This window comes from Harpia harpyja, chromosome 2 (genome assembly GCF_026419915.1).
Source record: "Harpia harpyja isolate bHarHar1 chromosome 2, bHarHar1 primary haplotype, whole genome shotgun sequence".
Classification (NCBI taxonomy): domain Eukaryota; kingdom Metazoa; phylum Chordata; class Aves; order Accipitriformes; family Accipitridae; genus Harpia; species Harpia harpyja.
Genome location: NC_068941.1, coordinates 63,334,795 through 63,558,194, shown reverse-complemented (window position 1 = coordinate 63,558,194; position 223,400 = coordinate 63,334,795). Strand labels below are relative to the sequence as shown.

Sequence of the window (223,400 nt, the reverse complement as noted above, 5' to 3'; positions counted from 1 at the left end):
CAAGTAAGGAACCAAGACATAGATTCAGTGATTTGCCTAAGGTGATGCTTGAAATTGACGGCAGAGTTGGAATTAAAACTAACTTTATAACTACATGTGGGGGTTTTTTTGCAGGCAGAGTTTTATATTTACTCTGCTTTGGCTTCGGGCCTGAGTTAATATATTCTACCTCTTAGCATGGCTTATTAGCTAAAGCTCAGTGTTAGGCTAACCTTAACTTGATTGACTTGGAGAACAGTCAAGTGAACTCATGTCTGTCTGCAAAAGAGGGTCTGTATTGACATATAGTCCCCTGAGTCCCCTTCTAATGCCTGAAGATATTTTTCCAGTAGACTTCTATTGCATCACCATTCATGAAATACTACTTTCTCCCTCCTTTTCCACTTCCCATCCCACAAAAATGTTTAGCAACACTGGGAAGTAGAGGAGTATGCACAAATCTAAATTGCAGATGATTACAGAAAAAAGACTGGTTGCAGTATTCAGGCTTCCTGACATACAGAAGAGTCAGGTAGCAAAGTTGTGGCCGCGTTCTTGGTGGTTTTGTGGAATGGTTTGGAGAAGTGTTGATGAAAGAACAAGATTGTTCAGAAAATAATATCATTATTTGCCTACCTTGATACTTTCTCTGGCTTTACCGACCATTCTTTCACCTTTCACTGAACAATGGACCTGAAAGTTAAATTGTGTCAATAAACAACGTATTTGTCAAGATCGATTCTTACTGAACAGAGAGAAGGGATTAGATACTGGGTGGTTAATTTTTCCCTACTTCAGAAAGCAGCTATTAGAGGTTTCTGATGCAGTCCAATGCTATATATGGAGGTGGATGTGATCTCCCTTAAATATGAGACACAGTTTGGGACTTGGTTTTCAATTTTCATGACCCTCTGACAAGAAGTCATAAAGTAAGCCCTGCTGCCTTTTGGGAAATGATCGGCACAAGCAGCAGTGATGACAAACTTTCCTGTAAAACATCATGCACATCTTTTATAAATGGTGGCAAAATCCTCTATTTGGTTTGAGTCAGGCTGATGCATGTTCATGGCCCTGGATCAGCCTACGAGGGTTTAGGAAAGTTGTTGCTCTTTGGGAAAGTGCAGTGTTTCAGGGCAATGAGAAACTGCTGTTTAAGCAGCCGAGGATCTTGCACAACATGTTTTACGAAAGTTGGTTCATTTCTACTGCCCTGTATGCCGCAGCTGCTGTAGGGATACACGTCAGTCAGATGACGGACTTTAATCCTTTGCTTCGCTGCAGTTTGGATGTGTATAGCTCACGGCTGCCACTCCTGAGGCTTGTAATAGAAGAGAGTCCCAGGAGAGCCTGCGACTGCTGCCTGTGTTTTCTGCAGGGAATATGCTTGCTATGTTGCAAGCCGAGAGCCACACACTCATTGACAGACTGAAAAAACATGTGAAGAAATTAGCTTAAAATCTCTTTGATTTTCAAAACTTGAGGTATTTCTCTCACCAGCAGCAAACAATATGCAGGTGGGGTTTTTTTATCCTATGGGCTTAGCTGGCACTTTTGAAAGGGGAATCCACAAGTGCACTCAGACCCCCGTGAGGTGCCATCAAAAGGACAGAAATAATGCTTCTCAAAAAATTGAAACATCAGCTCCACAGCAACATAATTTTTGTTACGGGCATTCATTTGATACATGCGTGTCAGGAAATGTCATTTTATCGCTTTGGCAGTAGACTCCATTAGATTTGGTGGGGCAGGGAAAAGTTCTCTGCTGAAATATGCTACCTAAATTCAGCTCCTAGGCTGCAACAGGAGAACTTGTTTTTAATTACTATGTACCACTTGGGCTCCGATTTTGCAAAGCACCTCAGCTCATGGTTAGTCCATGATTTCAACTGAAATCGAGCCTTCAGTTAAGCTCGAGCACATGGTTGAAGTTACGTATAGGCTGAAGTGATTTCCTCAGTCAGACACTTGATGATATTTCCACATCTGCTTAGATTCAGAGCCTGATCCCATCATATTAGGAGGGCAAAAATCCATTTGCTTTCAAGTGGAAGCCCCTCACTTGGTATTTTTCACTCTGGATTGGACAGGGAATTAGCAAACTGCCAATCTTTCTTACAAAATTATACTGATTCTACTACATCAAGCGGGACAGCCTTCCTTAGAATGACTAAACTTTTCCAAGATTTCATATCCTCACTCATCAGACTCCATTTTCCGCAGGAAATTACAGTTAAGCTGTATGAAGACTTCCCTGACTAAATCCAATGTTTATAAATTATAACTAGGCAGAAAATGTGAATCTCAACAATGTAACTAGAGTCTTAAGTGTAAGCATTCACAAGTTCAACTGCCTTCCCAAATATTTTTTACCACAGCAGTAACATGAGTTTGTATAAACAAAGTATACATTTTTAGCATATTTGCACACTGCAATATAATCGATAACGTTTGTGTGTATTAGGAGCATGCAGACCTGTGTGGGCTGTCTCTGCCTTCATTCTCAGACAGATTTTTGGACTTTTCACCAGCAGTGACCACCAACAGAGCAACTTCCATCTGTTTGGTTTTTTTTTTTTTTATAAGAATGCTGCTGGAAAGCTTCTTAAGAAATAAGCTCTATAAAGCTTCTTAAGAAATAAAACAATAACAAGTTGGATATGGTTTATCCAGTCCCACATTATTCTTCATGTCTATGGCAAGATCTTGATATTTTTCCTTCCAGTATTTCAGCAGTCAGGCCAAGGTATACTTCTTGTTAGATCTGTGTAATAACTAACTTCATACATACAATATGGAATGGGCCAACAGGTGAAGAAAAGGCTCTCTCCAGAGAAAAGAGCAGATCTAGCAGCAATGAGGGCCAGAACTGGTCACACAGATTATCTTTAGGTTTTCTTGCACTGTTCTGAAGAGATCACTGCCTGGACCCAGAGTTGTTATTTTGTCTTATGTATGTAACAGATTTTAATACCTTATTCACATTGTGTAAAATATGCAACATATAACACAGATCATCATAACATATAGAATTATTTTAAAAACTTTAAGGCTAAATAAGAAATCATAAAACCTAAATGCAGTCAATACATCCTGCATGGTACTTCTTCAAACTGCTTGAGGTAGATAGAGCTACTGCTCACAACCATATTCACATGTAAGAGGAGAAGGATTAGGAACAAAAAGATTGGTTACTGCATTGAATTTAGGGAAAGTTTATCATACACTGACTACTGGAATAGGCTAGGTTTTAAATTCTAGGTTTTACATTTCCAGTATTTAAATTAGGCTCTTCGTACATAAACTTCGTGCAGAGAGCCTGGCTTTGACTATGTTTTGTTGAGCTGCTCTTCTTTATGGATGACTGCAAGCAACCCCTCCAGGTATCCCCCTACAACACTGCCAAAAAGTCACTTAATAAAACCAACAGCGGTGAATGTATGGGGTGGGGAGCATAAATTAGGGAGCTTCAACACCGGGTTAAAGCTTGGCCATGGCAGAGTGAGTGGCCAGCCCCTCGGGGAGAGGACTTCACCCCTTGACTCTACACAGGACCAAAAACAGTTAAACCAGGCACGACACTCAGCATTCCCATTTAGGACCAGCTTTAAAAAGGAAAATAGCTCCACTGTGCACCGACAAATTCAGCTTAATTGAAAATGTTAGCACCCAGGAGAATTCTGGCCCATGACCTAGATAATACAGAAGCAAACCATTGTGTGACTGCATCTCTTTAGTAAATGTAGTACCGCAGTCAGCAGTCTGCAAAAATACTCATTTTCAAAGCAAGCTTTCAGTGAAGCTTTCAGAATGACTTCTGTTTCAGGAGGGAAACACAGATGCATGAACTAGAAAGGGCTTTCAACACCTGCTCGTGCATATTTTATTTGCAAATAAAGCATGAACAGTGAAATCCGTAACACAACAAAAGGGTACGCAGTGGTACCCTTAAAAATCTATCCAGCGTATATAAAATAACTAGCTGGAGGAAACCTCTGCAAATACTAACATGCATATACTTTGTAAGCTGTGAAAAGAAAGAAATCACCCATAATGTAGGAAAGTGCTCTGAAACTCATGTCATTTCTTGTAGGGAATTATAGCTGATGACCTTTCTGCATTGAAAAAGGAAAGGACACCAGAAATTACCGGAATGGACTACTGGAAAAGGCTTCCCCAACTACAGCCAGTGTATGCTTATGGTATTCAGATATATAACTGCTGCCCACGGTACAGAAGGACAGGCCTCTCATTTCATGGTTCATTTAAAACTACAGCTAATGTGAAAAATGTTCACTGTCTGGAATGGTCTTTTCATACAGAAATGTACTGTATTCTAACATACAGATTTTGTACTTGAATTGGTAATGAGTTTCACTGATGTCTTGTGGCCCAGATGTGCTTGTTTTAGTACATCTCTAAGCGTGCGAGTCTGGGAAGCCTTCAGGATGAGACACAACAGACGGACAGAAGCAACCCAGGTCTGCATTCCTTCACAGCAGCCACACAGCATGAGCTATGCCGGAGTTGAACTGGCGTGCAACGATGTGGGGATTGTTTTCCAGAATGGTCTTTGTCCTAAGATATCCTCTCTTTTCCCATCATATCTCAAAGGGTGACAGCTTCCGTCCATTGTGCAAAGAATACTTCTGCCCAAGAGACTCCATGGAGCTCACATCTCAACGAAAGCTAATGACTCTCGTTGTCATGCCCTTATTCTTGTGGAGTATCATCTTGGTCTGTGCTACTTTCTACAGGCTGGTGGGCATTTAGAAAAAGGAAGTATTCACTTAGATGACAGGCAAAGGAAGGTGTCAGTGTTGAAAAAACTACAGGTCTGTATTTTTGGAATGGCAGCATCTAGACTCTCATCTCAGCTAGTCAGACTTCTGTGATTTAACAACGATTTTGCTACCTCTCTGGATCTAAGATCATAAGCATTAGTCCTCCTGGAAGACAAATTTTAATTCCGCCTGCTCATTCAAACTATTTTCCCCAAACCTGTCTAGGGCTTTTGAAAAGATAAAAGCGTTTTCCGTGACTACCAAATAAATGTAAAAAGTAGTTTTCAGTAGTGAAAGACTTTAAACTGTTTCTTTTTAAAATGTCTGTGAATTTTTTTCTTATTTCTTTAGTTTTCATATTCTCAGAGTTGTTTCGCAAGTAGGTTTTTGCCAGTGTTGAAAATGGAAGCACATTGCTGCAGGTAGGCACAAGAAATTCAGCTGCATGGTCAAGTTGGTTTTTTTGATCTTATGTCCTCCAGAATCAGGGTCTGAATGAAGCAAGTTTGGGCAAGAAAACAGTATAAAAGTAACTGGAGTTAATAATTCCTTTCATTTAGCTTAAGAACAGTTCATCCAGTTTCTTCAGGGTCATAAAACCAACTCCTAAGCCAGCTGAACTTGGTGGCAAAACGCCCAGTGATGGTACATGGTACCACATTAGATCCTGCGTCTTCTTTCACTCACCTAACCAAATCTACAGACTTATAAGAAGCAAAGAGAGAGTTTCCAAACCAAAGCCATTATTGCCCAAAGCAACGAGGATACTTAGTGATAAGCCACAGTGCTGTGGCCAACTGGTAGAAAAAAGCAGGAGGGCTGGGCGGTCAGGCTAGGCCACCGGAGCCTTGCATTAAACCCCCCGCTCTGCCACCAGATTTCTCGAGCAAACTACACAAGGCAAAGCTCCACTCCTGCACACTCTGTCACTCAGGGAAATCTCAGCCTTACGTTAAGCACTGTGATCCCCTACAAAACCAATTGGAGGAACAAGGGGCTTATGGCTGGGGACCACAGAAACCAACAAGCTGAGTGGGGCATTGCTTAAACTAGCTGGTGGGAAATACTGAGTCTAGGCACAGGTTTACTCCAAAAGGAGTTAAACGTGTTGTGATGGCAAGAGGGAGGTGTTTATCCCTGCTTAATGCTCTTACCGTGAATACTCTCCTAATGTTAGGCACCCTTTCGAAGGAGAGAAAAAGAAGAGAAATGACAGACAGCCCTGGGTTATGACCTTTCTCTGGCTAGGCTTTTTCTCCCGCTCTGCTGCCAAAACATATGCTGAAGCCCTCTGTGTTTAACTACTAAGCTCTTTGGCACTTCATGGTGAATGGTTTTCTCTCTTTCTTACTTCAGTGGGCCTCCACTTCATAAGCAGTGAAATAGTCACTGGAACAGGGACTTGAATATGACTCTTCCACACCAGTTTCTAACTCCTCATCATGAAGTCAACATCTCAACATCTCTTCTTGGCTTAATGTATATGCAGTTTCTTTACGCAAACCATAATTCAGAGAGCTGTACAACTCACTGTACACTGTAACAGTCTGCTGGTGGTTGCCAGCTCCTAAAACACAGAAGCAGCAGCTGCAGGTACAATAGGGAGCTGAAGGTAGACCCCTGACCTCCCAGTCAGAGCCTTTGCCACTGGGTGATAACTGGACGTGCACACTGAGAATTATAAGACTTTGCTCAATTCTGCCTTTTGCAAAGCCTCACCTAAGTACCTTTACTGGCCTACCAACTTGGCAAGGGGAAAGCCATGTTTAAGAGTCCCCTGGCCCTTAACTGAGACCACCAAGCAGCTCTGTGTTACCAGGAGATGGAGGCCCACTAGAAAAAAAACCACATGCAAGCCTGGGACAACACTGGCAGAAAAATATAGTCTGAGGGAACCGGGGGGAAAGCTGAACAAGTTTTCTGAGGATTTCAGTAGCGCCTGAAGATTCAGTGCAGTGCTCAGAGTTTTCTGTTGGATTTAACATTTAGTTCCAGCTGATGGTTTGAACAGTGACCTGGTTGTTGAAGGTACAAAATAAGGTTTTTGAAGGCGATGAGACCTCAGTTTGCAGGCTGGTGCTGTGTTCCTTCTATAGATGGCACTGTAACTTACCAAATGCTTTGCTTCCCTGCCCATAATTTTTCTGATGCTATCAGCATTATGCCATCTTAAAAAAGCACACTGAAGGTAAAAAACCCTCAAAACTATCAGTGACATTGAGATGCACCTCAAATCACAAGTGTGATTTCTGGTCTCAAGAGCATTATACAGGGTCTGGTCAAAAAGCACCCTAGTTCAGTGTCCAGCCTCTGTGAACAGCCAACAGCGTGACCTTGGGGGAGCATATAAGAGGAGACAAAACATACAGTGGTGTGCCCTTACATGCTGTACCAGCTTACAAGGAGCTGGATGGATGCCATACAGGCAGATGTGGTATCTTTACATCTAATACCCCTTGACAGATTTTTCTTCAGTGAATTTCTTCAATTGCTTTTGCACCCATATAAAGTTCAAACATCCACAGCAAACCAGATGGTCCTGGTTGAAACATAACTTATGACTTTTTTCGAGTGAACATAAACCCAAATGCATTGTAAGACATTTGAAGTAATTAATGTGCAAATGATTATCATTAAGAGCAGGAGCTAACTAAAACCAACTGCTTACACATGACAAGTCATACATGGTTTCCTCCATTATCTTTCTCTTTGCACATAACTTCTTCATGATCAGGAGACTCTTCTGTCTTAACAATGCCATGTATAAATGGCACTGTCAGCATCCTTAGCGCTCATTGGTAGTTTAGCAAACACCATTCTCAGTAACACCAGGGCCAATACACCAGTTCACTTAACTCTGTAACCACAACACATTTCTAAAAATATCATTGCAAGAAAACACCTTCCATAAAAAGGTTCGTTCATCAAATTTACAGGAGTATCAACAAATCACTTTTTGATTCACAGAGTCAAAACCCTTCATGAAATCCACACAGACAGCCCAACAGCCTGGCTTCTCCTCAGGGTGTAGAGCTCACATTACAGCAGTGGGCTTTCTAAGTATTACAGCTAGAGAGCTACCACAGCACCCCTGAAAGCAAAAAGTAGCAGGTAGTTACACACGTCCTAGATCCTACAAATCTGACACACCAAGAAAAACACACCATTCCTTTTTAAACTGTAATGAAAGGTATATTTCTACATAATGCAGCTTTCAGTTGCACCCCCAAAATTTTATGTTCTTTCTTCAGTAACCTCAATATATATGTATTAAAAAGTTTTGAAAGCAATATCAATATTCTGTTTCAAATCCCAGGTACAACTTTAGTTGCATATATAATTTTAAGATAAATTGTCATTATATACCTTCCTTTCCAACAATACTCCTGCTATAATCACCCAGAACTAGTAACTTGTAAATATCTATAAAAAAATTAATCCCTTTATCTTTCAGAAATTTACAGCAGTATTCTTCAAAAGTAAATACACAGATAGTAGAACGTATACAATAACTGAGCCAGATTTATGATTACGATTATAAAGAAATAGGCCACGGTTTATACCTGATAAGCACAGTGTATTTATTCTGTGGAGAGTGAAAGATTTATTATGTGTTTAAGAATTCATTTCCTTATTTTTGTGCATGTTTTCTGTAAAGGATGTGTTAACTGTGTTATGTTCATTTGAGAACTTAAACGGGTTTGGAAAGTCAGTCCTAATTTTCGCAATCACTCACCATGTTATAAACTAAGGATATCTGTTGATGTAAACATCTCCCTCTGTACTTGTGAACAGTGTTTCTGTAAGAAGAAATCAGTCAGAAGATGGCTTTTGCATTATCACAAGCTTTCAAATGCAGAATGTTCCAATAAAGCCATTTCAATTCGGGCATTGAGGGCCAGAAGTTTAAGAGGGGGATAAGCAGTGGATGCTGGAAGTTAGGATGTGCTGCTCTCCCCACTGTATTGCCTCCTTTCTCGGATGGGCTGCAAAACCCTGATCTCTCTCTCTCTCTCTGGGTTTCACAGTCTTGAGCATTGAAAAATACAAATGTATTCAGAAAATCTATGTGCTCTTGCCAAGTTCACAAGGGGGATGCAGCAGAATTAGTAAAACAACAACACAGGTCCATATCCTACATATTGAAAAGCAAACTTTCTCCCTCCCTCACAGCTCCTTCTCACCTGCCCAAGGGCTGAAGAGTTTCTTGACATCTTATTCTTTCCCCTGCATTGCTCCTGGAGGCCCCAGCACTTTCAAGCCCTCAGAAAACAAGAGCCGAACAGTCTTTGCAATAAAGCAGCCGTAAGAACTGGCAGGTTTAATGGAGCATATGTACAGCTCTTACACTTCTCCACAGCACAGCACCTCCAGCATGTGCACATGCACACCATGACGGTTTCCAGCTGGGTTCTCCTATGCTGTGAGTGCCTTCTGCCACTTTCAGTGCTCTCTACTCAACTCTTCCACAGTGTTTCAGCAGCTGAAGAAATTAACTGCTCTACAAACCAGAAGGGAAGACTGTAGCAACCTGGTGATGCTGGGTCATACCCACAGATTGCCATAGCACATGCCTTGAAGAACCATTGTTTCTCTAAATGTCATGCTCTCCACACACGAGCCTCCATTTTCCTTGCTGAAGTGCCCCCCTCCTCTAGGTTTAGATCGTGAATGCTACCTCAAAATAAAAAGGAGAGCATTTCATGTTACAAGAGCTCCCACAGCTGATAGCCCAGTCACCCTGCACTGCTGGAAAATCTTCCACTCTGTAGAACCACTTGCACGACTTCCCTTACTCACTGGGATGAAGATCGCACAGGTCTTGATTGCCAACAAGGTTTGAGAGTCTTTATTCCTGACAGGCTCATGATTTCTCATTTTCACTGAGGCATGTAAGAAGCCGACCAGTCTCACAAGGTGCTCCAGAGACTGATCATCCCTTCCTGCACAACAATCTTTGCTACGTTCTCGTTGCAAAGTGGTCTATAAAGAGAAGGATTTGCAATGAAGCTTGAGTGAAAAGTCTGGAAGTAGTGCACAGACACAAGTTTGGCATATTCTAATTCAGCACTGAAAACTGATTAAAATACTCATTTTCAGAGAAACATCATTCCACAAACTGTCTAAAGTTAACTGGAGGCCCCTTGTCCCTTAGAAAAGCTTGATGCTGAACTGAAGTTTGCCAAATGATGAATTACTCTAGCATTCCCTGTGCTGTCTGACCTGAACTTAGAGCTATGACTTCTAAAAGGTTTTCTTAATGCTAGCACTCCAATGTCTTAGAGACATGCCATCATTTTGATCTTTTGCTGACCTACTAGCATGCTAAGCAAACATGGTGTCACTGGTGTCTTAGGACTGGAATTTTTGAAGGCATGGATGGGACTTAGGTGCGTGATCCCATTAATTTTGATGAGATTTGAGCATCTAAATCCTTTAACGTCTTATGAAAATCCCTATCCAGTTTCCTGGGTGTGGGTCATCAATACAGTGAGGACATATTCAACGAATACTATATTTCAAGAAGACAAACCACTCAGTAAATATGACCCTTTTGATAAGCAATGATTAATGAAAAAATGTAGACATACTCCAAAATGCTGGCTTGGATCGGCTACAGGTATGACAGTTCTGCAACTGATGAATTGCCTGTCTTTTCCTCTGGCTAGATCAGGAGCTCTTGTGATAGGCAGTCCCACCAGCAGCCAAAAAGTGCCAGAGAATAAGATTCAATAGGTATTGGCAATCATTTCAGTAACATGGATTATCAACTCCCAGAAAGTATTTTCCGGTCTCTTGAGTGATCAGATGAGGTTTTCTTGACCTTTGGGCTTCTTTTGGAGGCCCACGGAGGAGCACTGGGACCTCTAAACTGGGAAAAACTCCAGACACTTTTGCTGGCCAGACAGAAAGACGTAATTAAAAAAGTAATAATAAGAGAAAGTTATGAAAATAACTTTAAAGGGATTTTTTTCCCCAATTTTGCTATTTTAAGGGCTGCGCTCATGAACTTTTTTGGCTGTACACTCAATAGCAGTGATTTCTTGGCAATCTCATTAGCTCCACTTTCGTATGGGTGGGCAGCTCTCATATAATAAATCATTTAGCAGTTCAGACAGTGATACAACTAAGTGTAATATCCATCTTTTGCCTGACAGTTTGTCAACATGGACTATGGTCCAACAGCCAGACCTACGTCACCACATCCAGTCCTAAAGCAGGCTAGAAGAGAGCCAACTCTGCTCCAAAATGTGCTCCATGGTACTTGGGCTTGAGCAAATAAGCCCAGCGTGCTAAGCCAGGGTCAGTGGTACAGTAATGGCATTACTGGTTTGGAGCTGGCTCACATCTGACCAACTGGGAGCAGAATGAACTTATGTCTGTGTTCAAAAGAGTAGAGTGAAAAGCTTACGTGAACCCTTCCAGCCCTGTGAGGTGTGGAAGGCCCTGCTGGACCTCTTGCAGGATAGGGCCTTCTACTTCAGAAAAGTTCCCAGGGATTTCACTGAAGTCAGGTTTGATCCCCAAGAGGTCCAGAAGACAGCAGAGGAAGCAATTATCTAGGAGCACTGAAAGGTTATAGGAAGGTCCAACAAATATTCATAGTACTGCTTGTTTCTTTAATACCTAAATGTCCCACACACATTAAGAAGCATTCTGTATCTGTGGTCACACTTAGATTAACATTTTCTGCCGTCAGTAGCTCCAGTGAATGAGTTTTCAGCTGGTGTGTGTGTGTAAGTGGTGAAATAATATTACTAAGACATATCAGCCTGTTGGTACTTGCAGTTTAGGGAATTACAAGAAAGGTTGCTATCTGGGGAGATGTCCACAGCTCCTCCTAACTCGCAGTAGCAATTTAGGCGGGGTTGCAAATAGTACTCCATCCTTTGAAATGGTGGGTGGAACAAAATAAAGAAAACATCATAGCCTTCATTTTGAGTTTGGACTGATGGCTGATTTTGACACCCTGACTCTTATGAATGTGTGACCATCCATGTCTGTGATGGCATGACGGATGCCGTCTGTCCCAGAAATGGTACCTGTTGCACCAAAGCACCTCCACAGGCTTTGATGGATGTCTCGTTCTGCAAGGATTGTCAGGCCACAGGAGATGACTGAGCAAGAGAGCCTGCCTTCAGGGAATTAACTCACCTATATCTTACACTACACTGCTTTCTCTTGCTTCCAGTTGAACACAATCCTCTGCTAAATATTGTCCTTTAGAAATTCAATACATGGGAGAAAAAAACCCTCTAATATTCCTGTGTCATGGAACTAAATTATAATGTCGCTAAATAAGATATATTTCTGTCCTACTACATGAAGTCAGTCTTTTTTCTGTTTGTTTTTTTTGCTTGTTTTCTGCCCCTGCTTCTTTTTTCCTTTCCATTTTCCACTTTTGGCTGCCTATTTCCTTATCTTAAGTAAATGTATGTGACAATTCACTGTGAACCAGCTAATACCCCAAACAAATTTGGATGCAACCCAGTGTTAATTCCAGATACAGGTTTTCCCTTTTGATCTGCTCCACAGGGATAGTTACTAAGAAAAGAAAAGGGAAGATATCGTTCACCAGTTCTTTCTGGATGGTGCAAGTCACTGCTAAAATTAAAGGCTGAATGTGATGTGGCTTTTCCCAGATTTCTCAAATTTTCACAAGCAGCTACCTAGCAAATAGCTGTTCTAACATCAGTGAGAGGGGTTTTTGCTATTCCTTTTGCACGTTTGATAAAAACAACGTGTTTTGGTGAATTACATGGTTATGCCACCGCAACACAAAGTTTGTTATACACCAATAAAATTAATATCAGGACCCAGGAATTTAATTTGGAAGCTAGGGCTTGGTTTCCAAATCACCTTTTTTCCACATACAGTTTTTGATTTTCATCCCATTTGACACCAGTTTGGCAAAAGTTTCTAACTGCTTTCATTGCATGCTGTCTCATACACAACAGCCCCTCTCTTCCCCCCAGATACCACAACTGTGTAGCACTCGTTTGAAGCTACGGCTTCCTGCAAAGATTTGCAGACTGCTGAACAACCTGCTCTGGCTACTTACCTTTTCATGTACGGAGCCTAGGCAGACTCAGCTGCACTTACTGAACTTGCAGCTGGTATGGGCTCTCTGAGCATGTTTGCTGCCTTAAAAGAGCCCTTTCCTAGACGATGGCACTATGAAAGGGGTGTTGAGGAACATCTCCCTGAGGGTACTAAAACCCCTCTACCATGCTGCTCACTGAAAAAATCTTGAGTAACTCTGTGTGCTCGAAAATTTACTCAGGATGGTGAAATGGGCTAAGATGTATACTGGGTGGGTGGCAGCAGGGGAAGATGCAGCATTTAAATGAGCAGAGTGCAAAATCAGCTGGAAGATTATTGCAGATACATACTGGAAGTGGAGATTCCTGCTCCAGATCAGACTGTGTTTGGAAGAACACCCCCCTTCCACTTCCAGTCTTTAATGAAGTAGATTGAAAGAAAGTAGCCGTAAAGCAGTCAAAATCACAAGAAAACTCAAGGGAAATACTGTTTTGTCCTTCTGTGCCACTTCCAGCTCAGCGGAGAAGCAAAGGCTGTTGCTCGTTTTTGCATTAAGGAAACCGGGCGTCACATCAGTAGGTACACAAACCTATGAGCACCAGCTCCTCACCAATGTGCTTTTGTTTTAATGGGCTAAAAAGATCCTTGATAACAGCTGGTGAAAGGCCCATTGTCCTGCCACATCCTTTTCCCGACTTGACCTGTCAAGAGAGCAGAACTACGCAGCTCTGGGAGTGGAGAGCGGGGTGGGAGAGCCACGCTTTCCTTCAGAGTCCTCTTTCAGTTGTTGGTGTGTGCATGTGGTCATTTTCCTTTCACAATATGGTATGTATTTTATGGGAGTCCCTAGAAAGAACATGTACGGACCTGGAGCTTGCTGCGCTTGGTAGCTACGAACACAGAATGAAAGGATGCTCCCTGGCCTGATGGGTTCACTGGTTTTGTGCTCAGGTTTATTCTTTCCTTTACCTTGGTACCTCTTTATTTTGGGTTGCTTTACCTTTCACCACTCCGCCTCTTCTTTTTTATAGAATTGCTTTTCAGTCAACCCAATTTATGTCTTTTTAACCTTGTGTAACTCAGTGTCACTTACTTGTGATATTTCTTCTTTCACTGTCCTTCTTTCTGCTTTTTTTTCCCAGTGGTTTTCATGGTTTATATTTGTTGTGTTGTCCCTCCACTATGTATGAACAAGAGGAAGGGAGAAGTACCTGAGACAGAAGAGACAGAGAATGGGGTTGAAAGACAGGAGACTATGGCAGGCTGGTGGAGAAAAGAAGGATGCTCGTTAAAGAGGAGGCTGGATATAGGCATTTCCTATACCAGAGGAAAGGCAAGTCTTGATGAGAACAATATAAAGAAGGAAGGAAGTGGTTGTTTGGGTGAGTGGGAGAATTGACCATGGCTGCAGATGAAAGGAGAAGCTGGGCCAGGCTCTGTGCAATCAGCAGAGCTATCAGCCTGGGATCTGGAGGCCTCCAGGAGAGGCAGAACCAAGTGTCAAAGCCAGAAAGGAGGGCTGGGCAGGGAAAAACCCACACCTAAAAGCATAACAGCACACTAAACACAGAGATACTGATCAGGGATTTGTTACACAGGGAACAGAGAAGATGGTGAAGACCCCCAAGACTGTGCTTTGTAAATGACGTTGAATATTTACAGGCATTTATGTACGTGATCTCTCATTTTGAATCACCTGCACTCTGATTCATTAGGCTTATAGCTAAATAGCAACATGTGTAGTAAGTAGTATATCAGATCCCAGACAGTTAACAGCTTTTAAAATCTAAAAATTTAATTAAATGCAAAGACAGGCAAATAGGAAAACATCAAATGGTGCTCAGCTACCAGGTGACAATTGGATGTACTAGCTTTCAAAAATCAATATAAAATTCCAAAATAGAGAAAAAACTGCTTCACAAAAGGGCTTCACACTCTCCCAGGACAGGGTGAGAAGGGATAATACTGCTTTTCTCCAAGGAAAGAGCAAATTTGAATGATCCATCCTCTCCTGTAATTCCCAGAATGACACAGAACATCGATGCCAAGCCTGACAATATGTTGCTGAGTGAGTGGTAGCAGAGAGAAAGTGACTGTGATAGAAGACAGCATGGCCGGGATAAACAAACAGGTGCTGTCAGCCAAATGCTGAACACTGCAAATGCACCACAGCAGATGCCCTGATTAAATAAAATGTGAAGTCACAACATTTGTTTGAGTGATTGAAAAAAATCAACATGCTCTCATGATCACAGATTCATTGATTTTTCGTGAGAATTGAAAATAACTAAAGCTCTGGCGTTACTTTTCTTTTAGCTTGTAAGTTTTAAAAAAGTAAATTAAAAAAACTCTTGAATGGGAACAGTCTTCCTTTGAGTAATTTTTCAAAATCAGGGTTTTTCTGTCTCTTGCTTCTGAGTGGATATCTTTACCAGCCTGCTCTCAAAGACAGGCTGCATGCCATGGAGAGTTGAACTGACTTTGAATCTAGTTTTGTCAAGGAAGAAAATGCTAAACTTCTAGTAAAGATCTCTTTCACCACCCTCCTCTGCCTTGACAGATGCTGCTGTAAGGGCTCTTCTCATCCGCTCACTCAGCTCACCTCTCCGTTCACCCTTTCACACATGACAAGCTGTGAAAGTGCACAACCTGCCTTCAGGAGTCAGTAAAAAATCTCCAAATACTCTCCAGCAGGATTAATACCTGTTGAGAGGTATTAATACCAAGGATGCTTTATGCCAGGCCTGTCCAACTCCCGCACCATCACCAGGCAGCCACGCTGCTCTTTGCAACGGTGTGAGTCCTGTGATGGCTCAGAGGCTGCATCTCTGAGCAGCTCTGAAATAACCTAGAGGTTATCCAGAGCTGTGCTGGATGTGCCTACCCATTTTATACTCTAGAGAATGAAGGAATTCCAAACAGAATTTTTACAATAAATACCATACGGCCTCAAGTTCTCTGTGTGACATTCAGTGGTTTGTTAAAGGGACAAAAAGGACAAGCAAACCAATGAAATGTATAAAAGTCCTTGAGCAAACAACAGAGGAGATATTTAGCCAGAGCAGTCTACTTATGGCTCAGCTCAGATTCCTCCGAAATCTGGCCCAGGATTGTGCAACACCCCCCAACTATGACCATTATGGTCTGGGGGAAAAAGAAGCTCTGCTCAGAGAATGTCAGCCAGGACTGACAGATTGCAGAGGAGATAAGGAGGCAGAAAAGCCCTGGTGCTAGCAGGATAACTTCCCTTCCTAACCAGCCCAGGGACCTTAGTGGTTTAAGGCACATTTATAAAAGCTCACAAAGAAAAGGTTAATAAGCCAGGTAAAATAGAATAGAAACAGGAGATCCTCGGCTGTTTCACCCATTTGCTTCTTGTGCAGAAGTTTTTTTGTAAAAGTAATTGTTTCCAAATGGAGGGTACCCATGTTACTAGAAGCACATCGTGTCAGATCTACTTTGAAGAAAAAGGTTTATTGTCAGGCTAATACAACCAGAAAAAGGAGCAAGAGCACTAAGATGCCATCTAGGAGTAGTTTTGCTCGGAACTCGGTCTTGACCACCACCACTTGTTCCTTCAGGGAGAGACATGATGGCGGCAGAAGCTGTCCAGGACACAGCTTCCTTGATGCAAGCTGTTCATTGCAGCCGTGGGATAAGAACAGGCCTGGCCACAACACCAGTCAGGCCTTATTAACCCCCCGCTCTTGCTATTCAAGAGGCTTAAAGATTTTAGGTGTTATGTTGAAGACAAAAAGGAACAGGAGATTTCCTCTTCCCAGCGGAGAAAACTAAATTGGGTAGAAGACCAACCGGTTAACACAAGCTGAACCCTCACTCTACCTGAAAGTGTATCTTCTTGAAAGCTTCCACTTTTCCTTTTGTGCATAGCAGCAGAGAGATCCCTGACAACCAGAGAAGACCCCCTTTCTCTGCTTCTACCTTCTCCTGTAACCACCATATTACACATTTTTCCACAATTACTTTACTTGCGCATAGGCACAGTCTGCTTTTGGGAAGGGTGACTGTACCTGGACAAAGATATGCAGCTTGACACTGATACCTGCACTTCCATAGGTTTTCCCCTGTCTAATAAGTACAGATGCAAGCTTGTTGCAGGCGATAAGGACTGCTGAGGTGCTAGCTTGACGGGAAAGAAAAACAGAGAAGCTAAACTGAAGCATTTGTTTTAAAACAAGACTTTTGCAAAGAGCTACAAGAAAAATTCTCCTATTCTGCTGCTGTTACAAATTCCATCGCTATGTTTCTGGTAATGTTTCTGATCAGGAGCAGCAGAGTGACCTCAGGAAAACCTTGCTGGAGTTTCTAACGTGCTCGTTTTCATACTCTGCCTCTTGTACCAGTTGCCAGGGCGGCTGCAATAGGGAAAAGAAAACCGTTGAAAAACCTATGACTGGTATTCAAGGGGCTTAGAGCAAGCCCTCCAACTCCCCAGGCAGATGGTGGTTTTAGAAAAAAAAGCAAGCTGGGCTGATGCTAGAAGTGTGTTTCCATGGGAACAGGGAGGTAGGGATGCTGCCTCGCACTTGACCGAATGGGAAGCAGGTCCAGGATTAGGATTAGGAAAGAAGTGGCCAGATTCCTGCTGCCATTCAGGGTGTCTTTTACACTCCTAAATACATGTCAGGGCTCTTAAAAGGCTGCACTAGCTCTACATCCACATGTCTCTGTGTGGATTTAATAAATTTTAAAAGTTCTGTATGCTTGAACGTAAGTGTGCGAATAGGAGTGTGTGTAAGAGTGTGTATAAGAGCACGCTGCCTTTAGTGAGCCATGAAAACTGACTGTATAAATGAGAAATGAATGTCCACCTCTCAGTTTAAGACAAGGTATGTGGTGGTGGTCTCTTTCTCAAACGGATGATCTGTGTGGTATGATGCTTACCTTAGCCTATTCCAGCTCTTCATGTTCTCTGAGAGGTGATGTTGAGATCACCAGACAGCAAAATCATACATTTGATATTGCATGGTAATAAAAAAAAGAGGTAGGATAATTCTTTTAAATTGTTAGTCTTTCACAGCCCCAGGAGAATAAATGTAATTGATGTCCAATATACATCAGTGTTATTTAAATATTACAAGAATCAGAAAATAGTTTGTGTTAACATAGGTATTTCAAAACACACTTATTAATTCTCTTTAAATTTTTGAGATTAGGTTACCATTCATCTAGTTTTTGTTCAGTTGCAGCTCTCAGAAAAATCCCTATAAACCTTATCTCCTGTTTTTAGGTCCTTTGTTACTCCAGCAAATCTGAAACAATAAACAAAGACCAAAACAAAATGTAGAGAACAATAAAGACAAAATCCTAGAATGGAAATAGAGTTAACTGTATGCATTTTCCTGATATATTTATATTTGAAGAGTTAGCATTTTTTTCTTTGACTAATTTATAACAATAAACAAGATTCAAAATCCCAACTTTTGAATTGAGGTGAATTCAGGCCTAAAATAAGGGAATGGTGAGAAGTAGATCCTACAGTTTACTCCTCGTCAAAATTTGTTGACAATTATCGCCAGCTGAAAATGTGGCCAGCAATGACCTCTCTCAAAAAACCCCTTAGCAGTAGAGGTTAACGTTCACATACCTGTGTTTCCAGCACACAGGTATCTTTCTATGCTTGCACAAGTGTAAACAAGAAGCTTTGGCTCATCTTTCCAACACTTATGCGTGGAGATTTTTAGGATTTGGCTTCAAAAAGGCCTTGTGAAAAATTTTTCTCCCCTGCTTCTAAAAACTGCTATGCTTAACCTTAGCCTAAAGAGCATTTGTTTGAGCTAGGACTATTCACACGACGCAAGGTAGGCGTGCAAGTCTCTGCAGGCCAGAGTTTGTTTTCTTCCTCTGCATAAAGAGAAACAAAACAAAACAAAAAAGAGTATTCACACACGGTCTGTTTTAAGCACACCTCGATGCCCACTTCGCCTTTGTAAAAAGAAGAATGCTGTCAGGCACCGTGCTGACCCTCAGGCATTCTTGCAAGGCCACTCTCACCCCTTAGCCAGAGAAGGAGATGCCTGCAGGGAGGGCAGAGGCACCTGCGGGTGCTCCGCTCCTGGGGCGGGACCCCCACGGCCCCCAGGCGGGTGGGTGAGGGTCTGCGTGGGGGAGCAAAGCCTTTTCCCGCCGCAGGGGGCTGGAGGCTCTCAGGTGCTTCGAGCAACGCCATTAATTAATCAGGTCTTCAAGGCAACAGCCGCAACGAGCAGCTCGCTGCTTGCGCGGGTGGCTCGGTGCCCTCCAGGAGCTGCGGGCGGCGAGGATCGGCCGCCCCGCCAAAGGCGGGGGTGTCTTGCCATCGTCCCCTCGGCCGCGGGGGGGTCCCCGCCCCCCGGTCGCAGCGCCGCCCGCCATGCGATGCTGGCGGCGGCGGCGGGGGGGCGGCGGCGCGGGCATTTGCATGGGCTGAAGGCAAAGCGGCTTCGCCCGTCTGTTTTATTTTTAGCTGGCAGCTCCGGGCAGCGCAGCTCCGCTCTGCCGGCGGGGCGGGCGGGGCGGCGCGGCGCGGCAGGCGAGGGAGGACCGACCGACCGAGCCGGCAGACGGGGCACCGGCGGAGAGAGGTTACCGCAGGCAGGCGGGCTGCAGCCAGCTGGGCTGCAGAGCGCCGCCGCCCCCGGCCCCCGCCCCGGCGGTTGAGGGAGAGGCAGGCAGCGGCCTCCGGCGTCCCCCCGCTGCGGCCGCGGCTCTCCTCGGGCTGGCGGCTCGGTGCCCGGCTGCTCCCCCGCCGGCTCCCCCGCCGCAGCCGCGGCGCGCCGGGGCCCTGCAGATGGCCAGTCCCGGGCTGGAGCTGGGGGGCGTTCAGCCTCCTCCCGACCCCCCCCAGCCCGAGCTGGCTTTCACCGAGGCTCAGAAGTGGATCGAGGTAAGACCGCGGGATGGCAGGGGTGCGGGCGCCTGAGCTCCAGCGGGGACGACCCGGTGTCCCGTGTCCCCCCCCGCGGGGACTGTAGGCATTTTATTCCACGCCGAGCTCTGGCCCGGCCCCCCCCGCCGCCCTCCCCCGCTTTGCTCGCTGCGGGGAAAGCAGCCGGGGCCGGCCGAGCCGCGGCTCAGCCCCCGCGCAGCGTGCGCGCCTTTGGGGGGGGCCTGTCCCCCCCCGCGCGTCTCTTCCAAACTTAATCTCTTAAGCGCATTTCCCCTCCCCGCCCCCGGGGTTGGGATGAACGGGGCGGCTGTAAACAGGAGCCGCGCAGGTGCGCGGAGCCGCGGAGTGGGCGCGGACGTGTCCCTTAGCGGGGGTCCCGGGGGCGGCGAGGTTCCCCCCCCCCGCGCCGTGCTGGGGAAACCTCCGGCCCTGCGCCCGCCCGTCCGGCTCGCCGCGGCCGCGCAGGTAACGCTCCGCAGTGCGCGGAGAAGCGGGCCGGGCCAGGTCGGGTCAGGTCAGCAGCGCTGCGGGGGACGGGGGGTTGTGGGTGGGCGCGCAGAGGGGGCCTGGGGCAGCGCGTCCCGCGGGAGAGCTCCTCTGCGGCCCCTTCTCCCATCGCCCAGCCGAGCCAAGGAGAGACGTTCAGCCTGGCCCTTCGGGCAGGGCAGAAAAATAGATCTGCTTGCTGTGAGCTCGTGCCGTAAAATGCAGAGACAGGCAGGTGGCGGGTGAAATTTAATAGTTAAATATTTTGGCACGTAACAATAGAGACACTTTAAATAGCTCTTCTTCTGATTGCCGGTACGCAGAACACCCATGAAGGTGGTATAAACCCAGATACCAGGGTAACAGCTCCCTTCAGCTGCAGGCTTTGAATCTAATCTGCAGCTTTTAGTAAGCCTCAGTGGATTCTGTTTTCCGACAGTGGTTAGGCAAATTGTTGTTAGAATTGTTGTGACTTTGAGATTCCCTGAAGCCCTGGGAATTTCAGACTGTAATGGTTCACTCCGGTATCAGCCGGAAAGGTAGTGCTGTGTCAGACTTCAGGGAATTGGCACTGACACAGTAAGCCGGTGTAGTCTGGTGTAGGACCAGAGGCAGAGGAACAATGAGGAAGTGAAAAGAAGGGCTTTTGTGCCAAGGAAAGGTGAATATGCAGCCTGGAAGAGGAAAAGTGAAGTGCATGTAAACACCGGTTGCCTTGGGGAGATGAATATGGCGGTTTCTATATAGCCTTCTTTATAATCGAGGACCAAGAGAGAGACACATGACTCCGTCATACATACGGTACATAAAATACCTTGTGACCGTGAGTTCTCCTGACTGCTAATGAAGCCAAGACCTCAATGGCGAAGCAATTCTTCGTAGGTAACGAAGCTGCCAGCAGTTACTCCAGGCATGATAATAATTAAGGGACTACAAATCTTCCTGTATAAGAGCAGAAACTTTGTGGGTCAGGTGGAAACTTCCCTCTTGGGCAGTTTATCCCACAGTTCGCTGTAATGGGAAGTCTTGTGCCCGTTCTTGTGCGACCCAGGGCCTGGTGAGCAGAGCAGAAGGGCTCTTAACTCCTTGTGTCCTCTGTGCAGGCCCAAGGGGTCCATGTGTACAAAGGAAGCTGTCTATAACTTCTTGTACTTTTTTAATCTGCTTGATGCATGAATGACAAAGCTGTAATGGCTGTTACTGTTGCCACTGTCCTCTTGCCTGAGGGACTGTGTCAGGAGCCTGGAGCATTGCCATGGCTGTGGTGCCTTTCCAGCAACGCCCAGAGTTGATGCTCCTACTCAGAGAAAGGAGGAAGAAGCTGTCAGTGAAGCAAATGTGGCTTAATTTGCCTAACACATTATATTTCCTTTTGATCCCAGTTTGGCTTAAGCTCTGGAGCATGAGGGTTATTATCTCTTCGAAAAATCTGGTCAGCGTTCACTGTTCTAAATCTGGATGATTTGGACTGAGCGAATTATGCAGAACTGGACACATTAGTCCAAAGTTGTTGAAAAGCAGTGTCAATCTTAAATAAAATAAAAAATTGAGGCATGTTATAGGTATCAACATTCAGTGTGCCAAGCCCTATTGATTTGGGTGAAGACCAGAAATGGGGGTCATGCTGTGTCTGGCTACTAGATCCATCTGCTTCAGCTGGCTCTGTAATCGTCTCTCACCAATTTATTCTTTGGCCTAGAGATGTTAGCAAATGTCCAGTGTGTTGTGTCTTCCAGCTTGCTTCTGACCATTTAAAATGACATCTCTCTCGAAAATAAAAGAAACCATTATTGTTGCAAGCAGGGCTGGTGGACCTCCCTAGTATGGAGAAGACAGGCTAGTGAGGATGTTAGTGGTGTGAGACAGCTTAAAACCTGTCTTAGGCTGTAAAATAGTGCCACGCCAGGAAATTAAAGCAGAAGTGAAAGCTCTTGAGCTTACCGAGCATTTTTATTTCTAACGATTAAGTTGTGTGACTTGCTAGTTGGATTCTCATCTGGTTTAAATCCTCGTGTGAGCGCTGTCACCATTGTGTAGCGCTGACAGGAATCCACCCTGTGGTCTGTGGTGCATTTCTCCTCTGGTGGGGCTGGAAAGGGAGGCTGTCCTCTTTTTACAGATGGGGAGCCAAGACATGAAGTGATGAATGTCTGGATCTGCGAGGATTGAGGTACTTCCCTTGCTCCAGTCCAGAGGTCTTATCTTTACTCGTTGGGTCTGTGACCTTTCACCAGAGCAGGTCTTCTGGGTGCCAGAAGTCGTCTTTTTCCTCTGCCGGCATTACTTTAATCTGGATGCTGCGGGATAGGGGAGTCTAAGTTGCAGTGAAGTTATTATTATGATCCTCATAATAATCCTCTTGTCTTTCCCTGGCACTCTGGAGCAATAGTGCTCAGGTGTTCACCTGAGTGGGAAAAAGGGCTGGAACTCTGACTTCTATAGCCAAGGCTGCTTATATATTTAACAGTTTGTGTTTTGTAAGAGAGTATTTTGAGCGATGATAGATTTGGTGTCATCTGTATGTTGCAGAATTTTGGAATTCTGCGGACTTTCCGCTTTGATCGCGAGTCACTTTGGGTAGGAAACTGGAGTTCAGCCTTGCTTAATTTTGCATAAATATCAACCATGCATCCCTCTGTGTTAACAGTAAACCAGTCCTATTATTTTAGTTTAGCTTGGCATGTGCTACTTAAGTGAAGAATGCCCTCTTAATGATAAAATGAACCATATTAGTAGCACTCAGAGGAATTAAAATAAAGGCACCAAATGAAAAACCCTGTGAGAGCGCTATAGCAATCTGCATTATTAAAGGTGTGGTATCTCATTTCAATTAACGCATCTCGGTTTCACTGAAAGAAAATATCAGCCTTGTAAAGCCTAGTGGGTTACTACAGCAAAATAACAAATCTAATTTAATCTAATGGCCTGTAATTTTAAAATGTCAAGGTTCCTTGTATGTGTGTTTAAACAAGAATAACTGATGGTTGAAGGAACATCTGTATAAACAGAGTTATTCTTGCCGTAAAGATTCATAAGAGAGTAATACAGTAATAAAGTCACATTTAATACCAGTGTAGCTCCTAAGGGTATTGTTATCTCCTCATCGCACCTCCTAGCCTTGCCTCATTGATATGCTGTCTCCTCATTGTTGAGACTTGGTTCAATTAGGGATGGCTTTTCTGTAGACTTACATGCCTTAGAAGCTTTGCCAGCTGATAAGAATGCTTCCTTTATAGTTGTATGGTGATAATAAACAAGTCATGTTTTTCTGTACCCTGTGGTCAGTGCTTGACTTTGCCATTCCCTCTAGATGTGTGTTGGCTAAAACCCATAAACTTCTAATAAGTCTGCTACTTTTCTCATATATGTTCCCCTTGAGAATTCCTTTGTTAAGGAGAAATTTGCCAGCCAGAGCGGGTTTGTTGGGGGTTTGTAGGTTATTTTCTTCTTTCCTTCTAGCGAAACACTTACCTGTGTTAGATTTCTGTATTGAAGGTGGCAGTTTTAAGCTGATAGCAGTGGTGCTGCTTCTAGAAGTGGTGGGGCCAGGTGTATTCCTTAGTGCTTCTGGATGTGTCGCATCACGTGGCACAACAGGCACACCACTTCTGCACCGCCATCTCTGTAAAAGAGTATGAGAGGCATAAAACCTGGGAAGTGACTCAGGCAAATAAACTTCATGTGACTGTCTTGTGCCAGGAGTCTGGAAACAAGGTTTCTTTAGGGGTGTCTCTCTCTTTTGTGGATGAAGTGTGAGAGAGCTGAGGCTTATGGTTCCCACTGCAAAAAACGTAACTTAAAAGGAGATGAAGGTAGTTCACTGGCAAAAATCTTTTCTAATTGGTGAAGGGTCTTGATTGGAATATCTGCTATAGGGCTCTTGAACTTGAAGAATACACAAGTTTGTTTATATGACCTTCAAAACGTGGTATGACATTTGAGGAACTTCAGAGATAAAGGTCTTTTGATGAAAAGTATTGGGTAAATTAACTGATTCACTGAGTGTACAAGTAACCTGTGCCCCACAGGAGTGTTTCTATTTCCAAATGTGTGTAGACATCTACCCTTCCTTTGCTGTGAAGCTGATTTTAACATCCTTGAATAGGGACTCTAGTTCCTCTGAACATTGATACAGTTCCTAGAACAGTGGTGCCTCTAGCCAGACTGGGACCTTCGGGTGCTACTGCAGTCCTGCCGTTATTTGTATAGGAATGGATCAAATCCAACAAACATTTTTTCCAGTGAGCAGTTCCAGAGAAGTCGGTCTGACTGCCTTATGAGAGTATTTGAATACAACCACTTAAGTGTAGAATGATGCACTAAGCTTTAAGACTGCATGGTTTTGTTAATCAAATATTGCAGGAGAGTTGTTGAATGAGCCTCCAAACAGTGCCTACAGTTCAAATTTCTCAGTGTTTAGCCTCCCTCTCTCCTTTCCTCTCTTTCTTCTGCTGGAAGAGTGTCTTACCTAAATACTTTACATAACGTGTTGGGAGTGAATTTATTAAAGTGAGCAAGTATATTCTCAGACTAGAAGAAAACTATGCAGATGGGTTAGACAAGTTGCCTGATTTGCGGACAAGGTAAAGTTAGGCCAGATGAATCCTTCCCACAGTGTCTATAAGGCAACCATGAAGAGTCAAAAGGTGTGTGGCTGGCTTCTGGTCCTAGATGGATGTGAATGCAGAATAACTTTACTGTGGTTATAGTGACTGGGCTTGGAGAGGAATTCTTCACTGCTATCTCTACATCTCCTCCTGGGCAGTGTTTAGGGACTGCAGGCAGGGCAGATGGGATGCTCTTCATTCTGGCTAAGTTAGTCATTCAGTGGAATGAAAATTACATTGATTTAAAGGGGGTGGAAGAACCTGCCCAAACTCTTTGACCCTGTCAGACTACCACCTTCTAGAATTTTTTTCCTCTCCCAGTTGCCTGGCAGCTGACCTCCTGTCCTGTATACATGGACCCAATTCCCTTGTCATGAGATCTGTTTAAGCTGTGTTACAAGTAGCACTTGGCACAGGGGTGAGAATAATCAGAACAACAATACTATTGATAAAGGGATAATGTCAGGAAATGCAGGACTGAGCTGTTAATTGTCTTAAAACTGAATTAATTTCTCCTTTCAGTACTAAAATTTTAAAATAGGTAAAAGATCTACCCTTAACACCAGAGTCTGGAATGCCATTATGCAATTGGTGATGAACATCAGTTAATGCAGCTATGTAACCTCATTGCACTTGTTTTGCTAGTGTTAACTACATTTTTTAATTTTTTTTTTTTTTAAGGCAAATATTGGTCCTCTAGAAAGGAAGGTGGGATCTTTCCCAAGTGTGGAGGATAAATAGCAGCTCAACACAGCAGAATTGTTTTCTAGCTTCTAAAATGTGTTGGCCAATCTGGGAAGTGTTGTTTCATGACAGGTTATAAAAACTGCAATATCTTTTGTTTGGAAAATCTACCAGTCTAGAAGCTTTTCGTCCATGGATGAATACTTCTGTGCATTGGCTCTCTGCAGACATCCCAACAAGAACAGTTTTGGAACAATCTTACAGAAAAAGCAAGATTTATAGGGGTGAAAGTGTCATCTAAAAGGGCAGCTGCGTAGGGGGAAGGTAGAACGTTTTGGCGTGCAGACGCTGAAGATGTAAGCTTTCCATCCTTCTCCTTCCAATATATCACTTAAAGAAGAAAGTGCTGTCTTTCCTTGCCCCACTCAGTCCCTTAGATCACAATGACTGCAACAGCTACTATGGCACCAATAACATAATGTCAAAATTGATAGCTGAAACTTCTAGGTATGTTAATTGCTGTCTTAGGTGAAAGGGCCGCAGTGCATGTCCTCAGGACAGCCTTGTAAGAATGTGCAGAACTGTAACGCGCCCCAGCTTAAAATGAAAAACAACCTGCCTGTTACTGCCTTTTATTTTATAAATAGAATAAATGTACCTGGGACAGGGTGGAGGGTGACTGCTGGGGCCGGAGCTGTGCTGGAAGGGACCTGGGAGGACCTGCAGGACAACAGGCTTGGCACCAGTCTGCAGTCTCCTGGCAGCAGGAGAGGTTAGTCCTTGGTGGTTATTCTGGAGCCGGTAGATGGATGGAAGTGGTTGTTTCCTTCTGCTTGGCACTTGCTAGGCCACACCTGAGATACCGCATCCAGCTTTGGGCCCCAGAGTGCAGGAGGGACGCCGGTAAGCTGGAGGGAGCTGGGCAGAGAGCCCCCGGGCTGGTTGGGGCTGGAGGACTTGTTCTGAGAGAGAGGGTGGTGGAGCTGGGCTTCTTCAGGAGAGGCGGCTTTGTGGGGACGTGGCAGCAGCCCCCCAGTACCTCTGGGCAGGTGTTTGAGAAGACAGAGCCAGGCACTTCACAGGGGTACGTGGCAGGACGGCGAGATACTTTCTATAATCTCAAATGGGGAAGGTTATCACTTGGCATAGGGAAAAGTTCATTCACCACAAGGCCAGTTGAGCATTGATGCAGGTTGCCCAGCAAGGCTGGCAGATCACCGCCCCTGGAAGGTTTTGTGCCTGACTGGACGAAGTTGGGAACAGCCTGGTCAGACCTGAGAGCTGCCCTTGCATGGAGCAGGAGGTTGGACTAGAGGCCCTCTGAGGTCCCTGCCAACCTGAATTATGCTGTGCATCTGTGACTTCTTGACAGTGGGTGAGTGAACCTCACTTAATTTTATTTTTAATGCTACATTATTGGTTGCTTACATTATTGTAGTGCTTAAGAGCCTGTTTACATGAACAAGACCCTTCTCTATACAAAAGCAAGACTCCTATGGCTTATGGCAGGCATTTTCAGGGTATGCTACTGAGTTTCCTTTGTAGAAACTCCTCCAGCCAGTGTAAAATGTGTTTGGCTTCTAATCTAACTTTTTTCTAAACCTGGTTTATTTTAGAAAACTGTAAATACGACTGATTTCCTTGGCTTGGTGAGATTTTTTTGTTGTTGTTGTTATCTAATTCATTGTGCACTGCTATAATTGACCAATAAGGAATTGAAATTACATCCCTTGCTTTTCATATCTTGAGAAGATGATGTGCAGGCTTAATTCTTGAGAACTTAGATGCTAAATCCTTGAGGAGTTCTTTGTTTGTGGTGTTAGTTGATTATAAGAATCCTCTACTTTGATAGTCACGCTGCTCAGTTCTAGTGTAACTTGCTACTGTTAACTAGGCTTTTTTATTGTATGTGTGTATATATAATGATTACTGCTAGTAATCCTTACCTTAGTAGAATGACTAGCTTAACAATAGAGTTAATAATAGAACTTGCATCTGATGTTAAAATTGACTTAAAATAGTCTAGTGACTTCTTGGTTGGTGAGGCAAGGAGAAAATCTGTTTCATTTGCCCATTTGAAGAGAAACCTTACTTTGCTGGTTTCTGCTGTTTTGAGGTCTCATGCCTAGTATCAAAGACAGGTTGATTTTGAAATCAACTTTGACAAGCTAAGATTTTGAAAAATAATACTGCTGTGCCTTCTTGGCTTTGGCATCATTGTCAGTGATTCACAGAGCATTTCACAGGCTAAGGAGCAGTGTGGTGGAGGCAGGGGAAGCAATTCTGCTTTGTATGGCTGAATGAGTAAGGTAAGAGGGAAGTGCTCTTTGTTAATCTGTCCTTCACAGAGTTTTCTCCGTGATCCTTGTTCATGCTGGAAATAAGACAGGGATTTTTGCACTATGTGATCTCACAGTGAGTTTCAGGAACAGCATGAAAGGAAAACTTCTCTGTGATGTGTTTTTCCTGTACTCTTCCAACCTCCAAAACCTCCTTACCTCCATCTGACCTTTCTAGTGGGCTTCAGAAGAATCCCAGCCCTCCAGTTATCGACAAGCTATAGGGAACGTGGCTGCACATACTCTATGTAGTGCAAAAAAACCCAGGAGTCCTCATCCTGAGACTGTAAATACCTTCCCTATTGTTTCCTTTCCTGTAGGTATTGGTAGATCTCAGTACAGTATTGCAATTGTGAGCAATCAAGTCTCTGGCTGGATTACAGTGTCATTTAAAAGATAAATGAGGCTGTTACCTGCCTTCTGTCCCTCAGATCGTACATTGCCGTGTTTCAGGTTTTTCTCGCCAACAGTAAGGAGCTGAAATCTGTAAAAAGATTAATACAGAAGAGTTCTAAAATAAATTTTGGGATCTGATACATTCAGTAAAAGTGCAGGTCAAGGGCTTTATCATACGGCGTTGATAATGCCTGATAGCACTGCATCATGTGAAGTCCCTTACACAGGATGGGACTCTTGGAAGAAGTTGTGAACTGAAGGTGGAAGAAAAGTGTATCTTCCAGTATTGGAACTTTCCATTTCCAGAGTGGCAGAAAAAAAGCTCCAAATGACCTTTCCACTAAAACCAGAAGGCCAAGAAACTCAGATGAATTTGTGCTTCAGGAGCAGGCCACAGGCTGGCACAAAGAGTTGTAACCTTTGCTCTGACTTGAGAAGCACAGGCTTGCTTTTGCGTAAGCAGAGGCTGATGCCCATAAATAACTAATTTCAAGTGGGAGCAGAATGGTTGCATGGCTGCAGAGGACAGGGACTGAGGTTAAAAACTCTTTGTGGTGCTTTGCAAGCACTGCTTTCCATGAAATGCACAGGGTTACGTTATGCTCTTGTATCACAGCAGGAGATTGTGGCTCTGGTGGAATTTAGAGGTCTTGCTACGATGTCTTAAAACAAACGTAACCCCCAAATCCAAATCTATCACTTTAGTCTTCAAATGCCTATAAATATTCTAGGAAATTAGGGAACTCGTAATGATAATGATTTAATTTCTTGAATATCAGTGGTGTGTGTTTTATACATGATGTGGGTGTATTGGACACTCCCTTTCAACTCCCACCAAACAAACTCTGAAAATCCTTTATCCCAATGTCTACTTTACTAATCTAGAAAATTCTTAAATGAGTCTCCCCCTGCTATTTTTTTGGCGTAATTCCTTAAGTATTGTTAACTGCTTGCCTTTGATAACAATTTTTCTTCTATTTTCCAATTTTTTTTCCAATTTAAAACAGACCCATGGTGTGTTAGCTAAAGTATGCTCTTTCGCAGTGAGCGTTTTCTGACTGGGTTTGGGGAAGGGAAGGGAGGAGTGAGGAGAGACAGAAGTGAGCACCTTGTCTCTGTCGGAGACAGGCAGGGATGCCCAGTGTGCCAGGGTGTTCAGCACTGAATCCCTTGGCTTTGTTTCCTTGCAATTGTTGTGATTCATTTCAGTGGGCGAGCTCACATATATTGTTGCAACAAAAACAACTCGAAATTTTCTTTCAGTCCAGAGGCATAACTGTAAATATGTAACCTAAACAGAAAAAAAAAAAAATGACAGCAACTATACAAGTGTTTTTCCTGTTTATCATTTTCCTGATTCTGATGAGTTGTTTTTTGAAGTTGTGGTTTGGAAAAAGGAGAATCCTGATTTGGGAGCATGCATGTGCAGTCTCCGTCTTCTGCCAGTGTTTGGATCAGTTAAAGATAGCCAAGAAAATAAACTGTTTTCCAGAAGAAATTATGCTGGCAAGAAAAAGGAGGTGTCAGAATCAGTGACTTATAAAGGTGATTCTCGCCTGAGTTGAAAGGAATGATACAAAAGCTTAGCCTAACATCCTACCCCTCCCAAAACCAATTTTTATTTCGACAAGGGGGCCTTCAGTTTTGGAATAACATAAAAAACCCTCATAAATCAACAAAGTTCAAGCAACTCAAACGATCCTTTATTAGAAACAGCTTGCCTCTTCTAAAGAGAAGCAAAAGTACCCTCTAAACATTTTAATTATGAACATGCACATCTTCAGTCTTGCTGGGTCCTTAGTTTTCTCCTTCCCTGTTTCTTGGTGGTTCCAGCATAGGTGGCTGTTACATTGCGGTTCCTGGCATCCAGAGCCTCTTAGATTGGCACAGCACAGCTGAGGGGTTAGATATTTCCTGTGAGAAGATGAGCATAAAGGGAGCAGGGTGTTAAAAATAAAGCTGGTGAAGCTGCAAAGTAATTTCACCTCCCTCGCTTATCTTTCTATGATTATTTTCTCCGGGAAGCAGTCTGGGAGTTAGATTTGCAGAGATTCACTTGGTATGGGTGCTCTTCAAAGACGAACGTCAAACAGGATTTGTTCCAGCATCACGTGTGAAGGATGCACTGCAGTCAATGGTGGAGCCTTCTCGGAGTATCCTAAACAAAAAGATCCGTATTTTAATTTAAAAATGCATCTCGGTAATAAATGCTTTGCTACTTCATTCCTTTCCCTCATTTTGCTTCTTGTTAGTAGCTTCAGGGGAGAAAGTAAGCAAAGCTGTTGTAGCTAGCTGTGGGATAACTTAATGAAAATTCACAGGGGTAGCTCTGAGGTGACATTCCAGTAAGATTTAATAGAAAACTTGTCTACCAGTGCTTGTGGGATTTTATCCATTAATTTCCATTTATTGTAGTTTGCTAGTGTCTCTGATGTAGCACTGCTGAATAATAGCTTTAATTCTTTACTTTTTATTTTTGGATTTCAACCAAGACTCTTGAGTGCATATTCTGGTTACAGGCAGATCTGATATTTGTGGTTTTTCCACCCCCCTCAATATTTGTTAGTTTTTCAGTGCAGCGCTTAATTCTCCAGTGCCATACTGGCTTTTCTTTTTCATTTTAGAATTGTGTGGAGAAAACTTACATTTTTGCTTCCCACATTAAGGGGCTTGAAATCAATAGATCAAAGCCAGAGCAGACTTCTTGGAAGTGGTGCAATCTCAAACTGTGAAAGCTTTTGTTTTCTGCCTTTTTTCCTGTCTCTTGGTATCTCCCAAGAGAAGGAAGAGCGTAAGGGGGATCTCTGTGTAGGGAAAGGGGAGTATCCTGTCACTGTATGCTTGGGGTACAGGGCTACGTGACTAGGAGGAGCTGACTTCCAGAAGTAGTAGTGGTGGCAGCCTTTGTACAGGATGGGGAGATCCAATATGAAGCATCAAAGCGACAGTTTCCAATGGCTTGAACTGGGCTCCAGTACACCCAGGAAACAGGCACTGGTGGAAAAAGTGCTGGTGGAAAAGGGCTGCCATTGTTAGTTATGGGCAGTGAACATTTTCCAGTGTGTGCAACCTCAACCAGGTTGAAGTTTTCTTTTAGGATTGAGAGGGAAAAGGTGGACATCTCGTACATGAAAAAGTATGGAGAGTGCAAAACATAAGCTCCTATTTTTGTGTTTGGGGGGAGGGAGAGTGCTTTAGACTTAGCACTGTAACGGCATGTGAGGAGTAAGTGGTTGGTGAAGCTTATGTGATAGAGTCAACAAAGTTAAGGTGCCTACGCGTGTCAAAAACTTGCTGGTAGTCTGTGTTGAGGAAAAGCTTTCACTTCAACAAAAAACAAGTTAGAAAAATGGCTCTTCTACAACGTAGAAAGCTTCTGTCAAGAGGAGAAGGTCACTGTAAATGTGTACACTTGTGTCCTTTGTTGTCTGGAGGTGTGTGTGTCATTGCAGATTTCCTTAGGACAGTGGCATGAGATGAGAGGAGCTGCTGTCTGACAATTCGTCCACAACCAATTGTATTTATGGATTGCCATGAAAGTGTCTTGTAAACGACTGAGCTTGGAGCCGCATGTATTGGCCTGTGCACTTGTCCTGCTCCTCAGAGATGTGATTTCTTCCTGCCAGAAGTCTAATGAAGCTGTTGGAGGGAAGGAGCACATTTGGGAATTTCTAGAGTGCGGTAACTAGCTCTTTCACTCCCAGTGCAGTGACAGATTATTTGGACTAATACAAGTAGGAGAATTACAACTTTGTTCTTGCTAATAAAGCAGAATGCCTCTTTCTTGCTCATCAGTAGCCCATCTGACTTCAAACTTGGCTTTTGACTAGAGGGCTCTGGACCATTTTACTTGCTGTTTGTGTGGGCAAAGTTGGGGGATTTTGTTGTTTGTAAATGACTGCCCAGTAATCTATCTGTTAATGCAGACCAGTATAGGTGGCAAAAGGCACTCGCTTGATGCATCTGTCACGTGGATGCTTCCATTTGTCTGCATCCTGTGCCCTAAGTGCTTTAAATATCTTTATGTAGGAGAATGGTTATCGCAAGCTCATTTGAATAATTTTTGTGTAGTTGGTCATCCATCCTCCTTGTATCTTTGTATCCTGGTGTATATAACTTGAAGGCTTTTCTTCTAAACTTGCAGAGAAAAAAAAAGTTGAAGAAATTTAGTTGAGAGAAGGGAAGAGATAAGGAGGAGCAGAGTCTGGATAAAGAGCTTCAAGAGAACGTACCCTGTAACAGGCACTTCAGAGAATATAAGCTAGATCAGGCATTTCTAATCCACTGTAAAATCTTTTTTCCTTTGGGAAGTCCTGATTGGAGTGAGGACTTCAGGCCTGATTATGTTGCAGGGAAGATACGGCTTTTTCTACTGGAAATATGATAGCAATTCTGACTAGAGTAAGCTGCTCAGCAGAGCTTAATAGAGCTTTTCTGGTACATTTTTTCTGTGAAGTTTTGTTTCTTCAACCATTCTTCTGTGCTAGCATTTAGTATTCCTTTCCACCTCAGTGGAAAGTGAGAAGCACCGAGTACAGATAGGTACTGATTTGCTGTATCTTCTCTTTGGGAGAGACTTAGACCCAACTCTCAAATTCATTCCAGAGTTACACTGCTGTGTTTCTGAAGAGAACAGTTGATTCTTTCCCTTGCTGCTTCTGTCTTCCTCCTTCATATGCCCCGTTTTTAAGGTAGAAAGTGGTGGTGGCAGATTTTGGTTAAACTGTCATGTCAGCTCCAGCTCTTTGCTTTCAGGTTGGGCTGAACGTATTGCTTTCTGGCTCTAGGCAGTTGTTCCTCTAGTCGACTTGAACAGCATTTCATCCTGACAGCTGTTTTGCTGACATTATTCCCAGTTAGCTATTCATTGGGATTAAGGGCTTTCTGCAGCCAGAACTCTTTGCCGGGAGTGTGCCGTCATTTGGCAGACCCATTAAACTAGTAATTTTACAGTGCTTAAAATTTTTAATTTGCCCTGCATCCTTCATATTTGGAGCTCCAGCTTAATTGCCCTGTGCGCAGAGAGTAAAGACTTACCGTAAATACTCTCCTTTTTCTACCTTTTCCCCCTTCCCCACAATATTTGCAAGCCAAAACCTTGAGAGCCAGACTTCGTTCAGTTTTGCTTGTTCTTGAGGCATCACAGATACCGTGTATGTGTTTGAGGTTCTGTATACAACCATTCCTTGAACACTTAGTGAAGTCCATAAGCAACAAGAAGGTCACTCTCAGCATGCGTTTGTATTGTTCACTCCCTGAAGATGATTATAGTAGTTTCCAAACTTGGTCACGTGGATAGCATGGTCCTGGGAAGAGTGTTGCTGTAATGGTGGTGATGATGGCACTGGTGCTAGTGCCTTCTCCCAGTGCTGATGGTACAGGTGCTGTCCCTCCAACCTCATGTCCTCCTCTCTCATGGAGGTGGCAACAGTGGTTCTTGCCAGCACAGTTGGGCTGGGTGTAGCTAGAGGAGAATACTTTGTATTTTGGGCACACTTGATGCTTGAATGGCCGTTCCTCTTGCTTCTCTGCTGCTCGGCAGTCACCTGGAAGTAACTTGTGTCTTACGGTTTGGGAGCTCCAGTTTTGAGCTAATGCGCAAGCATTCTTCCTGTAATTAAAATCAAGAATCGGTTCTATTTTGGATCAGTTTGTCCTGGCACTAGTCCAGGCTGGGTGGAGAAGCTTTGTTTCCTTATGCAGGTTGTTTTGCTGCTGATAAGCAGGTAAAAGGAAGAACTCCGATTGGGGTGCATGCTCTTGTAACATCTGTTTCTTTTCTAATGTTTCTCACTGGCCTTGGATCTCTTGCATGATGAATGGTATGTTAAGCATACGTACTGGTCGCTCATGGTCTGCATCTGACTTCAGCTCTAGTGACACCTATTCACACGTTGTGTCTATAATGTTTGGTGCAATTCTAGAAAGAATCGTGATGACCCCTTAATTTTTATCATACCAATACCCTTTCCCTAGGCTCATCAATTTGTTCTGATTTATCCTGCTGCCACAGTGTACCGAATGAAGTTCATATGCTTCTGGTGAGCAGTTCTCTTGTGGGCTAACCATGGGCGTGAAAGGAGAAAAACAAAGGTGGTTTTCATTATTAGAAAGAACAAAGCCATGAATAAAAGGGCAAAAGAACTGATGTCGCTTTCAACAGGAGATAAATTTCCAGTACTCTGTTCAGCTGATGCATGTTGTATTTTTAGACTTAACTGACTTTGGTTTAAGACACTACTAATTTCAAATACCAGCCTATATTATATTTGGAAAATATTTGGGAAAGCAGGTGTGTGTGTGTTTATGAATATGGTCTGACACAACAGAATTCTGTCTCTGAAAGGACAGAATAATGTTAAATCCTATTTAAAAAAAAAAAATTCCTGCTGCCATGTCTGTAATCAAAAGGTTCATCTTCTTGAAACTGAAGACTATAAAAACTGACTTGCTTGCTTAAATGTCATCAGCAGAAAGATTTACTAGGTAAGTACTAAGAAACACTTTTTTTTTTTTTTCTTAAATGGGAGACTGAATTTATATGTTCAGCTTTCTCTCAAAGACCAAAGAATTTAAATCCCCTGTCTTCTGTTTGTACTGTCTTGTACTTGGCTATCCCAAAGATAGGTTTAGGGCCACGTTGCAGACCAAGCAAATGATTCAGCTAAGCTTGGTGGAAATGGGAGAGGAACATGGCTTTCTGGGCCTTTGGTTTTTGCAATCAAAGTGAAAACTGCCAGCCCTGCTCTACAAACCCAAAGCCCATCTGTGCCCAAAAGCCCACAAGCTTGCTTACATTTTCATTTTTATAAAGTAGCCTATAGAGATTCCTATGTAATACTTCTGTTACCAATATTGCTTGGAGTTTGACAGCCTTTGAAAGAGGTCTGGGCTGGAGTGAAGGTTGCAGTTCAAGGTGACCTCTTTATTTAGTCCCTGATCTGGGACATTTCATAAGCGTGTGTCTTGAAAAACCATATTTTGTGTATTTCCATCATTGCTGATGGTGCCTCATTTCCTTATTGAGTCCAGATGTTTACTAGTTTTGTTCTCTAGCACTCTGATTTTAGCGTAAGTTTTGTAACTTTAGATAGAGTAACTCCTTCTGGTTTCTTGGTGGTGGTTGTTGCTATAAGATTATATACTTATATTTTTACAGGAGGCTTGTAATTTTGCCTTAGAAATTTAGCATGCTAAGATAACTTGGCCTTAGTCAGTTTACTCTCTTGTTGTGGCTTTAAGTTAGGGTAGCAGAAGTAAATTCCATAACCCAAATGGGAAAATAAATTATTTGCATTTTTTAAGTACATTGTTTTCCTGGTTTGTGGGTTTTTTTAATCTATTATGATGGCTTCTAATACCATAGAGATCAGTTGGTATAATACTGCAGAGAGCTGAGGAAGGCTCAGTGTATTCCTCTAAGAATACCTGACTTTCTACACCAATAGAGCTTTCATGTATACAGTACCAGAAAATACAGCTTCATGCCCTCATGAGCAGGAAAGCTTTTAAGAAGGCAGGTGAATACTAATGCAAATGATAGTTTCCTGTATACATAGGGTATCTGTGGGCTAATGCTGGAGTTTTAGCCTCCACTAAAGCCCAGCCAACCTATATGACTCCAGGACAGCACGAGAAAGCTGCTTCCATTGGACCTCTTTTTTTTTTTTCTTACTATTTTTCATTTGAGCATGTACTTTGTCTGACCATTCACTCTTTTAGCACTTCATCTCCTGGCCTGTGCTTGTGGCATTTGTTCAGCTGAATTGCATGTACAAACATAAAAATGTTAAATTACCAAGAGGTGTGCTGTATTCTTCCAGGGGAAAGAGATAGGTTTTTACTTTACTCATACAGTATCCAGCATCTTAGAACCTGATCTCACTGAAGACTGCTAAATGCAAGTGAAATAAGAATTATCTGAATAATTAACATGTGCTTCTGTCTTCAGTCTTGGAGAACGTGATGAAATTTGCAAGGTCAGGCCTGCTAAAATAATACAATAGCGTTGTCTCTGCAAGCTCAATTCTCCTTCATGGGCATGCATATTAAGTACGTGGTCACTGCTGTGTTTCTTCTGAGTATCTCTTTAGTGCGCTGAATGAATAGCGCAGCTCTTAATGAACAGCTATTCAGTGTTTCACTTTCTCCTTACTGTTCAACATGCAGTCCTATGCCATGTTTATTATGTGCTATTGAAACGAAATCCCAAGGACAGAATTACTTTCTCAGACTTTTGTGGTGCTCATCGCTAAAATATCTTTGCAAAAAAAGTTCTTTGCAAACATGAATCTTATTTCATGCCTTATTTCACTGTAAGTACCGGTGCTGTGCTACAGAGAAAATAGATTTAAGACTGTATGCTAATTTGAGACTCTTAAGACCTTGTATTCTTTGCCATGTGCTTAGCATTCTGTAGCATTATAGAGGCACAGCTATGGCTCTCTTCATGCGCTGGGATGCCAGGCACTCATAGCAAGTGAGCAATGTGTGACTAGCAATCAGCTACCAAAAGCTTGGTATAAATGACTTGACTAGTAACACAACTGAGTACACTGGCGCAAGCCAGGGGAGTATTCAAATCTCAGAGCAAGCCATGTAGCTAGCTGAAATATAAGATCATCTCTTCAAGTCCCTGCAATTCTTTCCTACTTTTGCTGCCTACATACAAATTAAGCAGGCAAGGAAATATCATTGTCCTTGACGGAACTGTTTCTCTCTAAGACTTTCATTCTCAGTCTCCTGTGATACAAGTGACCTAATGAATTTTTCTTGTTTTAATACCAGTTCTTTGTTCTTTATCATTCTCAGGCAGTTTCCTTTTCTCCTGACTTCTCACTTCCATCTCTCTCGTACCTCACTGGACTGTGTGCTTTAAAGTTGGCACCAGCCTAAATGAGAACGCCATGTGGGTGCTGTTGGGTCACAAGATTTGGGACTGTGTGCCACCCTTACCTGTTCTAACCGGAAGGAAGCAGGGCTGAAATGCCCTTAGCTAGGAAGCTTTTTTCCTCCTACCAGGATGCAGTCCTAGTGACTTATTTCCCTTGCTAATAGATAATAAACTGCTGTAATTATTAGTACTCTTTTGACTAGCATTGCAGACCTTCTGTCTTCACCTCCCTGGATAAAGCTGATCAAAGACCTTGTTCAGCATGAATTTTCTGACTTGCTGTACGCATTTCAACTGGAATATAACATTTTTCATGCTTATGGTCGGTTTTTGGAAATAAGAAGTCATGATGAATTAGGAGTCCATACGTCAGGAGTTTTGAAATGACCTGTGGTAGGAGAGAGGGCTGGGCGGGCTAGTCAGCAACATCTATCCTGTTGTGTGGAGTCGTCTGTTCCTTGGTATTCAGGTTGGCTGAAATTCAGCATGTGAAGGTTAATAGATCAAAATTTGTCTGTCGTAAAGGCTGTGGAAGCTTACTCTGTCAGTTTGTCTTGGTAGTGGATCTGCTTGCTATTGCTATGCTATTCTAAATCTGCTTTATCTCAAGAACATCTTCACTAACTTCTGTAATTAGAATGAAAAGTTCTTTGAAAACGGAAATGATTCATTTAATATCCACTATGCTAATTTTTTTTTTATACTGTACAACAGTATTCATTTGGAACTCTCTAAAATCTAAAATGTCTTGTGGCAGATTTCACTTTCCTCTTTTGACTAAACTAACAAGGTGTAAAAACTACCTAAGGCTGTTAGGTACATTTAAGAAGAATAGATATGTGTCATTTTTTGTAATGGTGGAAGGAGAAAGTAAAGAATTTCTCTGTAATAAAGGATCCATAGTAAATTTGACTAGGAACCATAATAAATTTTACTTCATCTTGGTAATCAATAAATGAATTCGCTGTTACAGAAATAGGATGACTTAGAGTCCAAGTGGTATGTCTGGTATGACCCACAATACAACAATGTGTTGAACTTAGTGTGCTAAATGTTCACAGGTTGTGGGCATTTGACAAAATAAAGGATCCTTAAAGGAATATTGTGATAATCTAAACACATACAGTTGGCTTTTTTACTTTTCGGTCCCTGTAGGCCTTCTCTGGGCATGTACGAGTCCTGTCACAACCCAGAACATTCAGTGCAGTTGTAGGGACAGCACTGTCTCAACATCCAACTCTTCAGTTGTAAAATATGGCCGGTATTTTTGAGGCAAACTGTTGATAAGCTCAGGTCCTACTAGCTGGTGATTCTTCGTGATACTGGGAGGCCTGAAGAGAAGGTGTGTGTCAAGTATGCACACAGGCACACCAACCATGCATGTAAAGTGATGTCGCATTTTGCTGTAGCTAATTCTTGGAAGGCTCTGGGGACAGCAAAGTGATAGTATCACATCCAGGTAGAAGGGAAATTTCTGGCTCATGTCAGAGAAGGACTTCTGCCTTGGAGACCCCTCAGGTTTTAAAAAATTTTGGCTATTTCCAAAGAATGTGGTGACCTTTTAAACGTTATGATAGAAGCTTGGGTTTTGTATCTGTTTTTGTGCTGCGACTGTAACATGAGCTGGCTTATCTCAAATAAAAGCTTCAGGGAATTGGAAAACTATATATTTAAGTTGAGTTAAGTTTTAGGATGCATTGTAAGACTTCTATTACCATTTTTGTAAGATAAGTGTTGATCAGAAAGGAAACCTTATCTGTCTGGCTTTGAAGCACAGGGCCTACATCATACGAGTCTCTTTGGGTGTGTTGGCATGAAATCGTCTCTTGGAACAATAGTTGCACTATGACAGTGGGTAGAAGTAGAGGATAGGCTCCCAAATGGGGACACAGGTAAGCAGAATAAAAGTTTTGGCTGGAACCCTGGGAAAATGCTTGCAGCTAGTGTCTCTTGTGGAAAAGAGGAGAAACTTGAGATTTTAGCACAAGGTAGCTTTGTGCAGGTTTCTGTTGATGGCAAAAAGAACGTGAAAAGTTGCATGGCAGACACTTGATAACCAGGCACCAAGAAAAATACCTTTTGATGTTAAATCCTGTAGGTCCAGGTGGTTTCTGAAAAACTGAGAATACACCCTTTTTCCCAAAGTAGCTGACCTTGAAGTAAGGGGAGGAGCTGGCAGAATGAAGCTACCCGAAAGAGGATTTTTGAAGCTGGAATGTGCCTGTTGCACTAACTTGATCCAGACATTATCTCATGGGGACTCTAGAAAAAGCCCCAAATACAGTAAAGAAGGTAGTTGTAACCTGCTGGCAGGAGAGTGGTGGTCATATCCAGGGCTTGTTTATTTTTCCCATTCCCTCATATGTGTGAGCACCATCAGTTTCTCATCTCTGAAAATCAGACTTTCTATTCTGTAAAGGGTGGAAGAAGGCAGCTGGCTAACTCCCTCTGTGCTTTCTTGGGTGCCCTTGCAGAAAGCCTTACAGAAGACGGGCACAATTTATCAGTCTTTATCTAGTTACCTAAAATTTAAGGGTTGAGGTTATGGGCAGTAGGATGTTTTTGTAGGCTTGTAGTAGCTTTTTCCCCTGTGATTTCTCTGACTAGGGTCTCACAGCATTTGCCTGAAAGTGTTATGACTCTTGTAAGTCCTGTTGTGGTTTTGTTTAATGTGGTATTAGAACAACATCAAGCATTTTGAGTAAAAGACTGTGCTTTATTGGTATCTTCTACTGTATGGCCATTCAGTTCACCCATTAGATGTTACTGAGGACCCAATTTCTGAATAGAAATATAAAGTGGGGAGGAAATAAAAAAGCAGACAAATACACATGAAGAAAAGATTTGCAAAGTAAGTCTTAATCACAAATTTGAATAAACAAAGTTGGTTCAAGACTTGGCCATGTCTTACCACCTCTTAGCTTGATGGTTTTTCTTCCAGTACTTAAGTAAATGTGAATGAAAATTCTAAAGCTAGAATTTTTCTTAATTGGTTTTGTCAAAAAGTAGACTATTGGCTCACATGAACTAAATATCTGAGCTTTATGTAAACTATTTGCTTAGCATATTAATTTTTGACTAGGGAAAGATGGTGTTGAAGCTTAAATTTATTTTGCAAATTCGGTTCCTGTGGAGATTTTTGTGACTGCCAGCATGAGGAGCATCACCATCTTTATTTCAGGGGAAAATGAGTTTCAGCATAACAATGTTATGACATATTCAGTTGAAGTTCCTTTTACAAATCTTCACATGCACTTATGAGTCAAAGCAGGATGACACACAGAGACCGAAGTAGGATTTTGATTGTCAGTCTTCCACTGGCTTTTATTGCATCTAGCCATATATACAGTGTTGAATATATGCAAGTACAGGACACCTCTTTTCATCCCTTCCTCTTAGATTCAGTTAAGGCATCAAGGTTAGAGGAATGAAGGTAGTGACCAGCTTCATTCACACAGCTGGAGGCAGCTCATGCCACCTGCTCTAGGCTGGCCCTTAGCTCTAGCCAAAAGACCACCTGTCTTTCTAAGTGCTGTCCTCAGAGATGGGCTTTGCTATGAGGTGAGGCTGTCTAAGCACAGCATTCTTTTCCATCGTGCTTGGCTGGCATGCTGGGAAATACCTTGTTTGTGGATTTTCCTTTTTTGATTTTGAGGGTTTAACTCTCTATAGCACAGATCTCATCACTGATGAACCTGGGAACATGCTTAGCTATTGATGTGGGCGTCTGCCAGATTTCTGACCAAACTCTTGGCTTTCAAAAGATCCCCAGGTGCTGTGGTTGCATGCTATATTTAAGAGCCTTGATGCCTCGGTAAGGTTAAGGTTCTGCTGTTTGCAGCTCTTCCACCCAAGCCAATGAGCCCCTGTGGCAGCATTTCCCCCTTATTCTTCTCCTGCTGGTATTTTCATGCTGTTGGTTTCTTGGCCTTGCAGCTGTGACCCAAGAGTGTTATTAGGCAGGTTCCTCTGGGAGGTAATTCTCCCTGGTGTGTCACCCCTCTTTCCCTCCTTTTCCTTATCTCTTGCTTTGTAGATTTTAGCTCATATTAGAGAAAAACAGGACCTAGTGCGCAGCAAAGTAGATGAGTCATTTGAATACTTGATAACTATTATCCCATGGTATATATCTTAACAGCTAATCAGTACAAAACACTTGTACCTAATTGACATTCTCCAATCAGCACTAATAGCATCGTATATGGGAACAACTGTACTCTTCCAACATTCAGGTGCAGAATCTGCCTCTGGTTGGGCAGCTGTGCAGCTAATTGGGCATTGTCTCCAGCTGGATGTAGGAATGGGCCTTTTGAACTTGGAAGTCTGAAAGAAGACAGAGTATCATTAGCCAGCTCTGCTGCCCAGAAAATGTTCTGTAATAAATGGTGACATGTGAATGCCTTTACTGCAGTGCCTTGCCTGTCAATTTGGTGACAGGACTCATCCAACTGTGTCACTGATGCAACTCAATGGAGAATACTCCAGAAGGGGAAGGCTGCATCAAGAGCACAGCTTGACTGATGCCTGTGGCCGTATTTAAGCATGCCATTCCTTTTCTAAAACATAACACTGAAACCAAATATCCCTGACGTGTCCAACTGCTCCTGGAATTCCCTCCTCTTCCCTTTCCCCCCCAGATCCTGATGCCCTCCCTCCTCTTCTCTCTCACCCAAATGGTTTGCTGGCCTCAAAAACAGACTACTCCTAACCTGGTGTCAGCCACTCTTCCTGGCCATGAGACTTGCAGTGTTTCCCTTCTGTTTATAAAGTGCTGTCCCCACTCTGCCAGCAGAAGGGATGCCATGGAGATGGCTTGCTGTCTCAGGTACCTTTTTAGCCCAGCCAAGACCTGTTCTAGCAATGGGCTGACCCCCTCAAATGCTGAGCAGGCTCTTCAACAGCCTTTAGGCAGGGCTTTGTCAGGTAAAAAGTGTCAACTGGAAATGTAATAGATCAAAATACACCAGAATGTGGATTTAATGCCCGATTTCGTTGCAGCTGATATATGGGTAGATTGTTTCCACTGCCATAACTTCATCTATCAAGGAGGGTGCATGGTAGACACAATTATTGACCAAGCCTCTAGTTTTCTCAGGGGCAATGGGCTCAAAGAAAGGGTATATAAATTTGTATTTCGTAAGTGTCATTGTGTTTAAGTTAAGCCAGAAAAATGGCGTGTCCTTGCTGTTCTCGGAGCTACGAGGGGAAGGCTGTGCTGTGGTGGCTGTCTGGTTAAAAGCAGGGTGGCTGCTCTTAAATGTGCTATCAGGCAATGCTTCACCCCAGCCTCCCAGTGCCTGAGGTTAACCTCAGACCGCAGCTGCGGTGCCTAGCTCCACTGCAGGACTTGCCGGCCACTCCCGGGGCCAGAATTGGGCTCTCATGGTTTTTCTGTTTAGTTCAAAGATGAGGAAAAAAATTAGCTGGCTAGGGAAAAAAAAAAAACCAAACCCAGAACTAAAAGGGCTGCAGGATGATGATTGATATACACAGATTTAAGGAAAATGTAGTTTGTAAACTACAGCTTTGTCTTCACAAATATGTTCTTTCAGAGAAGCTAAAGACAGCTCCATCCTTGTCTTCTGTACATCAGTCATTTAGAGGCCATATACATTCAGGGAATGAAATTTTGCAACAAAGTGAGTTCCTGTAATGGGCAATGGGCTTGGCAGATGCTCTGCAGGGTCAGAGCATTTTGAAATTCCAGGTTTGGGTTTGGTTTTTTTTTTTTCCCATTTTCTTAATTTTTTTTTTCCCCCTTTCTAGAAGCTGTGTTTGTGTGTGGCTCTTTCAAGTTGTGTTTGCATGTGGCTTTTTCTTTATTTTTTTTTTCTTTCTCTTTCTTTCCCCTCTTTAATTTTTTCCCCTTTAAGGGGTAGTTATGAAACTCTTAGCATTTCTGGGTGTTCTTATTTGCAGTTCATGTGTGTGGTTCATTTTCATCACTAAATGGGCAAGACGAGGGTTAGGTTAAGGCTCCTATAGCAGTCTACTTAAACTTACTGCAGAAAAAATCCAGCTTTGCTTGTCTTTGAATGTATATGGGTAAAATAAAAGTATCTCAGATTTCTTTTGATTGCCTGTTGCTTGCTGGCATGTGTGTGTGTACATATATATTCATTAAACTATCTTGGCAGTCCCGGGGAGGGCAGCTGAGGTAGTCCTGCCTCGTGCCAAGTCCAGTGGCATGCTCTGGTTGTGACATTGCTTACAGCTGCTGGGCTGAACTGTCTCAATTAGTTGTGGAATTAGTCTGGTAGCAAAGGGCATTGTTTGTCTTTTGCCAGGGAGGTCTTCAAAATAGTTCAGGTCTGGAGCTTCTGACTATTGGGGTTTTTTCTGTCTTCTATCCTTAAGCTTTTGCAACAAGTCCAAACGGCTTCTTCCTTTTGGACAAATATAGGAACTGCTATCATGTTGCTTGTAGCTTGTGGCATGCAGTAGAACTGGGAACAAATGTCTGTACAGTGATATATTTGATAGCATTTGATCTATGGAATGCCACACTCCACCCCCATCCCCCAATTTTTTTCTCCTTTTCTCAACCCCCTCACTCCTGTGGAGCTGCCTAGTGGTTTAAAATACTGCCAGCACTTAAGAACAACAAAATATCCACGTGTTGTACCGAAAGGCTGAGATAATGAAAATTTTATATTTGCAGAACATAATGCTAAAGCCTTTATTACGAAAAAATCAACTCCTTCAAAAAATTCAAAAAGTCTGGTTATAAATCAGGCTTTTGGAGCAAAGTGGCGTTCTTAGTCAGGATGTGTGTTGAGTCTGATGCAAAAAAACACTATGAAGCTGCAGTTACTTAAACCTTTCTGTACTATGCTGGCTTGCTTGCTTGTGGGATGTTGAAAGCTTTCATTGCTATGCAGTTTCTCCCTCCGTGGCTGATGCTGTGATACTTCTGCTTTCTAACTCTTGTTACTGAAGCAAGGGGGAAATGAAAGCTTTTGTTCACAGATTTACTATCCCAAAGAATTCATTTTAGCAAGGGGTCTCTGTTTTGGTTTTTTTTTCTTCTCCCTTTTCCCGTCTGTTCAGTATTAGCAGTGTATTGGAAGAGTGTTTCTAACTTATGGCCACAGGAAATACAGGTGTCGGCTGTCTCACATGAGAGTTGTCACTGATTAATTTAGAAATTAGTAGCAGACTGATTTCAAAAGTGTGTTTTTACCACTCAGCTTTACATGGCTTATCAATAAAGGGGTATTCCTAGCAACGAAATTTTACTCTCTTTTTTTCGAACCATAATGTTAATGCATTTGCATTATTAATGAAGTTTGGATGGGCTTTGGGACAGCCCTGTTGCTGCTGAATTTTCTCCTTTTTTAAAGCTGAAGGTTGCTTGATTTATTAAACAGATGCTACCTGGCAACCTTGCTCTTGGCATTGAGTCCTGGTGTACAGGTCAGCGTTGCAGCATTTGCAGCAGTGAGGAGGTGATCCTGATCCAGCTCACGCGTGGCACCTGTAGGCAGTGCCGAGTCCCTGGCATTGCCAGTTGCCTCATGCCGATCACAGTGACTTCTGTTCTGTATTACAGTGACCACAGACATAGCAGTAAGCCAGCAGCAGGTAGAGGGTGGCTGCTTTTGAAAAGTGGGTGCTAACTCAAAGGAAGGTTTGACTCGGAGCAAAGACTGCTCACTAGTCTCCGACGGGGCAGGACCTTGGGAACTCAATGGAAAATAACCATTCGTCTTCAGAGACTTCTCTCTGCACTTGACAGAGCAGAAGACGTGGTTTGAGAGTGGATGTTCTGCAAATGGTTCCTGCAACTCCTTCTGGATTTTTTTTTTTTTTTTTAATGCTTAGCTGTTCTTCATGTTTCAGTCTGGTCCTACCGTTCATGGTCTCTTGCGGTGCACTGTGCAATCTCTCAGTGGGGAAAGGGCAGCCAAACAATAAACAGTAGATTTATGTTTGGTCTTTGACTGTAAATTAAAACAATTCTTTTAAGTTGGAGTAGTGCTGAGGTTTGACTTTCCCCAAGTCATATCTCATCAGTATTTTGCCAGCATTTCTGGCCAGATGTAACACAATGGTTTAAATCCTCTGGAACAGAATTTGGAGGCCTTATGTACTTGGACACTTCACTTACTAGTGGCTGCTATGAAATGCCATCATCAAATTTATGCTGGTGTATTGGTTTTGCTCAGCCCTACAGGTCAGAGCACACATTGGCAGGAAGGGTCCCAGGTTTAGGGGACAGGAAATTACACCGGACAGGAAAAATGGCACTGCTGATAAAGGCGTGATTTCAGCATAGGTCGTGGTTGTCAAGCATCAGGATTGGAAAGGTAGCTTTTGGTTTGTGTTAAATGATGTTATGATAAAGGACCCAGACAAGAATATCCCATTTAGACTAGTCAAGTGAAATGGCTTCTGTGCAGAGTTGATTTGAGTATTTTGTGTGAGAACTCTTCAAGTGGTAGGTTAAAATTGCCCACTTTTTCCTTACTATAAAATCACCCTTATTTTCACACTTTTAAAATATCTGTAGTACAGTAAGTACATACAAATGTATAGATTCTTTGCTCCTGTTCCGTGTTGGTAATATTGATTAACATCTTCAAATAATAAACGGGAATAAAGGTCAAAGAAATTATTTTTATTGTGCTCAAGAAAGTACCATTATATGGAAAAAAGTAACAGCTGCTTATCAGCAAGATAACATTTCTGTCTTAGATGATGTTATCATCTCTGAAGATAAACTGCTGACTGTGTGTAAAGAGGTCAATATTAGGAATTATTATTCAGTTTTCAGCAGCTTTACGATGTTTCTCCTTCAGTATTTTAAGTGTTCTGTATGAAACTATGTCTGTGCATGATATTGCAAAATGTTTGGGAAAATACGAAAGAAAACACAGTGGCAAATAACTAGAATAATCACCTGACTCTCAGAATTTCATGTACACTGATGATTTGTGGTTGTTGTAGTTATTGTCCTAAAAAACTTATATCAGGCGTGAAAAGATCTAGAGGAGGAGTGTTGTTCTGCCAGGAAAATTTTAATATTTAAAGCTATTTCACAAGAGCAAATGACTAAGGAAATGTTTGTATGAAGATTGGTTTGTGCCTGTAGAATTCTAGTAGCTTGGAGAATGTCTACTATTCCTTACTTGGTTTCATTTATAAATTCCCTCCCAAGTAGTTTATGGTGTTGATTAAAATTAATCATGGGTTTGACCTGGCATAGAAGCTCTCCATGAAGAACTGCAAATGTGGGAAAATTCAGCTGTGCTAAATACACAGTTAATGTAAGAAACAACTAGCTAACATATGCAGAGCTATCCATAGATACGGGGTACTGGTTTTGTAGAATGCCATTATTTGTCTTTTAAAACTTTTTTTTTCCCCAACAAAATTATTTAAAATACCACTTGTTTAAACCCTCCTTCAGATCTGTGGGTGCTGCTTCAAAACCAGAACTGGGGCAGAAATGCAAAAAACTGTTAAGTGTACATGGAGCTAGGAGAGGTCTCTGACCATCTATTCACTACAAAATTACATTGTGTAGAGATAGTTAAGGGGGAGTCCTCCCTTTTAATATGACTGATAAATTAAACTGGCTGTGTCTTTCAATTAATCTACCCAAACTCTTTTGTAAGAATTGCAGATAGGATGCTCTCACCCCCAAGGTTGGGACTGAAATTAAAGACAGTCTCCAACTTGCAGGCTGCTTGTGATCAAAATAGTTATTTCTTTTGCAGTCTGGTGTTAAAAGTAACATTTATAGGCACTGTGTTGGCCTTGTTTGACTTAACAACTCCTTGAATCAGTGTGACTTAGTGCCTCTGGTGGAGCTTTGTGTAGAGCACAGAGTCCTGCTGGGTGGATTGGAGGTGGGAACTACTGTCTTCATTAGGTACCTACCACTGGATACCTACCACTGGAACTTGAATTGGCCCATTACATGACACATGATTCAGTGAATGGAGAATGCAGAGAGTACTTTGGAGCTTTTTCTAGGCCTTAACATTTCGAGGTATATAGTTGGCCTTCCTCACTCCCCACACTTTCTGTTTGCTTATTATAGTCACAGCTGTGTGTAGAAAATCAAATCTTTCTTATTGCAGCTCTACATCTAGTTAATCAAATTGAACATAGCATCATACTTGTCTTCGCTGGAGACTTGGATAATAGACCTGAGCTTCCTTTGAATTGTTTCTCAAGAAGCTGGTATGATACCAGTTGGTAATTCCTACTGAAAACACCTGTCTTCTGTGTACGTCATACTAACTTACTGGTTTCAGTCCCTAAACCAAACTTTACTGACACTTTAGTTGAAGTGTGAAACAATCTTGGTATGTAGTGACTCATTTTCGCAGCTTGGTCCTCCTTTTGGGAGGAAAAAATTCCCCCCCTCTCAAATTCTTTCTGTCTCTTTCACACTTTGGTACAGGTTGTAAAGACATTTCATATGTCTACTGTGTAGGATTTCCTCAGTGTAACGATTGAAAGCAGATGTGTGAATACGCACATGCACACTCTCCCATACTTGCATACAGGCATACGGAGCTAATGAATTTTGACTGAGCCACAGATGATGCAGTAAATCTATATGGCAGGATTGGGAGTGTTGCCACTTGTAGATACATGCATATGGTATGTCCACTTTCCTTTCTGTTCTCTCCTTCTCCAATATTACTTGTATTTAAACAAAAGGCATGTCAGAATGACCCTTGGGAATGCTAGTATGAACATATTTTTTTAATTTTGTGACTTTTAAAAAAGTTTAGAGCAATTCTGGCTGGATTTTTTAATTTTTTTTTTCCTCCAAAGTTATGAAAGATGCTGGCTGATTTTCTTCCCATTAACGCTGCCTTTCCATAGCATTTCATTATGGTATAGAATGAGACCGGTGTATAAGTTTTGGTGGGTGGCATTGTTTTGTTTCTGACATGGAGGACTTCAGGAGACAAACGCTTGGAATTAATGCTCTGAAAGAGTGGAGTAGTTACTTTAGTAAAGCTTAAAAATGACATAATCTTCTGTATCATCATTTCCATCAGGTTCATCCTTTATGTAATGCTTTTTCTATGGACAAAATGATTGGTGGCTGTGTTGGGATAGCAAATTATGCTCTCTTATTGAGCAAGGAGAGGAAAACCAAGCTTCTTTACTTCTAAGGCATTTGCTTTCTAACTTGCTTCTACAGTTTTTCCTGAGCTCTCAAGTCCACATGAGCTTTATAGCGAAGGCTTCGTTACAAACACATACCCACATCTCCTGAGGAACCTTTATCCTTTAGAAATGAGTGAGTGAGCGGCTGCGTGGTGCTTAGTTGCTGGCTGGGGTTAAACCACGACAAGAAAGCAAGTGGGTTTTAGCCTGCATTCCCATCCCAGGTCCCTTGCCATGTTTAAGTAGCATGGTAACTGTGCTACTCCCACACTGTGCACTTCTTCGCCATTAGCACTGCCTCTGTGAAGCAGAGGAAGGAAACTGCAAGCCAAGAAAATACTGATTGAAAATTGACTTGGGACTTTCTTGTGGGCGATGACCATGAGGAATGGTTTGGCTATTTCGATGTCTTTTAAATTAATTAGTCATACTGTGGAGAGCCCCCTTTCTAACTCCTACCCACAAGCTGACAGGAGAAACCTGCTGCAATTATGTATGACAGATCTGGCAATATTCATTGCAAAGCTACTGTCCGTTGCCAGTCAGCGCTGACTGGGGGATATCATGGCATAGATGTATCAGTAGATACATTTACTGCTGCTACTGCTGTAGCAATCCATGAACCCTGTCTTTTGTTTTAACCGATTAGCTCGAGAGAGTTTAGGATTTGGTTTCTCTTGACTTTTAATTGTTTTGAGTACAGTTTGGTATGCAGTTCAACTTGCACCTTAAGGGAGATGAAGTGCAATTAAGAGCATGAAAAGCTGTTATAGGTTTTACTTGAATTTCCGTTGATCCTTACCCAAGTTGTCTCCTTGAAGGTTATTGAAGTCCTCTAACAGGCAAAGAACAGGTGAGGAATTTAAACTGGGTGTTTGAGCATCAGAGACCACTCTAAGTTCTGCACCTGTACCTTATAAGCTGCAAAATTCTAGGAACTGCTTCTCTTACTGCGAAGGTAGCCCTGGTGTAATACCAGAGTTTGGTGCTACCTGGAAGTTCAAAATGGTTTGCATGTAGAAGTGAATGATCTGTAGCTGTTGGAATATGAGTTAAAGAGTATTTTTAATGTATTTTTCTGATCAATTGGAGTTTTTCTTCTCCTGTACCCCAAATCCGATAGTTTATGTAAAGTTTCAAATAAACAGTTTTTCAGAGTTTGTTTTTTAAATGGTTATTTCAAACTAAGACTTTGTGTTATTTACGGTTTGTTGGACTTGAGTCAAATTGCATAAAATAGACTTTTTAGCCTCTAATAAAACACAATTGGTGATGTTTGGTGTAACTAACATGGTTGAGAGTCTTTAGCAATATAATAAGCCTATATAGATCACCCCCCAATGCAGATCTGGTCTTGAGCTGACTGACCAAAAACCTGTTAGATGAATGATTTAGCCACAAAGCCAATAATTTTATAACGTAAACTTTAGTATCCAAAATTGTTTCACCTTTCCCAGTTCCTAGATCATGACTATTGACATACATTTGTGATGACTTCTGGAGAAGGTGTTTGTGGCACAAGATTCAAATAAGTAGCTAATATGTGGTTTCAAGTCTCCTGATACATCAGGAGGGTAATATGACCAAATTAATATGCTTTTTGTGAAATTAATGTGAGCAAATTAAGAAAGATTTAAAGAACCTCATGCAGATTTGCTCTCAGTGGTAGATGGCAGGAAAAAAATGTCTGGCTTGTTGAAAGGTGGACTAACAGCAAACTTTCTGTTGGAGAAGATAGAAGGCAGGTATGCTGGAAAATGGTATGGGAATTGCTATGACCGTAGGTGAGAATATCTTTTCTTTTTTTTATGCCAGGTTTTTTAACTGAGGAAAACTGAGTAGATCTAATGGATTCTCTTAATGTTGGTCAGTGCAGCGTCTGCTTCATGTCTAGTGCTAACTGGTAAAGCTTACAAAGAACAAAAACTTCAGTAGGAATTACTCTCGGGGCTGTTACAGCCAGTGTTTGCTGATTACAGCATGTGTAATACTGTAATCGTGCTTTGAACAAATGCCTTTTCTAGTGATATAGCAAGGTAGCTCTCTGCCCCCAGAGAACTCTGCCCGCACAGTCTAGTTTTTCTTGTTTCCCTACTGATCTGCAGTACTAAAACAAAGACACTCTAAGCTTAACACAACAGGGTTAGTCAGTAGTGAGAACAGTGCAAGAAGTCTTCGTAAACTGTCTCAGGCTTAAATCTCATTAATAGCTTTGGCTGCAATATGAGCAGCAAATACACGTCCATTGCTGAAGCTTCGTTATTGATCACTGTGCCTTCTGTGGTGGTTTTGTAGTTAGAGAAAGGAGAAAACATGAATCCCATTGAATTTCAGGAAGACTTTCATAGGCATCCCTGGCTTGGAGCCTGCACCTGTGGTTTTGGAGCCTGTCTGGACATTCAGAGATGGCCAAGTTTTCTCCAGAACAGCTGTTCTTATAAGATTTAGAACAAGAAGAGGAAATCTCCCAAGAACTGCTGATTGTTGTGAAACTCCTTGCCATTTTGGCAGAAAACTTCCTTTAAAAATTAAGACCAGATCCTAAAGTGCTTAAGCACATAAGTAACTTTACACACCTGAGTAGTTCTACTGCACTCAGAGGACCTCCATCTCTGTGTGGAAAACTGCTGCTGCACTTGAGTGCTTTCAGATTCAGGCTTGAGTAGTATTTTGTTGATGAGCTTCATGTTCTTGAAACTTGAATCCACAGATGGAAGACATGTAGGCAGGAGTTTTGAAGTCATGGGAAAGGCAGAGGCTGAAATACAAACAACATAAAACTAGATCTTGAGCATATTTATGCATGTAGAAATGTGGGCATCAATAGTGTTCAGGTCTTAAAATTGGAGAGGGAAGAATGAAAGCTAAGTAATGTTAGATGCCTTAAGTTATATGGGGCATCAAGAAAGGGAAGGAACTAGTTTTCTTAGCTGCCTGTAAGTCAGTTGAGTTGGGCCCCCTTAAGTTGAGCTCCTGGTGGAAAAACCTTTAAACTTAGGTGACAAAGTTGGTTGGTAGGAATCCTCTTCCTTGCCAAGCGTCAAAACATAGCCAGTGTAGTCGACACTAAGAGGATGCAATTCCCAGGGATGGCAAAACCCAAGTTCAGTCGTCATTTTAAATGGCCATACTACAAAGTAACCAGTAATTGTCCATAAAAATGAGCAAAAGCGGGGAAGCGACTTCTTATGCCATATGATCGTACTCAGGTAGGTGTAAAAAGTAAAAGTTTTTGATTGGGAGCTGAAATGCAATGGGAAAGGCCGTTAGGATGAAGTATCTATTGTGGTGTTGAGAAAGGGGCTTTCTTCTGTTTCTTTTGAAATTGGAAAAGCTAGCTTTCTTCTTTGTGATGTATACATAACTGCATGCAAGGAGAGCTGTTCATACTTGTCGGACTAAATATGGATCCTAAAGAAAAGCAAACCAAATCAACGATATACTGAAGGCATACATGCAATACATACTCTTTGTTCAGGAGATATACTGTGTATGATCAAGTTGTAATTGTGCTACTGGTTACTCTGATGTTTGATCATCTATTTTGTGTAAAAGCTCGTAAGGGGAAGTTCTATGATAATTTTTACTGGTGCTGAGATGCTAGGATAGACCAGCTTGGGGCAGTTTTTCTCCCTCTCCTTTTTTTGTTTTCGTTTAATGAAAGATCCTTCCTCCTCCCCACACAAGGTATAGGCACATTTCCAAAACACTGTACTAATTAATGCACTAATTTAAAAGCATGCAGTCTGTAGAGCCAGATTTGGGAACTATCTATGCACAGATGGAATTTTTCCCCCCCCTAAAATGAACAGATGAAGTGAGAGACAAGACAGGCTTCTTGGATTTCCTGAGGGTGTTCACTGGTAAGACACTGAAGCCCTTCTTTTGTCGGGGTAGACTGTGCTTTCCTGTCAAACTTCCATGTTTCAGTTCAGAGTAGTCTGTGGTCAAGTCCAGTCTGTGACTTGCTTTCAGAGTTTACTTTCTGAATAAGTGTGGCTTCCTATTGCAGGCTCACATTAAAAAACCCCAACACTTCTTAAAATGTGGAATGCTTGCAGCTAAAGCCAACTTGTGGAATTGCTTTGAAATGAGACAGCTTAACTGCTTGGAGCTGGGAGATGGAGTCAGTACTTTCGTGCAACTCCTTGAAGTCATTGCAGGACTGCCTTAGTCCAAGATATTTAACTTTCCAAGCCAGTGAAATTTACTGCAAGAGTTACAGGTTATTGCTTTGTTTGGCTGCCCCAGTCACATCTGAGTTACTAAATTTTGTAGAGGTGTCAGCAGAGAATCTCATGGGATGAGGACACTAGATTGATGGATGGAGTGGGAATGCTTGACCAGTTTTAACAGGGTGTGGCTAACCTAATTAGATGGTAGCCAAGGCAGGAAGAGCCTTTTTCAGAGGCAGTGCTGTGTTAAAACAAAGGGATAAACCTTTACATTAGTACACAGGAACTAGGAACTGGTGGGAATCACTTTATATCATTGCTGCAGTTACTCTGCAGATGTGGTTCATTGGGATTTTGCAAGCTTCTTTCCAAAATGAATCTGGCTGCTTTGGCTTTTAAAGATTTTTTTTTTTTTTTTTCCTTTTGTCTGTGAAAACATGTGGTATCAAGTCAAAAAAAAACAAACCCAAAACCCAAAAAAAACCCCAACAAAAAACCCTTTACTGCATATTGCCTTTAGCAGTAAATGGTTACCAACTGTATAAACAATGAAAAACTTTATGAAAGTCTCAGTTTGCATATGTCTTGATGTGTAGCATGTCTTCAAGTCTCTGAGCTTTGAGTTAGCATGAACTGAGACTGTTATATGGGTATCAGGAAGTCTTGGTCAAATTGAAACATTTTCATTTTGTTACCCAAGTTAATTTTGTAAAGGTTACAACATAACTGATGCAAACCTATTTTCTCTGAAACTTGTTCAGTAGTTTCACATTGTGATAGGGGCAGAACTTTGTCCATGCTTGAATCCTGTGTTTTGGTCTCAGATGTTTTTGAAAGGCATGGTTTGTTATTCCTAAATAAAGTTTTAAAGTTGACATAGAAGATGTGCTGTGTACTGATTTTTTAATTCAGTAGGACATCCCATTTTTGGGGCACTGGGGATCTTGGAAGTTTATTAGAACCCTTCTCTTGAGCTTTTTTTATCTGCAGTGCACACTTGCTGACTCTTGGGTATATTTTACCTGCAATGAAGTGGAAGAAGAGCAGGGACCAGCCATCTTCTCATCTGGGTGCAGCTTGGACTGCTGGGCTAGTGAGACTGATTGTGGTATTGGATCTGCTGGATGGAGCAGAAAGAGCAGGTGTTCTTTGGAGTTGTGGGCCAAACAAGAGTTTTGTTGGGTAGGGAGAGCTCATCAAGAAAAAGTATCACTAGCATGCCAAAACCCTTTCCTGGAAAAACTTTACAAAGAGGTTAGTTTTTTGGGATCCATCAGGTTGCATGCACATTGTTGGGAAAGATTTGTGCCTTGGCCGTAGTGGGAGCACAAAGGACACAGGAGCAAAGACCTTGTTGACAGCACTCTTGGTTTTGGGGGTTTTTGAGTCGCATTACATTTTCACGGGAGGCAAAAATAAGGAACTGTGTTTTGCTGTAAAGTGGATATTTTAGTCTTGTCCTATTAAATCCAAATTAGTATGTTCTATTTTGACTTTCCATTGATTTGAGCTTAGGCTGTTTGAAGTTGGGCAGACGTTGGCATAGCTTGTTTCTGCCATTTTATAGAAGTCGTGGCTACGAGACAGATATGTTGTCTGCATTGCTAGCTAGCTATCAAAATATTTTTAACAACACTTTCTCTAAATATTGTACATAATTTAATAAGTAGAGCTCAGATAGTTCTCAAGTGCTGTATTTGGTGACTTACTGTATTTGAGCTTCAGTGTTTTATTTTTGTCCCTAAAAACTGATGTCTTGGTGACTAGGAGATTATTAACCGTGTTTTCTTCTGAGACTGATTTAGATTTGGCATTTCTGAATGGTATTATATGAATTTCTTAACTATTAATTATTTTAATTTTCTTGCAGTCTTAAGGCATGCACATGAAGCCTTCTCTTGTGCCATGTGTGCATTTTGGTAATGTAACAAACTCAAGACTTTTTGGTTGGTTTTAACTAAATTAAACAGGCAGCTGGCTATGTAATGACATCAGAAAGCCCACATAAGCCAGGAAAATGTTACAGTCATAGCTAAATTGAAAAGATGCTCTCAGAAAATTCTATTCTGATGGAAGAAGCAATCCTTCCACCTAGGAAAGGAAACTGCAATATTGCTATTTCTTTTTTTTTTTTAATCTCAAGTCCTGGTAGGCTTAAACAATAGTGGAAAGAGTCTTCAATATCATGTAGCTTAAATAGAACTGGTTCTATTTCTCTGGGTTGTGAATGCTTACTTTGGTCCAAAGGTACAACTGGTTTAATACTACAGAGAGAGTGCAGATGAAGTTGAGTGGATAAAACATTTAATGATGTTTCATCGTATGAATTATATGTTATTTATCTGTCCATCAGTAATAGTGATAACAGCTGTTGATTATCTGTTGCAAAAATCCTCCCTGTGTTTGCACAAGGGGAAACTTTATCCTTGAGTTCCTTTCTTTTTGGTAGCCTTTCTACTCCTTTTGATCCCTTTACATCAATCCCTTCCTACCATATTCTGTGGGAGTGTTATGACTGCACATTTATGACTATTTATTATGGCTATTTGTGCTTGTAAATGGGTCTGGAAAGTTTCACAAACTGTTTGCCAATACTGCATGCTAGTGGTAGTTGTGTGAGATAAGGAATGAAGAACCATCACTAGGGAAAAGTAAGCCCATGTCTTTCTGTCCCTCCTTGTGCAGAGATGCTATTGAGGAAAAATGTGTGAGGGGTGTTACATACCTTTTGAATAGAATCATGTCCTCATGAATATAGATGGACCTTCATAGATGAACAGAGCTTTATCTCTTGTAATCTATGACCTTAATGGCCAACTATTCCTACATGTGCAGTATTGGAAGGGGAAGGGGGAGTATAAATTGCACTTACTCTGTCCTTAAGGAAAGTATTCTTTGTTTCACAAAACAAAGAGCAAGGGCATGTAGAACTGTTACCACATGCTGAGGGGCGTGTAAGGTCTCTGTATTAAAAATATTGCCAGCTCTGCACAATAATTGTATCGATGCAGGGCTCTGCTGGAATCTAGCTGAATTATTGGGCATTTTACTGATGAGGAGCTTTCCAACCCTTCCTTCTTCCAGTGTTGCTTTTTCCTTGTTACACTTCTTTCCCTGAGCTGCACCCAAACTGTAGTGATTCTGTGGGCCTGATACAACTCTTACAATGCTATAGTAGACATTGTGGGGCTAGAAAACAGGGACAATCGTGTTATTCCCACAGCAATTTTACAAATGCACATCAGATGACTGAAGTTCCTTATTTATTTATTTTTAAGCCTCTTTGGCAAGGATTTGTAGGTCTTAGCAATAACAACAATTTGCCAGGTGTCAGTACAGATTATGCATTCTTGAAATTCTCAGTATTTTTCACTGCTATCTGTGCAGTCTGCTTTGAACTTCCAGTTGGACTTTGTGTGGAGTGACTTTTAGTAGCAGGAAGGTAGCTTTGGAAATAGTGAAACATTGCTTACTACTAAGGACTGTTCCTGTGCTTAGCTGCTCAGAAGCCCTCTTGGACGCATGCATGTGTTTGTTGGGTTTACTTCTTCAAGCTGGAGGATTCAGTGTTTTCATACTGTGTTTCATACTGAGTATGGTATGAAGTTTCATTTCTCACCTTTGACTCTCACACAGCTCTCTTGCTTGGAGAGTAAGCTCTAAGTATGGCTAGGGTTGCCAGTATTTAGTTGGGAAAGGTATTGATTGAAAAATAGTATTGGCAAACCTCTCTCTTCAGCTGAATGGTCTGTACTGGAGACTAGCAGAAGAGCAGACATGAAACCACTTTGGAAAAGTATGTAGTGTGCATGTCTTCTGACAGTCTGCTCCTAGCTAAGAGTAAGATGGCTTTGCAGGGAGCAGAAGCCTAAGAACATGGAAGGTGTTGCCCACAAAGGCCAAAACCAAAGCAAATCTACAGCTAACTATCTAAAATGCTGCAGCCTTCTGTAGGCTTTTTGAACCATGACCGTGTGACCCATGGCAGCATGAGTGTCCAAGCAGAGGAGATGACCTATTAGGCGATTTCAAAACTCTGCCACTTGAAAAGCCTGAGGAAAGGATTCATGGTAAAAATCTTCTCATGGAAGATGACCTCCATATTTTACCCTTACTTGATCCACGCTTGACCTTTTAAAAAAAAAAAAAAAAGTACTTGAACATTAGTCTAGACCTAGTGCAGTTTATTAGCAGTCTCCAGTTTTTCAGAGACCTTCTTTCTGTTATTGAAATCCAAACATTCATTCAGCTTTCTCATCAGACAATCATATTTTAATATTCAAACAGAACATAAATATACCAGACTTCTTTCACTCTGTCTCCCCAACAACTGTACACTGGCTCTGTTATTTGAGTATTGGACATCTGGACTCTGTTTCCCTTCGTGACAGTCAAATCCTTCTGAAAATGCCATGTATGCTGGAGATAGAGATCCTCAAAACGATAAACAAAGACTATGCTGTCAAATTCCATGACTGCCTCTTTCATTTCTTCCTTTTCCATTTTCTTAAGAATACCAAAAAGCTAGCCTGACAGTGCATATTCCTGATGCACTTAAATTAAGCTCTTCAGGCTCCAAAGAATTCAGATGGTTGCTAAAGGTATGTTGGACCTTTGTGGAAGTCATGCCTGAAGTTGTGCCTGGGAAATGCCCTGTGTTGGATTGTCTGTATTCCAAACAACTGCTTCTTCTGTGCATCACGAGAGAAGAGCAAAGCCAGAGCACTGATTTTTGGCTGTGCTTTTTGTCTATTAGCTCACCCAACCTTGTATAAAACAAATGTAATCCTATGGTTTCCCATACGATGAAACTCTATGTTGCCTGGAAGCTGTAGCCCATACCCCTGGTAGTTGTTTCTGAGTCTTTTGATGCAGGTGCTGGACAAGCTGACTAGCAGAGCTGTTCTGTCAGACCTACTATGGGTGAATAAGGAAGAATGGATTTGGGGCTGATGACAGCTCTGGCAGCAGCAACTGTGAAATGGTGACATTTAAAATTGTCAGTGAAGAGAAAGCTGGTAATGCGATGTCCAAGGTGGTGGTTCTGAGAGCAGACTTCAGATTGCTCAGGGAACTGGTAGGAGGGAACCTATAGGAGGCTGACCTGAAGGAGAGGGACCTGGGGAGCTGACTGGTCTTCAAGAACAATCTCCTCAACTCCATTCCTCAGCCTCTTCCACTCTGATGTGGAGGAAGTCAGGCAGATGCCAGTGAGTAGGGAATTGTATGGAACCTGAAAACAAGAACGAGCAGACTGTCTGGGAGGAATACAGAAACTTTACCTGGGCATGCAGGGAGCAAATTGGGAAAGCCAAAATTCAACTGGAGTTGAGATGTATGGGAGATGTAAATAGCAGCAAAAGGGTCTTCCACAGTACGTTGGCAGTGAAAGGAAGACTAAGGAAAATGTGGACCTTCTGCTGAACGGAGCAGAGGTTGTAGTGATCAAGGACATTGAAAACACTGAGGTGTTCATTGCTGCCTTTGCTTCAGATAAGTTCTTCTCTCAGGCCTGGACCCACAGTTCCCTGTGCCTAGTGACGGTATGTGAGGGAGTGAAATACTATCCATGACGGGAGAAGATCAAGTAAGGGACTTGTGCATGTACAGTTTTATTTAACAAGTCCAGGGAATGTGAGGGGGTGCATCCAAGGTCTTGAGAGAAATGGCTGATGGCACTGCAGTGCTGTTGTCTGTCACTGAAAGGTCATGGTGATTGGGAGAGTTCCACCGTGGCTGGAATTGGGCAAACATGAGGCTCATCTTCACATAGGGCCAATAGAAGCCCTGGGGGGTCAGCCTCGCCTTAGTCAGCAGGAAGATTATGGCAGAAATAGATTCTCCTTCATATATGGTATATGCAGGTATATGAAGAACAAGGAGGTGATTTGGAATAGTCAGCTCGAATTTTCTAAAGGCAAGTTATGGCTGACCAACTTGATTATCTTCTGTGGTGACGTAACTGGCTTAGTGGCTGAGAGGAGTGCAGCGGATGTCCTTTGCCTTGCTTTTTGACATTGTCTCCCATAGTGTTCTTCAAGACAAATTGGAAAGCAATTGACTGAGGTCTGCCAGATAGGTGGAAAACAGGCTGGACACAAGGACCAGTGATTAGTAATTGTTAAGTCCAGTTGGTGGCCATTTACTACTGGTGTTCCTCTGGAGATCCATATTGTGACCAAGCCTGGTCCTTCCATTCTTTGTATCTTTCTGTAGGCGTCTGCCTAAGAAAATTCTGGCTATGTAGCTTTCTGTTGGGAAGCTTGCGGACTCTCAGGCTGATTCACCATTATCCACCAGCCACATACAAGTACACTTAAACTGTTTCTTCTGGGATCCCACGCTTGTTCTTTTGTTACTACTGTTGGCAGTCATCCACCTTTCTCTACATGAGCCATCCTAGTGTTTTGGATTTTGCTTTCTACTCCACTGTATGTCATGGAAGTGTCTGCAGCCCTTTGCTTTGCAATGTCTTTACATTGCATGTTACTTCTTACACACAGTGACAAGACCTAGTGTGTTTCGCTGAGCTCAGTTTGGTTGTGTGGTGTGATTTGGGTTTGTGGGGTGGGTTTTTTTTGTTTAATGCAGGGGTAGATGTGCATAATGCATCTAATCGATTGTGCTGTGCTATACAGAAAGCCAAAGGGAATTGCATCCTGACTCACTTAGGTCATTGGCTTTGTGCTTTGTGAGTATCGTTGTCATTAGCTGGGCTTGTATAGCTTCACAGCTACTTTGTGCATCTTGGTTCTGTTAGGGACACCTGTTTTGTGAGGCAGAAGGGGACGTTAAGAAGGATCATAGAGATCAGGACATGGTTTCTCTGCTTTCTGTCCACAAGCAGCCTTTAGGAGGAATTAAGAGTGAGCTTGCTGAAGATGTCAAGTGCCCATAATTGTCAGTTAGGTATTTAATAGAACCCCAGAAAAAGGAAATGGGAAGAGAACGCTTTCCTTTTAAGGAGGGTTATTGCTTTCTCATGAAAAAAACCCTCTCCGTTTAGGGCTAGTATTGTTTTTGGATCATGTTTTAGTCAGGTCTGCAACACAGGTATGAGAAGTCTTACATGTGGAAAAATGGGAATTATTTCTGTGTTCAATATGTGTCTTAAGAGGCATAAATGCCAGAGCTCAGGCTGGATTCCATGCTTAGACTCCTTTGATGCCTGACATTTAAAACTATTATTGGTTCCATGACAGGTGAGCTGTGATGGCCAGTAATGGTTTTCATTACAAATCAAAAGAAATCTTTATGTTCGGTGCAAACCTCTGTTTACCCAGCTGCTGCATGTGTTGGATGATGACTAGTGCATGAGTGTGAACTAGTGAGAGATGCAAGATTTTCTTAGCAGTCTTCAAACACCAGAGCAGGGCATTCATAGCCTGTCAACTCCAGCATCTGAGACGTGAGGCCAGGAGTCCTTGTGTGAGCTGGATTGTGGAGCTTTGTAACAGAGACTTTGGATCGTCCAACTACATTGGCATTTTTGGTCAGGAGCTTTTGGCCTATCTAATCATCTTCAAGTAAAAATCTTCTGGAGGCTGTGATACTCCACTCTCTTTGTCTCTCTCCTGTGAATGAGGACCAAAGCATTTAAAAGCAGAGGGAATGTGGTGCCTACTGTAATCTGATTCTATAAAGCATAAAAGTGATTTCATACGCTAAGTGATCCACAAATTGGTTTATTTGATACAAAATGGGATGTGAAGTGTATTGAAGGTATGTACTTCCTCAGCTGTTCTTTCTACTGCCACTTGCCCAAAGGACAGCTTTGGTTTTTTCCGTATAGTAAAGCTGTGTTGACGTTCATTGTTTTTCACACCATTTCTGGTCCTTTTACCTAAAGCCTAAAATCAACTCTTCAGAGTTGCCTGGAGCTGGATTTTTCTGAACAACCTGTTCTATAAAACTTAGATACCAAAGATCTGGAATCTAGACTGTGTTTTCACATCCTCTTCCAAATAACATTTTTGTCCTTCATGAAGCAAAACAAATGTAGAATTGATGAGTTCTCTGGTAGCTCATATATACTTGTCTAAATATCTAAACTCTATGTTCTAGGCAAGGGCTGTCCACTTGGCATTTCAGAGCAACCCTTGGAAATGTGTGCTTATCCCTGAAGGTTTTTCTTAGAGTTAGGAGTACTTCATACTGAAATAATTTGGGTGGCTATGTGTTTAGGAGCTGCTCTTAAAGGCAGTACAAAGAATCATTTTCCTAATTCAGCTTGCAGTTTTTCAGGCTTACCGAATTGTTGCAGTTATTAGGGCTTATTGAATACTTTCGATATCTGTGTGCAAATTCTGCCATGGTTCAAACACAATCTAGCAATATTCACTTGTGGACATTCTAATAAGATGTCATAGCTATTACATTCCTCAGAGGGTTTTAAATTTATATTCAGTATTTGCACATGAATTGCATTACAGTAGTAAAAAGGTAGACTGAATTTGAAGGTAAGCACTCAAAAGTCGGTGTTAGTATTTAGGCTGCCTCTCTAGTCTTACTTTTAAGATGCAGTATAGGCTGTGATCTTTACTTACATGATCATAGGTTCTCTTTGTCCAGCAGTCTTTGTTTCTTTCAGTGTATAAGATGCACAGAGCTAGGGCAGCTGTTCAGTATTAATCTTCTTTATTTGGTGTGTTGCATCACTCCAGGCTTACTGCACAATATCTAAACATGGTACTGAAAACAGCTTTGTTAATTCATTGTTTTGAGTTTTCATCCTTGTCTTTTTAATTATATTTCAGTGCCTCTGGGCAGTTATGTGAGTTCACGGGTAGGAGAAGAAAAATAACTACTTGCTTGTCCTATTGGTCCTATTCTTAGCTTATCTAACCTGTTAGGCCTTCCTGTACAGTGGGGTTGACTGTGCTTCGTAACCTAATTCTAGCACAAGTGTATCTCTATTCACTTACGGATAACCTAATCTCAGCACAAGTGTATTTCAGCCTTGAAATATACCAACAAAAATCAGCATGTTGCAGTTCAGAATTTGCCCACATGTTTGTAGCACAAAGATGAGGAAGATATTAAAAAAAAAAGCTGAATTCAGCTGAAATAGGTGCACAGAAGAGCACTGTACAAAGTCATGGGTCTACAGTAGTTGTGAGAGGAAACTTGGTATATATGGATGTGGCCAAAATCTTAGCTGCTGTCAGCACTAGGGTAATTTTGGACAATGAGACCTCACAATGCAGGATTAGACAGGATGGCGTTGCATGGAAACCCTTGCTATTACAGGCAGCTGGGGTATGTAATACCATAAAACCATAAGATGGTCAAGCATCATCTTAAAAGTAATAAGAAACAGTGAAGCAACGTACCTATGAAATTCTGTCTGAATAGCCCTTGAGTCTTTCCATGGCTACAAACGCTCTAATTTTCAACATATATCAGTCACAGCTGCATGTAGACCTGCTTATTCTTGTGCCAGTGTTGTCCTTTGACTTAAAATAACTCTCCTGATTCCAAATGCACCTCATTCTTTAACATTATCATATAGTTCAGCAGTCTCAACAACAGGAGGTTGAATGAGTTTGAGCGAAAGTAATTTCTCTAGGTGAGCTGGTAGTTTGAAAGCTGGCCCTGCCTTGGGAATCTTTTGATGAAGAATGAGGAAAAAAAAAAAAAATTGAGTACAAAACAGAACTCATGAGTGCATGTGTAGGTATTACCATGCAATGTATTCCACGTAGGAAGAGGTGATGTCTCAGCCCCAGGCTCATTGGAGCATTATTAACACAGGTTATAACGGGAAACCAGAAAGAGGCCGTCCCTGAAATATAATTGAAAATAGACTGCTGTTAAAGACTTTATGTACGTGTAAAAAATTGATTACGTACCATTCCAATTCAGAATATAATTTTCTTTTCTTGTGAAACTGTATTTCAAGGGGGTTTGCTTTTTGCTTTATTTTGCTTGTGGATAAGAGCATCACAACCCCTTCATTTCCTGACTCTTCATACAGCAAGACTTTTCAACAGTCAGTGAACTGGCTTTTGAATTGTTGAGGGGTGAAGTTATCTTTGCCTTTATGTTTACTTGTAACTAATGTGAATTGTAAAAAACAGTATTTATTGCCTCGCAACTGTGCTTTTGTCTGTTAAGAACATGATGCTCGTATGTGTGGTAGGCAACAGAGAACTTTCTTCCTTTTTGTTTCCCTAGTAGGCAGGCTGCTTCATTAGGTGATGAGCCAATTTGCTCTTAGTGCAAATAAGAAAGACCTGTCTGAAGCTATGTCCAGGGGAGCTGTGTGGAGGACTTGCTTCTTAAGGGGTTAATGATCTGGAATTTCACACATAATGCAAAATGATTATGCTGTATGCATTCTCTGCAAATTTTCTCACTGATCACAAAAGACTTTTGTTTGGTGTGCTAGAATGGTCCATAGACTAAACATACCCTGTTCTTTTAATTGGATGGAAAATAACTCTGCTAATTGGAGAAAACTGAATAAAGCAGTTGGTGCTACATGCCAAATGGCAAATCTTTTACAAGAAATATACCTTGTCCTTTATATGCATCAACGGAGTTCTAGTATAAACATGTAATGCAATTCTATCATTTTATAGAGACTTAAAAGTTTTAGATGGCATCCTTACCTGAGATGTGTTAGCGTTTATTTTGCAAGCTAAGGCAGGTGTAGAAAATTGACTTTGCTGGAGAGAAGGATGTGACTGAGTGCTTGATGAGAATGATGGTGTTTCTTTAGTATTCCTCCAGCAGAACAGCCTCTAATGCAGGAGAAAAGAGCAACACATTCCCCTCCACCCCCAGACTGTGTGGCAAAGTGAAGAGTTGGATGCCCTTTTAATAATGACTAACTACTTAGTGTGGAGGATCACAGATTTTTAAGATCAAGACCCTAGCTTTTCCCATGTTGACAAGAGCAGCTTGCATTCACTAGAAACTTACTATTAGGGATGATTAATTTCATTAATAAAGGATGAAAACACCCTCCCAGCATAGCTTTAGTCCTTTTATACTGCTGGTGATGATTCCTAGGTAAACATCTCAGCATCCTGGTAAAATCCCCTAATCCTTTTAGCATTCCTCTGTAGCATGAAAAGCAGGTTGATGGTGCCAGAGTACATTTTGCAATTCTGCCTTGTAAATAAAATACTTCGGAGAAGACAGGGTGTGCTTAGCCAGGCTGAGACCCTGCAAGACTATTTGAAATTCAGAAATCTTTTATACTGCCCCTCAAGTAACAGAAAAGGATGCTGGTGACATACAAATCATGTAAAATTGTTTGCAAAATGTGGAATCTACTAACCTGATAATTTGAGAAGAGGGTGCAGAAATATTTCTTTTTGGCTTGGCTTTGTAAATTATCCTATGGCTTCCGTGGTCTGCAGCTGAATGCTTGGTGTGTCTCAGTTAAGGAGCACTGACTCTTTTATCAGACATCCACCTTCATAAATTTGGGAGAGCTAGTGTTAAATAGATGTGAGTGGAGTAAATGCTGGTTTGACTTCAGGCAATATTTATAGTATCATAACTAAGTGAAATGATATTGGTGAGAAAAAATAAAAATTTGAAAATGCACATTTTAAGATAGGGATGATAGGACTGAGGACACTTGAATGCATGTAAATTACGCTGTCTTTAAGCTGGTGGAATTAGTTACCTTGTCAGGATGAACAAAATAATGAGATCTCATGAATGTAGGCAATAAAAATGTAGATATTTGTCTTTATGTGGTTGGGTTTTGTCTGATATAGAATAAACAGAATGCATTGGTGGTCATTTTCTGAAGGGTAAGTACATGGGAAAAGTGCATAGGTTTGTTTGTTGTGGTTTTTTTAATAAACTACTTTGGACCAAGGTTGCCATGTGAAAAACATGGATCTCTGATGTACTTGCCTCTCAAACAGATATGCTTTCATTCTCGTTTGTACTGCATGGAGCAATTCCTGGTATATTACCATCCTTTCCCTGGGACAGATAGTGAGTCATTCAAATGTACATGGTAAACAGTTCATGTCCCCCAAAGTTAATTATCATTGCTTTAGTAAATTGCAAGTTACGGCCTTAGAGTGGTAAAGTAGCCACCAGAACTTTTTGCAGAGTTCATTGGTCAATGGAGGAATTGAGGGAGAAAGAAGAACTGCATGAGGTAAAAGAAGAGCAACTCTACTTTCTTTTTTTTACCTTTTATTGTGTATCTTTTACAAGTAAGCTGCCAGAGTACATTCAGCTATAAGGACTGATCTCCCTTGTCATGGAGTTTGCAGCTGCAAGGTTTTTACAACCCCACTTGGAAGCAGAAACTAGCTGAGTTCAACTTCTAAAGGCGTATCAAGGGGTAGGCAGAAAGGGACAGCAGCTTACATATACCTCAGTTTTTAAAATCTACTTTCAGAAAGACCCTTTTAGATGCTACTACTGAACAAGTAAGTCTCAAAGTTAAATGGCTCCAGTCCAGACTTTCTGAGGAAGACGCCCACACACACTCTTGTACATGGTCCTGGATGGTTGGCATGGACCCTGGTTGTGGGTCTGTGGTGAGTCAGGGCTGGTTGGAGGAGAAGGGGCAGTGGAGCTTCTCTGAGCACACAAGTGCAGAGGCAGGTCCTTGGAGCTGGTGGGGAGAGCAGGAGCCGGTGTACAGCTCCAGCAGTCCCATGGTGACTCCTTCATGGCAGTCCCCCACTCGCGCTGGAGATCCTGTCCTTTTGTGAGGTGTGGGAGCCTGTAGATGGGTCTCATCCTTTGGCCTACACACCCTGGGCTGTGTACTGTGTGATGTGGATGGTCTTTCTTTCCTGGGCTGGATCAAGTGCCTTTTCCTGTTGCTTTGCTTTCTGTCAAGCTTAAAGCAATCTTTTCCGGGCTCTCGAGGTTGCTTTTTCTCCCTTGACCAACAACTGATCGTCAGTGAGTTGCGTACAGTCCTGGGGTCTCTGTTGCCAGCCTGTGCCCACATTTCAGGGCCTTTGCTGTTACCCTGTGCTTCTACTCTACACTGTAATGAGCAACGCTGGGCACCAAGCACCAGCTCATGCAGCAAGTTCTCCTATCTGCTGGTAACGAGCCCAACATGCCAGGACTGGGCTACTGCAAAGTTAGCGTGAGGCCTGGTTAGCATAAAGCATGTGGCCTCTTGCTAGTGATGGCAACATTGATTTTTATGGCACCACTGGGCAATTCAAGGGTGTGCTAATCATCTGGACACGTAAAACGCTATTTGTGAGTGTGTTTCCCTGCTAAATTTTCGTAGTGTAGTTTGTTTTTTGTTGTGTGTGTGGGGGTTTTTGTTTGGTTGGTTTTTTTAAACCTATGAAGTCCTGTGTTACGCAAGTGGACTGCCATAGATGATGCATTCTGTTACATCATCTGTTACTTTGTCAAGTTTCAAAGCTCAAGGAATTTATTTTTTCTTAATGCTATAGTTGAAATGCATGGGTTTTGATCCTGTGGCTTAGTGGCCTTAGCGTTTTGCTGATAGCTGTCTTTGTATGTAACATTTGTTTTAGCTTGCTGCTAGTTTTTCATTCACATGTATAGCAGACTAAATTCTTTATTGAATAATAGTACATTCTTATAAAAGAAGCCCAGTTAGTTCAGTGTGAGATTTTCAAAAGAAATAGAAGCCAATTCTTAACAGAGTCAGTAATAAACCCCAATTTAATGTTGTTTCAGAATGAGGCTGTTTATTGACTTCCATGTCATTGGACATGGAATTGTGGTCTTCAACGGTCTGTGCTTGCTATGCATCCTCCCTGGGATGTCTTTCAAAGACAGTGTAAAAAGTGATTTAGGCTATTCTGCATCAGTATAACTGCTTATGTGGGTTTTTTAGATTGATAAAGCACCAATATATGTCAGAGCTAGTTCCCCGAGAGTACTGGAGCTTAGAGCAGAATTCAGAAAAATTTGCATAATTAAAAAGAATAATTTTAAAAATAAAGAAATGAGTGCTTTCCTTTGGATTTAATATGGGAAGAGTAACTGCTGCTGTGGAGGGGTTTTCTTGGTAATGGTTAATGTCAAAATACTCATTTTTTAATGAATTAGATTTAAACTAAACTTCATATATTTTGAGTTTTAAGTATTTGATTCAACTTTGAGACAGAGATGGTTTTGCCTCTTAGGGCCTTTCCAAACATCAGGGTTTTTGTGCAGCAGAGCCTCTAAATGAAGCAGGTGGCCACCTGGGAATAAAGCAAGATAAAGTAATATTTCCATCATAGTGGAGGAGGAAATGCTTATATTTAAGTTCTGTCTTACTCCTTGGGAGGGCATTTATTTCAAAAGGTAGTGTGCAGACTGCCATTACATCTTTTGGTTCCAGCTTACTGCATTTTGAGTGACAGGTTAACAGGATATTCTCTATATTCAGATGTACTAGGATAAGTAGTCAGCTCTGACTTGGCCTAAGCAACCACTGAATTGAATTCTATATAGTTTTGTGAGGGACTGAAAAATGCTATTGCAGAAGGTGAGAACTGATCTGAGAAGGGAGAAGAAGAAAAATGTGAGAACATGAAGCTGGTCATTGGTGTCTCTTTGATTTGAGAAGTGGAGAAAAGCTCATCTCCAGAGAGAGTAATTGAGATGGCAAATGCAAATTGGTACATGAAATGTATTTTGTGCTATTTATGTGCCATTTTTTTCAGCTGCATGACTAGTGGGAGCCTCAGGAACTGAAAGTAGTTTGTTTTGAATCGTAGATGATTTTCTTAAAACAAAATGATCATTGTATTCTATATAGGGAAAGAAATTTTAGCTCCTAACTGTGGAGAAAGCTTTCTATTTGTTTTTATAGTTGTAGGGAACTTACAGATAAATACTAAATTTTCAGAAGTTAACTTATTTTTAATGAAGAGTGCATTTGAGGAGGTTTAGCTTCTGTTTTTACAGAACTATTAGTCCAAGATTCTTACATTCCTTTCTCTGTGTGTCCTACTTAATCTGACAGTTGTGAACAGGTTTGGGTTTGGTTTGGGTTTTGGGTGGTTTTTTTGTTATTGTAGAGAGTGCCTCCATCTCTAACATGTAAGTGCTTATACCTGCAAATTGGGTGGCCTGATTTTTGCGAAGTAACTGTATTATATGAGAGACTGGTCCAGAAAAATAATTAGATTTTAAAAGCTGGTGAGAGGTGCATTGTTTTGTAAAACAATATACTGATTAAATAGCTAACCTCAAAGGTAACATTTTAAAAAAAAAAGTCCCCATGCAAAGAGAGATTGAAAATGCCGGCCAAGTGGCTGGGTTTGTATAATGCAATTGATACGCTGAGATGTTTTTCTAAGCTAAGCAGCTCGTGGCTGAGCTGCAAACTGGACCCAGATACCTGTGTCTTAGGCGTCATAACTCCAGGAGAACTTGTTTTGGCAGTAATGTTTGTCCTCCTCCTGCTCTGTGCCAGATTTCTCTAGAATTCACTGATGACCCTTACAGTCAGCCTGGGAGTGGCTGTGAAGTTTTTTCCAGCATCTGGCGGTGGCGTTGGGAGGCGGAGCATCAGCAGGAGCTGATGGTGGGAGGTGGCGTGAGAGGGGCCCCGGGGGGGTCTCCAGTGGGGCTCAGGGCGGTGCTGGGCTGGTCCAGTGGTAGCTGAGGGAGCTGCTGGGGTGCAGGTGCAAGCATCTGGTTTGGGCTTGGAGTGTAACAGGGAATTCCCGGTTTCCTGACTTTTGGATCCGATAGCGGCTTTTATCTCATGCCTTGGTCATATGAGTAACTAGGGTATGGGAGGGGGATAACCTCTCCAAAGCATGCATATATTTGGTGTGGCTCTATGTATTTCAGAAGTTGCACAGCTGGATGTTTCTAAACTTTTAGTTTTAGAAGAGGGTTCATTTTTGCCCTCTGTCCCAATAGCAAAAAGACTGAATTTTGAGCGCAGTGGGAAATGTAGCAAATATTTTAATTGCAGGAAGCACTGTTTTAATCTGAATTTCATAGATATATGTGTTTAACAAGTCTGACCTTTGGCTGGGTTTTGTTTCTGGGCTTTTTCCTGAAGAAGAGTTAGATATTTAAAACCTATTAGCTCCTTTTCAAAAATAAATTAAACTCTTAAACAGAATTTTGAGATGAAGCTTTGGCATCTGTTCACTGAATCAAATGAATATTAAAAAATTCCGAGCTAAACCACAAATAGTTTCATGTGAAATATTAAAAAAAAAAAAGCAGCTGAAATGTTTCCAAACACATTTTTAAAATTTAAACTTGTTTTTGTTTTGCAGCTTCCTTCAAAAGTCTTCAGTACAGGTTATGCACAATGTTCAAAACCAGTTAAGTTCTTTAGATTTTTTTTATTTGCTACTTGATTTTTCAAAGATTTAATAAACATAAATATAGTATTGAACGTTTGTAATACTGTTATTTAACACAGCTTAGATGTGGCAACCACTGATACCGATGAGACTGAAGTTTCTGATTCGAGTCAGCTGCCTGCTGTTGTGCATCAGGACCTGTTCAGTCACATACATGTCGCAGACACGGACGCAAGCTGCAAACCGTTTGTTAGCAGCGTAACCTCATGGTTTCACTAATGCATATAGATACTTTGCAGATGAAAGTCTTGGAAGAGGCTAGGGAACCGTTGCCCTTTCGCTTTGCACTTCCTCTCCTTTCTCACACCCTCAGCCTTTACACTGGGAGGCTCTGCCAATACTTCTCAGCTCCCTCCTACTCTCTGGGGCTACAGTCAGCCTAGGAGCTGGCAGGTTTATTGCTGATGTTTCTTTTTTCCAAGCTAATTACAAACAGCCTCATTAGTATCTTGTTCTGCGATTCTGCCAAATTGTTGGGGGTTTTTTTGTTTGGAAAGGTACTATTTCAGAGTCCTTTTTTAGGCACTGATCTCCCAGCATTAAGGTGACTTTGAGCAGAGATTCAGGTTGTGCTGTATTGCTGAGAATTTAGAAATAGTTCTGACTTCTAAAGTATGGGAAAAAATTATTTTAGTGGTATTTGTTTATGCTAATATTGCAGTCAGCACACACCTTGTTTTGTTTACTAAATATTTTCTGAGGACTGTAGATTTTTGTTTGTTTTGATTGTGAGACATGTAAGTGTTGGCCCCTGGGAGGTTGCTCTGTGAATTTGCAAACTGATAAAACCTGTAGAATGTGTTAGCTGGAGAGATCATCTTGTCTGTTAAATTGTTGATTGTATTTAGCTGTTGAATGAATGCAAATCAACAATATGAAGATTTAAAATCCTTTTATGTAGATAGATACAAAAATGGTAGATTTTAGATAGATTAAAAAATTATTTTTGTGCTTAAGGCCAACAAGAAGTTGTGTAAGATCTAGGAATGACTTGGAGAAAACCAGCTGTTTATAATAAAAAGGGTATAATCAGGAAAACCTTTGTTTGATTTTTTCCCCATCTGGTCACTCCTGTTACTACAAAGGGAAGGAACAAAGGGATTTGTTTATTTTAGGGCACTTGAAAAAAGCAGCAAATCTCAACCTTCTTGCCCTGCGTGGGAGTTACTAGCTGCAGACAGTAGCACCTTCTTTAATTCTTGTACAGAAATGGTCTGCAAATAGCTGAACTGGTTAAGACACAGTTAGTTCCCTGTTGAGAACTGAATGGCTTAGTTTTCACAAATCTTAATAGAAGTTGGGATGGTTGTTGTTACCTTGGGATCAAATACTACATGCCTAACTGAAAATGAATGAGAAACCAAACTGGATGCTCAAGGGATTTTTAACTAGAAGTTAGTTTCCTCTCCTGAGTGGAGATACTTATTTTCTATTCTTAGCGTAGAAAACTGGATAAACTAGAGGAAATGTGCTACTGTGACAATAATAGCAAGAGTGGGACCATCAAAAATGAGAAGATAAGTGTTACAGGGGTGGCAGCAGCAAACCAGAGGGGTTTGAAGAGAGTCACAGCAATGTCAGTGAAGGTAAAGGGATCATGAGCTAGCATTAGGAATAGACTGAAATAAACTTTGCATTTTCACTTTTAATTTTATCTCCTCTGTATTGTGACAGCTCATCTAAATGTATCAGCTTGGATTTCTGTTGTTTCTATTTGTTGGGTTTTTCCTCATTATCCACATGTGGTTTATTTTGTAAGAATAAATCGCAAGAGTTATGGATGCTGTGTGATCGTGTGGGTCACTGACTTTGGACAAGTCTTTAAAAAGATCTTGCCTTTCATCTTAGTCAGCACCTCTGCTCAGCTTCGCAAGGGTTATCTTGCAAATTGTTATAGAAGAAACGAGTGGCACGTTTGGGCATCTAGACGTAGTGGCCTGCTTCTACTTATGAGGTCTGCAAAAGACATCACTGTCTGTTGGTGATGTAGCAAAGGACGGCATATTTATTTAATTTGCCTGTTCAATACACTTCTTAATTTTGGCTTTAGGCAGGGCCAATCCATCTTCCCTTGCTATCTGAAGCTAAAAAGAATGCCACTAAAATGCGAAAATACAAGGTCATTTAATCTGAAGCTTGTCTCTACAGAATCCCATTTCAGTTCCTCTAACAAGTGGCCAAAATCAGTCCTATCGTATGGAGTTAAGCTGGAGAGGAGGGGGGCAGAAAATGGCATGACTGAATCATGGAGAGGATGTGGTTTTGTGGAGCAGCTCAAGAGGCAGTTCAGACCGAGGTGGAGGGGTGCTAAACAGTATTCAAAACCCGGCTTCAATTGTCTAAATGTTCATTTGCATTTGGTGTCTGGTTTAAATTGTAAACCCTGCTACGTAAAAACAAAATTTTAAAGCAATGTATCTGGTTTTAACCCAGTAACCAAAGACCACAAAGTAACTTAACTTTTATTAGTCTTGGAGAAAATTCTAGTGCTTGCTGCCTTGTGGTTTGGATGCGAAACATACAAAAATAGTATTATTTTTTCTGATGTTGAATCTGTTTTTTTCGTATTAATAGACATCCAATTTTGTTCCATTATATAATGATTCTTCAGACAGGCAGTAAGAAGATATAATTAACTCTTGAGACAGTTTATTTAACTTGATAATTTTGTACTAATGCAAATGACTTTGCATTACACAGTGTCAGCTCATCAAGACAAAAACGAACTAATGCATGTTGCGAGGCCTCTTCTTGAGTTTCTAGAGTTTGGATGAGCATGGGTTTTGTAACATTTGGAGACAGTAGCTGTGCTTTTCTGTAGGAGTTAACCTGCCTCAAGAGGACTTACTTGTAGCTCCTAATGGATAAAGTACTTCCTGTCTGCGACTTCTTTTTTATCCTCAGGTGTCTTCTCTTATTTTTACTCAAGTCAGACTTTGAGAAAGCAGGGAAAATTCATGCACAGACTTCATCTGAAAGTGATACGCACAAAATTAATGGGATGCAGTACTATGCAATCGAGGTACCTAGCACTGCTTGCCCTTTTCTTCTTCCTGCCCCCTTGCCTCCACCATCCACCATGTGTTGAGGCAGCAGGAGGATTAACTTTCTCTCTTTTAACATAATTTTATTAAATTCCTGTGTTCCCACATAAGTGTTTTTCCTACTAAACATTTGTACCTGCTGGTGGTGCGTGATTGAGGAAAAATACCTCTTTCTCTTGCTGAGGGGTAAAAATCACTGATGTTTTGAAAGGTAGAGTGATGAGTATAAGCAAGTATCACTTCAAGCTAATTGGGAGAAAATTTCTAGCAGTTCTTTAAATTGTGCAGTCGGAGTGCAGAGTATGCAAAACATTATAAAAGCGCTGGACTTAAAATTATTTGGCCAACCTTTGTGGTGTATGGTAAAAACAGATGGTTGGAGAGTGTGCTGGTATTCCTGTTTTGGCTAAAATGAGCCAGCTCATGCCTCTCGTCATGTACAAAACCAGCAATGGTAGGATTGATACCAGAAGAAAAATTAGTTTTAAGACAGATTAACTGGCATAGCTAAATCAGGTGGTGGTTGCAAATGTATCAGCAGATCAGTCTTGGCAAAATAACATTGGTTTTCCAGCGGCCTCTCCAACTCCGTATAAACCTTTTCATATTCTGCTGAACAGTCTGCCCCTAGTCACAGAAAAATTAGGAAGCATATTCAGAAACTGCATTGACTGTTAAGATGAAACTGTCCAAATTTCAATGAGGTGTCAACTGATGCTTGTATAGCAAATAAACCTGTGTCGGTTGCTTTTTTTGTGTGGTTTTTTTTTCCCATCTCATGGGAAGTCTTAAACACTTGCCCTTAATTCCACATGACAGGTTGTTATCAGACAGCTGTTCCTGGTAGCTTGCCGTAGGTGACTGCTTCTTCCAACCTAAGCTGGGCAATATTTAGCATGAGAGGTTTAGAATTTGCACCTATTAAGAGTCAGCTGATTGCAAGAGACACTTTTAATTTTAGCCAGGGAGAAAGCAGCTTGGGGTTCTTCCTGAGCTTTCCCTTTTAAAACATCACAGGGGTTATTACCTTAGGTTTTAATATGGCTTTGGTGCACTTGCAGACAGTCAGGATTGACAAAATATATGAGCATATGAACTCAGCAACAAAGCTCCTGCTGTCTTGCAGATAACGTTTCACATTAAAAAACAAGGGGAGAGAAACAGAATTTCTTACAAGTGAATGCCTTTGCAAAAGAATGTTGTGCAGTGTTGTCCAAAAAATGTTGGCTGATACACAGAATATCTGTACTATTTAAATATGTTGTAGTGGGTTTTTGTTGTGGATTTTTTCTTTTTCTCCCCCCCCGCCATGTTGTCTACAAGTTCGCTTGTAGTTTGGGCAGGTATTCCTGTTCTGACAGTTCTGGTTCATTTTCTTGTTTGTAAGACAGTAGTGCTCTTCCATGGTTGCAAGTACAATATTAGTGATGAGTGCCACATAACATTGCCAGTACTATGTGCTTTTTAATAGGAACAGAGAAAGTTGTTGATGATATTTATTTGCCTTTAATTTCATCCACTATTTGAATAATATGTGAAATTTGAAAACAACTTATTTAGGAAAGTAACTTAAAGAAACTTTATTTCCCTTTTTATATAGTCATATGATTAATTAATGACCAGTTTCAAGATCTCTGGATTTTTTAAAATTTATTTCAGATTCGAGGAAGTTGCTCAGTGTACATGAGTGTCAGGAGGTACATGGAAAACCAATGTGCTGATAAACAGCTTCAATCAATCATGCTTTTTCCTCTCATTTTGACAGTGGAAGGTTGTGAATTAATCAACTAATTCTGAAAAGTGCTTTGCAATCCAACGCTGATAATATATTTAAATATACTTTTCAACATTGAGTCCTGCCAGTGCTTCATGTTTAATGTAGCATTTGACTTGTCCCATTGGCATGGGTGAGGTGATCCGGATTGGTAGCATGAGGGAAGCATGAACATGTTCATGGGACAGGTCTGATTCTGCCAGGAAAGTGGCCAAATCAAAGATTCCTTGAAATTGTAGAAATGTAGCAAATGTTTTGAAACTTGCAGTTCTCATTGTTTAGATTGGAAAAGTTAAGCATGTTTTTAATAGGTTCCTTTTCCACTGTTAAAGCATTACAATGAAATAATTACATTCCTTTCAATCCACTTTAGACCTTACATGGTTTCCACTAACAGTAAAAATAAAAGTAACAGCAATTAAAATAGCTGACAGGTTTCCTTCTCTCTTCAGGAATTTCTTTACTACAAGGCTAAACTGACAAATTTTGTTGAAGGCAAATTTCTTTTATTCCTCAGTCTGTATTTGAACCAGATGCTTAAACTAATTGTTCCTAGTATTTGTTTCACCGAGCCATAAAGAGGGAAGAGAATGAGTGCTAGTGCAGCTCATTGATTTGATAATGAGAGGTTGCTCGTTCTGTGCCTTTGCTCCTTGGTCAGGTCTGTCATGGCTTCAGAGCTGGTGCTTCTGGAGCTGTCGCTGCTGGCGTGCTGCATGATGGATGAGCCTGAACTGATGGAGGCAGCAGGTGCTCTAGCAATAGAAGAGAGCAGTGTTTGTTATTGTTGTAAGCATCATCAATCCTCCTCCCTTTTCTCCCTCTGTTCTCAATGTCCTCCAAACAAAGGCTCCCTGTATCTGCAGCAGCAGGGGAGAAAATAGCAACAACTTACCCTGTGTAACATTGCTGTTTTCTGTCTCAGGGGCAACCTTGTAAATAGGTCTTGATTTGATGCTCTGGATCTGTAAGTGGTGTGTTTATCATTGCAGGGGACAACAATACTGATTTATGAATTCCATTTAGCAGAAAACTCTACTGGTACCTACATGTAACTGCCCTATTCCAGCTAAATCAGATGAATGAAAAATGGCTTTCAATTCTAGTACTCATTATGCAGTGGAAGGTAACTAGCTCCTATGGGAGCAGTCTGCTGAAAGATAGGTCTAAACATTCTTTAGTTGGGGAAAAATGTGACTTTGGGATGTTGGGAGGAGGGGAAAGAAGAAATAGTGCAGAAGGTGAAAAAAAGAATAGGAGGTTCTTATTTTTTTTTAAGCTGGTGGCTGCTCTTGGAAGTGCCTTTTCAAGAGTAGGCTGTGATTTGAAATCTTACAGAAGTACTTTCTTTTCTGTTTAAAGGCAGTCAAATCTACCACCATATCATGTCCACTTGCTCTAAAACATCAGTTGATTCTAGCTATTCTTAAGTGTTTCTCTTGTCTGGAGCATTAATGGCAGTCACTGTTTCCTTCTGCAGGGCTATTGCCTCTCCTTCAGGATTTGGGACATGGGAGGCATGGAGCAGAATGGGGGGAGAACAGACAACCAGTCTACTCCAGTAGTGGCTGCAACAGGCTTTCTATCTGCTTGTAGTGTCCTCATAATTTGGAGGAATGTACTTGTTCTGTTTCAGCATACCTTCCTATTTCTTTTCTGGTTTTGCTTCTTCCCTTATGGTAGATTCTCTTTGTGGATGTGTTATCCTCTTCAGTTCTCGTGCAAGATGTGAGAAGGGAAGAAAGGAGTTTTTCTATTGCCATAAGATGGGTAAAGTGAATCAGCATCATTGAGAACCAGTAATTGTTGTGGATTGCAGGGGTATTGTTGGTGTCTGGAGGTCTGGAGTATCTGACAGCAGAGATGGCACTTGCAGAGTGAGCCTTCTGGTTGCTTGTTCTGTTTCTTGCTCCTTGGTCAGGTTTGTCATGGCTTCAGAGGTGGTGCTTCTGGAGCCGTTGCTGTTGGCATGCAGCATAATGCTGTAGGTACCTTGTCTCCTGGATGGACCCCTTGTACATACGTTGTAGGTTGTATCCATTCCTTGTCTTTGGTCCTGGCTCCTGGATGAACTTTGGACCCATGTTGTAGCCTTGTTTGCAGTCCTGTCTCTGGCCCTATCTCCTTTTGCTCCTGACTGAACTCCCTGGACAGACCCCAGAGCTGGTTCATTGCTTTGTCATGTCTGATGCCGTGGATGGACCTTGTTACCAATACCTGTCTTTACCTTTCAGTTCATGCCCAATGCGACCATGTCCCATCAGTGAGGACACAGCCTGTGCTGGGGCCACCCTCATCTCCTGGCTTGCCTGCCCTTAGGGAGCAGATGGCCCTTGCTGCTCCCTGACAGCACTGTGAATATAGCTCCACCCTTGTTTGGTGGCCAAATGGTGTTTAAAAACTGGCTTAGCTGGAAAAGCATTCAGAGCGTGAATGCCTTTTCTTAAGTGTGTCTCTATAGAGGCAGGAACAAAATAGATCTACTTCCAAAGAGTTATTAATGAAGGTCTCAAAAGCGTACGACTGAATTAAGGTTAGCTTGCTTTCTCAAGGAAAGTGGATAATTTTTCTTCATTCTGTGATTTTTGAAATGCACATTTTTTCCTGTTTAGAAGCTGGTAGTTTTGCGGTTTGTCTGCAAGTGACTGCAAAGCTGTGGCACGCAGCTCTGTTCCTGCTGGAGAACGTGCCAAGTGACAATCCAGAGTTTGGAGGCAACAACCAAGGAGCTCAGATATTGCTCTCAGAAGTGTTGGGGTTTTTTCCTCCTTCCCTTTTATTTGAAAGGAGCAGAGTTTTGCAGAGTTATATTGACAGTAGATAGAATTATGCCTTTCAGTGGTGTCTATATGAAGTGACTTATTCCCATTGACAGTTTCCTGCTTTGCTTGCTCTGGGCTTCCAGGCTTATTGTCTGGAGAACCAGGTCTTAAAATACCTTGCTGAGCTATCCCTTTATATATATATTTAAATTGTACAGACTCTAAATGGGACACTTTACATATGGACTTGTCTTGATATGACTTGATGACATTAAACTTAAAAGCTTCAAGGTAGACTGGTGCCTACTGATGCTCATCATTGGCATTTCAGAGGCTCCACTGAGACCTTAAGACATTAAGTGTCATCTTTGAATGGCTGGTTAAATTCAGTAATGGTTTGCTCAAGTGAACACCTAATTTCTTCAAAAAGGGAAGCTGCTGTCTCCTAGCAAACATTTCTCATTGCAAAAGCCCAGTAATAGTACTGAGCTTTGGTAGTCTCTCTGTTGACAGTGGTTAATGACAAGCCGAAGTGCTTCTAGTGCTGGGACTCTCTAACTTGGAGCTTCTTGTATGTTTGTATTTCTGTCTCTGTCCAGCTTTAAATGTGTGCAGTTTTAAAGTTGTCTGCCAAGAAGCACACACATTCCTGGCAAAAAGCAACACACTGCTGTCAAAAATCTGCTCATCCAAGAAGAAGTAGCGCAGTGGTCTTGTAAAACACAAATGCAGCGATAATGTAACATAGGTTAGAGCAGTGTGAAGTGGGGATTAACAAATCTAGATACTGCAGCAATCCCATCATCTCCTACAGAGCTGTTGATCTATTCATTGCTTTGAGGGTGAGACAAGATGTTGGGCTCAATGAGGAGTCTGCTGCCTGTGTTTTGCTCTGCCTCTGCAGCTGTAATTAGTTGACAGAGCTTTAAACACTTCTGATTCAGGACTGTCTAAACTTTCTAAAGCTGGAGGAGAGAAAATAGAGGGTTTTATTAGCAGACACTTCAGTTTTGACATGTAGATGATGCAATGTAGCATATATTTTGGAGGAGCAGTTTCTCAAGACCGTGGGATACTGCAACTAGAAAAAGGAGTTAAAGGATAAAACAATGTCTATTCTAATTCTTTGCTCTTTTAGAGATGGCCAGAAACCCAATTTCCTGTTTTGCTGGATAGTTGCTAGTGTAATCAACCTGAGGCAACGGAAAAAATTTCTCCTGGCCTTGGCTAAAAAAATCTTTGGCTTGGTGATAAAATGTGAGGCTGACGTGTTGGTCTGACAGCTACTCTGAGTTCTGTAGCCAGAGCTTGAGTTATCTCCCTCCATCAGCACTGATTCCAGCTTCAAGAAGGATTATGTTAGGGAAATAATAAGGGCTAAATCAATAGTTACTGCTTTTGAGAGTAGTTCCCTGTATACACTTTTTTTCTGCGTGCAACTCAAGAGTGACAATAGAAAGCAGTGCAGGTGCTTGTCTGTCCATGGCAAGCCCCAGGGGATCACACTGAAGAGGTTGGAAAATTCATAACAACTTCAATCAGCCTTTCATTTTTCAGTGAGCAGCCTGCTTGTTTAGCCTGGTTGGGTGAGAAAATAAGACCTTGGGAAAAGGTGTTCATGATACCTAGTAATTATTAGTCATCTGCTCCTCTTCCCTTTAAAGGTGCAGGGACTGCCATTAAGTACTGGTTCACCCTGAACTGGTATAAGTTGTGCAGCAGTAAAAGGGGTAGCTGAACAGGGAGCTTTCTCCAGATGGTGTAGAGGACTGAGGCCAGGCTCTCCAGACAGCCAGGGCTAGATTAAACAAGGGCCTCAGACTGAGGAGGTGCATCCTGCACTCTTGTCTTCTGGTGTGTTGTACTTGTTGGCTCCGCATCGTACATGCTAATCGTGATCTCTGCTCCTCTGACCGTCTGCATGGGGTCTTGTTTTTACAGAAGAGAGTACAGAGCTAAAGAACATATCATTATGGTAGGATGTAGCTTCCATTTAATACAAGTTATTTTCCTGAAATAATGCCTCATTCTTCCTTCTCCCCAGTCAAGAAGGAGGATGAACACTTGACTGATAAATCTATGGCAGGAGCCTACCCTCCCCGCCCACCTTCTTTAATTCACATTAAAACTAATAGAGAGATGATGGATCTCACAGTACAGGAAATAAGTTTTTCTCATAGAGACCTTATTTTTTTTCTTTTCTTTTTTTTTGTTTTAGCAATAAAAAGAACCTTAAATTGAACCACTGATTAAAACCAGATATCTTAGGGTGTTCTGTCATGTCTGTCATCTGGTATCTAATTTTGATAATACCGCTTGAAGTACAGATAAGAATCTAGTTACCCATAAAACAGCAATACAATACCAATTTACTGACTGTCAAATACAACATGATGTAACAGATGACCTGCTGCTAGGTGAAGCTTTCAGGGCTTGTGCTGCAGCCAAGAGAAGTCTGACGGAAGTCGCTTTTAAGTTCTCTCTTGCTGCTCTTTGCTCTCTTTCTCCACAAAATGTTCAACCTTGAATGAAAAGTTTTCTGCCCCACCTCACCCCAGAGGGAAGGCTGCAATGTTTGGCAATGTACCTGAGAATGTATACAAACACCATTAGGGAGGGGAGATGAAAAAGGAGGCTGATTTTACTCTATCATGAAATTTTAACACTCCTTAGCAGCTTGCCAGCCAAGCAGGATTATACTGCCAGATGTCCTGGCAGAAATGTGCGCGGCTCTGCAAGATCATAAATCCAAACAACGTATGGCAACCCTGTGTGTATAATACTACTGTTAGCAATGCAGAATTTAAGTGTGGAAAGCTCTGGTGATGGGCAGGATTATTAAGGACAAAACCTTCCCAGACTTAGCTTTAAAGCCTTAGGTAGGTAATAGCTGATGATGGTGGGGGTATGTTAATGGGGAAAGGAGGAATATACTGATGTCTGTGCTTTATCAGCAGCAATAAGCCTCGTTTGCTTGCAGTTGTCTTCTCCCATCATGTCTTGGCCTTTCAGCAGGCAGAATTGTAGTGCAGCTGCTCAGAGGCTGATCTCTTCTCTCTGTTGGTATATATGAAAACATTGAAGGGGTGTTGTCAAAGACTTGCTAAACTCAAGGCCTGAGTCAGTGGAGTAGTGTTGCTCTGTAGCATTTCAGCGTTGGCTTGTGGTTTGTCTTGAGTATAAGTGGAGCTCTGTTGTCTTCGTCTTGGTAAATTCTTGTTTAATAGGAAGAATAGGGATGGTGGAGGCCTGGAGTGGAAATTTCTGTCTGGTGGTGCATTTTTTTTACTCTTCTTTCTATGTTTCTTTTGTCATGTTTCCTAAATGGAGTGCTGACTGAACCTGTTCTTCTAGTCTACACATTAAATATAAATGCATGTGTCCATTCATAGGATCATGTCCTCACTAAACTGTGCAAAGGATCAGGAAAAATAAATCATCTGTTGTGGTTTTTTAGTTGTTGCTCCCTTCATGGAAAAGAAAAGGCACTAACTAGTGTACTGTAGTAAAGAAATAATTTCTTTAGTGAGGACTTAGAATTGGGTCCCCCAAAGGAGTTGGGAGTATGTTTGTATTAGTGGGTATGGTTCTCCCATGCTATATGTTGACACCAAACTGTCAGCTAACCCAACTGACAGTGTGGCAGAAGGGCATTTAAAGCAAATGGAGGAGAATATGCTGTCCCCTATTTTATTCTGTTGTTGGTAGAAAAAATGGAGTTCTTATGAAGTGTGAAAAAGAGCAAGTCAACTCCCTGGCTCTTTAAAGAATAGTATGAGAGTGAATAGCCAGACAAAGAGAGCAAAGGGGACTTCAGCACAGCTAGTGAACTTTGCAAATTGCAGTTAAACTTAAGTGACCAGAAAGTGGAAGATCTAAAAATAAATAACTTTAAGTGCTTTGTTTGCAGACTAATCTTGCTACCCAAGTGTGAAATCTCCCTGCTTCCTGCCCTGCGTTCTTTAAATTTTCAAGTTCCATACCACAGAATTTCAGGTGGTTCATTGCTGGCCACATTAGTCATTCTGAGCTCATGCTGGTTTTGTCACTGAGAGTAGCAATACACACTAAAGGTATTTAAGTTGTACGCCCTTTATTGATTTCACTAGTAAATTACCTCAATACTGTAATGCCTTGGAAAGCTTTGTGCAGAGTGCTTTTCATCATTCAGCTTTCCTGGAAGATATGTATGCCTAGACCAGTGTTGTTTGCTCTTGGAAAGCTCCATTCATGCAGTCCTCAAGTTTTTCTGTACTAAATCAATTAGCTTCCTAATATTTGTAATAACGCTGTTCAGGACTGGCTTATATTGCTATGGTTTTAGCAATTTATATCCCTTTGCTGTGGAGTAAGAGAGAGGGAGCTCATGCCTAGATGATGCATTGTGTCCACTTTTGCAGAGACCAAAGCATCACACGAACAATACATGGCAGAACCAGGAGCCGGCGAAGGGTCTCCATTGTGCTACCATAGCAATGTGGTACAATTCTGGTCTGCAAAGGCAAAGCTGGCTTTAAATTTGTCAGTGTTGTTTAGTTCAGAAATCTCTTGTCTATGCTATATGAAAAAGGAATTTAACTTGCATATTCATGTTACTAGCTCAAATGATAGGTCAGAAATTAGGAAGTAGGAATTCATTACTCTAGAGGTGCCAAATCCTGATGCCCTAAAAACTTCGGTGGTTTGTGTTCCCTGCTGCTTATGTGATCCAATGCTTTCTATTTACATACCTGTGATTATTACAGTTTAAGCCTTACTTTTACATCTCCCTGAAGTAAAAGCAGTATGTTTTCTAGTTAAGTAGCATTTTTCATTTAAGTAAAAAATTATATAGGGGAAAGTAGTGGTTGCATAAAATGGAAATGCAGCATACCCATGTACAAAGAAATGAACAGCCTACCAAACCTTTTGAAAATCTTTTTCCTCGCTGTCATGCTTCACAAGCTCTCCAAAACGCGTAATGAGTAACAAAGACCTCTCCCAGCTGTGTCTATATTTTTGTTCACTGCTTTACATGCTATTTTCGGATGTGCACATAGAAAATGAAGCTAACTATTTTCAAAGTGTTGTCCCTGATGACCTAGTGTTTATTCAACTACTTATATTTTGTTGGCCGAGATAAATTTTACCTGAGGCCAGCATCTGCTCACTAATTTGTCACCTTTTCTTTTTCATGCCCTTAAGCTATTTTGACACCAGAGGCTTTGCAAGCTCCATCTCAGGAAGCACCAGCAGCAGTACAAAACGCAAGGAAAACAACGTGAACTGAAGCTTAGTGAAAATAGAGTTGTGTAATATGGCACTGGTTAGTGGCTGGATGACAGCCATTCTTGATGACATAAATTTAGTGGCATGCGTAACTGCAAAGAACAAAGGAGTTAATCAGCAACAATACTGTATATAAGAAGTATTACTCTGTGTAAGTACATATTAAAGTCATTGCCATAACCTTGTGATAGTCAGCTTGCTGTGGTTTAGTGTCCTAATATTCCTTTTAGAAAAACGTTTATTATTCATTTTAGGTTCATTTTCTGGGTTGTTAAGTGGCAGTGAAACTGAGAAATGCGTCCAGCAGTCAAATAATTGCCCTGGTTGAAGATGCTTACAGCTTTTTATGGAGAAGAAAATATAATCCAGATGATGAATAAAACCAACTCCTCTTCACATAAATGAAGCATAATAATAAATTATATCGTTTTGCTTCTGTTCTGTAATTTACAGTATGGTATGGAAAGGCAGCTCCTTTCCTCTCAGCTTTGTAGAACTTATTAAAGAAGTGGCAGGATTTTTAGTAATCATTGGCAGGATACAGCTTGTGTTTTGCCTTTAAGGTGCTTCGTTCTAACATTGGTACCCCTGCACTGCAGAGAATTACAGTGTGTGGGCATTGCAGAGGTGAATAGGGAACTCTTCCATGTATCTTCCTTCCTCCTGTACTGCCTAAGTGTGCTGGTCTGTACTGGTGATGTGGGGATGATGCTAGGTAGCAGATGGAGTTGTGTCTTGAAAGCATGTAAGATGTGGTGGTCTAGAGAGGGCCTTGTGAAGAAGGGCCAGGTCTCAATGTTCTCTCAGTTAACATCTTCATTGGTTTTTTGGTGTTGCTTTTTTTTTTTTCCTTCCCCTCTCCTTTTCTGAAGGCAGTGGTCCAGGATACAGAGTACCTTGCATTTGTCCATGACTGTTTTTGTGCAGGTTCAGTTCTGAACACCAGTTCTCTGTAGTATGAAAGCTGATGGGCTAAAGATCTGTTCCTCCATTTTCCAGTTTTCTGTACCTGGCTGCAGATGAACAATTTTCTTTTGTCCAATAAAGCTCAGTAGAAGCACTGTAAACACTACCCTCTAGTCCTTGTACGTCGGTGTTTTCAGAGTTTCAGCCAGCAGTCAAACTGGAGGCTTTTTTCCAGACGTGGAAGAAGATAAGCTAGTAGGAACAGACCAGTGATTAGACTAATAACATGAACATGGTCCTGTGATGCATGCAACAGTTTTGTGATACCATGGCTAATGCACATGCTTTCCTTTTTACATGGGTTTGGGCAAACTTTGGTATGCACTTAGCTATGCGGGACTCTGTTTGCAAATACGAGAGTGCCAATCCTTTTGCTTGAAGTCAGTTTAAATCCTCACTCCTCCCGCTCTCAGTGTGCTGAGCAAAGGTTATCTCAGCAATGTGCACGAGGCTGGCCTGTAGGCCTGCTATAGTTGTTCTTGAGGGTATGTGTGGTGGGTTGTCCCTAGCTGGATGCCAGGTGCCCACCAAAGCTGCTTTATCACTCCTCTCCTCAACTGGATAGGGGAGAGAAAATATAACAAAAGGCTCATGGGTTGAGATAAGGTCAGGGAGATAATTCAGCAATTACTGTCGTGGGCAAAATGGACTCGACTTGGGGGAAAAAAATTAATTTAACTTATTACCAGTCAAATCAGAGTAAGGTATTGAGAAATAAAGCCAAATCTTAAAACACCTTCCCCCAACCCCTCCCTTCTTCCCGGGCTTAACTTTACTCCTGAATTCTCTACCTCCTCCCCACCAGCACCACAGGGGGACAGGGAATGGGGGTTGCGGTCAGTTCATCCCACGTTGTCTCTGCCGCTCCTTCCTCCTCAGGGGCAGGACTCCGAACTCTTCCCCTGCTCCAGCGTGGGGTCCCTCCCACAAGAGACAGTTCTCCACAAACTGCTCCAGCGTGGGTCCCTTCCATGGGCTGCAGTCCTTCAGGCACAAACTGCTCCAGCGTGGGTCCCCCGCGGGGTCACAAGTCCTGCCAGAAAACCTGCTCCAGCGTGGGCTCCTCTCTCCACGGGTCCACAGGTCCTGCCAGGAGCCTGCTCCAGCACGGGTTTCCCACGGGGTCACAGCCTCCTTTGGGCATCCACCGGCTCTGGTGTGGGGTCTTCCTGGGGCTGCAGGTGGATATCTGCTCCACTGTGGACCTCCATGGGCTGCAGGGGGACAGCCTGCCTCGCCATGGTCTTCCCCATGGGCTGCAGGGGAATCTCTGCTCTGGCGCCGGGAGCACCTCCTCCCCCTCCTTCTTCACTGACCTTGGGGTCTGCAGAGTGGTTTCTCTCACATATTCTCACTCCTCTCTCTGGCTGCAGTTTCTGTGGAGCAGCAACTTTTCCCCCTTCTTAAATCTGTTATTCCAGAGGTGCTACCACCATTGCTGATGGGCTTGGCCTTGGCCAGCGGTGGGTCCATCTTGGAGCCGGCTGGCATTGGCTCCATTGGACATGGGGGAAGATTCTAGCAGCTTCTCACAGAAGCCAACCCTGTAGCCCCCCCACTACCAAAACCTTGCCACACAAACCCAATCCAGTATAGCCCAAAGTGTCCTTGCAGAGGGGGGCGTGTGTGGGTGCACGCGCGCGTATGTGTGTGCATATGCCAAGAAACTGAGCTCTGATTTCCTCTGGAAAAGGTGGACGCAGCTTCTTGCCCCTCTCAGTCCTCTTTTGGGCTCATCTTTGTCATTTATAATGTCATCTTCATGCTTATTTTTAGTTTCTAGCTCTTCTCTGTGGAACTGTTCTTACATTTTAATTAGCTAAATCAGGAGACTTGTAGCTGATTAATGTTTCCCCTCTGCAGCGGGACCATCTAGAGTAGGCATAAACCTTTCCATGCCTCATTTACTTCCAGTTCCTTTTCAAACAGACATGCACTGTTCTTGGACCTTCCTGTCTTTCCTCACCTGCTGTCAGTTTCTGTTGTACATCCACTGGATTAATTGTTGTTCCAGCTGTGCATTTGCATTTCATGATTTTATTCGTGCGGCCAGAAATTGTGTATGAAACCTTCCTACATCAGCAGTAATGACAGTGATACCCAGGTGACAGCTTTTGGCAGGTAGATTCTTACCTGAATTGTGTTAACAGTTTCAGTACTGCTCCCTGGTGAATAAGGGTGTTCGACAAACACATAAAAAGATTGACTTCCATAGCTGCAACGTTTGATGTTGAGTGAAATAAAATTACTATCCTTTTTCTTTTTTTTTTTTCTGTATAGATGAAAAAAACACTGAGTCAGGCTGTTATGAAATAGCTCTTCCTACTTCTTTCTGTACTGTACTTTATTCTATGGGTGAAATAAAAGTCAGTTTTGATGTGCTCCATCTATTATTCATCCCAAATGCTAATGGTTTGATTGTCATGATTTCCCTCTGTCCCAGCAGATCAAGATTAGAGATGATTTACTATGATTAGAGATAGTTTAAATGATTAGAAGTCACTACTGGCAAATTGCATCTGGTTTCTTCTGAGGTATGAGGGAAACACAGTGCCTTGTTCTAGTTTATGCATTTGCATAAATCATGATTGTCAACTGATGTCTTTATGATACACTTTTCAGAGTATGGGGGGTTAAAGTTTGCACACTGTCATACCAGTTTGCTGGGAGTAGTTCCTTCACATGAAGAAAACCAATGTGTTTATAATTAAGTGGGGGATTAGGTTTTAGGCTTTGTATTTGCACTTCAATTCAAAAAAAGTGTTGTTCTATCTAAGGCTGTGTGTCGCTATAACCAGCATTTGTGAAAGCTGGTGCATTCGCTAATCCCGTGGGAAAGTGCCAAACTTGTCAGTTTTTATAAATTGCTGTCTTTATGACAGGAAACTGGGAGGGGAAGGGTCTTGTATCTGAATGGAACAGCAAGGAGAAAATGGGGACGTAAGGACAGATGTGTCCCCAAGTCACTATTTCTCTAGGGTGGAAGCAATGCCCAGAGCAAGGGTCTTACTGAAAGATTGGATGCAAGCCATGAGAATTCTATAAGCATCCGGTAAATGTTTTGGCTGGGTGAGGAGAAGACCTCCTGGAGGACAATTCAAAACCAGGCAGACTTTTTTGGCTTTGTTTTGTTTCTGTTCAGTGCTCTCTAAACATAGCAACTATTTTTACATATTTGTTGGTGGTAATAAAAAGTATTCTTTACTTTTAACTGAACACGTCATCTGTTGAGAATGATTTGAGGATGAATGACAAGCCATTGTCAACATGGTAGTGAGTCACAAACAAGGGTTCAGTCATGCTTGTAGCATCCAGCACCCTCAGGCGAGACTGGGATTCCTAGACAGTTCCTAGATGGTCCATCCCTAAGCAGCACAGACTGACTTAAGAGCTCGTAATGCAGAATGTACCTCCTGGTCTAAGCATCCCTGACAGGACTGTGAGTAGGTGCCTAAACCTTAGCTTCCAATGAGTTTGTATTCATGCTCACAGTTGACTTCATGATGTGAAATATCATTTAATACGACCAGGAGTATTGTGGCGTGTGTCTGAAGGGCTGTTAACTCATGTGAATGCTTCCAATTGCCTTTGTTTATTCTATAGAGGTGATAGGTTAAAGGCCAAAAGTTGAAGCCCAGTACAAGATTTTTAACATGGTGCAAAAAAAAAGCAGTAAAAATACACCATTTGTCTAAATACAATAGTTTTAGAACTCAAAATGCTATAGGATAAAATTTTTAAAATATTCTGAAGAATATATTGTAGTTGTTGTTTTTGTTTTTTACTTCTACAAAACACCTCTGTTACAATATGTAATTGCACTGGCCAGAGCAAATACTTTGCTTTATGTGTTAAATAGCTCGATGAAATGGGAAGGAAGAAACTGGTTGGTGGACACGACTTAGTCCTTTGGCAAGGCCTGTAAAGCTCTGATGTTTCCTATGCAGCAGATGCTTTAACTGAATGTTATAAATTGCTCTTGTAAAGCACATCTTCTAATAGATGTCACTTTTTGTTTCCCCCTACTCTTTTGCAGCAAGTGACAGGCAGAAGTTTTGGTGAGAGAGATTTTCGTTCTGGATTAGAAAACGGCATTCTTCTGTGTGAGTAAGTAACACTTATAGTTTCAAGCCTTGAATACAATCTTGACTAAAGCTGAAATGAACTTTACCTAGTATGTCCAGTTGTTGGTTTCCTGTTACGAGTTTTGATACTGTGCACACTGGTATTTCACTGCAGCATCGTTTCAGTGCCAAAGCTATTGTTATAGTGAGGATTGAAATGTGGCTTAAAGAAAACAGGTTTTGCAAAGTGCTTCCCTCACTCCACCCCAGCTCCTTAGTTGAATTATGTAAAGTAAAAATGGTGTTTGCTTTTTGGTTTCCTTTTATTTAAAGATGTTAACCACAGATTGGCAAATGGTGTTCCACACCTGCCTGCGGACATCTCTGCTACAGTGAGGCATTTTGGACCAATGCCAGGTCTGAACACTGTCAACAGTTAGCCATCTGTATACCATCAATACTCAGCTCCTTTTATAGTTTCTGGAAACGTTAGACATCCTCTAAATTTTACCTAAAGGTGTATTTGAATGATGTGTTTTGTAATTTTTGGACAAGAGATGCAAGTTAGCTGTTGCACGTTTCTCTCTGTGGCTTTAATTGCTAGTTTTTAGGCAGAGTATTCCAAAAGCATTTTGTGGGCTTAGATGCCAAAGCTGCTGACTTTTAAGAGAAATTTGGAAGTGTGCCCTAATACCTGTAGTTCTTTGAAAATCCCATGCAGGTTGTCAGGAGTTTGGGAGAATCCAGTGATCCGAATCACCTGTATGGACCGATTTCTTTTGCTGGGTGTGGAGGGCTGTCACTGAAGTTGGTAAAAGCTGTCTTTGCACACCAGAAGGATGAAGCTTGTGCAGAACTGAATGCATATTGAAATTTATAAACGAGATCTCCTGAGATGTTTAGCTGGACCATTGCAGCTACTGGTTAAGTTTTATTCTATGAATGAAAGGTACTGGAACTTGGAAACCGTTTTCAGTGGTAGAGTTGAGCTAATATCCTGTAACTCAACTCTAGGTAGCTTACGATAGCTTTGAAACCTACTTGTGTAAATACTGTTGTATAGCTCACTGGTGTCATTAATCAGACAGCTTGAACTTTAGCTGTTAAAGGGGAAAAAAATATAAAGGAAATGATATGATCTAGTTTGATTGTAGTTGCATGTCTTTGCTGAGGAGTGGCTTTGGGAGGAGGGAAGTAGTTGTTATTGTTGATCAAAAGTTGTGGAACTCGGAAGGAGCATGTAGTTTACCTCTTTGTATTTAAGGGTTGCCTCTTGCACAAGATCTCTCCTCTGTGTGGTCAAGGGAAGTGCTGTGTGCTGAATCACTTCACATTGCTCTTTAAATGTTCAGGTTGAATTGTGTTGCATGAAAAGCAAGGGATGTGTATTTCAAGATTAGATTGTAATCTTATCTGCAAGTAAGCAGAGGTAGTCTGATTTAACTGTTGTAAATCTTTAAGGTGGAATGCTTAACTAACTAATGTTTTGTTAATGAAACAAATAAGTATGTATTTCTTAGAAGCTTCTGAGCTCCACTAATAAGCAGGTCAAGGGACAACTCTTGGTTATACTACTAAATTGTTCTGTGATGTTGGGCAAATTGCTTGTCCTTGTTTACCACCTGTGGATCAGTGCAAATCAGCCCAAAGGGATGTGTCTCCTCAACCTCAGATCTGAGAGGCCATGATGTTTGTATTGCATCCTGCTCCTAGCAGCTGTGGTTAGTGGGTAAAATTCTATTAGGCTACAGAGCATTAACCAGAGAGCTACCAATTTGGCATTCAAGTTTGGCTTTCTGATGACGAACAAATTATAAGGCCAACAATAAAAGTGTGCTCCTCATTGGTTCCAAGTCTGCTGTAAAATACAGAACTCAACAGAAATTTGGGGTGTAATACTGAGAACTTTTAATGTCTCTTCAAAAAGTATAGGCTTTGGCAAGTGAAGCCCTAAGAGTTAATTTTTTATCTATTGCTCAGTGAAGAAGTGCTAGTAAAGCTGCTACAGGCAATATTGTCTTTCTAGACAGGAGTTTTCTGGTTTATCAGAGACCTACATGTGTACCTCATGAACAAAATCTGGTGGTATTCAAGCTTTCTCTTAACCTCCTTTCAATCTGCTGTGCTTTCATTGCAGCTGACCTCAAGAAGTAGATGAAAACCTGATCTCATAGTCTCTGATAAGCTTCAGGGGATAAGAAAGAAATTAGAGCTGTCTTAGGTTTCTGAAGATGGATGAATTCACTGCCTTTGGTCTGGTTTATCTGATTTGTTGAAAATTTAGGGAAAAGCTAAACTTGCCTCAGTTTATCTCCACAGGACAGTACTCACTGCTAGTGTCATTAACTGGCAACTCGTAGCCAGACACTTGCGTGGGTGATGTCTGTGCGAGTGTGGAGTGGTGCTCACTTCCATGTGGCTGTTTCAGTGTTTTCCTTGCCTGGTTTATTTTGTGATGAGGACTGAAAGCAAGCTCGGGTTCTGAAGGGATCCCAGTAGCTAGAGGACTGGAAACTGATGTCAGGAGTGGGGACACAGTATGCCTTGAATGTCCTAAACATGTCTCAGGCTACCTTTGGACTTTGCAGGTGTTTTGCAGAAGGGAAGGGGGGTAGCCACCATGCCAGAGTCCATTCCCCAAACAGTCAGACTAGCCATGTGCAAAATGGCGCAGGGGGAGTCTTTGTCTATGTGTTGAGCAGGATTGTTGGAGCCTTACACACAGTAAAGCCAGGCTTCCGTCCGGGTGATCCCAATGTCTATGGCCTACACAGCCTGCAAACTCCGGCAGGCATCGCTACACTGGTTATAAATGATTCATTCACATCTAGCAACTATCCGTTCATTTTAATAAATGAAAACTAATACAACTGCGTGATGGCAAAAGCTTGGACTCTTGGAGTGGAAGTGTTATGGACCACCAGCCTGACTAGCGGAGCAGCCCTGCACATGTGTGCTAGCCACAGGCACCCACAAGCCTTGTACCTGCCTCTCTGGTAGTGTTTACACTGCAGCTGACATCTCAATCTGGCCTCATTATGACATTTTCATAGCTTGACGCACTCAGCTCGGGAGCTGAGGAGCATATTTAAACAATGCAGGGTGCCATAAAGCGGCAAGCTGACAGATGAGGGTAACACAAGCCCTTCCTTCTTTCTGGATATTTGAAAGCCCACTTATGCAGTTGTCCTGACAGTCCTGGCTCTAATTGTTCACCCAGCTGTGCTGAGAAGCCAGTGACTGCGACTTCTGTTTGTCTGAAATGAGTTCATGGCTTTTTAACATAGCTGTCTGACGTCAGTGCAGATGGTGATTTCAGCAAGGGACATCATAGCTAGGCGGAGGCAATTCTTGCTCTATTCTTGCTTTGTGTATTAAATTCTCATATACAAAGACTGAGGAGTTGCCTGGCTATGCTTCTGCATGGGTGGGCAAATATGCCCTCCTGGGGGCATGGTGGAAAGCTCTATGAGGGAGGCATACAACACCAGTAGCAGGAAATATCACTAGAAATTCCCAGTTTCCACTTCAGCATATGTTCGGGTTTGTGTTTTGTTTTGTTTTTTTTTTCTGTTAGATAGCTTTAACATTTAGGTTTGACCCAGATATCATAAGAAGCTAGAGGATTAATCAGGAATAAATTAGATCTGGTTGTTGCAATGCTTAGATGTTCTATTCTATGGATTCAGGCATCTGAATGAAGGTTGATTGCAAAAGAAAAAGTATATGCTGTCTCTATCTGCCTGCCCCACTGATTTGGGTAATTCTCTTGCTTTTCTGAAACAGCAAATAAGGAAGTTGAAGTTGCTTTTATTTCTAACCATGCAACAATTGCTATTAATAAGTTTAAAAATTACTACATGAAGACAGAAATGCATACATCTTCCTGCAACCTTGCCCAGTTGTTACTGCTTTAATATTCTTGCAAGTGTGTTTTTAAGGTGAGCGGTTCCTTTCCATTCTCCTTGCCATCCACCTCCCCTTGCCCAGCTCTGCTGCTGCAGGATTCCTTCTTTCACATTCGGCATTCAGCAGTTAGAGAGGTCTCTGTGAGGATGTGAGACTTGGAAAATCCCAGTTATTTACGTGCTTTGATGTGAATATGCAAGGGTGATATATATCCAGTGTATCTGTAAGCATTTCTGACATGCAATTGGGATCATATTTTCTCTCAAACTTTCTCTGGAATCAAGCAGTACTAGGAGTCCAGCTACCCTGAAAGTTTGTATTAGTTGTAATGAGATTCTAAAGTCAAGAATAGGACCAAACCATAAAAAGAGTAGCAACAACAATTGGGACATGAATCCTGGGCAAAGGACCTTAAACAATTAACTCAAACCAAATCCAGATTTAAATATCAGCAGAAACGATTTGGCTTTGCAGTGGAGTCCAACAGCATCATGATTGTTTGTAATACCTTGAGTTCTGTACGTAGAACAGTTTAGCTGCATGTCTGTTTTATGTATGTATGTAAATCAATTTATAGCAGTAAATGCAGGCATAATAAATCTTTGATTTTCCTCAAGCATGAAAGTTCTAACGAATATTTAACTCCATACCTTGAGAAGTCAAGGCATAAACATATAAAAGTGAAAGAGGAATAATTGTATGTGGTTGAAGATGGATGTCACTTGCATATACAGTTCTGGATACCAACTTATGAGCATTTTCCCAAACTTCTTTTTGTTTCTTAGAGACACTTATTTTGTATATTAGCACATGGTGTTATGTAGCTTAGTAAGGTGTGCAGAAACTATGCTTATTGTTTGAAACCAGGATTCTTTGACTCTGTAACTTTTTCATTATGTTTTGAAAGAGCAGATATGGAGGTATTTTATTGCTCTTAAGTAATCTTGGTAAAATTGCGTATGTACAGTGAATTAAGGAAAAAGCTTTACACTTTTTCTTGTGTAGGACAATATCTAGGAAAGGCAGTTCCCTTCAGCTGTGCATGTTAGGCATGTATGCCTTTTAAAAGTACAAGAAAGTTTTTAGGTTTTAGTTTCAAATAAAAAAAAAAAGTTAGTCATGCACATAGATTATTTTAATAGTATTTAAAGTGAAGTGTGGCTATAAATCTGAGTGAGCTGAAAGTGATTGTGATCAAGAATAACTTAATGGAATTTATCATTTACTCTCTCCTGAGAATAATTTTTTTCTATAAATAAGAAATCTCCTTAGCTTGTGTTCTTCATGTCACTGGGGATGAATGAGCTGCTGCTTCTCAGAGAGCAGTCTTTCTTTGGGCTTGCATCATGGTTGTAGTGCATCTGACCAAGCTTTGGGCCGACATGAATGCTGTTTTCAGCAAGGGCTGGATATGTGCCAGATCAGTGCAAGTGTAATGCTATGGAATAGTAAAACTTTGTCCTCTGAGTCAGTGGTACCGTTAGGTATGGAGAACAGTCTTCACTGTATATATGGTGTTTCAGTTGTGTGGCTGTTTAAAAATCAAGTTCTTCTTGCAAGTTAATGTCACTTACGTAAAATTGCTGTGCCATTTATGGAGACCTGGTAGGGGAAAACAAATACTGCGTCATCTTTGTAGATTGTAGGATTTTGCATATACGTTATGATACTTGTCTGTCAGTGGTATAGGCCTGGCATCAGTTCAGCACTTGGCTGTGTAGTGTACAGTGCAGACACTCTTGTCTTGCCAGATACCTCACTGGAGAAGTTAGTGGATGCCCAGCCCTTACGATTAATTAGGCTTTTGCTTGAATTTCCTATTCCTGGAAACTAAGAAGGTATTTGAGTTTCATAGGCATACTTGAAGTGTTGAATGTGACCCATGCCTTGAGGTGAGTGGGGATTGGTGTTCTCCTGTGGTTTTCAGGCTCTGCGTTGTAAAGCCAAAACATTATCAGCATCATGGATTTGGCATGTCTCCAGTTTAGAGAGACGGGCCCCAAGGCTCATTAAGCATTAAGATTTAGGTTCATGTGAGGACATTTGAAACAGTTTTATATGAATCCAGAGTTTTTAATCTTTAAGTTTTATTGCCGTGTTACAATGAAGAGTTATTTATTAGTACGATTTAGGTGAGGGGTCAAAGGTAACATAAACCGTAATGCTCAGCTGTGTGCATGAGAAGAGGAGAATAGCCATTGAGGGGCATACTTGAGTACAGCCAGAATGGCCTGTCTTTGTATTTATGTTTAAAAAAAAAAAAAAGGCATCTCAGTAGAATAAATAGTAGAGTTTTTTCAGTGGAGCTTGGTAATTGACAGTGCAACAGACTGTGGAACACTGACCCATTCAAATGGAGTGTTGCTCAAGTGCAAAGCAAGGTAATCCTGAGAGAGGTTTCAGCTTTCCAGGAGTGTATGTTTAAGAAATTATATTGGATACATACTTTGGGCAATTATCCATGGCCATTGCTACTGAGTGTAAAACTGTGTGTGAATTGTAAATCTGTAGGTGCATGGGATGCTTTTCATGTCAGTTGTGGTGGTAGGTTCTGTATAAATAGCTTGTGAAGCTATTTATATACAGTCTTCCCTGTTGCCTTTCTTGAGCTGTTTTGCAAGGCCTCTATCTTGTTCATATTTTTAGTCTTTGGCAGAGCAAGACCCATACTATCCTGTGTTTGGCATACTCGTTTTCTCAATGCTACCTATTTGCATAGTTCTTTATTCACCGGACTGGACTGTGAGCCCTTTATAGGACAAAGTCAGTTCTGTCCTGCTTGTTAAAAAAGCACCTTGTTCATCTGATCCTAAATAAATAATGTCAGGGGCATCATTAGCAATCACTCAAGAATGTTTTCCCAAAAATATTTTTGTGACCTCAAGAACATCTCTATATTTTGAAACTTCTTTACCACTTCCTTTGCAACAAAATATTTTGACTTTTCATTGTCTGCTGTTTCAATGTGATTTGTTCATCTTTAAGACTAATAGTGATTTTTCTCTCCATTTCAACTATTTGGGGGCATTTTGGAGCTGCCGCTAGAGCATGAGTTTAAAATATGTGGATACTGAAGCTGTCTGGGCTAATAATTATCAAGTGCTGAAAGGCTGCTTGTTAGAATGTAAACCTGTAAAACTTAATTTAAAAAGAGAAATGTCTCCATGAAGGTTTACTGTGGATAGAATTTCCTGAACTCTCAAATATGAAATACCCTTTTACTTTAAGATCAGGTCATTAGTCAGCTTTTCTTTTTAGGAATATGATCTGTTATTTGAGCAAAGAACTCTGTTGGATACCTGTCCCTCCAGGCTGGACTGATCTGTGAACACACATCACTTCAACCTTTCTTTTTTCTTTTCTGAGGCTTACTCTCTGAAAGTGCTTTTTCATTTCCTCTTAGAAACAAGGTCTTTCTGGAGGCTGGGTTTTGGCAGCCATCCTCTGAATATTTTCTTAACTGATGCTTTCTTGCAAGACAACTGCTCATGAAATTCTTGGTACTTTTCATTAGATCTTTTATCAGCTGTTGCCTGAAATGCCTTCTCTTCCTGGCAGAAGTTTTTCAAATTCTTAACTGGTGATAAACAACTCCAGGAAGGTCTAATAGGTTAATCACATGGTGGCTAGTACTGATTGCAGTTTGTCTGTCCTGCTGTGGAGATACCTTATCTCCTGGAATGCCAAGCCTTGGGGACAGCACCGAACACAGCAATTGATTCTTCCCATACCTCTCAGATCTTGCTTTTATTGGGGGGAAGGAAATGACCTAGCTTATCCCTATGAGTGGGGATGGAGCGGTTTTCTACTTCCATCATGCACTGTCATTTCCATAAGGTAAGACAGCTCTAAGGTTTTAGCTTCTATGCAGTGTCTTACTGTGCTTCATTTAACAGCTAATGACCGAAGAGTCCGAGCCAGCACCTGGCACAGGGGAAAGGGAGGATGGGTGTGTGGATGTTGGACTGAAAGTGGCAGGAGGACTTTGAGAAGTGAAGAACAGAGGATTGTCCTGACTCAGGACAGGTGTGTAAATGCTAGGGGTGGTGGGCAGAAATCACAGCTGAGAGCCTTGAAGGGTCTGGAGAATAGGTCAGGTGTGTGTATAGAGACTCAGGTTTTGTGGATGGAGCCTGAAGAGGCTTGGTTTTATCCTGGTTTGGGTTATTGTCTTTTGGGTGTTCGGTGGGATTGTTGGGGTTTTTTTGCCTTCATCGTATTTTGTTTGATTTCTTTTAAGAACTATTTTATCTGTATTTCTTTTTGTCATGTCTTTGCTCCTTTTACTGTTAGAAGTTCCTTGAAATTTCATTATTGTATCTTCCTTCTAGTCATGTCAGAGAAACACTGGTTATATCAGGTACCAGAAAGCCTCAATAGGAGAAGTATGCCATACAAAATTTTCAGAGATAACTGTGAGGTTGGACAACAGATGCTGGAATTGTTCCCCTGTCCATAGATGCCTACAGTGCAGGTATCTAGACTTGCTGTGCAGCTAAGTGCAGAAAAGTAGCTGCTTCTGGTTACAGTCATGTTGAGTGCCTGATGTCTGACTTTTCTGCTGTCTGCAGTGCAGTAGGCAGGACAGTACTCTGCCATGTACTGGTTGCCAGTGTTTCTGAATGGTTAACCAGTGGGGTTTTTTTACAAAATCTTTTTTTGAGTGGCACAGAAAAATAACAAGTGTTTATTAACAGGTCAACACACACTATTATGGTCAGGTTTAGGGCTGGGAGAGTGACAAAGCCCAGAGCTATAGCTGTAATGGGGCTGGAAAAGGGGCCAGTGTAGTGGGGGCTGGAGGAAGATTTAGGCTGCAAATGTTCTCTCCTCTGTGAACTTGGGTGCTGGGGTCATGTCTGAGTGTCTTCACCTCAGAATGAGCCAAGGATTAGGATTAGAGTTAGTGTTAGGATTAGGATTGGGGGACGGACAAAGGCTAGAGCTGCAGATGCAGTGGGGCTGCCAGAGGAAGGTGTGCGCTGCAAGTGTTCTCCCCTGCAAGCTCTTTAATCCGAGACATGGCTGGGGATGGGAGGCCCAGGGCAGCCAAGTCCTTTGGTTAGGGTTGGCAGGGCAAGGAAGTGTGGGACTGCAGTTGTAGGGGGCTGCCAGGGGAAGGTGTGGGTTGGTGTTTTCTCCCCTACAGACTCTTTTGCCTGGGCCCTGGCTGAGGGCTTTGCGCCAGGTCCCCGGTGTGAAATGGCTAGGGTTTTTGTTTGCCACGTATTTCAACAGAAACCTAGCGGAGCTGATAAAACTTTACATAGCAAGACAAATGCTCTATATGAGTCTAAATAGGCACAGAAAACTTAGTTTGTGTGTATTGACCTATGTAGGAAGAGGTGTATTCAGTGGCTTTTTCGAGAAGCAGGGACAGATAGTAACTGTGTGAGTGAAGGCAACCATTGAGGTACTCTGCATAAACAGTACAGCTTTTCTGCCAGGTTGGTGGCAGAGCAAGCTCAAGCCACTCGATATTTTGGCATCTGGACTGTTGCTCTAGATGAGGCAATAATTCAGAAGCAGCCAGTCTGCTCTGGAAGAAATCTCTCTTTGGCACATTCTGCAGTGAGCAAGTCCTGGGGATTTTGGTGCTGGACTGTTTAGAGATGTTTCCAACAGGAGGTAAACATTTTAATAATAGAGACCTTTCTTCCTCAGGCTTTTCTATCTTGCCCCATCCCGTTTCCTCCCTCTTCAGACTCCAAACGGTGATCTGAAATGTTGTTTATTCCCTGCTCCTTTCCTTCCTCTCATTTTATCCTTCTCCCTTATTTCACAGGGAAGCCTGTACAAGCCATTTCGAGGATTTATTTAGAATGGGCTTTGGCACTTTGGTTTCCATTAAGACCTCTTTATTTTACTTTCTATTATTGTCTATGGCTTTTGATCTGCACCTGCAATATTCGTTATGATGCCTGATGTATTCATGTTTGAGTAATAAAGAAAATGAGATGCCTTAGTTAATATATCCTTTTCTCTCTGTGACAGAGTAGGCAGATCGACAACTGAAATCACAACAGAGCTACAGTATTTGGAAAAAAGTGCTCTGACAAAAAAAAAAAAAACACAACAAAAAAACCAACAAAACCCCCCACCTTAAATTGCCTGTTGCAGCAGTTAAATGGAAAATAATATTTTTTTAAGGTTGCTGCTGTGCAAGGCTGAAAGATAGGTTAGTGACTCTTGGGGGAAGAAGTAGTAGTGTTTGTTTTCTATCTGTGAAATAAAATTATGGTTATAGAAAGGGAGATGTGCATTTTTTTTCTTGCTATTCTGTGCATCTAGGGGGAAAAAGTGAATTGTTTGTATATAAAAGTATGTTCTTTCATAATTTGTTTTTAGGGCATGATAGTGTTAGATTCTACTGTAAGCAGAAGGCAGGAATAGTACAGCAACCTGTATGAGCTTGGGTTACAGAGTTTTTAACTGCAAGAAGATCAAGAAAATACCCCCAACTCCCAAAAATGTCATTCACATTGGGTTTGTTGCCACTCCTGATTATGGTGGTGCTGGAGATGTTGGGATTCCAAGTGTGTAATAACACAAGTACAACTTAGAACAGGTCAGATAGGAGCTTTATTAACTGTGATCATAGAGAACATTTAGAATAGCATCTCCCCTGTTCTCTCCAAGTGATTGCACAGACCCAACCAATATACTATTTCTGGGGAAAAAAGAAAGAGGTGCGGAAAAGCAATCATTTCAATGTTAACAAAGCCAGGTATCCACCCCTGGGAAGGATGGACTCCTTAATGAGCTTGCTAACTGCCACAGTCCTAAGAAGGAATCAAACAGTAAATAACGTGACAGTATGGAGAGATGGCTCTCTGTGGAGCCTATAGGAGTGACACACCCCATGTTATCTTAGCTCAGAAGTAGGGAGCTGGAAACAATCCCAGACTTAGCTTTTAGTTGAAAGGAATATTTTTTTAGTTTGGATAAACTTCCTAGCCAGACCTCTCAAAAATTAAATATTAGTAAATTTTACCACCATGGTAGGCTGCCGGAAGAGTCGGTTCTTGAATGGAGACGGTGTCAGCACAAAGTGAGATTCCTCTCTTCCATAGTGGCTGTTCTCATTTTTAAAGAGTTTTAAATTATCATAGACATCTTTGTTTCTCTTCAAAGATCTTGAATTTGAAGTGGGTGTCTTGACCTGATGATTTTCTTCCCAATGGATGGGACTGGTTGAATTTTCCTGCGGATAAAAGGCATAAGGGTTTTCTCTTGGTGGAAGGGTGGTAAAGAAACAGTGGTTGTTGCAACAGGATTTTATAATTAAAATTCCCCACTTTTAGAGGCTTGATCATTTTTTGGAATATTCTAACAATCAGCCATGTCAGCACTTCTCATAGCATGTCCATGGGTGGTGGGGAACTTTCGTGGGGGGGTTGCTAATCTTTGGACAATGAACAGTGTTCAACCATGGTATCACTGGCCTAATGATGTTTTCATGGTGCGGTGGGTTTTTTTGGGCTCCTTTTTATTTGTCTTCTCACATTTTTGTTTTATGGGGACCTCCATTCTCCACAACATATGCAAGGATGGCATTTAATTTCAAGTACAGATGCAGAAAAATAAGACAGGCCACCCATACAGTGTATGTCCTTTCTCACTTTCCTGCAGTGCAGTAACTGCCAGACTGTTCTTCCCAAGCTGTGGTGATACCCGGATGGGTTTCTGCTCTCACGCCCTTCCAGGCAAGACTTGCCTTTAGGCAATGGAGGCAGACTAATGTGATAAAATTCACCCAGAGCCTGTCAAGACTGACGTGATCTAGATCAATTTAGGATGTAAAATAAATATTGCCGAGGTACCGTGCTGTGGATATTTTTCCTTCTAGTCTTTCTTCATTTCAGTTGTGGAACTTTGGGTACATGTGTGTTTTCAGGAGGGGAGAAAAGGGAGACTCTTCCAGCCATACTGAAATTCTTATGTGCCAGGGACAAGTGTTTGATAATTTGGATTTTGTGACTTACTACTCACAAATACTCCTTTCTCGTAACAGGTTGCTGAATGCAATAAAGCCGGGATTGGTAAAAAAGATCAATAGACTACCGACCCCCATTGCAGGTTTGGTGAGTATGTCAAATGGAGAAAAATCTTTCAGTGCTGCTTTTTGCACCTTGATTTTATGACTGTGTGATTCAGATAGCAATTATTTTTGTAATTTGAACTCTTCTAAGGTACTAAACTCAGATAGTCCTTCTGAAATCTGAACTCTCTGTGTAGTCACCTTAAGACCTTCCAGTCCTTTTTTCAGAAGTGGGCAGTATTCAAGAGGCAGAGTATATTTTTAGAGGAAGAATATCTTCTTGGTTATATGTCATCTTCCAGTTGTGGTGCTAGCTTTAGAAAGACTGGAATGTATGCATTAGAAGCCATCACCACAAAAAGATAGTTTTTGGAAAGAAAGAAAACTGTACTTGTATATTTTGTCTCATTTTCTCTTTCCCCCAAATACCACAGTCTGCAGATAACATTCATTGTGGGACTACCTAGGGAACTGTTTCATGTTGACTTTAAGGGCAGAGTAAAAGTTGGCCATAATCTGTTGTAAGTGAGGAAGACCACAGAGGACGTGCTGACAGCCTGTGGGCTCTCAGGAGTGCTGGGTGCTCAGGAGGTCACCTCAAGGGGTGGCACAGTCCTGTGCCTGCTGTTGGGGAAGAAAGTGGAGGTATGAATGGGTGTTGGGTCTAACAGGACTAGCCACAGAGAAATATGGCTGTATTGATTTTATGTTGACATGTGGCTGGGAATAAAAGGGCCCCTGAGCATGTGGAAGGTGGCCATCCTTGATTTAGACTAATGATTTACTTACATACGTGGTTCCTTTCTGTTCTGGCACTACTCACATTGTAGTTCAGTTGTGCAAGATTCAGAACATGTTACCTGTTGATAGCTGAGGTTAACGTTACTTTATGTAAACCACATTTAAAAGTTTCAGTGTATTAGAAATAATGTTACACTGATTTTTAAATTGGTTCTATAATGTTATCACATAGCCTTTGAGGCTGGGTCCTTCAGCCTGTAGATTGACAGGCATATTTCTCCATGAATACTGTCTAGTTTTAGGATTTGTGATCCCCACCACCCTTTCTCTAAAGTTTCCTTGTGTGCCTTTCTTTTGCCTCTAAAAACCATCTAGTTTTATTCCTATGCAGTCTTATTTGAAAGGAATATTTGATATAAACAGCTGCAAAAGATACCAGTAGTGCAGTTTTCTTTTCCTTGGCTCCCTTTCAGGAAAGACTCAATTTTTGTTATGACTGTTTTAAGAGGGTGATATTGAATTACATTGGTTTTTTTCTTATTCATATGTAAAATCCCAAAGGTAAGGTGGTTGTGGTAGGAGGGACATAGAAAAAGTTGTTATGTGTGTGTATTTTTCTCATTCCTTGAGATAAATCTCTCTTGCAAGATGTATATCTTCAAAGCATTACCAAAAAAGCAGTTTTCAGGCTGTTAATGATACAGTAGATCTTTTCTGTGTTGGGAAGTGACTTTTTTACCTCTGTACCTGTGTCCTCTACTTACCTTTAGTAATTACTTTTCTAAATATTTTTCCTAATACATAATTAGGCTATTTAAAAAGTTCACTGGTGCTTCTAGCTTCTTGAACATTACCAATGGGTGTTTTTATCTACTGTTCTGTGAATAAATTGCTGCAAACAAAGCAAGCCATCCAAATGTCCCCTTGCTTTCGAAGGTGTCTAGTTCCATACCTGCTGACTTCTGTTGCCAGTGGTAAGTGGCTGTTTTAAGGATTGCATGTGAATTTATATGATCAAGTGTTCTAGTCCGTTATGCTTATTTATGAGGTATTCAAATTTTAAAGTACAGACATCAGGAGTATGTTTGAGTGCAGTGAGTATCTTTTTGTTTTCTCTTACCTGTACCATGTCCATGTGTCTGAAAAAAAATTGAAGTATTGACACCATAGTCCAGAAACAGTTACACCTCCTAGTTAGTTGACCACATATGAGGGACATTACTGTATTTATTGCCAATTTTTCTTTATTGTCTTAGCTTCGGTTGGCTTGACATAGTATATAGTTACTTCTTTCCAGTTATTTCACCCGAGGGAGTGTGATTTCCTCCAGTACACGTAGAAACACTGTGAAAGGTTCAGTACCTTTTCTGCCTTGTGTGAGAGATGTGCTTTTGAACTCCTAGATACTGCTTCTACCTAAAAAGTGTAACTTAATCATTCTAACAGAATTAATTAATTTCTTCCTGATAGTTGATAGAATAAGTATTTAGTTCACTAGTAGAGACAATAGGTAGGTTTTCTTTTTTACAGAGTTGGAGCTAAAACTTACGAGTAATTGTGAAGTACTCAAAGTGCCTTTTGTTTCATCTTTAACCTCCAGAGACACAAACAGTCATATATTAAGTAGCTCTACAAAATGTCTACTTGAGTCTAATTCTCCAGATGATACTTTGTGTTTCTCCTTTGTTATTGTAAGGACAAATGAAGAAGTATGCTTTATTGAAGTAAAGTAACAGTAAACTTGAAGCCTGTATCGGAGACATGCTGAGATGTTAATCTGGGAGTATTATCAGGTGTAAAAATTTTGCCTGTATTTCATGTTTGAGTGACTTCTCATAACACTACAGTGAAGTATCATATATAACTAGTGTTGACAGACTGAATTCTTCAAACTTTTCCTGGTGTTTAAAGCTAAATGAATCTGCAGTTACTCTGAAATTCTTACCAGTGACTTCCTCATGTAGTGTAAGAGGGAATGGCTTATTTGCAGACCTTTTGTGTACCAGAACACCAATCATATAAGCAAAATTTATTGGTTATAGTGTTGTAGTGTTAAAGTTAGGACTTGAGGATCTGCACACCACCGTACTAAGCACAGGCCATATAAATACACAAAGGTGATCTTTGTCTAGTTACAATTTTAAGTCAGGATGTGGATTGTATGCAGCATTACATATAGAATTACATATGTTCAGCTTGGCAGGCTTGTTTGTAATTTGCTTTGATCTCCAGAAGTGCCGACTGCTTCTGTTATCACAGCAGAAATGATACATTGCTTTAATGAAATAAAATGTGGGACCAACAGTTTGGTATTCAGACTTACTTACAGTGAGTACTAAATTTGATGAAATGCTTTCTCATTCCTGTTCAGTATTCATTAATCTAGAAAGCTAATGCTCCCACCAAAAAGAAAATTCGCAAAACATCCAAAGAACGTATTAAACTTAGGGAGGAATAACAGGCTTTGCTGAAAGAGCCGTGTTGCCAGAAGAAATTTTCTCTTGTGAGAAATTGAAACTGAACATCTTTGTTTTAAGACTGTCAGCTTTCCAGAAGCATCATTTAATGTATTTAATTGCGCAAGGCTGGAAAAGTATTTTGGCTGAATTATTAATTAAAAGACCATCTGAAGCTGCAGAAGTCTTACAAAGATGGATTGTTAGAGTACAATGAATATAATTAATGTAGAAATGATTTTTACAAAACCAGCAGTTTTTTCAGTGAGTTGCTGTTGGTTTCTTTCATTTTCTATGACGTTCATAGTGGGCACAACTAATTTTTAAGGTTTCTACTAATTGCAATTTTGTACAACTATGCCCTATTATATATTTAATTCTATAGAAATAAAAAATTTCCAGCATCATCGTAGGTAAGCTTTGCTTTATAATGCTAACTGCTGTATGTTGACTATCTTTTTCCCTAAAAAAAGTCTAGTTTTTGTTTCCTGTCCCTGAATAATGTCACTCTGAGAAAAGAAAAGGTTTCTGCCTTATCTTTTGTTTGACAGGGTTTAGGAGAGTTTGTAGCATTACTTCAGTTCCGTGAACAATCCCCACAGGAGCTCAGACACTTACTTCAGAGGCTGTGTGAAAGAATCTCACATATAATAGTAGGAAGTAGTCAAGACAAAGTTGGAGGGCTGAACTTTAGCTGGATCTTGGCTCACATTTCAGAACTACTGAATAAAAATCTGTTTACTGTGGCATCCAGTTTTCTGCTTATGTACAGTCTTCAACTTTGTGACATTTGTATGATTTAGCAGTGGAAAAAAATAGCTCTGCAAAAGTCACCTGGTTGCATGGTTATTGCACCAAGATGAACAGAACTGTGACGTGCTGTTTGAAAAAGCTTGTTCCTTTGAAAACAAGGGGGTTTTTTTCTGTGATTATTTTCCTAGGAAGTTTCTCTTGGCAAAGTGTTCTCTGGGAACTTGCTGTGAACCTTATTAAGAATAGCTACCTGTCTGCTGGTGCTGGTAATTTGCTTTTATGCTGTACTGTTGCATAAATTCCAGGTTTGGGGGTTTTTTATATCATATGATGTTCCAAAGAAATTTCAGCATTGTATTAGCTTTCAGGAGTTTATGCTGCTAAGTAAGTTTAGCAAATTAGAACTTTTTTCTTTATGCAGATATGAACCTGAAAATAAAATTACAATACCCAAATATAGTGTAGTGTGTTTTACAGAATTAAAAATAATTAGAGAAGATAAAGAAACACATGGAACTTTAACTGATGCGCATTATTTTTATCACTCTTTCTACTCATACTTCAGTGTTACTATTTTTTTTTTCCTTAAAAAAATTATCTTTTCATTCTTCCTTTTAATTTCTCACTCTCCCTTTCATTATTTGTAGTACTTTCTGGAAAGAGCCTACTCCTATTGTAATATCTAGATTCTTAATACATGATAATTTCTGTTGCCTTATTTTGTCCTTCTTGCTGCTGGACAAATTCATTTGCAAGCACAATTGTATCCATAAAAAAGTCTTGCTGTGTAAGTTGCGGTACATGTGAAATAAACAGAAGCAAAATTTCCTGTCTAAAAACAGTAAATTCTTGGCACTCACATCCTGAAAACGTTTTTGTGAATGCTGATGGAAAGCAAAGTGTCAACATCATAGCAAAATGCTGTGCAAACCATTCTGCCATGTTTTCTGTGGCTCTTCCTTGCGAAATCGGCTTTTCTACACCTCCTGTGCCTGCTTTCAGTTCTGATATCTAAATATTTGACTAAAATAATACTTAAGGTCTGGCCAGCGGTTTGGAGCAGCACTGTGTGCTTTGGCTCATTACATAGTGTAATATATATTGAATCCCTTCACTAAAACAATAGTATCCTTTAAAAAAAAATATTGTTTGTATCGTTGTGTCCTTGTATGCTTGTGGTGTTTGGTTTTTTTTACCCCCTAAGCTTTCTAGACTCTGCCTTCAAATTAATTTTTCATTTAGATTTTCCTGCCTATTTGTTTAGGTGTCATCTGAGCTGGATAGGGCTACCTTATAAAATTCCTGTTTAATGAATTTAGCTGTATCCGTACTCACAAACATTTCTAAGTTTCATGAGGAACACAAAAGTAAACTAACAGGTGTTTCTTAACTAGGCTGTTTGTAAACAGAGTCTGTGTAGAACAGTCTATGCTTTAGTTAATTCATCGCAGAAGAGGAAACGGCCATCAGTTGAAATTTGGCAGGAAGCATAGAGGAAGCAGCATTAGTGGAGGAAAAAATGAGATGCAAACCAATAAAAACTAAAACTTTATAGTGAAATTCACCTTTTTTTTTTTTTTTGACTGGATTGAAGGTTTTTATTGCTTCCAATTAACCATGCAAATGCTGTCTAGAAAGCATTGCTGTCCTCCCATTTAGAGAAAAACTAGTGAGTCAAATGCAAAACACAGTGCTGGCATCTCATTTTAGTATTTTATTGGTTGAAATGGATGTGCGTGCTCTGGCGTTGGGTTTGGCTCCAAAACTCTCATACTTTTGATGCTGGAAACTAATCATCAGTCTGACAGTAGTATATGTGGTGGAGACGTATTCCACTGCTGCACTTGGGTTCAGCCTGTGTTGCCCAGGCTTCCAAGTTTGAACTTTAACCTGATATATGGATATAAGAGAAGCTGAAATAAAAGACATGCACTATCAAAAAAAATCAAAGGCAGGTAAATGACCCCACCTTGTTTTATTTGCTTTTGATGGTCTGAGCTGTGTTTAGCTATGAAGCGCACCCTCAGAGAAGTGAGTTCAGCCAGCTCCTAGTAGTCTTCATGTGCACCATCCCACTCTGGCTCATGAGCTGTCCTTAACATCCATGAGTGGTCCCTTCTGTCCTCAGCTACCAGCTGGAGTGTTGCGTTTATGATGACTGGAGGTGAAACTTGAAGCAAGTGACACCTTGTTTGCTTCCGAATTGGCCATTACTGATCCCTCCCAGGTTTCTGTGTGCTTCCTGCACCACTGGCACCAGCCAGCACTCAGCCAGGGCTTCTGCAGACTAACCTCACTGCTGGTCTTAAAGTCCCTTCTTCTTCTGGATGCTTTGTTGGCTGCAGTGCTTACAGTGCACTCAGTAAGCTAAGCTAAGCTGTTTGTTGGCTGGGACCACTACTCGTCATGCTAAGGATACTGTCCCTTTCTGCCAGTGTCCAGGAATTTGTCCCTTGTTATAAGCTGAAGTCTCTTATTTAGCAGCCAGAGCGCCCTGAACAGTTTCCTTGTTGGGTCAGGATGGCACCAGCCAGGATGAGTAAAGGTTTGTAGGACACCCGTGAAGGACAGCTGTGAAGCATAGCTGCTGTGGACAGATGCAAACTTTGTCAAGTTGTTGAGATCTGTTCCCAAACTAGACTGGTTAGGATTCAAAGGTGCAGCAGTTTCACGGTCAGCTCAAGCCATGCCCTGAGCCGGCTGAGCTCTGTCACTGAGAATGTCATGACTTGGTTTGGCCAAATGCTAATAATACGTGTAAGCTCTCTGTGGCAAGGATCATCTGCTAGTCTGTTTCTGTCTAACACCTCACCCCATGAGTCCTGCTCTGTGGCCAGGACTCCTAGACAGTATGTTAATACAAACAATAAATAACACTTACAAAAATATCACAGGCATTCCTGTGTCATTCACAGTCTGTTTTTAGACTGCTCTCCCAACTTAAGTCTTCATCCATGGCTTTAATCAATAGGTTTATAATTAGCTTTATTCACATGGAATAATTTAAAATGTTAATACGCAAATTCAGAGGTGAGGGGAACCTTTTCTGTGTTAAAACCAAGGGAGGATGGTCACTGCAGAGGATCTCCTTTTTGATTTTTTTTGTTTTGTTTTACACAGACACAGTTTTGTTGCCCAGCCTTGAGAAGGGAAAGCCAACTACCATGCTTTAGAAAAAAGCGCCTGATTAAAAGCAAAGAGTCTACCTGTTCTGGGGCTGTCCAGTGACTTCACATAGATGTTATTTATAAAACTATATAAATAAAGGCCTAGTGTAATGATTGTTTACTTTTTTTTTTGGACATAGGTTTAATAAAGTGAAGGATTCCAGGGATAACATTTGAAAATGGCAAAAAGAAAAGCATTGCTGCTGCTGCTGCTGAAGCCCTAATACTAGGCAGCTGAAATGTGAACTTGCCCTTATCATGGCATTAACCTTTACTATAAATGACAGAGTCTTTCCTCAGGTTGGAGAGGGCAGCTGGCTTCCAGGAGGAGCTCATTTTGTACCCGTGGAAAATGCAGGTTGCCCACTGGATTAATTTTTAGATTTGCTTTCAGGTCCTAAAGCGTCTTTCTGCAAGTTCAGCCATGACTTGCATTACGTTGGTTTACTGACTCTGGTTGAGTGAGTATTTTGGAAATGGCAAACTTTTGAGGAATAATCTCTAAGTATCTGTAAGTATCAGAAAAAATGGCAGTTCAACAAACAAAATGCCATTTGCTATGTAGCTTAGGGCTGCACTAAATGAAGTCAAGAATCCAGTGCCTTCCTTGAGCTGTTGTCTTAGAAACGAAAGGCCTCCTGAGCAGAATGACTTAAACTCTTCAGGACAAATCCCACTGTTGAAGCTTATGACTGCTCTTAACTGGGCAAATACCATGTGCTCTGGAGGCATGTACCATCTTCAGGAGCTTTCAGTGGAGGAGTTGGATGTCTTGAGTCTGCGAATGTGTCACCCATGCCCTGTGATGACTGTGGCACTGTTGGAGTTGTATCCAGGCACCTGCAATCTTTGGGTAACTTCTGTTGCAAAATCCATTAGTTTCCTAATGAGGTCATAAAAAGCAGCACTGAGCTGGTGTGCTGCATGTGTTTAGGCTAGCACACATAAAATAAGCAGAGCTACAACTATCCATGTCTTGAGGCTAAAAGAAGTATCAGCTTTTGTTCTTAACAAGAAAAACCAGACCTGAGGCTATGGTTGCTTTCAGCTGCTCTGAATTTGACTTTCTAACACCTTCTACCATGCCAGCACTAGCACTCAGATGGTTATTAGCTGTAGTGGGCAACTGGTCTGGCTGAAAAATACCCTTCTCCTTCATCTTACAGCATGTAACTGTGTGAGCAGGAGTGCCAGCAGGAGGGAACGAAGAGGCTTACCAAGTTGGGGAAGGAAGTGTCATTCTATCAGTTTAAAGTAGTTCTGAAACTGCGGCTAGGGAGTTTAAACTTAGATGCAATTCTTATGTTATTGGCCAAAATTGAAGGACATGGGAACCTAGGAAAGTATCGTCCTGAAATCCCCCATTTAAAGGTTGTCTGTGTTTAAAACTATACTTAGTAGTATTCTCACTCCCTAATTCTGGAAAGCCTCTCACAGATTGGAGTCTGTAGGTCTGCTCTATAAATACCGTCTCTGATCCTCAACTGTCTTTTTCAGTGACATGTAGCCTCTGCTGCAGGGAACAACTAGATGCCAGTATTTATCTGAGAGAGTGAGAGCTAAATTCAGTGGTAAATGGGGTTGACCAGAGTAAGAATATTTGCTGTACTTGCTGCTACCCTGCATTCTCACAGCGTCTGAGAGGCGGGTGCTGTTGCCCATAAAATCCACGTAATACAATCAGGAGAATGTTGATAACCGGGTAACAGTAGCACTGGAGATATGAAAGGGGAGGGTGCCTTCCCAACAGCTCTTAACCTGACCAGTCCCTGGGGAGGCGAGCGGGAAAAAAAGTTTCCACAGTGTGGTCAGACCAACAGATCTGCCACCTCAAAATGAGTCAGGGATGCTCAAGCTTCCTATTACCTTCTCCTCTTCTGAAAAGGGAGCAAGCATGAGTTAGTGACGGTCTGTTGTGACCCCGGCCCTTAGGCTGAAGATGGTGGCAAAAGAATGTTGTCTCTAATCCCCTTCCTGGCTGCGAATCAACTCTGTGAAGTCTGTTGCAGTTTATGTCTGCTAGCAACTGTTCGTACTGTTTCTACGCTGAAAACCTTTCCGGGCACTGTAAGTGGATTTCTGTCAGATGATGTGCATGTCGCTAGCAGGAGCCTACGTGCTGAATGCAGATGATGGAACACGTCTTGCTCCAAAGATCACATTGCAGTTGTTTCCCTGGCTTAAAGCAAACAAGCAAAAAGGCAAGCTAGTGGAAAACTAGCATCTTAAAGATCCGTGTGCAGTCATTTCTTTGGTTTAAGAGCCCAGTAAAATTCTGCAGTCTGGTGCTTGGTCAAGAGTTCATAGAGGCTGGAGTACCTGACACTGAAAGTCCCCTTGCCTTCTGCATTCCTCAGTGCTCCTGGATTAAAGCCACTTGCTTCCTGCTTGGCACAGTACTTTCTAATTGTAAGGTGCTTCCTCTTAAATGTCCAGAGGTCTAATGATACTATTGTAAACCTGTTAAAATTAATACTGCAGAGGAAAGAGCTTAGTTAATTGCTTGTGCAAAAATACAGTGGTAGGCTGAACTATCTGACTGAGGGACATCAAAGCCATTCACTATTAACCTTTTGAAAGCTGAATAGCCTTGTCATAATATGTGGAAATCTGTCCCACAGCTTAGTAGGAGAATTATTCATTTCTAGACAAGCAATATAACTAACGGTCTAGAAAATTAATATTGCAGTACAGAGGCAATCCTCAGCTGTTTGAAGTGGTGTCCTTCTGTTAAAGTCCTTTTTATTGCCACTTCTTTGTTTGCTTCTGCCTCCTCATCTTCATGTGGGAAGCACTATTACTTAGATGGCGAATGTCTGTTTCTGTTTGGGGCAATGGTGTGCGCTGATTTATTACTGTGAAACATGTGAAAGGGAGTTCTCTTTTCAGACTTTTCAAGAGAGAGTATTGAACTTGCTAAATGTCCGCATGCATCCAAGTGTGTACTGAGTTCAACTGGGCTTTTTTCAGTCCATTCTGTATGCTCCTTCATCACCCCGGCTTTTCTCTTTGGATTGTACTAGTTCTCATGCACGACTTGGAATCAAGCTTGTGTTTCCCTATAAGGCCAATGGCAAACATTATGCTTTCCCCCTCTTCCCCTTTCTTTTCCTTTTTAGTGGTAATGTTCGTATTGTTTGCTCTGCTTCTACTGCAACAGCTAGAGAGACATTACTTGACTTGGTGTGTTGGAAAGTTGTATCCGTGTGTTGGGAGGCACGATGGACTGAGTGCTAGATGTGAGTCTCATCCTTGCACCTGTTGTGGGGCAACAAACTTCAGGCCTTAAACCGATAGCCTGGGCTGCTGGTGCTCTTGCTTCTGGCCTTTTATAACTGTTGGGTTGGCTGGGTGCTGTGTAGCTTGGCTGCACAGCCAACAAATCCCATGGGTGTTACCAAGCATTCCTGGATATTTCTAATACCTTCTCATAACAAAAGCTGCCTCATTGCTGTTGTCCTTTGAATACCGTTTCTAGTTTGGTTGGAAGGAGGCTTGCTGTTTTTTCCAAAACCAATCCTAACTTTACCACTCCTGCCTAGCAACAGCATTAGGGAGTCTTAGAGCTAATGCCTACCATTGGCTGAACGTGTGAGCTGCCAGTAGGTCTTTGCATCCTCATCTTTGCATTCAAGCCCTGATAATGCAGTCGTGGAGGTTCCTGTGAAGCTGCTTGGTGAACACCTTCAAGGAGAAGCTGCAGGCCTGATTGCCCAGTGACAGGCAGAAGGAGATGGAGCCCGCTAGCCACAACTGTAAAAGCTCAAGTGTCAGTGGGACATATACTTACCATGCAGGCAGCAGCTACTCTTTGGCTGACTACGGAAGGGATCCAAGGTCATTTTGGCACCTAGGGAGGGCTGAACTGTGAAGCGGCTCTGTTTCCTTGGCCAGCGGTGCGTGGATCAGGAATGCTGGTCGGTGGTTTTTGGTTTTAACCTTCCTGTCCTTCCTATCTCCTGCCCCGCAGCCCACGGCAGTGAGTAGGACCATGCTATAAATGCTCTCTGCCTCTTGAGCCTGATTTTCAGACCAGAGCAGACAGACCTGCCAAATAAGAAGTGTGACATTTATGTATTAATTTCTGGAGTTACAGGGATCAGCCACAAAGTATTAGCACCACTATACAGTGTATCTTCTGTTATTTAAAAGGGAGGATGGTGAATAGGTTCAGTTATTTGAGGTTTCAGGTAATCCAGGGCAATTTTCCATGTAATTAATACATGTCAGGAATTTGACCCTTGTGGGGATAACAAGAAGTTCTGGATAACTGAGGTGATACTGTAAACAAGTCATGAAAATTGTGCCAGAAAACTGTCTGCACAGGTCAGTAGCACAAGCTAATAAAATCTCTCAACTTCTGATCTAGAAAAATAATTTATACAGCTTTTACTTGACATATGCAGAAGCAGAAAAAAAACCCTTTCTTTTTGTACAATTCTCGGATGTTTTCTTTCATTAAGTTTCTCCTGTTACCCCTAAAGAGGTCAGACAGTAGTTGCTTCTTAAACCACAACAACTGCATGAAAAGCATAACTTGAAATGTCCTGAGAGTGCCACATGCATCAGACATAGACATGCTGTTTTGCTGTGCTGATTATTTTCAAAGAAAATACAAGCAAATTTAAAAAAAAAAACAAAAAACACAAAACTACTACTACAGGTTTGATACTATGTATTGGAAACAATGTATATTCTGACATTTCATAAAACAAATTATGAGCAAACACAGGAATTGCATCAATCATTGGCAAAACTAGTTGCAAATTGGTAAATCAAATAGAATGGTCCCCAGAGACCGCTGTCAGAGCTTTTATAAAAGCCTATAAAGAGGCAAAGAGAGGTAAGTAAATAAATAAATAATTGTTATGCACCAAAAGAACACATAAAATTCATTACTGAAGTCAGTGTTTAGTAACAGACTTATGTAAAAAAGAAACATGACAAAGTTAGCCATAGGAGGCTGGGTTTTGGTTTGTTCTGGTTTTTTTGAGAAACACAGTCAGGCTAGCTTGATCTTCCTTCTTAGTGTGCACTCCTGTATTTTATTTTTACAGTGCTGAATAGTGGCTGGGTGGAATCTGATATGTCAGTGGACTAGAATTTTAGAGAAAGAAGCAGCAAGATAATTACATCCTCTCAGAGAAGTGTTGCTGTCAAAAATTTGAGTAAGCAAGGCGTTAGCAGAATTCTATTAGAATGGGTGGTATTTTATCTTCAGCAATATCACACCAATTGTTACTTGCTCTTTCATTCTGTCCAAAACAACCAAAAGAGCAAAAGTCAATCCAATATCATGATTAGTTTGAAGGGAGCTCCTGAGCTGTATCTTCAGATACGCCCACTCAATTTCTGAGCGTTTCAGATCTTTGAATGACACAGTCAGCAATGATCAAAGTCTGTTTTCCTGCAAAGTAAGTATCAAGCTTACTGGTATGGTCTCCTCATCGTTTTTATGCTAGATGCTATATGGCATCTGCAGTCTCTGCCTTCAGAAGTTTGTAATTAAGAAACAACACATAGATGCAGTTAGAAAGGAAACAGAGAAACAAGGTATTTGTCACCACAGTGTTATCAGCAAACCTGGGATCTAACTGCCATTGGCTCTTCATAAGCATAACTGTAATGCAGAATTTTGGGGAAGGTAATGGAGTAGTTCTAGTGAAATTTAGAGAAGGCTACTCATAAGCGTGCGGACTGTGCATGAGAAAATACAAAATCCAAAATCTGCCTAGAGTCAGCACCCACAGTATTAGACTAAGTTGGCTAGTTCCCAGGGGTGTTTGAGACCTTAAATGCTCTTTAGTCCTTACCCTCTGGTTGATCAGAGATTAATCACTTGCTTTTTAAAATACTATTACCCAATCTCTTGAGCCACCCAATCCTGATTAAAATTTACTTTCTAAAAAACGATCTTAGAGAACTGAAACTCTTTGGATTCCAGACTTTTACATATTTTCTGAAGAACTGTGAGTTCTTGGTGTTCTCCTACTTGCATCAAAAATTCTTGCAGGTAGTTTATCTTCCCAAGAGTAGTTCACCTTGCTTATTCTATTTTGCTTGCCTGAAATTTGATGAGCAGTATTAGAAATCCAGCACCTAAGCCTGCGCACAAACTGTTATGTAAGTAAATTGCAGACCGAGAACTTCAAAGTTCGTGGTCAATATTCTCCATCACAGCTTCCAGTGTAATTTATTCTCTTTGTATAATAGTGTACAAATATTCTTGTCCTTTATAACTTTACAATACAAGTTGGAGGAATAAAAGTGCCAGACTGAGGTTAGGAAGTGGATGGGAAGTAAATAAGAGGAAAAACAGTCAACTGCTCTATTCAGGATAATGGAAGGTGGAGTTTGGGATATGCCAGAGAATGGAAAATCCTGGATAACCTCCATGTTGTGGGTGTGGGCAACTCACTGAACAGCCCGCTTGAGTTTGACAGCCAGCAGCACCTGTCACCCTGGCTCGGCACAGCCACAGGATGGCTCTTGCAGGAGAGCTGCTCGACGCCAGCGCCTTTCTCGTTCGGGGACAAGTGGCCCAAAAGCATGAGATCAGCTTAGCGGTGCAGCATAGCACATTTAGAGATTTCCAGGTAGCCAAAAAGCTCCAGAAAGTGGGCGCTGCTCATGTGATAGCTGACTCTCCAGGCTCTCTGCAGTCATACACAGAGCATGAGACACGCTGAAGCCCCTGTGCAGCCCTGGGCTGGCTGGCAGGCATGTACATGCACAGGTATAAAGAGCATGTGTGCCCAGGGTCTGGTGCCTCCTGGGTGGTTGAGCTCCCTGTGCTGCAGTTTGGGCAGTGTTCCTGCATCACCTAAGGTGGTTGCATAGCTCTGTAGCCCCTGTATTTGGATGGGGCTACATCTGTTGACCTTGTAAACCCCAGGTAGCTCTTAGTAGGGTCTCCAGATTTAAAGGCTGGTTAGCTTCAGCGCAGTGCTGAGCCTCAGCTGGGTCCATGCATTCAAGCAAGGCAGTACTATGTCTGATGCATATTCCCCAATCGCTAGGATGGGCAGTATAGAGGTGCTTGCCAAAGCCAGTAAGTCCTGCTGGCCTTGAGCTGATTTTGGGTAGCCATGTGTAACATTTGCATTCTCCAGAAATCTGCACCTGCGGGAGTTGTTTGGAGACATGTGAGCTGACTGGGGCTCTGCAGTCCTTTAAATCAGCTAAATTGCTGGCAGCTTCTTGTTGGCTCTGGAGCTAGTACAGCTGCTTTCATGGCCGGTGAAGCCTGGCCTAATAATCTTGCTGGACTCTACTGGTTCTGCTGTCTAGATATGCCTCTCTCTGATCAACCAACTGAACTCTTGAGTCCCTCTGTTGAGGAAAGGAAAAAATCGTATTGGCTTTAAAATTACCCTTTTCCTGCATACACTCTCATCAGCTAAGTTTCACCTCAGTCTGTATAATGTGGCTTTAAATTGCAAGGATTTTCAGAAATAGCAGGTGAGGAATTGGAAGCTTGCCATTTAAGGGTGCATGAACATCTCTGCTAGCCTTATTTGCGACTGTTCTGAGGAGGAGCCATTGGTTATACCTAGGTAAGCTGAATTATAAGCACAGTTTGCTGTTTTCCTCTACAAACAAAAGGTGGTCTCAAGTCTGGTTAGGACAGAAGGTAGGGTATAAACTGAAATTTTAGGAATAAATCATCAGTGATAGCCGATTTGTTTCCCCTTTCTTTACCTTCTGCCAACAAATGTGACAAGCAATTTCTGCCATCTTCTCTCCTTCGTTCCAGTTCCTAAGACTTGGCGTGATGCATGTATTCATTTTCCTACCCTTGTTGCTTTGTGCATTCCTAGGGGAGAGAGGATGTAGCAAAAGTATGCCTCAAATACACCTCTAGTGTGTTGACAGTAAAAGAAGAACAGGAATATCTGTCCTGTAGGAGGAGAGATCCTTTATAGTCTGCTGCCCAGAGGAACCAGAACCAAGACATTGTGAAAGAGCTGGGAGAAGGCCTTGCAATGGGAATACCCTGTATTAAAGAAGAGTTCCTTTCTTTCCCTCTTGTTTTAATCATTGATTTTACGCCCATAAACTGGAGGAAATTCTGCTTCTTAAATACAATATATTATTGTACTACTTTTTTTTTCCTCCCAAAAGCTCAGTCTTCACAACTGTAAATAATTACAGCATCCAGACATAATCCACAAAGCATGCTTTCCAAATGGTCCTTCAAAGGCATGTTTGCACAACCTCTATAGACTTAATCAACAGTAGTAATTTAAGTTGGCTGTTCTGCATAGTCCATCTAAGTTTGCAGCTACCATAGCTTCATGAATAATTGTTCCAGTTCTTGAATTATATCTGGGGTATTCCTTACCGATGGTTGAAAAGGGATGGAAAAGAAATCACTGCCAGACTATTGGGTAGTTCATTGTGCTTTGAATATTTACTATAAAAAATTCCAACCTGGAAATATTCAAGATGACTGACAGTTATGGCTATGCTAGCTAGACACCAAATGCATGTTTTCAAATCTGAGAAAGAAACAACAGATACATAGTTTGAGTGTCGTGGTATTTAGTAATTTAGGCAGTTACACTATATATGGTCAAAGTTAAGAATAGGCGCTGATTTACTTAGCATCTTTTTGCACAGATATTTTGGCTGTCTGTAAAATGTACTTGCAGCAAATTGAAAATTATTTCTTTTCTTCCCCTTCCTTTTCCTCACTGAAATAATCTAGACATCTAAATGTGAAAGCTGTCTATTTATTTTTTTACTGGAAGTAAAAACAGTAATGTAGGTTTTCCAACTGGAATGTGCTGGAACTTCATTCAGTACAAAAAGCCAATTAAAAAAAAAATAGGGTTTTTTTGGACTTGAACAGCTTCTTCTAGAAGTATTTGCGAGGAAACCCCAACCTGTACATTAAAGAAGTCCAGTATGTTTTATGCAATGTTGGCATGAAAATGCAAAGCTGTGAGTGGGGGGAAAACGTATGTCAGGTATCATGTAACAGCAGTAAAGAGATTTCTGATGTTTATCAAACCTTGAACACCACAGATTATTAAAACATATTCCTTGGCAGTAAAGAGTAGATGTTTAATTTGAAAGGAGAAATGGAATTTGTTGCTTTTTTTGCAGAGGTCATGAACTGAGCAGGAATGAGTCCTCCTTGGCGGTTTCACTATTTTGCTGTTTGCCTTGGGGAGTAGAGATTTGGTCTGATTTTAACAGCTACTGCCAGGCCCCCAGCCTCCACAGGCAGCTTTCTTGCATCCTTTGAGGCCCACCTACAGCAGTTGTACTTGGACATCGGGATGCAGAGCCCCTCCAACAGCTCCGGCTATGCAGTATCCTGATCCTTGCATAGCGGATTGCCATCTTTGCTGGGAGAAGTCTGAGTGTTGGCCAACTGTTACTATTTGTTGGCTTTAAATGGAAGATAGCTTTGCTTAATATACCAGGCAAAAGAGAACATACCATGTAAAAGAAAGGGGCAAGAAAGTAAAGTTATGTTAATAGCAGCTGCTGCAATTAGAAGTCTAATGAGTCTGCCAGGCAGTGCTCATACATTCACTTTCAGAGGTTTCATGTCAAATTGATGTTAATTTTAGGTACCAGTTTCTTTTGTACCTTTACAGTTTGAAACCTTAAAAATACATTATACAAAATTTCAGGTGTTTTCTGGCCTTGGATGTTCAAAGTTTTGTGCTCAGCTAGTTCAACACAGCTGGATGCAGAAAAAGTTTTCAAATGAGATTCATCATGCACATAGTTTCATTAAAATACTGTATTTTGGGGGATTGTATGCCTTGAATGAAATCAAGTGCCTGAGTAGGAAGACAGCTGATAAATGACCAGGGGAAAGAAAGAACTGAGGCTATAACTCCAATACAGCTTTGTGTCTATGATTAATTGAGTTCTTGTGTATCAGAAAAGCATTGGGTGTAAATCTCACTATTGATCATTTCCAGTTACTTTTTTTTTCCTTGCCATCTGCTTTGGATGTAGTGAGAGAGGAAAACTAGAAACAGTCTGTAGTGATCACTGCAGTATTTTTTCAGATAGTCATCTCTGAATGTGCATGCAGGTGCACTGATAATGCTTTAAGTTACCTATATTGGTTCATAATAGATTATGCTGGTCAGGGAATTAATGACCCTCAGACACACCTTTTCAGGTAGACAAGCTCATGATGCACAGGATTTTCCTAATTTTCCTTCTCCACCAGCCCCACTCCATCCCAAAGGTGCTGTGGGAAGTTGCATCTGATGGTTGCCTGCAGCTGGTTCCCTGAAATAGTCAACACTGCTCTTCCTGGAAAAGAAGGTTATTTTCACAACAGTCAAGTCAAAATACAGAAAGCAGGCACTGGGTAACAGTGCCCTAAGATATCAGATGTGATCAAAGGGATCCCATGAAGCTTGGAATCTGCAGGCAGAGAAAGGAAGGTAGGGTATGTGAAAAAAGGTAGTATATTTTAGTAGACCTGCTAATATAATTAAGGAAAACATGGAAAAAATTTTAGCACATAGATTTGCTTCGCATAGGTAACTTTCATTACCACTGTGGTACAATATCTTACCAGGAACACATACATAAATAGCTTTTGAGAAGCATCTGTTGTGCCATGGCTTAACACACAATTGCCTGTACAGCAGTCAGGAAAGGCAAAGGTTTGTTCAGCAGCGTTTAGTTGTAGTTGATGGCTGTATGTAAAGGGTAAAAGGCTTGTTTGTGTTGGAGCTTAAGCTATTTGCAGTGTTCCTTTGGATTACCCCAGGGGTGTACTTTTTGGGTATATCACTCAGGAGGTAATTCAACTTTATTCATCTATGAATTTCTTTTTTTTTTTTTTCTTTTTTTCTTTTTTTTTTTGTGTGTGCAGGGTGATAAGCTTTAACAGTACATCTAGTGAAAACTGTACTCTCCCATATTTAATGCTCAAGTTAGTTTTTTTTTTGTTGGTCCCATTGCTTGGACCCCTGTGAATTATAAGCTGGTTTTGTTTTCACAGTATCTGGTGTAGTAGTTTAGTAGTTCTTATGACTTGTAACTCTAGATTTAAAGTTTATGGGTTTTTTTGTTTACTTGAAGCAGTTTGTTTGAGAAGGCTGCCTTTGAGATCTCCTAAATCTGTAGTCAGACTGTATACTTTCCTTAATGCTTTATTGTGTCCTGATAATTACACACAAATAAACCAAATGTAGAAAACAGCATGTTCTCCTTAGTTGTGAATTTCTTGCCCATTTTTATATTTTACTGTAAAGCTCAGTTGTGGGGGCAGCAGGCACAGGGGTGAGCTGAGAACGGACAGTGTCCAGTTTCCCTAAGAAGATGTCCTGAGGGCAGTGTTGTGGCACTAACTGTGGTTTTAGGGTTCCTTAAAATCTGTGTTTAGGTTAGTCATACTCTCAGCACACAAAATGTGAGCGCAAATAAAGGTCAAATTTGTCTTCATGACCTTTTTTTCCCCTCTTTCAGATAGACAGTGCAACTATTGCCAGAAGGATGGGTAAGAAGGGATAAATGCCACAGACACTGAGCTCTGGTTGGACTGAGAACATTGTTGTTGTGATGTTTCTTTCATTTTCATCTTTTTTTATAACTCTTTCCCCAATCTGCTCTGTGTTAAGTCTTGTGTTGAGCCAGTTCACAGCCCAACCAACAAGGCAGAGCAAGGTAAATAACGGTCCTTTCCATTGCTGCAGAAGGAACCAGGCTTTGCTTTTTTGGTGGTGTCTCCCATGTCCTTGTGTTTTTACCCATCTGGCTCTGGATTTGCAAGGTGAATTCCCACCAGCTTCTAGGAATGCTTAGCTGCACTTCACTGTATGTGAGCTTGATTTTAATCCTGTCCTTGGGGAGCTTTATTCATCAAAAATGTGAAAAGTGGGTAACAGAAGTCATGAAACTGAGACCCAAACACTCACAAGCCCAGCACTATGATCTAGTACTCTGTAGAGAGGGGATGGCAAGGAGATGTTGTCCTCTTCCTTGGCGATAGTATGGCTGTTACCGTAGGATGTGGCATCCAATAGGCCCCCCCTCTCCAAGATTGGATGACATCTGACATCTGGCTGACATCTGGCTATGATTTCATCAGCACCAGAGCCAGTGAATAGCCTGGAAATGCTCTGGGCTTTTTTCCCTGCCTGCCTCGGTTCTGTCTTTATTGCTGTAAACAAAGCCATCTTACTCTGGGTGTATCTTGGGCTTGGCAAATTTGAGGGAATACACATCATCTGATTGCTCTCTCCTCCAAAGACAAGGACGTTGACTGAGCCCCCATTTGTTTAAATGTTTTATTTGTGCCTTCAGGGATAATGACCTGATGGAGCAAGGAGAAATATCAGGACCTACTTAACTAATGAAGTCATAGGGTCAGCCTTGTGCTCATACTGCACCCCTCCCACCCCCCCGTGGTTTGCTTTTGCCTGTTGAATTGAAGGCTGCTCTTGCTCATGTTCTTTCGTATGGTCCCCTCCTATTCTTCTCTTCTCCCTTTCCCTGTTACCCTTCTCCTTTCCTGTCCACAGTTTCTCTTCCCTCCTTTTACATCATACCATGCTGCAGGGATTTTAAGCTCATTTTAAAAATTTGCAGAAATCAGATGCATCATCCATGCTGTTCAACACCCAGATTTCACCCTTTACCCAGCATGAATTTTTCATTACCTGCCCAGGACCTGCAGTGCCATTTTATATTCTGAACTCCTGGGATTTGCCTTTCATTATACACAGTATGGCCATTCCTGTTTGGGGATTTTGGTTACAACCATCGTACAAATGATAGTAATACCCTGTATCGCATAGGAAGCTTATAAACATGGTTGAAATTAGTTATGGGGCAAATATCTTAAAAAGCAAATAATCTGATAGTGAAGGGCAGATTTAGGAAAGCATCAAAGACAGTTTCTTAAGATTGAGTATTGTTGCTGTACTTCTTATTTTCTCAAAAAATTGAAAGCTTTTCATTTTCAACAATGTGCTTTTTGATATCTGGTGGACAAGTGTACTTACAATTTGATTTGCTTAACACATTTCATGTATTTTGTGCTTGTTTTTTAGAGCTCCCCCATCAATTCTCATGGCATGATTTTGATTTTTGTTGTTGTTGTTGCTTATTTTCAGTTTATTAATGTAGATCGAACATGCTCATGTTTTATGTGAGACTGATGATTGGAACTATTAGCAAAAGATTTTGTAGGATGCCAAAAATGCTAAGAGCAGCTCTCTGAAAAGATAAATGGAGTATCCTCTTTCCTTTGCCCAGCTTTCCCTCTACACTGTCAGAGGAGGGTAAGTTTTATACTACCAGAGTAGTGTAAAGTAGCAGCATCAAAGTTGTGCACTATCCTCTTGCTGGAGGTAATTGCAATTATCTGACCCAGTAAGCCTGGTTGGAAGCAGCAAGGATCTAAGCACCTTGGTAGGAATCTGGCACTTCCAGCTAGATCTCTGGGGTCTGGTACTGCACATCTCCTGTCAGTCTTAGACATTATCTGAAGATCGCTTAGAGCCACGTTTGGGGTTTCTGGTGTGTTTTGTGTAGTTGCAGCATGGCCCCAACAGACCCATTTTCCTCACAGAATTTTTAAGGTGTTTTTTGCCTTTTTGTTATGGGAGTGGGGCTGTTGTTTGAGGAGACACATCTTTTCTTTGTTGATTGTCCACAAAGCAGCAGAAAAAGGCTTGGCTTTCTGTGCAGAGGCGGTCTTCGCCGTCTTCTCGGCTGAGCTCTCACAGGGACTGCTTGTCAGGTGTTGCGGCCTGCTGGTGCCGAGCTCTCACGGGGACTGCTCGTCAGGCGTTGCGGCCTGCTGGTGCCGAGCTCTCACGGGGACTGCTTGTCAGGCGTTGCGGCCTGCTGGTGCTCCCGGCGAGCCGGGCCCTTCTCCCGCCGCTATTCCCGCCGCCCTGCCTTCGGAGCGGTGCGGTTTCATCTCCCGCCCGCGGGCGTTATTCCTGCCGGTTTACTCTCGTCACCTCTGTCTTTATTCTCTGGGCCTACTTCTTGCCCTAGGGGCTCACACGCTTCCAGGCGCGGCGGTGATTTTCCTCCTTTGCCCTTCGGCTGCCTTCCGCCCGTGGGGGTGCCGGGAAGGGCGGCTGGCAAGCGGGAGGGCAGCCCCCGCCGGGCGGCGGCCCTGGCGCCTCTCTCGGTGTCCGGGTGGTGTCGGGGCCGCGCTGCCCGCTCTGCAGCTCCGGGGAGGGGGGACGGGACGGGACGGGACGGGACGGTGGGTGGAGTTTGGGGGTTTGCAGCCCCCGCCGGCGGCAGCTGTGCGGCTCCCGGCCGCGGCGGGCGGGCGGCTCTGGCTCCGGCTCCTGCCGCTCCGCAGGTTCGTTGCGCTTCGGGAGGCGAGGATCGGGTCAGGCTGACGGGCGGGTAAGTCCTGCTTTCCCTCCCTGGTGCCGGGCTCGCTCTCTTTCTGGTTTTCCCCGTGCGGGGTTTAATTTTCGTTAGGCGAGGCTGTTGCGTGCCAGGATGCCTTTGGGGTGCGTGCAGCCCTGTCTCCCATTCCTGTTCTGGTGGGGCTTGCCTTCAGTCGTGGCGTGCTGTCATCCTTCCCCTTCTGGAGATTAAGCATCCTAAATTTCTAAGTGACTGTGTCCTGACTACGATCGAGTTCATCTGCCAGAGAAGACAGTGTTTTGTGAAGTGTAGTTTTACTGTATATACAGTAAAACATACTGTATAAACAGTAAAACATATACGTAGAGTAAAACATATACAGTAAAGCATATTGGATAAATAGTAAAACATATAACGTGTGTGTGTGTGCGTGTGTATTTATATATATATGAAAAGTCCCCAGTCTTTCTCGTAAAACTTCTTTCCTGGTGGACTTGAACTGGATATTTCAATGTTTCCTTTCTATCTGCTTGTGAATCAGCCAAGATCCATTGCTTTTATATAAATAAATTATCACCACTAATTATTTATATAAAATGGAAAAATGAGGGAATTGGGAAGAAACGTTGAGAGAGTAAACAAAAGGCTTTTGAGAGTCTGTATTGGAAATTGCTCACAAAAGCAGTTTGGAAAAAAAAAATAATATATATATGTATATTTAGAAATCTTCCAATTTATTCTGGAACAGGGAAAATTTCAGCATTCCAGAAATGAAAAAGGCCACCTGTTTGTCTGCAGCTGTCCTGCAAAACAGTGCGGTGCTGCTGGCAACTAATAATATCTCCAACTCGCAGAAGTGGCACGCACTTGGCATTTTATTCAGCGTTCTGTGCAGACATACAGCTTGGCTTGCTTTTGTTTTCCCCGAGTTTATCTGTATATCTCATCCAGGCCATGCAGTAGCACATCTTGACAAATGATGGTTCCACGGTGATAAGCCGCTGGTCCGATTTGCAGCGCAAATACAGTGAGAATATTTTGTATACTATTGTGGCAGATGAAAGGAATGGAAGTGGGCCAAATTCAAGCTGTTTGCCATTGCATCTGATCAGCAGATCCTATGGAGAGAATTTGCCTGCTGTGAATATTTGATTCTCACTAGCTTGAACTGTCTTGTGTGTTGGCAGTGCTGCTGTGTGAATTTGCAGTGGCTTTCCAGGGTGTCTGTCCCGCACAACTGCCAATTTCAGTGTGGTTTTTTACAGGATTCAGGATTTTGTGCTCCATTTCGTGTGTGGGGAAAATGACTTAATGCTATACAGTGAACAGTTTTTTGTATTTATAACACATGGGTTATCAGTCTTTTAAAAACAGCAAAAAACCCCCCAAAACGTTACAAGGGAGCAGCACGTCATTTCTTCCTCCCTCCTTCCACCTTCATCAAGGTGTAACCCTTCTGCCTCCCATTCTCTCTGCATTACCTGCAGGTGGTTGTCCTGGCAAAGTGATTTTGTAGCAGTGAGTCTGTCAGGTTACACACCAGAAAGGATGAAAAGGTGGCAGTGTTGAAATGCAGTTGTGAGAGCAGGAGCAGCTTCCCCTTCCTTTCCATGCATCCTTCTGACTCAGTTCTCAGGGAATCAGTGCCCCACACCTGTGTGTGTCCGTCCCTGCTCCTCCTCGGCCCTTCTTGCTGGCTCGTGGCTGGCTTTGCCCAAGAGTTTGTAATGTTTGGTGTGTTGGTTAACTTTTTGATTCTGAAATTCAGTATAGCAAAACATTTACATAAATAATTCTTGCATTTCTAATACTTACAAGTAACCAGCATTGCTTATAGTGCTGATCTAAGAGTAACTGTCAGGACTCTGCGTAGGCAAGCAGAAAAGGGTTGGGGTTTAACCTATCAATGTATCCTGTGCTTGTGTCCTCTGTCACCACGCTGAAGCATTTGTCTTCTGTAACCAGCCTGTTTAGAGTTTATGTCATTTTATAGATAAAGCATAGGTGAAATTTTCTAGATATCTATGGATTGTAGTTTTATAGATAATAGATTTATAGATATCTATAAATATATTTATAAAGTTTTCTAGATTAAAAAATAGATAAAATTTGCAAAATAAATTTAGACTGTAATCTGTAAGCTTGCTCTTTCTCTGGGTGTACGAGGGGAAAAAACCCAGAAGAAGACTTCTGATTTAGTAGTCGTGTGGACTGAAACCGAGAGGAGCCAGCAGGAGACAGTTGCAGGTCCTCTGGGGCTGTAGGAAATGACGTGTTGACCAAGTGACCTATTCTCCATCTATTCCAATTCTGCAACTGCAGCAAGTAACCGCTCAGAGAAAGGCAATATCATCTCCCTTTAATGTATTGAGAAAATTGCGTGTTAGTGCCTTGTAGGGGCTGCCAGAGGGACTGAATTCTGACCATGTGTCTTTTGAGACCGCTGTAAAAGATACTGCCCCGTTAACTGAGGCACGGCAGCTGGCCACGCTGTGATCCTTGCCATTGCAGTGTGACCCATTTGCGTGACCTATTTAACTCTGCCAAGTTGTAAGGAGCAGGACATGCATGTTAGGTGGGTGTTTTCAGTCCCTTATTTAAGGTAAGCATGTTTTATATATATTGCTGCTCGTAAACTTTTTTTTTCTTTTTTTTTGAGTTTCTTCATAGCAGCAAAGGAGTGGCACTTTAGAATAGGTGACTACAAAAAATGAGTAGTTACAGCAAACAAGTATGGAACTGTAATTTCTCTTAAAAAACATAAGTAAAATTTTCTGAGAACTGAAGAAACTAGCACTTGGCCAATGCAAGCTGTCCTAATCCTGAGAGAAAGCTTTGCTGGGAGCTGGGTCTTAATGATAATAAGACTCCTTTCTCATTTTAGTGGCTTAGGAGTGTTGTTCTCCAGTGTCTTCATAGAACTAACAAATACGAATTTCAACTGGACTGGAGCAAACCAGGAAAAGTTTAGTTTTGCAGTAGCATGGGATACATTTTGGCTTGCAGATAGGCAGCCTAGGCGGGTTTACCTTAATGTCTGTCACTTGAAATCAATTTGTTTGGTTTGGGGTTTTTTTTTTAATCCTTTTAAATAAACTGCCATATTTAGGACCATTGGGAAATAAAACCTATGAGATTGTTAACAAAAGCAAAAACTTCTCAGTGCTCACTGATTGCATCTTGTTGGCATGCATGGCTATTTGTGCCCATACAAGATACCAGCTTTCTGAGGAATTGTTTGGGTGATGGTGTTAGTGACTGTTGGCAAATGTTATTTTTATGATGACCATCAAAATAAAAGCATGTATGAAAACAGGCATAGGGTTGTGACACTGGTTTTTTTGAGAAATGGGCATTTGTTCATCAACAGAAGAACTGAGTTTCCAAGCTACATGGCTGCCAAATGGCTGATATTTTTGTTACTGCTTATCATAACTTGGATGTGAACTTTTGGCATAGAGATGGGTGCAATTAGTTATCCCCGGAGTTCCACCCCCTTCGATGGTTTTCTAAATCTATTAGGTTACTGTGTCCTGTATATTTTTGTTAGGAAATATTGTTAGAAACTTTTTTTTTAAAGCTTTTGCATTTTTATTAGATTTACACATCGCTCCACCCACCATTTGGAATTGTCCAGAACTGTCCTCCATCAAAGGCTAAACACAAGAGTTAACTCACGTTGCAGTTGGAAAAATTATAACGCAAACAATAAGCCAGATGGGGAATTTTACAAGCATCTTTTCATGTCATGAATGATGCTGTCTCTCTGGGTTATGGGCTCTCTGCTGTCTCGACTGCTGTTCCTTTTCCCCTGGCTCCCTTCCAGAGCTAAGTTTCAGTCAGGGAGATTTGGACTCCTCTAAATTTCCAAGTCCCTATTTTTTTGTGGTGTGGCTGGTGACAGCGAGCTTTGTGTGCGAGAGCGTTGGCATGCAGAGAGCCGCAGCGATTAGCATGCTGATCGCTGCGCCCCGGCAGAATAAACAGGGCTGCTCTCGCTGAGCTATGGCCGTGCCACCCAAACAAAGGCCTGGGAGCCGATGTGGGGAGAGCCCTCCTCGCCAATCCTGCTCTCTTACCCAGGGTGGGCAAGAGCTGATGCTGCCCAGGCTCCTCTGCTTCCCAGTTTTTACAAAAATGGAAGGTCTCTGCCACACGCTGTGGTTCTGCTCCTCTCTAACTCTTCACGTGGCAGCTTACCTCCAGTGGGAGGTTTGAGATGAGAGGCCTCAGAGAGTATTAAGCTGTACGTTATATCTTTGCTTGTCCACACATCTACCATTGCAGTTGCTGATCTAGCAATGTGTATATCTGAAAACTTGTTCTCTACTGACCTTCAAGATTTACCTGCATAAGAAGGATTCACTGGTTCTGTAAAAGGGGGGTGGTGTCCATGCATACATATAAGTAAGTATAAAACATATATTAAATATCTGTGCACACATACAGATATAATCCCCTCGGTGCAAACCCATGTGTCATCACTCGTGTTTGGTTTGAAAGAGGCTTGTATCAGTTTGTGCTTAATTTCTCTTAGTTACTGATTTTTATTTTTTACACTCTGAAAAGTGTAAATCCTCCATGAAAAGTGTTGCAAAATTGGTGTTGTTTCTTCTTCCAGACAGTGGTCACATAAAATGTAGCTTCAGGCATTTTATTTGGGGAGAAGGCACCTACCTCTTTTCCCAGTGGCTTCTGGCTGCTTAAGGTTGGAGAGGCAAGAGACCGGTTGTGTTAACTAGGAGTAACTGGCTTGTTCGTACCGACATGCAAAATGTTTTCTGAACAAACTGCTTGTTTAAATGGTGGAGGGCTGTTTCATATCTACCCTTACCGATCCCTTCAGAAATCCAGCCTTTTCTGCCCTGTAACATGCTGAAGTTGTGTTGGCAGCCTACAAGCAGTAGGTGGGGAAATTAGCAGGGTTTTTTCAGTTAAAGAAGTTGCCAACAGTTGGGTTTGGAAAGAGAGAAGTCAACAAGCTTGTTGCAGTTACATATCTTCAAAAAAAAAAAAAAAGTTTCATATTTATCTGGTTTTCAAACAAAACGTATACTGACTTCTTAAATTATGTGACTGGAAATGTCTTTGGTTCTTCATCTAGCTGATGATATGACTATTTGTGAGCTGTTAGGGAGGGATTGGTTCCGTAGGGTTATTTTTTTCAATGACGAAGAGTTAAAAGCTTTTTTTGTTTGTTTTGTCTCTTTTCAGGATAATATCATCTTATTCTTAAGAGGCTGCAAAGAGCTGGGACTTAAAGAATCTCAGCTTTTTGATCCTGGTGATCTGCAGGACACATCAAACAGAGTGACCGTCAAGTAAGTACAACAGCAGTTTGCGATTAGTATGTTACAACCTCAGATGCATGTGATGCAATAGTAAATATTTAAGGATGAGCAAAAGTCTATGGAACTGTCATCTGTATAAAGCAAATAGGAAGCTGAGGTTTGGGAAACCTTCAGCGCTGGGAAGAATACATTGTTCTCTTCAACAGGCTTTCTCTAAGGGCTGTTATTTTTCCCAGAGAGATCAACCACAGCTCTTTTAAAATACTGTTTTAGTTAGGCAATGAGATTCTGTGGGATTTAGGGGTTTTCCTGAGTCTAAATTGATGGCATTCTTTTTTGTCTGTCCAACTAATGAACTATGTAGGCTGGGGAGAAAAATCACAGCTCTTATTTCAGATTAAACTGTTTTGAAGATGCATTATAGGACATTTATAGGCTTCTCAAACTCTACAAGGTGCAGACATGAGCACAGTCTGTTTATTTCCTAGCAAGAGCTGTAGGCTGGGACATGATACTTGGGCTGAGAATGTCTGTGTGTGAACTGTGTGGACTGGAAATGCCACAGTTAAGATACTTTTTCACCAAAGTCACACACTTACTACTACACACATAGTAAGAGGTTCTCCTTCCTAATAACTAATTCATGTTTTTTTGCGGGGGCAAAGTGATTTTTTTGAAATCTTCTTTTAATCGGCAGCCTCTTAGCCCTGGTATGTGCACATCCCTCACTGCAAAGAGTACTAGGTGCTTAGACTCCAATGCTTGTATTTTCAGCATTTCACCCCACAAAGTGATTAAAAATACAGATGTGAAACTGGCACAGAAAGAATTACTGACTTGCCTAAGGTCACACAGAGCAGGCTTGAATGAAAGTCCATATAGTCATAGATTGAAGTCATAAATAGCAACTGTTGTCCCTTTCAGGGAAGATTTTTTCATCATTGACTAGAGGAACAGAACCAATCAGACTGTATTTTTCTCTTGTTTATATTAATGGTAATCAAGCTCCCTACCCACCAAGAGCAAGAGCACCCCACACTTTCATAAAATCAACAAAATTTGTAATTGCTGTTATTTAGAAGTTTTCTTGAAAATTTTGGGTCTATCATATGTAATATTAAAAAGTTATTCCTCTACAGACAAGCAAATGCTGCTGAGTTCATTGAATGGCCTTGTTTCATTTGGCCAAAAAGATCACTAATGAAATCCTGGTCAGACATACCCATTTTAGAAAAGTATATGGAAAGAATTTACTAAATTTCAGCGGCATTCTATTTTTTTTCTCTTCTGGCAGTGGAAGTTGGGCAAGTTTTCACGGTGTTCAGGCATTGTCTGGGAAAATTCAAAGGTTCTGAAAATCGAATTGGCCACTTGACTTGTTTTAAGGAATAGTATCCCACTTTTTGCTTCTTTCCAAGTTTCTGGCTCTAATATGAGGTTCTTCTCGCCTGTACATACTGGTGAGAGGGGGCTACGTAACTTATTTCTTCTAAATCTGGTAATATTGCAATGAAAGAGGTTCTTACGACGTCCTGTAAAATCATGACAATGAGTGGCTGAAGAGGGTCGCAAAACAATCCCTAATCTCCATATAAAACCCTAATCTCCATATGAAACCAGAGAGAAAGAGTCTTTGTGATAAGAAGCTTGATCTTTTTGGGTTGAGGATGGTGGAGTATCTCGGAGGAGGCAGGTTGAAGGCTGGGATGAGCATGGAGCTCCAAGGAGAGCTGTCCAGCACATAAGCAAGTTAAACCAGGAGTAATAAACTCTGTGGAGCTGGCTTGGCCTTCTGCTGAATATGATGCTAGATAGATGTGAAGTGTCTCACTGGCATGGATTTTTTTTCCCCCATCAACTCTTCAGAGAAAGCAGCTGTGGAAATGAGCCAAATGTTTTCCTAGCGCTGTCCAAGTTCACGCTGAGTAACTGAGTTGAGGTGTACAAGCCAAGTCCATGACTGTTGTAGAGAACTATGTTCAAGACTGTCTTCTGCTAGCTAGTTCCCAAAGCATGAAGGTGATTTTTTTTTTTTTTCCCCTCTTTGAAGACTTTTGGATTATTTTTTAAACACGGTAAAAGTGGTATTTGTTCTGTGGTAAAGGACGAATATGACATTATTGCACATGATTAAGATAATGATATTTTTAACCAGTTTTTTTCATATAGATGTTAGTTGAGGTATGCATTAGATCTATTTTTTTTGGATCATTCAGCTTATAAAAGTTATGAGCTAATGCTGCAAAGAATTTCTTCCTGACTTGTTAAACAAGACTCTTTTCCACTGCTATTTTGTTAAGAAAAAAAATAGGACTGTTTTATTTTTCTTAGTATGGGGGTATTGGTGGATAAAATTCTGGCTTAAAAAAGATGTTATCAAAAATACTTTGTTTTAGCATTGCCTGTATTTGGGCTTTTGTTGTTCTCACAGATTTAAGTACATTTATTTTTGTTTTGGTCAGGTAACCTTTAATGCTGGAGTGAACTTACTGTTATAGTAGAAGGCAATTCTGTTATAAATAATCGGGAGACAATCTTTTCTAAATCTGAAGTAATCTTATTTATTTTTCAGCACCTGAATGTGATGCGCGTTTCCTCCATTCTTTTTTAGTGGTTTCTTTGCTGAATTTTGAAATGCTGTTTATGTTTGCACAAACTTAGTGCTTTGTTGTTTCTCACATAAAACTTCCACCCTTTGATGAACATTGGTGAAAAAAATTGAGAAGGATGCCAGTGTTCAGTCTGAGAGCTTGAGTATACATTCAAAAAATAAATATGTTTTCCACAGCAGGCTCTGTTGTAACTGGCAGGATCTTTGTTACTTCACCCATCTACTTTGTTCTTTGTGATACTTGTTTCCACAGAAGCACCTGCTCTATTTCCTTAACGTTTGGTGATGATTTCCTCAGGCTCCTATGCATGTTCAGTTGCTTCCAGAATCTGTATGGGTTGCATGATTTATCACAGAGCAGAACCTGACTGTTGGATTACTGCAGGACACATTTTAGCAGTGAGGACTTTTGTCTTCTTTTTTGAAGAAATCGGCAACTCTGTTTCAGGGAAATATTTTCGGCACTGTCCTACTTTACTGGGGGACAGTTATAAATGCATTTTCTTTTTGTACCTCCAGAATTCTAACTTAATGATTGAAGTAATGGTGACAAAATACTCCCATGTTATGAATAAATGAATGTGTGAACTACATCTTCTTAGCTTTCATCTGTTTCCAGCCAGCAGAAGTGTTCTGCAGGCTTTTGTTAGGGAAAATGTGATCTGCTGCATACACGCTCTTGGAAAGTGTGCCTGCTTTCTGATTAATTTTTTTTTTCCTCTTTTTGTGTGTGTGTGTGTGTGCAACCAGGAACATTGACTATAGTAGGAAGCTGAAAAATGTAAGTACATCACTTGGAGGGGTTTTTGGGGGTTTGGGTTTTTTTTTTTCTTTTGTCTGGTTAATCCTGTATTTGGCCTGAGCTACAATTAATGTCAGTAAAAACTGAGTACAGATGAGTATTGCTGAAAAGTTGTTCTGTGTACAAACCTAACCAGGTTCTACTGGAAATTTAGGTAGAGCTGGTATGGCAGAGGAGCCTTACAACAGCAATAATATGAAGAATGTTTGTCTTTTCTTAGATAAGGGATAAATAATATGATCTCTGTGCTGTCCATTGTGGTTTTCACTGGGAACGGTCTGACTCGACCACGAAGTTATGCTTTTGTAGCCTTTCATAAATATATAGGCATAAAGTATGTTCGCACAAAGCATTCAAAATGATCTTTAGATCTGGATGCAAGCCTTTATTATCAGATTTGCTAGCTTTCTTGTTGTTCTTCCAAATAAATGAGTGTTTCCCCAGAAAGGCTAATTCCATTTAACTTCAATTTCTTGTTAATTTAAACTAACGGCAATGGTAACAGATCCTGTAATTGTTAAGTGGAAAAGAAAATGGCTAAACTTTGCTGGTCTCATAGTTAGTTACTCTCCTAAAGCCTAGCAAGCTGTCTGTCCTTAGTCAGCTGTAAACTGCTATAAATTCAATTTTATATTTGGCTCACATCCCTGTAAATGGCTAGGAAATGCCAAGACTTTTCCTAATAACTTTGCAAGCCAGTAATCATGACTGCAGGTAAAAAATCATAAAAACCACCAAAACCACCAACACCTCCCTCCCCAGATTATTTCATCCTGTCTTTCCCATCATCGTTAGAGTAATATCTTCTGCATCCAGCACACAAAGTTGTAGGGGAGGAGTTCAGCTTTGGCATATTAGCACTCTTGTGGGCACTGGCTAAATATCTTTGTACAGATGTATTGGTTTAAAGGTAAAGTTTCAAAAGTATCCTCCACAGTGTGCTTGTAGGCAATATGTGCTTTCCAGGTGCAGGATCCTGCAACCTTGGCCGGCAGCCAGTCAGAATTGCTTGCAAATGTGACATTATTTGGGAAAAAAAAAAGTGGATGAAGAAAGGAAGAAGAGAGAAAGTGATCAAATGCTAGCAGAAATAAATAAAAATACCACAACCTTCATCAGAGAACTGAATGGCAAAATGAATTGGACAGTTTCCTGGTTGCTAGGAATACTGTATTTCCAAGTGTTTTCACTTAACTTGAGAACACGTACTGTAAGAATTTTTTACATAAATTTGTTGAGTAGTGCTGGTTGAAGGAAAACAGCTCAGATAAAGGTTGTTTCAAGACAAAAAAAATCAGTATTGGCGAAAGCACCTCCTTTCCCTCAGCACAGTAGTATCAATTTCGATGTAATTTTAAAAACAAGGGGAAAATTTCTGAACTTTATTAAAAATGTTATTCAGTTATGTCATGGCATGTATATTATTTATAAACTAAAGGAAAATATAAACTATATATATAAAATATAATATATTTTACATTATGCACCACAGTTGTTTTTAAACAGGGGGTCTGTATGACATGTGCTGTATCCTTTTCTGGTGTGATTTTGGACATCACACTTAAATGAAAAATGGGGATGTTAGAGAAAGTTGAGGAGAAAAGGCTAATCAGAAGTCTAGCATATGTGACTGAGGAGGAGGCACCGAAGGAATGTGGGCGGATGTTTTAGGAAAGAAGAGTCTGACAGAGATGTCTGTCCCCATCGCCTCCGTGGGATTTCTCCTAGTCCTATTTTCTTTAGTTCACTATATAGTATGAATTTTATGGCCCTGTCCCATCAAAACATAAAGTACTATATTTCAGTTTATTTAACTTTTTTGAAAAAGACAGCTAATGGCAACTATTATTTGTTATTGGTTGCACATCTTTTCCACATGAAAATACTTCCTGTTTTTTCTGCAGTTAAATACTTTGCAGTGTCATGGAATATGCCAAAATAATGAGCATTAAATGAGAAAAAGGCCTAAGTTCTGAGGTGATGGTTTGGCATTTTTAACCAGTGCAAAACACTGAACTGAATTGCCTTTGATGATCAGTTTCCAGTCCAAATTGCTGCTGCACAGGTACCATTAAAGACATTGCTTTAAGCGGAGACATATGTGACTGCAGAGGACTGTTTGCTTTCCCTGCATGATATAAACATCACCAGTTTTGGAGGTGTTGGATTTGACCATCCTGAGCATCTTAGTTTTTCCTTTCCTAAAACAAGTGCAACACCAGCAGTGTCAGATCAGATTTCTTTGCTGCCTAAAGGAGTAAGAGGGTATATAAACATTTGCAAGAGCAATTCTTGGCTTTTTTTCCACACTAGTTTTGAAGTGACTTGAGTTACGGAGAGACATCAAGTCAGAACTTGAATGAAACCACTAACTCTTTCCGCTTTAGTCCGATAGAAACAACCAGATGCTCATGGCTTTTGATTAATCTTGGGCTAAGCATTTCTTAAGCTAGCAGAAGCCTGGAAGTAAATGTTCCTGTGTTGTCTGGTTAATTACTTTAAGGTGATTAAAAATGGAACTATCTTCTCTGTCCTTGAAATAGGCAGGCACACATTTCAGATGTTTTATTTATTCCATTAGTCTTAATGGTTTTAATTAGTGACCACTAGTATTAGTACTTTTTAGGGACTTTTTTCCTATTGGATTTACAAACAGATACATTTATAAGTGTGTCTTCTGTACAGTTTCAAATATCTTGTCTGGTTTTTCTATTCAGATTTATTTTTGGTGTTTATTTTCTAGGCAGACATGACAGTTTCATTTTCTTATAAAAATACCAGGAAGATAATGTGTTAACTTATGTATTCTGTAGGACTGTTTACATTTTCGTAGTTACCCACCATATTTATTTTTAACCATTGACAGACACTTCCCTTTCAATTCCGATTTATAACAAAATCTTGTGCTGCTGTGCAGTTTAGAATAAATGAGAGATGCTGAAGGGATGTAAATTTAGCTAAGTGTGTAGATGGCTTCAATTAATTCTTATTAACTTCTGCAGGTATTAGTCACCATTTATTGGCTAGGGAAAGCGGCAAACAGCTGCACGTCGTATAGTGGATCAACCCTGAACCTGAAGGAGTTTGAAGGTTTGCTGGCACAAATGAGAAAGGTATCTTTTTGTTATGTTTTGGGAATGGAAATTTCATTCGAATTATTACTCCCATAAATAACCTGTTTGTTGCTAAATATGAGAGAAGTGGGGGTCTGGAGTACAAATTACTTGGTAAACCCCTACCTTCTTCGAAAATGTTTCTGGTATGAACGTGAATCAAAGCAGCCAGCTTTGTGGTGATATCAGTGATGCAGCACATGATGTCAAAACAGGGTTTTAAGAATTGTCACATGGCTCTGTCATCTTCATATATTTTGGTTTGAATTATTTTCATTTATGACACAGTTTCAGCTAGAAGAGCTGAGACTCAAAACTAAGGTGGCAGGACTCACAGGAGCAGAGATTTTTCTTCTTTAAAACATTCAGTCTCATGGGCAGCTCTTCTGTTTTTAAATTGCAACATAAAGCATCAAACCAAAGTATCTAAATAAAGCTGAAGGGTAGAAGGAGGAGATTGTTTCACCAAGGGCATAGTTATGATTAATCTGTGTTTTGCCAAGCCCTAAATTCTTGCTGAAATCATATTTGGTGGTTTATGATGAGCAGAGCTCTGCTGGAAAGGAAAAGTTGTGATTGCTGTAGGGTGGTTTGGGGACTTCTGGTTGAACGCTCCAGCATGCCCTGAACCTTGACATGAGACACTTAACCTCAGTAATAGTTAGCATTGATATCCAAGCATGCGTTTACTGGGGATGGAAGGGGCAAGGAGCAGGCATGTAAGAAGACATCAGCACCTGGTGCTAGCATCGCGTGTGTCGGACATACTGCTCAGGAAAGGCCGTGCAGATATATTCTCCAGCCCACAGAGAGCTTTGTGCCTGCTACGCCCTCCCCATCTCATTTAACAACCAAGTCACCACAGGCAGTAGGGTTTGGGGACCATGGGAGACTCTTTACTCCCCTTGAGCTCTGTGCTACTGCATCTGCACCAGCTGCAGCGCTTCATTCTGGGATCTTAGAGGGCCAGCACCGGATTGCCACTAGAGAGGAAATACTTGGTTGACTGATAGCAGTTCCTACATCCTAGTGTGTCCAGAGAGCCTTAACTAGATGGGTAAAATCCCTGTTTGTGAGCCCAGTTCCTGTGAACAAGCAGGTGGAAATGGAGAGGAAAACAGAACATCTTGCTTCTCTGTAGCGGTTTATTTTGGTCTTCATTTGAAATGACCTGTGCTAATCACGCGGGACTTTGCCACTCATGAGTGATATGACTGAGCCTAAGCAATAAAGAAATGAAGTTAATATTTGAATTATTGCCAAACAGAAGACGCGGGGAAGGAGCAGTCCCCACTGCAAAGAGTCCGAAAGGTGAAACAAAGACAGACAAGGGAGCTAGCGCAGAAAAATTCCCAAAGTGCAGGTTGCTGTCATGTTAGTGCTGCATGGTATCATGGTTTATTTTTTAATGTTTAATCTCACAGCATGAGGCTCTTCTTTTTCCAGGTGATGTTTACGCATCAAACTAATCATCAGAGCATTTGGGAGGTCCTATCTTGAGCCCTTTTGTGGGATAAAGTAGGCTGGGGCCAAAAGGCAGCGTTCTGTGGGGAGCTGATGACTGTGGAGCGCCTGGCTGGGCAGTGCAGAACACTGCAGGTCAAGGACAAAAGCAAGAGGCTGGGACTTGATTCGTTGCAGATGTTGGAGCTGGGAGCAGAGTAGAGATCTCATAAAAGCTGAAAGCTATATATTCCTTTAATGTAAAAACAGAGCGCTTTGCAGTCCTGAAAAGTCTTGTTGAGGTCGTGCTGGTACGAGGGCTGCTGGCGACTTACTTTAAGGTCACCTCCCTACTCCTGTACCCCGGCAGTATTTCCCATTGGCAATTGTGGGCTTGTCTGTTACTGCGTTTGAAGAGGATTTCGTTGTAAAATAGAACATGTTAATCATGCTGTGCAACACTCTGATGTTCTCTATAGCTGTGCTCGAGTGATGAAAAGACACTTTATCACATTCTCTACTGGCATTTTTTTCCACAGAATTTAATAATTAAATCGACCATAAATTCAGTCTGGTTTAGTTCTTCTGTTATAAGTCCTCCCTGCTCTCCTTTTTTAATAAGCAAATCAAAAGGCAGCTTGGATGTAAGTTGTCTCGGACTCATCTTTTTCTACTTCTCATACTGAAAGGGCTATTCATTTCTAATTTTATTCATGCTACTCTGTTTTTAATTTCATTAACTATTTGGATATGCATTCTTCTTTACTTTTAAGCTAGAAATTCCCAATGACAAAACATCCATGACTTTTTGATTATATTTAGTGGGTGGAACTTCCTGGAGAAACGCATCTTGTATTTGGCAATCACACTTTTACTACCACTCAGTGACATACTGTGTTTTTAATTAGATGGTATGAAAGACTAATGTGCTGTTGTGTGTCATGTTACGGTGTTATCAGTCCTGCAGATAACCACTTTCCCACTGATAACATTTGAGAGATGACATTTGTTCAAGGCAGGACAAGTACCCGTCTGTGAGACGGCACTGGGCTGGAAGAGTAGCTTTGCCAAGGGGAAGGCTGTAAAGAACATGTTTACAGAAGTCTAAGATCCCATCCTGGTGCCTGCCTCCTAATTCCTGGTGAGCGGCATGCAAAATTAACATCAACAGGCCTTTGAAAGTAGTGTCTGCAGAACTCATTAGTTCACAATTGGACTGTTTTCAAACTCTGGGAGATAGTGAATGCAGGATGGGGCTCCTTGCCCAAGTTTAAGTCCTTGTAACTGCTGAGCAGTTCTGTGTCATTCAAATACAGTAATTTAGGAAAATGGAAGTGTGCCTGAGGATTGAGAATAGCTGATTGGTATGAAGGGATGAGGGGATTTAGGGAATTTTGATTTTTAAAAAGATTTTTGGATCGTGTCACAAACGGGATTTTGGTAAGATTTTTAGATTTGTTCTTGGATGTGTGTAACTCATGCAGATTTCAGGGAGACGGATCTTTGTTGTCTAGTGTTTCTATCAGTATTTTAGTTTATTAAGCAGGACTGGGGGAGGAAATTACATAGGATTCAATTACGACTTCGTTAGATGTATTTTATTTGTTTTTAGAAAATACTTTCACTTCAATTTGCAGTGAGGTTACTTAATGACATTACCACAGTTTAGCTTGGCCTTAGGCGACCTTTGCTGCTGCCCTTAATGTGGTATTTTGGCAGAGTAATAGTGAGTGGCACTAATTAAGCCTTCTTCCTGAAAAGTCTGCAGGACGTTGGGCCTGATCTCTCAGTCTTGCTTTGAGCCTCCCTCTTTTCTAGCATGGAAGCTTTGGTGTGTACTGCAGGACTCTCCTCTCTCCATCACTTCTTTCTTGTGGGGAGGTGGCCCGCCATAGCATACTGTGTTGTTCTTGATTGATGTTCTCATTGGCAGTACTAGTAACAGGTAAAACCGTAGCAGTCAGGGACACTGGGACCTGTGCTCAACATATAGCCATTGTGCTCCAGCTAGTGGTAAGCAGGGGGTGCTTCTTAATTAGGAATTAATATTCAAATGCTTCTGGGGAAAAAAAAGAAAGAAAAAAAAAAACCACATTCCAGCCTCTTTGGGTCGCAAAATGTCAGTCTGTTAATGGCACCCACATCTCTGACTTTACTTACTGTCTGGGGAGAAAAAAACAGATTTATCTTTGAATAAACGTAGTTTATTTTTGTTTTTTCTCAGCCTGCGCGATTGTAATTAATGTTAAGACACTGTCTAAAACAAGGAATTTATTATAATGCAGGGGTGAGGATGGCTTCTATTGACCTTTTCCTCTGCTGGAGTTTCAGTGTTTTAGTATGTGCTGCTTGCACTGGAAAGAATTTATAATCACAGGGCTGTCAAAGACAACCATTGTTCTCCCTGCTCTGAACATGTGGGTCAGCTACAAGTGCTTTCATATCCCCCAGAGCCAGGAGCTGGCAAAGAGTAAAGAGCACAACTGAATTCTTCTGAGGCATCAGGAAAAGCATTTTGCATATTTTTCATTGCTGATTGCTTCAGAAAGACATCCTTCTTTCATAACAGGAATTTCTCTTCAAGGTAGAGGGAGGCTGGGGCACACTGCTTCATTATTTTGCCGAGCTGAAGCAGCAACAACAAATGCTGTCTGCTGGTGTCCCGGCCAGTTACAATAGATGGGCAAGGGGAGGGGGGAGATCTTTTGGAAAGCAGCAGACTTAAACCTGATGCAGGCACGATGTTAAAATTGTAGTGCCTTTGCCTGTGCTATGGACTATGGACGACAAGTCAAGTTTCAGGTTACTTTCAGTTTTGATCGGTTTATTAACTTGCCTGTTGCAACTTTTTCTCAGTTCATCGTACTAATCTAATGAGCGGGGTTTCCTCTTAATCAGCATAAAATTGGGGTTTGTTGCAAGCTTGCACATTTGTCTTGAAGGGGAGAAGGGGCAGAAAATAAGGAAACCATTTTTTGGGGAGGAGATTTTTAGTATTTGGGAAGATGCTTTGCTGGCTGATGCATAATGGATCTCACGGGCATGTCGGTGGCTTCTTTGTGAAGAGGTACCTACTGTACTTCCCTGTAGGAAACGGAGGATATTGAGAGCCCAAAGCGCAGCATTCGCGACAGTGGCTATATAGACTGCTGGGACTCTGAACGCAGCGATTCCCTCTCCCCGCCTCGCCACGGCAGAGATGATTCCTTTGACAGTCTGGACTCCTTTGGCTCCCGCTCGCAGCAGACGCCGTCTCCAGATGTAGTGCTCAGAGGGAGCAGCGATGGTAAGTACCGGTCACTGTGGCACATGGATAACCTTGTGACATATAAGTAATGTTTCTGAAGCAAATGCGCCATTGAGAAGCTGGACACAGCCTCTGAATCGTGCTAATCTGGTGGGAGAATTTCTCTGTGAACGCTGATTTGTGCTCCCTGAGGTTTAGATGACTTTGCCAACAACTTACTTGAAGTCTGTCTCAGTTAGGATAGCGTAGCGTTGGAAAATGAGTTACATCATTGCAGTGTAATTTTATGATGGGAAGAGTGCTTTTCTGGGTTACGGTGTAAGAGGATGTTATGCAGACTCCTTTTAACCTATGAACTAGGCTGGAGCAAGAAATAAAAGCACAGGAACAAGGGAAATATTGAAGTGAATAAAATACTTGCCTAAGTAAACCCTGGGCAGATAAATGATATAGAAATATCTTGAAAACGTCTGATGCTTGACAGAGTTTTGAAGTGTGATGTACAACATTTTACCAAATGTCGTATTCGTTTTCATGGTATTCAGAAAATTGGGTAAATTAATAGTTCCCGGCATCAGACCTGTGGCCATCTTTGTACACCTTTGAGCAAGGACGTGCAGCTCTAGGCTTACAGAAGGGGTGCTGCTTCTCTGCCTTTCTTGTCTGATTCCCAGAGGCTTCCAGAGGCTTGTAAATACAGCGTGCTGGATGAGGAAGGATTTGCTAGGGATAGGTGTGGAGCATGCACTTAGGTTACCTGTTGTGAGCAGGATTCTGGTTCAGAATAAAAGGAAGCTTGATTGAGGCTCCCACTGTGCGGTTACATTCTCAATGAATGGATGAATCAGTCAGACTTCATCATCAGATGAAGTTATGTTCCACACATGAATCAATTCTCCTTAGTAATGTTATTTATTTAATACAAAAAGGAAGGGCAGAAAGACTTTTTGGTAGGAACCAGATGTTCATACTGCTTTTGGCAGTGTGAAAGAAACTGGTGCTAATCATAACCGGACACATGCGAGATTTCCTGAGGTGATGGGGAACTCCTTAAAACTGAAGAGCTGGCAGGGAGAGTTGGTATCACAGCTGAGTTATGAAAGAGCTGTGGGGAAAGCAGGGCTAAGATCTGCTCTGCTGTTCTAAGTGGCCTGTGGTGCTGGGGCTGTTTCCCGGAAACAGCCTCATGCCCCCTCAGACACTGAACAGAGCACAGTTTCCACATTACAAAACATTTTTCTGCCTTCCCAAATGAGACAAAAGTGTGGTGTTGGCAAATAGGAACACCTCACATGTCTTAATCAAGAAGTGTTGCTCCATCCTGGATGCTCGAGGAGTGTCCAGTGTGCCTGCCTACTTGGAGCTGGTGGGCAGCCAGTTACATATATCCTGTAGCTGCTTCCTATCAACTTCTGCTGTATTAGCAGGTATTAGTAAGGTTTTGTGGTTGGTTGTTTGCCACAGCTAAGACATACTATCTTGTCACATTCTTGTGTCCATAACAAACACAAAATAAGATGCAAGCATACAGAGCTTTTTCTTAAACATTAATCTTTAATGATATCCAGACCCAGAGTGCATGCAGATGCTGTGTGCACACGTATGACTTGTCCAGCCAGCCCTTTCTAATATGTCCCATTTTCCCTGCTTGCTGCTGCCATAACTTCACAGCTGTCTCCTCCAAGAGTTACAGGTGAGGTGTAGCTTGGCTGACCTTTCTTCTGTCGAACCCCTTCCTGTGGCCCCAGCCGGCCAGTGTTTCACTCAGCTGCATGTAGTTTTTGACAGAAATAGTGTATATGCAAAGCTGGATGGAGGGAAAGGTTCTGCTTGCATTACTTCTCCCTATTCAGATAGGAGCTTTACAAACCCAATAATATGATCGCAAAATAAAACTATGATTCCTTCCACTCCTAGAAAAAAAAAAATTAATGAATGGAGATCATTTAAGTGATCCTAAGGTGATGATTAGTTTAGGTGGAAGCAGTAAGTAATATTACCTTCACAAATGCCACCTGTGATTAGCCCCACTGTTTAGGAACTGCTCTGGTGTCCTGTGCAGACCCTGTCCCTTGGCAAAAGCAAACACAACCAATGGTTGAGCAGAACAGTTTGTTTAAGACACAGGAGAATGGCAGACTGACCTGCCTGTGGAGTTGCTAATGTACTCGGGAACGAATAAGTCCTCTGCTTGGCTGGCAGTTGTGCATGGTTGCTTGTATGAAGGATCTGTGTGTGTCTGTGGTGTATAACTGCTTGTTACGGGTTGTGGAAACTGGCTGCTGCTGCTTCTACTTGGAAACGCAGAACAACAAAGTTAAGGTTATAAATGTAGAGCACAGCTGCATCTTCCATTTGGTGCTTTGGCTTCAAGAGCTTTTTTTTTTTTCAAATTTGAGCTGAAAATAATTTCACGAGTAAAATATGAATAATTAAAGAAGCTGTTTGTCTTTGAAGTACTCAGCTGCGGGATGCTGGTAGGCACATCACTAATGAGGGAAAGGAATCTGTTCTATTTCCTCTGCTACTGTGGTTATCTATTCCAGCATTTCTGTCTGCCGGTTCAAGAGTGGTTTTCATGTGATAAAAAAATAAACACCAGAACAAAGTCAAGAGTAAACAGAATAGCAAATAACAGTAAGGGATCTTTTAATTTTCTTTTAGCTCCTCAGTGGCCCTGCTCAGTCTAATGATACTATAGCTCTTCAAACTTCAGCTATCCTCAGACACCCATGATTCTGTGGTCGTGTCTCCACTTTTTGTTTGGACATACTTACGTTACCAGTCATGGTGCTAGTTATCCTATGCTCTTAACCAAAATTGTTCAAGCAAAAGATTTGTGGCAAAAAGCGCATTATGATTTTTGTCTAACTAGCTCATTTCCATTGTGTCTTGTCTTTTCTTACTGTTCCCTTTCACTCTTCTTCGGCTCTCTCCAAGCAAACATTGAATGACTTAATCTGTTGCAAAAGCTCTTTGCAAATAACATTCCTAGCATATTTAGACCTCTTTTCCTTCCCCCACTTTGAATTATACACAAGCTACTTGTGATTTTTATGACTTCATTGTTTTCAGTTGTTCCTTAGGTAGCTCAATGAATTAGCTAGTAATTTACTAGCGTGGTGAATTAGCAAGAGGACACAACCTGGGTGGCTTCCCCTCATCCCAAAAAGGGGAACAGCTATTGCATATGCAAGTGTTGCAAAGGGGCCAAGGGCCAGAGACATCCAACGCCTCAAAGCTTGGAGAAGATTTGAATGCTGGTGGGAGAAATGGCTGAATATGCTCCGTTTCACTCATCAAACCAGGGCCTGTGGTGATGTTACACTGCTGGGAGAGAACTATTTACATAGCTGCTTTGTAAATTACTTAAAAAGGCTTGTGATGGTGCAGGGAATCTAGTGAATGTCTATGAAGTGGCTTCCAAAATGGCTATGAGGGCAGTTCCACTACAAATGCTCTTTAAGGTATTTGTCCTACCATTTGGGAGTTTTGTTTTCAAGTTGGAAAAGTCTTGCCTAAATTTCTGTGTTTTAAATAGGTTGTAAATATCAGGAAGCTTAGTCCAAAATAAAACAACTAGGAGTCATTTGGGCTTTAGTCAGGTAAGCTTCTGTAGCTGTCCTGTGTGATTGACAAGCCTGATTTAATCTGACCCTGAGTTTTTTGATGTGACCTGTAGCTGAAGATGAGTTTTTCAAGGGTCGAAAATAAGGGTTGATGGAAAAAGATGCATACTGTCTGTGTAGATATTATGGCTACTACCTTCAGTGACTGATTTTAAAATATAAATACAGGTAAAAGTGGCCTCATTTTTTGGTGCTTGCGTGCTAAATGTAATTTTTTTAGTGGTGTCTTCTCTGATTCATAATTTAAAAAAATAACTGGATGAAAGTGAAAAGGGATTTTTTTTCTCCTTCCTCACTAGGGAGAGGAAGTGACTCGGAAACTGACCTGCCACACAGAAAGATGCCAGATGTGAAAAAAGATGATATGTTGGCGAGGCGGACCTCACATGGTGAACCCAAATCAGCTGTGCCTTTTAACCAGTACCTCCCGAACAAGAGTAATCAGACTTTCTATGTACCTGCTCCACTTCGGAAAAAGAAAGCTGAGCGAGAAGAGTACCGAAAAAGCTGGAGCACAGCGACTTCGCCGCTAGGAGACAGACCTTTCAGGTAAGACCAGCCTGTCCAACTTCTCCCTTCCTCAGTGATGATGTTTTAACACTTGCCTAATTTTCATTCTTTTCATAATGCGTATGAAGCTGTAATAAATTTCTTGCTGAGATGGTACCGATGAATTGTTTGTAGCAATTGGCAAAGGTGGTAGAAAAGCAGTGAGTGGAAAATCGTTGTCTTGATGTCAGTATTTACCATACAGTGCAACGTATAGCTTGTGTTTGACAAGATGCTGGTTAATATAAGTACCATGGACGTTGACTCAAACCCAAGGCTGGACAAAAATGTTCTGGATGATCTGTTTCAGTTCTCAGGACAGTTACTCGCTGACAAATGATACTTATAAGTAACGTTTGATGTATTCAGTCAAAATAGGTAATATTTTTGCTGTGTTTTTTTAAAATGAATTTATTCATATGTTGTATTCTATACACCAGTACAGTTTATATAGCTGTGATTATGTGTTTCTGCGTGCTGGTTTTGTCAACTGATATTTCACTTTTGATTTGGCCTAAGAAGCAACTTCCATTAAAGAGCATAATTATCTTTCCAGATCATTCATCAGAACATCCTTTGACATCTTGATATCAACAAAATGTGCTTATAATAAATAAGTGTGTATGTTTCAGTCACAGCATACATTAAACTACCTTGTATAATCCAATAGCAAAGCCCACCCTGAAACCATAGAAGAAGAACAGAATGAAACATCAGGACTGTGTGAAAAGGAGAAAGTGGGCTCCATGGCTCCTGAGGCCAGCTCCCTTAAAAATCAAGTAGGTTTGAATAAAAATGAAGGAAACTCCATAGACGAGTCTCCTTCACGTAGTGCAAAAGAAACATCAGCACCCAAGGGGAAAGATGCAGAAGAGATCAGAAAGTTAAGAAGACTCGAACAAGCTGGCATTAAGGTCATGTCAGCAGCCCAGCGCTATGGCAGGTTAGCCCAACAGTGTGGGAAATTGTGCACGCTTCACATTTTTAGGATTGGCTGAAGTGTGGGTTTCCTCGATCTGCTGTGATTTCACTTCTCCTAACAAAAATCCAGTCTGCTAAGCACTCACCATTGCTAATGAAGATCTTGGTCTGAAAAGGCTTGTGATATGGCAACTGTGGATTGCAGAGTTGTATGATGCTAACTGCATTTGTGTTGAGAAATTGTATCGTCTTACAGTGTAATGTAAACAGACTCCAAGGAAACTACTACACAGGCTGCTTGTCACCTTCCACCTAATGCTTTCTTGCATTTAATAAAAAAATACCTATAAATGTACATTAAAAATGCCTTGTTTAGGCAAAAGTTTCAGAAACTTACTTGTTGCCGATGGGATGGTTTAGTTTACTGAACCACACGTCTTAGGTGGTTAATATTTTTAGCTGTGTTAATAAATGATGCATTTATTTTTAATGGCAGGAACTATAAAAGTACAGTGCTTGTTAACACATGTACCAGTTAAAGCATGGAGGCATAGTTCAGCAATCATAATTTGACTGAGTTTGGCATGGAGTATCAGTAGTTATTCACTTATTACCTGTGTTATTTATTTTTGGATGTTGTTCAATTTGGTTATTTCCTGTTCTTTAACTCGAGAGCTGAATGATGGCTAGGCTCACTGCCCACGCCTTTCCATCATCTGATACTGGATCCTCATGAAAAATCTCTTTTTCTCATGGGGATGGCCTGCAAAGCAGAGTTGTAACCAACATGTCAGAAGACTAGGCTCTTATAAATGATCGAAATGGTTTGGCTAAAGGGTAAGTGTCCACATGTCCTCCTGTCCAAAACATTTTATTTAGGATTGTGGGGTGAAATCCTGACAGTGAGTAGTTCAGCAGATGCTGATCTACAGCCTGAGCTTTGAAATATAGTAGTAAAAAGTACAGCGCTTATGTGATACAGCTTGTTTATTGATACAGTGAAGCTTGTCTGAGGCCATATACAGGTGTGCTATATGCAGATAAAACAGTCACAGTATATACACTGTCATACATCCTCTTCTCAGGTTTGCTTCACTGGTGTCAAGCTGTAATGAACCAGTGTTTATTTGTGGTTGTGGGGTACTACTTTAACAAAGCCAGATACTAATGAGGAGGAACTATCTGTCATAAATTAGTCCTTTGGGCTCAATTAGTGTGCTAGTTGATCTGGAATCCATAAACCGGTAGGATACTAGTATGATCCTGTTGTGAGTCCAAGGTTGTAGTATTAATGGTAATAATGTAGTAATATGTAGTAAAATGTAGTAATAGCTTGTGTTTAGCAGTGCAGTGCACAACAAATAGTGCTGCTTGCATTTGCATTTGGAGGATGCTCTCTATATTGAGAGTCCCTTTTCCAACCCTGTGCTTGATCTGCTGGCTTGATCTCCACAAAAGAAGCACATGTGATCAAATGTGTGGTTCTTTGGCAGGAAATCGGTTCTCTTTCCTTGGACAATCTGTTGTCCTGACAGGGCTGAAGGAAAAGGGAGGAGAAATAACAAGCCATTTTCCTTTCTTTCTCTCACTAGAAGCAGCTCGTGGAATTTGGCAGCTGGAGGAAGGAGGAGCTGCTGGTTTTCTGCCCCAGCTGAGGGTCAAAGAGCAGAGCTTTGTAGCCCAAGCTTCACCATAGTGAAGTAGGAGTCTGCTCCTGGGGATTGTAGGAAGACACAGCAGAAAAGGCACTGGGGTCAGAGGTCTGTAAGGAAAATGATTTGTATATGTAAGTGGAAAAATAGTGGGTGAGGAGAAGGGAAGAATTTAGTAGTGACACTTTAGGATACAGGGGAGCATTTAATCATCTTTCTTAGTGTCTTATTATCATTCCCTGATCTTTGAACCTCTATACTTTCTCTTCTTCTTGACATCAAATTCAAATTTCTGTGCACTAATGACACTGAGCAATTCTCAATCCCTCTTGTTTCTGTATTCTGATTTCTTTTTTTCTTTCACCCCTCTTATTCCCTCATCTTTCTATGATGCCAGCCTCTCTTTTTTTCACCCGAGGTTATCAGTTGTCTTCCAGTTCCTCTGAGTTGTTTACAGGCTGTTTCCTCTCAACATACTGACCTCTGGAGGACACCCACTGTGACTTTGAGTTCTACAAGGCATCTAATTGTTCCTAAAGCTGAAACTCCGTAGGGGACCATTCTGGGTCTGGCACTGGAAGGATTTGAACTTGTATGCAAATGTATTTTTTGCTTGGAATCTAAGTACTTATCTTCATTGCTGTATCGTGTTCTAGGAAAGGGCTCCATTGAACTAGGTGCTGTACAAATGCATGCCAAAAAGCATTCCCCCTTCCCGAAGGAGTATATTGTCTCTTTATAGCATGTTGTTTTATTGATGCGTGATCCTCTTTGCTTGCTTATTGTCTGCATCTGTCTCTTATTTACACTATTGTATCTGAAAGGTATGGATCAGATTCATGGAGACTCCCTAAAAAGAGGAGAATTAAGTGTGTTGTAATAGATGATGAAGAGGAGAATGTAAGAGAGAAGTGTGAGCAAACATTTTTGGCACATTTGTTGCAAAAGGGACATGGACTCTTATCTTGACAGTGCATAAGCGTGCAAAACACTCTTGTTGTTCTGAAATGCGATGTAAGGATCCACAAGCCTGTACAAGACCATGCTTCAGGGAGCGCAAACACCCACAGTCTGACACTTTGGAAGCACCTGCTGTGCCAGCATAGATGTGGGTATTGTTTCTGCAAGGGCTGGGGCTGGGGGTGCAAGAGCAATTTGCAAATTTGAAGGGAATTCTGGTCCATTGCAATCTTCAAATCTACAGTCTTCGCTATCTCTATGGTAAACTGGCCTTAAAAAGCACTTTTGAGATGATCACGAACTGATTCAGGAGACCCCAAAATGTCACAGCTAATCTCTGATTCCATTAAAAACAAAATGTGAATGAATGGAAAACATTCTTAACTTAGAAACTGATTGCTGAAGTCTAGTTACATACTAAAAGCTGTAAGTTTTTCAACTATTCGTTACAATGACTCATAGTTGCTCTTTTGAATATTATAACTGTATTTCTTTGTTGCCAAAAACACCCTTCTCAGAAATGCTATGTTTGATGGTCTCAAGCTTCAATAACATTGGTGGACATGAGACTGAAAAATCTAGCAGTTTTTACTGAATAATCACTTGGTTATACATAGCTCTTAAAAACTAAAAGCATAAAACAATACCCCCAACTTAACCAGCTGAATAAATATTCATCTTACTGATTTTCATTTAAGAAGTAAATATAAACAAGATTTAGTGGAGTATTATGTGATTTTTTTACATGCCCTTTATGTCCAGGGTTCTGAAAATTATTTCCAAAGTATTAGATTTCAGAAAAGGGTAATGGTACCAGTAGTAAAGTCTGATTAAAAAAAAAATGAAGTTAATCATATGTACCCTGGCTTATTTGGGAGAGCAAGTCCTGGCATATATGACTTTTAGATAACTGTTTTCCTTTGTGCCTAAAACATTAGGCACAGTGTATCTGCTTTAGATCAGTATGTTTTCTCTAAAGTTTTCATATTCTTGTACTGGGGGAGGAAAAAAAGATGTCTTAGGAAACCATGAATGGAAAATCAGACTCTTTCCCTGGTGGTCATCTTGTACTTACCGTATTGCAGGTTTAAAAAGCAAATTGGATTTTGGCCAATTATGTTTGTGTATTGACAACCTGTGATTTAGAATTGAGTGATGTAATATACCTGTTCAGCAGTGAAATTTGAACCTGAAGATGACCTTGTAGGGCTGTTGATTTTGTTATATACAAGAATCAACATACTTAATAAACTTCTTACCATATTCTTTTACAGAAGAAAGAGTAGTAGAAGACTCTTGTAGAGTACAGTTCTAAGTGGAAGCTAAGGGATTGGACTACCTTTGCTGAGGGAGGTTGTATGCAAAGCATACAGCAGCTCAGAGCCGTCTGTTCCTGCTGTTTCAGAAGCTGTTGTGAACAGAGACGCTCGTGAGGGAGAGGGACAGCAGTTCTCTTTGGAGCGCCTTCGGCCAGTGTTGCCTGTTGCCTTAAATGAAATCTTAATACTTCAGAGAGATCTAAGGAAAAAGTTGCCTTTGGCTAATGTGAGAGCATGCTCTCCACATCGCTAATGGGGGGTCCTGTGCAGTGCAGTGTAACAGGGTGAAGGCAGGTAGTTTCATAGTGCTCCTCTGTCCTCTGAGCCTGAGCCAGGCTGACCTGTCAGGGGTGGTTTATGGCTTCCCCATAACTTTCTCTGGCAAATTTGTTGAGCAGTACTTTGAAAGGGCAGCGGGGGCCATAAAATAAGTGGCGTGTATAGTGGGCTTGCAGGGCTTTAAAATGTTTTAAAAAACAGCTAATTATAACACTGTTGTTTTTTAAAATAGTAGAGAAACTCGAAGCAACCCCTGAGCTGTTCAGATTTGCTTTCCTAATGTCAGTCTGTTTAATCCTTTGTGATACCTTCTTTTTCCCTGTGTATAGCAAGGTGTGCTATGTGAAAGAGGAAATGCAAGATATCTGCAGCCTACAAAAGCACTGCATGGAACAGTCTACTACTTGATATCCAACTTCCTAAAATATCAATAAATACAATTTGATTTTCAAACGGGAGAGTCTCATAGCTCTTGTCATCTGTCTTTTCAGTTTACTTAAGAGTATTGACTGTTACAAGTTAAAATAAGCTTAATTTTTCTGGGCACCAGCTGTCAAGGGTCTTTATTGTCATAATCTTCAGTAACAACAAGGCTGTGTTGGTATCAGCTGTGTTTCTGACCAAGACAGATGGCAGTGTGTTCCAGCATGCCAGTATCATTGGCATACTGGTACTATCATTGTAGCTACTGTATGTCAGCATTGGCATAGAGGGCTTATTCTGGAGGAAAGGGAAGGTTAGTTAGGGAAAGAATCAAGCGTGTATGTGTGTGAGAAGAAAAGCAGTTAAGAGTATTAGGGCAAGCAGCCTCGGTGATTACTCAGGTCTCTTAGAAAAATAGAGCCATTAAGAAAAAAAAGTGCCAAATATCTGATATTTCAGGATTCAGCAGTGTTGGCCAGGGATCAGGTATTTGCATCAAATCTCTTTCTTTGAAGTGTTGAAGAAGTTTAATGCTGCCATTCACAGTACTACATTCAGTGCATCTAGTATGTTAAACTAGTTCTTACTGGTTCTTCTAGCCGTAGCTAAAGTAAGTAAAGATCCAGCATGCTGATTTTCTGTGTGAAGTCCTTGCGGATTTGTTACTTGTATATGATAAGTTTTATTTATAGCAAGGCTTTGCCCAATCTAACAGTGGCCTGGAGCATATTTGATTAAGTATGCTTGTTTTATGACCTGGAGATGAGTGCTGCCACTGCTCTCTCCTCCCCTGGTGCATCAAGAGCTTTATTTAATTTTGCTCTGTGTCAGTAAAAAGCCAACATGTGAAGACAACAGAAGCACCCCAGACATCATCCTTCGCAAGGACAACCCCTTCATGACGTATTATCAAGGGAAGGATTCTGGTTCAGAAGATGAAGCAGCCAGCAGAGTTCCTGATTTAGAAAAGGATGACTTTGCCACCCGGAGAGCCAGAATGAATCAACCTAAACAAATAGTTCCATTTAACTTCTTTTTAATTGGACCCTATACAAGTAAAGATAAAGGTAAACTGGAAGACGTTAAAAAGCCATTGCAGATGGAAAAGCAGGAACATGCAAGGTGTGCATTCATGGTCTTTTTCTTTCTATTATAATGCTTAATTTCACATGGCTTATTGCTGAGTAGGACTAAAGCTGTCTTGGCTACAAAAAACTTACAGGATAAAGTAAATGTAAATGCTTTATCATAAAGTGGAAAATAAAAGATATGTAGATTACTAACTGTAATTTTTTGTTAGAGTATCAGGACCAGGAGCTTAAATTGGCTGTGAGTGTAAATAACATAAAGACAGACACTTTTGTTACCTAAGTTCATGAGACAGCTCATGAGCATGAGTAGTGGAGAATAAACTTGGAAGATATGTTTTGCATCTCAGCTCTTTTGCTGAGTATTTTCAATGCACATTTTTTGGTGCATTTGTTTCATCTAATGTACTTTTAATACCCTGCATAAAACATGGACTCAGAAGTCTGTAGTTAAGGCACTGAATATATATGCCTACTGTAGTACGCTGAATTGTGTTGTGCATAGTCCTAATGTTTCTTATACAGCATTGTTTTTGGAAATGGAGCCTGGGTTACAAGGTTTCAGCCTGGAAAATCTCTTCTTTCTTCAGTTCAGTGATACAGACCTTTAAGAAGTTGCTGAACACAAGTATCTGCTAGGCACAGATCTTCTTCAGGAAACAAGTGTATTTGTTTTATTTGTGCAATGAGAAGTGATCCTAGATAAAACCACTATATACACATTACAGTGGACCTTGACTGTAATAACTGGTACAATCAGAAAACTTCTCTTAATATTTAGTAGTTCTTTTCAGTAATGCAAAATATGCCTTTCAGCTGCTGGTAATTTGACTATATTAACATTTTCTAATGACTAGTTTGGCAGGGCATCTGAAGAGCACATAACCAAATTTTAATATTCTAATGCTATTGACATGACTGTAAGATCAAAGAAATTCTGTAGTATGTTTGCAAGCAAAACTTGAATTCACTTTGCTAATAATATGAAAATTAGATATTTGTAACTATTTAAGAGAAAGCTTATTGCAGAAATGCTTAATACAGAAATAACCTAAAGATTTTTCTTGCTTGAGCTAGGAATAGACATCATGCAAAGAAGTGGTCTCAATAGTGCATGAGCGGGGTAGCGTAGATGAGAGCTTTCAACTTCAGATTATTCATTCCATGTTTACTTCCTAAAATTAATACAAAACTAATCTTATAAATTCAGTTTTATCTTCTTGTGCTCTGAACCTCTTCTATTGACACTGATTTATAATTGCTCCCTTGAAATATCTTTTCTTGCTGAACTGGAATGTGCATTAAATTAGAAGAAGACGGGTGCACATGGCGTCAGCAAGGCAAATAGTGACAAGCAAAGAGAACCCACTTCTGCAAACTGAGAAGACTGAGTCAAAGGAGGAACAGCAGGTGAAAGGGCCTGATAATGAGAGAGATGATTTGGCGAAACGGAAATCTCAAAGCACCCTTCCTCAGCTACGAGAAGATGTGACTTTTGTGAATGCCTCTATAACAAAAGCAGATCTGGAGACGTGGAAAAGATTGAAACTGTCAGGGGAGCCCAGGTATGGTTTCTGCCTGTGGACAGGATTGGCACCCTGGGAAGCATGTTTAGTTTGTCACAATCTGCTGTGTGTGCTTGTGGTTTTTTTTTAAACTTGAAGAATGCCTTGATGACAACCAGTCCTTACCTATTTCGGTTTTCAGGAGGAGTCCAAAATCTGTGCAGGGATGCTATCTATCATGAAATGAAAATGTGTCCATCATTTAGAGTACTACAGTAGTTTCACAGTTGCTTCCCTGGTGGACACTTTTAATATCATATCAGAAAGGTCCCTCTTGTCTTGTGGCTCAGTCTGCGTTGAAGCTGCTTGAAGTTGAACAGCACAAAGGTCCAAGTGGTACCACTAACTCAGCAGTGCTACACTGCTGCTAACCAAGCTATCTTCAGGACTTGGGGCATTATACCTTCAGGGTATTACCTGAGGATCAGCATCTGTTTGCATTAATGTGGCTATACTACTTTTGAGACCCAAGCTAATGTATCTACATGGCATTGTACTTCCATGCTGAGTAAATACACCAGCACTGTTTGTCACTGCAGCAGGGGTTTCAGAAGCCTCCTTGTATGGTGTAGAAGTGCTCTTTTTGTAAGTTAAACCTCCACAAAGGGAGCCAGTATAAATCAGTTACTCTAAGCTATTTCGCTGTGGAGATGAGCATGCAGGTGATTTGTGACTCCAGTAGGAAAGGAGAACAACTCCTAGCCTTCCTGTTTAGGTGCGTGCTGTTTTCCAGTTAAAGGTGGCCGTCTGTTCAGGCTTTCTTCTATCAATGTGGTTACTGTATGTAATTTTAGCTCTAATACAAACTATCAAACTCAGCCATTCTCTCATCTCAAAGGTGTTAGTAGTCTCTCCGTTACTTTTGAGGTGATTTACTAAAATCAAGATTCAGTCTCCTTGGTTTAGGGTAAGTGAATTTCCCTTGCTGGTGCTCTCATGCCCATGGCTAGGTGGGTGTACTGGTGCCATGCAGTCTCACGTAGCGCGTGGCCCGGCTCTACGTGAGCAAGTAAGGGAACTGTGGCTTTGTTAGGGTGAAGAACCGAGTGTGGAATGGGCCGTATGCTACGTTCCTTCCCCTAAGGAAGAGCTTCCATGGATGTGCTCCCAGAGTTTCCCCAACAGGTCTGCGGTATCTTCAGATTTTATCTGTCATTTGGGCCTCAGTAGGCCACAGCTGTTTGTACCTGGGTCCTTGAATTTTAAAATAAAAGCCCTTCAAAACCTTAGGAGCATTTAATTTGCTTTATTCTGGGGTCTGATGTTGGGGGTATTCTTCTATTCCTCGTTCTGACTAGTGAAGAAGATTTCAAATGTCCCAGTGACACTCTTCCACCAAGAGAAATCACAGTGAAAGCAGCAGCCAGCGATGATTTTGCTGTCCGCAAAGCCAGAGCAAACAAAAAGGCTGGTAGCCCTAAGCAGAAGTTTGTGCATTTTGGGCCAGTAACTGAGATTGATCAACAGAAATGGGACAAGCTTGTTATTGGCAGAGCTTCATCCAAGAGTGGAACAGAAGAGGAGAGCAAGGAAGACGGTGTGGAGAGTCACTCCAGCGTTGAAAGCTCTCCTTCAACCACCGTTGGCAGTCTTGGGTTTGCTGAACACAGCGATGAAGTATCTAAGCCACAGAATGAGTCCAGGTATTTGGTGTGGCTTAGGAAGCACTGTTGAGCTGGCAGTGAGACCTGTTCTTGACAGGTGCTGATCTGCATGGGGGTGGGCTGCAGCATAGACCTAAGAGCTGTTTGCACGCACGGCCTTGTTCAGAAGTCATCTGACACCTTCACAGTATCTTAACATGTTTAGGGTTACACAAAACAACGCAGTGCAAAGGTCTTCCGACAGCTTGCCTCAAAATTTCTGATGGGCGGTGAAATCACTGGTGTCTCAGTGTCTGATCTGTCATTCAAGATTTTTCTGCCTCTTGAATTCCAGCAGCTTCGCTCTGCCTGCTTTCAGCACATTAGGAATTTGTCGTTCAGCTTGCTGGCCTTACTGATGTTCAAAAAATGCTTTCTTCAAACCTAACGGATTTACTTTCTTTTTGAAGATGTAGTGCGGAAACCAGGGTGTATTGGTGCTCTGTGTTCCTGGCATTTATCTGGAGGAGAATTACAGCTCTGGGAAGTTAACATATTAACAGAGCTTACATTTTTTTGGCTTTTCTTTAATCGCTTAGTCTGTGGCTGTAGCAAGAAATTTTAATGAATGCATTCAGCAAGCAATTCATTCAGCTAAGTTTGTGTGTTTATAAAGCATTTGCAAACTGAGTTGGAGGACTCCTTTTCTTACCTTTCATTTGACCTGAGAACATTTTGTCTCTCTCACCCCTCCTCTCAATCTCATCGCTAGTGAGGTAGCCAAGTCAGGTACAGATGACTCTTGCAGGAGAATTCCATCACCTGTCCCAGCTTTTGGCATCATCTCTGAGAAACAAACCCGGTGTGGTTTGAACGAACAGCAAGAAAGCACCAAGGAAGAACGCGACGGGCATTTCCCAGACGTTGAGAGAGATGGTACAGTTAGAAGGATGGGAACTTTTCAGAGGCGTACCACTAGCCCCGTTCCCATACATTGTCCTCCCCTCTCAGTAGCTCCTCATCTGCTGCAGCAGCGGCAAGGGGAGGCAGTAGCTCATGAGAAGGATTTGAAGACTCCACGGGAAGCAGAAAGGTCAGAGAACAGAAGCAGATCCCTCTGAGCTTCATGCCTGGTTTGTGTGTGGTGTTAGCTTGGATCAGTCAGCAATATTGTTCCATTCTTCACACGGCCTTTAAAGATGTGCTTTACTCGTTCATCGTGGCATGTGTTCTGTTTTATGAAATTACTTACAAGAATGTATTCTATGAACATAAAACAGTCTGTTTTCTTTCATAATATTTAAGTACTTCAGCTGTTCATTGCTGTTCAGCATGAAAACAGTCTTTCATCTTTTGGGGGGGTTACTTCTGCAATCCTTGGTGCTTTGTCCAGATTTTTGTGCCAGCTTCCAAGTGAATAATTCCTCACATACATTTTTATGCAATCCCCAACTTCTAATGAATCATCTACATAAGTGTGGCATTCAACATAGTTTCCTCTTGCTCTCACTCCCTGTGTTGTAGCTAAAGATACCTAGTTGTCCATCACTCTGCAAGTGTGTTTTGAGTAACAGTGCCCCACGTTGCCTGAGCAGCCACTTGCCTTTGGGCTGCACAAGTGAGCATTATCATGGAACAGTATCACTTGTCTCTCTGAGCAGTACTGTCACACGAGAAGAGAGCCAAGAAGAGCTTGAAATCCCTCAGCTGCAGAGCAGTGGAACCGAAAACGAAGTGAAATTTCCAGACCCACAAAGAGATGACATGTTGGCCAGAAGAACTGGAGCTTTTCTGAAACAGCCTGGGCCCAGTGTTAAGCAGTTCCTTCCCATGCCATTTTCAAAGCAGCAGAACAAGCAGGGCACGGCTAGAGAACTTGAGAAGAAAACTATGAGGTAAGAAGGTTGTGCTTCTCTCTCTCCCTTGTAGCTGGCCCTGTGGGCTGTCTGTCAAGACCTCTTGATCTGGAAGAGCTGCTGTTGGCCCAGCAGCTGTTTCTTCCATGCTTGTCCTCGATTCTGTGCCGACTCTTCCCCCTCAGAAGGCGGTAATGCGGGGTTTCTGGCCCTTTTGGTAGAGGCCTGTAAAAATTCAGAGCAGAGCTCTGCCAGATGCAAAATTCTAACAGCATGTGGAAATGGGTATACATAGCAAGATTGCATTACATTTGCAGAGGTTTCTAGTTAAATATGAGCTAATTATTACAAATGTTTCCAGCTAGAAATATAGGTGCTGGATATGGTAGGTTAGATGCTTGTTTATGGCTTAGTTGGTGCCAGTGACTTCTAAACAGGATATCTAGAGATCCCAAGATCCCTCCTGATAATGCTCGGTGTCTTTCTAAACACTTCCGTTCAGATGGGTGAGGCTATGTTGGGAAGTTGGTGGTTTAAGCCTTTGAACAGCGTTATCGTTGGCTGGTTGAGCCACATGCAAGCAGGGGTGGAAAGGTTCTTATTCATCAACCTCTTCAGCATACATGAGGAGAAGGATGCGCATGTGCCTGTGCATACACAGATGAAAAACTAGGATACTGCTCAGGCAGGAGAAGCAAAACTGTCATCTACCATAGAATTGAACAGTGGCTTGGTGTTGAGAAGACCTTAAGCTGAATAGCTTAGTTAAAATATGTACTTGAATACTTTAATCTTTGCCGGGTTCAGGACAGTTTGTGTTTCTGACTTAGAGGAATGGAAGTACAAGCATTTGACTCTCTATGAAAATCATGTTTTGTGCACCTGCCTCACTTAGCTTGTCACCTATCAGCTATTAGGGTTGGGGGAGGGGTTATTATAAAGCAGTTATGCTTTTCATTATGTATATGTGATTTTTCAAATGTTGGTTAATACATCTCTGCACTGCTGCCTTTGGCTCACTCAGGCCTGAAAAATGTCCACAAGTCTGCATTAATAGCTCTGGAAAACCTGTAATACAACCACTGCAAGAACAGCAGCAAGGGCAGGAAAAAAGCAACCTCCCTCCTGCAGGACGAGATGAGACTGTTTGTACTGCCCAAGTGGGTGAAGGTAACCTTAATGAAGTCCACCTTGGTCAAACGTCTAAGCTTCAGGAGGTTTCTGAGGAAAACAAAACGGAAACATTGTCATCCAAGGATGAGCATCTGCAAACGTGAGCTCTCTATGGTGTGAATCACGCAGCTTGTACACCCCTGTGTGCACACTTCAGAATTCAGATTGTGTATTGGCTGGTGTGCTTTCAGTCCAGACTAAAATACTGTATGTTAGTAGTACACTTTTTAGAAACAAACAGAATAGTTGTGTAATGCATTTTCTTTCTAAATACTTGAAATACTGAAATGAAAGCTAATTGAAAGGAAATACTTGATTACGGTATCTATGTTGAATTGCAGAAAAGGTTTATGAATAGCAGAGGTTCAGCTGGACTGTGCTTTTTTAGAGATGTGTATCTTGCTTCTCCATGCTTAGCAAATGTTGCAGTGTTCTGTGATTCTAAGACTGTCACTTTAGTGAATGACACTGACTTGTGTATTACCAGTACCTTTATCAGCTACACACACCCCCCAAAAAAAACCCAACAACAACAACAACAAAAAGGAAATCCTGTGGCTCACTTTCTTCTGCCTGTATTTGTCTCTTCCATGCTTCAGTAATGGTGATTCTGAGCACTGCTGTGGAATGTTAAGTTTTGTCTCCATTCATCACGTGTGTGGCACTTAATGTAAATGTTAATATATTGTCTGTTTTCAATAACTATCTTCTACACCCATTTTAGGTATACTTCAGCAGATTTTTATAATGGGGGCATTAATATGGGGTCAGGGAGGGATGGGTGGTGTTCTTAAGTAGTTTGATCTCCAGATGATTAGGTAAGTCTTGTTTGCTGAATACATAATCCCTGAACAGTATGATTCTTTTTTGGTCAGCTTTACTAGTACAAGTTGGATGTTCAAGTGTCAATTACCCAAACTGTATGGGTCCACTTGCAATTACTACTTAATGTATTTATCAACGCTCTAATTTTATATTTGGTCTTGTAGATTCGGCCCCAGAACTGCTGTGTCTGATGACGCAGAGTAAGTTGTCCTGTGTTCACAAGATTCTATTTTAAACAACTTACACTGCATGCTTTCCCGTCTTTCTACTAATTTAAAACGCAGTTGATGCCTCATCATTATTTTGCAGTGTTCCAGCAAATAAATTTTTCAGAAAAGCACTGAAAAATGGAATGCAATATGGCTTACATTGCAGCTAAAAATAATTTTTATATAAAAGCCCATAAAAACTGAGCATAAGACTAATGTCCAGCTGTTGCTTAAAGTATTGTTTCCTCTTTTTTTCTTTTCTTTTCTTTTCTTTTGTTCTTCTTCTGAATTACCATTGCCTCTAATCAGCTATAGGTAAAGAGGGTTGGGTTGAATCTGGGCTGGGCTGGGCGTTGAGGAAAAAAATGAAGTATGACCTATCCAGGAAGAAAAAAAAAATCCCAAAGTAAAATAAAATCCCTTCTGATCTTCAGAATAATTACCGGGAAAATACATCTTCAGCTGTTCCTTTATTGTTTTTTAAAAACTTTCTCTTGAATCCCTTCTAGGTTGGCTTTAATTTAATAATGTACTAAACTTCATTTTTTAAGCTCTTCACCTTGATGCTTTACTTTTGACAGAAGGAGTAGGACTGTGACATTTATTGCACTCAAACATTTTAATTGTGTGTGTATGCATGTAAACTGTAGTTCAGAATAGTATGCAATGTCATTTAGAAAGCTCTGTGAAAGTATCAGCTATTCTTGCAAAGTACAGGCACCCACATAATAATGTCCTTAATATCCTTCTTCTGTTCACAGAAATGCACATGACCTTCTCTGTCTCACAGATTAAATCACAAAATAGAAACAGCATAGAGGGGTTTTTTTATAACAAGTATATACAGAGACTCATATAATTTTTCTCCCTTTCCTCTAATGATAAAGGCTAGAATCATGGACTGAATATTCTTTACAAGATCTGTAATACCTTTATGCTGAGCAAAGCCTGTGTCCTCTGACCACAGAGTAAACATGACTATTTTCAAGCAGCAGAAATCTGTTCAGTCAAACGAAGAGATGAGATAGAGCATAACAACACAGAAGTGTTATACTTCACAGTGGGGACTTGCCTGCCATTTCAGAAAGCCTACCTATCTGATTGATTTGTTCATTTGTTTCCCCACATTTTTGCATGTCTGTATTAAAGGTAAACATAAGAGAAGATACATGGAGATGCCTTCAAGGAGGCATTGCAATGGGTTTGGTTGTATAAAGTGAGAGTAGCAAAGATGAATAAACCATATTGTTTACTCCAGGTTGATTCTGATTTTATTTTAAAAGGCAAAACAATAAATGTTCAAGCCTCGTTGTCATCCTTTCCAGATGTGCCACAGTTTACAGAGCAACTGTTTTCCTGAACTGTCTTTTAAGTTCTTATAAATGTAAGATTGTGTTTTGCCTGCTGAAGACGAAGCACTTATGAAGAATCTAATAAAATATGGCTCTCAAGTAGGAAAAATAAATTGAACTGACATTTAAAATGCTTCCAAAATATTTGTCAAGTCTCCTTTGAAAACTCTGTATCTTGAATTCAGTCTTAGACTAGGTGCTGTTTATTCCAGCAGCAAAACTAGAAAATCCTTTATTAGATTGACAAAGTTCCCTTCGCTGGTTAGGGAACGCTAGGTATTGCCATCAGCCCTGGTCTGTCTCGAGGTCCAGAAGAGGCAATACTTAGTGTGTTGCTGCTGATCAGCCCCATTTCCATCTCCTGAAAAGGTAGGGCTGAATTCTGGTGGTAGCATGACAGTCCAGTGTGAGTTTAGGCTTATGCTTTATACTTTAAGCTTGACAAGCAAATTATAGTGAGCTGAGATTTTTGACTATTTGTTTACTAGAGTGTGATTCTTTAGCCAGCCAGCCTGTTGCTTTTTATGTTAAGTTGGAGTTTCTTAAGTCTTGGTGTGCCTGTAAAATGATAATGTAGCTACATAATAAATGCCTTGCATAAGAATTTTTAACACATTCTCATAAAAAGAAGTTTTTTACCTTATTTCTCACTTTTAAATTAAATAGTCTGAACACTCAAGTCCTTTAGGACTTTTTTTAATCCAACACTTGTTCAGCTCTGTTTAAAAAAAAAAAGAAATTGCTGCATGACATCACTGACAAGAACAACTGTAATTTGCAAGAATAAAGTAGCATAACTTAAAAATCACATCATCCCAAAGATCTAGCCCCCCAAAATACAGTGTTGGTCTGCACAGTAGTTTTTCCTAGATCTTCGTTAGGATGGCAGGTCTGGTACACTGGTCAGCAGAAAGGCCTCTTGCTTCCAGGCAGAGTTTGGATACAATCCCCAGAGCTTTGCTAATGGCAGAAATTCATGAATGCAGTACAGTTACATCTTTTCTGTCTGCTTGCATGCTGTGTGCCTACTGGCCCAGCACGTGGTTGAAGGAAGAAGTAAATCTATTCCCTGTTCATGCAGGTGTTAGTGATGGGCTGGAGCCATTTGTAGTTTATGTAAGAAAGAAATAGGACGAAATGATGTGGGACTCATAGTGAAAGTGTCTTTTGGCAGAAGCTCGGAGTTTGGGCCTCTTCAATTCTTTTCTAAGGATGAACTTGTCAGGCAGAAAAGTCAACGTAGACCTTTCAGTTGGCCTTGTCCATGTGTTCAGGAAAGTAGGTGGTTTTCCTTAATGGTTACTACATGTTGGTCAGAGCAGAGCACAGTGCTTTGAGATGTGACTCCTTCAGATTGCTTTCTTGGGAAAATACATGTGTGCAATAACATGTTGCTGCAGAGTTGATGTTTGAACCTACCTGATTGCTTATCCATGGCAATGAATGCCCAGCAGCAGGAGGTGACAACTAGAGTAGAAGGTGCATGTGGGGTTGTAGTGTATAGTTTGATTCCTGGCCTAGGCCAAAGCCTTTTCCAGAGTACTTTTTTTATTGCATTGTTAATAGCCGTAAAACCTTTGGTTTTGCTGTCTGTGTGCCCTGAGAGACGTGAGTGAACACAGGGAATAAATACTAGCCTTTCCTTAGGACATCAAGGGACTCTTGGTAGAAAGTATTTTTATTTTCCCATCCCAAATGGCAGAGGGTGAGTACTCGTGCACTCTACTAGAACCAGTTACCACCATTTCAGGTCCTCTGTTTTCTTCTACTGTATGTGAATGAAAAATTCTCTGACATGAGGGAAGGGTACAAGAAAGGAGCTACACAACCAGCTTGACCCAGTAGGCACAAGGTGGAAAATACTTAACGCTGAAGGCTTTTCTTAGTGAGTTTCAAAAGCTCTTAAACTGGAATAAACCCTTTAAGGGTGACTTTATTTACAAGTTAAGCATCTCCCGCCCCACCTCACCAGTCCGCAAAATATGACTGATATTGAAATATTCCTTAGTAGGTGGTATGCCTTTAGTTTTAGAAGCAACAAAACTTGCCATCTCTTTAGGTTCTGTTATTTAGGAGTGCTCCAATCCAATCCTGAGCAACACAACCCTTAAACTACCCACAAAGAAACCCAAATTAGCGTACCCCTCAGCACTCATGCTGTTTAAGGGGTGAAGCACGGTAGTATGCTAACCTCACTGTTCATGCTTAAAGGCAATAGGATGTGTATTCTGTCCTTCATTTCTGAGTAAATACCTACTAACAGGATGGGATCTGTGCATGTCCTTTTCCATCCACTGTCCAGACCTTTCAGTTTTCCCTTGAGAGTGGTTCATTCCCATCTTTGCTTGCCTGAACACAAATGTTGGCTAAATATATATATGCACAGCTTTCCGTGTCTATTCACTTTGATTTTTGTGGACACAGTTGCATACGATTTTATCTTCACTGGGTGCTTCTCCTGCTAGTTGGCTTGTTGGCTCACCTACAGCTACAGAGGATCATTTGAAGACTGCTGTGAAATCACTTCATGTGCAACTGCATGGCGCTTTTTTTTTTTCTTTTAATGGCACAACTGAGGTCATGTTTTACTAATAATAGGTAGTAGGGGGGGAGTAGTATGTATGTTATCTTCGTGTGAAGTTCTTTATATAATATGAATGGATGTATAATATCAAATCATGACCTTTTTTTCCTTTAACTCTCCAAAGGTCAGGGACAGAAATAGAGTGTGTAGAAAGAAACTCTTTTGTCCTGAACGTCAGCTTTTCCTTGTTAGGTTAGCTGTATTAATAAGTTGGTGCTGATAGCATTGAGTTTCTTAGAGGCAGGGAGGGGAGAGGAGGAAGTACCGTGCTGTTTGCGCTGTGTGTACTTCTCTGGGCAGGCTGTCCCTGGTTTTGTAGCAATAGCATTTAGCCAGCCATGCTGCCCCTAATATACTTCTCAAGCCTCTCTTGTTTTACACTGAAATGGAAACTTCTGTCTGCAGTGTTAATTGGAGGGGTCTTGAAAACTCACTGGGAAGCAAATGTTTGGAAAATAAAATGTTCTGAACTCTGCTCTGAATTGAATTATTTTAATAAGAGCTATTGATGGAGGCATAATGTTAGTAATGCTTCTTAGTGAGAGGCAAAGTTGTAGTCTACTAATAAAAACAAGAGAAAGTTGAGGAGTATAATGCCTGAAGTACTGTGTGGAAGCCATAGGGATGCTAACTGGTCCTTCTAGGGGACTGCTGCTTTTGAGAGCTTCATAACTGTGCAGGTGTCTGATTCTGCTGTAGCACCCTCATGTGGCTTTAGCTCTAACAAGCCGAAGGAATGTAAGCCTCTAAATAACGCTGCACTAATTCTTATTTCCCCCTTGTTTAGGAGTATGAGCATGTTTGACATGAGATGTGAAGAAGAAGCTGTGACTCAGCCTCATAGCAAAGCTCGCCATGAGAAACTGCAGAACGTACACAACCAGCTGAAAGAGGATGAGACCAGATGGCAAGATGTGAGTAGGCAACATTGTCTGCAGTGCTGGCCTTGAGGCCAGCTAGCTAGGCAAAAAAGTGCAACCTGCTAAATATACGGTTGTTCTCTAGCACTAAAATAATCAAGAGCTTTTTTCCCTTTTTTTTTTTCCCCAATGGATTGTTGCTAAAAGCATAGAAGTTCATAATTTGACGTAAATTGCGGAATACAAGGTCTTCTGGTGCCTTTGCCTGTGCACCGTGTATTTTGCTTTTTAAAAAAGATGTAATTAAACTGTGATCAGGTAAAAATGGAAGCAGAACAGCTTCTAACTGCAGATTTCTCTAACTTTTATAATTAGTAAATGCCCAAAGTGATAAAATAAAAGACTAAGCAGGACAGTGAATAAATAGGTTGGACTTGGCTTTAATAAATTTGCATAGATACAGAAAATGCTAATGTTTTCCATCTTGTCCAAGCAAACAAATTACCCTTCAAGTTAGCTACACCCTGCTTGGGTTACAAGTCCTTTCCAAACCCTCTTTCTTCAATGTTTTTTTTAAGCTGTCCTAGAATTTGGCATTATCTTCAGCAAATTTGTAAGGACAGAAAAGTGTGATCTGCAGGTAAGTTAGTATCAGGAGTTTCAGTATCAATCCTGTTCAGTCCCAAAGACTGATTTTAAATGAGGAACTTGGGGCTTTTTTTTTTTTAAAAACCCACAGACCTCTTCAAGCAGCTGGAACAGTAATTTCCCATTATAAGGACAGCTACTGTGAAACATCTCAGAGAGGTTTTTGGTAGAAAATTCAAGGAAAAGTCCAAAAAAGATCAGTATATACAACTAAGAAATAACTTTTTGTAGTAAAACAATGAAGGATTTCAGCTGAGAGGTCTGTATGTGTGGGAAGCCATAATTTCCCAGCAGAGATAAGAATGAGTCCAAAGGCATTCAAGAGGTTTGAGAACTCTCTGCTGTTGAATGGAAAATCCTCTGAGCTAAAGTGCGTAAGTTTTCCAGGCCCTCAGCACCTTCTACACTGAACTAAAAGTTCTGAAGAGCCACTAAAAATTCCCGTACTGGAATGTCCTTGGCATTGAAAAGGCTTTATGGAGACGACACTGCATTCATGGTCGGATATTTTTTAATATGCCCATGCTGTAAATTTGCCAACAATTAACAGTTTCATGGCTTTTTTTTTTTCTTATTGTTATTCTAAAGCATCAGAGCTGGAGAAGATAAACATGTCTGGCTTTTAATTATAAAAAGAGGAGGAGGGCTTATGTTATAAAATTTGCTAATGAAAAACTAATTTCCAAACAATAGGCAATAGTGGGAGTAGCTGAATAAAGAAATGCTTCGGTACTTCAATGAGAATAATTAGTAACTGAGGAAAATGAAAGGCCTATGTTTCAAGAAGGGGATTATAGACTGATATATGTAGGTCATGTGAAGAAATACTTTAATGAGCATTCCCTTGAGTGTAACGTCAATAATTTGTGGTTTTAAGCTAAATTAAAAGTGACAAGGTTTGTTCCTGGTTTTAATAAAATAAGTTATGCTTGCAGTACCTTCTGCTGTTTACCAATAAAAATGCAATTAAAATATTTGGAAAAGCATGTAATTAATGAAATAGCCTTTGAATTGAGTGTGTGTACAGAATCTCTGTTTTTTATTAAAACCAGAATTTGTTAGAGTGCATGAAATATAATCTCCTGATGTTGTAAAGTTAATGACAAATGTGCCCCTACGGTTTCCTAGGAAGTTATTTTTCTTTGCAGAAGTTCTGTAGAGGTTATTTTTTACATGTAAAATTTTGTTCCTTTACTAGTTGGCTGCAAAGAAATTTTACAGCTTAGGAATTTCTTTACTGTAATACTTCTACAGTGAAAAAGATCTTGTCTCTGTACCCTCTAGGACTTGTGAATTCATAACCTAAGCAGGATGCAAGACAGGTGCCCGAAACAGGTATCTCCTGTGACTCTCTGGTTTAGTGTCAGGCTGGTTTTGCAAGAAAGGTAAAGAACCAGCATCAGTGGATCTTCTGGACAATTTTGGGCAGGCAGATTCCAGAAAGAGTAAGATCATTACTTCAACAAGGACATATCTATGTAGCTGGATACAAACCATAGGCTTTTTGCTCTGTCATGTCTCCACGCCAACCAGGTGTGAGCCACTTTAGTCTCTAATCTGAGTTCCTCAGATCTGGGTCCAAAATATTGGAGGGTGCCCATGAGGAAGGATTTAAGTTTGGATGCTGCACTGGATTTTTCTGTCAAAAAACCAAAAGCCTGGATCAGCCATGCTTGCATGTAGTTGGCTGATAGCATGGGTAAAATACGGGACTATCAGTTCTCCAAGGCAGACTGTCAGTGCAGCTGTAGTTCATGGTGAAACGACGTCCCTTCCTCCAATGAACTCCTGCCTCCCACACATCTGATTATTAAAATTCTTCACCAAACATAATTTTTCTACTTCATCTTCCTGGGGAATTGGGTTTTGTCCATAATGCTGGCTGTAATGAAAATGAATGCCCCGACTGGTCCTTTTAGGCCAAATTTCCTGGTGTTACTACCTAGCATGCTTCTACAACGTTACAAAGCTAAAAAGAAAATACACCAGTGGAGCTATGAAATCCTTACTGGCTCCTGCTGTTAGGAGCAAAATCAGTCAGGCAACATCTGCATTTTTAGGGTATAATCTCCTTTTTTCTTTAAAATAAACGTCACTGCCGGCAGGCAATGGGAGCCTGGTCCACAGCCAGGAACATGCATTGCAAAGTGGCTGGCTGGATTCATTGGTTTCTGTGGCCAGTTTTTACCTATTTGCAACTGTGCATTCAGGTGCCTTCCTTTTCTCACAGGACCTGGCTCGGTGGAAGAGTCGTCGAAGGAGCGCTTCACAGGATTTAATAAAAAAAGAAGCTGAGAGAAAGAAAATGGAAAGGTTATTGTCTGGAGACGGGACAAATGAGCGCAGAAAAAGCATCAAAACCTACCGAGAAATTGTGGAAGAGAAGTACGTTGTTTTACTGAAGTACAGTGGCATGTCTGAAAATGCTCTGTGCTCCAGAGGTGATAGGTTCCAGAGGTGATAGGTAACTGTGGGCAGCTGTGCCTGCAGGCCTAGGATGAGGGAGAGGGAAGGTTGTTGATGGAGCACAGGAGGTAGGAGTGATTTCCAGCATTAATTTTAATGCGATGGTCTCTTTTGTGTTGTCTCCCTTGCAGAGAGAGAAGAGAGCGGGAGCTTCATGAGGCATACAAGAATGCAAAGTCACAGGAGGAGGCTGAGAGCATCCTCCAGCAGTACATTGAAAGATTCACTATCAGTGAAGCGGTCCTTGAGCGTTTGCAGATGCCAAAAATTCTGGAAAGAAGCCATTCAGTGGAGCCAAATTCCCCACTGAAAGACCCAAATCCTTTGAGATATTTAAGGCAACAGTCGCTGCCTGCTCCAAAATTCACTGCCACTATTGAAGCAACCATTGTTCCCACCACTGAACTAGAGCCCAGTGGTTCGACAGGCCGCACATCTCCCAGCAAAAGTGTTGTCTCCAAGGCTGTGCCTATGCTGACACCCAAGCCTTACTCACAACCCAAAAACACACAGGAAGTTTTAAAGAACTTTAAGGTAGGATACGTTGCACTCCCCAAAGTCAATCAGGAGGCAAAGAGATCCTGACTAAGTCATCCAAACATATAAATGTTTAATGCAATTAAGTAGAAAATGATTGCAGCATTCTGATATTAGAAAACTCAGCTTCATGCTCTGTGCTGCCCAGGCTAGTGGTCTCTTCTTGATTACCAGCCTTCTCAGAAACTTGACCTGTTCAGACTGGAATATTTGTGCTGGTCATTTTTCATCAGGCTAAATTTGTTTGGGGAAAGACAGGGAAAGGGGGACCTCTAACAAAAAAGCAAGGCGTTTCTGAGAAAGAGGTTAGGAAAGAGTATGTTGTCATGGTTTTTTGTTTTTAAACAAAAGGGAAGGGGCAGGGAGCATGGAGGCCCTGACTTTCGGAGCAAGACCTGAACTGGCTTTTGTGTTGGGGTCTGATTTTTGCCATACCCAAACAAGCCTGTCCTGTTCAGCCATATCATGAAAGCCTCTGAAACACTGCAGTGTGCATGTATTCCGTGTGGAGAGTCCTTACTCCTTCAGAGTCAAGAGCCAGCTTGCCCAAAGATACTCTGTCCTAAACATGCTTCTCAGCAGGGATGAATGGGGAAATCTGCTTCGCTGGTGTAAAGAGGGGATATAGGCTGTCCGTGCAGGTTTAGGGGAACAGATTGATACTGGGGCAGCAGTGTAACTGGGTATTGCTGGTGAGAGAGGGGGAGTGACTGCGTTGGGTTGCAAGAGCTGCACAAAGATTATGGGAATAAAACAAGTAAGAGAGGTTGGATGAAAGCAGGGCTGCCTGGAATAAGGAGCCAGCTTTTAGATTTTGGGGGGAAGGGGCTAGGAGAAGAGACTGAAACTGGGATATAAAACCTGAGGAGTGTATCTTTGGACTGGGTGGGTGTGGAGAACACGAGTAAGATACTGAAACAATGATGGAGAAAGCAAAGAACGGGGATGTGTTAGTGATAACAGGCCAGAATAAGTCAAGAAGAAATCTGCTTCTCACAGTGCCTGTACCAAAACTGGAGCTTCCTCAAGTCTCACTGTAGCCTTGTTGTAAGCAGTGTGAAGCCTGCTGGCATGGGTGCCCCCAGCCTGTAGAGTTTAGGTCCCCTTGTGTCTGCTCTTGCTATCTGCTGCTATGCTAGTGGCATGCAGGGGTCCCTGCAGCCCTGCTAATGTCCCAGTAGCATTGCTACCATGTATATTCAGGTTGTTTACTTTCAAAAAGTAAGTCAGCTTTGTACAGGTAGTGAAAAAGCATGTTGTGATGTCTGTAATTTCTTGAAGTCTGTCCCAGCTCTTGTGGAAACCCACCCACCATGTTTCCTAGTTGAAATGTGAAACTGGTAATTCCTAGTTCTCCTATACCTCAGTTGGTGTTCCCCTAGCGTTTACATTTTAGACATCAGTGAATCATGGATCTTTGGTTTTTTCCTGATCCATGCCACTTTTTTCCTCAGAGGGCCAAGATGTATGTGTGTATCACCTTCACGTTAATGCATATATAGTTCACGTGTGCAGGGAAAAACTAACCCATGGATGCTTCTACCCCCCACTAACCACCACTAAAAGTCTGTCTAGATCTTCTTTGCTTGATGTGGAAGAATGTGATTTGTCTCAGTAAGACTCATTCCCTAGCACATATAGCTGTAGCGTTATTTTCCCTTGAAACACCAGTCTGTCAATGATTCTCAGCTCTGGTGACAATGTGTTGACTTGCTCCAGATCAGAAGGAAAGGAGTATGTTTGTTTAACTCTGCAGCCAGGGCATCTGTCCTGATCATTCAAACATTTGGTTTTTCTCCTTAATATAAATAGAGAAATGTCTTAGTCTAAACAGAGACGCTAAAATGGATGGTGCAGCCTGCCAGTGTTTTCCTGGCTTTTTTATTTCTGAGATCTTTCATGACCTGCCTCTGTAGTAGGTAATCCAGCACACAGTCCCAGAAGACTTGGGGCTCAGTATTTGCTCACACTTGCGTTTGGAAATAAACCCTAGGAGTAGTACTGTGTTGAGTGGATGATGGCAGTGAGGAAAGGGAGGGAACCTTTTCATTTGAAAAGCAGTCAGAAAGGGTGAAACTGCTTGTGGAGCTGGGCTGTTTCTCCTCTGCCTGGGAGCTGACTGCGCGAGGTGCTAACTGCCTTCACCTCCCTGCATGTCTGTCAGGTCTGAGGATGCCCAGTGCCTCGGAGATGGCCCCTTAGTTAATCACCCTCAGATAGAGAACAGATGTCTGGATGCATGTATACAAGAAGTCAACAGGAGGAGTTTGCCCTCAGCTTAGCACTGATGGCATACACTAAGTTGGAGTGCTGCTCTTGAGGTATCCAAGCTGTTTACTCAAGAAGTAAAGTACTGAAGAGAAGTAAATGGTGAAATAAGGAGCGGGGCAGGGAGGATGAAATGGGAAGAACTTTGTTTTCTTAAACTATGTTTCAGTTTGATAAAGCAGTTTTGACACTTGTCGCATCCATTTTCAGTAACGGTGAAGTAAATGAAAAGTTCCCACGGAATGGCTTACCTCTGAGCTTGTTTTTACATGTGTTTTTTGTTTATACAGTACCTGTGGAGAAACCTGAAATACTAATCACCATATATATCCCAGATAGCTTCTCTAAGAAGATCGATGCCATTATTCCCCCCAAAGTCCAATGATTAGCAGAGAAGAGTCTGTCCGTATTTACTCCCTGACCTTTGCATTGTCTCCCATGGTGACTGTTTTGCAAGGAAGGATCTCTGTGCACAAAGTAGCCAAGCCCTCCTTCAAATCTATTTAAAACTCACCCCTGCTGACAAGCCTATAAACATCTGTGTTGTAGCTAGGCAGGAGCAATACGGTGTTACTGATACCTGGTCCTCTCCTGGTCTCTCTCCAGCTGGGCCCTCTTACGGGGAATGGCCTGTGAGTTCCTTGTAGCAAGACTTTTTTTCGTGTATACCATGGCTTCTGCAGACAGCCCTCCAAATTGAAGGAAGTCTTTACATGCCACCTCCATTTAGAACATAATTATGAAGTATTAAAGTCCTGAGAAGAAGCTGTTTCAGTGCAGAGGAAGAAGCTAGAGCTTATTTTGTATTTTATTCCTTGCTTAAGGGTTCCTCAGTGGGAATATACGCCCACCAAGGAGCTAGCTTGACCCTGAGAACAAAGTAGTTAAACTATTTCTGTGCTCTCTTTTTCATGGAGACTGCATAAAATCATTTTCTGGGAAAGCAGCTATTTATTTTATTGCCTCATGGAGAAGATGGAATGCCCAGTTTTATTTGTTGGTTCCTTGCTTCCCTCTTATGAGCAGTAAAGAAACAAGTGGGTGAACTCTGCTGCTCCTGACCCTTCAAAGTTGACACGTCAGTGCTTCAGAAAGCACAGTCTACTAACACTGTGGTGAGGTCATCAGGGTACATAACAGTTCAGTTCATCAGTGTAATTAGTCCTGGAGAACCTGCTTGCCTCTTGCATGAAGCAATGCAAAACCCAGCAGTTTTGGTCTAAGTCTAACCTAAATCTTTGTTGTTCTTTTAAAATCCATTGATCTGTGGTGCACACAAAGGGTGTTTGTATGTTAGTGGGAAGACGAAATGTGGGAAACCAGGGAATCCAGAAAAATTATTACCTTCTGCCTGTATTTTGTTTGACACCCCTGGAACAGGGTTTTCTTCTGTTGTGGCCAATTGAATGAAATGTGTGCTTGGCTCTGTCCTTCACTAATGGCACAGGCTGTGTTAACAACTGTCATATCATGTTGAAGTCCTAATTTCCTAAATTCCTTCCAATGCTAATTGTCTCAGCATATTTATTTAACTGTATTCTGCAGGTAGATGGAAAAGTCAGCATGAATGGAGAAAATTTCAACGGCATGGAAGAGAAGGATAAAGAGTGTACAACAGTAATATTTACTCCTTCGCCAAGCAGATCTCTTAAATTTGATGGAGTAGCCAGAGGGGACAGGCCCCCGGTGGAGTTGAAGAAGGACCCCACAAGTGTTGAGCTCAGTTTACAGAGGCCTGCCACTCAGAGTGTGCACAAAGAGCCAACAGTAAGACCAACACGAACAAACCAGCCTTACTTTCTCTGCCAATTTTCTGTCTCATAACGTATTTAATCACTAACTAATGAAACCCGAGTGCTTATGTTTGCTTTATTTCAAGAGGGTGTGCCCAGACCAGGATAAAAAAAAAAAAAGAAAATTCTTTGTAAATTAAAGGCTTTTTCCTTTGGGATGTGGGTAGAGAAATGGGAGGGGAAGGTTCAAAAAACTTTTTGCAGCCAGCATCTTTTTTTTTTTTTTTTTTTTTTTTTTTTTTTTTTTGGAATGTCATGTAGCTGATAAGCATGCTTTAAATGTGCTGGGCCAGGGAGAAATCGACTCTGTGTCCCAGCTATTGTGCAGATTTATTCAGCGCTTCTCCTGATGGTAGCTGATTAGATCAGCAACATAATTGGACTGTGCGAGCCATTATAATTAGTCTCAGTTTTCAATTTTCAAAGAAGAGGATGTGGATGTGCTGGCAGTTTTGAGCATTCAGCTTTCATTCCCCTCTCAGAAATATTAGAAAAGGGGATAAGCTATTGAAATGCTCGGAGGGACCAACATGCTGCTTAATTGCCTTATCAAAGAAACAAATTAATTTTACCTTTTCATCTTTCTCTCTCCCCCTCTTCCCCAGAGAAAAAGGCAGGAATAAAACTGAAGCGTATCACAGCAGGAATCTAGATGCTACAAAACTGTAATAAAAGTAGATGGTAAAAACAAGAAATAAGGACTGGACTGCAAATAAAGCATGTAAAAGGGTTGCAAACAAGTGGCAGGAGGGGGAATTCTCACCATTCTTTTCTGTGTAACAACAAAGAGAATCAGAGATGTGGTGAGAGTTGAAGTATGATAATTTTTTGCTTTCATGTCAGATTTCCCAAGCATTGGCCAGATGGATAACAGGGAGCAGGCAGGGATCTGTCCTGGGGAGTGATGGTTCGTTCATGCCAAAGGGCTTGTGTCTTATCTTACTCCTCTGTTTCATGCCAGTCTCTGATCATGGACAACCAAGCCATGGAGCCTGCAGCAAGCATGGGAGCTGGGATGTGCTGTGAGCATGGACTTGATCCTGTCAGAGGGAACTGGTATAGAGTCAAAAGTGAATGATTTGCAGGAAAGCAGGCAGGGATGGCAGAGCAGAGGCTGCTCATGTCAGAATGAATTGGCTGTAAAGGAAAAGCCGGGTAAGCATTGCGTCTGATATGGGAGAGCTGGTAATAGGAATGTTTGGAGGACAGAGAAGAGCCTCAGCTTGCTGTAGATTAGAAGCACAATGGCGATCAGAAGAGTAGTCAAATGAAAGTGTTACTCTCTCCTTTTTTAGGATTCCCAGACCAGTATAGCTGTGGAAGAGTTGAGAGGAAATTCAGCAACAGAAACCACTGTTAGGGCTTGGGTGTGTTTGTACCTGTTTGATGCTCTCTCATCTTTCCCTTTCTAGAGCTTTGAAGATGATGTGGCCAGCTGAACACAGATTTTTCTGTGTCCAGTTTCTGCTTCCAGTGTCTTAGCCCTTGTGGTGATACTGGCAAAGGAGGCAGAAGAGTTTGAATTCTCAGATTCCTTGTGACTCTGACATTTGCAGAATACCTCTTGGTTTGTAAGCTTGAGTGCACTTAATGATGAAGCCTTCTAGAGAGAACGAGTGTGCACCCAAATGGTGCTATTGACAGAGTTTCTCTGCTCTAGCTAAGGATTTTATATTGCTAGCTTCACGATTTCATCAATAATGTGACTGGATAGTGCAAATCATTATAATTGCTCCTGGCGCTTCAGCTTCAAGCAAAGGTACGTGTGTCAAGCATGTCAAGGGCAGAGCAAGAAGAGAAGACTACTTTGAGGGGGATCTTACATGGGGAAACAAGTGGAATGCACTGAGCGTGATGGGGGGAAATAGAAGGAGACCTCCCTGTGGCTGGAAGGGAATTTGCCAGCCTAAAATAAGATTACAGATTCTGTTCTTTCTAGATGTTTGCTTCTCTTTACCCAGCTGCTTCATTTTAATTTTCCGGGTCCCCATGCGTTAAGGTAAGGCATGGGCAGTAATTTAGCTATTGAGCATACAGGAGTGCCCTGGTTCATGGGTGGGAAGGGCTTAGATGCCAGGTTACAGAGATGGGGCATGGTACTGACACTCAGCTTCTTCACTGTGTGTGTTGGGGCGCAGACCAGCAGCTCAATATGGATGCAGTCAGTCTGGGGCCTCACCTGCAAGAATCGGGCAGCTACGCTGCACTCCCTTCACTCAGCCTTCTCCCTGTACCTATTTCACTTCAGTTTCTGGACAACTAACCCAACGGTGTCAGCCTGCATCTGCAGAGTCTGAAATGCTAAACTCCTCTCTGAAGGTACAACCCCTACTAGGAAGGCTGGGAATCCAAATTAGAAAGGAAAAGAGCCTCCTGGGCTTGTCCCGTTCCTCAAAGAAAGCGGCCTTTTGCTGGGTAGGATGCTGAGAAACTCTAGCTGTCACTGTGAGCCCTCCAGAGGGGAAGAAAGGGTTTGCTTTTTGCCCCAGCAGGATGGGGCTTCCAAGCTACACATTCTTGGAAGTAAGAAAGCCTTCTGAAGCTGCCGCTGTATCGCCTCCCACAAGGAGAAACCAGGGCTATAGTTTTTGTCTGATGCTTAACCGTACTGAATTTTTAGGAGAGGAGGAGAAGACAACAGAAACAGGGATAGAAAAAGCAGCTGAGATGAAGAAGCAGAGCTGCCTGGAATGGAAGGAATGACTACATTTATTTTGCCTTGAGAAAACTTTTACAAACTGAGCATGTTTTAAAAGCCTTTTCTAAACTTGCTTTCACTACCTTTATTTTTATACTTTCCTTTATTGATGTAGTTCTTGTTAGCTATGTCCTTCCCAGGCTTTGAATAAGATTCACAGGCGCTAGTTCCTCTGCCTGTTAGAGATGCTGTTTCTAGGGCGTTTTTTTTCCCTCTAGTCGCTCTGAGATTTGTTTGGGGGTTGTATTTTATTCATTATTCATTTTCTGCTCCGAGTCGCTTTTGTGAAGTATATATTCCTTTTCATATATACGTTAGCTTTGGCCCTCCTGTCCTACCCTTCTGATTCTCTTCCTGTTCTTTGCGTGCCCCTTCCTCCTCCATCCCTCTTAGGGCTGCTCCCCTGCTGTTTCAGTTCAGTTGTCAAGTAGACTAGTCCTGTCTTCTCTCCACCTGGCAGACTTCCCTTTGAAGCTCTGTAGCCCGGCTCTAAATCTGTCCGGCTGGCCTCAGGCATTGTCTGCAATACTGGAAGATATTGTGCAGCTGTATTTCAACAGCTCTTTTGGCCTGAAGTTTGGAAAAAGGTTTAGTCAAGTTGCACCACTTCAAACGCTAATGTGATTGAGGTTTTTGGGGAGCTAGAGAAGTGTAGGGATCATTTCGTATGGGTGAGACATCAGCATTGGTTGTCTTTTTGATAGAGAACAACCCCATCTATATGTGAATCAAATAATGACTGGCAGTCAGAGACTGATTGGGAAACGTATGTAACTCCTGCCTAAATCTACTATGAAATGAGATGCAAAAAGCTGCAGCAGGTGGGAAGGATGGTAAAGAAAAATATTTTTAAGAAACTATACTTGTGTCTGTAATGTATAGGTAGAATACTTGGGGGGCGGGGGGTGGATTTTACAAGAGTCTTACCTTGACTCAAAGTAGCCTATCAAATTTAAGGCTAGGAAGGATAAATTTGACCTATAAGCAGGATGAAAATATAGCACTGGTGTTTGTGGAGCAAGGTGCTGCTAAGAGAGGCAGTAGGTGAAGCACACCTCTCTTATCGCAGCTGGAAAAACAGGGGCAAAGGCCCAAAGACTGACTGATCAGTCGGTGGCAATGCCAGCAATAACGTGAGAATCATCTCCTCACCCTGGTCCTACCTGTCAGCCATTAGGTCCTGTTTTCTTTCCATTATACAGAACAGTTGCGCACATTACAAATGCTGAGGAGTTGTGTCCTCTAGCTCTTTGAATCAGAAGTTGGCAAAGTAAATTGTTTTGTTTTAAAACAATATTTGTGCAGATTTTAGTGTAGGGGGATTAATTTGTCAGTGAGCAACATCACTTTATTTTAACCAATCTTTGTATGAGTATTTAGAAATTATTGGCTTGTTATAGCTCTAATTATAGCTTTGCTCTGATCAACCAAAAAAAAAAAATATAGGCAGCAACTTTAAAAAGATCAGGGCGGGGTGGTGATGGTGGCTTTCTTTTAATTTTTCACTAGCTAGCTTAAACTTGTCCATTTCTACTCACTGCATGCTTGGCACAAAATAAACTTTTTATATATATCCAAGTAACACTCTCCTTCATCTTCAAAAATCCACTGATTGAACTGAGATTAAAGTATAAGCTTTCTTGTGGTTGGGGATTGTTGGCCAAGCTACAGGAGAGCAGGGTTGAAATCCTGATTTTTACATATCTGGTAGGACAAGTCTTTGTTCTTTGATTCATTACAAGAAACACTTGTAGAGTTAAGTACGTCTGTTCCAGATTGACAGCTTTGCCTTGAACCACACATGGGAAGATGCGTAGAGGGCTGGACTACCTGAAGGGAGAAAGGTTTAGGATGAGAAGTGAGAGCAGCAAAGCTTCAAAGCAGCTAGAAGGGAACTCTGCTCAGGATTTGGTTACGAATCTAGCGTCCGTGTCTCCCGTCCTCCAGACACCCGTGCACTTTTTAGTGTCTGTGAGTGACAGGAGCTTATTTTACATCCCAATTGAGCAGTAATAACTCTAGAAAAATGACTAGCAGGAATACACTATTTCTTGCAACACTTTCAAGGCTTCTCTGTCAATTACTGATCCGCCCTCATCTTTGGTTATAATGGCTGGCTTGAGTGTAGCGTTATATAGCTGCCAGATGAGGCAGATAACTTAACGTGTCACAGCAGTGTTCTGGCTGTAGTACTACACTGGCATAGCATGTAAGGCACTTAACTGTGGCAGCCCAAGGTCATGCCACTGTTACCACTCACAACAACAGAAAATGCTAGCTTTGCTGAGGAAATCATCGTATGGAAATTTTACAGTCAATGATAAGTGTACAGTTTCAATCACAGAAGTTTGAAAGATGTGCCAGGCAATTTCTACATGTGGCTGTTGATACTGCAACTATTTTCATCCCTGAGTGATTTTACAGAATTTAAACTGTACTTCTGCCCTCATTCTTCCCGATACCTCTGCATTCTCGCTGCTTCCAGACAGCTTGTTTTGTCATGTTTTCATAGAAAATACAGTAACAATATTTCACATAATTTTGTGTACAAGTAGTGTTAATTGACCTACGTTTTGATTTAATTTACAATAAGGGTTAATAAAGTTCTACTGTAACTTCCTTTGGAGTGTGAATTCTTGTAGTAGTTGTGATGTTCGGTGTTTTAGGAGTTCCTAGTTATTGTATTTTTAGGGTTTTTTAAGGATGTAAGGTTCTGCCACGGCAATAGGCAATGTGGCTATTTCTGGCTTGTACGGTCCTAATTAAAGTAATACTTGGACTGATATCCTAGTTTATGGGATAAAAGTTCTGTCTGCCACAAACTGAACTAGTTTATTTTCATGCCTAATAGGTGTGTGATAACACTACATAGTCAGCTGTGCTTGTGTCTTCGTTAAATTGATACCTTGGTTAGCAGACCTGGGGTGTTGCTTTGTCCTCTGTTACTTTTGTGCTCATAACTGCAAATGCAACCACAATATTTAACTTTCCATCATGGACCAAGGCTTCTAAATCCTAAATGGGGAAGTTCACTTTAACTCCTGGGTAGCTAGATGCATGGGGTAATAAAAACACCAATCCAAGTAGACAGCATTCTTCAGTTTTCAGGAGTTAGTGAGGCAGTCTTCACACCAGTCTGGATCTGGGGGCAGAGATAACCACAGCCCCTACGCAGCAAAGTTTTTCCTGCTTCCCTTGAAGGTTTCATTGCCTGTGGCCGTGGACGAGCAGGTGTTGTGTGACCTTCCCTTGTAGACAGCTACAGCAGAGCCAGTGTATGAAGTGGCTCTGTGGTCCTGCAGAATGATGTCTCTGCCCGCATGGACACGTGTGGCTGCAGCGGGTTGGTGCTGCGAGGCTGCGTGGGTCCTTCATCCCAAAGCGTGGGAGCTCCTCTGAAACACCTCAGAAACGTCACTCGCCAAGTTGTTTGGTTTTTCAGTGCCCATGTCAAAATATGATCCTCTTAGGTAGAATGAAATGTTTGTATGCCTTTTTTTCATGTTCAGTGGTAACATCATCATTTGATTACAAAATATTTATGAAATGTGAATGATAGTCTATGCTAGAAAAGACATTTTTTACCAGCTGTATCGGTACAAGAATTTTCTTAAGTGTATCATATACCTGTGGATAAAATACTAGATAATATTACATTATTTGGTATTATAAATAGAATTAGTTATAGTGGGAATGGGAGTGTTCCCCAGTGAAGTTGACTTAATTTTTTTATAAATTACTTACTAATCGGTTTTATATTTTTAGCATTATGTCACTGGCATTTAATTGCTCAGCAGAGGGAGGAGGAAGTGTCAAGTCTCGTGAGCAGGAACAGAACTTCAGCAGCATGCCATTGCAAAATTCAGTTTTCCTGCAGCAAGTAGTAGCTCGCTCTTTTTTACTCCTCTCTGAAAGAATTTCTATAAATAACATCTATGTCTGTACCTGGTTCAACCTCCAGGATATAGGTAATGGGTAGATTTAGTTATTGAACTTGTGCAGGTTAGCTACATGACACAGCACCATGTTTAGGTTCCTGAGGTAACTCTAGACCCAGAGGTGATAAAAGTGCATCATGTCTGTGCATTCACTGAGCTTTTTAAACCCTCTGAGAGCCCAGCGTGGCTGTGCTCTTTCCCAGCTCTAGCTGCCATCGGCACTTAACTTCCCTGAGTGTATGTAACGCTGTTTAACACTTTTTGTATCAGCCCCAGTTTATCAGTGTTTGTAGCTTTAAAGCCTCAGAGATTGAGATTAAATCTGAATTTTTTTTTTTTTTTTAAATTTTTCAGTTTGGACAGTTGCTTTTTGAGAGTGGAGGGTGAATTCCATTGCTTCACCAAAAATAATAACAATATAAACATTAATGAAATCTGCAACAATTTCTTTGGAAGGGCTTATGCTTTGGAGCAGTGGGTAGAGTTGTCAGGTATGTGCCGCTTGCTTTTTCCAGTTAAAATCTACCTTGTTTAGGGCAAACCCTGAGCTTTCGAAAATAGCCATTTGTTTAGGTTTAACAGAGGTTTGTAGGTTGTAGAATGACAAAATAATTCAGGTTGTAGGTCGCTAGCTGAGTCTTCTGCTCAAAGCAGGATCAGGCATGAGATCAGTCTGGGTTGCTAAGGGCTTGATCATTCAAGTCTCGAAAACCTCCAAGGACAGAGATATCAGAACCTGTCTGGGCAGCCTGTTACGCTGGCCTGAGTGTCCTCGTGGAGAAAAGAAATACTGATTTCTGCACTGAGCAAGGTTGGGAAGGGTTTCCAGTAGCTTCTCCCCGGCTGCTGTTGTGTCAGGAGCCAGAACTGAAGCTGAAGGAGAAATTTTCTTTAGTTGCAGTGTTCTTCTGCTGGGGCTTTCAGTGAGGAAGCTCTCACTGAAACACAGGCTGGCATCAAGACAAGCTAGGGAAGGGAGAGGTGGGTTATACAGGAGAAAAGAGCAACAGAATGGCAAGGGGCCAATCTCTGGGGCACAGGACTTGCGGTCTTTGGAGTATTTCTCTGAGGATTTTTTAGCCTGTGCCTCATCTCTGGTGACTGTCCCTCCTTGGAGTGTGTGACACATGGAGGGGGAGCTCCCTGCCTCCTTTGCTCTTGGTACAGGCATGCTCACAGGTGGACGTGGTGGAGAGGAGGTCCTCAAACTTCCCATGCTGCCTTTTTGGAGTGTGTATTTCACCTTCTGCCTCATCCAGTTTGAGAACCGGTTTTAGGCAGGTGGGGGATGTGTCCCCATGCCTTGCTGGGGGCAGAGGATGAGGGTAGGCGGAGGTGAGGGTGCAGTGGAAAGTGCCAGGCAGCGGGGAGGATGGCGGGCACCCAGCCCCGGCAGGCACTGGAGGAGACGCGCTGCCGCTTCCAGAGGCTCGGGGCTGTGATCTGGCGCCTGTTCCCGCTGCGAGGTGACGGCACAGCCCTTGGCAGTGTGGGCTCCTTCTGTTGTTTCCGGCACTGCTCGCTGCCCGCTGGCCTTGCCTGTCTCTCTGCCCCTGGCCATGGCCCCACACCAGTCCCCACCATTTCCTCGCAGGGCATCTTCCCAGACACGTTCCCTGCCCCTCTCCGGAGCATGCCTCCCTCCAGAGAGGAGAAGAGAGGCAGGGGTTCCCAAGCACTGCTGACAGCAAAGCTCTCTGGAGCCGAAGTGTGTCTGCCGGCGTTGGCATCCTGTTGGCACTGCCAGCAGACGTCCCCGATGACCGAGCGGTGAGAGCCCAGGTCTGCTCTTCACGGGGCACGGACGGATGAGAGGCTGTAGGCTCACGTGGGTCTGTGGGGATGGGAAACAGGATCTGTGCAGAAGGTGGAGGTCTGAATCCTGTCCCCAGAAAAGAGGAAATTTCATCAGATTTCCTCCCTTGCAGCTGTTAATAAGATGGAGAGGTGGGAGGAGGACAGGAAAGCAAGTCTACAATAGACTATTTCTGAAATATGTTACTTTTTCTTTCTAAAAGTAGTCTGCTTTTTTTATTTTCCTCTGTTGAATGTGCTATTTTCTAGATCTTTCATGCATTAGAAGCACTGTGTGGTGGCTGATGGGTTTGCTGCAGATTTTTCCTAATTTGCCTACTGGGAAAGCAGATGTATGGTGGAAACTGCTAAATAGATCAGCTGAAGTGCTACCCTTGTTTTGACAGTGTGGTTTTAGATCTGCAACAGCCTTGTCCTGGGTCAGGAAGCTGGCTTTTCAAAGGGATTTGGATTATTGGCTGCATACGCTCTCACCGTATTTTTTCACTCCTCTCTTAATAGTGTTTTAAGTATTTCATTGCCTTTAATACTGACTCTGGCTTTTCCCTTCAGATAACAGATTGTTTAGACAACCGTGAAATAAAGGAAGTATTTAATTGCTTTGCCACTTTTCAAACCCTAGTACGTGCTATGTGTTCACTAATGCATACGTTTTTGTGTTATTCTGGAAGAGGAAACTAGGGGTGAAATGTATGCTTATCTCCAGCTAACACAATCCAAGATATCCTACAATTTTAAAAGCTTGTCGGAGCTATTCCAAACCGACGGCATGATGGTTGCTGATGAACGGTTTGAAGAGGAGATTAAAGCCCAGTGATTCAACACCCAAGCGGCACATACCGCTCCGAAACGTACTCCCCAGCTCCCTGCTGAGCTCTAAACCAGTCCGGTTCAAACACATTACAAAGAAGCAGCAAGTACTGCCTTGAGGAATTAACACATACTTTTATTTCCACTGTACTCACTGTATCATTCTCTGCAGGCCTCCCCAGTGGAAGTGGATAGAGCGGCCAGCCAGCAGGTCGAGGCCAGCCCTGGAAGTGCGGGACCTGGGAGCCCGGCCTGCCCGTCCCCAGGTGGGTTGCTGCTGGTGCTAGTGCTGGTGCTGCCCTCGCCCCTGCCTTTGCCCACCGTTGGGGCTGGGGTTTAAGCCCACCCTGCAGCTGGAGTCCGATAAGTGCATCTGCAGCGGCACCAAGAGGGTTTATTAGAAAATGCGGAGGATGTCAAAAAGCTCGACCTAGGAAAGAAATTTTTTGCAGTAAGAACAACTGTTCACTGCAACAACCTCCTGAGGGATGTGGTCGAGTCCCCGTGGCGGGAGGTTTTCAAGGTGCGACCAAACAGGGGGCTAGACAATCGCCTTCCCCACGAAAGGTGGGACCAGCTGATCTTTCGAGGTCCCTGCCAACCTGGGCCGTTGTGGCATTCTGTGGTTGAAATGACACACCTGACTGCACCTTGCTCAGGATGCGGGTTGTCTGCTTTGCCGTTTGTGTGAGTGAAAAGCTGGTGACACAGTGTGTTGTAACCAGAAAGCAATCGGGGCAGAAACTGTCAGTCAGTAATAGCTTCTGTTTAACGCTTTCGACCCCCCTGCCAAGACGTTAAGAAATGGGGAAGAAGAAGAACAAGGGGCACTTCAGGCCTTGTAGGGGCTTTAAATGGACAGTATTGTGCGCACTCCTGATTTTCTGCTTTAAAGCCTGTATGCATGATTCCTAATCTGGTGAAAGGAATTTGCTGGTAAAATTAGAAGCTATTTTCCTCAGAAGGGTCTGAAGCATTACCTTTGAGTAGACATTTTATGTACTGCCTGCTGTCATACTAAGTTCATGGTCTTTTTTTGTTGTTCATTTTTTGAAATGGGTCTATCAAAGTTCAGCTTGGTATGGGTAAGTAAAAAAATACTATTTGAAGTAGGTATTTAAATGAGATCTCTGGCTGTAATTGGTATATAAGCATAATGCTCCTATTTGTTGAGGATAAATGTGACTTAAACAATTGATCTTTGCCCTCAAACATCAATTCCCCCAAGATTAGAAGCATATCCAGCATTTTCTGGATGTGCTGCAAGACTCTGAAGCTCATGGGCTGTTAGCAAGGGCTCATTAGGTGACTTAATTACTTTGGCTTGCAGATGCCAAAGCACAGAGGTTAACAGTCTTGAATTGCACCTGGCAGGTAATGTAGAAGCTGCAATCTTGTGGTGAACCAACCAAATTCTCCTCTCAAGAGTCAGCAGTGATGAGCAGGTGATATTTATCTACAAATCACAAAGCCACCTTGTGTCAGGCTCCACACATGTGAGAAATGCCAAATGTTAAGTATTGATAGCAAAGTTTAATATTGGCTAGCAAGGAAAACTGAGAGAGCATTGCAAAAGTTGAAATGGTAAAGGAACATGGGGTTTCATTATGTCTGCTTTGGAGGGATAGATGTGGTCCAAACTCTGTGACCTTCTTGTAGAATAAGCAACCTCCTCTGCTGTCTAGTCCAAGCCAGATATTTCCATGCTGTGACCCCTGTGCCACTAATGGTGTGGGAACTGCTCCAAAGTGGTGTGCATCTGCCTGGCAGCAGGAGTAGCTCTTGCCTCTGCTTGTGTGCACATTCTTAGTGGAGCCTTGGGGTGCATCGCTTTCTTAGCTTACTGTCCTAGCCTGCCAAAAAGGTACATTCAGAAGCTGCCACTACTGCTGTGGTTGGAGAGGGGGCAGAATCTGGAGCTGAGATTCTGCTTTAGGAGGTTAGGGAGATGTCTGGGTGCTTATGCAGTGCCTGCGATGCTGGCAACTGCTCTGCTTCCAATGGTGGTACCAGCTGACAGTAGTTTAGCTGTCACAGTCCTCACCTGTAGGCCCATGCGCTCCTGGTCCCTTGTCCCCTAAACCAGCATCAACTTGTTGGGTTTTTTTAAGACCTGAATGACAACTAGCTTATTTCAGTCCAAGGCTTCCTGTTAGCAGAGTTTGTTTGCTGTCTGATGCTTGACTGACGTGGTTTAGTGGAAACAGGCAAGCTGAAATATCCTCCAGTGCTGACAGTGAGACTGTGTTAACTGTGATACACCTACTTGTCTGGGTAGTGCCTTAGGATAGGATTCATCACACAACTTCAGTAAAGAGATCTATACCTCAGTAGGCATGTTGTAGGTTACAGCTCATCTCAGCCGAAAAGGAGTGTCTGAAATAGTTTGGGTGACTCTTCCCCAAGAACTACCTCTCTTTTGACCATGAAGGGTGTCCCATGATGCCCAAGTCAAGTGTAAGCACCTATATTTTGTCAGGTGACTTTCACTCTTAAAGCCTTGTCTTCTCTGAGAGATTAATTTTGCCTGTGTTGAAGAAAGAAGATTATTTTTTCAAAACATCCAGTAAATGGGCTCACACTGTATCCAGTAAGAAATTAGATTGCAAGAAATAGGTCTACATTTTATTTGAAAAAGTATCTTAACCTTGTAACATTATGTTTTATATGTGGGGTTTAGGTTCAGATCAAAAGCAATTCAAGTCAACTGCAGCTTGTGCCAGCCCTGTTGTGAAGAGATTAGAATTTCTTCCCAGTCCTGTCCCTTCAGAGGAAGCTGCTTCAACTGAGAAAGATGTGAAGAAACCTGAAATGGAGCAGCAGAAGGAAGCAGAGCTTCCTGCTACACCAGAGGTATGTATGGGCAAGAAAGGAGAGGGAGCGGAAAACAAAACGAAAAAAGAAGAAAGATCTCACGCAGAAGTGTTTATTGTGCAAGTTGGTATTTATATAATGTCACTTCGGGAGTTTGTTGAAAACAATCTGCCAGGGAATGACCCTGGAGGATGGTTTCTCTGCCAAATCCTATGGTCATCAGAGAGTTCCCCCTCCAAAGGAACTCTCCAGTGTCTGCGTGTAGCGTTTAAACCTGTAAACTGGCTGGAGCAGAAATGAGAACTTAACCTGCAAATGCCAGTCCCACTGTGTGTTGGGAGGGCAGAGTATACAGAAGGTGTAGACAGTGGGGCTTACCCTCTTAGTCCTCCTGAAGTGCTGAACGAGTGCAGGTGGTGACAGAGGTAATAAATGGCCATGACCATACTGCTCTGTCAGGTAAGTTAGATGTTGGTCCTGGGTTAGGATTGGCTTTGGTGTGCAGGGCAGTGTGAATGTCAACAACAAACAGCTACCAGTTACTTCCAGGACTTTGGTACTGCAAATTCATGTTGTAATTCTGGAGATAGAGGCTTCATCTTTGATAATGTTGGTTCAGAAAATAACTAGAAAGGGTTTAAGTTAACCTTTGATTGAACCTGCTGATTTTTGAATGCTGTGTTCTGCTCCTGAATGTCTGAACAGGTGATGAAACCAAAAGCCCTGGATCAGGAGGGGAGTGTAGTATTGCCATTTTTAAAGAAATTACCCGAGACCAGCCAAGTTACTCTGCAGAATTCTGGTCTACCAGGTGAGCAAAAAGCATTTGGAGAACTCAGCTGGACAGTAACTGAATATGTGCATGTGGTCTTCAGGGAGAAGTGCCTAACAAATGACCTGGAGAGTTTTTGAGCTAAAAAAGTTGCATCTTACTGATAGTGGTATTGTGGCTTGTGTGATGCAAAGGACTCTTCTGGCTGTTCCCCTTAAACACAACAGCAGAACTGTGACACAACGGAGGGGGGCAGGGAGAGACCTATCTTGCACTTACCTGGCCTAGCAATAAAAGTTGTATTATGTCAATGAGTATTACATTTTATTAGTACTGCTGCTCACAGGTGAAAATTGCTTAGCAATTGGTTTTATCTCACAATAAAAACTTCTGGAGATAAATTCTGCACTCGTCTGCTCATGTGGAGCTCCTTTTCATAGATGAACGATATGCATTTCTGGCCAGATCCCTGAATTTGACCTGTGCCCATCACGAGTTCTTGCAAAGCAGAACTTTTTTTTTTTGCCTTCATGACAAAGTCTTGCTTGAGACTGATAATGTTTAGTAGTTTGATTTTATGTTGATTTTAGAGATGCATATATGTAGCTATCATGAAGGAAAGAGAAAGAAAAATCATCTGAAGTTTCCTTCCCCCTGAGAACTTACTAGGTTGTTAGTTTATGTATAGGCAATATACTGATTATCCTAGTGTTTTCAAGATTGAAACTGCTGAAGGTGATCCACTGTGGAAAACAGGATTGTCTGAAAAGGAGTAGAAGTCTCAGTTGTTTTAAGGGGGGAGGTGCTTTCCAAACAGTCTTTCAGAACAATATCATTTTATGTTAGGCATGAATCAATCCAAACATCAAGTAACAGATTGTAGGTGTCTCGCCTATTTTCTGAATGATGCTGAAACACTTGGCTGCTCTCTAGTGTTCACAGCATGTACAGCGCTCAAAGGATCACAAAATCCTTTAAAACGTGTTTTGCATTGAATGCAAGCACCACGCGAAGACTTGAAGGGGTGGCTGCCCTTGACTAGCGTTAGCGTGCTAGAGCTCTCGTGTAAGGTTCGGTGCCATGTTACAAAAGCAGCATTTAAATATGGGCAGCCTGTGGGATCTGCAGGTCCGTTGTAAACTAGCTGCGATGGGCCAAAGTGATTGTAGTGAAAATCCCTCTCGCAGCCGAGGTGGCTCGGGTCTGAGAGTCCATCATCTCCTTTTGACCGCGCTGTGTTTCTTGTTTTGTCTCCGTGCCGTTGCCTGCAGAGCCGCCCCGCGGGGCCACGGTTCCGCTTAGGGTTCGCAACAACTGGCGGCGCTCACAGTTTTTCTCGCAGTCAGGTAAATGCGGCGCCGAGACCAGCTTCAGCCTCCAGTCGTAGGTGTCTTCCAATGTGGGGGCTGGGGTGAAAGCTGATGATCACGGGGACTTGTTCTGCCTCTCGCTTTCGTAGAAAGTTTCTATTCCTGCTGCACAGTTGACAAAGAGCTGCTGGGTTGCACCTTGTGATGCTCTGGTTTCAGGCACCCAAATGAAATCACTTGCCTATAAATACCTTTTTCCTTAATTTCTTTAAATCAGCCTAATTTTCAAAGACATTTGGATAGAAAACGGCAATGGTTCTCTTCGTAACTGTGGCTCTTGAATAGTGTAGTCCCATCCTTTTAGCTTTGCTGTGCTTTTTCCTTCCTTGCACTGAATCACGAAGGGAAAAGTAGATCAAGGTAGGTAACACTGAGTGTCCGAACACTGCTAACGACTGTGGCCAGAAGTAGATGGCATTAGCTAGTGGTAGAGTAGAACCTGATGTTAGCTAATAATGTGCTGCTCTATACCCAGATAAAAAGTAGTTCTGTTGGTGATGGGCATAATCTGTTTTTCTGGTTTATTTGCTTGCAGTTCGTCCTTGCGTTTGGTTGTGGGAGCAAATAGGAAACTAACATGAAGCTTTTTTATACAGATACGATGTAGCTTTAATTGCAGGCTAAGCGCATTTTGCTATGTTAAATTTAATCTTTTTCTGTTTTTTTAATAGCTGATTCTGATAGTGGTGACAAATCAAATGTGAGTACTTTTTTTGCATTGTTGTTTGGTTTAGAGATACGTGTTTAGCAGAAGTGAATTTTTTATGCAACTGTCTTGTAACATCCCCAAATCAGAATGAGAATTTTTTTTTCTCCTGGAAATGAGAGAGAAAAAATACAAGCCAAATCAAGACATGGTCTGAATATGGAATTTATGCATTCTCTTCTTATCCGGAGGGAATGGTAGCTATACGGTACTTGGCTGCTGGAGCCACTAAAGCTTCACAATCTCGAAACAATATGTAACTCTAAACTATCTATTCTATTTTAAATGCATAGAAATTAGAGGAGACCACAATTCTACTGATTCCTCAATGAAAAAAAAAAAAACCACCACAAATGCTACTCTGAAGTACACAGTTTTTCATATTCTGTTTGTCACATAAAAATAGACATCATCGCTTCCTATCAGATTCAAATACATCTTTTAGTGGAAAGGAATAGAACATCAAGTGTCTAAAATTGCCCTTGGTTCTAAAGACTTTAAACATGTATCATGTAATGGCATCCTTAGTGAAGCCTGAGATTTTATTTCATTATGGATAAAAATTTAAAACAAGGCGACAGGCTGTTGTGCTGGCAGCCATATGAAATAAGAGAATATTTTTTACAATCACAAATTGCTTTGCATGTTGCGCAGAAGATTATAGAGAAGCAAAATAGATATTTTCTTTAAATTTGAGTACCTGCAGATATCTCTGTTCAGTGCTGCTTAGACCTTTCTTTCACATCTTTTTCCTTTTTTCCCCTCCAGTTGAAGTTTCTTTGCAAACAAAATGGTTATTTTATCATTTGGATACCTATGGGCAATCCCAAGTGTCAATGAAGCTAAGAATATTGTCTGCTAACTGAGAGAACCATTATCTAGTTCTCAATTTCCCATTCTAACATCATCGCTAGGGGCAGGCCAGGCGAAGTGCAGCTTTCTCTGGTAGCCTTGTGAAGTGTAGTGTCAAGTCTAATAGCTTGGTTTTCCTTCACGCAAGCGTTTCAATTTTTGGTCCTGGGATCCAGAAGAAGAGCGAAAACGCCAGGAAAGGTGGCAGCATGAGCAAGAACGCTTGCTTCAGGTAGGGAAGAAACTACATATCTTCCACCATGTGGTTCAGCTGTCGAATTGTCCCTTTGGACAAAAGTTGGGCATTTTGTGTCATGTTTTCGACATCCCCTGTGGATGCTTGAGCGAATTCTGTGGCAGATGAACGATAAAATGAGCATACACACATGTTCTCTGTGGTTTGGGCACTCTTACGTTTCCTTTCCCTACTCCATGGAAGGACCAAGGACTTAGTTCTGCATTCCAGTGCAGAGTTAAACCAAATGTTGGTCGTCAACTACATTTAAAGTATGTTGAGCGTAGACTGCAAGACTCTTAATTACTTGGAGCCTCTTTCTCAAGACTGACAATTTGCTGACCCTGATGCCTGTTTCTTTAAAATGATGGTCTTAATAGATTTTTGTAGACTTCTGCTTTGTTCAGAGGTTCTTCTTGAAAAACGTCAAGCTAAATTTAGACACAAAGGGTTTGGGGGTTTTTTGTGAGGGGGGGAACCCCCCTCAAAGCAACCACTGGTTTTGCCTAGTGGTAGAGTAAGCTGTAAAATGTCTGGGTTTGTGTCCTAGTTGGAAGAAGCACAGTGGCCCTGAGAACTTGAATTTCCCCATCGGTCAGTAGTGTCTTTTGAAACTGTGATTAGGTTTGGTCCCAAAGAAACCGTATCTTTCCTCCACGTAACAGAAGAGCAAACAACTACCAAAGGATGGAGAATAATAAAATGGAGTCTTTTCATCTTTTAAGAATGACTTGTGTATGTCTCTACTACTTTCTTGGGATTATTTCTTTTTAACTAATACGGTTGTTTCATCTTAAAATGGTATAAAATTCTCATCATAGTTTTTCTGGCATACGTGGGTGTTTTCTCAATAGTAAATGCATCTCTTCTCGATTAGGCAGATGTGGTTTCTAATTTGAACAGAAGTTGGAACTGATGTAAAAGGGATAGGGAAGTCACTGTTCTTCCCCATATTCAAACCAGTTCTGTCAAACAATTTTAAAGATCTCTTTGAGATAATTTTTCATGCAAAACTGTGTGAAAACAATTCTCAAGAAATAATTCCATCACAAAGGAAAATAAGCTACTTAGCTAATTATAAGCTTACCCTCTTCAAACCTTTACACACTATTCATTTATCTTTTAAACTTGCACAGGTATTCATCATTCATTAAATTGTACTGGCATCTCTCTTAAATTAGTACCAGTATCTGCAAAACCTGCTTGTTTATATGCTACTTTGCTGAAGTTTTTAATGTAAAATCCATGCCTAAGTGCTTTGGGGTGTGTGGTAGCTTTTTGGAATTCTTAGTAGTGTATAATAAACAAGGAATTATTGAAATTGTTGAGCATAAATTTCATTTCTGACCAAAGATTTAAAAACTTCTAACAAATTAAACAACTTCTAGTAGGCTAAAAGTTCCTCCATGGTTTGCAGGTGTTAAATGTAAGTGCTAGAAACAGTGGGGAGAGGAGGAAAATAGGCTTTTTTTGAAACCCAGGGATGTTTCAAATTTTTATCTTCCAATTTCATCCTATTTCTGATTAAACCACTGTTAGCAGGTTCATTTTCACTGTGGAGATACTACAGAATTTATTCCTAATACAGAATGCACTGAATTTACCTGTATTTGTATCCTCTTACAGGAGAAGTATCAGAAGGAGCAGGACAAGCTGAAAGAGGAATGGGAAAAAGCCCAGAGGGAAGTTGAAGAGGAGGAGCGTAGATACTATGAGGAGGTATAAGGCTCAATGGAGGAGGTTTATTGACTTTTTTTTGTATTTAAATGCACTCAAGTAACTAAAAAGATCCCATGCGTAGATTAATTAATGAAAAGCCTTCTCAAGGCTGAATTCTCAGGAGGATTGTTTCTCTTAAACACTACCACAGGTGCTGAGGAAAAATATTTAAATATTTAGATAGGTATCCTCAGAACCTCCGCATAGGTGGAGGAGTCTGACTGCTGTACAAGTCTGGATGAGTCAGTATGGTTGTGTCTGGGCACGACCAGACTTCCTTCCGGAGGCAGAGCCTTGTGCTCTGCTCTTTGGCGTATACTTGGTGCCTGGACTTGGTGGAACTCCAGATGAAATTGTCTGCCTTGGGCTTGATCATGTAGGTATTTTGTAAACTGGCCTTGGTTTTAAAAAAAAAAAAAAAAATCCACAGGAAATGTTCAAAGCTTGCAGTTGTAGAATATTAACAATGTAGAAGATAGTGGTTTTCTTCTGTCATCTGTGGGTCGTTATTGCAGGAAATTCGAAAATATTGTTTTCAGTTTGACTAGTTGTGCATTACACAAATTGATGTCTTATCATCTGTGCTTGAGGGCCATACTTGCGATCTGAACAAGAAATTTTTTTTCAACTTTCAGAATAAGTTTCTCGTGTACCAAGTGTAATTTTATATTTTTATATAAAATTTAATAGACTGGTGTTGTGAGAAACAGTGGTGCCATCCCAAGTGGAATATTCCAGTTTTGGACATCCCATATCAAAGCTAGTAATGGTGAAAGGAAAGGGAGTGCAAAACCTTGAAGCAAATGAAAAACTGAGGTGTTGCCATTATTCTTGGTACCACAGGTCCTTACCTCGCCATCTAAATATGATGCATAGCCAAACTTTATGCTTCTGCTTCTTATGCTCATAGTTGACATTCTGTGTTTTTGACCCCCACTCTGTCCTGATCCTCTTTTTTTAGGAACGTAAGATCATTGAGGATACTGTAGTTCCATTCATTGTTTCTTCAAACTCCGCTGAGCTCCTCTCCTCTTCTTCCTCTACCACTGAAGGAAACAAGACAGCGGTGAGTTTCTAATGGAGTAGTAGTGAGGCAATAAAGACTAAGCCATCTTTGGTGCAAAGTTTCATTCTTCACTAAAGGCTAACAAAGTCTGGGAACAGTAAGAGTAAGAGCATTCCCTGGATCCCTTCCATAACTGGTGATACCTCAGTGTGCTGTAGCTTGTATATTTTTACAACTGAAGACCCATACTCCCAAGCAAACTGCTACCATCCCATTTTGGACTAGAGAAGAGGGTGATACTTTCTCTCTTTGCAGCTGCTTCTCTTCTTGAACTGGTGCTGTGAAAAAAGTCACCTCTTTCTGTTTGTTTTAACTACTTTCTCAAAGCCAGCAAAAACTGAAGTGATTTCCCTGCATCCAAAATCTTGAGTGTAAGACAGTGCTTTAAGCATATCTGAAATGAGACTAAGTCCTGCCTCCCTGCTTTTTCTCCTCTTCTCTCCCACCATTCCTCCTAGAAAGCAGCAAAACAGAGGAATGTTCACTCTCTGATTGTTTATTTTTTTTACTTATGCAGCACAAAAAGTTTAACTCAATGCATCTAGCATCTAATTAAATAAATGTTCGCCAGAGATCAGAGAATGACACCCCAGGTGAGCTCAGTAGAGTAAATGGGGGATTCCCAGACATAATTTTCTCCTGCCTAAGGCACCAACACCCAAGAAGTCATCTGCCTTTTTCCATTCAACTCCAGGATTAGGAGTACTGTAGCATCAGGTTCTCCTCTCATCCTTCCTGCCCCCTCTTATCACTCATCCCTGTGCAGGGGCACCAGCCATGGCCCATTTTCCACATAGCAGTAATTTCCTGGGTGGTGCTGCTTATGCCATGTTCAGGGCAATGCCTGCACCCAGAAGCAAAGGATCTCATGCCATGGCTTATTCAAGCTCCACCAGTCAGGTAGGACCCACTCCAATACCATTTTGGAAGTAGTATTGGTGTTGCCATTTGAGGATGCCCAGTGCATGTGAATAATGCTTTGCCCCCAAACAGAGATAACAAGCTGAGGTCCCTCACATAGTCCTCCGAAGCCCAGTCGAGACTGTCTAGACTCTCAAAGTCATTCAAGGATTTCTGCCAAAAATATATAGTGGGAAGTTTTATTTTGTCATCCTGAACAGCATCTCGTAATTGGTCCATCCCTACCTTTTTTTTTTTTTTTCACACTCAGTTTAGTCCAATTGGTTGATTGTTTCAGCTGAAGTCTTTGTTAAATCCAAAGTTAGCCTTACCAAGGTCAAATGATTCCACTGTATAATGTGAGATGTTCTTTATGATAATAAGGTGTGTCAACACAATATATCTGGGGGCAGCCTGTGCTTTTCCCCTGCGTGTGCTGATGCCGAATTCAAGGGAAGCTCCTTGTTCCCTCCCCTGCTATCTTCTAGAACTCAACTGATTCAAACAGCTCTCCGGAGGAAGGCAAACAAAAAGAAGTTACAAGGCAGAAAAAGCTGCTCTGGGAGCAGGAGAGTATGCCATCTCTGAAAAGCAAGGAAAATGAACTCTGGCAAGAGAAGAGGAGGTATGGATCAAGCCTAAGCATTTCTTAGCCCTGTGGAGCTTTGTGTTTTGTAGACTTCTGGGATGTCACATCTGCCCATGATTGATGCTGGAGAATCAGCATCTGGTGGCCTGGTGATAGGTGTAATATAACCCAATCAATATTTGCTTGCCACAGGCTTGCTCATATATGGCAATGTGCAGTGCTAGTTGTGCATACCAGAAGGCTTGCCTTTTCAGTATATGGCTTTGCTAAGAGGCTGTCACATCAACCAGATCAGAGCCTAGATAGCTCAGACATCTCTGTATGTCACTGCACTGTGTCTTGTGTACAAGTTTCACGAGCCATTTGGAAGAATGAGGGAGCAGTAGCTGTTTTCACTCAGCATCTGTGTGAGATTGCCTGGCTATGTCGGAAGTGCCGTACCCGAACTTGCCGGATGGTATTCAAAGTCCTGGTCTTTGCCCAGCTGCTAATAACAGCTTTCACAAAGATGACAAGCATCTGATGATGCTGAACACTGTATAGTGAACACTGAGAAAAGCTGCTTCTCGGGCAAAGAAGCCATTTTCTACAAATCCAGAATAATTTTTAGCGCATCTAAGTGGCAGTGTGTGAGGTAAGCAGGAAGACTTGGTGTATTTGGAGATGAACTTGTTAATTCATGACAGTTATCTTCATTGCTTTGTCATCACTGACACAATAACAAAAATCTTTTTGCAAAAAATAGACTGATATTCAAGAGTCTGATTTTGCCATTATGTTCTAGATGGAAGTTTTCCCGGCTTTATTTATACAATGTGACTTATTTTTATTGGCAGTGGAAATAAAGTGCTCTCAGGACACCCAGAGACGGGTATCTTGAAAGGAGGTGAACAAGAGCACCAGCTGCCGGTGATGGAGCGCAGCTCGCCTGCCAGGCTGAATCTGCCGTTGACTCAGGGTGAGAGTCAAGACTCTTCACATGCATGTATTCTTTTCCAGGTAGAAATCTTGGAGAAATCTAACTCAACAAATTTTGGAAATTGACAGTACACATACATCTTCAAAATCTGAATGTCTCAGACTCAACAGTGGTTTTCTGTTAGCAAAGATAAATATGTTAAGGTGAAATTTAAAATCTTGTTTTCATCAGAGATGAGCTTTTCAGCTGCAGGTAGGAATCTCATTTATAGGCCCGCCTGTTCACAGTAGTAGTCAGAGTTATCTTCCATCTTTTACATAATCTTACATAGATATAGGATTTATCTTGATACAGAGAGCATACTTCCAACACTTATTTTGTGTTTTGATAGCTAATTAGATTCTTTATGTCCATTCCAGTCCAGTAAAAATCACTACCTGTGATGTGCAACCTTTTCAAGCCAAGCCTAAAGTGACACCTGTCTCAATTCTGTCATTAGAAATGTCTGATGACATTTAAAATTAATAGATTTTTTTTAAGTTCCCATAAGCATTGATGTTTTCTGAATGAAGGAATTTCCCCAAAGCATTGCTGTCAACAGGTTCACCCTAAAAAAAGGCAAATTCACTAATTTAGCATCATTATCTAATGCAAGTGAACAATGGAAAGTAAATAAGTAGGACTAAAGACAGAAAGCAAATGTTGATTTTGAAATTGAGTTTTAGATGTTTGTTTTCAGTCTAGCATAAAAATTGGTGATTCTAAAAAATGAAACATCTATGGATAGAAAAGGTTTCAGTGTTATTACTTGCTCTAAATGCAAATTCAGTTTATTAAACTTAGCAGGTTTTCTTTCCCTGTCTCAATTTTATTGTATTCTTAGTGCTTTGATAAAGGTTACTCAAATAAAGAAAGCAAAAGATAGTGCCCAGCAATCCATCCCTGTGGATTTGTAGTAGTGATTAAGCAAACTTCAAAGGCTGACAGTTTTTAACTACTTCTGCTAATCAGGGTTTTTCTATAACTAGTTTTCAACAACTAGGTCCCCTACAAGTATTCTGACAGGTCCTTTCTTGCCCCTTAAAGCATCATATCCTTGCTTTCTTAAGTCCTTAAATAGTCAGGACTAGAGTTTTAATGTCTTGATATCAAAAATAGTGAACAGGCCTTTCATAGGCCCCGGTAAAGTTTTTCTTCTCTAAAACAGCTGGTTGCCGCACAGCAAGGTAAGGCTCCTCCCCAGCCTGTGAGCCACAAAATTCTTCTGGAAGGATCCAGGTAGTGTGCTCTGTCTCAAAGATGGGACGGTTGGCTGCCTGGGCATCACACAGATCATTGCATATTGCTGGGAGGCTGTTATTGTCACTGAGCCTTGTGCAACCATCTGAAACACAGAAGGTAATTACAAGGGAATTACTGTTTATCAGTAGGCTCTTGGAAAGCAGTGACTACACCACCTTCCTCTTAACTCTTGCTATTGAGAAGTTTGGATCCCCAGGCACCCAAGAAGTTTCAGTCTCTCTGGTGCTTCCTTCCTTACGACAGAAATACATTATTTTCCCAAGTGCTATTCGTGGACGGCTGTTTGACCTCACCCTTTCTCCCTTCAGAAACTGAGATTCAGCAGCAGGGTAGGTCACGTGTATGTGAAGGTAATGTAGGGGAATGTTGTTCCGTAGAGGACTTCTGGTGTAGCAGAGCCTGTCTCTGACTTTGTGTGGGGTTCCTGAGAACTTATTTTTAAGTAACACTACATCTCTTGTCTCCTTTATGGTGTGCCCACAAGCTCTGCTGGTCTATAAGTATTGACAAAAGCATTTTTCCTCAAGTATTGATATTTCCCCACTTCCTGTTGTAGACATCTCCTGGAATCAGCAGTTGCTGACAAAGCAGTCCCCGCATCGCACAGAGGACATTCGGCAGAGACCGTTTCTGGGCCAGAGTGCAGGACAACAGCCGAGCTCCACAGGGGAAACAAAGAGGTGAGAACGTAAAATAAAGGTTATTGCAGAGATTGAGAAGTCCTGCTCGCTCTGTTCTCACTTATATTCCTACTCAGCATTCTTTATCGGTTAAATTTCATGGGTGGTCCTGCAGTGTGAAGACACCTTTGATTCCTGGTTTTCCCACCAAGACTGCTAATATTTATCCACCTTGTTTCTCATTACGGGTACCTCAGTAACTAGTTTCATGGGGGAGCACACCCCCTGCTTGCCACTCTCTGTATTCTTTCTCCTTAGTTCTTTAAACACTCATCTGCGTAACTGTTTGTGTGCTTCATTTGTTTTAAGTGTCCAAGCAAACATTTATAGCTAGTAAGTGGGTAAATACCAGGGTGGGAGTGTCAGGTGAAGTCTGCCTCTTTGAAGTTGGTATCCACGAGCTTTGTTCCCTAGCTTCCAAACACACATTGATTGCTACTTTCTAGTTCTTTAAGGATTATAGCTTTTAAAAGAAGATACATAGACCTTAGTATTTTCTTTCTGTATATTTTGGTAAGGTTTTTTTCTTCTCTGATGCTTTGTCTTGTGTTTTTGAGTAAGAGTTACTAAAAGGTAAGACCAGTTCTTTCAGTAAACAAGGGATCTCCTTTCCTAATATTTGCAAAAAGTGTATCTATGTAATGAGAAAGGAACATCTGTTTTCATTAGCATATATATGAACACAGTCTCCTGCAAAATGTATTACCTCTATGAAGCTTGAATCAGTCAAAACTAATGTAGATTGAGGTTTGAATACTTTTTCCTCATAACTGCTTGTGTGTGTTTGAGAATATTATTTAATCCGTGAACAGCTTTAAGCAGTGAGAGGTTGAATCAATCCTATGATTTCTGATAACAAAACACATGCATGGTTTTTCTCACCAAATTCTTGCAGGGTAGAACGGATACAAATAGTAATAAACCACTTTTCAGTGTTGGTAGCTTCTCTTTACTCGGTAAAGGGCACAGACCCTCCATCAACAACCCTACATCTGCTCTACCAGCGTGCTTCTGAGCACATCCCCTGGCCAACAGAGAGTACAAGGTGGTGTGCCTTGGCTTAACCCTCCTTCTTCATGGTGGGAGCTATGTTGGGTTGATAGGTGAGTAGGAGTCTGCACATGGCTGATTACCTTGTGAGTTATCTGGTTGAGCAACAGCAAGGAGACCAAGAGTCAGAACCGAAAAATGTGTGCTATTTTTCATTGTATCAAAACGGCAATGAACAGCAAATTGATACCTTTTTTTCCTTAGATAAAATCTTTAAAGCTGCGAACCCTGAAATCCACCAGCTGGAATTTGCCTGTACAAAACCTGTTCCTAATTGTTCTTCAGCTGTAGTAATGCATCTTCTCTCCTGTATTTTAGGGCAGGCTATCATGAGAACTTCCGATCTGGGCCATCGTCTCCCTGCTCTCCTGCTGCTCCAAGTCAGTCACCCAACAGGTACAAAAGGTCAATAAGGAATTTTGCAGACCAAATACATCTTGTAGTCGCTGGTGAACTGCCGCAGTGTAAATCACATTACTGTTATGTGGATGCACTATTAATTCTTCTAAATGTTGCCATTCATAACCATCCATGGAATAAACATGTAGCTCCCTCTCCCGTATTTCTTGCCTACTTCAGCAGCATTGTTATATTTTCAAATAACACAGTTCAGAAAGCAGCTGTAGGACTCTGCTTGATCATTGAAATTTCAATATAAGCCCAGTCAAAGTAAGCAGTTAAGTGTGAGTTCAGAGCACTTAAGCCAAAGGATGTTGTCTTCATTGTGAATAGTCACATGCTCAGGAGTAAGGTATATTCTGGACATTGTCACATTTCAACACTTGCTGATTTAAAAAGAAATCCTTCCCTTAATTTCCAAACTTGAAACGCATTTTGCTTTTTTGCTGTTTTTTTAAAATTTTCCTACATTCGTGCTAATCTCCTAGAGATTTGATTCTCTCAAGCAGTGAGTTGTGCAGCTTTCAGTGAGATGTGTGTACCAACTCTAAATAAATGTCAACTATAGCCTGATTGAATCACTGATAATTTGGGGTGTATTAAAATCAGTTGGCTTATTAAATAGGGTAAAGTAGTACAACACAGAAAACATAGCAAGTTTTTGTTCTATTTAAATAACATTTTTCTTCACATTTCATAGCAAAGCCCTCCTTCTGATGCCATTTGTATTGACATGAAACTATTGGGAATTTTTAATGTGAGCAATTTCTTCTGTTTTTTCTAATTGTAGCTGCAGTTTTGATGGGACTGCAGATCATTTCTTGCTACGTGTAGCTAGTTGTGATAGCTACTTAGCATTATTTAGCAGCTATATTCTGGTCTGAGACCCTTTTCCAAGATCTTTTCCTGAAATAAATCTTAGTTTTGGAAACAATGGATGGGATGTAATTCATTGTTCCACTAAAACATTAGAAAATGTCTCTTAAAAAATTTCCTGAGGCACTTTAGTCTTTGATCCAACACTTTAACTTGTCCTTATAATAAGTGGAGAGGAAGTGAAAACAAAGGTGGTATGTAGAATAACGCAGAGGCATGTGAGCAGAAGGCTTAAGGTTGTAGGGGAGGAGATGAAACCAGGAAAATTATTCTAAAAGGAATAATGAGAATGAAGCAACAAGACAGTGATGTGTCTGTGCTGTCAGTGTACATGGTGGGATAAAGAATGATGGGCTTAGGAGTAACAGAGACGAGATGGAAGCAAGGACAGTTTTCTGGTTGCGATGAGTCTTTCTGCTGCTTCTGTCTGTCTGTCTTTTTTCTTTTTTTTTTTTTTTTTTTTTCAAAATGGCTTTTTTATCGTGATGCAGTCCAGATCTATCTCTGTTGGTGGCTTATTATGTTGTTGCACCAAAACCACAAAGCAAGATATTGTAAACTTGCTTATCTGTGTACAATTTCAGCAAACCATCTTTTCAAAACTCATTAAGTATCCCAAAGTTCCTCTCCTCGTTTCAGCCCTGGATGACATGCAATGAAAAAAGCATGGATGACACATAATGACAAGGGATCCCTTTTGGACTCAGGTTCATCTCACTAGACAAACAGCAGTTCTGGCAGGCTGACAGACGGGTGAGAAGGGAGGAGCGTGAAACACATAGAAGTGTGCGCCTGCACTGCTATTAAAACCATTATGAAAAAGGGTCCCAGTTAGTCCTGGGGCCCTGATCTCTCACCCAGCTGTCATCAAACAGCTGATTTACTAGAAAGGTCTACACAGGACTGAAGCTTAAGGAGAGAGTTGAAGTATTTTTGTATTGCAGATGGAGATCTGATTTCAGCTTTACTCTAACTAGTTGTGATACTGCCAGGCATGTAGCTGCAGCAGCATAGACTAAAATTAGTTAGCAAGTGCCTGGTGCCTGGTCTGTGCTACTGCAGTTATGCTGCTACTATTGACTTCACCAGCTTGTTTGGGTGTGAGAGCAGCATCCCTGCCTTCTGACTTGCAGTAAGCAAACCCATTTGCAAACAAATTGAAAAATTTCCAGGCTGAGAGTCTAACTCGGGTAATTTGCTTGAATATCTGCTTTGATTGCTGTGGCGTTGACTAGGTCTAGGTAATCCACAGGCATGTTTCCCTGCCATCCAGGCCTCTGTTAAGAGGCTTGCACCTCCTTTGATCTAGCACAGCGACTGGCAGGGAAATGGGTCTGAGCTGCTGTGCATTCAAGCATTTTAAGTCTTCTGCGTGCTTGTCTGTGAGGCAAGTGCGCAGGCTGATTCAGCAACATGGCTGAAGGGTCAACTGTGTTTATGTGAAACGACCCAGTGCTCCTTCTTCCCATCCCATACCTCTCCATAAACCTGTGTAAACATTTGGCTACATTTTAGCATCAGTTGCTGTTCTGTTTTCTTAAAGTCATGTTTGTCTCCTAGGTCCGTCAGCGGAAAGAAGCTTTGTTCTACCTGTGGGCTTCCTCTTGGAAAAGGAGCTGCCATGATTATTGAAACGCTTGGTCTTTATTTCCATATTCAGTGCTTCAGGGTATGTCTCTTGCTTTATTAAGAAAAATCTCAAGTCATGCCCAGTGCAAGGAGAGAGTATACTGAGGGCTATAGATGTGAAATTGAAAGAGAGAGGAAGGTATTTGCATGTTTGTTATGTATGTTTGTTTGTGTGTGTGTTTGTTTGTAGAGAAGTGCAAGTAATGTGTTATTTTGCTGTCAGACATGTTAATTGGACTAAACCCTGTGATTTAGCAAGCAAACTTAGCTTCCTCACAGAAGGAAGCACTATATAATTTCCCTGTTGTACTCATTGTTTTTTAAATATAACATTAGTTACCTTGTGATTTTTTTTTCTTTTTTTCTTTTTTTTTTTTTCTTTTTCCCAAAAGCCCGGTCAGTCCCAAAGCCATCTTTGATCCGACCCATGGTTGGAAAGCTTTGACTATGGAATGGATGATGTATTCTGGCTTTCACCAGAGCTCTCAACAGAAATACTTCTTGAATTCTTGAGTGTTTCAGACTGGAAATGACTCAAGATAGTGTTTTCTAGAGAACTCAGGAAGTGTCCATTTCCATTTCTGGCCCAATGGGTATTAGGCATTCATGAAGCCTTTTTTGGTTTTAGACATTTAGCCAAACTTAAGCCTCTGGCCCCTCTAAGTGTTGTCCATCACAAATGGGCTGGCTCCAGAATGCAACTTTAAAATCACGTGTCCCTTAAAATCACTAGACTTCACTTCTGTGTAAGTGGATACTGCTGCAATCCAGTCCTAAATACTGTTGGCTCTAAAAAAAGCCTTTCACTGATTTGCAGTGCTCCCCAGGATTATGGGCTGGGTTCTGGGGGAGTATTTTTTCTCACTGTTCCAAGAACTATTGAAACAAAAGTCAAAATTTGGGAAGAGTTGTGACAGATAGTAGGGCATGGTCTGTCTTACTTTTTCTGTTCCTCAATTGACAGTGTGGCATTTGCAAGGGACAGCTGGGAGACGCAGCAAGTGGGACAGATGTCAGGATTAGAAATGGTCTTCTTAACTGCAACGATTGTTATATCCGGTCCAGAAGTAAGTACCAAATCCTGTCCGAAGGACGGTGAACTCTAACAATACTGTTGCCATGGTTTTAATTGATGGGTTTCTCTCCTGGCTTTGCCACTCAGGCTTAGCTTCGCCATGGGAAGGGGAACCTTTCCATGCCACTTTTTTGAGGATGATTAAAGATTTCCAAGCCCATTAAATCTTGCCTAGAGGATCTCTGCTCAGCAGTATTAGACTTAAAGGCTGTTTCTGTGCATAAATATAAACTCCTACACTGTGCGCACATATTGTGTGTCCTGGAGGCTTGGATCTGTCACATCGCATGAGACAATGTGGCTACTTAGAATCATAGAATCATTTCGGTTGGAAAAGACCTTCAAGATCATCTAGTCCAACCATTAACCATGCCCCCTAAACCATGCCCTGGACTTCTACTAGATCTAGGACCCTGGGCCTTGTTTGGAGAAAGTCCCATTTTTTATGTCTCCAGACCTCCCTTTGTAGACAAAATGGTCATGTAAAATATTAGGAACATTCTGTAACTCTTAATGAATCCTTGTGGTGGTATCCCCAGACATGTGCTAAAGTGTTGCTAGCTGCAAGTTTTGAAAAACGAGCCAGACAATTGCATGTCAGAAAAAAACTTGATGCGTTTTTCTGCCCTAGAGCAGGTCACTTGAATGTCCTTCCTAGTCCTGGATTTCTGTGACTGATACCAAATTGCTAGAGCATTTCAGCTTCACTCCGATGACACCAGTGATATGAGATGGGCAGTGCTCATGCTGGCTTCTACTTTGTGGAAAACAGTAGGATGCAGGAAAAAAACACGGGAGTAGTCGTTGCCTTCCTGTTAAGTGTTACTGTTTAGTATATTCACTGCCTACAGTCCTAACTGATAGTGGAGATAGAAAGCTCTTTTCACTTACTATTTCCCTTCTCTCTCAAAGGCAGCGAGAGAGATTTTTTTTTTTTTTTTTAATGTTTCAGGGGAGAGATATTTCCCCATCAGCAGAGCTAGAGGGTGCTATTGTATAACCATTTGTTTGGTGATTTTTTTTTTTAAATTCTGCTAAGAAATGTTAGCAACTTTTTATTATTATTTCCTTAGCCTGACACATTTAGAAATAGCTTTTTCCCTTTAGGCTTGATACTATAAACCTTCCTCATGTGGATGAGGTCCTGACCCTTAAAATCCACATTTGCACATCCATCTTTACACAAAAAAGAGAGGAAGGTGATAAAAGTCCTATTTTCCTTTTCTTCTTAATCCTTTTTGTTTAAATAAAAATTGAGGTCCCTTAAGGGTAGATGAAGGCTCAAATAAATTATTTATAAGCTTATATGCTGTAGAAATCACCCCCTCCATCATCATTTCTACAGCAGCGGTGCTAGAAAATGGAGTACAGAGCTTTGTACAGTGTTTCATGCAGTAAGGTTTTACATTTGTACATACCTAGCACAACGGTAACCAGGTCCATGACAGAGGGAATAGGTTTTGAGGAAATGCATGGTTCCTGAAGAATAATAACGGCAAGGGTTTGTCTTTTTTCCTACAAATTGCCTCTTCCTGCTGTGTTAACTCCTCATGCAAAATCTCAAAATATGAGTTAGTGGAATATAAGTTACACTGGCTCTTGTTGACAGTTTCAAAGGGACTGATTTTGATAGAACTGCAGATATGGCTAGTTGCTCATTTTTAACTAGAATTTGACAGAATCTACAACCGAAATGAAGAACAAACTGGTGCAATGTTAGTGTTTTGCCTTTCAGTTCTGGGCAATCTGATGCTAAATATAAAATCAGTTGCTTGATTGTACAGCTCATGCCTTCCTGCCTCCATGGCTACATCTGAAAACCTGTGCAGTAGTGAGCACAACTGACGGTCTCTGACCAACCCAGAATTAGTCAGTGTTGCTTTGAGATGCTTATGGACATCTTGATGAAATATTTTGGCTGCCAGAAGCTTATTTGAAACTGTGGATGATTCAGCTTCAAAATAAATTATCAAAAACCTTAAGAGAGAAAAGCATTAAAGATTACATAGTGGCTCAGGATCCAAAATATTTCTGTTTTTCAAATAAAAGTGGATGGGGTTTTATTGGTAGGTTATTTCTCTACAGCAAAACCTCACAAGGAAGGGAACTTGGTATTCAGTGTCAAACACGGGGAATAGTTAAAGGTTTGTGAGTGTCAAAGTCAAAGGCGAGGAAATTCATGAGATTCCCTGTACAGCCAAATAACATGAGGGCTCTGTATTACCACGTAACACAAACCAGGCACAGCTAAAGATGACTCATCAGTCCTTTGCTATACTATTTTGCCACTGCAGATCCTGAAGGTAAATATACCCACAAGTGCTTTGGGAGCAGAATGAAATAGAAGTGCATGCAGAATGCATTTGTCTGTGGCATGGAAAATATATTTCCACTGGAGTTACGCTGAATCCTTCTTTGCAGTTAGTGCCCCAACTTTGCAAGAGGAAGAAGAAGCAGGGCACAAATGATACATATTTCCAGATGTGGTTTTTCTGAATTGTAGAGATCATATGAGGAAAAGCCTATGTATGTTTGTTAAAATTTGTCAACTAATGACTTGTTTTGGTTTTGTTTTACCCAGCTGCTGGACAGCCAACTACATTGTGACATGACTTTCAGTCCTAATAACTTTCAAGAAGGAACTCTCTTCTCATATATATCAGCTGCCTCCAGACAATCACTTGTAAGAGCTTGAATCCATGGACATCATGGCTCTCATCTCATTTTGAAAAACTCATAAAAACACTGCATCTGCTCTTTTAAAATGCAGTATGTTGGTTTTTCCCTTTCTTAAGAAATTTGCAAAATATGTATGACCATGTTTGGGAAGGCAAAGCCTAAGTACTATAAAAAAAAAAAAATCCCACCTTTCAGGTATGCTTATGATTTCCAGTCTGTTACCTTGTTCTTTTGAAAGTAATAAGAAAATAAACATGCAATAAAGCTGTTTTGTTTTAATATTTCTAGGAATTAAAAAGTTTAAGTTTACAGAACCTTTATAGAATATGCCAACTTGAGCTGAGAAGTAATTTTAAGGTAGTATCTAATCAGTGCATTTGAAAAACTAAACATCACAGCACGACTTCTCTGTTATGACTGAAGCTATAACTTTTTTTATACAGAGACTAGTTTGATAATACATCCTGTAATTCTGAAGCATTTTCTGTTTATATTACCTTCAGTGGAGGGTAGGAGTTATACAAATAAATTATTGCACCTTTAGTGATAGGATTTTTTTGTTTGTGTACCTCAAGTAATGTTCATGACTATAGCTTAATATTCTCTCAAATAAAGATTTCTTCATTAAACCTAAAGACTGTATACCGTTAACGACGGCAAGATTCCCATTAGGAGCAATCCTTTTTACTAAGTCAGCAGCCCGCGTTGTTATTAAACTCGATGAAAGGTGATGTGGGGGAGAGGCGGCTGAGTGGGTGGACACAGCTGAATTGTGAGTCTCCAAGCTGCGGTTTGATGCTGTGGTGAAGCTTTTCTCTTTGGCGTGTAACTTGCCCATTGACGGTCTGAGTTGGTTTCAGAGCTGCTTGTTCACTTGCAAACATTACGGTTGGTTGAAATCTGTTGTGGAGAAACGTGTGGTTTGAGTGCCCTCCAGAGCAGGGAATTAAACAGCCTTGAGCCTGTGTTCCTTCATATGCTACCCCAATAAAGTCAGCCAAACCCGGGAGTGCGGAAGGCGGGCAGGGAGGAGGCTGGCAGCACTAGGCAAAAAAACTTTAACTTGCCTGTGTTTGGGCCAGTTTTCCTTCATGCTTTTTGATTAAGCATGTGCTCCTTACTAAAGTCATCCAGCAGCTCATTGAAACAGCGGTCAGAGCTGTGTCACTTTACCTGCAATACACAGACAAGGTTAGGGAGTGTGTTACAATTGTAAAATATCCTAGCACTTTTTGGTAAACAGTTATTGGAAATATCCTGTTTTAGCAGCTCACAATGCAACTTAAAATGGAGGGGAAAAAAATGTACTTATTCTGCCTTAAAACCGTGATAAAAATGAATTAATAGAGATTTATTTTATGTATATGCACATCCATTGTCTTTTGATGTGTTGGTAAATGGAAATGAAGTGGTTATTAGGGAAGCAATAATTTTGAGTTGTTCTCTAGCTAGCAACTATTTATTTAAATGCTAGACAGTTGCTTGCATGCGAGTTGCATACCCATGCAAAACTGCATGTCATTGAAAACCCATGTACGATATTGTCATTGGAGGACATTGTGACTATCTGCTGGAAAGTTACATGTTACTTCCTTAATATTGTGCCTTAGAAAATGCAAAGCTGTTGCACACAGTCAGCGATGACTTCTGGATGCAATAAATCCAAAAAGCTGAAGTCCTCCGTAGACTTCACCCTACTTTAAATATTCACGGGGAATATTTAAAAAAATAATAACAATAAAAAATCAGACAAATGTTTTGGAAATAAAAGTGATGTCCAATATTCTGATTAACAATCTGCATGATTTACTGTTAAAGGGTTTTGATAACCAGGATGCTTACTCTTTGCATGTGGTCATCATAACATTTTCCACAACTAATGCCTAACATGGAAATTCAAGAGGCAGATTTTATAACTGACTTTGTACATCTGTATAATTCCATGCACTGCATCAAGGATATGTGAATATATGATGTCTGGGCCTAATTTTTAAATGACACCATGCATGCTTGTGCGTCTATTTGGTATGAGTCACTACCACTGCTTCACTCATGCGATAGAGTTTAGATGTGCAAATCGGTCCCCAAGTGTATAAAAGGGTTGGTTGTCACAGATGTTAGATCTGCTTCTTATTCACATAGGAGTAAGTGCCCAAAGGGCTTAGGAGCATGGTTGGGACTAAAATGCATGGGCGTGGGGTGGGGGTATGCATCGCACTGCAGACACACCACTGGGTCTCTGAAGCTGCTTAGAAGTTGATCCCAGTGTCTGTCAATTAGTTGCATATATGCATGTTTTAGCAAAGTTGATTGTATGTAAAGCAAATTGAAGCAGCATTCTCAGACAATGATTTTTTCCCCCTAATGAACATCTATTCACCAGCACAGAATAATTTTCAACGGTTTTCTAAACTGTACTTGCCAACTGCTTATGTCTGATTTTATATTTCCTTTGGAGTGTTACATGGCAAATTCATTCAGGCTAAGATTTTTTTTTTCTTCCTTTTTTTTTTTTCAGTTTAGAGACAAATATGATACATTTCTTATCAGGAACTTTGAACACAGGAAAAAATAACGCTTTACTACATTTGAACTACAATGTAAATGTATTTGTTGCAAAAAAAAAAAAAGATTCGTTATTGCTGAGAAAGTACAATGTATGTAATGGGTTTTAGATGTTTCAGAATTTATTTAGCCTCTTACTACTTCAGAGAACCTGAACAGGTGTCATAACCCATCTGTATTTCACAACCCCATTTTCCATGGTGTATTTTTTCCTTACTCTTGCTATGTAGTGTTATTGATGCAGTACATCTGTAGTTCTCAGTGAATGTCCTAAAGGTTGGTGAACCAGAAGGGGACCATCCTTACCTGCATGTCCATTCAAGGACAAGGATTGCTGTCCTAGCTGGGGCTGATGTTGAATACCAGTTATGCTAATCTTTCCTTTATTTTATTTATTCTAAATTGCCTCTGGAAATTAGGAAAACTTGTCTAAAATGCAACAGCTTTTATAGTAAATGTATGTTTATAAATAAAATGTTGATTACCTTTGGTGGTGTTGATTTTACTTATTATAACTAACTTCTCCTATTGCATGCAATGTATCTGTGAAACTGGACTGCAGAGTGTGTACATCCCGTTGGTAAAAGCTTCTCCTTGATAGGGTTGGCTGAACCAAGGTGTCTTCCAGAAAACTTAGTGTTTGAGATGAGACAGTACAAAAGACATACTTGAGATGGGACAGTACCCTGTGGGTTGCTACTGTAAGCTGTAGCCAAGTATTTACAAGAGCATGTGTGCCTATCATGGTAAAAGATGAGCAGAGGTGGCTTTCTGTGAGTCAAACCCAAAGTCCTCAGAGGATCTTTCATTGATGTCGGTGGACTGTGGTTCAGACTGGGACTCAATAAAGCACTTTATGTATCGCAAAGCTAAATACGTGCTGGGTTAATTCTATTTCTACGTAGCAAAGATCCTTCAGTTTGTGCTTAGTTATGCGTGTGCTGAGGCTTCTCACTAATTCTTGAATCTCAATAAGCATGTGGCTTCACCAGTAACCAGCAGAAAGTTCACACAAAATTTTAAACTAATAACTGCCCCTTTTTTTTTCTTTTTAATTGTGTCTTCAATGGATGACAGGTTTGGTTTTGTGCCAGAAGCACATCTTGGCTGTTAGATGAGTCATGGGGAAGTACTGACAATTTAATTTTTTTAAAGCAGATTTTTATCCTGGTGCCTTAATGGAAATGGTAGTGGTCTTACATTATTTCTGCGCGTATGTGTCTGGACGGAGGGCCAGCGTTGCTCTGCCATGGAAGAGGTACACTGGGGTTCCTGGCAGCGCGCACCGGTGCCGTGTCTGCGGGAACAGCTCGCTGCCGCTGGAGGTTGCTCCGAGGCTGGATTTGGAGGCAGGCAGGCAGCTATTTCTGCTTCAGCAGCTCTGCACCAGGGTTGCCGGGCACCCAGGCAAGCACAGGTTTGGTGACTCTGACCCTTATGAGCCAAGTAAAGTGGTGGAAATTCTGGTATGATTGGGGTTTTTTAACTATTATTTTCTGGTGAAGTGACCTGGCAGCTCTGACCTGCCCAGGATTGTTTATGATCCTAAAATGGCACCGATGGGGGTGTGCTCCACTGGCAGGGATTTAACACCAAAATAATTCCACAGACTTTATAAAAGGGGAGTTGTGTCACCTGCTTACCTCACCAGCACGTTCATCTGCAGGTAGCAAAGGCTGCCAGGAGGGCCCCGAGGAAGACCACCCTGCTAACAGGGCCTCGGCATGCCCCGGCAGAGGACGACGGCTTGCCGAGCAGCGGGATGAAGCTGGGGGCGTATGGAAGAAATAGGAGGTGGTGTGGGAGAGGAGTGGGCTGTTACAGCTGAGGCTCAGACATGGGGGCAGAGGATCCCCCGTGCAAAGGGGGATGTGTGCCAGGTCCCCCAGGAGACTCCTGTGCCTCCTCCGCACCCCGTCCGGGTGCGACGCCTCCGTCCCTCCCCTTCCCCCTGTCGCAGCCAGGCGGGACGAGGGCTCCGTTTCCTCCTCTGCACCCTTGCTCTGGGATCCAGCCGACCTCCTTTGTTTTGCTCTTTGATTTCTCTTTTTAGCAAGTGTTTTGGTGCAGAGATCATCAGCGAACGCAGCTAGGCACTGGTAGCTATTGGAGGCTCTAGGCACAGGTAATAGACAGCAGTAGCTTGCTCATCTCATGAGTATTGATCCTTGTCCAGACAACTCTTCTGGGGGGTAGTTAAAAGCAGGCAGCTACCACTTTGTTTAGAAAATTAACGACAGGTACAGTTCTTGCTGCCCAGTTTAGCAAAGATTTGGTCTCGGGTGGATCCTCTTCCTGATAATGGGAAGCTCATTAAGTACTTACTCAATAAACTTTGTGGAGAGGAGGCTCACCCTGCTTTTCTCCCCCCCTTGTCTCTGCTCTCCTGAGAAAAGGTTGGGTAACTGGGGAACAAGACAAAATGCTCATTTTCAGAGACACATCTGCAGTGAGAATCAGAAGGGGTTGTGGACACTGGAAGTGAGCAGATGACCGCTGCTTGGCTGGAAAAAAAAGAAAAGATGCCAGAAAAATACATCTCTTGTAAAGGCAAACAGCACTCCTATATACCTTTAAAAGCCTCCGGTAGGAATGTAATTTCATCTGAATTTCCTGATAAGGGGAAATGACTAAACTGGAAGCCGCTCAAGTTTTGAAAGCAGTAAGAGCCCAAAACAGAGATAGAAAGTACAGGGTGGGCTGTGACTCTTCTCACGGTATGGTGTGGGATTGGTATTTGGGGCCAGGGGGAGGGTGTCTGTTTTCTTATTCATCTTTGTTATAAAATGTAGCGTGAGTTAAATGTGCAAGAGGGATGCTTACCCCTCTGCAAGGCTATAGCTGCTGCTCTGTAGACCTTACTGAATACCCCATGCTCTGCAAGAGTAGCTATCAGAGCTCTCCTCCCCAAAGCATGTGGGTTTTTAAGCCATTTAGGGAAAAAAAAAATCCATTAGTTAAGATAATCTTATGAGTCACTGTTAACTCATCCGTAGTGTCCATCTGCTTCACTGCATGTGATGCACTGCAAATTCTCTTAGCTAATGTCACATTCATAGTTCACAGATGCATTTTTTCGAAGCACGTAACCTGCTGCTTAAAACATACCAAAGCCAGTCGCATGGGTCTAGAAACTAAACCAAAACTAACAGAAATACAAATCTTTTCTTGAAATAACAGAATTTATCAAACAGAAAGAAGAAAACAAGATTTTAAAAATTCCTTTTGTCTATCACCTCTGATTGTAGACAACAAAGTACACCAATGACAAGCACAGCAACAGAGACATGCCATCTACAGCTCTGGAAATACCCAGTAGCTTCCCATGTTGTGTGAAGGCGGGGTGTTAGGGGATAGAAAATGTCTCAGAAGGTTAGGTCAAACCTTTTCTTCCAAAAAGGTAAGCACCAATATCGGATAGCAAATGATGCTTACTCCGTGACACATGATGTAGCTCTTCAAAGCGATCTTTTGCCTAGTCTCTGGTTTGCAGGAGCTCACTAAAACATACTTCCCATACAATACACCTGGCACCTGACACATTTCTTGTGGAAGGGCGAAGAGGATCTCTGGCAATATTGCACCTCAGGTGTGTGACACCCTGTGGGAAACCCTGTTGCTCACCACAGTATACTCAGACTTTGAGACTCTCCTAGAGAATTTTGCATGATCCTAAATAGAGTTACCTACTTCTGATGTTTGTATACCCCCTGCAAGAACTGGTTCAGTCTTCCAGCATTTTAAAGAGCTTGCAAAAAAAATCATAAAAATAACCAAACTATGTTTTCAGGGCATTCACAAATACGCATTGCTGGATAACAGGATGATCGTTAAGTCTGTATTCCCAGAAACAAAATTACCAATGCAACAGATGTTAGCCAGTCATGCTATTCCTGTATAGGTTCAACAGCATAAACTATGAAGATCGATGTTTTCTGCAAATGAGAAAATTTCCTGTATTCAATCCTAGCTGAGAGAGTACTAAAATACATCTTGGGAGAGGACTTTCACAACAGAATAAAATCACGTGCCTGTACCTGGCACCTGAGGATGGGATATCATGCCTTGGCACAGCATGACACATACAATTGCTGTGTCTCGAAGCATCCTCAATCACTTAAAAGACCTACATTGATGTGAATATGAACCTTTATGGAATATATACTTGGAAGGACCCCTCTCAGGTGCTAATGGGGATAAAAAGGTTACAAACATATCAGGAAGGTCTCAGAAACAGAGTCATCAAATCTTTTCCAACTCAGAAAATGAATAGAATGTACCAGACAAAGGAGCTGCTTCTGAAACAACTTCTGTGTTAATGGTAATGCTAGAACTGCTGTTCCAGGGACCTGGACTCGGGTGCTTGCAATGGATATCCCCTCTTCTCTGTGGCCAAGTGCTCTCTGGTTGCCTTTGGGGTGGTTCATAAAACACTGTGAAAGTGCGCAAGTCCAAGGAGGAGGTGTTGCGCTAATCCTCCTGTTTCTCAACATGTCCCTGTCACTCAGACTGGAGGTGTCACCTCCAAATGCACTTACCTGGGACCATGTCTAAACAGTGCTGTGTGAGGACAAAGTGGTTATTTTTCCAAAGGGCTTTTTTTAGTCTGTTTACAAATTTTCTTAGGAAAAATTATTTCTGGTGAGTGATTTGGCACCTGTACGGTCTATTAACTAATACTAATGTATTGAAGTAGACTAGATTTCAGCACGGGCTTTCTGTGTTGGACTTTGTGCTACTCTTCAAGCCTTAGTTTAAAGCTTTTCCTGACTGACACATGATGATAACGCTCAGGTCATCACCAACCTGAGGGTGAAACTGAGCTCTCTGAACTGTTTCATGAACTGACATTTTGGAGGGTTTTTAGAAAACATTTGGCTTGGTTCATGTTTGATGTAGCTTTTTGGTGCCCTTTCCTGGTTCCATGGGTTTATATTGGAACCATTCTTGGGCAGAAGGCTGTGTTCATGGTGTGCCCATCCCCTGGAGAGTGGGAGGCACTGCTTACGGAGTCTGGTGGGGGAGAGCCTCATGCTGAAGCCACACACAACTCCTGCAAACCCTCTTTGCCCAGCCATGTCCCAGACAGGCTTTAGATAAGCATGAAGAGAGCAACGTTCGATAGAACTGTGAAGTGCATTCTGCCTTTTTGTTCGAAGTATTCATAGGTCTTAGGCTGAGTTTAAAACATAAGGATAAAAGGACAGCACTCTACATAAAGAAGCCAGTTAACACATATCTTAGCAGTAGTCCTAACTGTATTTTGTGTCTTGTTATTAGTTTGGAAAAGGTAGAACGACATTGAAAAGGGAACTATGCCAAAGTGCGCTGCTAACTGATATAATTACGAGTCTATTCCAATGGACCAAAGCTGAATTTCAAAATTAATTTTCAGCCTCACAAAACTACTTTCAAACCCTCATCTTGGGATGCAACGTATGTGTTTAGCGTGCATATGCATGCTGACGGCAAAGCTGGCAGGTAGTGGCAGAGGTAAATCAGCCAGTCCAAACTCTCTTTCTCTCCATTTCAACTCTGCCCAAACTGTTATCTGTCAGAGCATTTGTTACGGATTCACATGAGCACACAACAGTTGAAAAGCCATTATCTCTTTCAGAGGTAGTGACTAATGTGCTTTTGCCCACAAGCAACATGAAAAGACATGGGAAGATTTTGCTGCAGAATCGGCTCTATTCACCCTGCAGAAAAGCAGCTGCATTTTCCAAATCTTTTAAGAGGAACAGAGGTCTTTATTTCTTGCAAAACTTTGCTGGTAGCTTTCTTCTTATATTTCTCCTGGAACCATTGATTAGTATTTTTATATCCTTCTGTGCTTAGCAAATAGGCAATTTTAAGGTGGTTTTTTTTTTCTCTGAGTAGTGTAAAAGAATATTTCACTTGACTGGATCACACAGTCCAGTATAAGTACATGTGGTTTGATAATCAAAACTAGAAGTAACTTTCAACAAAAATCATGACAGCTGGCTTTTTTGCCTGCGGTGGCAGAGCCCATCTACTACAATGTCCTGCAATATTGGGGCCAGACGTGTCCCCAACTGGTAACAATGCACAGAGGCTTTCCCTAAGTGAATCAAAATTGCCACAGCTAACTGATGTCTTCACTGTGCTTTGCTTTATACAGATGAGGATGGTGCTTGGAGTTCCATTTGCAAGGTTTGCCTCATTAAATCACCTTTGCAGGTGATGGATTTCTGAGAAACCTTTGGATAAACCAAAGACCGAGAAGCTCAGGCGGCTGCACTGCCTTCGCAGTGATTCATTTCCACCTGTGGGGTGAAGGGGAAGGAGAAAGCTTTTGACTTGCACAAGCTGCAAGTCCCCTCTGTAGTTGGATTTACATCTGGGAAGAAAGCCTGGGTGCTATGTACAGTGATGTTTACAGCTATTGCATTTCTTTATATACTGTTCAAATTTACGTACGTGTTGCGCTAACTTCAAAGCTGTATTTTTTCACATGGGGCTGTGTGTTAAGTAGACAAAATAATTGAGCAAGGTATAGATGCAGATGAACAGTTTATGATGGAATATTATCACTCAATACTTGGCTTTCTCAATCTCTCTCTTCATCTTGAATGCTTAAAATCTGCTTACAGCATGAATACAGCTAAACACGTTAATACATTTCTCTTTGCTACATCAAGGCTTTTCAAGCACCCTCTACACCTGAAGCCGCATGTGGCTAATTTTTACACACTTCCAGTTGACAATAACCCTCACGCATTGTTAACCCAGGAGCTGAAGGCTTACGCTGTACTCAGTAAGCTTTGACACAAAAAGTAATCGACTTTAGCTCCTACCAGCTATAGGCAGGGTAAAAGGAAGAAGGTGAATAAATTGTCAGACGCAGAAGAATTGTGATAACCAACTTCCAGGAACTGCGTGCCTGTGCCAGAAAAATGACTTCAACAAGGAGCGAGCTCTCGAAGGGTAAACGGTGGAGTTGCAGCACTTCTCCCCTCTTGTTCTCAGCTTAGGCCATAGCCAGTTTCTCAGCCTTGTCCTGCACACAGACAAAATCCAGCTGTACTCCCACGACACATCCCAGCTCGCCAGGAGCCGCGTTTGGCCAGAGCCCGCTCTGCCCTGCCTGTCTGCGCCGCACAGCCCAGCCCGGCTCAGGGCCCCCGCTCCTCTCTCTGCTGTGGCTTGCTGTCACCATCCGCTGCAGGCAGTTTCTTTTTTTTCCCGCAGATGCCAGGGATTCTGCTCTTTAGCCAGAAATTCTTCTCAATTGACCAATATAGCATTTCTCAGCTGCTTGCTGTGCGTTTGCAGTTAGAAAGAAGGGCTGTAAATAAACGCCGTCGCTGTCCGGTACTCTTTGGAAAGGTGCGTGCAAACAGGGCAGTCGCTGCCCGCCATGGGGACTCTTGCAGAAATACGTAAATAATAAGATGGTTGAAGCAGCCCAAGTGTGGCAAAGCCGTGCGCATGCTGCACTGAAAATCCTTATTAAATCCTTGTGGCTAGCAAGGCAAATGTAAGGAGACATATTTCTCCACAGGCTGCCATAGCACTTTTCATCATGGAAAGGAAATAAATTCTACAATATCATTTTATTTGTTTACAGTTTTAAGGCAAGATGTATCTCTTTTGACAGTACTGAGCTGCAGCTTGAATACAAATATCAATTACTTCCTTTGTATTGCAGTAATATAAAATAATTTGGACAAGACTTTGAATCATGTTGAATACCACAATACCTGAGCACCCAACGTCAGGGACTTGGAAACAGCTGGATTTTCAAGAATACCTGATTGCACACCCCCAGATAATCAGACATCTTTAGCAGGCCTGAAATCAGGTACCCAGAGCCACTGGTCTGGTGTAAAAGCATAGGTACATAGACTTTGGTTTTCAGGTCTTCAACTATTTTCTGGTTTTCAACTATATTTCAAGTAGCTGAAACAGAAAAAGGGGACTGAAGTCTGTGGGATACTTGGATCACACACTTAATGACTGGTGCTTACAGAGCCCATCGTCACCAGAAAACAGTAAAGCACTTTGCAATCATTGATTGAATAAGATTTAAAAACACAGAAAGACACAGAAACTAATTTGTCCCGAGAAAGAATGTCTTTGCTACTGAATTTAATTTAGGCTACAGCCTGGCAATCAAGATGCTAGAAACTCAGTATAGATAACAAAAAAACAAACAAAATCAACAAAAAAAAGCACCCAACAACAAAAAAGCATGCATTTAACAGTCACTGTGACCACAGCACAGTGACTGCGAAGTTCAGAAAGACCTGGCTCTCCAGGTACTGCAGCAAAAGTCACCGGAGCAAGGAGCCCATCGGCATGGAGTCAGCCTGTCTAGAAACACGGCACGTGAAGCAGCAGCACGCTTTGTACTGCCTCAGCCAGAGTATCAGGAGCGGCCAGCTGGGCTGAAGCCAGCTGCAGGATCTCCGTGCAGACCACAGTTATTTAGTGTACAGACCTGTTGTGTTTGCAGATCATTTCCTATGCTTGGAGCTGGGTGAGGCAAGCTGAATCCTTCCAGTTAAACGTCCCTTTGAGAGGAAAACATGGCAAAAGGTGTTCCATTTCTGGAAGAAAGGAGATTTAAAAACCGTAAACAGAATGTTTTCATGAGTGATGCCTGCCGCAGTGAGGCAGGCACATGGGGTTTGTTTCTCTGGTCTTCTCTACGGGCTGGGCTTCTTAGCTAGGTGATGTTAGGTTGGCTTCCCGTATCTCTCCCATAGAGAAGGAGAGCTGGAAACATCCGCACTGCTGTTCCCAGAGCAGCAGTTGTATCTTCTGCCTGGAGAATAATGGACATTTTATCTTAGTAAAATAAATGTAAAAAAAAAATCTAAAAATCTGTTTACTGGGAGGAGGGGTTGTCGTGGTTTAACCCCAGCCAGCAGCTAAGCACCACGCAGCCGCTCACTCACTCCCCCCCACCCAGTGGGATGGGGGAGAAAATCGGGAAAAGAAGTAAAACTCATGGGTTGAGATAAGAACGGTTTAATAGAACAGAAAAGAAGAAACTAATAATGATAATGATAACACTAATAAAATGACAACAGTAATAATAATAGGATTGGAATGTACAAATGATGCGCAGTGCAATTGCTCACCACCCGCTGATCGACACCCAGCCAGTCCCTGAGCGGCGATTCCCCGCCCCCACTCCCCAGTTCCTATACTAGATGTGGCGTCCCATGGTATGGAATACCCCGTTGGCCAGTTTGGGTCAGGTGCCCTGGCTGTGTCCTGTGCCAACTTCTTGTGCCCCTCCAGCTTTCTCGCTGGCTGGGCATGAGAAGCTGAAAAATCCTTGACTTTAGACTAAACACTACTTAGCAACAACTGAAAACGTCAGTGTGTTATCAACATTCTTTGCATACTGAACTCAAAACACAGCACCGTACCAGCTACTAGGAAGACAATTATCTCTATCCCAGCTGAAACCAGGACAGGGGTGAAGAAAAGATTTTTCACTAAGTTTTGATGCCAAATCACCTTCTCCAGTTAATTATAGAATTACTCAAATGAATGGTCTGCGTGGTGCTTATCCTTTGGAGGTGGTTATGCTACGTAACATGCCTGGCGGGACGCTGGGACACGCCAGGATATGCTCATTCAGGACAAGCCACGTTGCATGTACGCAGAGAAGATACCTACCCCTGCCAAGAGCAGGCAGCAGCCTAGAGGGTTACCTCTGAGAGCAGATGTTTGTGATCATCTATTATTTTTCATGCCTGTTCTGCAGGGCTTCATGATATGAAGTGCCACCTCATGTACTCACGTGACAAAAATCTGATTTCCCAGGAAAATGATGGCCCACACAAGGTTGGGGCTGGCCTATAGCTGAACAAATGGTCCTGCTGGCTCAGCAGTGACCTGCAGCTGTACGTAGGCTGAGCACCCAGAAAGCAGCCCAACCTTACTGCTGGTGAGGAGAACATGGAGTCCAAAAGATTTCTATGTTAACTGTTAGACCAACTCATCCAAAACAAATATTGTAAAAATAAACTGTACAGATGCTACCTGTATTCTGCACCAAGAGTTTAATGTATGTTGCAGAACAAAACGTCCACTATTTCTTTTGGAGTGTGGCAGACATCGCATGACAGTATTTTCTGGACTGAACTTATTGACGGATGAGGACATTAAATGGTTAAAAGGGTTCTTTCATCTCAGTGAATCCTCCACTAGAAGAAAATAAACAAACAAGGAAAAACTGCCCAGATTGTGCTCCTACTTTGAGTCATGACAAGTGTCGTGATGGTGACTGCTGCCACCCAGCTAAAGGACTCAGGCACTTTGTAAATCAAATTTCAAGTAAAGAGATTGGTTTGTGAAACCTCCTCAGCATGGAGTCACAAGCTGTCAGAGTGTATTAGCATTATGTTACTGGAGTAAAAAGCAAAACAAATTAAGATGTTTAACAGCTGAAATCTGAAACAAAATTGTGTTTAATGCTGAAAATCTTGTTAACATATTTTCAGGCTTCCCTTTCCCCAGATATTAAATCTCAGTGTGTGTGTTTGCAAGCATCTTTTTCTCACGCATAGAAACCTACTGCGGGAGAATAAGAACTATACACGACATATGGTGAGGAAGGGTATTTCACCCTGCATGCAAAAGCCTGTTCAGCATTGCCGCAGCTTACAGCAGCACACAGGAAGATTTTAAGGACCAGGGGAGAAGCACAGCTGGAATTCCCATGTGTCCGGAGTGACAGAAAGCATTGCATCAACAGCAATGGGCCCAAACTGAAGATTACACATGTTGTAGCATTTAATGTGAGGGGTAATTTGAACTCCCAAACTGGTTTTTCTTTCATATTGGCTCCCACAATGAAAAAACCATTAAGGGTTTTAGTGATCTTCCAAGACTCTGCTTCCAGCAGAAAATTGGCTCCTTCTCCTTGGACACAAGACCAATTTTTAATTGAATTTCAAGAGATGATGGATGTTGTACTTTATTCCAAGTCTATATGCTAAATTAACAAGGCTGTCTGCTTAGTTTCCTCTTTTGAAACCACATTGAGATGAGTTTCTGCTAATTCTCTTATACAGGGCATTAGACATGTGAACTGAGTCCTTATTCCAGAGTTGAAATAATAGACATTTTTGCCAAGGTTATTACTTTGGATAATGAATTGGAGCTGTGAGGCAGTGACAATAATTTGCTTTCTGAAAAAGATTTACCAGCTGAATTACTTCAAATGGAATAAAACTAAATGTATCATATATTTTCACCAAAGTGTTTAAAAATTATTAGTTAACACTTTAAAGTCTGTCTTAGAGCAGGGATCGTTCCATTAATTCTGCACATTTAGCGTTTGTTTTTTTCTGCACGCTCCCTCTGGTCACTTCAAAGATAACAGAAAGTCCCTCAGGAGTACACTAAACTACAGAATATGTTTAGCCTGAATTAGGTTTATTTATCCAGCTTTTTCCATATTAACAGATAAGTTAAATATTCATTTTTGTGAAACACGGAAAAAATGGCATAGAAGTAAGTGTTTTTCTTAACTCTGCCTACTGCAGTAATATTTACACAGTACTGTACATGAAGAAGATGCCTTGCAGAAGTAAGCCATTGGGAAGGCAATTTAGAGTGAAATTTGGGGCTGAACGTAGAAAATTTGAAAGCAAAATTCTGACCAGCTTGGGTGAAACCAGGAACCAGCTCTGTTAAGTGTATGTATAGTTGTCTACAAGTAGAAGCTGGGTTGTTTCTTGAAAATATTGGGGTAGGCAAAAAGGAGGCCACCTTCTTCCAGGACGATGGATGGTATTGCTTGAAGAGCAACAAGCCTGCAGCTAGGAACGCTTTTGCATGTATGCTTATTCTTTCCAAATGGGAACATTTAAAAGCAATCGTGTGTGTAATTTTAAAGTGGCCCAGGGTAGCAATAAACAGTCTTAATGGTTTCCTTTTGGCAGCACAGGCCTAGCTGACTTTCTTACCTCACAAGGAGCTTTTCAGATGGATTGAACAAACTGGCCGTGTGGATTGGGGTTTGCACTTAATTTATCACAAAACTGTGGCTTTCCACTGGAAAACAAAAACCAATGTGAAAATACAGCTGCCAGCATCTTCAGGAAGAGAAGGTCAAAACCAGAGATGGTGTTTATCAACTAATAAAAGCAACAGGCTGAACGAGTGTGGTTTAAATAGCTAATTTAACCATGGGATTAATAGAATAATATAACACATTCAGCATAACCAAATAATGGCCTTCCCACAGGTGACACAGTGAGGAAAAGCATGTTCAGGTCTTTATCCAAATGTGATCATGCTTCCAAACAGTAGCCAGTTAAATAAGACAGTAATAAAATGCCAATTCTTTCTCATAGCCCTGTATTTCAATATATTTCGGTCCTAACCTGTGTCAGAGACCAGTCTCATCCTAGTCCTCCCTTGCACGAGGCTGCCAAAGATCCCCTCTTGTTAATGTTTTGTGCTACAACAGAATGACTCAGGACCAGCTTTAATTACGGCTGTAGCCCAAATGATCCTGCAGAGCAGATCGTTAGATCCCAGGAGAAGCTAATGGCTTACCTGTTTTGTATAATTGTTCAAGTCTTCTTTTCCATCAGTTTTCCTTCAGTGACATCTCATTTGTTTGAGTTGTATGCTGGTGAGACAACTATCCAGCCCAGGACTTCTATTACCAAAAAAAATTAGACATTACACTGTGACAACCAAATGAGGAATTTTTGGAAGCTATTTCTTTAGAACAACAAATTGGTGTGGGTTTTTAGATACTGTATCCTCACGGAGCTGCACTGATTAGTAGTAGCTGATACTTTTTGTAGCTATTGTTTGTCTAACTCAATGACACACACGATTAAGTGATTTGTGCCTCCTGACATAGTAACATAGAAAACTTACTTCTCAACTCTCTTGCAAAGCAGTCACTGAAAGTAAGCACTAATTTTAGTATCTTTACTCAACAGCCAGCAGTGTTGCTAATACCGAGTTCATTAAACTCACAAATCCCAGTTTAATGATGCTAAATGGACAAATAGAAGCACCTCCACTGAAACCAAATTTTTCTTTCACAGCTCCTTGTCACAGCTCTGTCAGCGGCACTGGTTTGTCAGCATTGATGGGGACACACGGGCATTTTGAGAACTGTTGTCGCAGCCCTTTAAACTGTGTCGCAGTTTGGTGCCAGGGTGGAAAGGGAGGGTCCAAGTGCTCACAGCAAAGAGAACAGAACAGCTTTCAGGAGGAAAAATTGTCTGGGGACAATTCATCACCTCAGCAAGCAAACAAGTGACATAAAAAAGTGGATTAGGTGCACTGTGTGGCACTGGGGTGGGCATCGCCTGGACCCTCACAGCCATTTCTGGGTGGATGGAAACTGTGGTTGCTGTGAGAGAAGTAGTTATTAGGGAGGGGGATAAACCGCATTTCTAGTGCACCTGCCCATGAGAAAAATTCAATACACCTCAAAGGGCACATGTCTCAGCTTTTACCTCTGTGCAGAAAAATCTGGGAGGCATGACTCCTCCTCAGGTAACAGGATACTCCCAGCTGAAATCCATGCTCTTTTCTGCCTGAAACTGCCACGCTGAGGGAGCCTAAGGTCTGTGTGACCCTCTGATACCCTCTTCAGAAAACACATCCCTTGTGGCCAATTTATCATTGGGAGGAAAAGGAGCCCACAGAATCTAAACTGCTCTGGGAAATGCTGAAGAAAGACATAGATGAGTTTTTTGAGGCCGCATTTAGAGGCTACGGAGAGGTTTCAGCGCACCCCAGTTTCAGTGGGATCGCGGCCCTCTCGGCAGGCGTAGCAGCGTGTCTCCCCCTTCCCTTCTCCTCTGCCTAAGGACTGAGAAAGGAGAGTCTTTACAGGTCTCTTACCCACTCTGCCCACAACAGGCGTAATTTTGCTGGGGACTTTTGGGGAATTAATCTATCTGATCCATCTCTCTTCCCTGCTACCCCAACTAAATACCTGTAAGAGCCTTTCTCCTCCCACACTGCATTTCAGCTTCAATATAAGTGTCTCCCAAGCTATGGTTTTATTCTTAAAAGTAGCATGCTGAGTAGACCCCATTGAAACCAGTATTGGCTGAAACTTCTCAATAGCTGTAGGTCCAGAAAAACCTCATGTTTGTGTATGTCACACGGCTCTTCACGCTGTGCTAGGACTAGTTTCATTTCAGAGCACCGTTGTGGCTTTGGTTTGGTTGGCCTTTAATCCTCATATACTGGCAGTACTGGGCTGTTTTGCCATTTGGGGATGTTTACCCCCAGACCTTAACAGATTTTTCTTCTTCTTTAAAATTACATATTAAGGTGATTTACCCACTACAGCTATTTTCATTCCTTTATGAGAGTAGCAAGGTCAAAAAGAGCTCCTCTTGTCTTTCTCTAACTCTGCTGAAGAAGACTCTTCAACTGTACCAACAGTTTTCATGTAGAAAAGCCCGAGAGTGAAAGAGCAGTGACCTCAGCACTGGCAGGGAATTAACTCTATAATCTAATAGGGTTTCTTTTTCCATTTCTAAATAATGGGATTCTATTAGACCAAACTGTAGTCTCGTCTTAATGATAATTTATTGTACAGCATATCTGAATTTTGCCTTTTATAAATCATTGAGAATTACAATACACAGTTATATAATTTAATCTTCTCTTGTATCATTAATATTTTTCATTGTTTAGAGAAACCCCTTGTTGTTCAGAACTCACATGTTACCGGGTTTAGAAATTACAGGGGATTTAATATGCCTATTTTTAAGTGATTAAACATTTTCATTTTCATTACTTTTAAATGTTTTGTAAAAGTTCTTAAAAAGTAAAATACTTTAAAAGTATTTCAAGCTTATGAGGTTTTGTACAAATTATTCTGGACAATTTTGAAGACAAATCTGGCCTTAAATTTATGTGTATATATCCCAAAATCTCCAAAAAACCCAAGTTCTGTTTCATGATCTTTGAAAGGAAATAATTAAGGATAATTAATTCCCACATTAACATTTAAATGTATTAGAGCTATGCACCAGTGAAAGTATTGATCAATGAAAGTAATCAGTAATAATAGGAAAAATTAATCACTTCTGCAGATGTATTTGACTTCAGCTGTGCAATGTACTTCGGCTAGGATTGAAGCTGACCCCATGAATATAACAGGGACTATTACCCACCAAAAAAGACAATGAAGAAATGTAAATGAGGGAAATTTGGGAGGCCATGCTTTCATTTGCTATTAGAATATAGAAACATAGTGAGTGATGTACAGCCTAAAATTTGTGATCTGCGGTTTGTAAACCCACTGCTGGAATTGATAAGTAGCAGGTGATTTAGAAGAAAACACAAGAAGTCGGGGGCAGGGGGGAATATTTGTTAGAGGTCTCATATTTAATAAGTAGAGATTGGCTTAGACCCTGAAATGGGTGGGTTTATATCAAAAATTTTTCAGAGTATTTTATTAACCCAGACTGTAGTGGATAGATGTTCTTAGTTAAGAGATGGTTTTTTGCAGAATTTAGCTAAAATCTTGACCTCAGCAAAATCTTGTGGCAATGAGTCTCAGCTTGATGGTCTAGCGATTGGAAGTATCTCCCTTACCAGTTCTAAACTTGCTAAGGCAGGAATCAAGTGATCACACTGTTATGTGTTATCCTACTTTTTTTTTTTGGTCTCCAAGCCAATGTTAAGAGAGAGCTTGAGTGATGTGGTCACTGAAAGGTGACATTAAATGGGTAAGATCCAAAAATGCCTAATTCAACTTCTCCAGCCTCGTCAGTATTTTAGTATTCATATATACAGTACAGCACACCCTCTTGTTAATACAAATAACTTTTCCACCTCTCTTGAATGATGTGTGCCCTCGATCATTCTTGCCACCTTTCTGTGAATGCCACCAGATTTGTTAGTGACTGAGCCCAGAAATGTTTTAGGAGTGCTACATTTCCAGTGGGAATTGAATGTGATGGGAGTGAAGGGCTGAGATGTCCCTCTAGTGCATCCTCTTTTTCTGCAGCAGGACAAAAACCACCCACACTATGTTTATCTAACTTTTTGTCTCCATAGAGATATTCCTAGTGATAATTAGATCTGTGTGTTTAAAGCATCACCGTTCTAAAATAGGCTGTCACATAATGCATTACAAGTGCATGCAGTAGCATTAGATGCAGTTTTAACTACCGCCCTTTCTTCCAGATGTAAGAAGACTTTGTTATTAAAAATTAAGAGACACTCGGTTTGTAAAGACAGCCTGTAACTTTGGAATTAAAGTGAGAGGAGGCTCCTCAGATGTTTACATCCCAGATGAGGTGACATTTTGTTTTGCAGTATTACCTATGGAGATTCCTGAACTGCTTATTTTCAGAGCTCATCCCTTTTGGTAACCTTTTTAAAGATAATACAGCAAGAGTGTTTTGGTAGCTGTTTCTAGAAACAGTCTGATATTGTGAAATCAATACAGGGCCAGGAGCTTTTGAGTTCTCCTGACAGCACTGCTTTGAGATTTTGAACTACAATGTCAGACTCTTTAGGTTAAAAAAAAAAGAGTAGGAATAACCTGCAGCTTGTGACAGCCTGCGGAATATATCTGTGTGACTGTACGTCGCATTGAACTCCACTAACACCACGATGATAAGCCTCAGTGAGAGTTAAAGCTCCCACTTTGTAGCAACTCTGCTGTCTCTCCCCTGTACTGTCTGCAAAGCTGAGGCAAAGCAACCGAGGACCCACTGAAGCCGAATCGTCTTCTACTTGGTTCTCTGGAAGAGAGCCCTACAAGCCCAAGGAGGCCACAGTGGTGGAAATCTGCACAGAGCATCACAGAAGGCAGGCAGGCCAATGCTGAGCCCAGTCCAGCACGTTCCTGGTTACTCACAAAGAGGCAGGTGGAGGGAAGGGGATATTCCTGGCTATGCTTGGAAATGAGCCCCGAAAGGTAATTGCTAGGTGTTGCCACCGGCTCTCTGTGGCTCAGCTCTCTTGCCATCGGGGCAAGGGAGCCGGCTGGGAACACGTCGGCAGCTGCTGCAGCGGCACGGACCCCCTGGGTCCTGGCACGACTTGGGACGGGGTGAGCTGCCTCCCTTCGCTCTTCAAAGCATAAGTGGGTTTTTAACAGCCCCGAGGGCATGCGTATTTGAGGCTATATCTTGGGGCAGGGACTGCTGTGGGCTTCAAGAAGTGGATTGGCTTTTCAAGGCAATGAGTATCCACAGCTCCAGCTGGGAGCTCTGGGTGCCCCGTGCCTCTGAAATGAGCAACCCAAACTTTCCCAAATACCGCCATGTGAGGTGATAACCAATTCTTTTAGGCACTGGTTTCACAGTCTCCAGTGTCTTCTCTTCATTAAGCAAATAACCGCATCTACTCATGAACTTTATGCTTTGTTCCCTGGATAGATTTTCTTCTTAGCGGAGACTAATATATGGATTCATTTTCTATAAACATCTTCCTGAAGTTAATGCATCTGAAGACCCCATACATACATTAAACCTGTCGGTAGAGGCCTTAATGCTGATGTTAGATTTCAGATTCCTAGAAAGGCATAGCTTCTCTCACTTCCCAAGACTGCTTTGAACTTTTATCTATTACTGTTGATAGACTTAATACATTATTCCTCTGAGCTGTCTGAAACAGCAAGAGATGTTACCAGCATTCCTTTACTGCCTCTCTTTCAGAAAGGAATGGGAAGAAGCACAGCCTCAGCCTGCAACAATAGTGTGAAATAATACTCCTTTTCAAGTGAAGATGGTTTTTTTCAGGACAAGAGGAAATGGCCTCAAGTTGCAGCAAGGGAGATTTGGGTTAGATATTAGGAGAAATTTCTTTACTGAGAGGGTTGTCAGACATTGGAATAGGCTGCCCAGGGAAGTGGTTGAGTCACCATCCCTGGAGGTATTCAAAAAGCGAGTAGACGGGGTACTCCAGAACATGGTTTAGTGGGCATGGATGATGGTTAGACTCGATGATCTTGAAGGTCTTTTCCAACCTAAATGATTCTATGATTCTATTTTAATTTCCTGTTGATACGATAACCATGGCAAGGGTCAGACCAAAAGGTGATTTCCTCTCTCCAGAGGAAATTTCCCACCTCGGAAATGGCAGCATGAGCTTCGTTCTCACAGATGAAGTTTCTTGAGCTGTTTCTGGATGAATTCCCCACAAATTGAGAAGATGGGTTTCCTCTGAAATCATTCCTTGGCCTTCTTGATGACCTCTTGTGCGAAGTACAAGATGCAAAGTCATTTTTCTAAGATGGAGCCATATTTTAGTAGCATCCTGGATGAAGCCACCAGTTTATTTCATAACAGTCGTCAGGTGACAACGTGTAAAGGACCAAATGAAACTGGTGACGGCAGCAGAAGGCTTCATCTCCCATTGTAATATGGCCTTCACAGCGCTGCCCTGCTTCACGGGTGATAAGGGTAGTCTATAGATTAATGTTTGACTCTTAAAGATTCATGCTAAATGTGCAGCAAAAGTTACAGACAGGTACTAGTTTAGTAAGTGTCTAAGAATGAATGGTGAGCTTCGCGTGAAGACACCCCAGATTTTGCCTTCAGAGAGAGCTCACGCTTCAGACCACAGCAGCAAGCTGCTGGCCTCGACCAGAGTCAGGCGCGTTCAGGGCACTCCTGCCAGGTACATCTATTAGTGCTTTCAACAGTTTCAAAAAAAGGTGGGAGGAAAAGAGGATTTAAAAAAATATTCTAATGGACCACAGCCACTTTTCATGACACCTCCTTTTCCCACTAGTTGGTAATAGTTTGATAACTTTATTAAGTATTGGTATTTAGAAGAGCAGACAATTAAACACTCAAGTTGCTTCAAACACACAATGTGAATTTACCTCTGAACTCTTCAAGATGCAACATGTGTTCATATTGAATTTGAGCTGGATAATTAAAACAAATTATTCTTTATTTGAACAACATGAGGAGGTAAAACCAACAAAAATATCAAACCTTACACTCATTTCTTTACTGGAGCATCTTTTAACTTCTTAAGGTCCTTCTGCCCAGATCTCCTTGCCTTGTGAATCCCAGAGCATCTCTTCGTATTACGGATCAGCTTGCCGGTTTGGCTTTCACTGGTACCACTGGTAAGCAGCCTTTTGGCATCCTCTTCCTGCCTGGGCTCCTGCTGGGTACCCCGTGGCCCTCCTAGCTTCTGTGCTTGTAAAGGTCAGCAGCAATCTTGTAGATTACTTAATTAATACTCCTTTTCCAACTCCTGCCTTTGCAGAGAGACAAGAGAAATAAACTTCACATCTTTTCAAACCATCCATTTCTACCTAACTGTGCAATCATGACAGTTGATGTATTAACGGTTCCAACGGGTCTGCCGCAGGAACGCTGGTCCTTACAAACAGTGGGTGCCGTACGCCTCAGGCCTCCCACGGTTCCCTACGCTGCAGGGGTGACCAGAACATGGAAAGCAGTGGCTTGGGAAAGGATTTATGGATCAGAGGGAATAAGTGACAGAAGTTTCCAGGAAGGACTAATGAGAAGCTTAGCTACCTAAGTGGAAAATTGTGATCCGAAATGGAGAGGTGATCTTAGCTCTGTATGAACCGTTAGTGAGAGAGACATCACAGTGTTTGGTACTGTCCTGGTATCCCTTTTGCAAAGCATCTTCAGAAACAGGAGAGAGTGGTTCCAGCTCTGGAAAAGATTTGAAAAGTTTTGAGCGTTAAGGATTGTGGGAGGTGTAAAGGATGCAGCCCATTTAGTTTATCAGGAAGAAGATAGATCAAGATGCAAATCAGTTTACAGCATAGTAAAATTAAAGGAGAGAAAAGGTCTAGCAGACATGTAGCTAGATCCACTGCTTGGAAGCTGAAGGCATCATATTAGAAATAAACCCCAAGTTTCAGCAAAGTAGTGAACTTGGCAAAAAAAATACCCAAAGAAGTAGCGTGTTGTCACCTCTTAATGTTTGCAAATCATGACTGCATGCCATAAAATGGAAGCTGATCATCTTCACACAGCAAGGCTTGACCAGGAGAGACATCTTTAAATCACCTTTGGCTGGCTGCTTGGTTTACTGGTAATACAGGTCTCGCCTTCTGTAAGAGCTCAGGGATCAGTTCAGCCATGGTAAAGCAGATGGACTGAGCACTGCAGCTTATCCAGCAGGAAACTCTTTCCATGTAGATCACTATTAGCAGAACTGCACTGCAGTCCACAGCTGTGTAGTTCCTAGAGACAGTCCATTTACTTTTAACAAAGATATTCTTAGATCATGAAATGACTTTTGGAAGAAAAAGTAAAGTGGCAAAAGCTACCCACACTATAACAAAACATCTATTCAAGAAATACATACAGGACTTTTTCCTCTAGAAAAGAGACTCCATATTTTATTGCAGCATTTTGAAACTGATTATTGAAGTACTTTTATTAGTGAAACAGCACTTGTCCCATTTTTCCTGGCTCTTTTAATCGTGCTCTGGGGGGTGGCACCCTCTTCCCAGCACCCCAGCCGTGCAGAGGAATGCTCTTGCTGTATTTGCTTCTCGGCCAAATCCCCAAACAGTCTTTTTTTTTTTTTTTTTTTTTCCACTGACTCTGCCAGAGTCAGAGAAAGTTCATCGCCCCGGCATCCCTGCAGCTCACCCGCAAGTGCCCCGGCTGCAGGGGCCGCCCCGGGAGGCGGCACCGGGGTACGCTGCAGCCCCGGAGGGGGGCCGGCTCTTTTCGGGGGGCGGGAAGGGTTTTGGTGGAGCTAGATGCCGGCTCGTCTCGGCGAGGCCGGGTACCTGCTGCTGCTACCCCCTGCCCTGCCCTGCCCTGCCCTGCGGGGTCTGGCACGCCGTGGCGGGGCTGGGCCAGCTGCAGGGCAGCCGTCGGGGCCGCCCCGCCGAGCCGGGGCTCCGGCAGCGGCGGGGTCTGGACTGGGCCGGGCTGGGCTGGACACTGCCGCGGCCGCCGCCTCCCGCTGCCGGGCGGTGAAAGCAAAGCGGGTGCCCAGGTGTGAGGCCGCTGGACGACTCCTGGCCCCGGTGGGAACCGAGCCCACGGCCGCCGTGGTCCCCGCGGACGGCGCCTCTCCCTGCCCTCGGTGTAAGCAGAGGGTTTGAGCAGAAGAACCGCTTCCGAGAAGCTGCAGAGCTGGAAAGCCAGTTTTACCTTCCGCCTGTTGGTGTAATGGCTGGCGACGGCTTCCTGCCGGCCTGCAGGACGCTTCATCTGCTGCAAACCAGACCTGTAGTTTATGCCCCCTTTTTTTTCCTTTGAACGGATATCGCTTAATATTGGCCATCTCCAATTTTCGAGGTAGCGACAGAAGGTCAGATCTGACGCATCTTCCGCCCCCCCCACCCCCATCAGCCTGTTTGCAAATAATTAATAACGGCACAATTAGGCAGTAAGGACGGGACCCGCAGTTACAGTCTTCCTGATGGTAACGCAGATTAAAAATAATGCTGCTGAGCCCATCTCCTTTTGATGACTCAGTGCAGATTCTGCGATGTGCGCCCTTCAATCTTTGTCAGAAAAAAAACCCCGAGCCCTCCCCCCGAAAAAAGCCCTAACAAGAAGTCAGAAAAGCTATGGTGCTATATTTGCTTTTGGGTTTTATTATCAACAATCAATTAATGGTACACTCTTGGAAAACTATATGCACATGTAGAAATATTTCCCCTTTTAAATAGAAGCATTCATTTAAACCACATATAAATAAATCTGAAAACCCTGAACATAATTTATGACGATTATGCTCACAAACATATTCCAACAGGTAGGGAAAAAGAAAAATGAGACAACATGCAACCGATAACAAAAATAGATATCATTGCCTGAACCTGGTCTCTCTAAACGCAAAGGGAACCGAACCCGTGAGAACCTTATTTCTCCATAAAGACACGCCATAGAGACTACGAGAAGGGAAAACATTATTTATACGGTCAACTAGACAAGTCTGTACTGATATTAACACTATACAGTTGAGTCACAGAACACAGTTGTAGAAAGACACGGAAAAAGAGAAAGCATACCTGTCAACATTCAACTAAGAGCTATAGTTTGTGCCTTTTAAAATAAAATTAGAAAACCCTAACGGAGATGCCTAAAAACTGCGTGAACCGTGTAATAATAATAATTAATAATAATTAATAATTAATAATAAATACAAGCCGCCCGCCGCGAGGGGCGCGGGCCCTGCAGCAACCGGATCCGCGGTGCGGAGGCGGCGGCGGCGGCCGCCGGGCCAGGGCCGAGCCCGGCGGGGCACCGGCACCGGCGGCGGCGGCGGCAACGGCAACGGAGAGACCCAAGACCCAACGGAGGGACAGTGACACCGGACGGCGGAGTAAGAAACGCCCCCGGGCGCGGGGCCGGGGGGCGGCGGGGGAGCGCCGGGGGGGGTGGCGGGCGGGGCGGGGGGGATGGAGAAGACACTTCGTCGCTCGGGCTGACCGTGAAAAGGAGCTTAAAAACAAACCCCCACGGGCGGGTGGGCGAGCGGGGCGCCCTCCCCCGCCGCCGGGCCGCCCGCCCGCCCGCCGGCCGGCGCAGTCTCCGCGGCCCGCCGCCGCCTCCGCGCCCGCGCAGCGCCCCCTGCGCGGCCGCCGCCGCCCCCCCCTCCCCGCCCCGGCGGAGGCGGTGCGGGGCCGGCCCCGCCGCCGGGCCGGGGGCGAGGGGAGCCGGGCGCGGCCCCCCGTGGGGGCGCGGGGACCCTGCCCCGCGGAGCCCGGCGCAGCCCGGGCCCCTGGTCATTACTACGGGCGGGCGGCAGGTACTAATGAGCGGGAGGGGCCGCTGCCGCCGCCGCCGCCGCTCAGAACATGCCGCTCTTGACGAGGCTGCCTTTGGTGCCGCCGGGCCGCTGCAGCGAGGAGAGGACGCTGGCGAAGGGGCCGCCTAACGAGTCGGGGATGGAGGTGATGGGCCCGGGCCCCGGCGCCCAGCCCTGCCCCGGCCCCGCCGCCGCCAGCCCGCCGGG

General features: G+C 41.8%; 2 protein-coding genes across 10 annotated transcripts in view; one reads left to right on the top strand and one right to left on the bottom strand.

Annotated features, from left to right (window-relative positions):
- The first annotated feature begins 19,246 nt into the window (after nt 1-19,246).
- Nucleotides 19,247-200,972, top strand: LIMCH1 (LIM and calponin homology domains 1). Of its 9 annotated transcripts, none has more exons than XM_052780170.1 (35): nt 19,247-19,689; nt 86,560-86,630; nt 98,511-98,580; nt 125,197-125,303; nt 128,635-128,665; nt 131,689-131,799; nt 136,333-136,528; nt 140,418-140,667; nt 141,338-141,610; nt 147,053-147,343; nt 148,620-148,874; nt 150,173-150,517; nt 151,230-151,550; nt 152,119-152,352; nt 153,338-153,586; nt 154,476-154,511; nt 159,244-159,370; nt 162,195-162,349; nt 162,562-162,964; nt 166,781-167,002; nt 176,462-176,555; nt 178,970-179,142; nt 179,809-179,914; nt 181,147-181,221; nt 181,917-181,945; nt 182,952-183,035; nt 184,665-184,757; nt 185,719-185,823; nt 187,212-187,348; nt 188,149-188,270; nt 190,090-190,213; nt 191,582-191,668; nt 194,099-194,207; nt 195,132-195,234; nt 197,824-200,972. In XM_052780170.1, the coding sequence occupies exons 1-35, from the start codon at nt 19,594-19,596 to the stop codon at nt 197,847-197,849; spliced, it is 5,310 nt and encodes a 1,769-aa protein (XP_052636130.1). In that variant the 5' UTR covers nt 19,247-19,593; the 3' UTR covers nt 197,850-200,972. The 9 variants fall into 9 exon arrangements, with proteins under 9 accessions (XP_052636130.1, XP_052636131.1, XP_052636132.1 ...); XM_052780171.1 differs by having other exon boundaries at nt 19,248-19,689; nt 191,582-191,659; XM_052780177.1 differs by having other exon boundaries at nt 19,633-19,689; nt 86,560-86,626.
- A 22,096-nt stretch (nt 200,973-223,068) lies between these two features.
- Nucleotides 223,069-223,400, bottom strand: part of PHOX2B (paired like homeobox 2B) — a 2,358-nt gene continuing 2,026 nt past the window's right edge. Inside the window, exon 3 of the mRNA XM_052811012.1 lies at nt 223,069-223,400. This exon is cut by the window's right edge and continues 291 nt beyond it. Within this exon, the coding sequence (XP_052666972.1) occupies nt 223,236-223,400 (165 nt within the window). The 3' untranslated portion in view covers nt 223,069-223,235.

Excerpts from the sequence above, each read along its gene's own strand:
- LIMCH1 (XM_052780170.1), top strand. The coding sequence starts at position 19,594 with ATGGCCAGTCCCGGGCTGGAGCTGGGGGGCGTTCAGCCTCCTCCCGAC. Across the intron at positions 162,350-162,561 it reads CGAGAAATTGTGGAAGAGAA|AGAGAGAAGAGAGCGGGAGC; the intron begins GTACGTTGTTTT and ends TCTCCCTTGCAG. Across the intron at positions 195,235-197,823 it reads TTGTTATATCCGGTCCAGAA|CTGCTGGACAGCCAACTACA; the intron begins GTAAGTACCAAA and ends TGTTTTACCCAG.